At 52.1% G+C, this 268,103-nt stretch overlaps 10 protein-coding genes across 21 annotated transcripts; 6 read left to right on the top strand and 4 right to left on the bottom strand.

The window, feature by feature from the left end:
* Nucleotides 1-5,020: 5,020 nt before the first annotated feature.
* Nucleotides 5,021-18,169, bottom strand: KYAT1 (kynurenine aminotransferase 1). Of its 3 annotated transcripts, XM_070378876.1 has the most exons (13): nt 18,029-18,169; nt 15,589-15,647; nt 13,309-13,459; nt 9,631-9,780; nt 9,464-9,550; nt 9,096-9,224; nt 7,406-7,526; nt 6,989-7,065; nt 6,771-6,860; nt 6,449-6,635; nt 6,290-6,369; nt 5,673-5,759; nt 5,021-5,584 (listed from the first exon to the last, which is right to left on the bottom strand). In XM_070378876.1, exons 1-13 carry the CDS (start codon nt 18,122-18,124, stop codon nt 5,519-5,521), a joined length of 1,380 nt encoding a protein of 459 aa, XP_070234977.1. In that variant the 5' UTR covers nt 18,125-18,169; the 3' UTR covers nt 5,021-5,518. The 3 variants fall into 3 exon arrangements, with proteins under 3 accessions (XP_070234977.1, XP_070234976.1, XP_070234978.1); XM_070378877.1 differs by lacking the exons at nt 15,589-15,647; nt 18,029-18,169 and adding an exon at nt 15,040-15,168 and having other exon boundaries at nt 5,022-5,584; XM_070378875.1 differs by lacking the exons at nt 9,631-9,780; nt 18,029-18,169.
* A 25,080-nt stretch (nt 18,170-43,249) lies between these two features.
* LRRC8A (leucine rich repeat containing 8 VRAC subunit A) lies at nt 43,250-70,819 on the top strand. Of its 5 annotated transcripts, none has more exons than XM_070378873.1 (5): nt 43,250-43,506; nt 46,715-46,817; nt 61,295-61,459; nt 61,868-64,032; nt 68,928-70,819. In XM_070378873.1, the coding sequence occupies exons 4-5, from the start codon at nt 61,876-61,878 to the stop codon at nt 69,201-69,203; spliced, it is 2,433 nt and encodes an 810-aa protein (XP_070234974.1). In that variant the 5' UTR covers nt 43,250-43,506; nt 46,715-46,817; nt 61,295-61,459; nt 61,868-61,875; the 3' UTR covers nt 69,204-70,819. The 5 variants fall into 5 exon arrangements, with proteins under 5 accessions (XP_070234974.1, XP_070234973.1, XP_070234971.1 ...); XM_070378872.1 differs by having other exon boundaries at nt 46,711-46,817; XM_070378870.1 differs by lacking the exon at nt 61,295-61,459 and having other exon boundaries at nt 43,260-43,506.
* A 2,772-nt stretch (nt 70,820-73,591) lies between these two features.
* PHYHD1 (phytanoyl-CoA dioxygenase domain containing 1) lies at nt 73,592-90,557 on the top strand. Its single transcript, XM_005908776.3, has 11 exons — nt 73,592-73,720; nt 80,994-81,152; nt 85,675-85,750; nt 85,887-85,934; nt 86,207-86,262; nt 86,348-86,410; nt 87,289-87,310; nt 88,490-88,618; nt 88,948-89,064; nt 89,907-90,033; nt 90,142-90,557. The coding sequence occupies exons 1-11, from the start codon at nt 73,688-73,690 to the stop codon at nt 90,185-90,187; spliced, it is 876 nt and encodes a 291-aa protein (XP_005908838.1). The 5' UTR covers nt 73,592-73,687; the 3' UTR covers nt 90,188-90,557.
* Nucleotides 90,558-92,844: 2,287 nt separating this feature from the next.
* DOLK (dolichol kinase) lies at nt 92,845-94,907 on the bottom strand. Its single transcript, XM_005908778.2, has one exon. The coding sequence runs from the start codon at nt 94,610-94,612 to the stop codon at nt 92,996-92,998; it is 1,617 nt and encodes a 538-aa protein (XP_005908840.1). The 5' UTR covers nt 94,613-94,907; the 3' UTR covers nt 92,845-92,995.
* Nucleotides 94,882-138,329, top strand: NUP188 (nucleoporin 188). Its single transcript, XM_070378866.1, has 44 exons — nt 94,882-95,055; nt 101,035-101,089; nt 102,420-102,493; nt 105,252-105,336; nt 105,904-105,984; nt 106,469-106,513; nt 110,401-110,493; nt 110,633-110,752; nt 112,686-112,897; nt 113,934-114,048; nt 114,900-115,100; nt 115,955-116,044; nt 117,434-117,499; nt 118,414-118,533; nt 119,319-119,445; nt 121,485-121,637; nt 121,831-121,957; nt 122,167-122,254; nt 122,350-122,426; nt 123,147-123,261; nt 124,615-124,735; nt 124,847-124,913; nt 125,591-125,719; nt 126,021-126,160; nt 127,245-127,351; nt 128,352-128,558; nt 128,689-128,858; nt 129,365-129,434; nt 129,825-129,892; nt 130,323-130,518; nt 132,183-132,260; nt 132,530-132,615; nt 132,800-132,945; nt 133,173-133,354; nt 134,289-134,489; nt 134,638-134,730; nt 135,112-135,270; nt 135,544-135,681; nt 136,313-136,387; nt 136,482-136,715; nt 136,822-136,953; nt 137,271-137,344; nt 137,476-137,605; nt 137,721-138,329. The coding sequence occupies exons 1-44, from the start codon at nt 95,024-95,026 to the stop codon at nt 137,895-137,897; spliced, it is 5,256 nt and encodes a 1,751-aa protein (XP_070234967.1). The 5' UTR covers nt 94,882-95,023; the 3' UTR covers nt 137,898-138,329.
* A 1,294-nt stretch (nt 138,330-139,623) lies between these two features.
* On the bottom strand, nt 139,624-156,123 carry SH3GLB2 (SH3 domain containing GRB2 like, endophilin B2). 3 transcript variants are annotated; one of them, XM_070378867.1, is made up of 12 exons: nt 155,886-156,120; nt 151,514-151,655; nt 150,391-150,519; nt 146,139-146,272; nt 145,772-145,864; nt 143,571-143,633; nt 142,311-142,460; nt 141,846-141,869; nt 141,219-141,308; nt 140,830-140,930; nt 140,186-140,426; nt 139,624-139,887 (listed from the first exon to the last, which is right to left on the bottom strand). In XM_070378867.1, exons 1-12 carry the CDS (start codon nt 155,946-155,948, stop codon nt 139,780-139,782), a joined length of 1,338 nt encoding a protein of 445 aa, XP_070234968.1. In that variant the 5' UTR covers nt 155,949-156,120; the 3' UTR covers nt 139,624-139,779. The 3 variants fall into 3 exon arrangements, with proteins under 3 accessions (XP_070234968.1, XP_070234969.1, XP_070234970.1); XM_070378868.1 differs by lacking the exon at nt 142,311-142,460 and having other exon boundaries at nt 155,886-156,117; XM_070378869.1 differs by lacking the exons at nt 139,624-139,887; nt 140,186-140,426 and adding an exon at nt 140,541-140,574 and having other exon boundaries at nt 155,886-156,123.
* A 3,087-nt stretch (nt 156,124-159,210) lies between these two features.
* Nucleotides 159,211-184,862, top strand: MIGA2 (mitoguardin 2). 3 transcript variants are annotated; one of them, XM_070378865.1, is made up of 16 exons: nt 159,211-159,410; nt 164,415-164,651; nt 165,496-165,706; nt 166,896-167,008; nt 167,916-168,033; nt 168,412-168,548; nt 174,324-174,441; nt 175,464-175,564; nt 176,329-176,444; nt 177,609-177,681; nt 177,835-177,921; nt 180,430-180,528; nt 180,756-180,890; nt 181,654-181,707; nt 182,659-182,775; nt 183,045-184,862. In XM_070378865.1, exons 2-16 carry the CDS (start codon nt 164,556-164,558, stop codon nt 183,249-183,251), a joined length of 1,782 nt encoding a protein of 593 aa, XP_070234966.1. In that variant the 5' UTR covers nt 159,211-159,410; nt 164,415-164,555; the 3' UTR covers nt 183,252-184,862. The 3 variants fall into 3 exon arrangements, with proteins under 3 accessions (XP_070234966.1, XP_005908841.1, XP_070234965.1); XM_005908779.3 differs by lacking the exon at nt 159,211-159,410 and adding an exon at nt 159,824-159,965; XM_070378864.1 differs by lacking the exon at nt 159,211-159,410 and adding an exon at nt 159,990-160,256.
* An 11,066-nt stretch (nt 184,863-195,928) lies between these two features.
* Nucleotides 195,929-205,320, top strand: DOLPP1 (dolichyldiphosphatase 1). The gene is made up of 8 exons (XM_005908780.3): nt 195,929-196,060; nt 199,945-200,045; nt 200,254-200,338; nt 200,429-200,528; nt 200,756-200,854; nt 201,378-201,506; nt 202,005-202,094; nt 203,857-205,320. Exons 1-8 carry the CDS (start codon nt 195,985-195,987, stop codon nt 203,891-203,893), a joined length of 717 nt encoding a protein of 238 aa, XP_005908842.1. The 5' UTR covers nt 195,929-195,984; the 3' UTR covers nt 203,894-205,320.
* Nucleotides 205,321-207,149: 1,829 nt separating this feature from the next.
* Nucleotides 207,150-221,866, bottom strand: CRAT (carnitine O-acetyltransferase). 2 transcript variants are annotated; one of them, XM_070378863.1, is made up of 15 exons: nt 221,603-221,866; nt 219,774-219,914; nt 218,838-219,101; nt 216,298-216,416; nt 215,154-215,207; nt 214,433-214,598; nt 213,922-214,096; nt 213,328-213,506; nt 212,682-212,782; nt 212,223-212,342; nt 211,952-212,074; nt 211,728-211,863; nt 211,087-211,149; nt 210,205-210,342; nt 207,150-209,705 (listed from the first exon to the last, which is right to left on the bottom strand). In XM_070378863.1, the coding sequence occupies exons 2-15, from the start codon at nt 219,798-219,800 to the stop codon at nt 209,490-209,492; spliced, it is 1,881 nt and encodes a 626-aa protein (XP_070234964.1). In that variant the 5' UTR covers nt 219,801-219,914; nt 221,603-221,866; the 3' UTR covers nt 207,150-209,489. The 2 variants fall into 2 exon arrangements, with proteins under 2 accessions (XP_070234964.1, XP_070234963.1); XM_070378862.1 differs by lacking the exon at nt 219,774-219,914 and having other exon boundaries at nt 221,603-221,862.
* A 441-nt stretch (nt 221,867-222,307) lies between these two features.
* Nucleotides 222,308-253,960, top strand: PTPA (protein phosphatase 2 phosphatase activator). Its single transcript, XM_005908782.3, has 10 exons — nt 222,308-222,564; nt 230,085-230,182; nt 233,670-233,756; nt 238,794-238,919; nt 240,701-240,818; nt 242,088-242,187; nt 243,076-243,200; nt 244,156-244,256; nt 248,566-248,673; nt 252,604-253,960. Exons 1-10 carry the CDS (start codon nt 222,534-222,536, stop codon nt 252,682-252,684), a joined length of 975 nt encoding a protein of 324 aa, XP_005908844.1. The 5' UTR covers nt 222,308-222,533; the 3' UTR covers nt 252,685-253,960.
* Nucleotides 253,961-268,103: the final 14,143 nt, after the last annotated feature.

Below are 268,103 nucleotides of genomic sequence, written 5' to 3'. Positions count from 1 at the left end.
GAGAACAGTTCAGTTCAGTCCTCAGTCGTATCCGACTCTTTGCAACCCCATGGACTGCATGCAGCACGCCAGGCCTCCCTGTCCATCACCAACTCCCGGAGTTTACTCAAACTCAGGTCCATCGAGTCGGTGATGCCATCCAGCCATCTCATCCTCTGTCGTCGCTTTCTCCTCCCGCCTTCAATCTTTCCCAGCATCAGGGTCTTTTCAAATGACTCAGTTCTTTGCATCAGGTGGCCAAAGAGAAGACTTGGGTTTACCAAAAATTGAACAGATAGTTCCCACAGACTTTCCCCTCAGTTTTTGTAATTAACATGTTGCCTTAAGGTGTACATTTGTTACAGTCCATGAACCAATATTGATGCTTTGTTCATAGTATAGGATAGGGTTCTCTCTTTGTGTTGTACATACTGTGGGTTTTGGTAAAATACCTAATGGCATATATCTATCACTGCCATGGAATTCTCCAGGCAAGAATACTGGAGTGGGTTGCTGTTTCCTTCTCCAGGGCATCTTCTTGACCCAGGGATCAAACCTGGGTCTCCTGCATTGCAGGCAGATTCTTTAGTGTCTGAGCCACCAAGGAAGCCCCCGTCATTACAGTATCATACAAAATTGATTCACTGCCCTAAAAATCTGTGCTCCACCTATTTTCCCCACTCCTCAAGCCCCTGATAACCACTGATCTTTTTTTTCTAACTGTTCTTATAGTTTAGCCTTTTCCAGAATGTCATATAGTTGGAATCAAACAATATGCAGCCTTTTCAGACTCCCTTCTTTTATTAAGTAATACATATTTAAAGTTCCTCCCTAGCTTCTAGTGGCTCGATATCTCATTTCTTTTTACTGCTGGATACTATTCATTGGCCTGATATCTCATTTCTTTTTAGTGCTGGATACTAGTCATTGTATGGATATGCCAGCATGTCTATCCATTCACCTTTCAAAGGACATTTGGTTGTTTCCAGTATCTGGCAATTATAAATAAAACTGCTATAAATATTCATGTGCAGGTTTTTGTGTGGACCTGCCTTTTCAGCTCATTTGGATAAACAGCTGGACGTCTGATTGCTGAAATATTTCACTGGAGGCAAAAACTGTAAAAATGGGTACAAAGTTTATTATTAGAGACACAGCACAACAAGCGGGAGAACACACAGAGAAACCGTTTGCTTAGTTAAGAAAGAAGCAAGACAGGGGCACCTGGAGAGAAAGTGTGTGGGAATCTCCCCTAATGAGGAGGAACCAGAAAAAAGGTGGTTAAAAAACTTATATAGGACAGCTCTTCTGGGTCTTTGTTTACCTTTGGCCAGCAATCTGATTTATTTTTCCACACCTGACCTGCCCTAGGCAACATGTGTGCACGACTTTTTTCCAAGATGGATTTCAATGCAGAGGCTTTTGGGAGTAAAGAAGCATTACTTATTATGGCCTGGCATCCCCTGACTTTTGACCCCCTGGGAGCCTTTCTGCCCATGTGCAATGTCTCCCTTGCCCCAAGGATGGGAAATACCTGGCCTCTTGATTCGTTACTCAAACAAGGTTTAGTTGCTCTCTGTTCCTGCCATGACTGTTATCTTAAGGTGTCCTCAGGAGAGAAAGCCTGGCTATATATCCTGTTTCAGTTGTTACTCCCATTTTGGAGAGCAAGCAGGAGACTGGTTGTAAGCATCTAACCTGGAGCCCATCTGTCTCCTGTTTCTGAAAATGCAAACAAGGGGTATACGTGTATATGTCCAGCTTGAAGTCCACTTTTTTCCTGCCCCAAGAAATGTAAACAGGAGCCTTATTGCAAATACCTAGGCTGGGACCCATCTGCCTTCTGCCTCAGTTCCATCCAAGAAATCCTTTTTTTCTGTCTTTCTTTCTTCCTGCCTGTCTGGCTTCCTTTCTTTCTTTTAAATGGGCATCTTTATTCATCTATAATGATGATTAGCTGGATCATGACTAGAGAGAGAAGTTTATGAAAAAAAAAAAAAAACACCTTAGTACTGAAAACTATTAGCATAATTTCTCCTCTGGCTCTGGAGGACCTTCTTATCACCAGTCTATGTGTAGTACGGCAAAGGGGCTCCAAGCCTGCGCCTGTGAATTGTATTGTTTCACAGTCTTGACTTTGGAACAGTGATAGTAGTGCAAAATCATTGTTTGGAAAGGGACAGAGTGGAGTGTCCTATGTCACAACACCAATATGTTCCAAAGAGCAATTCTCTGACACCAAGTGGGTGTCCTAAGCTTCGATTCAATTCTGACAAGTTGGCACAGATCTCGTAAGTTAAGGGAGCCCATAAGATTGCCTCCCACTTCAGATGCCAGTGGCAAGTGGGGTGCCCACTCACCCACAACTTCTGCCTAGCTGACTGCAAATTCCAGCATTCCCATGACCACCTCATGGGAGTGGTGGTTTTGACCCCATCCAGATTCAATAATTTGCTGAAACGATTCACAGCCCTCAGGAAAGCGCTATACTTACAGTTTTATTTTAGAAGATACAACTCAGGAACAGCCCAATGTAAGAGGTACATAGACTAAGGTGGAAAAGTGGGCATGGAATTTCCATACCCTCTCTGGATGGGCTGCCCTACCAGCTCATTGAGGTTTTCACCAGCCCAGAAACTCCTTGAGCCTCATTGATTCAGGGTTTTTTTTCTTATCTTTAAAGAAATTTTTTATGTGTTTATTTTTGCTTGTGCTGGCTGTTTGTTGGTGCGCAGGCTTTCTCTGGCAGTGGCGAGTGGAGGCTACTCTGTAATTGTGGTACACGGGTTTCTCATTGTGGTGGCTTTTCTTTTTGCAGAGCATATGCTCTGGGGTGCAAGAGCTTCAGGAGTTGCAGCTCCCAGGCTCTAGAGCACAGGCTCAGTAGTTGTGGTATGGGAGCTTAGCTGCTCTGTGGTACGTGGTATATTCCCAGAGTAGGGATCAAAACTGGGTCTCCTGCACTGGCAGATGGATTCTTCACCACTGAGCCGCCAGGGAAGCCCTTTTCTTTAATTTTTACAAATTAAAAAAAAAAAATTATTTGGCTGTGCCGGGTCTTAGTTGCCGCATGCAGGGTCTTTAGTTGAGGCCTTCAGGCTCTTAGTTGCAGCATGTGGCGTCTAGTTCCTTGATGAGGGGCTGAACCTGAGCCCTCCACTGGGAGCATGGAGTCTTAGCCACTGGACCACCAGGGAAGTCCCACTTCAGGGTTTTTATGTGGGATTTTATTACATATGCACAACTGATTAAATCATCAGTCATGTAACTGAATTCAATGGCCAGTCCTTTACCCTCCCTGGGGTCTGGGGTTGGGGCTGAAAATTCTGACCTTTTGAATACATGGTTGAGGGCGTCCCTGGTGGCTCAGTGGTAAAGAATCCGTTGGCCGATGCAGGAGACACGGGTTGGATTCCTGATCTAGGAAGATCCCTCATGCCGAGGAACAACTAAGCCTGGGAGCCACACTACTGCAGCCTGCATCCCTAGAGCCTCTGCAGCAAGAGAAGTCACTGCGATGAGAAGTCCAAGCACCGAAACTGGAGTGTAGCCCTTGCTCCCCGCAACTACAGAAAAGCCTGGGCAGCAGGAAGAACCAGCACAGCCAAAAATAAAGAAATAAGTAAATAAAATTATATTAAAAAACACACGGTTGAAGGGGTTGATTTGGAATAACAAAAGACACTACTGTCACTCAGGAAATCGAAGGGTTTTAGGAGCTCTGTGCCAGGAAGCACAGACAAAGACCCGATACATTTTATTATGCTGAATGTTCCCATCACCTCCCCCAATTAAATCTATGATATGAGCAAAACCCATGAGCTTGTTACACAAATGCAACTTCAAGACAAGTCCCCAGCTGCTGCTAAGTCGCTTCAGTCGTGTCCGACTCTGTGCGTCCCCAGAGACGGCAGCCCACCAGGCTCCCCGTCCCTGGGATTCTCCAGGCAAGAACACTGGAGTGGGTTGCCATTTCCTTCTCCAATGCATGAAAGTGAAAAGTCAAAGCGAAGTCGCTCAGTCGTGTCTGACTCCTAGCCACCCTATGGACTGCAGCCTACCAGGCTCCTCCGTCCATGGGATTTTCCAGGCAAGAGTACTGGAGTGGGGTGCCACAGCACCACCTTCCAAAAAGGACTTCAGAAGTTGCCTTGCTTTCCAGTGGGAGGCGCACTCCGGGGATCAAATCCCTCCCTTTACCTTTTGCCCGCAGGAGGGCCTCACACAAGTCACCCGACCTCCCAGTTGGTTTCCTCACTTGTAACATGGGACGGTAACTCCTGTCTCAGAGGCTGTTTAATGAGATGATGGGCGTCCAGGTGTCCGGCAAGCAGAGGTGCACAGTAAGTGTTTGGGGAAACACTCCTTTGCCCTTCTATTCTTTCGTTTTGTAATGAATTACTTTTGGCTGCGCTAGGTCTTCACTGCTACCTTCGGGCTTTCTCTCGTTGCGGTGAGAGGGGGCTACTCTTCCCTGCGGCCTGCAGGCTTCTCTTTACGTGGTTTCTCTTGTTGCAGAGCACAGGCTAGAGAGCACGAGATCTTCAGTAGCTGCAGCATGTGGGCTCGTGGCACGCGGGCTTAGTTGCCCTGTGGCATGTGGGATCTTCCCAGACCAGGGAATTGAACCCATGTGCCCTGCACTGGCAGGCAGATTCTGAACCACTGGACCATCGGGGAAATCCCTCCCCTTTGTTCTAATTATGTAATCCCTGGCCCTCCTGGCCTGGACTCTGATCCTTGTGGGACTTGATTGTCTGTATCTTTCCTGTTAGACCCACAACTAAGGGCCCCAACACACACACACACACACACACACACACACACACACCAACAATAGTTACACACACCATCTGAGCCCCAAGGCCTGATTTTATCATTAACTAACTAGGTGACCTCAGACAAGTCCCAAGTCCCTGCCCTTCTTTGGGTTCCAAAACGTTTGTAGAAAGAGAGTCTGGGAGCTGAGGTTCAGGGAGGTGGAAGGTGCCTTCTGTTCTGACTGAGTCCCTGCCAGCAATCAGCACCAGGGTGTGAAGCAGAGAGAAGCAGCCAGTAAGGGTCTGAATAGCTTAAAACTTTATTGTGGGCAAAAAGTACTGGCTTGAGGACTCAAGCCTAAATACAACTTCCCAAGAACAAATGTAGATAAGGAAAGAAGGATGTCTGAAGCCTGGCTGGGGCCAGGACTGGGACCAAGGCCAGTACATTATTGAAGTCTGCCCTCGGAGTCCCAGCTGAGCCTGGGGAGGGGCGAGGGGACCTAAGACCATTTAGCCCACCACAGGGAGCACCAGGGAGAGGCCCCGGCCAGGCCTCCCTCACCTCTGCGACAGGAACAGAGCCATGCACCATGAAGAAGTGCTCCCGACTCCCCAAAGACCAAAAGCAGGACTCTTCCTGGGATCATTCTGTGTTACAGAGACGGGCTCCTCCAGTACCATCTACCTGCCACCTGGGGATGGCTGAGAGCTGGACAAAGACAGAGCCTCACAGAGTGTGCAGGCACCAGGCAGGGCCCAGCGCTGATGTCACGACCTCAGGGCGTGAGCTCAGCCTTCCACTTCTGCAGCTTCTGGTCCATGGCCCGGAGCGTGGATTCATCCTGCACCAACACAGATCAGTCCTACCCCTCTCCCCAGGAGGTCTGAGGAGGCTTGGGGAGTTCTGCCCTCCCCAGGGCTGTCCTTTACCTTCACAAAACAGAAGCGGATATAGTGGTCAAAGAACTTCTGGTGTGGCAGGCTGAAGAAGATGGACACTGGAATGGCCACCAAGCCCTGGGGAGGAGGAAGCCCATGTCTCAACCATCCCACAGCCTGGCAGGCCTCTGGGGGGCCTCAGGGGGTCAGAGGGGTTCCACGATAAGGAAGGAGAAAGAGAATAAGCTTCAATGCAGCACCTCCCAGTGCTGTGTCAAGGTCAGAGGTAAAACATCCCAAAGCACCATGCCAAGTCCCTCCTTATGTACAGAGGAGAGAGGGAGCTCAGAGCAAGGAAGATCACCTGGCAGGTCAGGGCAGAGCCATAGGAGAAATGTCTTAGAATCGTAGCACTGAGCTGGATGGACCTCAGAGTTAATGGGCCAACTCACTGTACAGATGGGAAGACTGAGGCCCTGAGAGGGCAGGAATTCCTGCCAGCCCACAAGGCCTATTGGAGCACATTAAAAACAGGCTCTCCTTTCCTTGAAATGAATACTGCCCTGAGAGGCCGGGCTGGATTTTGGCCCATCAGCTCGAGGGTCAGGCACCCTTAGCAGTGCACAGCCTGTCAAACACACACAGCGCCCGGCAGAGGCCCAGCCCACCTTATTCTTGATCATCCACTTGACGAAGCGTCTGTCGTACGGCTCATCTGCCGCTCCGGGCAAGTCAGGCATCTTGTTTTCTGGGGGACAGAAGACGTGCTGAGTCCTGGGCAGCCTCCAGGGCCCCAGCTTCAGCCCCGCGCGGCCGGGCCCACTTACTGAAGTCCGAGATGTCTGTGATGAGGAAGTAGCTGCCCTGGGGGGTCACAGGCCGGAAGCCCATGGACTGTAGGCTCTGTATCATGTGGTCGCGGCAGCGCTGGATGTACTGTGGGAGCTGCACAAAGTAGCTGCTGGGTCGGCCGAAGTGCAGCTGCTCCCGCTCGAAGCTCTGAGCCACTGCGGCCTGGGGAGGGCGTGGGGGCGGGTGGAGGGGGGGCGGCGAACGGGTCAGGTATGACCCGACCCTGGAGCTGACCCAAACCCCTCTCTTGCCCCGCCCCTATCCGGCCCCGCCCCTCACATGGCCACGCCCCCTCACCTGGCCCTGCGTGGCACAGTGATAGATGGAGTTCTGGTGCACAGTACGCAGGTGCTTCATGAGGCTGTCGGGGCCCAGGACCCAGCCCACCTGGACCAAGAACACAGGCAGAGGGTGAGGCCCTTGGGGGCCCAGCCAAACCCTTTCCGGATTCCCAGGCCAGCCTCTCCCACCAACGATTGTAGAGGGAGGGGCCCCCCATACTCTCGTTGCCTCACCTTCCAGCCTGTGACACTGAAGGTCTTGCCAGCGCTGCCGATAGTCAGGGTGCGTTCCCACATGCCAGGGAGGCTGGCTGCCCAAGATCAAAGAGAGCGGCTGCTGAGACGGGGGTGGGGGCACGGAGTGGGGGCTGGGTCCCAGCAGGCACCCAGGCTCTCAGCGCCACGGACTCCACTCCGTGTAAAGCTATTTCCAAGACATATTTGAGCCCCTCCTCATGACAACCTCGGGAGGTAGGTGCCACTATCTTCCCCTGTCCCGAGAGAAGTGAAGTCACAGCCCCAGGTCACCTGACCTGTGTGGGTCCAGACCCCTCGGTCCTAATCACCAGACCTGCGCTGCCACCGGACTGGGCTCAAGGCCCTGCCGCAAAGGTCCGGGGTTACGGGGGCGCCCTGGCCGGCTTGGCTCACCGATGCTGATGTGCTGGAACCCATCGAAGACCATCCACTGGTACACCTCGTCCGAGATGCACACCACGTCATGCTGCTGGCACAGGCTGGCCACCAGCTCCAGCTCTTCCTTGGAGAACACCTGCAGGGACCGTCCCCCACCAGAGAGGCCAGCTCAGAGCGATGTGAGCGCCCGGCCAGAGCCGGGGCCAAGGGCTTCTCTGCCCTCTCCTATCCCTGCAACAGTGACCCTGTGAGGTCAGTTCTGAGATAACAGAAAATATCTCTGTTGGTCTCTGCCCCGGTTTCTGGCACAGAACTCCTAAAACCCGTGTAACTACTAAGGGGTAAAAGCCCTGGAGGGTTTCCCCGGTGGTGCTAGTGGTAAAGAACCCGCCTGCCAATGCAGGAGACATAAGAGATGCGGGTTCGATCCCTGGGTCAGGAAGATCCCCTGGAGGAGGGCATGGCAACCCACTCCAGTATCCTTGTCTGGAGAATCCCATGGACAGAGGAGTTTGGTCGTCTACAGTCCATGGGGTCGCAAAGAGCTGGACACGACTGAAGCGACTGAGCACGCATGCACAAGAGTACTAGAAGCATCTTTTGCTCTAATGCTTAGTCTTTGATCCTGACCTTGACACAGGCAATGGTACCCCCTGTACACTCCTAAGAGATGAGAGCGCTAGGAGCATTTTTGTTCTAGTGAGGTGACTCTGAGTGGGCTCCTGGATGGAGGCTGGTCACCAGAAAGACCACGCAAGCCATGATTAGGAGCCTGAAATTTTCAGCCCCCTCCCACATCCCACTTCCTGCCACTTCCTCAGAGAAGGGAGAGGGGTTGCCTCCATCAAAATCCCGATAGGATGGGGTTTGGGGAGCTTGCAGAGGTGGGTGAGCTCATGCTGACGCACCCCCAACTCCACAGGGACAGAAGCAAGCACCTGTTCTCAGGCACCTCCCAGACCTTGCCATACTTGTCTCTTCATCGGGTTGTTTATCTGTATCCTTTATCATCACCTTTAATAAACTGATAACTGTTAGTAGGTGTGTCCCTGAGTCCTGTGAGCCACTCAGATGAATTGAACCTGAAGGGGGGGAGGTGGGCGTCTCAGATTTACAGCCACAGGTTGGAAGCACAAACTGACTTGTGATTGGCGTCTGAAGTGGGGTCGGGGGGCAGCCTTGTCAGACTGAGCCCTTCACCGGTGGGAGCTGACACCATCTCCAGGTAGACAGTGTCAGGACTGAATTAAATTGAATTGGATTTTGTGGGACACCCAGCTGGTCTCACAGAACTGCTTAGTGTGGGGAAAAAAAGAACCCCACATATCTGGTGTCAGAAGCTTTGTGAGTGTGATGATGGTGTGACAGTAAAGGAGAAACACAGGTGGAACACTGGGTCTTCCTTGACATCGGTTCTGTCGTGTTCCCATTTTACAGATGAGAAAAGTGGAGCGGTGAAGTCACGGGTCCAGGTCTGTGGGGAAGTAATAGAGGCTTCCAGCCCAGCCCCCTACTGCTGACACCTGCCCTGGGGATCCCTGCCCCAGGCCCTGGGACCCCAGGAGCCTCGATCCTCAGAGCTCTCCACAGTTAGCTCTCCCACTTGACGGATAAGAAAACTGAGGCCCCATGGCAGCACACGAGTAACAGAACAGGCACGCAAGCCAATCTGGAGGGGTGCCCGGGGAGGAGGTCTCTCAGGTACCTTTCCCAGGGGGTTGTTGGGTGTGTTGAGGATGAAGGCTTTAGTGCGAGATGTGAATTTGCTGGCCAGCTCCGTGGGATCCAGCTGCCAGTTGCTGCTGGAATCCGGTTCTCCCTTCTGGGTGGGGCTCTGCAAGAGGAGGGGGCGGGGGTGGCAATACTTACTCCCTGACTTTCATCTCTAGGAATTCGGCTCCTCCCCCCAGGCATCTGTCTCCACCGGCTCTCCTCTGGGGCTCTGGCCACCCCTCCCCCCACCCCGGAGAAACTGGCCTCCTCCGCTTCCTTCCTTCTTTCCACCTCCCCGGGTTCAACCCAGCACACTCCTTGGACCCCTCTGCCCACCCACACCCCAACCAGCATCCTCACCGGCTTCAGGGACACAAACACAGGGCGACCCCCTGCCATCAATGTCATGGGCTCATAACAGTCAAAAAAGGGCTCGATGATGATAACCTAGTACAAAAGTCAGATGAGCTGGGGCTGGCACCACCCGGACCCTTCACCCCGACCCAGCCCGGGCTTTGCCCCTTCACCTCATCTCCTTCATCCACCAGGGCCTGGAAGGCTGTGAACAGGGCCCCGTAGGCACCCACGGTTACCAGCACGTTCTTGAGTGGGTCTATCTCCTGTCCCAGCAACTTCCCAAAGAAACTGGCCAGAATCTTCGTCAGGGGTGGGTAACCCTGCCAGGACAGCACGGGTCAGGCGCCTGGCTCGGCCTGGGCCCACCCTCCTGTTCAGACACTCTCTGCAATTCTAGCATCTTTCAGCAGCAAACCTGGGGGTCAAGTCACCTTCTGTGGGGTGGGTCCTTTCATCTCTGCCACCACCCCTTGCCATGAAGCCTGCTCTGTGCCGGGCACACCACCCAGGGCTGGGATTCATGGGGAACCAGACAGAGTGTATGCCTTCACGAATGACAGTCCAATGGAACCCTCTAAATAGCAACAACTCCACGCTTTAAACACCTCTCTTTAAGTTTAAGAGAGTTTAAGGGACTTCCCTTGAGGCTCAGCTGGTAAAGAATCCGCCTGCAATGCGGGAGACCTGGCTTCCATTCCTGGGTTGGGAAGATCCCCTGGAGAAGGGAAAGGCTACCCACTCCAGTATTCTGGCCTGGAGAACCCCATCACTGTACAGTCTGTGGGGTCACAAAGAATCAGATACGACTGGGCCACTTTCACTTTCTTTAAGAAGGACTTTTGTGCCATCTGAGCCTCTTGGCAGCCTTACAAGAGAGACATTACTTGATTCCCATAATTTAACAGGTGGAAAAAGAGACCCGGGAAAGGAAATGACTTGCCCAAGGTCATGGCAGTTGAAGTGCAGGACTGGGAGTTTATGCTGCAGCTTTGGAAACCCCTCACTTTGAGAGGAATATTGGATCTATATGCTTGTTTGCGGAGGACACTTATAACACATTCCAGGGTAAGCCAAGGGACTGAAACCTAAGGTCTGGAACTTAATTAAATGATTTACCAAACCAGATTTGACCACATGAAAATGAAAAATTTCTATACATCAAAATATTCCATGAGCAAAGTTAGAAAACTAAGAGAGAAACATTGCAACAGAAAGAGCTCTTGTGAAGCAATAAAACAAATACACATAGCTCAATGAAATAATAAGGGCAGTCATGAAAGAAAAATTGCTGATGTTCAATATTGGTAGGAACAGAATGAACTTTCCTGCCAGCTCTGAGACCAGACTATTGATGGGAATGTAAGTCTTACTGGAGGGCAATTTGATGATGTCCATCGATGGCACCCCACTCCAGTACTCTTGCCTGGAAAATCCCATGGATGGAGGAACCTGGTAGGCTGCAGTCCATGGGGTCGCTACGAGTCGGACGAGACTGAGCGACTTCACTTTCACTTTTCACTTTCACACAACGGAGAAGGCAATGGCAACCCACTCCAGTGTTCTTGCCTGGAGAATCCCAGGGACGGCAGAGCCTGGTGGGCTGCCGTCTATGGGGTCGCACAGAGTCGGACACGACTGAAGTGACTTAGCAGCAGCATCATAGGCTAAAATGCTTACACCCTTTGATTATCTGGTTTTACTTCTTGTGATTTGAGATAAATGCTCACCTGTGTGTACACACAAAATATTCAATGTGGCATTGCTTGATAGTGAGATAGCCAAACCAGACCATCAGTGCAGGGCTGGGTAAATAAATTATGGCACCTGTAGTCAGTGGAATACTATGCAGTCATCAAAAAGAATGAGGCTATTTTGACATGGAAAGTTGCCCCTATCATGTATGTAGTGAAATAAACAAGTTCCATAACATTGTATATATAATGTTGAATTTGCTTATCAGTTCTAGTAGCTTTGTGTGGAGTCTTTAGGGTTTTCTATATATAGTATCATATCCTCTGCATAGAGAGACAGTTTTGTCTCTTTCCTTCCAATTTGGATACCTTGTGTTTCTTTTTCTTATCTGATTGTTGTGGCTAGGACTTCTAGTACTATCTTGAGTAGAAGAGGTGTGAGTAGGCATCCTTGTCTTGTTTCAGATTTTAGTGGGAAGGCTTTCAACTTTTCACCATTGAGTATTAAATTGGCTGTGGGTTTGTCGTAGATAGCTTTTGTTATGTTGGGATGTTTCCTCTATTACCACTTGGGTAAGCGTTTTTATCATGAATGGATGTTGAATTTCATCAAATGCTTTTTTACATCTATTGGGATAGCCATGTGGTTTTTGTTTTTTTCTTTTGTTTATGTGGTGAATCACACTGATTTGCCTATGCTGATCCTTGTGAACTTGGGATGTGGCGTATAATCTTTTTTACATGTTGTTGGATTTGGTATGCTAATATTTTGTTGAAAATTGTTGCATCTGTATTCATCAAAATATTTCCCTGTAATTTTCTGATTCGGTGCTGTCTAGTTTTGGTCATCCTGATGGATGATGATGGCTTCATAGAAAGTCTTTGGGAGTGTTTCCTCTTCAATTTTTTGGAAGAGTTTGGGAACGATCGATGTAAGTTCTTCTTTGTATATTTGGCAGAATCAGTCTGTGAAGCCATCTGGTCTCAGACTTTCGTTTGTAGGGAGTTTTAAAATTATAGACTCTATTTCACTTGTAGTGATAGATCTGTTCAAATTATCTGTTTGTTCTTGATTCAATTTTCGTGGGTTGTATGTTTCTAGAAAAAGATTTGTGATTTTTTAACACAAATGGATTCATACTAGAAACAACGTTGGCCTTCCCTTAAGACCCAGTGGTTAGGACACTGTGCTTTCACTGTAGGTGAACTAAGATCCCACCTACTGAGCAGCACAGCCAGAAAACCCAAAAAAACCCAAAACACAAGGTTCTACTGTATAGCACAGAGAACTATATTCAATATGCTATGATAAACCATAATGGAAAAGAAAATTTTAAAACGGGGATATATGTATATTATAACTGAATCACTTTGCTGAGCGCCAGAAATTAAGACAATGTTGTAAATCAAGCTGAAGCTCCAATACTTTGGCCACATGATGCAGAGTCAGCTTTATATTTCAATAAAAAAAAAAAACAGAAAGCCACACAAATCTCACATGTGGATGCATGTGTGTGTTTATATAAACATTTTTAAAGTTAAAAGTTCAAAAGTCTGAACACTCAGCAACACAGCACTCCGTTGGCAGTGCTAGACTCTGGGCGGTGGGATTGGAAGACACTCCCCCCAGGCTGTGAGATGCACACCAACGTTTAAGAACCTGCTCCAGGGCTGGCAAATATTTACTCTGTGGTCCTTCACAGACAAACTTTGGATTTAGAGTCAAAAAAAAAAATCAACTATCTTTCATCAGCTTTATGTGTCACCTCCTTCAGGAAGCCTTCCCTGATCTCTCAGGTTTCCTTGCCTTCTTCGTGTTCCCAAGGACCCTAAGCTCCTCCATCGCAGCATATCAACTACCTTTGATTTCTGCTTCTGTTGTTTGGACTGCTTTTCCCACTAGACCTTGATCTCCCAGCTCATGTTTTGTTTTTTTTTTAATCTGTCTTTCCCCCAGGCCATGAACTGTCCCAGGGCCTGTAACAAAGGAGACAGTCAGTGAACACTGAACCGTGGCCGGACTGAATTTCAAGGGCTCTGCCCCGTGAACCCTAACATCTAGATTGGCCTGCTCTCCAGAAAGAGCTGCCCCTTCCTCCCCTGGGACCTCTGCAGAGACCCATGTCTTGAGGCCCCCAGAGGGGCTGGGAGACTCACAAATGCTTTCGTGTACTGGTTAAGCATGAAGTCTCCGCTGACGGCGTGCTGAAAGGCTTCCACGGCGAACTCTGGGGGTGAGAAGTCTGGGAAGCCTTGGCCCAAATTTACAACATCAGCCTCCTCGCTGGCCAGTTGGACAAATTCCACCCTGGGCAACAAACAGAGAGTGGGTAGCAGAACCCTCCACCCCAACCTGGATTTCTGCTCCATTCCAGGGCAGGGTGAGCAAGGCAGTTGGGCTTGCTCTAGAAAAACTGGATAGTTAGCACCCATCCTGATCTGTTTACGGTCATAACTCGTCGTATCCTGGTCACATGTCTCAGCCCAGGGGCTCTGCAACTTTCCATCACGATCCACGGTAAGAAACCACTTTTACATCCCAGACTCTGGACAGACAAACAGGGACTCCACGTTCTCCTTCCAGTGGGATCCACGGCAGTCTTTCCCATTCTGTCCTACTCTGGTCTTTATAAATACTTGCTGAGCACCCCTAAATGGATTTCATGACCCATTCATGCATCTGTCAATGCCACACTTTGAAACATTTGCTCATATCGCCTCTGTTAGTCTATGAGGCAAGCTCTACTCCTCGGTCGCAATGGGGATGGAGAAGGTGGGATTCAGGGGACTTGCCCGATGGCTCCCAATTAGCTTTTCCCAGTTGGCTTTTGAGTCCACCTCTGTCTGGAGCAACAGTCAGGCCCTGGAGAGTTACTCTGAACAGACTGTAGTCCCACCAGCCCTGCCATCTGCCGCCTCTGGCCCCCTACCACCTTTCTTCTGGGCCTGCCTGCTGGCCACCTCTTTAGGGAAGCTGGCAGAGAGGCTGAGAAGCTGGATAAAAAGGCTGGCACCATGGCTCCAGGTTGGCAAGGGGCAGAAGAGTCAGGGGTGGTGGCAATGAATTTGCCTAACAATAAATATGTCTACAATCGGTCATTCTTCTCTCCAGAGCTTCACAAGGTCTCTGAAGACACGAAGTTGCTGAGGCTCAGAGAGGCCCATGACCTGCCCAGAGCCACACTGGTGGCTAAAGCAGAGCTGAGATGCAAAGTCAGACGGTGGGTGTTCCATGGTGGCTGGGACAACGGAGCCAGATCCTCAGGCCACCACCCGAGGGTCAGCAGGAACCGGGGGCCTCTCATGGCCCTCATCTCTCCTAGCACGCTTCCCTGCTCTGTGCAGTCCTCCCTGGCCAGCTCTGCCCTGACTCTGCCTGAGACTTGGCTTCTCCTGGCCTCAGTCCTCCCTTCTGTAGAATGGGTATGACAGGCTCAAGAGTCTGCTGGCTCTGTGAGTCAGGAAAGACTCTAGCTGCCTCTCCCAGCCAGTCATTTCCTCCCTCTGGGCTGGACTTTACCTTATCTGCAAAATGGGCCACAGGCCTGTCCACCTGCCTCACAGAGAGGACAGACGGGGCAGCCTGGGAAGCAGGACCCTGGGGGCTCAACCTGGAGGGCAGCCGGACACCACAGGGTCTTTGGGCCTGGCTTCCCTATCCCAAACACCAGGGAGCATCAGAGGAGAAGATGGAGGTGGAAGATGTTTGCAAAACACAAAATGCGGTACAGGAGGAGAGTGTGAAAGAAAAAGATGGTCCTCTTTTGGATAAAAACAACAGCCACCTGTACAGAGGTGGCTCTGTGCTCTTGGCCAAAGGGGGACTGGGCTGGGAGCAGGGGTTGGAGAAGGGGGAAGAAGGAAGGTCCTTCAGTCTTTCTTACACACCTTCAATTGCATCCGTCGCATCACTAGTGACAGCGGGCACGTACGTCTTTCACATGTAGAATGAGTCAATAAAGAAAAGATGCTGAGCTCTGCAAGTGTCGGTGAGAAGCCGCCCATGTCTTACCTTCTTATATTCTTTAGCTTATCTTGTTCTCTACTAAGTGTGAAATGAAAGACACCCCCCTGCCCCCGGAAAGCCCTCAGCCCGGTGCCTGGGTAGTAGCCGTGGCTCACACTGTATTTCATCTCATCCTCCCAAGGCCCTTCAGGGGAGACAGAAGCATCTCCATTTCCTAGCTGGACCTGGAGGCTCAGGGCAGGTGAGTCACCGCCCCAAATGCCACAGCCAAGCAGGGTGAGGCTGAGACCCAAACCCGAGCCAGTGGCTGGGGTCCTCACCTCTCAAGGGCTGAGGCTGCAAACCTCTCGGTCCGAGTATGCAGCCGTCTTAGGTACCACTGAGTCCCGGCCAACCCGGGGACCTCCAGCCCTGCTATCCTCCAGCCAGGGGACCCCCACCACCATCCTACCCAGTCCTGCCTGGCTCACCGTGGGCTGTGGTCGATCCCGTCCAGCCTTCGAGCCTGCAGCCGTTTAGCCATGGTGAGCTGGAGACAACAGAGCAAGCAGAGAGTCAGCTGGAGACAGAGCAAGTGGAGAGTCAGCCTGGGCTCGCTCTGGGAGGCAACTGCTCTGTGACCACAGCCTCCGTGTCCGCCCCTCTGGGAGGAGGCGAAGAGCAGGGCTCCTCCAGCCTCCCCGCGCCTGGCTCCTCCCCGCGCCACCAGCCTGGAGTTGCCCACCTGCCAGCCCGGACTCCGCACATCTTGGGACATAGACTGGATTCCATCAGGTTAAAATTTGACCCAGGTTAAAATTTGGAGGGGCTGGGGAGGAGGAGCAGCAGGAAGCAGGAGAGCGGAGTACGGTGACAGTGACGGCAGCGGCTTCTTGCTAAACGCTTCCATGAACTTCCCGGAACCCCCCGACTTGACCCATTTTACAGATGCGAAAATGCAGGGAGGAGGGGGAGACAGCTGCGTTCAAGGTCACACGACAGACAGACTCAGGCCTGTTTGAGATGAGGCCATGTTCGGACTCGGGCACAGGGGCCACTTGCTCAGTCTTTCAGGGGCTCAGGGGACCACCCCTCCCCTTCCCTGGGTTCTTTCCAGGCCAGCTTCCCCCTCACCCACAGGTGTGCAGAGCCTGGCCTGGCCTGGGGACCATCAGGCTCAGGCCCTCAGTCTGTCGTGGCTGGGTGATATTGCACAAGTGCGTTAGCTCCTCCTGGCCTCAGTCTCCCCATCAGTGTAATAGGGGCATGGGCTTCGTGGTCCCTCGGAGCCTCCTGGTCCCTGTGGGTTGGAGTCTCAGAGGGGCTGCAGGTGGTGAAGCCACCAGCTGTAGCTCACGGTCAACCCTCACGGTTCTTCATAGTCCGAGTCCTCACAGCATGCTTACCAGAGGGGTCAGGATAATCCTCATCTAAAGATGAGGACATTGAGGCTCAGAGAGATTTGGGGCCTTGCTCAAGGTCAGAAGAGGAGCTGCACAGGGCTCTGGGGGAGGACGACAGCAACAGCAGGGCTCCTAGCACCTGGCCCTGGGCCCGGAGAAGGGTGTGGGGACGGTCTGTACACCGGCCAGGTTTTTCCATCGCCTGGGGGTCCTGGTGATGTGAATGGTTCAGAGAGAGCCCAGCGTGGAGCCTGGCACCTAGTGGGTACTTTGCTAACATTGGCGGCCCTGTGCTTTCACCAGGCCCTAATACCTCTCGCCAGGCTTGGCACTCAGCATGTATGGAAATAGTAAAAACGATAGCATGATCTTTGCCAGGGAAATTGTGTGATCCCCAAAATGTTAGACGGCAGTGATTATCTTTGGTTAGTAAACAGATACTTTTCCTTCTCTTCCTTAATAATTTTCTTTTTTTCACATTTTCTAAAATAAATGTTTTATTTTTATGATTAAAAATATGGGAGAAAATTACATTTTAGCGGAATGTTTATAAATGTGCTGTACTGACATCAATAAAACAGGGGACAAAATAGCATGTATGATATGCTTATGTTTAAAAAAAATACCCTTGTGTATGCTTGTATGTATACATTGTTTATAGTCATATGTGAATGGAAAAAAAGTTTAGAAGGAAACGTAGTAACATGTTAACAAAGGTTCCCTCTGAGTGGTGGAATTGTAGGTGATTGAATCATGGGTGTGCTTTTCTATGTTTCCAAGTCTTTTTGTACGGAGATCATATCATATTTGATTCTGAAATGTGTATTTTTGCACACTGCATTTTCAGATGTATCTTAGAACCTATAGAATGAATTTAATAGGCAATTTCCTCCTCCCTTACTAGTCCATAAAATAACAATGTATCTTAATATTGATGTCATTATGGGTTCAATGATATAAGGACTTGCTTTTGAATTGGGTATGCATCACGTTAAGGAAATACAGTAAAGATGAGTTGGGGCAGTGGTGGAGAGGTGAGTAGAGGTTGGAGTGAGGGAGTTTGAGGAGGGTTGAGATGAGTGAAGGAGTACAGGGGTACAGGGGCACAGAGAGAGAACAAAAAGGCACCGAGCTGAATGAGTTCAGGGAGGAGATGAAAAAGGGGGGAAACTGAGGTGCTCAGTGGAGTGACCTTTGCGTACATCACACATTGCTTGGATAAGGGAGGAACCAGTGCCTGTTCTTGAGTTTATGCATAATGTATTTATTCAGCCAACATTTATGAAGCACCTACTGTGTACCAAACACTGGGCTGGGCTAGGGGCCGATGGGGAGGCTGCAGCACCAAGGATGCAGAGCTACAAGCTAGATCAGAAGCAGGGGCAAGGGAGGGGCCCACACCCAGGCTGCAGTCAGAGAAGGCTTCCTGAAAGAGGAGGCTCATGCACAGCTTTGAAGCCAGGGCCAAGCCAGATCCCAGGACCCCAGGTCATGCGAGCAGCAGGGCTCAACGGGCGAGAGCACTTACAGTCTGGTGCAAACACCGGGTGAGCGAAGCTCCAGACTTCTTTCCCCGGAGGGGCCCCACCAGGTGCAAACAGATGGCCGTCGTGTTCCTGAACATGCCTCCCAGAGCCGTGGGGTGAGGTCCCCTCCAAGGGCAGAGAAGGGAGAACACCCTGGCCAGAAAAATGGCTCTGGGCCCAGGACTTGGTGCCCGCCCCCCCCTGCCCATCAGCTCTAATAACAAGAACAATAAGCGCTGGTATTTATCAAGTGGTCCCTCTGTACCAGGCATGGAAACAAGTGTTTTGTCGTATGACTATCCTTCAGTCCTTGAAACCCTGGGACCACCCCCCGCCCCAGCAACCACAGTAACCCTTTCAAAATGTTAAGAAAAAGAAAGAAAAAGATAGTGCTAAGTTGTGTCCAACTCTTTCGATTCCACAAACTGCAGCCCACCAGGCTCCTCTGACCATGGGATTCTCCAGGCAAGAATACTGGATTGGGTTGCCATTTCCTTCTCCAGGGGATCTTCCCAGCCCAGGAATTGAACACAGGTCTCCCGCAATGCAGGAAGCCCTCAAAATGTAAATCACCTCTAATTAAAAATGATCTAATTAAAAATGAAGATTATGGATGGCTTCTAATATCACAGGCAGAGCCAAGCCTACATTACGTCCTGACTCTGGAAACACACATACCACCTGTAGATTATTTCTGTGCTAAAACCAAATCTAAAGCTGATCAGGCCTTAAAAGAGATTCCGAAATTCCCTGGCGATCCAGTGGTTAGGACTCAGTGCTTTCACTGCCAGGGCCCGGGTTCCATCCCTGGTCAGGGAACTAAGAACCCACAGCCTTGCAGTGCTGCTAAGAAAAAAAAAAAAGATTCAACAAACATAAATTAAAAAGTGAATGCTTAAAAAAGAAGAAAATCTTTGAAGGACACACTGCACAGTTTCAAAACTTACTAAAAAGCTAAGGGAACCAAAAAACAGTGTGGTAATGGCATAAGGATAGACATATAAATCAAGGGAGTAGAATTGAGAGCCCAAAAGTAAACTGCTATTTGATCCATTGCTGTTTGACAAGGGTGCCAAGAAAATTCAATGAGGGACAGGACTGGCACACTGATAGCTCTTTCTCGATTCTGTGGGTGGTGGTGCATGGCCGTTCTTAGTTGGTAAAGTGATTTGTCTGGTTAATTCTGATAATGAAGGAGACTCTGGCATGCTAACTAGTTATGTGACCCCCGAGCAAAAAAAGAAAAGAAAATTCAATGAAGACATAACAATCTTTTCAACAAATTGGTGCTGAAACATCTGGATATCCCCATGCAGAAGAATGAAACTGGACTCCTACTTTATAAAAAAAATTAACTCAATAAAAGGGTTAAAACTATAATACTCCTTGAAGAAAACAGGAGTAAAGTTTTTGACCTTGCATTGCTGCTGCTGCTGCTAAGTCGCTTCAGTCATGTCCGACTCTGTGCGACCCCATAGACGGCAGCCCACCAGGCTCCCCCATCCCTGGGATTCTCCAGGCAAGAATACTGGAGTGGGTTGCCATTTCCTTCTCCAGTGCATGAAAGTGAAAAGTCAAAGTGAAGTCGCTCAGTCGTGTCCGATTCTTAGCGACCTCATGGACTGCAGCCTACCAGGCTCCTCTGTCCATGGGATTTTCCAGGCAAGAGTACTGGAGTGGGGTGCCATTGCCTTCTCCGTTGACCTTGCATTAGAAGATTTTTTTTTTTTTATATAACACCATATATAGCAGCTTTTATATATAACAACACAAGCAATGAAAGAAAAAATGGATTTAGACTTCACTAAAATTAAAAACTTTTGTGTCTCAAAAGATACCATCAAGAAAATGAAAAACCCCACATAGGAGAAAGTATTTGCAAATTATAAATCTGAATCTCTCCAAAGAGGTATAAATTGTTAGCAAGCACATGAAAAGATCCTCACGATCATTAGCCATTAGGTAAATGGTGCACTAAGACACAACTTCCCACGCACTAGAATGGCTAGAACAAGACAGATAATTACAAGTGTTTCAAGGATGGTGGGAAATTGGAAGCCTTGTATATTGCTTCTGGGAATGTAAAACGCTGCAGCAGATGTGGAAAACAGCCTAGAAGTTTCTCAAAATGTTAAACATAGAGTTATCATATGACCTAGCAATTTCGCTCCTAGGTATATACCCAAGAGAAATGAAAACGAAAATATGTCCATACAGAAACTTGTACATTGGGATTTCGCTGGTGGTCCAGTGGCTAAGACGTCACACTCCCGATGCAGGGGACCAGGGTTCCATCCCTGGTCAGGGAACTAGACCCCTTAGACCTGGACTTCCCCGGTGGCTCAGACGGTAAAGCATTTGCCTACAATGTGGAAGACCCGGGTTCAACTTCCTGGGTCAGGAAGATCTTCTGGAGAAGGAAATGGCAACCCACTCCAGTATTATTGCCTGGAGAATCCCATGGATGGAGGAACCTTGTAGGCAACAGTCCATGGGGTCACAAAGAGTCAGACCTGACTGAGCGGCTTCACTTTCCTTTCTTTCTTTTAAAAATCCTCATAGTAAGAATAAAACCCAAAGTTTCTACCGTATCCTATGACCATATACTACGAGGCCATATTAGCTCAGAGATGAGGGCCCAGGTTGTTCCTACCACCGTTTCTCTTGCTTGCTCTCTCCCAGCCACACTCACCATTCCTGTCTGTTAACTCTCCTCATCTTTTATCAGCACCAGCAAACATTTTTCTGCCTTGGGTCAGAGCAAATATTTTAGGCTTTGCAGGGCAGACAGTCTTTGTCACAGCTTCTCAATCTGCTGCTGCTTTGGGAAAGCAGCCTTAGATGACACATACACGTACCCGAGGTGGCGATTTGCAATGCAGCCTCACTTCTTTGATGAATCTAAGAAAAGCTGTTAATTTTTTCCTTGGCTCAGCTTTTGATTCACAAGGACAGTGTGATAACTTCAAGCTCCTTGCACACAGGACTGGAAACTGTAAGTCCAATGTAATCTACCTGTTCACAACATTTCGTAACTATCAGTGCGACCCTCTAACTTTACTATAGAGGAGAAATAAAAGGAGAGTAGTTTATAACCCGGTCATGGATGCAAAGGCTCAGGCTTGCCCACACTAGGAGATTCTAGGAAGTGGATAGTTATTGGCCCTTGCTTATAAGAAATAAATCTGGCCTGTGGGACGTTCCTGGTGGTCCAGTGGCTAAGACTCCCCGCTCCCAATGCAGGGGGCCTGGGTTTGATCCCTGCTCAGGGACCTAGATCCCACAAGCCACACAGATCTTTTCCCGTGTGCCACAGCTATGATCCAGTGCAGCCGAAAAAGAGAAAGAGGGAAAGAAAGAAAGGCCGCTCCCTAGCCTAGTCCCCTTCTAAACTCCGCTCCCACCCAGCCTGTTCCTCCAAGGTCTTTCAAAGCATTTCAGAGCCCAGAAAACCAGTCATCTGTCCCAAGGCGGGGCACTTCCTCCTCTGGTCCTCACTCAGTCATCAGCTTCTCTGGAGCATGTTCTCTGACCAGGTCCTGGCAAAGCGCTGAGGCCACAGTGTGGACCGATGTTGGGATCCAGAGTGAGGTACTCCGCCCGTGGCAAAGGTCATGAGGAAGGAGGCTCGACATACGCAAAGGCGGGATCGAGCCTCAGGACTCCCCCTGGAACTCCTCGAGCATCTACCCCCATAACCAGAGCCTGCCTACTTTACTACTCTGTGCTCTCCCCTACACCTCTGACTTTACAGGGGGCTGTCCCCCACCACCTCTTTCGGAGAAGGAGTTAACTTAGAGCTCCAGTTAATAAAAACTCCTGGGTGTGACAAGAGTGTTTTAACCTACAAACTCCTCTGAAGGTTCTCTGGCCTGCCTGACAGGCTTGTCCGCCACATGTGATGGCTCACAGCCTCCCAACCGTGAGAGGCACGAGATGCTTTAAACCTTCTAAAAACAGGTTCCTTAGAAAAGTTAGAAAACTATTAGTATAAGTATAATGGGCTGATTAGAAATTGTATTGGTGAAGAGTTTTTCATTTGTTGAGCCAATGTTTGTTGCTAAGTCTCCACATCCCCTGCCCTTACACACGTTAATGAGTATATAGAAGAAATAAGTATTAACCTTTGATATTAATCACGTTAGACCTTAGGCTAAGTAAATTCTTTCCTTAACTAAAACCCACTATACCCTCACCCTATAGGAATGTAACTTTATTTGGGTGGTGTTTGTTTTAAGAATAATCACCCCTGGAGAAATAAGTGTCCTGGTTGACTGACCTCTGTCACAAGGAGAGGGTCATAAATTGTCAGCAGGCCCTCCCTGGCCAGAAGATGATGTAACACCCCTAAGACCTCTGTATACATTTGTATGAAGCACCTGACTTTGATAAAAGTCAGGACTGCTGACCCCGCGTGACTTTTGCATGACATCTCAGTGTATAAAAGTAGACCATGGAAAATAAAGAATTGGGATCAGTTTCTCGAAATACTGGTCTCCCCATGTCGCTCTCTCCCCCACTCTGGCTGAGTCTCCATCTGGAGCGCAGAACCCACCGTGCTTACTAATTATGCCTGGGCTTCTAAAATCCGACCGGGGAAGCCTCAGTGTCTCCTCTCCTTCCGGAGAACGGAAGGACGCCTGCGGCCTACGTAAGTGGTGCAAGCTTCTCGTCTTGAAGATTTATTGGTCTCCCGCGTAAACCAAGCTACTCAGCCTCTTTCCTCCACTGAATTTTCCTACTGAGCTATCCTCATCTTATTACTCTTTATATCTTTGATAAAATATTTAAATAAATAGGTCGCCGACGCCGTCCCCGCTTCGAATACCCTGGATCAGCCGGGGCTGGACCCCAGCAGACCAGACCTGTCAAGAGATGCCCACAAACACTGTCTCCATTACTATCCAGCACGTGTATTTCCTGACCAACGCGAAGGTGTGTGTTATGGCTCGAATCGTGTCCTCCAAAAGCATATGTCCAAGTCCTAACCTCTGATAACCTGTGAATATTTCCCCAGTGTCTCGGGGGTAAAGAACCTGCCTGCAATGCAAGAGACATGCTGGAGATGCAAGTTCAATCCCTGGGTCGGGAAGATCCGCTGGGGATCTTGGGGTTGGTCCATGGGGTCGCAGAGTTCGACGTGGCTGAGCGACTAAACAACAATCTGTGAATGTGGCCTTATTTGGAAACAGGATCTTCGAAGGTGTGACCCATTTAAGACGATGGACTTCCCCTGGTGGTCCAGTGGCTAAGATTCTGGGCTGCAGGCGGCCCAGGTTTGATCCCTGGTGAGGCAACTAGATCCCACATGCGGCAACTAAAGGTCCCGCGTGCTGCAACTAACACTGGCCCAGACAAAAATAGCAATGCATGCATGCTAAGTCACTTCAGTCATGTCTGACTCTTTGTGACCCCACGGACTGTAGCCCACCAGGCTCCTCTGTCCATGGGATTCTCCAGGCAAGAATACTGGAATGGGCTGCCATTCCTTTCTCCAAAAAATAGTAATAATAGTAAATAAGTAAATATTCGAAAAATTGAAGACGAGGTCTCACTGGATCAGCGTGGACCATTGCCAGTCCAGTTTGTTTCCTTGTAAGAAGAGAAAAGAACACAGACACACGGGAGAAAGTTCATGTGAAGACAGCTGCTGCTGCTGCTGCTAAGTCGCTTCAGTCGTGTGCGACTCCGTGTGACCCCACAGACGGCAGCCCACCGGGCTCCGCTGTCCCTGGGAGTCTCCAGGCAAGAACACTGGAGTGGCTGAGGCAGAGACTAATGTGTCTACGAGCCAAGGAACACCGAGGAGTCCTGACAGCACAGAAGCTAAGAGAAAAGCATGGACCAGATTCTCCTCCTCTAAGCTAAGAGAAAGCACGGCCCCAATAACACCTTGATTTTGGACTTTCAGCCTTCAGAACCACCGGCTGTGTGGTACTTCGGTACAGACGGCCAGGAGACTAACCCAACCGGACACTAGAGGGCGCTGGGGGCACGGCCCCTGAGGGCAGGAGTTCCGGCGGGCTCCTTGGAGGGCGCGGCCTTCAAGCCCAGTCCCAGAGGAAGGGAAAGGATGCCAGGCGGTGCAAAGGCCCGTGGGGGCGAGCTGGGAGAATCCAGGGGCTGGGCAGTCAGTCAGAGTTCACCCTCCGATTTACTCCCTGCGGCTAAGAACCGAAAAAGGGCAGTGCGATTATTATCTGAGGAGGGGCATTCCACCCTGTGTCTGGGGGAAAGTGCCCGACTGCTTCAAGTCCCCTCAGCAGAGGATGGGAGGCACAGGGCCTGGTGTGAGCCCAGTGCTGGCCTTGGAGGGCACAGCCGTGCCTGCTCTGGGGGGACCCACCATCCCGCTTGACAGGGATTGAGGGATTTCTCAGGACACCGGACTTCCAGAGCTAAAAGTAGCACCATCCTGAGAGAACAGGGATGGGTGGTCCCCTTAGACGGGCCGAGTGCAGGGGTGCCTGCTCCCGTCCTGTGCCTGAAACCCTGCTGACTCCCCAGATGGACTTAATCTCAGGGGAACCCCCCTCCTCGACCACCTCCTGACCACTCGGTTCAAAATCTGCGGGTGCCTGGTAGGCTGATCCTCTCTCTGACGTGGTAGCCCACAGCCCTTGATGTCTATCAATTCTGGCCTTTCTCCTAAGGTGGCTACGCCTCCTCTGCCCCACATCACACCTGCCACCATCTCACCGGATCACAGAGGTAGGAATAACACTAATGCGATCAGTTCTGATTTGCTCACTCAGCACCAGGCGCTGCAGTAAGGACTATACTGATGTCATCAGACCCTTTCAACAGCCCTGGGAAGCAGGCGCTACCCTCAAACTCCCCCCAACCTTAATAGGCAGGGAAGGAACTTCCCGGGTGGCCCAGCAGATAAGAATCTGGGTGCCAATACAGAGCACAGGGGTTCGATCCCTGATCTGGGAAGATTTCACATGCCTCGGGGTAAAACAACTCATGTACCACAACTACTGAAGCCTGTGCCTAAAGCCAGTGCTCCGCAATGAGACGCCACCACGGTGAGAAGCCCTCACACCACAGTGAGTAACCCCCAGTTGCTGCAGCTAGAGAAAGCCTGAGTACAGCAGCAAAGACCTGGTGCAGCCAAAAATAAATAAAATCTAAAAGCAAAACGAAAAAAGGCAAGGAAGTTTGCAACAACGATAACATAACAATAAAAACCAGTCCATCCTAAAGGAAATCAACCCTGAATATGCTCTGGAAGGACTGATGCTGAAGCTGAAGCTCCAATCCTTTGGCCACCTGATGCGAAGAACTGACTCGTTAGAAAAGACCCTGATGCTGGGAAAGACTGAAGGCAGGAGGAGAAGGGGGCAACAGAGGACAAGATGGTTGGATGGCATCACCGACTCGATGGACGTGAATTTGAGCAGACTCGGGAGATACTGAAGGACAGGGGATCCTGGTGTGCTGCAGTCCGTGGGGTTGCAAAGAGTGGGACACAACTGAGCGACTGAACAACAACAAACACTCAAATGGGGCTCCGGCAGGTCAGGGGAGGGTTCAAATCACGGGATGCCCACAGTTTAAGAGCCCAGCGTGTGGCCCTTTCCTCTCCTCTGCCAGTCTTGGCCCTTCACTCTCACTGCCAGCTCTCAGGAAAGGTGGTACCTTGGGGCTGGGGGTGGCCTGGGCCGTCTGGCTCCGTGGAGCAGGGGAGAGCCTGTGCAGGATGAGGACACGCTTAACCACTCATGCTACCTCAGGGCTGGGGCTGGAAACCAGGATCCGGCTTCCACTGCAGGGGACTGCCAGGGCAGCGACTGGTGTGTGTGTCCGGGTGAGTCTGTGGGCACAGGAGTGAGTATCATACTGCACCCTTTGTGGAGCAGGTCTGTCCTGCCAAACCTTTGATGCCCACCTGGGATTGGGCACCAAGCAGACACCAGCGGAGAAGGTTAGGACACAGGCTTTGGGGTCATGCACACCTTGGCTGTGTGACTCAGGGCAAGTCACTTTACCTCTCTCAATGTCAGTTTCCCTGTCTGTAAAATAAATAAAAATAAGGTACTTCATGGAAAGCCCTTCACTGAATGCCTGGCACATAAAAGGTGACTGTAAATGGCAAATGTTAATAATAGAGTGGGCACTTTATGAATACCCATGAAATTCGTACAATATGACCCATTTCAGCGGGACTGACTTCATGAGATCTCAGGAGGCTTAGTGCTGAGGGCCTGCGATAGTTTGAAGGGCCTATGAAAATGTTTTCATTTTAATTTATTTTAAAATAAGAACACAAGTGGGGCTAGTGTTAAAGAACCTGCCTGCCAATGCAGGAGACATGAGACATGCATTCAATCCCTGGGTCGGAAGATCCCCTGGAGGAGGGCATGGCAACCCACTCCAGTATTCTTGCCTGGAGAATCCCACAGACAGAGGAGCCCCGAGGGGCTACAGTCCATGGGGTCGAAAAGAGTCAGACACGACTGAGGCGACTTAGCACGCATGCACAAGGGAATGTAATATAATAATGAATCTAGCCTGGACGATATTTGTTCTTTATACCAACATAGTTATAAACTATATATATTTTTTTGGCCAAGCTGTGTGGCTTGCAGGATCTTAGTTCCCTGACCAGGGACTGAACCAGGGCTCTTGGCAGTGAGAGCATGAAGTCTGAACCACTGGACCACCAGGGACTTCTCCTTTGATATATATATTTTTTTAATGGAGAAAGGGGCCCATGAAGTAGAAGTGAATAGGGTCCTTGAAAGTTTTAATGTGACCTTGAACGTGGGTAAATCTGTGTGCGGTTGTGACTACTTGTGCAAATAAGAGTGTTTGCCCTTGAGTACTTGCACATGTCTCTTTCCTTTGAGCCCGTGGGTGTCATGGGGACAGTTTCCAGGAACTTGAAGGGGAGGGAAAGCCACTGGGGGTCTGAGCCGAGGGTGGGAAGGGCACAGGTGGCCACTTGGGCTGCCCTCACCAGCAACACTGCCAGGTGTCAAGGCGTTGCATGCTGCTTGCATGTTGCATGTCCAGCTCTTTGCAACCCCTGAACTGAAGCCTGCAAGGCTCCTCTGTCCATGGAATTTTCCCGGTGACAATATTGGAGTGGGTTGCCATTTCCTCCTGCAGGGATCTTCCCGACCCAGGGATGGAACCCAGGTCTCTTGCATCTCCTGCACTGGTAGGTGGATTCTTGACCACTGAGCCACCTGGGAATCCCTGCAAGCCACTGCCCTGTGGGGAAATGGGTGCTTGTTGTCCCTGAGGCCACCAAAAGGGGACACGCAGAGCCAGTCCTGTCTAGACTTCTGGCTAGCTGGCCCTAGACATTAAGCCATACGATACATTAGGACAGAGGACAACTTTGTGTCTCAGAGGGGAGTGTGGCCTCACTTCATAGAGGAGACCGTCGGTGGGGAGTGTGCTGGTCCAGGCCCACCCCATGGTGCGACTGCTGGCCTCCCAAGACCAGGGTTCTTGCACTGACTGGGCTGACCTAGGTATCTCTGCAGGGGCTCATTCACAGACACCTGGGAGCTCTCACCATTGCCTCATTCAGAGACACCAGGAAGGCTCTGGGGCAGCCTTTCCCAAGCCACACCCACCTCCAACTCCCCATGTGCCTCATCTCTCATCTTCCAGAAAGCAAGATAACTTCCCTGGATAACTCCTCTACAGCCCTGATGACGAGCTTAAGGGTAATGACCATAGCCTTTTATTTACTGCACACTTTCTCTGGGCCAGGCTGCCTGCCCAGCACTTTACACGGCCCATCACTTTGAATCCCATGAGAGAGGTGCCATCAAGAGGCCAAGTAACAGACCCAAGGCCACAGCTAGCAGGTAGCAGAGCTGGAATTTGAACTCAGGACACAGACTTCAAAGCCTGTACTCACTGCCACTGTGGAGCAAGGGAAGGCTGAGCAGTGACACCACGGCCCCTTGGGCTACTGACTCACTATTTCCAGAAAGAATCGATGAAGCACAGACTGAGAGATGCTCAATGGGAAAGGAGAGAATTTGATCTAGTTGCTTACATTTTATGGATGGGGATAGTGATGAGCAGGGAGGGGCACCGACCAGCCCAGATTCCAGGGGGACCAGATCACCTGGGGCATAATCCTGGCATTTTTCTCATCCTAGCAGCTGCCTGGGACATCACTATGCCTGTGTCTCAGAGGAAGATGCTCAATAAACTTTCACTGAGTGACAGAATGAATGTTATCTCTCCAACCAGACTGTGAGCTCCGTTAGAACTAGGACTCTTCTTTGTTCATCTTTTTACTATCAACAACTGGTGCAGGAACTTAGATACACACCTTTTATTACTTCAGATCAGATCAGATCAGTCGCTCAGTCGTGTCCGACTCTTTGCCACCCCATGAATCGCAGCACGCCAGGCCTCCCTGTCCGTCACCAACTCCCGGAGTTCACTCAGACTCATGTCCATCGAGTCAGTGATGCCATCCAGCCATCTCATCCTCTGTCGTCCCCTTCTCCTCTTGCCCCCAATCCCTCCCAGCATCGGAGTCTTTTCCAATGAGTCAACTCTTCGCATGAGGTGGCCAAAGTACTGGAGTTTCAGCTTTAGCATCATTCCCTCCAAAGAAATCCCAGGGCTGATCTCCTTCAGAATGGACTGGTTGGGTCTCCTTGCAGTCCAAGGGACTCTCAAGAGTCTTCTCCAACACCACAGTTCAAAAGCATCAATTCTTCGGCGCTCAGCCTTCTTCACAGTCCAACGCTCACATCCATACATGACCACAAGAAAAACCATAGCCTTGACTAGACGGACCTTTGTTAGCAAAGGAATGTCTCTGCTTTTGAATATGCTATCTAGGTTGGTCATAACTTTCCTTCCAAGGAGTAAGCGTGTTTTAATTTCATGGCTGCAGTCACCATCTGCAGTGATTTTGGAGCCTAGAAAAATAAAGTCTGACACTGTTTCCACTGTTTCCCCATCTATTTGCCATGAAGTGATGGGACCGGATGCCATGATCTTCATTTTCTGAATGCTGAGCTTTAAGCCAACTTTTTCACTCTCCACTTTCACCTTCATCAAGAGGCTTTTGAGTTCTTCTTCACTTTCTGCCATAAGGGTGGTGTCATCTGCATATCTGAGGTTATTGACATTTCTCCCGGCAATCTTGATTCCAGCTTGTGTTTCGTCCAGTCCAGCGTTTCTCATGATGTACTCTGCATATAAGTTAAATAAGCAGGGTGACAATATACAGCCTTGACGTACTCCTTTTCCTATTTGGAACCAGTCTGTTGTTTCATGTCCAGTTCTAACTGTTGCTTCCTGACCTGCATACAAATTTCTCAAGAGGCAGGTCAGGTGGTCTGGTATTCCCATCTCTTTCAGAATTTTCCACAGTTGATTGTGATCCACACAGTCAAAGGCTTTGGCATAGTCAATAAAGCAGAAATAGATGTTTTTCTGGAACTCTCTTGCTTTTGCGGTGATCCAGCGGATGTTGGCAATTTCATCTCTGGTTCCTCTGCCTTTTCTAAAACCAGCTTGCACATCAGGAAGTTCACGGTTCACATATTGCTGAAGCCTGGCTTGGAGAATTTTCAGCATTACTTTACTAGCGTGTGAGATGAGTGCAGTTGTGCGGTAGTTTGAGCATTCTTTGGCATTGCCTTTCTTTGGGATTGGAATGAAAACTGACCTTTTCCAGTCCTGTGGCCACTGCTGAGTTTTCCAAATTTGCTGGCATATTTATTACTTCAGCAAGTATTTATTGAACTCCCATTATGCGTTATGCCCTAGCCTAGCCACCAGGCACACAGAGAACAGGATACCTTCCTTTCCCTTAAGGTGTGCACACAGAATGAGGGGGACAAATGAGTAATCAGACCATTCTAATACAGCGTGAGCCTTAATATGCAAAGAATTCTTATCAATCAGTTACAAAAGACCAACATGTCAATAGAAAAAAAAGTGGGCAAAAGATATACATTCACACACAAAAAGAAAACAGCATGTAAACTGGAAGAGATGCTGAACCTTGTCATAACTGACAAAGTGCAAACTACAATGAAACAGGCGCATTTTCTGATGTGGTTTTAGAAAAAAGGCAGAGAACCAGAGATCAAATTGCCAACATCTGCTGGATCACCGAAAAGCAAGAGAGTTCCAGAAAAACATCTATTTCTGCTTTATTGACTATGCAAAGCCAACTGTGTGGATCACAATCAACTGTGAAAAATTCTGAAAGAGATGGGAATATCAGACCACCTGCGTGCCTTGAAAATTTGTCAGGTCACGTTGGAGAAGACTCTTGAGAGTCCGTTGGACTGCAAGGAGACCCAACCAGTCCATTCTGAAGGAGATCAGCCCTGGGATTTCTTTGGAGGGAATGATGCTAAAGCTGAAACTCCAGTACTTTGGCCACCTCATGCGAAGAGTTGACTCATTGGAAAAGACTCCGATGCTGGGAGGGATTGGGGGCAAGAGGAGAAGGGGACGACAGAGGATGAGATGGCTGGATGGCATCACTGACTCGATGGACATGAGTCTGAGTGAACTCCGGGAGTTGGTGACGGACAGGGAGGCCTGGCATGCTGCGATTCATGGGGTGGCAAAGAGTTGGACATGACTGAGCGACTGATCTGATCTGATATTATCTTTGACTTAAACACTCCATCTTCTGGATGTTTATCTTACAGGGATGTTCATACACATACATAAACCTTGATGATAATTGCAGTATTGTGTGTGAGAAAAAAACAAGACAATTCAGTGTCTTATCAGTTGGAGGCTGATTCAATTTGTTTTGATTTATCCAAACAGTGGAATGCTGTACAGTCACTAAAAGGAATGAGACCACTCCTTAGCATTCTGACATGAAAAGATATTCAGGTTACATGAAAAATGCATGTTGATTTCAAAACATACTACAAAGTTACAGTAATCAAAACAGTGTGGCACTGCCTTTGGACAGACATACAGACCAACGGACCAGAATTGAGAGCCCAGAAACAAACTCAAACGTCTATGCCCAGATGACTTTTGACAAAGTTTGAAGACCATTCAATGGGGGTAAAATAATTTCTTCCACAAATGGGGCTAGGACAACTGGATAGCCCCTTGCAAAAGAATGAAGTTGAACCTCTATCTCACTCCATCTACACAATTTAACTCAAAATGAATCGATGACTTTGATCACATTCTTGATAGTGTCCTTTGATGTACAAAAGTTTTACATTTTTATGAAGTCCAAACACAGAATTAGATCATGACCCAGCAACACCACTCCTAGTTTTATACTGGAAAAACAAAACAAATGTCCACACAGAAACTTGTACATGAATGTTAATGGCAGCATTATTCATAATAGCCAAAGGGTGGAAACAATTCAAATGTCCTTCAACAGATGAATGGTAAATTGGGGTATATTCACACAATGGAATACTGTTTAGCCATAAGAAGGAACAATGGACACACTGATACATGGTACAACTCAGATAAACCTCAAAAGCATCCTAAGAAGTCAAACACAAAGGGTCATCTATTGTGTGATTGCTTTCACAGAATATGTCCAGAATAGACAAATCCATGGTGTCAGAAAGCAAATTAGTAGTTACCAGGGTACAGAGAGGGGAATGTGATTATTCCATAGACACAGGGTGCGTTTCTGGGGTAATAGAAATATTTTGAAACTAGAGGGAGCTGGTGATCATGCAACATTGTGAATACACTAAATGCCACTGACTTGTACACTTTAAGTGGTTAACTATGTGTTCTGTGCATTTTACCTCAATTGTAAAAATGTATGGGGACTTCCCTGGTGGTTCAGTTGTTAAGACTGTGCCCTTCCATTGCTGGGAACGTAGGTTTGATTCCTGGTTGAGGAACTGACATCCCACATGCAACTAAGCCTGCGTGCTACTAGAGAATCCAGGCACCACAACAAAAGATCCCGCATGCCGCAACTTAAGACCCGATGCAAAATATATGGTAAGAAAAAAGAGGCATGTGGAAGACAACATACTCCACTTGCATTTTAAATTATACAGATAGATACAAATGTGGTGGTGCATACATACGCATACACACACATAGTTCTCACTTCCCACTATACTGTGAGACTGTAAAAATGACCATTCAAGCTGAAATGGTGCAGAGAAAACTGAACAATGGGAAAAATTATGATTGTTCAGTGACCTTTCAAAGGTGTTGTCAAAGCATTAAAACCTCTTGATGATGTAGGGGGCCACAGGAGACACAGGTTTAATCCCTGGGTTGGGAAGATCTCCTGGAGGAGGGCATGGCAACGCACTCCAGTATTCTTGTCTGGAGAATCCCATACAAAGGAGCCTGGCCGGCTGCAGTCCATGGGCTCGCAAAGAGTCAGACATGAATAAGGTGACTTAGTACTCAAACACGCATCATAGACATGAAATAAAGATTTCTTTTAAAAAAACCTCTTGATGGTCTGTTATAGATGTAGAGAGAAGTGAAAAAGTAGTGAAACTAATAATAATACATTTAATACTTATTAAATTGCTAGTGTAATTTAAATTTAAACATTGAGAATTCAAGTATTTTCTTTCATTGTAAAATGTATCAAGGATGACCCAGCAATCCCACGTCTGGGTATACATCCAAAGGAAGAAAGTCCTATCTCAAGAAGACATCTGCACTCCTGTGTTCATTGCCACATTCTTCATGAGTCGATATTGGGAGACAACCTGAGTGTCTGTTGATGGATGAATGGATAAAGAAAATATGGTATGGATGTATATACAATGGAGTATTATTCAGTCTTTAAAAAGAAGGAAATCCTGCTATTTTTGACAACATGGATGAAATTGAAATACGTTATGGTAAGCAAAATAAGCCAGAAAGAAAAGAGACAAATATTGCACAATATCACTTATATGTGGAATTTGAAAAAAAAAAAAAAAAGAAAGAAAAAAGTCGAACTCATGGAAGCAGAGTGTGCAGTGGTGGTTGCCAGGGGCTTGGGAACGGAGGAAACAGGGAGAGATTGATTAAAGAGTACAAACTTTCAGTTAGAAGATGAATGATTCTGAGGATCTAACGCATAGCCTAGTGGCTACAGCAGACAATACTTTATTGTTGTATAGCTGAAATCTGCTAAGAGAGTAGATCCTCTCCCAAAAAAAAGGGTAACTACATGAGGTAATGGATGCATCATTAACTTGTTTGTGGGAGTCATTTCACCAAGTACACATAGAGTAAATCATCACGTTGTATACTTTATATTACAATTTTATCTGTCAATTATACTTCAATAAATCTGGGGGAAATTATCAAGAGTTGTTTAAACAGTGCTTGCCTTCCAGTTGTGTAGCTTCAGATACAGAACCAGCATCTTCTCTATGCACTGGTGAATCATCACACTCCTTTCTAAGTTCAGATCAACTTAAAATACTTTATCCTTTGTACTTTCAATGCTATGAAATGTATCTGGCAGTTCCTTTAATGTGGTGCTTTTGCTGGCGTCATTTCCTTGGGACAACATCATCCTTTTTGTCAGAACCACTTTCATTCGCATGTCGCTACGATGAGCCTTCACTGTTTCCCTGGCTGCATACTTAGAGCTTCTGGAACAGCAAATAGCTGCAGGTTCAACATTCCCAGAGCCAGCTATTTTTTTTTTTTTTGGATGCGTCACACGATTTATGGGATCCTAGATCCTGGATGAGGGATTGAACTCATGCACCCTACATTGGAAGCTCTGAACCTTAACTGCTGGCAAGAGAAGTCCTTGCCAGCTATTTAAAAAATCATTCTACTTATCTTCAATTCAGATTGCACGTTCAGTCTTCAGATCAGATCAGTCGCTCAGTTGTGTCCGACTCTTTGCGACCCCATGAATCGCAGCACGCCAGGCCTCCCTGTCCGTCACCAACTCCCGCAGTTCACTCAGACTCATGTCCATCGAGTCAGTGATGCCATCCAGCCATCTCATCCTCTGTCGTCCCTTCTCCTCTTGCCCCCAATCCCTCCCAGCATCAGAGTGTTTTCCAATGAGTCAACTCTTCGCATGAGGTGGCCCAAGAACTGGAGTTTCAGCTTTCCTTCAGAATGGACTGGTTGGGTCTCCTTGCAGTCCAACGGACTCTCAAGAGTCTTCTCCAACACCATAGTTCAAAAGCATCAATTCTTCGGTGCTCAGCCTTCTTCACAGTCCAACTCTCACATCCATACATGACCACAAGAAAAACCATAGCCTTGACTAGATGGACCTTTGTTGGCAAAGGAATGTCTCTGCTTTTGAATATGCTATCTAGGTTGGTCATAACTTTCCTTCCAAGGAGTAAGCATCTTAATTTCATGGCTGCAGTCACCATCTGCAGTGATTTTGGAGCCCAGAAAAATAAAGTCTGACACTGTTTCCACTGTTTCCCCATCTATTTGCCATGAAGCGATGGGACCGGATGCCATGATCTTCGTTTTCTGAAGGTTGACCTTTAAGCCAACTTTTTCACTCTCCACTTTCACCTTCATCAAGAGGCTTTTGAGTTCTTCTTCACTTTCTGCCATAAGGGTGGTGTCATCTGCATATCTGAGGTTATTGACATTTCTCCCGGCAATCTTGATTCCAGCTTGTGTTTCTTCCAGTCCAGCGTTTCTCATGATGTACTCTGCATATAAGTTAAATAAGCAGGGTGACAATATACAGCCTTGACGTACTCCTTTTCCTATTTGGAACCAGTCTGTTGTTCCATGTCCAGTTCTAACTGTTGCTTCCTGACCTGCATACAGGTTTCTCAAGACACAGGTCAGGTGGTCTGATATTCCCATCTCTTTCAGAATTTTTCACAGTTGATTGTGATCCACACAGTCAAAGGCTTTGGCATAGTCAATAAAGCAGAAATAGATGTTTTTCTGGAACTCTCTTGCTTTTTCGGTGATCCAGCGGATGTTGGCGATTTGATCTCTGGTTCCTCTGCCTTTCCTAAAACCAGTTTGAACATCAGGAAGTTCACGGTTCACATATTGCTGAAGCCTGGCTTGGAGAATTTTGAGCATTACTTTACTAGCATGTGAGATGAATGAATGCAATTGTGCAGTAGTTTGAACATTCTTTGGCATTGCCTTTCTTTGGGATTGGAATGAAAACTGAACTTTCCAGTCCTGTGGTCACTGCTGAGTTTTCCAAATTTGCTGGCATATTGAGTGCAGCACTTTCACAGCATCATCTTTCAGGATTTGAAATAGCTCAACTGGAATTCTATCACCTCCACTAGCTTTGTTCGTAGTGATGCTTTCTAAGGCCCACCTGACTTCACATATATGTTCAGTCTTACCACTCCGCATTTCTGTGCTGCGCTTTCATGTGAGTTGCCAAAGTCCCTCTTTTGGGTAGCTACTTCCTATTCTTTTGCTCACACATTTTTGTAAAATGTCACACGGGTTTATCACTAGGAGACAGGAGGCAACACAAACCACATGCTTTGCTGTCTGTGTAGGAACTGAATAACACGCATGGTGACCAATCCTGAAGGAAATCACTCCTGAATATTCACTGCAAGGACTGATGCTGAAGCTGAAACTCCAGTACTTTGGCCACCTGATGCGAAGAACTGACTCATTGGAAAAGACCCTGAGGCTGGGAAAGATTGATGGCGGGAGGAGAAGGGGACGACAGAGGATGAGATGGTTGGATGGCATCAGCGACTCGATGGACATGAATTTGAGTACACTTTGGGAGCTGGTGATGGACAGGGAGGCCTGGCTGTGCTGCAGTCCATGGGGTCATAAAGAGTCGTACCCGACTGAAGGGCTGAACCGAACTGAACTGACCAATCAACAACAGGCTTTGAAAGAAGTGATGTGATTAGGTCACTCACCGTTGTGCATCTGTCATTTCCGCAGTGATTTGTGGATGGAAGAAGTAGTAGCAAAGTTCCTGTGTGGTGCAATTATTCATAGGTAACATAATATGGCACATGAAATTTGAACTGTGTTATTGAGGACTTCCCTGGTGGCTCAGACGGTAAACAGTCTGCCTGCAGTGCGGGAGACCTCGGTTTGATCCCTAGGTCCTGAAGATCCCCTGGAGAAGGAAATGGCAACCCACTCTAGTATTCTTGCCTGGAAAACCAAGAAGGCTACAGTCCATGGGGTCGCAAAGAGTTGGACACGACTGAGTGACTAATACTTTCATTGAGGGACTGGTGTTATTTAACTATACTGGAAAGCAAGGACTGCCGCATTATGTACTGTATTGGCTTGTGTGTAAATTATTAACAGTGATTATTTCCCTGAGATTGATTGGGGAGGGTCTTATAAACTTCCCTGTGTACACGTGTGTGTGCAGGCAGGCGTCCTCAGTCCAACTGTTTGTGACTCCATGGACTGTAGCCCGTCAGGATCCTTTGTCCATGGAATTTTCCAGGTAGAATACTGAAGTGGATAGCCATTTCCAACTGCATGGGATCTTCCTGACCCAGGGATTGAAGCTGTGTCTCCTGCATTGGCAGGCAGATTTCTTTACCATGGCAGTGCTAAGTCACCTCAGTCGTGTCGGACTCTGTGCAACCCCATAGACGGCAGCCCACCAGGCTCCCCCGTCCCTGGGATTCTCCAGGCAAGAACACTGGAGTGGGTTGCCATTTCCTTCTCCAATGCAGGAAAGTGAAAAGGGAAAGTGAACTCGCTCAGTCGTGTCCGACTCTTCGCAACCCCATGGACTGCAGCCTACCAGGCTCCTCCGTCCATGGGATTTTCCAGGCAAGAGTACTGGAGTGGGGTGCCATTGCCTTCTCCTTACCATGGCACTACCTGGGGAAAAAACTGGTTTTTTGTTGTTTTTTTTTTTTAGGCGGTGTTTTTAATTAATTAATTAATTTATTTTTGAGGCAATGAAATTCTGGAATCACACCTTGGACTGAAGCCATTTACTAGCTGTGTGACTTCTGGCAAATTACTAAACCTTTCTGAGTATCATTTCTGAAATGAAAATAATGATAGCTCCTGGTCCATGGGTGGTAGTGAGAAGTCAATGAGTTAACACATGAAAACCACATAAGTCTGGTGTCAGGCAAGGAGTCAGTGTTTCAAAAATGTATCATTGTTATTATTAAAATTTAGTCTGAGAAGTGCTGCAGTGCAGGCAGCTCTAGGGAGGCCAACCCTGCCTGGAGAAGGGAGCTTAAATGCGCCAGGTGACCTTCAGAGCACCTTTCTGGGCAGCTTCCAAGGCATCTAAGATCTCAGACTTCCTGGCTGCCAGGCAAGGGGCTGGTGCCCAGCAGTCAGTGCCTCCCCCAGTACATGCCTCCATCAGTCTAAGCAGCTATTGGCCACCTTCTCGGCCAGAAGTCACCAGGACTTGTGAACAGTGGGTGGATGACCCCTCGGGACAGGCCTCAGTGACCAATCCTCTGGCTGCTGATGTCAGCTACACCTCCTGCTGGATGCAGCCTGGAGGGAGACCGGATAAAGTCCAAAGCCTCCTAACTTGGCCTCTGGAGCAGGCCTAAGTCCAGACTCTGCAGCTTCTGTATTCTCTCCACTCCCAAATACATAAATCCTTTGCTTCGGAATAGATGTTGCCCACTTTTGCTCAAGCTATATCCTGTCTGACAGGCCTTTTAATCTGACCCCCTAGCAGGGCTGAACCCCAGCTCTGAAGTCTCCTGGGTCAGTCTGGGCCCTCCCCAGAACTCAGATCGCCTATGATGTGCCTGACTCCTGTGCTAAATGCTCATCCTCACAACAGCCTTCAGAAAGGCGTCATTGTCCCTGTTTTGCTGACGAGGAGAATGAACAAAGCTCAGTGAGCTGAGACAGCCTGAGCTGGGTGGGATTCAGCCCCTGGTTTACCTGTTTCCAAAGTCAAAACCTGTCCCCCCCCAAAATCCTTTTGGGAGGTAGGTGCTGCCGCCTCTATCAGCTCCCCTGCATCTAGGAGACCATCAGCCCCTGGGGACACGAGCCATGCCTTATCCAGCTTCCACCCTGCATGGCAGCTTGCAAGGACAGGCAAGGTGGCTTCGGCTTTACAGCCTGGCTGTACATCGCCTACGGCAATTGTGTGTAGTAAGGATGTCAGGTTTTAGTGTTTCTCAATAGTGGCACACTTGGTGTTTGGGCTGAGTCAGTTCTTTACCAGGAAGATCTACATCTTCCCACGGTGGCTAGAAGGATGTTTACCATCCTTGGCCTAAATATGTCAGAAGATCCCCCTCCTCCCCTCCCCTGTCCAGTTACTGAGAAAACACAAACCATGGCACCTCTGGAGGAGAGGCCTGGGTACCATGCCCAGGCAAGACCAGCCTGCTATACCAACTACCACAGAAGATGAAAGCTTGGATTTAGAACTTGAACTTGGATAAAATGGTCCCGGCTCCACTCTGAACAAGCTATAGGACCTTAGTCCTACCACAACCAGACTCAGCTTCCTCATCTGTGCAATGGGGACAATAATAAATATTAATGCAATCACCCTCAGAAAGCATTTAGCACAGGTTCCTGGTCCACTTAACCTGTCAATGACAATAAACTGTTAACATTTAAACCTCTAAGACTTTCCGTAAAAATTAGTTAACCAAGTAGGACAATAAAATCTCTTGCAGATACTAAATTATTTATCTTCTTGTTTGTCTTGGATGTACAGAGTCCCTCCAAGACAACTGTCTGATGAAAACTTGTTGAGTCACCGGTTCTGCCCCAAGGGAGGTTACATCTGTCTGGGGAGCTCTAAGTACACTGACTCAGACACAGTTCCCCCTTAGCTTTGGGTTTCCCAGGTGGCGCCAGTGGTAAATAATCTGCCCGCCAAAGTAGGAGACATAAGAGATGCAGGATTGATTCCTGGGTTGGGAAGATACCCTGGAGGAAGGCATAGCAACCCACTCTAGTATTTTTGCCTAGAGAATCCCATGGACAGAGGAGCCTGGTGGGCTACAGTCCATAGGGCTGCAAAGAGTTGGACATGACTGAAGCAACTTAGCACGCACGCTCGCCCCTTGGCTTTGGAATTGGCAAAAGAGACAGAAATGGTTTCGGAGACTGTAGGCTCCCAGGCCAGAGGGGCTGGTGGGTGGGGAGCCTGAGTGAGTTACACAGTAGGAAGGCCACTCCTTTTCCCTCCTGGCACAGGATCCAGATCCAAAAATTGAAATCTCACTCTTTGGGGCAGTTTTACACATGGAGGAGAAAACAATATATGTGTATATATTTAGTGCTGGCAGAAAGACTAAAGAGAGTCATATCAGTGGTACAGACGGAGAAACTGTCAGAGTGGGGAAATGACTTACCCAAAGTGAAAGTCCTGGGAAAGCACAGAAGGACCTCAGCTATGAATCCAAAGCTTGTATCTCTGTACAAGAATGAGGAAGTGAGATGAGTGTTCGGAAAATATTTCAGGGAGCGGGCAGAGCCATCTGAGAGTGGGAAGTGGCCCCACGTCTATTAGGGCAGGAGTAACGGTGATTCATCTCTTGCTGAAGCTGGAGTGACTTTGGCTTGCTGGCTACAGAAGGCTGGGAGCAAGGTGTGCCCAGCTAAATGTCCCAGCATGTGGGAGACCTGACAACCCAGGTGAGCACGAATGGCTAGGAAGACAGGAGGAACATTTCTGTGCTGACAGCTTTGTTCACATGGGCAGAGTTTCTACGTCAGCAAGTTGGCTGCCACCCCGGGGACCGAATGAATGGGGGGGATGGGCATCAGTATGAAGGACTTTCTGATTGCTGTGCTTAATTGCTCAGTCATGTCCGACTCTTTGCGATACCATGGACTGTAGCCCACCAGGCTCCTCTATCTATGGGGATTCTCCAGACAAGAATACTGGAGTGGGTTGCCATGCCCTCCTCCAGATCTCACTGCTAACCTTCCTGTATTCCTTTGTTGCCCCAGTCTGTATCATGACATTAGGGAGTCCTCCGCTTTAGAGATGTGGAAGGTCAAGTGCGGCGTGGAGAGCGGGATGCCATGTTGGAGGCCCTCACGCTGCCATGAGGAGGCACTATGTGGGAGGAAAAAGCCGATTCAGGCAGAAACCAGACAGATCATTTCTAACCTGCACTGTCTCTGATCATGTCAAGTATTTTCACGTATGAATGTGTCTCTGCTCCAGGCCCCAGCTTCATCATTTCTCCTCCTAGATACCTTATGCACCTTTCTCTCTCTTTTTTTGGCTATGCTGGGTCTGTGACGCAAGGCATGGGTTTTTTTTTTCTCTAGTTGCGGAGCATGGGCTTAGTTGCCGTTAGGTATATGGGATCTTAGTTCTCTGGCCAGGGATGCAACTCGTGTCCTCTGCATTAGAAAGTGGATTCCCAACCACTGTACCACCAGGGAAGTCGCTTATGCATCTTTCAGTCCCGTTAAATGTCACCTCCTTTGAGAAGCCTTCTGTGACTCCCCTGGGGCTGAACCAGATGCCACCTTCTCTGTGCTCCCAAGGCCTGAGCTTGCCCACCCACCACAGCAGTCATCATAGATGCCAACAGCTGGGTTGTCTGTTGCCCTCACCAGACTCTAAGGACAGGAACTGTGTCTGTCCTGTTCTCCATCAGCTCCTCAGCCTCTGGCAGCTCAACTAACTGACCTGAGGTGTCTCAAAGAATTAGTGCTGATGGTCCCAGGAGCCTGAGGAGAGACTGAGAAGCTCAACAACCTTTCTAGAAGTCGAGAAGTGAGGACCCTCTTTGGGCAACTTTTTTTTTTTTTTAAGTATACTTGATTTACAACGCTGCAATGGCAACTTTCTTAACTTCTCTGTATTTCACTTACTAATCTGTAAAATGTATTTCACTTACTGATCTGTGTGTAAGGCATAAAGTAGGAAATGAGGGAGCATTCAGTGTCAGCAATCATAGTTCTGCAGGAGTGGACATGGAAGCTCAGGGAGGTATGTGCCAGGTCCAGACTCTAGGCTAGAAAAGGCAAGCCTTGGACTCTGGTCTGGGTTCTGGCCTCCAATCTGTGCCTCTCTTCATTCTACACTGCTGGTTGTTGCCTGTCTGTTTCACTTCCTCAGTCAATAGACAGCCAATAAACAGCTACTGGATGCCTGCTGGGTGCCAGGTCCCAAGCTGAGAGCTGTAAGGCTGACAACAAAAGATGCTTTTCAGGAGGCAGTGGGATGAGCAAGAATGGTATTAGTGTAAAATGCTCCCGGGCTCAAATTCCAGCTTTTCCACATCCTGGCTATAAGATATTACGAAGGTCCCTGATCTCTGAGCCTGTTTTTTCCTTTAATAATGGGGAAATACAAGACTTCCCAGCAGGAGAGCTGCAACCTGGCACTGGGCAGCACTGGATATAAATGGAAGCCAGTTATTATTAATATCCTCATCATCCCATTTTATTTTTAACCAACCTGTGCGCGTCGTAGTTAATTCTTCCCCCTTGTCCGGGCACCCAGGACCTGGTTCTCTGTCCCAGGCCACCACAGTTAATTACTCGTGCATCTCACTAGCCGGCTGATTCACACACCAGAGGAACCAGAAATCAAATTGCCAACGTCCGTTGGATCATTGAAGATGCAAAAGAGTTTCAGAAAAGCATCTACTTCTGCTTTATTGACTATGCCAAAGCCTTTGACTGTGTGGATCACAACAAACTGTGGAAAATTCTTAAAGAGATGGGAATACCAGACCACCTGACCTGCATACAACTGGACGTGGAACAACAGACTGGTTCCAAATCAGGAAAGGAATATGTCAAGGTTGTGTATTGTCACCCTGCTTATTTAACTTATATGCAGAGTACATCATGAGAAACATTGGACTGGATGAAGCACAAGCTGGAATCAAGATGACGGGGGAAATGTCAATAACCTCAGATATGCCGATGACACCACCCTTATGGCAGAAAGCAAAGAACTAAAGAGCCTCTTGAAGAAAGGGAAAGAGGATAGTGAAAAAGTTGGCTTAAAACTCAACATTCAGAAAACAGATCATGGCATCTGATCCCATAACTTCATGGCAAATAGATGGGGAAACAGTAGAAACAGTGACAGACTTTATTTTTGGGGCTCCAAAATCACTGCAGATGGTGACTGCAGCCAATATTAAAAGACACTTGCTCCTTGGAAAAAAGTTATGACCAACCTAGACAGCATATGAAAAGCAAAGGTCCATCTAGTCAAAGCTATGGTTTTTCCAGTAGTCATGTATGGATGTGAGAGTTGGGCTATAAAGAAAACTGAGCACCGAAGAATTGATACTTTTGAACTGTGGTGTTGGAGAAGACTCTTGAGAGTCCCTTGGACAGCAAGGAGATCCAACCAGTCCATCCTAAAGGAAATCAGTCCTGAATATTCATTGGAAGGACTGATGCTGAAGCTGAAACTCCAATTCTTTGGCCACCTCATGCGAAGAGTTGACTCATTGGAAAAGACCCTGATGCTGGGAAAGATTGAAGGCGGGAGGAGTAGGGGACGGCAGAAGACGAGATGGTTGGACGGCATCACCGACTCAATGGACATGATTTGGAGTAAGCTCCGGGAGTTGGTGATGGACAGGGAAGCTTGGCGTGCTGCAGTCCATGGGGTCGCAAAGAGTCGGACACGACTGAGCGACTGAACTGAACTGAATGAACACACACCGGCAGACACCCACGCCCCCACTCACGTTCTTTCACACAAACGGTAGCAGCGATCAACGCTGTTCTTTTCGTCCCTTCAGTTTTCCATCTATGGTATCCTGGAAGCGGTCCCCTATTAGTGCATGGTGAACATTTTTCTTTTTTAGCGGTGGCACAGTATTCCATTGTACGGATTCTCTTTTAACGCGGTTGCCGTTACTATTATCAATCTGGGATCTCCGAGGACTTGGGATACTTAGAGCTGTCGAGTTGGAGTCCAGCACCCGGTTCCAGCCCCGGCTCCGCCCAGAATTCACCCAGTCTCCCTGGGCTCCCTCTTCCCCACCCGTACGGTACGATCGCGCGAGTCGGGGTGGGGCGGGGGATGGGGATGCAGAGAGGACCAGCCTGGAGGATCCCAGTGTCCGAGTGCGGATCAGCGAGAAGCGCGCGCAACAGCTAGGGACTGAAGTCAACCTTTCGAGCGTAGCCACTACGCTATACCAGCAGCACCAAAAGCAGCGAGTAGTCTGGCACAATCAAGCTCGGAACGGGCTGTCAGGCCCTCCCGCCTCGGCACCTGAGCTCGGGGCAACAACGCTCCGGCACCGGCTACTCACCCCCGCCTCCGCCGCTTCACCCTTCGTCCCCACGCCCGGAAGGTTACAGGTGTCCCTGTCCCTTTAAGGGGGCGGAGCCCGGGCTCCGCTACTTCCGCCCCAAAGCAACATGGCGCCAACCGGGAGCAGAGCGGGTGAAGGCGAGGAGAAGAGCGCCCCTCAAAAAGATGGCTACGCCCGGGGCGCCGCGTTCGCGCCCGACGGTGACGTCACTTCCGGGGCGGAGGAGGCTGAGTGGTGCAGTGAGGGACAAACAAAAGGAGGCGCCGGAGGGGCGCAGTGGCCGGCAGTGGGACAGAGCGGCAGGGGCTCGGGGCTGCCGGCTGGGCGGCCGGGTGCGGCGGGCCCAGGTGAGCGGGTGGGGAGGGGAAGGGGGCGCGAGCTGTCATCTCTTGAAATCAACTCCTGGACGTCCCCGGCCAGCTGCCCGGCCCCAGGCGCCTTGGGCAGATCGGGCTCTGCCCGCCGGGGCTGGCTCACAGGGGGCCTCCCGCGGCAGCTCGGTTCTGCCTGCCTCCGGGTTCCCCGCGCCCCGGGTCACAGAGGTCCCTCCCCTCCTCTCCCCGGCGCCGCGGCGCGCGAGCCCCCTCCCGGGCACCCTAGTGCCTCCCTGCGCTCTACATACCGGGAGTTTCCGCCTCGGCTCCCCCAGGTCCCCTTGTCATCCCCTGGGTTCCCCCAGATCCCCACCCCTCCACACACACACACACTCCCCCACTTACTGGAGGTTCCACCTCTGGGCCCTCTCCTTGGGACCTTTTTTCCCCCCCTTTTTCAAAGGTTCTCCTGGGCTCCTTGCCCGTTCCTCTTCCCTTGGAACCCTCCCTCCTTTGGATCGGGCGGGAACTGTGCCCTGACTTGGGTGGGGGGAGGGCAGATTCCCTGGCGAGGCTCTTGGGGGCCTGTCTGGGCTGGGGTTCCTGGGAAGCCCAGTCCAGGGGTCTGAGGTTCTGAACCCTGCCGGTGTCTTGTGCATCCAGATGGGCCTGAGAGCCAGGTCTGATGAGGTGCGGGCTGGAGACCTCGCAAAGTTGGCTGCCGAGCTGAAGCAGCATAGCCGTGGGTTCTTGAGGCTCCCTGATGATTCTGCTCCTTGCGTCGACCGCTTCTTTCCCCTGGTCTGGACTGGAGTGAAACCGGGATTGGGCTGGTTCTCTGCCGGTGCCAGTGCTGCCTTTTTTGGGAAGGAAGAGAGATGGTTGGGGGTGTTTCTGGCAGCAGTCTCCTCCTGATGGGGACTTGGCTGGAAGGGTGGGGCCGTCTCTTCCCCTAAGGGCTCTTTCTCTGCCTTACCCCGCTGAAGCCTTTCTGGGATGAGGTGTGAGGGAAAGGGAATTTGGGCCTAAATTGTAGAGGAAGGATTTGGTGGAGCCTAAAAGCTCCCAGGGGCCTCTCCTACCTTTTCCATTAGGAGTTACCTTATTCCCCTGACGAACCGTGTATCCTGCCGGCTGCATAGACAGACGGGCAGACAGACAGACTAGAGGCAGGAGGAGGAGGTCTGATGTTGGTTACTCTTCTGGTGGAGGGGATGGGGGAGTGAGAGTTTGTTCAGAGGGACTGGGCAGTGCCTTTGTGAAGGTCAAGTTTGGCTCTGGGGGGGAGGGGGAGGCAAGGACAGATGACTTGTGCTGGAGGACTGGGTTTTGGAGAGGTGCTGGGGTGTGAATGACTGGCCCCTGTTGCCCTGTCTTCCCAGTTTTAGAGATTTTTGGGGGTTACCTCCCATGCCCCCCGGGCCTTCCAGGGGCTGTGGGGCACACAGCAAGGGCCTGAGGAACGCTTGTGACTTCTCCCTGTAACTCACCCAGATCCTCCATCTCTTGGGCACACCCACTAGGAAGCTGTTTCCTCTGCAGACTTCAAGTGGTCCTTCTGGACAGTGGGCGCTCGTGAGGATTGTCCCAGTGGGTCAGAACTCAGGGAGCTGGCTTGGCCTGGACCTCACTTGTAGTATTGAAGGGAAGGGATCATCCTGTTTTCCTTACTCTCCTGAGAGTGGAGATGATTTTGGGTTTTCACACGATGATGGTATAAGACCTCATGGGGAGTCAGGTGGGTTAGATGTGGGGCTCTAGAGCCCAGCACACCTCCTCTCCCTGCCTTGACTCATTCATTCATTCAACCATCCTTTGGTAAGTGCCTGGCCTGGGCCAGGAATGGTGCTAGGAGAACACGGTCCCTGGCTAATAGTCTGGGAAGAGAGGCAGACAGGACAACGTTGACACAGAGGCCAGCATAATGCTAGAAATGTCTCAGAGGCAGCCCAGAGGAAAGAGGCATTAGCTGTGGCTGAGTGTGCAGGGGGTGGTCTGTGTGTGTTTCCTGGAAGAGGAAGGGTAAGGACAATCAGTGCCAGTGAGTCCTGTGGCCTGAGTTCTGGGCCGGCCTCTGCCACGGGCAAGTGACTGGCTTTCCCAGCCTCAGTAAATCCCTCTCCTTGCCAAGGAGGACAGGGGTGAGGGTAGAGCCTGGCTTCCGTGGCTTCCGTGCCTTCATGGACCCAGGTGCTTCTCTGCCCAGCCTCCATCACTCTGCGTGGGGTTCTCTGAGAGGCTGGAAACCATCTCTTGCTTCTTTCCTCTCAGCACAGCGCCTGGGCATTGAGCGGCTGTGAGAAATGTTCCATGGCATAAGCAGCTAAAAGGCGCCACGATCCCTTTGTCTGTGTAACCATCTCCCCCCCAACCCCCACCCCTTTCCCCTTCCTGCTGATTGCTTGTCGTTTCCCCCTTCACTAATGGCTGGGCCACACTCCCAGTGCCTGGCTGGTTTAAACACTCCCCCCTACCTGGCAGAGAATGAGATGGTTGGAGGGCATCACTGACTCAATGGACATGGATCTAAATGGACTCTGGGAGGTAGCCAAGGACAGGGAAGCCCTGCGTGCTGCAGTCCACGGGGGTCGCAAAGAGTCGGACACAACTGAGCGACTGAACAGCAACAACAACCCTATCGTGGTCTGATCACACTACTCTCCCCACCCTCCTGACCTGTGAACAGTTCTGAGCAGAGTGCCTGGCATGGAGTAGATGCTCACTAAACGCTCCTTGAAATTGTGTCTGGGCTGAGGGCGTGTCTCTGCCTGGATCCGGCTCACCCCGCTGCAGCTCACCTCTTGCCACTTTCCGCCTCCAGCCCTGGATCCAGCCAGGCTGAACCGCTCAGCGTGCTCTAGAAGTCATGTTGTCTTCCCTCCAGGCAAACATGTGCTGTCCCTTCTGCCTGGAATGCTCTTTCCAACTCCCACTCTTTCCCAGGAAGTCAGCTTAGGCAACACCCTCTTCAGGGAGCCTTCCCTGACCCAACTTCTCTGGGTCTAGTGCTTCTTCCCCCGTTCCCAGAGGGCCTGGGTTCCCCCAGCAGAGCCCCAGGCACTCAAGAGCCGGTGATAACTTTTGCCTTGGCATCTCCCCGGTAGACTGTCCGATTCTCTGGCGTCACCCTGGTCCAGGCCGGGCAGTGAGTAGGGGCTCCGAAACTGTCGGCAGCCCAGCAGGTAATGCTGATTCCCACACACCTCCCTGCTCATGGTAGCTCTTGCTTCCTCGTAGGCAGGCGGCTTCCATGGAGCGAAAGGAATGCCAAGACCCTGCCCAGACAGACGTGGGCCAGCCTCAGCACCATCAGCCAGCTCGCAGATAGCAGAGCCGTCCTCAGGGTAAGGACTGGGCCCCCTCCCTCCAGGCCACCCTCGGCCCCTAGACACGGGGCAGAGGGCAGTGTCCCTGTCCCCACAGCCCTTTGCTCTTCTTGCTGTAAGGCCAGGGCTTCTAGGACAAGGGTGCAGAAGACAAAACTCTTCTTCCTTCTCCCAACTCAGTGGTCATCTGAGTAGCACTGGGGCTTCCCAGGTGGCGCTAGTGGTAAAGAACCTGCCTGCCAGTGCAGGAGATGTGGGTTTGATCCCTGGGTTAGGAAGATTCCCTGGAGGAGGGCATATCAACCCACTCCAGTATTCTTGCCTGGAGAATCCCATGAACAGAGGCATCTGGCAGGCTACCGTCCACAGAGTCACAAAGAGTCAGACACAACTGAAACGACTTAGCACATAGATGCACGCCATACCCAGCAGGTGTGAACCTGCACGATGAACCCCTGGTTTTTGTCAGTCTTGGGAGGTGGTTCACGCTGTCTCATGACCATATTTCCCAAGGTGTGTTCGGTGGGACACCAGTTTCTCTGGGCACAGTGGTCAGGTGACTCCAGGAACAGTAACCTGTCATGGTCCGGGCTGCAGGACCTCTCGGAGCCTTGACGGGTGTCTCAGAGCTGACTGAGAACATGAGTCTCTGAGAAGGAGCCAGCGAGCTGTTTTTCCCCCACACTATCACATGGACATCTTTGAAGATGGGAGGTGTCTTGGCCTCTGCTTTGGAGAACAGTTCTCAAAGGCAGGAGCATGCACCGGTTAGAACCCAGACGTTGTGGTCAGACCTGGGTGTGAGTCCCAGCTGCCACATGCTCGATAAGTGACTGTGGGCCAGTCGCTGTGCCTCTCGGAGCCTCAGTTTCCTCATCTGTGAAAAGAGGGTAATATTAGCTCCTTGCCTCCCTTGAGAGTATCTTGAAGATTAAATATGTCGATACAGGGAAGGTGGCTCAGGGTGTCCTCAAACGTGTTCTCTAAGCATAGTGGGTGTGGGTATAAGCTGCTTAATAATTTGTAAAACAAACCTAATCAATGATTTCTTTGGTCATTTGTGGAAGCTCAGGCAGTGGCCTTGATCCACCCCCACCCACCTCCCCACCCTTGCTGTTTATAGACATGGAAACTGGGGCTCAGAGGAAGGAAGCAACTCATCGGGTCGGAAGGCAGGGGTGTGGGGCTGGAGCCAGGTCCTGGAATCCCAGGCTGGGGTCCTTTATTCTCCATGCCTTCACCTCCCGCCGTGGCTTTTGTTAAGGTAGGCCTTGCCTTTCCCAGCCTGGATTTTAGAAGAAATGGTATCTCCGATGTTTTTTGTTTGTTTGTTTTGCTTTGTTTTGTTTTTGTAATTACCAGCCAAGTTGCATGCCCGTTACGTGTTTTTTTGTTTGTTTTGTTTTGATTTTAATGCCTTGTGGAAGCTAGAGTCTCCTGTGATCCCCGTCTCCAGAGACGTGAGTGAGGAGGGCTGGATTTGCCCACATGCATTGTTAGCATTTGCCTTTTTTTCCTAAAATCAAGTCAGTCCTGATAGAGCCGCTGGTTTGCCGCTTGCTCTTGTCTCATTTCACAGTCCTCCCTGGACCTCTTTCTTGATGAGGTCGAGCTGTGGGTGAGTCCCGTCAGAAGGTCCCTACCCACTCCCGTTCCTCCCACCCGCAGTGCTCCCGCGCCTCCCCATCCAGGGTTTCTGAGCTGTTTGTCGGGACATTTACAGCAGCAGAGGGCGGTGGGAAATGCCTGGCGTGTGATTCTGTTGACCGTCCTGTTTATTGGGACAAGGTCAGCAAACCCCAGGCCTGCCCCGTAGGAGTTTCCTGTTGGTTTTGAGGAACTCTGCCAGCCCCCCTTCCCCAGTATCGGAGGCCTGAGCTGAGGTCTCTGGCCAGCGACGAGCAGGAAGCAGCACATCCTACTTATCTGAGATCAGAACTCCTCCTCCGTGCCAGCAAGGAATGGCCTGGGCCAGCCCGAGAGGTTTTGGCCTCCAGGTCTTGGCCCTCCTCTGTCTGCCTGAGGCAGGGCCACAGTGTGGCGTTGGCCTGAGCCTGGCCCTGACTCGGTTCGCCAGGCCGTTCTGGTGGATGGTTCGGTTTCGGTCCCCCGAGCACTCCTCTTAGGTTTTAGCCTTGAGAGTGGACAGGCTAAGCGAAGGTCGGGCACTGCCCTGGGGTCAGGATCTCAGGATGCCCTGCTGGGGCGTAGATACCTCTGGCTGGGTTTGTTTTTTTTTTCCCCGGCAGGAGGGACCCCTGCGTAGCCTGGTGGGCAGGACCACCCTGGGAGTCAGGTCTGTGCAGAGATGCGTCCCTCTGCTGGCGGAGCTCAGCTTTCCATCCAGACCATCTGCCTCTCCCGATTCTTCCTCCCAGTCTTTCCTGGAGTCTTTTTCCTTCTGGCACGGGCCTCTTTGGGCCACCTCTGGCGGGGGCCCCAGACCTGGCCTCTCGGTGGACAACGCTCTGCTCGCCTTCCTTCCAGCAGCAGAGCCTTCATGTCCACGATGGCTGTGGTCCGAGCCCAGGTGGTGGGCTGGTCACCATGAAGTTTACCATCTGATGTGCCACAGTCTCCAGGTGAGAAGACCAGGGCTGGAGGCGTGAAGGTTCTTGCTGGAAGTTGTACAGTTCCGGTGGTAGAGCCAGGATGTGGACCTGGGTCTGTGTGTCTGGGCAGCTGTGCTTTTTTTTTCTGATCGATACCTGTTTTTTTTCTTTTCCTTTCCATTATTTTTTATTTGGCTGCACCAGGTCTTAGTTGCAGTATGTGGGGTCTTTAATTGCAGCATGTAAGATCTAGTTCCCTGACCAGGGATCGAACCCGGGTCCCCTGCTCTGGGAGCACAGAGTCTCAGCTACTGAACCACCAGGGCGGTCCAGCCTGTGCTCTTTCTAGCCCACCTCTCATTTGTCTTTTTCTCTAGGTTCTCAGGCTTACGGGTACTTCAGAGTGGTTTGGGAGCTTGTTCAAAATGCTGATTCCTCTGGACCCATCACCACAGGCCTGCAGCGACTGAGTAGGGGGTGAGCCCAGGAATCTGCATTTTGAAGAAGCTCCCCAGGCCGTTGTGGGGCTGAGGACCTGCTGACCATGCTGGTGAACACTGACCAGGGCTTCTCCATCGGCCCTGGTCTCAACCTCTATCTGCCGCCAGGTGCCCTTGGCGTGGAATCAGGGCTGGGCTCCCTTGGGTCCCGGATCTTAGTGACTTCCTAGCGTGTGTAGGGTGGGAAGGCTGAGGTTTCTAGAATGACTTTTCCTCCCAGCCACAAACCTCTCCCTGCTCTCTTCCCCGATGCGTTTCTATTGCATTTCACATCTCGTAGGAAGTTCTATGTTTAACCGTCTCTTGAGGACTTAAAACATCCAAATTAAATGGACACTGAGATACAGCCTCAGGTCTGGAGCCATGTTCCACCAGAGAAGCAGCTGTAAAATTCCACGGCTCTCACATGCCACCTGGGCACCCCAGAGTCACCTCCGCTAACTTCATACCCCTGGCAGAGTTGGCCTGTGGACGGACGTGCCACCCGGGTAGGGCCACGCAGAAGTCCTGCTGTCATGTCTCCTGGCTGGATACCTGGGGGCAGACCTTTCCAGTCTGGAGAGCTGGGCAACAGGCGGCTTACCCTTGGCCAGGCCCCCCCTCATTCGCAGTCCCCTGGGACCTCGGCAGATGGGTCTGTGACCTCTCTTTGGGGCTCCTGCCCACTTTTCGTACCCCGTCTGGGAAGGCAGTGCTGGTGTTCAAAGCAGATCAAGACCTGTCTTCAAGGCCCTTCTGCCCCGCGTGGAGCCAGGCCCAGAGCTGGGCTCCCTCCCAGAGTTTCCTTAAAGCTGTACCTAAGAGACCAGAGATATCTGAGCCTTTTGGAGCCTTTTGGAGTTCCCTGCAGAGACCTTAATTCCAGGTACCCCTCTGGAAACAGGGATCTTGTCCCAGGAAGCATTTGCAGGGTTCTGGGTGCCCAGGTAGGTCCAGGAGACCTGCTGGCCTTCAAGACAGGCAGGCATGCAAGGGAAAGGCAGACCAGATGGGTGGCGGTCTTTCCGCCATCTTCTAGCTGTGTGGCCTTGGGCAGGTCAGTTAACCTTTCTGGGCCTGACTTCACACCCCTAAATGGACTGATGAAACCTCCCGTAAAAAAAAAACAGCAGCTAACATTACAGTCTTTCTATGAGGCAGGCTCTGAGCCAAAAGCTTTCTATGGACCGCCTCGTCAGTCCTCACCGCCGCCCTGACCAGGAATACCATTTCCTAGATGAGGAAACCAGGGACCCGGGAGGGAAGTGACTCCCAGGGTCACGCACTGGTGAGGCGGGGAGCTGTACCAGGTTCCTGGAGATTGGGAGCCGAGGCTCCGGACATGCCAGGCCTGGTGCTGACGTGCAGGCCGCATCAGTGACCCGGAGCCCGTGGCAGTAACACGCCCGCCTGATGGGGCGAGGGGGCCGTCCTGAGCCTCAGACCCGGCCTGTGGCCTCTGTGTGCTTGGCTCGGGGAACCAAGGTGGGTGTCCTTCACTGATCACCCTTCCCCCAGGAGGCCACCGCACCCTTGCAAGAGCGCTTGAGGACCAACCTGTTTGGGAGGCCCGGCCCACATGGAGAGCAGTTTGGAACTGAAACTTGTTCCCTCCCTGCTCCGGACTGCCTCCCCTCTTCTTTCCCCGAAAGTGAGGGTGTGCCCTTCAACGCAGGATGCATGGAGCCAGGCAGCACCCCCAGCCCACAGCTGCTGACTCACCCCGGCGGGTGTGGGGGCCTCAAGGGCAGTGCTGGCTCTGGGGTGGGTGGGGGCTGGGTGTCCCAGATGATGGGTTGGCCCTCTCCTCCCCCCGCCCCCCGCCATCCCCCCAACCTCCAGCCCCTGCTCTGGAGCAGAGGAGGCCCCAGGGTGCTGACCGAGGAGCAGATTCATAAGCCCAGAATGCTCCCAGGGCAGGGCCAGTGACCCAGTGTCTTCCTCGGAACTCTTGGGAAAGGCCCTTCCCCCTTCCCTGGGAGCACCTTGGAGGGTCAGCCTCCCCAAGCGTGGTACAAGAAGGGGCGAGGGGGGCCAGCCTCGGCCTCCCCTCCCTCCCGCCTGGGAAGTATTCCCAGCCTCTCAATTTGGGTTTTAACAAAGGGCTCTCTGTGCCCTGTTTACCCACAGCCTGGCCGGCCTGCCACGGCTCAGGTGTAAAAGCCAAGTGCTGCGGGCTAGCTTGGGGGTGGTTGGAGCCTGCCTGCTTGGCCACCCTCTGGACAGTGGGGCGGCATGTCATTTCTTCGACTTCCTTCCCCATCTGCGAGAGGCCCTGCAAGGACATCAACAACGTGGAGCGGGCTTGACCCCTCAGGGTGGTTTTGCGGGTGGCTCACCAGCTCTCTGTCCGGTCCTGGAGTTCTGAGCTGGGGCTGCGGGAGTACAAGGCCCTGGAGTGTGGCGTCTTGAGTCCTGGGAGGTCCTGGGGGCTCGGGAATGCCTGGTCTATGCTTGGAGGGGTTTGTGCTTGGGGCTCAGCCCTCTCTCGGGTGTCTGTCCCCCAGTAAATTCTGGGAGGGTCTCTGCAAAGGCAGGTGGATGAGATCAGCACAGTGCGCCTCCCTGTGTACCAGCCTTGGGTTGTCCCATAAGACGTGCATTGTGCTCTTTTTAATTCTCACACTAAGTCTCTGAGACTGGTACTATAACATTCCCATTTTATAGTTGAGGAAACTGAGGCTCAGAGAAGAGCACTCATTGGCCCCGGGCTCTGAGCCCACCCACGCTGAGGCCTGGCTTCCCTGCGCCCTACGTGCGCGTGTTAGGGCACACCTGGGTAGGGCAGGCAGGTAGGCGAACCTTTTTCATACTTGACGGATGGCCGGTACTATTTCTCCTAAACTCTTTTACACTCTTCAGAAACCACACAATGAGGAAGGTCTTTAGTTTCTTTTCCCAATTTTTTTTTTTCTACTCACAAAAATACCAGATTTGAGTACCAAACATGTAAATCATAAAGTATTTGTCCATTTTGTGACATTTTATATCACTTAATAATACATGATACATCATATATCTTAAAGACTGTTTCCCCGACCAGGGATTGAACCTGGGTCACCACAGTGAAAGCTTGGAATCCTAACCACTAGGCCACCAGGGAACACCTAGCATCTTTTATTTTACTTAATATCTCTTGGACATCTTTTGGGTCACTCTACACAGATATGAGGTAGGTAGCATTGTTTTTATTTTAAAGTTGCAAAAACCAAGCCTTGGGCTAAATAATTTGCCTGGTGTGTTGTCGTTTAGTTGCTGAGCTGTATCCAACTCTTGTGCAGCCCCATGGACTGGAGCCCCCAGGCTCCTCTGTCCGTGGGATTTCCCAGGCAAGAATGTTGGACTGCCATGTCCCTTCTCCAGGGGCTCTTCCCCACCTGGGGATGGAACCCACATCTTCTGTATTGGCAGCAGATTCTTTACCACTGACCCTCCAGAGATTCACTGATTCGCCTGGAGTCATGAATTGTTTCATGCTACAGCTGGATTTGAACCCGCGTCTCCCCAACTCCAGAGCTATTGCTCTTCACACTCCCTGGGATCTGTCTGCCGCCATGGGGAGGAGAGGGGCCCTCTGGGTTGCCTTTCTGAGTGCCTGGGGACAGGGGTGCTCCAGCCCTACCTCAGGAACCCGGTCTCACTTCTGTCCACCTGTGGGTGCTGCCCAGTGGAAAGGGTCTGGCTGCATCCTTCCCCGTCTCCCTGGGGCGGGGAGGACCAGGCGGGGGTGAGGCTGCGTTCTGCAGTATCTTCAGAGGCCACAGCTGCCGCTGCGCCAGCCAGGGGCAGGCCAGGTGGAAAGAGTGGAGTCTGCTGCCCTGGCGATGGCCTAGTAGCTGCTGCCTCCGGCTGAGCCCTGCAGGTGCAAAGACCAGAGAGCAGACCAGTCCGGAGTGGGAGAAACAGACGGTTATCGTGGTAAATTCTGTATGAGACAGTTTAAGCACCTGCAAAAGTTATGAAACTAGAACAGATATCTTTGTACCCAGGACTTAGCTTTGCCAGATCTTAATGTTTTGTAATTGCTTCAGATACACACACAGACACACAGATGCACACACATACACATAGAGATATAGATACACATACACACACATAAACACATAGAGATACACACACACACACACACACACGCTCTCTCTCTCAAATCATTTCAGGTGCAGTTGAAGCCTCTTCCCCAATCCCATTTTCTTCCCTCTTTAGATGAAATTATCAGCTTGATTTTGGGGCTCTCCTTGCACTTGGGAAAGAATCTGTCTGCAATGCAGGAGCTTCAGGTTTGATCCCTGGGTCAGGAAGATCCTCTGGAGGAGGAAATGGCAACTCACTCCAGGAGTCTTGCCTGGGAAATCCTACGGGCAGAGGAGCCTTAGAGGGCTACAGTCCATGGGGTTGCAAAGAATTGGGCATGACTTACTGACTAAACAACGACACGCGTGTTTCTAATACCTTTGCCACACCTGGGTATATACACTGCAGAAAACCTCAGATGATGTGTGTGTTCTATAGCTTGTTTTGGGGTTCAGCGTTATTTTGGGAAGGAAATGACAACCCACTCCAGTATTCTTGCCTGGAAAATCCCATGAACGGAGGAGACTTGTGAGCTACGCAGTCCATAGAGTCACAGAGAATTGGCCTCGACTAAGCACTTCACTTTAATTTTTTTTTCATGTTGATACAGGTTGGTACTTTCATTGCTTCAGCATTTCACTGTATTCTCAGAGTAATTCATCCTTTCTCCTGTTGTTGGATATCTAGGTTTTTGACCTTTTGCTATCAGGAACAACTCTGGAGTGATCATTTTTGTCTGTGGCTTCACACAGACGTGTGAAGCAACCCTCAGAGCCTTAGGAGCGAAATTGCTGGGTCGGAGGATGAATGCACTCTATCTTCTCATCTAAGAATTCAACATTTCTGGCCAATCGCAGGGGAGTGAAATGGCTGGTGATTGTCTTAATTTGCATTCCCTGGTTAACAATGAGATTAAGAATTATTTCATTCGTGAATTTCCATTTGTGTTTTTTTTCCCTGTGAATTGTCTATTCACGTTTTGCCGTTTTTCTTCCCTATTGGTTTGTCTTTTCTGTGTATCTGGAGGAGTTCTGTCTTTGTTCTGGGCATTAATCCTTTGGCAGGTAAACCCACTGCAAGTGTCTCTCCAGGCCTGTGGGTGCATTTCACTTACTAGGTCCTTTGATGTGGGTCCATTTTAACTGTAATGTGATCGGTAGATGCGCCTCTTCCTCTGAGGATTTGTGCTCATTTGGGATAAGAGATCTTTCCCTGTCTTAAAGACATTAAGGTGGTCAGTTAGATTTTTCTTTAAATATTTGCAAGTTTTGCCTTAGGTCTTGAATTCACTGGAATTTATTTCCCTGCAAGTCGATAGATGGGGCTGTGCTTTTCTTCTGTGGGTAACTAGGCCAGCTCCATTTGCGGACACCCATTCTTTCTCCCCAGCCTGCAGAGTCGACGCTGTCACGTCTACGTTTCCAGAAATTTCAGGGTCTCTTTTAGGCTTGCTCTTCTAGTTCCCTGGTCCAGCCATCCATCCCCACATCCCCGCCGAATTGGTCGAATTCCAAGACCTTTATACTGGGTCTCCTCCCACATTATTCTTCCCCAGTGTCGTAGCTATTCTTGGTCCTTGGGAATCTTGATTTTTAAAAATCTTTTTTTCTTAATTCCCTGAGTAACGTATTCTTATAACAGAAAACAGAGGGAAGTTTGGGGTTAAAAAAAGATTGTAAACATCAGCCTAATGTCACTGTCAGTATTTTTAAAACATACGTCTAAGTTATTGCAGAAGGCTTGCTTATTCCTCTGTCATAGTCTCGTTACCTCCTTTTTGCATTGAAGGTATTTTGTCATGTCATCAGGTCATCAAGTGCTTTGCTCTAACGTGTTTTCATTGTTTTATAGTATTCCATCATCAGGTCATTAAATAGGTATTTAATTGATCACCCAGTAACAGGCATCTGGATGGTTTCCAATTCTCCTGGGGTATAAAGACAACCACCATGAATGTTCCTGTAACTAAACCTTTGTCCTAGAATCTTGCCTGACGATTGCCCACCTCCTTCCTGTCGCTTCCCCCTCCCAGCTCAGCCCAGTTGAGCAAACCTTTACTCCGCTTTCTGTGTTCCGGACTCTGCATGGGGCCTGGGATGAATCTGGAGGGGTCCTTGTCCTGCGGGGCTCCCAACCTACCTTGCTGACCTCTCTATGGGCAATCTCTTGCCAATGAGCTTTACGTGGTGCAGCTGGGGTGAATCCCAGCTCGCTGACCTCCAGGAGGGCACGGTCAGTAGCTTTAAGAGATGCCTCTGTTCTGGAAGAAGGGTTAGAGCAGAGGACAGCAGGGCACACGGCCTTTTTGTCTTTCTCAGCTGCCTGGATTTCAGCCCTTTAATCTTTGTCTTCTATTCAGGATCCTCTCCAAATTCTCCATCTCTTGGGGCCGAGACCTGACCCAGCCAGACTCCCATCACCCTCCCGAGATTGCTCTCTGAGAGCCACAAAAGAACACCTGAACTCTCCACCTGAGGGCTCAGTTTTTATTTCTTTTCTTCTAGGCTCTATTTATTTTAAATTCTATGCTACTTTTCAGTCACAAAGGTAATGCCTGCTGGTAAAAACATTACAGTCTCCTTTCATCCTGCCTCCTGTTCCCACTCTTAACAGGGAGCCATTCCCCAGCTGGGTCAGGCTTTATCAACATGGCAATGTATTTATTTATTGTTCTGAATCTCACTTTATTTTCAAAATGGCATTACATACAGAGCTCCTTTATTCTGCTGAAAAGGCCCGGTTGCATTCTGGCGGCCTCTTGAAGGGACCAGGATCTGCTCACCGCCTGCCTCTTGTGTGCCCAGCCTCATCTAACTGTGTCCCCGTGCCAGGTGTCAGGGCCAGCGTCGGGGGCGCTTTTCCTTCTGTTTTCTTCCATCATGCTCCGGGTCTGTGCTCTTTTCATCCACCCATCAGCTGTCTGCTAAAGTCAGATTGCCGTCGGGGGCCAGGTCTGTGCCTGTCTCAGCCTCATTCCACAGATGGGGGGGACCAAGGCTCAGAGGGGTGAAGTCGCCTGCCCAGTGTCACTCCACTGCTGAGTGGCAGAGCCCACCTGCCCCTCCCTCTAAGCCCCCATCACTGTACTCCTTGCTCTCCACCTGCCTGAGGTCCCCGCACACAGGTTGTCTGGGAAACCTCACTCCTGTGACTCCCTGATAGTCCTGAGAGTTTGGCATAGCATCTGCTACCACGGGCATTTTATTACAGAGAGACCAAGTCCAGGCTGCTGGAGGCGCCTCCCCCTCCCTGCTGGCTTTAGGCAGGGGTGGCCAGGATAGTGAGTGAGTGTCTGGGTGATGCCAGTGGGCAGGGAGGTGTTGCAGTGAGCCAAAGCCTGGATCACACACCCCGTGATCCTTGACTGCCTTATGCAAAATGTGGGCACCTCCATGACAGATTCCGTATTCCTCTCCTGATGGGGAAACAGGCCCCAGAGAGAAGCTGTTGCACACCTCTGCTGGGGGCAGTCCTGGCTGCAGAGGCCTCAGTGCAGGAAGGGGATGAACGCACTGCCTGCAGGAAACTTCCTGAAAAGGACGTTTTCTGTAACTGGGAGAAAAGGTCCCCACTCCCTTGAATCTGCCCCCTTCACCTTTTAGTGCTTTCCTGACCATCCCCAGGTAGGCCCGGGGTAGCTGTTGGGTGGGAGCTGCTCCCTGGAAGTGCTGCTTGTCGGGGCTCCACCCCAGATCTGGGTTGAAGGTGACAGGCAGTGTGATGCTGGGCACATGACCTCTCTCCCCGAGTCTCAGTTTCCCTATCTGTAAAATGGGTGTGTGGAATATTAGTCAGCCTGGAAAAGGAAAAGGAAGGAAATTGCTTCCTTTTCCTGGCACCTGCTACTCAGATGGTAAAGAATCTGCCTATAATGCGAGAGACCCAGTTTCGATCCCTGGGTCAGGAAGATCCCCTAGAGGAGGGCATAGCAACCCACTCCATTATTCTTGCCTGGAGAAACCCCATAGACAGAGGAGCCTGGCAGGCTACAGTCCGTGGGGTCGCAAGGAGTCAGACAAGACAGTGATTTCCACTTTTACAACATGGATGCACCTGGAGGACATTATGTTAGGTGGATGAAACCAGTCCCAGAAGGACAAATAGCATACGATCTACTTATGTGAGGTCCCTGGAGTAGTCAGAGTCATACTGCCAGAAAGAATAGAGGTGCTCTGGCTGGGGTGGGGGGAGGGGGGAGTCAGTGCTTGGTGGAGACAGTTTCAGTTTTACAAGACGAGAAGAGTCCTGGAGATGGGTGGTCGGTGATGGCCACGCAGCAGAACGAATGTCCTTCATTCAAATATGTTACGTGTATTTTACAGCAATAAAACAATTTTGAGAAAATAAGGGAGGGCGCCAGCAGAGCGCACTCCTGGGCTCCGAGGGTTCTGGGCTGGGCCCTCATTCTCAGAACAGGGAGTGGCTCCAGCTGTGGGTGTCTCTTCACCTTGAGTCACCAGCTCCCGGGGCAGGTCCCTGCGCTGGCCCTCCCTGCCTGAGGGGTCTCCGCTCCTTCCCCTGGGGAGGGCTGGGCAGGAACCGGGAGGGAGGGGTGCCCATAGTCGCCTTAGCTTCCTCCCTGGCCCCCTCCCCCGCTCTGCCAGGCCAGCCCATCACCCCCAGGCTATGCCCTTCCCCACCCCACTTTTCCCCTTGCCTTCTCAGGCCCTCTCTTGATACCTTTATTGAGCGCCTGCTGTGTGCGGCAGACCCTTGCCCTCCAGCAGCATCTGGGCAGAGGTTGAGGATGGATGACACCAGCCCAGGCTGCCTGCTTCCCTCTCTGCACAAAGTGCTTTAGAAGCTTGGGATTCTCTGGGCCCTTCCCAAAGCCCTGCAAGCAACCTGCCCTGACCACCCGGCCGTCTCTTCTTGGGGACCCATGGGGGAAGGCGCCGCACCCCTGGCCCCCTGGGGACAAAAGCCTGGGCTTTGGCACCTGTGCCTTCTTTGCAGATTTCCCCCGAAACACCATCAGAGAGGGGCGGGGACTTGTCCAGAATCCCACAGTGAGTTGGCAGAGTCCGAAACGTGGTGCAGCTAAAGGGCAACCCCCCACCTCCCCAGGTCCCCCCACAATGAGGCCAGGCCTGCTTTTCTCAGCTGTGTGGCCTGGGCCCCTGGCCTGACCCCTCTCAACCCCTGTGTCTTCTCCCTGGGCTGAGGAGGTGCCAGGAGCCCCCCAGGACCATCACAGGACTGTCCCCTCCACGAAGCCCTTCTCAGCAGGGTGGTTTACAGAGAGTTCAGAACAGTGTTGGGGGGGCAGGAGGAGCCAGACACACTGGTGGACGGGACAGTCACCCCCTCCGAGCCTCCGGGTCCCTCACCTGTGATGGAGAGTGGACCTCCCACCTCAGACCCAAAACAACGTAAGCCAAGCCCCAGGACAGCAGGGCCCAGTCCTCCTGGTGCGAGAGGCAGGCTGTTCTCCGTTGCGTGACACACCCACTCCCCCGAAGCTGCGAGGCTGCAACCACATCCTGCCTGGTCACAGACTGCCCCCACCCCCAGCGCCTGGCATCCTGCCTCGGCGGTCCCAGCCCCGGACTTTCCAGGGGCAGGCTCTCGCACGCCCTCGGGCCCTCGGTCCTGTCCCCTCCTCCCTTCCGGTTCCCAGTCTTTGGGCGCCTGCCTGGACGTGGACTTGGCGAGCCAGGAAGGGAGGAAGGAGTTGTCAGGGTGTCGTTCAGCTGGGGTGGGGGGCCCGGCTGCGTGATTCAGCAGGCCCTTCCCTGGATGCCCACTCGCCCAGGAGTGTGGGTGGTGCGAGGAGCCAGCTGGTCATTAGAGGGCCTTCCTGTAGGGCGGGCACTTACCAGGAGGGCCGACCCCCTGGGCTGGAGCCGCCAGCCCAGGGCGGGTAGTGGTGTCTGCTGGCCCCACGGTGACCTGAGCTCTGGGAATCCTGGCAGGAGGGGGGCAGGAAGCTCGACTCCTGGGCTCCACCTCTTGGCACTGCCCTGTGTGGGGCCTTGAGCAGTGGCAGGACAGTGAGCCCGAGCCCTGGTGAAGACTTGAGTCGGGAGGCTTCAGTTTGGTCTCAGCTCTGCCCTGATTGTAGAGTGACATTGGGCAGGTGATGCCGCTGAGCCTCAGTTGTCCCCATCTGTGAAATAGGGCCAAAGATAGGGCCCTGCACCTGGGTGTCAACGCGACTCCACGAGGTGGACCCCACGGTAAGGGCTTAGCCTGGTGCCTGGCACATGTCCATCTGTTGAGCACCCCGATTCCCTCAAGGGGTCTAGGTTTGCTTCCTCCTGTCCTTACCCATCCTGGCATGCCCAAGATGATATGAGCATCTGGTGTTTGCAGGGAGGCCCTGTCCTATGAAGTGTTTGTCACTATTAATACTATCAGTAATCAAAATAAGGGCCCCAGTCCCATAACCTGGGACCTTTGTGCCTCTCCCCACAGACCCATTTGTCTAAACACGGGTATTTAAATCTTGGTTTAAAAATCTAGACTCTGGATTAGAAAACAGTAAAATGTAAAAATCACAATTTTTTTTTCAGGGAATGTTCTTTTTTAAAATTTTTATTTATTCATTTGGCTGCACCAGGTATTAGTTGTGGCCTGTGGGATCTATTTTCCCTGACCAGGGATTGAACCCGGGCCCCCTGTGTTGGGAGTACAGTCTTAGCCACTGGACCATCAGGGAAGTCCCTAAAATCATAATTTTATTTGCGAAAGGACTGGAAGGTTATCACTCAGTGAAAAGTTAACAGGGGTGGGTGACTCTGGGCGGTGTTCTTACAGGGTTTTTTTTTTTTCTGTCCATAATGCTTTATACATTTTCCTGACTGTTCTCCAGTGAACACCTAGTCCCTTTCTGGTCTGGTACAGCCTCATGGCCTGAGCAGCATTGTAAGAGTGACGTGTCCCGGCAGGGTGCTCCCTGCTGGCCCAGGCATTCAGGGTTTCTTCGCAGGTTCATTTGGTTGCACACCTTCCCCGCCCCCGGCTGCACTTCCTGAATGTGGCCTCGAAGTCAAGCGTTAAAAAAAACCAGACTCCCAGGCTCTACCCAGGACCTGCCAAGTGGGACTCTGCAGGGGGAGAATCTGCTGCTGTTCTAAATTTCTTTACAAACACACGTGGATGCACATAGCCGGAAACAATCTGATGTAAATGCCCTAAGCGTGTGACCCTGTCATCCTGCTTTCTAGTCCTCGCTGCCCAGCCCCTCCTCCCGGCACCCGTCATTACAACCTGCTGTCTGTTTGTCCTTCCTGCCAGTCTCCCCACACACCCAGAGTCCTGTGTGGCCATATATTTACACACACACACGTGGAATGTTTTAAGCTTCCTTATTTGTTCTATAGAAGCTAGTTCATAGTCCACTCCCTCTTCTACAGTTGGCTTTTCTCACACTTTGAATAAATCTCTTCAGGGACTTTGAATTAATCTCCTGGTGGTCCAGCAGTTAGGACGACTCTGACCTCTACTGCAGACGGCCTGGGTTCAATCCCTGGTGGGGGAATTAAGATCCCGCAAGCTGCATGACCACTCTTAAGATCACTGGCGTGGCTTCATGGCACATGGTTCTGAAGGAACTGTAAGTTTCCAGCTGGCCCCTCTGGTTGGTCTTACCATTAACAGGATGGGGTCTAGACAGGACTTCTGGACTGTTCCTGCTGGAAGGCGGGGGTCCCTGTGAGGCTCTTTAGTGATCTGTCAGCATGGCCCGGACTTCACGCCTCAGCCTTCCCTTCTGTGGAATGGGGAGGCTGCCACCTCCCCTGCGGTGGTTTCCCTCCAGCCACCCAGTGCCGTCTGGTTTCTGGACCAAGGCCACTCCGTGGGCTGCCCTGTGAGTGTTGCCCAGCTATTGTGACTCACAGCTAGCCTCGAGGTGGAATTTTGGACAATGGGTCCATAGTCTCCTGCCCCTGCCGCCCCCCCCCACCCCGGTCTCAGAAAGCCCGGCTACCCCTCAGTAACCCCTTCCCATGGTCCCTTTCAGATTGAACCATGATTCCGGTGACAGAGCTCCGCTACTTTGCGGACACGCAGCCAGCGTACCGGATCCTGAAGCCGTGGTGGGACGTGTTCACCGACTACATCTCCATCGTCATGCTGATGATCGCTGTCTTCGGGGGCACGCTGCAGGTTACCCAGGACAAGATGATCTGCCTGCCCTGTAAGTGGGTCACCAAGGACTCCTGCAACGACTCGTTCCGGGGCTGGGCGGCCCCTGGCCCAGAGCCCCCCTACCCCAACTCCACCATCGGGCCGACCCCCGACTCCGGCCCCACCGGCATCAAGTACGACCTGGACCGGCACCAGTACAACTATGTGGACGCCGTGTGCTATGAGAACCGCCTGCACTGGTTCGCCAAGTACTTCCCCTACCTGGTGCTTCTGCACACGCTCATCTTCCTGGCCTGCAGCAACTTCTGGTTCAAGTTCCCGCGCACCAGCTCCAAGCTGGAGCACTTCGTGTCCATCCTGCTCAAGTGCTTCGACTCGCCCTGGACCACGCGGGCCCTGTCGGAGACGGTGGTGGAGGAGAGCGACCCCAAGCCGGCCTTCAGCAAGATGAACGGCTCCATGGACAAGAAGTCATCGACGGTCAGCGAGGACGTGGAGGCCACCGTGCCCATGCTGCAGCGGACCAAGTCTCGGATCGAGCAGGGCATCGTGGACCGCTCGGAGACGGGCGTGCTGGACAAGAAGGAGGGCGAGCAGGCCAAGGCGCTGTTCGAGAAGGTGAAGAAGTTCCGGACCCACGTGGAGGAGGGGGACATCGTGTACCGGCTGTACATGCGGCAGACCATCATCAAGGTGATCAAGTTCATCCTCATCATCTGCTACACCGTCTACTACGTGCACAACATCAAGTTCGACGTGGACTGCACGGTGGACATCGAGAGCCTGACGGGCTACCGCACGTACCGGTGCGCCCACCCGCTGGCCACGCTCTTCAAGATCTTGGCATCCTTCTACATCAGCCTGGTCATCTTCTACGGCCTCATCTGCATGTACACGCTCTGGTGGATGCTGCGGCGCTCCCTGAAGAAGTACTCGTTCGAGTCCATCCGCGAGGAGAGCAGCTACAGCGACATCCCCGACGTCAAGAACGACTTCGCCTTCATGCTGCACCTCATCGACCAGTACGACCCGCTCTACTCAAAACGCTTCGCTGTCTTCCTGTCGGAAGTGAGTGAGAACAAGCTGCGGCAGCTAAACCTCAACAACGAGTGGACGTTGGACAAGCTGCGCCAGCGGCTCACCAAGAATGCGCAGGACAAGCTGGAGCTGCACCTGTTCATGCTGAGCGGCATCCCTGACACGGTGTTCGACCTGGTGGAGCTGGAGGTGCTGAAGCTGGAGCTGATCCCCGACGTGACCATCCCGCCCAGCATCGCACAGCTCACGGGCCTCAAGGAGCTGTGGCTGTACCACACGGCCGCCAAGATCGAGGCGCCCGCCCTGGCCTTCCTGCGCGAGAACCTGCGGGCGCTGCACATCAAGTTCACGGACATCAAGGAGATCCCGCTGTGGATCTACAGCCTGAAGACGCTGGAGGAGCTGCACCTGACAGGCAACCTGAGCGCCGAGAACAACCGCTTCATTGTCATCGACGGGCTCCGTGAGCTCAAGCGGCTCAAGGTGCTGAGGCTGAAGAGCAATCTGAGCAAGCTGCCGCAGGTGGTCACGGACGTGGGCGTACACCTGCAGAAGCTGTCCATCAACAATGAGGGCACGAAGCTCATTGTGCTCAACAGCCTCAAGAAGATGGCCAACCTGACGGAGCTGGAGCTCATCCGCTGCGACCTGGAGCGCATCCCCCACTCCATCTTCAGCCTCCACAACCTGCAGGAGATCGACCTCAAGGACAACAACCTCAAGACCATTGAGGAGATCATCAGCTTCCAGCACCTGCACCGCCTCACCTGCCTTAAGCTGTGGTACAACCATATCGCCTACATCCCCATCCAGATCGGCAACCTCACCAACCTCGAGCGCCTCTACCTGAACCGCAACAAGATCGAGAAGATCCCCACCCAGCTCTTCTACTGCCGCAAGCTGCGCTACCTGGACCTCAGCCACAACAACCTGACCTTCCTCCCCGCTGACATCGGCCTCCTGCAGAGCCTCCAGAACTTGGCCGTCACGGCCAACCGGGTGAGTGACCCGTGGCAGGGTGGGGGTGTCTCTCCGGACGTCTGGCACCCCTGGTCTGGGGTCTGCAGCTGTGGTTCCCAGAAGCACCTGGGGGAGGAGCTGGATGAAAATCCAGATTCCCAGGCGGCTTCCCCTGCACCCCCCCACAACTTAGCCCAGACCCGCCGAATCAGGATCTGTGGGCTGGGGAGCCTGTCTCGACTGCAGGACGCGGCCAAGTTCTGCTAGGAGGGATGGTGTGCTGGTCCCCAAGGTGGCTTTGGGCGGGTTCCTTGGAGATGGGGATGTCCACAGGCAGGAGTCTTCTCTGTCAGGGCTCGGTCATGGGAGGCGGGACTCGGCCTAGGACTTGTGGTGTCTTCCTCAGCTTGTCCTAGACCAGACTTGGAGCCCAGGATGGGCCCACCCAGGACGGAAACTGCGTGGGTGGCTGGTGCACCTCCCAGAGCCACTCACACCCTCTCCCCTCTCTGCCTGTCGAGGGTGGCGAAGGGCAGAGTTGGGCTCCGCTGGGGCTGGCTTGTCACCACCTGTCTTTCTGGAGAGGAAATTGTGCAAACTGTCGTGGGCCTGCAGAGCCGAAGGCCACACCCTGGTAGTGATCGAGACCTTTTTCGGTTCCTCTGCACCCACCCCTTGCCTGTCCGGGGAAACCCCCCCACCCAAGGGACCCTCTGTGGAAGCAGGCGGGTAGAGGTTGAGGGCAGGTGGTCCTGTGACTTTGTGGCCTGGCCTCTGCCGCAGCTGCTGGGGTGCCTGCCTTTTGCCCTGCCCTCTCCTGGTGGGGACCTGATGCTGGAAGGAAATCTTCCTAGTTCCTACTGTGGGTGGAAACCCTCTCGAAGGGAGGCGGATGGTTTCAGGAAGGACAGCAGGGGCTTGCTCCAGCAGTTGGGAGGCAGCAGCCCCTGAAATGCCCCCATTCCAGGGAAGGACACGCCCTGTCCAGCATCACTCACGTAGGAGGATCAGGCACCCCAGACCTCTGACCGCTAGAACCCCTCCGCTCTTCCCCAAGCCTCTCTCCCTGGAAACCAGAGATTGTGACAAATCCTTTCCCCCGCCATATGATACGCGTGTGCACATATGAGAGCCGTACAGGAGTGAAGGTCGGATCCCAGGCTGCTTCACTCTAGAGAATCCGCCCCCGGGGAACCAGGACAGGCCCACGGCCCACCAGTCAGGAAAATTGGACTCCTGGGAGCAGCCCCATTTGGGGAGGAGGGGACAACCACAACCCTTCCTTCAGCATGTGGAGGGGGACCAGGCAGCTCCGCCAGATACCCGGTGGAGGAGGGTGTGGCCAGCCCCCCGCTGGGCGCCCCGTCCTGCCCCCTCCAGCTCTTTGCTCCAGGCACAGCTGTCGGGTTCACGCGTTGACTGAGGTCACCCTTCAGGAAGCGCTGGCGGCAAGGCACGCAGTCCCTCAGGAAGGAGACCCTTTGGCCCCCAGTTCAGCACGGTGCTTCATCACGTCCTGTCCCCACCCCCTGGAATCCCAGAGGCCTTTGTAGGGAAAGAAAGTTCTTCCAGCCAGACTTGGTCCGGCTCCTCCTCCTTCCCGGCGGGAGCCCCCCCCCACCTTCCTGCCTCCCTCTGGGCTTGCGGTTCCTTGGTTCCTCGCGAGTCACCCCCACCCCCCACCCCTGGGCTACTACCTGTGAAGTGGACAGGGCAACTGAATGTGGGTCAACTCAGGCCCTCACCGCGGGTTTTCTCAGGTTTCAAGTCTTGCTGACCAATACCTTGTTAAGGGGACATATTCTTTGTATGGTTATTCAAATATTCATTCATGGATTTGGCAAATGTTCTCTGTGCACTCCTAGTGGGGAGCTAGGACCCCCCACCCCGACCCCGGTCCTTCCTGACCTCACTGCTTGCAGGGACAGATGGGTAACTCAAGTTAGCACCCTTGACTGTGCCGGGGGCTGGGCTTAGCCGTGGGCAGGCAGGTCTCCTGGAGGAGGGGATGTCTCACCTGGCCCTGAGGGATGAGGAGGAGTTAGCCAGGCAATGAAGGAACTTCTCAAAGGTTTTGTCCACAGGGAACTGAAAGCTAGGGGTGGAGCTGTGAACTGAGCCTCTGGAATTTGGACTACCCCGCCTCCCCCCGCCCGCCCCTCCCCGCCCCCCACCGCCCCTGCCCCTGTCGTCAAGGCCAGGGCTGAAGGCATCTTGTTTTTCCCACTTGGTTGCAGATTACCTGCCTTGCGTCCTTTCCTTCCCTCTTCGCTCTGACGACCTGGATCTTGGCTCTTCAGTCCAGTGCCTGACTTGGGGCAAACTGTCCACCAAATTCCCGCTGACTGATTGAGGGAGGAAGGTCTGCCTTGGAATGCAGAGAGCTGGCTCTCCCTGAAGCTCCAGGGAGGTGGGGGGCGGGGCAGGACAGAGGTCCAGAGCTATAGAAACCCGTGTGCAGGGCCTTCCCCGGCAGTCCAGTGCTAAGACTTCACCTTCCAGTGCAGAGGGTACAGGTTCCATCCCTGGTTGGAGAGCTAAGGTCCCGCATGCCCTAGAGCCAAAAGAACCCAAACTTAAAACAGAAACAATGTTCTAATGAACTCAGCAAAGACTTTACAAAGGGTCCAGATCCAAAAAATATCTTAAAAAAAACCCTGCATGCAGCTGTCAGGAGTGGGTGAGGCCTGTTCTCACGTGGCTGCCTGGGTGGCTGGAGGGTCCTTGAGGCAGGACGAGGCACAGGTTTTCAGAGAGGAGGGGGTAGGTCCCGTGTTGGGACGTCCAGGGGACCAGGTTAAGTCAGCCTGAACCTGAAGCTCAGGGAGTCATCCCCCAGGCTCCTGGGTGAAGATCTGTCCTTCCTGAGTCTGGGAGGGGTGGGGGGTGGGCTAGAGGGTAGGGGCCAGGGGAGTGTGGCTCGAGCCTTTGGGAGGGGCAGTGGAGAGCAGGGCCAGGCAGGTGGGTGCACAGCCCGTGCGGGAGTCGGGTGATGACAGGAGAACACGGGCAGGTCCAGTGGATGAGGAGTGGCCGCAGGTGGCTCAGGGCGGGCAGGGGTAGAAGCCGGCTCCTGCCAGGCCAAGAGAGACGGCATCTTCCCAGGCGGTTTGTTGGGAAGGTCGCAGAGGCCCCTGGGAGGGTTGTCTTGTTTTTTCCAAGGACCAGGTGGACTCGAGGGGTAGCCAGTGCTGATGGGGTGGCCTGAGGTCCCTGAGGAGGTGGGTGAGGGTGGGACTGGGGTGATGGGAGTCGACTTCACGCCTTCAGTGCGCCAGCACACCTCAGGATGAAGGATAGGGGCGGCCAGGCGGGGGACCGAGCCATCAGAGCCACCTTCCCCTCCTTCCGTGGGGCCTGCAGAGAGCTGGCCGCGGAGCCGGGGGTGCCCCGGGGAGGGGTGTGTCGGGGGAGAGCCCCGACGTGAACCCCAGTTCTGCCACCCACTGCCCCAGTCCTTCCCGCTCCCCGGCCACTGTCTGTGTCACCAGAGGAGGCCAGTTTGGGGCACAGTGGGGTCTCTGGGAGGCTCTGGTCCTGCAGGAACCCACTTCTCTGTCCTCTGGCCTTCCTGGAGTCCTTGCCCACCTGGAAGCCACGCCTGCCCGATTCCTGACCATTGGGCACAGCAGTGGCGGGTTTGCAGACCCAGGTCAGGAGTCCTTTTTAAAACATCTACAGTGCCCCTCTTGGCATGGCCTCTGCCTGGCCTCAGCATCCTCGGCAGAAACATGCGGATGGTGACAGAGCAAGCTGCCCATCACCCTTCTGTAGGCTCGGGGCCCATCCCCTGGCTCCTGCTCTGCTGGAGGGGTCCCTCCTGTCCGCCGTATCTGAAGGAGCTGGTTGTAGGAGAACAGGCTGAGGAAGTGCTCATGTCTGTAGCTGATTGCTCACAGGAGGGCAGGGAGGAAGCCAGCCTTTATGGGGCTCTTCCCGTGTGTCCCCACCCAACTGCACCGTTTGCTCCTTGCTCCACCAACAGAGTGGACAGTTAGAGCACGGACTCTTGAGCCAGATTCATGTCTTGGCTCCACCGCTTTCCAGCTGTGAACTTCTCAGGAGGCTGGATCCTTCAGGGCCTCAGTTTTTCCATCTGTAAAGTGGAACAAGTGTTTCCACAGTACTTAGAGGTAGTTGTGAGAGTTCAACTGTTAGTAGCATCAGTGCTCAGAGTGAACCTGTCCTGTAGTAAGCGGCAAGTGGGTGTTGCCTCTTATTCAAACTTTGCAGAATCAGGAGAGGGCCCCGAATGGCCAAGACTGGGCTCCCCACACCCACCCTCAGCCTGTGACTTGACAGATAAGGAAACTGAGGCCCAGGAAGGGGAAGTGACACAGCTGGGATTCTGACCGTGTTGGTGAGCTCTCCCTAGTTCTCAGCAACAGCTGAGGGTATAGAGTTTTCTCAGCAGGCTGCTGTGCTTTCATAAACTGTTCTTAAACCTGGCAGGCCCCCAGGCCTGGCTCCTGGTGAGCCCTGGGTGGTGGAGGAGGGGATGGAGCTGGTAGCAGCTGGCTCCTGTGATTTGCTTTGGCGGGGGGGGGGGGGGTGGGGGGGGGGGACAGCTGCTGGGAGACAGCAGGGAGCATGGCACACCCAGCCCTGCCCTCTCAGAGTCCCTGGTCTGCCAGTGACAGGAGATCAAGCAGTTTTACCACGCGGAGGGATCAGTGCTGTTGGGGGAACATGGGCACCTTAGGTTACCAGGAGGTCAAGGAAGGCTTCCTGGAGGAAGTGACGACAAAGCCAAGACCTGCAGAACACGGGGGAGTTAGCCAGACTCAGGCCCAGCTTGTGCTGGTCCCTGAGGTCTGGGGTAGCTGAAATGGGCATCAGAGAAGGTGCCAACGCCTGGGGCAGGGAAGCCGGGGCCCCGAGGCCGGGGTCCCGGCTGCGCCCGCCTCACTGTGCCCTCTTCTCCTTACCTCTAGATCGAGGCGCTGCCACCCGAGCTCTTCCAGTGCCGGAAGCTGCGGGCCCTGCACCTGGGCAACAACGTGCTGCAGTCGCTGCCCTCGCGGGTGGGCGAGCTGACCAGCCTGACCCAGATCGAGCTGCGTGGCAACCGACTGGAGTGCCTGCCTGTGGAGCTGGGCGAGTGCCCGCTGCTCAAGCGCAGTGGCCTGGTGGTGGAGGAGGACCTGTTCAACACCCTGCCCCCTGAGGTGAAGGAGCGGCTCTGGAGGGCTGACAAGGAGCAGGCCTGAGCTCCCATGGCATGGAGCACGGGTGGCCCTGAGTGGGCGGCCTGCAGCCGGACCTCCAGGCAGGCCTCGGGCCCAGGAACCCAGGAGCCCCGACGGACCACCAGCCCAGCCTGTCAGCAGGGGCGCTGGAGCTGGGCCGGGCGACAGGACCGCACCTGAGGGGCTGGCCCCTTTTCTCCTCGAGACTCATGCCCCCCAGGGCGGGCGCCTGAGGGGGAGATCAGAGACCTGCAGTCCGTCTCCCAGCGAGCGCAGTATTTGGACAATCAGGGCCTGCTCCCTGGAGGCCATCGCTGCCCCAGAGGCCAAGCTGACGCCAGAGGTCCAGGGACACCTTCTTAGTTCTTGGTATTTATTTTCTCCACCTCCCGCCCCCTCCCTCCAGATAACTTATACATTCCCAAGAAAGGTCAGCTCAGATGTGGGGGGGTGTTAGAGGAAGGGTAGCCATGTTTCCGTTTTCCTTTTCTTGGTGGTGCCGCCAGCATCTAGCGCCCACCCAGACGTGAGCAGAGCGGTCCAGGGTGAACCAGCTGTGGGACGGTCACCCCGGAGGTGCCAGGCTGGGCTCTGGGGGCATGGCCCATGGGAAAGCAGGCCGCCAGCAGAGAAGCCAGGCCTGGGGTTTGCTGCCACAGTTGAGATTTTTTTAAGGAGAAAGAAATTTTTTGAAATTGATGGTTTGGGTATCAAAAAGAAAAAAATAACTTAAAGAAAAAAAGGACACTAAAGGCCAGTGAGTCGGAGTCTTGGGGCAGGACAAGTGTCCTCCCTGAGCAGAGCAGCAGGACACTGAATTAGCTTCCTTCCCCTGGGGAGCAGGCTGCAGGATGCCTCCAGTCCGTGGTGACCTCGGTCCAGGAGTCTGTCTGTTCCTCTCCCCTCCTAGAGCGGGGACTATTTTGTTCTGTTTTTTTGGTGTCTTGTTTTCTTTCTCCTCCATATATCTTGGCAGGCTCTCGTTTCTGTGGCTGTTGGCCAAAGGGAATGTTCCGGAGCTGCCAAGAAGGGAGGGGACTCGGGTTGGCTCATCCCCAGATGAACGGTGCTCCGCCCCCACCCCCTCCCCGCTGCACCCTCCGTCCTCCCTGCCCCGACTTTGTGGCAGTGTTAGGAGCCCAGAGGAGCCGCCTCACCCGGACTCTGCTTTCGCACCTCGTGTGTCATGAGTTAGCCCAGTGCCACCACTAGCCTCAGCGGCTGACGTCAGCCCTGTCCCCACCTGGTGACGTGCCACCCCGTCCTTCAGCACGGGACACCTAGAGGCAGGGTCGCCACCAGGGTAGACAGGCCCTCCAGGTTCTGGATAGGTTTCTGTCCCAGGCGCCCAGCCCACGCAGCGCCTGGTGGCGGGAAAGCCAGCTCACTTCATTGAGATCAGTCTCCAGGGTCCCCGCCACCTTCGATCGATCACTTGGACACTAAGGCACGTTCTCGCGTCTCTCGTCTTCACGATTATGTCCATTTGTCCATTTGTGTTTTCCGCGCCGTGTCATCAGATGTAATCCTCAGAAATAATGCACACTAGCCTCTGACAACCATGAAGCAATCCGTTACACATGGGTCTGAACTTGTGGACTCGGTTCAAATAGCAAATAAACCTATAACAAAGTGGCCTTTGGAGGTCTCCATGTCTCTCGGGTCTCTGAGAAGATAAGGAACTCTGCTTCCCTACCTGCCCCATGAAGCCAGAAGCCCCTCAGAGGCAGCTACCAGCAGACACTCACTGACACAGTCCTGTTGCCTGTCAGGAGTGGATCCTGCAGCCAGGTGTCCTCTGCCGGCCAGAGCCTAGGGTTCCGGCCCTCGTGAGCTTTGGTGGGAGGGATAGGAGGACCAGAGCGGGAGCCAGGAGTCTCGGGTCCTTGTCCCAGCTCAGTCATTCCCCGCATGAAGCTGGGCAGGCCCTTCCCTCCCGAGCCCTCCACGTCCCCATCTGTGCATTGGGCACATGTATGCTGTTCTCTTTGGGTCCTTATAATAACAGCAGCCAGTCTCCAGGGCTCTGCAGAGGCAGTCCTGACCCAGCTCACAGCCCCCTTGGGCTGGATGTGCTGAAGGCACGCGCTGGGGTCAAGGGCAGAAGCTTGGGGGATGGGCAGAGTTGCTCTCAGATCCTAGCTCTGCCCTGTACTTGATGTGATCCTCGGTCCCCTCATTTATACAGTTTGGATGGGGTTGGAAACCTCACAGGATGGTTCTGGGGCTTCCTTAGCTTTTGCTGGTAGGCGCTCCGCTCCAGCAGTGGGCCTGCTTCCTGGTAATCAGTCAATCGTCTGCTTCCTCTTGGACCAGTGAGGCTCCTGCGGCCCAAAGTGGGCCCTGGGGCAGGGGTCTTTGGTGAAGAAAAAGAGCCATTGTGTCTGATCTTGGCCTTAACAATGAGGACTTAGCTGTTGCTTGGGCAACTCCTCAGGAATATGCCAGTCTTTCCTCCTTGCATGGACTTTGACCCCCGCCCAGGTGACCTCGGGAGTGAGTCAGGAGTTTTCCTTTCTGCCTCTGTCGTGGGATTTTTGGTGGGCTGTGCCCTCCCTGCCACACCCTCCTGTATTTCAGGAGTGGAGGTCTCCCTCGCCTGTCTGGTCTGGTACCTCTCCCACAGTGCCCCCACCTCAGCCCTGGGGTGGCCCAGCCCCCCATCTGGAGCTGGTTAGCTTTTGGAAAAAAACAGCCCTGTGGAAACACCACCCACCCACTTCCCAAAGCCTGAGCTGAATTGAATGGACAAATCATGGGGAGGCCCAGCCCCACCCCTTACCCCAACCCGGGCTCTTTGCTCCAACTTAAAACCACACTGGTGGCCTTTTCTCTGATTATAACAGCAATTTTGAAAACTTTTTTTTTTTTGAAAACTTGACATTCAAAAAATAAAAAATACCTTCACATTCCACCCAGAACAGCTCCTGCTAACGAACAGTTTGTGGCACTTGCCAAGTGTCCAGGAGGTACTCCTGCTGTCCCCAAAACTGCGGATGGGAAAGTAAGGCCAGGGGCATGAGTAGCAACCTGGTCAGGCTGCTGGTGTGTGGGGGGGGTTCCCCAAGAGTTGCTGGCCCAGCACTGCAGGAAGCCCTCGCTGTGTTCCTGGCACACAGCGGCGGGCCTCTCTCGGGATCTGTGGGGCAGCCAATTGGGAAGGGGCTGCAACAGCTGGGATCACGACCTGTGAGGGAGCTGAGTCTTGGCTATGTTTCCCCAAAGGGTTCTCTCACGTGTCTTCCTCACCAGCCTGTCCCCGGAGTCCCTCATACCCTCTAGCCTCAGATGCCTGCGGGAGTGGTGGGGGTGGGGGGCACCCCTCCTCCAGCTCTCTGCTCTGGGGAAGCAGGGCCCATGCAGCTAGTCCCAGTGTGGTGGCCCAGAAAGCAGTACTTGACTCAGGGCCAAGGCCCCCAGGGTCTGAGCTGTGTCCCCATGCTCACTCCTGAGACACTCTGTCCCTTGGCCATTCAGAAAGCGTCACTTTGGGGAAGGCCAGTGGCTGGTTTTCAGAAGCAGCAGCCAGTTTTCAGAATGGCCCTGTCAGCTGCTGAGCAGGGCTGGCTGGAAGGGTGGGTGTGCTGACCGCCAGCCTCAGACACCAACACCTCGGGCCTGGGGGTGGGGAACAGGGAGCCTGGCTTCCTTCGCCCTCGTTCTGAAGGCCCAGCCCCCACTCCATGCCCTTAGATCTCCCTTATCTTCTACTTCCCTCAGAGCTGCAGACAGATCTATAATCCTCGCAGGACCTAGAGAGTCTCAGGGGATCAAGGGCGGGGGTGGACACTCCCCCCAGGCCCTCTCCCACCTTTGGAATGCAGAGTCGCTCAGAGCCTGTCTGCTGGCCCACAGAGACCCACCCCACATTCCAGCTCCTCCAACTTGCCACTGGTGGCCTCAGTTCAGTTCAGTCGCTCAGTCATGTCCAACTCTTTGTGACCCCATGGACTGTTGCACCGTCTAAGCTGGTGGCCTGGGCACTGTCTGATCCTTGCCCAGGAGAGGGGCAGGCGTGGGTCGGACGGTCCAGTCAGTGGCGGCCCCTGGACTGGGACTCAGGTGTCCTCCTGCCTGCCGGGACCCTGCTGGGACACAACTTGTAGGCACCTTGTAAACAGCCAGCAGGAGTGGTTTCTGGAAAGAAATAGAAAGGGGACAGTTCTGGTAGAAGCCTTTAGAGATCAGGACTGGCTAATCCTGGATTAGCTGCAGGGTGGGGCGAGGGATGGCCCCAGGGTGTTCGGCAGAGACAAGGGTGGCCCCACCCAAGGACAGAAGTGAGACGGGGGTGGTGTGGAGAAGGGCTGGGGGTTGCGCTGGGTTTTCTCTGGGTGAGGCCAGGGAAGGATGGGAAGCCAGGATTCGGGTTTTCTCTGGGCAGGGAAGGGTTAAACGTTCTTGAGCTTCCCAGGCTCTCGCCCCTCCCCTCCTGAACTTCCTCTCCAGCCTTGGCCTTGGTACCCAGAGCTACCAGCCGCCCTTGTGCCCTGCCCCGGGTCATCATGGCCTGCCTGAGTCCCTCACAGCTCCAGAAGGTAGGGGCCTGCCGGTTGGGAGACCCCGAGGGTCAGATAAATATAAGGGGCCCCTCAAAACTTGAGCTAGTCCAGGAAACTCGACCCCGCCCCGTTGTATTTCTGAACAGGAAACTGAAGCCCAGAGTGGTCGGTTCACAGGCACGACCCCTAACTTCTGCACACACAGCCAGGGGCCGTCCAGGCCACCGCACCCGCGGTGGTGGGGGAACATGTAGGTGACAATACCAGACTAAAACACAGGGTCTTGAGAGCTGGGGGTGGGGGCGGGGGCGAAGGTCTGGGAAGGGGCGGGCCCAACGAGGGGGCGGGCCCGCTGATCCCACCCCTAACCCAAGGCGCTTGGCTGCGGAACCAGCCGCGGGCGTTCCAGCGTGCCTGTATGCTAAGTCACTTCAGTCTTGTCCCACTCTTTGCCACCCTACGGACTGTCTCCCGCCAGGTTCCTCTGTCCATGGGATTCTCCAGGCAAAACTACTGGAGTGGGTTGACATGCCCTCCTCCAGAGGAGGACCAGGGATCCGACCTGCGTTTCTTAAGTCTCCTGCATTGCCAGGCGGGTTCTTCACCGCTAGCGCCACCTGGAAAGAGCTAAGCCTTGGGAATTAGAGCGAGGGAGATCTTTGAAAAAACCTGACCCTTGTGGTTTGATCCTGGTGGCAAGAGGAAAATGCAAAAAAAAAAAAAAAATTACAGAAAATCTCAAAAAAGAAAATTAAAACATTCCATACATTTCCTTGAAGAAGGAAATGGCAACCCACTCCAGTATTCTTGCCTGAAGAATCCCATGGACAGAGGAGCCTGGTGAGCCGCACAGTCCACAGGGTCGCAAAGAGTCGGACACGACTGAAGCGACTGAGCACGCACGCACGGGCACGCACGCATACATTCCCTACGCTGAGACAATATTTTTGTATACAGCCCTTGAATCGCTGAAAGGTCCGGGGAATTCCCGGGTGGTCCCGCCCTTAAGACTTGGCCTTTCCACTGCGGAGGGCACAGGTTTGATGCCAGGACTTGGAATTAAGATCCCGGAAGCCGCACTGTGGGGCCGAATAAAATAAAAGGTCCATCACAGTTGTTGTGTCTGACTAGGTTGTGTCCGACTCTTTGTGATCCCATGGACTGCAGCACACCAGGCTTCCCTGTTCTTCACTATATCCTGGAGTTTGCTCAAACTTAGGTCCATTGAGTTGGTGATGCCATCCAACCATCTCATCCTCTGTCATTCCCTTCTCCTCCTGCCTTCGATCTTTCCCAGCATCAGGGTCTTTTCTAATGAGTCAGCTGTTTGTATTAGGTGGCCAAAGTATTGGAGCTTCAGCTTCAGCATCAGTCCTTCCGATGAACATTCAGGGTTGGCTTCCTTTAGGATTGTTTGATCTCCTTGCTGTCCAAGGGACTCTCAAGAGTCTTCTCCAGCACAATTCGAAACCATCAGTTCTTGGGTGTTCAGCCTTCTTTATGGTCCAACTCTTACATCCAAACGTGACTACTGGAAAAACCATAGATTTGACTAGATGGACCTTTGTCCACAAAGTGATGTCTCTGCTTTTTAACATACTGTCTAGGTTTGTCATTGCTTTTCTTCCAAGGAGCAATCATCTTTTAATTTCATGGTTGCAGTCACCATCCACAGTGATTTTGGAGCCCAAGAAAATAAAATATGTCATGGTTTCCACTTTTTCCCCTTCTATTTGCAAAGAAGTCATAGGACTGACTGGATGCCATTGATCTTAGTTTTTTGAATGTTGAGGGTTAAGGAGAAGGGGATGACAGAAGAGGAGACAGTTACATGGCATCACTGACTCAATGGACATGAATCTGAGCAAGCTCCAGGAGATGGTGAAGGACAGGGAAGCTTGGTGTGCTGCAGTCCATGGGATCACAGAGTCTGACACGACTGAGGAACTGAATAGCAAATCTTGATTCCAGCTTGTGATTCATCCAGCTTGGCATTTCACACGATGAAGCAACAGTTAGAACTGGACATGGAACAGCAGACTGGTTCCAAATAGGAAAAGGAGTACGTCAAGGCTGTATATTGTCACCTTGTTTATTTAACTTATATGCAGAGAACATCACGAGAAACGCCAGGCTGGACGAAGCACAAGCTGGAATCAAAATTGCTAGGAGAAATATCAATAACCTCAGATATGCAGATGACACCACCCTTATGGCAGAAAGTAAAGAAGAACTAAAGAGCCTCTTGATGAAAGTGAAAGAGGAGAGTGAAAAAGTTGGCTTAAAACTCAACATTCAGAAAACGAAGATCATGGCATCCGGTCCCATCACTTCATGGCAAATAGATGGGGAAACAGTGGAAACAGTGGCTGACTTTATTTTTCTAGGCTCCAAAATCACTGCAGATGGTGACTGCAGCCATGAAATTAAAAGATGTTTACTCCTTGGAAGGAAAGTTATGACCAACCTAGATAGCATATTCAAAAGCAGAGACATTACTTTGCCAACAAAGGTTCGTCTAGTCAAGGCTATGGTTTTTCCTGTGGTCATGTATGGATGTGAGAGTTGGACTGTGAACAAAGCTGAGCACCAAAGAATTGATGCTTTTGAACTGTGGTGTTGGAGAAGACTCTTGAGAGTCCCTTGGACTGTGAGGAGATCCAACCAGTCCATCCTAAAGGAGATCAGTCCTGGGTGTTCATTGGAAGAACTGATGTTGAAGCTGAAACTCCAATACTTTGGCCACCTGATGAGAAGAGCTGACTCATTGGAAAAGACCCTGATGCTGGGAAAGATTGAGGGCAGGAGGAGAAGGCGACGACAGAGGATGAGATGGCTGGATGGCATCACCGACTCAATGGACATGGGTTTGGGTGAACTCCGGGAGTTGGTGATGGACAGGGAGGCCTGGTGTGCTGCCGTTCATGGGGTTGCAAAGAGTTGGATACGACTGAGTGACTAACACCCCAAAAAGATGTCCTTTTCATTATAGGGGACTGGAATGCAAAAGTAGGAAGTCAAGAAACACCTGGAGTAACAGGCCAATTTGGCCTTGGAATACAGAATGAAACAGGGCAAAGACTAATAGAGTTTTGCCAAGAAAATGCACTGGTCATAACAAACACCCTCTTCCAACAACACAAGAGAGGACTCTATACATGGACATCACCAGATGGTCAACACCGAAATCAGATTGATTATATTCTTTGCAGCCAAAGACGGAGAAGCTCTATACAGTCAGCAAAAACAAGACTGGGAGCTGACTGTGGCTCAGACCATGAACTTCTTATTGCCAAATTCAGACTTAAATTGAAGAAAGTAGGGAAAACCACTAGACCATTCAGGTATGACCTAAATCAAATCCCTTATGATTATACAGTGGAAGTGAGAAATAGATTTAAGGGCCTAGATCTGATAGATAGAGTGCCTGATGAACTATGGACTGAGGTTCATGACATTGTACAGGAGACAGGGATCAAGACCATCCCCATGGAAAAGAAATGCAAAATGGCTGTCTGGGGAGGCCTTACAAATAGCTGTGAAAAGAAGAGAAGTGAAAAGCAAAGGAGAAAAGGAAAGATATAAACATCTGAATGCAGAGTTCCAAAGAATAGCAAGAAGAGATAAGAAAGCCTTCCTCAGCGATCAATGCAAAGAAATAGAGGAAAACAACAGAATGGGAAAGACTAGAGATCTCGTCAAGAAAATCAGAGATACCAAAGGAACATTTCATGCAAAGATGGGCTTGATAAAGGACAGAAATGGTATGGACCTAACAGAAGCAGAAGATATTAAGAAGAAATGGCAAGAATACACAGAAGAACTGTACAAAAAAGATCTTCACGACCCAGCTAATCACAATGGTGTGATCACTGACCTAGAGCCAGACATCCTGGAATGTGAAGTGAAGTGGGCCTTAGCAAGCATCACTACGAACAAAGCTAGTGGAGGTGATAGAATTCCAGTTGAGCTATTTCAAATCCTGAAAGATGATGCTGTGAAAGTGCTGCACTCAATATGCCAGCAAATTTGGAAAACTCAGCAGTGGCCACAGGACTGGAAAAGGTCAGTTTTCATTCCAATCCCAAAGAAAGGCAATGCCAAAGAATGCTTAAACTACCGCACAATTGCACTCATCTCACACGGTAGTAAAGTAATGCTCAAAATTCTCCAAGCCAGGCTTCAGCAATATGTGAACCATGAACCTCCTGATCTTTAAGCTGGTTTTAGAAAAGGCAGAGGAACCAGAGATCAAATTGCCAACATCCGCTGGATCATGGAAAAAGCAAGAGAGTTCCAGAAAACATCTATTTCTGCTTTATTGACTATGCCAAAGCCTTTGACTGTGTGGATCACAATAGACTGTGGAAAATTCTGAAAGAGATGGGAATACCAGACCACCTGACCTGCCTCTTGAGAAATCTGTATGCAGGTCAGGAAGCAACAGTTAGAACTGGACATGGAACAACAGACTGATTCCAAATAGGAAAAGGAGTACGTCAAGGCTGTATATTGTCACCCTGCTTATTTAACTTATATGCGGAGTACATCATGAGAAATGCTGGGCTGGAAGAAACACAAGCTGGAATCAAGATTGCCGGGAGAAATATCAATAACCTCAGATATGCAGATGACACCACCCTTATGGCAGAAAGTGAAGAAGAACTCAAAAGCCTCTTGATGAAGGTGAAAATGGAGAGTGAAAAAGTTGGCTTAAAGCTCAACCTTCAGAAAACGAAGATCATGGCATCCGGTCCCATCACTTCATGGCAAATAGATGGGGAAACAGTGGAAACAGTATCAGACTTTATTTTTCTGGGCTCCAAAATCACTGCAGATGGTGACTGCAGCCATGAAATTAAAAGACGCTTACTCCTTGGAAGGAAAGTTATGACCAACCTAGATAGCATATTCAAAAGCAGAGACATTACTTTGCCAACAAAGGTTCATCTAGTCAAGGCTATGGTTTTTCCTGTGGTCATGTATGGATGTGAGAGTTGGACTGTGAAGAAGGCTGAATGCCGAAGAATTGATGCTTTTGAACTGTGGTGTTGGATAAGACTTTGGAGAGTCCCTTGGACTGCAAGGAGATCCAACCAGTCCATTCTGAAGGAGATCAGCCCTGGGATTTCTTTGGAGGGAATGATGCTAAAGCTGAAACTCCAGTACTTTGGCCACCTCATGCAAAGAGTTGACTCATTGGAAAAGACTCTGATGCTGGGAGGGATTGGGGGCAAGAGGAGAAGGGGACGACAGAGGATGAGATGGCTGGATGGCATCACTGACTCGATGGATGTGAGTCTGAGTGAACTCTGGGAGTTGGTGATGGACAGGGAGGCCTGGCATGCTGCGATTCATGAGGTCGAGAAGAGTCGGACACGACTGAGCAACTGATCTGATCTGATCTGAGTGACTGAACTGAACTGAACTGATTCTTTATATAAGTTAAATAAGCAGGGTGACAATATACAGCCTTGACGTGCTCCTTTCCCAATTTGGAACCAGTCTGTTGTTCCATGTCCAGTTCTAACCGTTGCTTCTTGACCTGCATACAGATTTCTCAGGAGGCAGGTAAGGTGGTCTGGTATCCCCATCTCTTTAAGAGTTTTCCACAGTTTGTTGTGATCAGCACAGTCAAAAGGCTTTAGTGTGGTCGATAAAGCAGAAGTAGATGTTTTTCTGGAATTCCTTTGCTTTTTCTATGATCCAACAGATGTTGGCCATTTGATTTCTGGTTTCTCTGCCTTTTCTAAATCCAGTTTATACATCTGGAAGTTCTCGGTTCGCAGACTATTGAAGTCTAGCTTGAAGAATTCTGAGCATTACCTTTCTAGCATGTGAAATGAGCACAACTGTATGGTAGTTTGAATATTCCTAGGCATTGCCTTTCTTTGGGATTGGAATGAAAACTGACCTTTTCCAGTCCTGTGGCTATTGCTGAGTTTTCCAAATTTGCTGGCATTTTGAGTGCAGCACTTTCACAGCATCATCTTTTAGAATTTGAAGTAGCTCATCTGAAATTCTGTCACCTCCACTAGCTTTGTTCATGTAATGCTTGCTGAGGCCCACTCAACTTTGCATTCCAGAATGTCTGGCTCTAGGTACATGACCACAGCATCGTGATTATCTGGGCCATTAAGAACTTTTTTGTATAGTTCTTCCGTGTATTCTTACAGATGGTAGAAATGCCCATTCAACATGTTTCCCCAAGTTTCTCCTATGTGCCAGGCACAGTACTGGGACCTAGAACTCCTGCTGTCCCTTGGGCCTTCACGCAGCCCTCTGTGGAGGGACAGGTGTGACCCCACTGGACAGCATTTGCCCAAGTTCTCGCAAATTAGAATACTTATTTGTATTTGGCTTTTTTTGTTGTTCTTGTTCAGTCACTTAGTCATGTCCAACTCTTTGCAGCCTCATGGATCACAGCATACCATGCTGGCCTGTCCTTCACTCTCTCCCGGAGTTTGCTCAAACTCAAGTCTGTTGAGTCTGTGATGCCATCCAACCACCTCATCCTCTGTCACCCACTTCTCCTCCTGCCCTCAGTCTTTCCCAGCATCAAGGTCTTTTCCAATGAGCCGGCTCTTCAGTACATTTATTTATTTAGCTGGGCTGGGTTTTAGTCGAAGCACTTGGGATCTTTTATCTTCCTTTCGGCATGTGGGATGGTTAGTTGTAGCATGTGAACACTTAGTTCTGGCATGTGGGATCTAATTCCCCCAGCACTGGGAGCAGCGGGGAATCTTAGCTACTGAACCACCAGGGAACTCCCATGGCTTCTTTTTCTAATCTCACAATATATCTAGAACACATCCCCATGCCAGTAAATATTTTTCTATCACCTGTGTTACACTCCAGGGAGATAAAGCGTACTTCGTGTAATAGAATCCCGTGTATACTGGTCTGTTGGATGTCTGTCTCCTTTCTTAGACCAGGTCTGGGAGGCAGGCATCATGGATGGCTTGTTCACGACTGAATCTCTAGCTCCTAAAGCCACATCTGGTGCATGGTAGATGTACAGTCAATGTTGGCTGGATAAATGAATGAGGTTGTATCCCCATGTGACTCAAGCCCACTGGAGGGTTACAGTGGGGACATCTCTGCTTCTACTCCCCTTCATTCAAGCAGCCAGCACTCACTGCCCTTCACTGGACATAGGCGCCATGGCCAGGGAGGCGGGCGGAGCAACGAACAAGACGCTAGGTCCTGCCTTCAGACAGCTTCTGGTTTGGGGAGGGGTCAAATCAGTCCTCTCGAAGAGCGTTTGAGGCTGGGGGGAAGCCTGAGTCTCCTGCCTGTCTGCCTGCAGTTTCAGGAGGATGGATTCCTGGTGCTGGAAGGGTTCTTATCTGCAGACGAGTGTGAGGCCATGCAACGGAGGATTGATGAGATCGTGGCCAAGATGGATGTCCCTCTCCACTGTCGCACGGAATTTTCTACCCAGGAGGAGGAGCAGCTGCGAGCCCAGGTAGGTGCCTGGAGCAGGCAGAGATGGGACCTGGTCTCTGATGGGCGGTGAAGCCTGGAAACATCAGGTCCCAAGGCCCATGGGTTCATTTTTCTGACCTTGCAGCACTGTTCAGCTCTTAGTTCCCCAACCAGGGATAGAACCTGTACCCCCTGAAGTGGAAGCTCAGACTCTTAACCACAAGCCGCCAGGGGAGTCCCCCCATCAGCTCATTCTGACACTGAGTCAGGCCTTGAACTTTCTCAAGGCACCAGACTGTGTCTTATTTGCCGATTTCCTTCACTCCCTACTATGAATTTATAAAGTCAATGTTATTGCCCCCATTTGACAGATAAATTAAGGATAATTGAAGTTCAGTTCACATGCCCCAAACTACACAGTTAATCACTAATAGAGCCAGAACTTAAACCCAGATTTGCCGGATACCAAGTTCATGTTGTCACTGCTCTGCTGTACTTCCTTAGAAGTTTTCCTGCCACAAAGCACCATTTTGTGGCCACAATCCAAAACAAATGATTTTGATGGGCCTACCTGGGTAAGTCATCCCCCAGTGAGACTAGGAGCTCTGCTTATCCCGCCCCTCCACCTGACTCCACCCCGGTGACCTAATGGGACTCAGTACAGTTTGAGATGGATAAGTTGAGACCCAGGGGTTCTCCCACACAGTTCTTGTAACCTTTCATAGCCTGATTTTATGAGCCTGCCTGCTGCTGGGCCCTCAAGCCAAAGCTGCAGTCCAGGGACTTCCCTGGTGGGTCCAGTGGCTAAGACTTTACACTCTCAGTGCAGGGGGCCCAGGTTCCATCCCTGGTCAGGGATCTAGATCCCACATGCTGCAACTAAAGAATTGCATGCTGCAATAAACATGGAAGATCCTGCATGCCACAACTAAACACCCGGCACAGCCAAGTAAATACATTCAGTTCAGTGCAGTCGCTCAGTCGTGTCCGACTCTTTGCGACTCCATGAACCGCAGCATGCCAGCCCTCCCTGTCCATCACCAACTCCCAGAGTTCACCCAAACCCATGTCCATTGACTCGGTGATGCCATCCAACCATCTCATCCTCTGTTGTCCCCTTCTCCTGCACTCAATCTTTCCCAGCATCAAGGTCTTTTCAAGTGAGTCAGCTCTTTGCATCAGGTGGCCAAAGTATTGGAGTTTCAGCTTCAACATCAGTCCTTCCAATGAACACCCAGGACTGATCTCCTTAAGGATGGACTGGTTGGATCTCCTCGAAGTCCAAGGGACTCTCAAGAGTCTTCTCCAACCCCACAGTGCAAAAGCATCAATTCTTCAGCACTCAGCTTTCTTTATAGTCCAACTCTCACATCCATACATTACCACCGGAAAAAACATAGCCTTGACTAGACAGACCTTTGTCGGCAAAGTAATGTCTCTACTTTTTAATATGCTGTCCAGGTTGGTCATAACTTTCCTTCCAAGGAGTAAGCGTTTTTTAATTTCATGGCTGCAGTCACCATCTGCAGTGATTTTGGAGCCTAGAAAAATAAAGTCAGCCACTGTTTCCACTGTTTCCCCATCTATTTGCCATGAAGTGATGGGACCGGATGCCATGATCTTTGTTTTCTGAATGTTGAGCTTTAAGCCAACTTTTTCACTCTCCTCTTTCACTTTCATCAAGAGGCTCTTTAGTTCTTCACTTTCTGCCATAAGGGTGGTGTCATCTGCATATCTGAGGTTATTGATATTTCTCCTGGCAATCTTGATTCCAGTTTGTGTTTCGTCCAGCCCAGCGTTTCTCATGATGTACTCTGCATACGATAAATACACTAACAACCACAAAACAAACTGTGGTCCAGGCTCAGTAATGGGGGCTCATGCTTACTCATGGCAATGAGCTTCTGCCATCTGGTGGGCATAAAGGGAATTACAGTGACTGGAAGGCTTACTACGCAGAGAATGGGGAGTTGAGAAGGAAAGGGGGTTTATAGGATGACAGCTTTGCTCCCAACAGTAGGTTTCATTTGGCTGTACTGGTATCCAGTATATCCTCAATATTCACTACTGATACTGTGAAAGACTTTGAAATGGATGTTTAAAAAAGATCGGCAGGTGTCCTGTTCAGCTCTTCTTTCCAGCTTACCTGCACTTTTCATTGTTTTTTAAGTTGACAACCCTGCAAGTTTTGTAATAACTCAGTGATACTTGTCCATAGAAATGGGCATGAACTGGGTCTGGCAGGATGCAATTATTGATCGCCCCTGTGGCTATATCAGTTTTGCACTGATCTGTAAATTCATTTCAGCGTTTCTTGGTGCCTATATTTGTGTGGTTCTTAAAATTCTCCTTTGAACATGTTGCTGGTTCCTTTGTGAATTACTGAGTTTAGTAACATCTTTGACATGCATGTAGCATCATTGTCTTTAATATTATTATCCATTATAAGGTTGAGGGCAGGAGGAGAAGGGGACGACAGAGGATGAGATGGTTGGATGGCGTCACCAACTCAATGGACATGGGTTTGGGTGGACTCTGGGAGTTGGTGATGGACAGGGAGGCCTGGTGTGCTGCGGTTCATAAGGTCACAAAGAGTCGGACACGACTGAGAGACTGAACTGAACTAAACTGATGTTTCTGAGACTTGTTTCCCTCACCCTGATCCTAGTACAGAGGAACTGAGAATGTTGGAAAAAACCTTTCAGTTTTCAGTGGGAAGCTGAAAGTTTTCAAAGAACCACTATGAGTCACTGATTTGAGCCAGGCAGGCACCTGTGATAGCAGATGTGTTCAGGTGAGTAAGAGGTGAGGCTCTACCTCCTGGGAACCCAGGCAGGGGCATCACTCAACTGTCCTTAAGTCACCACGCTGGGAGGAAAATTATACATGTGTGTCGTGTATATACAATCTTCCTTCCATGGTGACATAGGCTCAGTTGAGTGACACCAATGCCCCTACTTGGAAGGAAGATGATGTGTATGTGTGCTTCGTGTATGGGCTTACCTGGTGGCTCAGACATCAAAGAATCTGCCCGCGATTCGGGAGACTGGGGTTCAATCCCTGGGTCAGGAAGATCCCCTGGAGAAGGGAATGGCAACCCACTCCAGTATTCTTGCTTGGGAAATCCCATGGACAGAGGAGCCTGGCGGGTTACAGTCCATGGGGTTGCAAGGAGTTGGACATGACTGAGCAACTTACACTTTCACTTTTACTTTTTATTGAGTCTGTTCATATATATTGGAGAAGGCAATGGCAACTCACTCCAGTACTCTCACCTGGAAAATCCCATGAACAGAGGAGCCTGGTAGGCTCCTCGGCATGGTGATCATGTGTGACCAAAGCCACAAGGAAAACAAGGGACATCTTCCTGGAGCATCATTTTCAGATGATGCTAAGAAATTTGAAATATGATATTAAAATTAACAAGGAGGAGTTATTAAGAAAAAGATTAGTAATAGCTTATATTTAGAGAGCATTTAGTCATGCCCTCACTGAGTGTTTTCTATAATAATAAACGCAGATATTCACATGACACCATATTCCAAGGACTGTTCTAGAGTCTTATGTGTGTGTGTGTGTACACGTGTGTGTGTGCATGTACGTGCTGTCATGTCCGACTCTTTGTGACCCCATGAACTGTAGCCCACCAGGCTTCTCTGTCCATGGGATTTCCCAGGCAAGAATACTGGAGTGGGTTGCCATTTCCTTCTCCAGGAGATATTTCCCCACTCAGGCATTGAACCCACATCTCCTGCATTGGCAGGTGAATTCCTTACCACTGAGCCCCTGGAAGCCCAAGAATAATAAGGGGCAGATATTCACATGACACCACATTCCCAGCAACTGTTCTTGTGCTTTATATATGTTGTTGTTCAGTCACCAAGTAAACAGCATAATCCCTACAACACCCTATGAGATAGGTGCCTTTAGTAGCCTGTGTATTTTATGAGGAAACCAAACCCGGAGAGGTTCAGTAATGTGATTGTGGTCACAGCCCATCAGTGGCAGAGCTGGGATTTGAACCCCAGTATTCTAGCTCCAGGGTTTCCCAAGTGGCCCAAAGCTCCCTGGGAACCAGGCCTCTTTGATCATGCCATTATCGGGTATGAGTCATGTGATTTATTAAGAGGTTTCCAGGGGGACTTCCTGACGGTCCAGTGGTAAGATTCCATGCTCCCAATGCAGGGGGCCCAGGTTCAATCCCTGGTCAAGGAACTAGGATCTCACATTCTGCAACTAAGAGCCCGCATACTGCGACTAGAAAAAAGATCCCGCGTGTCACAATTAAGACCTGGTGCAGACAAATAAATTAATTAATTAATTTTTAAAAAAAGAGGTTTCCAAAAACTTCCGTGCTTGTAGCTTCGGACTGTGCTGTCGGGCCCTTGGGTTTCCAGTTTACCATCTGTGTTGCATTGAACAAGTCTGAGAAGCATCAGTGGAGTCTGCAGCTCTGTGCTGGGTGCAGGGTGGGGGGCCCTCTGAATCCTCTTCCCTCTCTGTCAGGCCCAACTGTGACCCCGGGATGCTCTCTCAGTCCCTCTGATGTCCCCTCTCCACAGGGCAGCACAGACTATTTCTTAAGCAGCGGTGACAAGATTCGATTCTTCTTTGAGAAAGGCGTCTTTGACAAACAAGGTTTGGAACTGGGGTCCTAGACTGGCTGGACTTGGGTGTTTGCCCCCCGGGGCTGGGGGGTTGGTGCACTGAGACCAGCTGTCTGCGGGTAGCTGGACTCCAGTTCTTCTGCCTTGATCTATTCTTTGTGCCACAGGAAATTTCCTGGTCCCACCGGAGAAATCCATCAACAAAATTGGCCATGGTAAGCAGGGGCTTGGGGGAACCTAAAGTCTGAAGAGTTGGGGGGGCCTTCCTCCAAAGCACACAGTCAGTGAGTAGCCCAACAGATGGCATTTCTGGGTGCAGGCTCCCCCTTGGACCCTGCTCTCCACTCCTCAGTTATAAACAAGCGGAAAGCTCATGCACAGAAAATAGCAAACATCAAAGTGAAGCCTGATCCTGGGTGCGCAGGCCTAGGCCCAGGAGGGCACTGGGGACTGGGGACTGGCTCTTCATCTCGCCTTTGTCCTGCAGCCCTGCATGCCCTTGACCCCGTCTTCAGGTGTGTCACACACTCCCACAAGGTGCAGGTGAGCAGAGGTGTCGGCGAGGGCGGGCAGGTAGGCCAGATGTGAGTGTGGGCAGGCTGGCTGTGTGACCTCTGCCCCCTTCCAGGCTTTGGCCAGAAGTCTGGGCCTCCAGATGCCTGTGGTGGTGCAGAGCATGTATATCTTTAAGGTGAGTTCCCTGTCCTCCCCAGGCCTCAGTTTATCCTCTGTAAAATGGGCACAGTGCTTAAACCAGCCCCTCCATACTAGGGCCACAAGCTATCTCCCTGAAGAATTACTACTCAGTGGGCAAGAGAACATGAAAATTGGTCTCCCCTGGTTAGGATGCCTGGCATTCCCTTGGCTCTCAGTTACAATTTAGCAGCAGAAGGGAAGGGGTCCGAAGGGCTGCCTCCTCCTTTTGTTGGCTATTGAAATGCCTTGCTGTCAGCTTTCAAGGCCCAGCTCAGTGCCACCTCCTTCAAGAAGCCTTCAAACTCCCTTGGGAAGAGAGGACCCATCTCTGACCCTGAAGCCTAGAGGCTCAACTGCTGGTCTGGGCCCCAGTTCCTCCCACTGCCCCTCACTTCTGCCTTGTGTCTCTTTTTTTTAAACAAACTAATTTTATTTTGGTCGCGTCAAGTCTTTATTGTGGCACACGGGCTCAGTAGTTGCAGCACGTGGGCTTAGCTGCTCCGTGGCATGTGGAGTTTTAGTTCCCTGACCAGGGATCAAACCCACATCCTCTGCATTGAAAGGTGGATTCTTAACCACCTGACCACCGGGGAAGTGCCCTGCCTTGTGTTCTTGTTAGGCACGTGAGTCTTCTCTTCCCAGAGAAGTTTGAAGGTGTCTGAAGGCGTGTTCAGACTGGGAGCTCCCTGCTAGGCAGGGTCGTTTTTCTCTCTGTAGCCCTCCTGGGCTGGCACAGTAGGTGCTGGGTGCCAGTGGGGAAGCCTGGGAGATAAACACCTGTGGCAGGGGCAGGAGCATCCCACTGAGATGACTCAGAGCAGCACCCACCCCGCCCCCACCCTGGTCTCACCTGGCCCCTCCTCTCTCTTGCAGCAACCTCACTTCGGAGGTGAAGGTGAGCCGAGAGCAGGCTGGGGTCCCTGGCAAAGGTCCTGGCGGGAGATCTGGGACATCAATCATTGTCAGGGCCCCAGAGGGACCAGCCTCCTCTGCTGCTTCCAGAGTGAACTGGTGGGGCAGGAGGGGGCAGTGTCCAGGAGTCCTTGACACAGTGGTTCCCAAACCTGGTAGCAACCCCTTGCGGATTAGAAATACACATTCCTGGGCCCCATTCTCTGAGATCTTGAGGTAACCAAGGGCCTGGGAATCTGTATTTTATCAAGTTCCCTGGAGGGCTGATTCAGCCTAGAAATTGCTGATCTGATTACACACCTGCTGGAATCACAGTTACCCTTTCCTGCCTCCCTCATGGGCGATGATCCCCTTCTCTCACATACCTCCAGTGACAGAGGGCTCACTCTCCTGCAGGCAGCTCTTTCCTTCCTGCACAAGCCCGAGTCCTTCCTCTGTAAGGCCCCCTCCTCTCCACCAAGCCCAAGGACAGTCTCCCGAAGGGGGTGACCATCCTCTCTTTGAGCCATCTCTGCTTAACCTGGCACCCCCAGCTCCTTCAGCCTTTCCTCCTCCCAGTGTTTTGGGGCCCCAACCATTAGGACACCTTTGTTTGGACACTGGATTGTCAAAGTCCCTCTTAAAGTCTGGTGTTCAGAAAGCACACAGTTCCTCGGGAAAGGACTAGCACCCACTTTTGTTCTTATAGATTCAGTTCCTCTGTTGAGTGGTCCTCCCTGGTGGCCTGGGCCCCAGCATCATGCAGGGGGTGTTTACAAGGGGGATTCTGTGTCCGTCCCTTGCTTTGCACCCAATTTCTCGGTCTTCAGCCCCTGGGGGCTTACACTGGGCTATCTGGTGGCCAAGTGCCCTCCCTGCCTAAGGACAGTGGCTTGATTACCTGCTGCAATGAAACAATAGCCGCTGCTTTCTAGGCTGCAGTTACAACGTTGAGCACATATTGGCTCATGGGCTTCTTCAGCAACCTCGCAGTTAGCTTATTATAGGGACTGCTCTATGGTTTAGGAAATTGAAGTTTTGAGAGGTGATCTCTCTTGCCCAGAGTCTCCAGCCCAGGAAGTGGGGAGATTCTAACTGCTCCTGGGAGGACCAAGGACTGAGTTGAATTGGGGCCCAGGTGAGGCGGGGTGGGGCTTCTCACGCCCAGGTGGGCCTGCTGCAGTCGCCCCTCACCAGGACGCCTCCTTCCTGTACACGGAGCCCCTGGGCCGGGTGCTGGGCCTGTGGATTGCCCTGGAAGACGCCATGCTGGAGAACGGCTGCCTCTGGTTCATCCCTGGGTCCCACACAGGTGAGGCCACCTGCCTCTCCCTGGTCACTTGTCCTCACCCTCCACGAGTGTACACGTGCGTGCTCAATAGCGTTGGACTCTTTGCCACCCCATGGACTGTAGCCCACCAGGCTCCTCTGTCTATGGGATTTTTTAGGCAAGAATACTGGAGCAGGTTGCCACTTCCTACTCCAGGAGATCTTCCTAACCCAGGGATTGAACCCGTGTCTCCTGCATCTCCTGCATTAGCAGGCGGGTTCTTTACCACTGAGCCATCTGGGAAGCCCCCCACCCCCATGGAAGAAGGACCTGGAAAAAAGAGAGGCTGAAGGCCCCACTTTGGCCTGCAGGTGGAGTGTCAAGAAGGATGGTCCGGACCCCTGCTGGCTCAGTGCCTGGCACCAGCTTCCTCGGGTCGGAGCCAATCCGGGATAACAGCCTCTTTGTGCCCACACCAGTGCTGAGAGGTAGCGGGGTGCAGAGGGCAGGGAGCAGGGCCTGGAGGCCATGCCCAGGGGGTCTGTGCCTGCTCTGACCTGAGGGCCGGGGAGTCACAGCAGGAGGGAACGTCGGGCGGGCGCTTCGAGGACTGAAAGCTGCGTGACCGACACCAGGGTCCCCCAGGCTGGCCTGGAATCCAGATACTGCTCCTTCCAGACTGTCTCTAAGAGCAAATGACTGAAACCCTCTGAGCCTCAGTTTCCCCAAACATCAAGTGGGGAAGCCAGTGAGATGTCATGTGTGAGATGGTGCACAAGTGCTCAGAAACCCTGGCTGTCAGCACACCCTTCCTTTCGATTTTTGTATTAGTATTTATCTGGTTGCATTGGGTGTTAGTTGTGACGAGTGTGCTCAGGAGTTGAGCCATGCAGGCAGCTGCCTCATGGCACGTGGAAGTCTTAGTTCCCCAGCCAGGGATTGAACTTGCATCCCCTGCATGGGAAGGCGGTTTCTTAACCACGGGACCACCAGGGCAGTCCCACACCCTTTCTTTTAGAAAAGGGAAACTGAGTTCCAACGCTGTGTTCCTGGGTGAGGCCCCAGCTGGCTTCTGCCTGGTTCTGGAAATGCCGCAGAAGGCAATGCCACTGCCGAGGCTTGCGAGGGCATGGGCCACGGTGGAAGGACTTGATCCCGGGGCAACCCACGTCCAACCACACAGCCTCCAACCTGGGGCAGACTCCAGGCCCCTGAGGTTGCCAGGATGAGGGTGGGGACAAAGAGGCCATACCACCGCTTGAGGGAGGGGACTGCCCACCATGTCCCTTCCTGCCCCGAGTGCTCTCCTGACCTGCTGTGGCCCTGCCAGGGGCCCTCGTCCTGATCCACGGAGAAGTGGTTCACAAGAGTGAGCAGAACCTTTCTGACCGCTTGCGCCAGGCCTACACTTTCCACCTCATGGAGGCCGCTGGCACCATCTGGAGCCCAGATAACTGGTAGGTGGCAGGGCTGTTCTGTGCCCCAGACGGCTCCTGAACAGGCCTGCCCTGGAGGCCCTGGACAGTGCTTCTGGCCCAAGGTCTTCCCCCCTCCGTCCTCTGCAGGCTCCAGCCGACCCCTGAGCTGCCCTTTCCCCCACTGTACACCTAAAGGCCCTCTCAGGGCGGGGACACGTCCACTCTTGGGTGAAGCTGCGGGCCACCAACACCAGCGCCTTGCTCAACTGCCTGGCCTCAACAGGGAAGCCACGTCTCTCCTCCAGGGATTTTCTCATGCTGGTGTCTCTGCAGACAGGCGGGCACGAGGTGGTAGCCTGGTAGCAGGAGCCCGGGCTGGGTGCCCTTCCTGACATCTCTCTCTGCTTTTCCCTACCCTAACACAACCTGCCCCGAGACGCAGCCTCACAGCCATGAAAAGGGTTCTCGCTGCTTCTTTGCCGGCTTCTCAGTCTTCTCCCCTCTCGATGGAAGTCTTGGTCAGTATGGTGGGAGACACTGAATAAACATGACTTCCAAATGCAGCATCTTGATCCTCCTTTCCCAGGCCACCTTGCTGTCAAGATGAGAGCCCTGGTAAGAGGCATCCAATGTGGTCCAGCCCTGCCTGGTGAGGTACATGTGATGTCAGTAAGTGACATTCAGTGGGCATTCGTGGTGCCAGGAGCTTGCTGTGCTTACTGACTGGACCCTCACCCCCTTCAGGCAGGCGCTGTGTACAGGAGCTGACACGTGGGAAGGTTAAGTGATCTAAGTCTCACAGCTGTTCAGGTGTTTGGCGAGGTTAGCTGGATGCAGGGCCTGTGCTCTGACCTCTATGCTCCCAGTTCTCCTTCTGGGGGGAAAGAGGACTGGAGCCTGGAATCTAGTCTTAGATTCTGGTCACTTTCCAGCTCAGTCCAGGCCCTGCTCTCTGGGCCCACCAAGGGGCTGGACTAGGGCCTCCACAGGTCCCTCTTTTTGGGCATGCTTGACAGGCACCCACATCTGCAGGAACAATGACCAAATCCCAAACCTGCTTGGCTGGGGTCTGGTCCAGTGGTTGCAAACTGGGGACCATTAGCCGATTTCACAACGCAGGAGTGTTCTGTCTGGGCCTCAGCATTAAAGCAAACAAACCAACCCACAACTTTTTAAAGCTGAGAGATTTCACATAACGATCCATGTCTCTAAGCTGCCTTGAATGAGCAGGTCAATAGCCTGCGTCAAGAGTCTGGGCCTGTGGTCCAGCCTAGGTGACCGCTGGCTGGAGCTGGTCCTTACAGGCCCGTGTGCTCTTCCCTTCCCTTTCCCGCCCTCTCTCATTGTGTAACCTGTGTGGGTCTCTTCTCTGAGCGAGGAATTAGAGCCAAGGGGGATGGTGAAGCTTACTGAGTGCTCAGACTCGCTCTGCTGGGGAAGCCAGGGGTAGGCATGCTCCAGCCTCAAGAGGCCTTAAGATTCTATGACCTTGACTTCTGACCCCTGCTGTATATGTGGACAAACCAAGGCCACCTGGGGAGTCAGGGGGAAAGCCAGCACTCATATACTCTGCACCCTAACGTGGTGCTGCCTCCTTCAGCCAAGCAGTAGCGGCAGTCTGAGCAAAGGGAAGGGTTTGTTAACGTTTCTTTGAGGCCAGAAGGAATGTCTCAATACCCTCCTCTGAGAGAAAGGGCCTGCTGGTGAAGCCCAGGCAGAAGCACAAGCTCCCAGCGCTGGGCTGCTTGCTTCCAGCCTTGGTGGGGCAGAGTTCTCACCTCTTCCTGCTAGGTCTCTCCCTGTTAGGCTGGGGAGAAGTGGGCAGAACCTTTGAGAAACCTGCTGTGCTATCTTCTCACTGATGGGAAACGTTCATCCACTCAACGAAGGTCTGCTGAGTTCTGGCCACCTGCCAGGCTGTGTTGGCACTGGGGGATACAGTGGGGAACCACAGAGCTTGGACTCTGCCCTCAAGAGAGCGAGGCTGGAGCATGCCTATCCCTGGCTTCCCCAGCAGAGCGAGTCTGAGCACTCAGTAAGCTTCACCAGCCCCCTTGGCTCTAATTCCTCGCTCAGAGAAGAGACCCACACAGGTGTGGACATGACAGGAGGGCAAAGAGGTCTCAGGAGGAACTTGGACAAGGACCCTGTGCTGTCCAGCTTGTCCATCATCAGCACCGCTCGGCCGGGCAGCAGAGGCCTTGAGGCAGGGTGGGGTTGGCTGAAACAGGGAGTCAGTCCAGGACCCGATCCTCTTCCTCCAGCCCTTCCAGGGGTGCAAGGAACAGATGCCCTCTCTCCCCCTCAGCTCTTCCTCAGCCAAATGGGAGAAACCACATGCACTTGGCTGTTTTCCTCTTGGACTGTCCTCCGAATGAAGCCAGAGGAGTAGGGTCATTCTACTCTCCAAGTACAACCCATATAACCTTTGGTCTGCTTGGCTCTTTGCTGAGCTAATGACTCGTCTTGGGTAACAAAGACACTGTCCCTCACTGATGGGGCCCTTTGGCACCTATGTGCAGGCCCTGGGCTGGACACCTCATTCATGTCACTTCACCAGAGTGAAGGTGAATATGGGATCTTATTATTCCCATCTTGCAGACAAGAGAACTGAGACCCAGAGGGATTAAGCGACTCACACAGTTAAGAAGTGATTCAGCCAAGTATTCTGACCACGAGTTGACACCAGAACCTGAAATGTTAACCCCTCTGCCCTACTGCCTCCAGAGTCTACTCTGGCCCCTCAAGGATTGCAAGGCAGGGGCCCCGTAGCACACTCAAGCTCTATGAGCTGTTGCACTAGACTTTAAGCCTTTTTGCATTTTTAAATGTCAGCAAAACTAAAACCAGGAGTGCTTTGATTTTTATTTTAAATCTGAATCAGTTGAAAAATTAAATCTGCTTCTTCTCATCTTGGCTCTTCAAGCCCAGGTGGCTGGCTGCTCTGGGGACTGTTGGTCCTCCCCATGTCCCTGCTTCTTCCATCGCTAATGCACAGCAGCTAGGCCATCAGCAATATCAAGAGGTACAGAGGCAAAAGGAGATTGTCTATCTGCGTAGTGTAGGCTTCCAGGAGGGATACGGTGCTGATGGATCCCAAAATCCAAGCATAACTGTAGTTCAGGTCCACTCCACTGTCAAAAATTAAGATCAGAGCTACAGAAATGATCTGGGCAAATATAGATGTCATGGTTCCCTCAAAAGTCTTTTTGGTTCCAGGCCAGCGAATCTCCCCCATGGTGCTGCCGAATATGGAGGCCACAGTGTCACCCACACCGACGGCCAGGACGCCTGCATAGGGCACTAGGGCCCTGGCTCCTCCTAAGCTACCCTTCTGTGTGCAGGGCCTGGGGACTAACCAGATGGGAAGAGACATGCCTAGGAGCAGGTAGATGTGGGTCAGGATGAGCGGCCCACTGTCTCGTTCATCCAGGAAGAGGGACAGAAGGCTTCGCAGGGTATGGCCCAGGGGCTTGATGCGGAAGTAGCGCACATACTCCAGGAAGATGAAGACAGCCAGACATACGGTGGCGGCCACGTAGAGCAGGGGCCGGTCCAAAATGATACCTGGGATGTAGGTGGCTACCACAATGAAGTGGAAATACTTTCGAGTGATGGTGGGGGCCTGGTGCTTCTTGGACTCAGAAGATGACCGCTTGGCATTCTGGTACAGAACCACCAGGCAGGCCACGGTGGCCAGCAGACACCAATAAGCTAGGAGGTAGACTCGGGTCTCTGTCTGGAAGAGGAATTGAAAAAGCCACAGCAGGGGGTTCCTGCGGATGAGGCGGTGCAGCCAGGGCAGGACGACGCCAAGGCCCAGGACGCAGGTCATGAGGTGGAAGAAGATGGAAGAGGCCCAGGTGCCCGAGTCCATGAATACAAAGAGGGTGCTGAAGAAGATGCCCATGAGCACCATGCCTACCACCACCACGAGCAGGAAGAAGTCCAAGGGGTCCCCCTGGCTTTCCACCACAGTGAGAGAGCGCTTGATGAGCTGGTTGAGCATGAAGCTGATGCCACCCAGGACCAGCAGCGCCTCTCCGGGGGTGAAGCAGCGAGGCAGCAGGTACAGCAGGATCATGTTGAGGTACACGAAGATCAGCAGGGCCTCCAGGACCTCGATCACCTCGCCGACACTCAGCGAGTGCTTCATGATGTAAATGATGACGCCTCCAGCCAAGCCCGAGATGACACAGGTGTTGGTGGGCACCGGGCGAGTGATGCCCAGGGCCAATACTGAGGAGAAGAGGGCCACTGCCATGCCCGTGGCCGCCACCACAATTCCAAACCGCTCGAAATATGGGTTCCCCGCAGCCTGGCAGCGCTCCTTCATAACAAGTCCTAGCAAAGGCATGACCACCGAAGCGGGCAGTAGGCCGCTGTTCGCGGACATTCGGAACTGGAAGACCGCGCTTCCCTGCTGTAGGAGCCGGTCCCATTTGTACTGAACGTAGAAGGCCTGCACCGCGAGGGCCACGGCGCACCACGAGTATCGATCCCACACGGCTGCGTGGATGCTCAGCACCACTACGAACACCACCGCCGCCTCTGCCAGCACGGACCCACTCAGCGGAGCCCCGGACCCAGGGGTCGGGGGAGCGCACTCTCGGGTCATGTCTCTAGACTCCGGACCCACGGAAAACCGGGGTGACTAGGGATGCCTTGGACTCTGGCCCTTTAATCCCCGCCCGGCAGACAGCGGTAGCTTCGCCTTGCCAGCACCTTCTTTCTCCGTTCTCCAGCTCCCTCCGGAAGGGAAGCTCCCCTGTAGGCCACTCTATGCCGCCTGGGAGTTGGCGTCAGGCTATCCTCCACCACCTCCCACTCACGGCGTAGACGTCTCCCTTCCGCCACCTCCCTCACAGCCTCGGCCACGCTTGCCCGGGGTTCCTCACCTCTCCCGGCAACGCCATGTTGGCCCCGCCCCCACATCCACGTGACGAAAACCCGGTTCACGCCATGGAAGCGCGCGGTCACGTGGGCGTGGCGTCTGGGGGCGGGGCTGGGGGCGCGCGCGCGCGCGAAGATGGCGGCTGCCGCCGGCGGTCAGTGTGTGAGGTGCGGAGCGGGCCGAGTCGGCGGGGATGACTGAGGCGCGGGGTCCAAGCCAAGCGCAAGCCGGGGCGGGAGTTGAGGGCGAGATGTGGCGGCAGTGGCAGGGCGAAGGCCGGCTAGGTGTACGGGCGCCGGGACGGGAGGCGGTTACGGCCAAACGGTCCCCGCGCGCGGGGATATGAGGCGACTTCTGTAAAAGGGGGGCCGGTGCCTCCCCCTTCTCTAGGCTCCGGCCTCCCGTCTCCTCACCCGGCCCTTCTCCCCTTCCCTCTCCCGGCGGTGCGTCCCTCGGCGCCCCCTCCCCCTCTCCCCGCGCTTCCTGTCCGGTGTGACGCTCCCTCGAGGCGCGACGGGGCGCTTCGCGGTTGCCCGGGGGAGCCCCCACCCGGTCCCCGCCGCAGCCTCCTGTGCCCGGCGGGCTCTCCCCCGGTGCCCTCAAGTGCTCTCGCCGGGAGGTCTGTTTCGGGGAGTCGCGGAACCACCTCCTTGCGGTTTCCGTCCTCTTTTCGCCGCTCTTTCATTCATCCAGCTAGTCGTTTTCTCTTGCATTGATTCCTTCAGTCGGCATCCCGGGCGCTGTTACTGGGTTTTAAAAGGACAGGAAGAGAAAATATTAAAAAGACAGTTCTTACTAGAGTACTAGCGCCAAACCCTGGCGACGCGCTTTCTGGTTCTCCGCGTTATCTCCTTGAACTCCCACAACTCTTGGGGAGGCACCTTGTAATTTACAGATGACTCACAAACCGAACTCCCAACTGGAGTGTCCCACTCAAGCTTTAGCCGAATCGCCGCACTTCCATCTCTCACTTGCAGCTTCAAAGTGTTCTCCGTTCTCCTTTCCACCCGTCCCGCCCAACCGCCCCTGCCACTTTTTTTTTTCCTCTCGTTCCAGCAACGTTTCCCCACTTTTTTGTCCTCTTCACTTCACTGCTGTAGCCTCAACACCCAGAAGAGCAGTAATAGACTCTCAGTAAATGTTTATTCCACTTGTCACTTCTTTCACCTCTCTATTCGAGTGAGATTTTCATCTTTGGAATTTCCATTGAACTGCTTCTGAACTTTGTGAGAACCGGTTTGTTTCTTCCTCCTGCCGTTGTATCATGTCAGCTCTTACGTCGGGCAGCATTGTGGTCACCGTGCTCTCCTTTTCTCAGGCTTATCTTACAGTCCTTGTGGATCTTGGGTAAAATTTAGCTCCTGCAGGGCAAGGCGGCTTCTTTAATGAAAGGGATTTTTACTTCCGTGGTATTTCCAATCTCTTAGTTGCTTTCATCCAAAGGTTTCCAACCACGTGAATATCTCTACTGATTATTTCCTATTTCTACTAACTCCAGCTTTTGTAGAAGTGGAGTTCCATGTTGTCTGCTAGAACATTGGGCTGCAAGTCAGTAAATTTTTTGAATCTCACTTTTGAGGCAAATTATTTAATTTCTGTGCCTTAGTTTGTACTTACCTCAAATTTATTTACTTATTGTGCAAATAAATGACAGATACTGTAGCACTTATTTCATTTTTTGAAAGTATATGTAGAAGATGTTACCCTGAGGCTTGAATTGGACATCACAATTCCAGTCTTGTCTGTTGAGTCTTGAGAATCACCTGCTCAACCTCCAGGTCTGAGTTTGAGGTGAAGTCTTTCTTCAATCCCTGGATTAGTTCCTAGTGGTCACTGTCTTCTCTGACTCTTCTGTCCCATGTGGTTTTATTCCTTGTAGTGTCTAATTGTTAGGGTCCTGCCCTTTGGTACTTTCTACTTTTTTGCTGATTGTGTTATGTTTAACATCCTTTATCATACCCAACACTAAGTTTATGAGTGTCGTCAAGGTCTTATTTATTTGGCTTCCGTTATTCCTAGATCATAAATGTGTAGGAATTGAAGAGCCAGTAACACTCATTTCCAGGATGATTCCCTTCCTGATAAGCTACTGTGTTCTCTTTTGTTCTGCCATGTCTTGGCACTTCTGCATGTAATATTTTTTTCTAGTTTTTCTGTTCCAGTTAGTTTGCAGGTCTGAAAGGGACTCGGAGTTTTTTTTTTTTTTTTTTTTCTTTTTAATTGATTTGTTAGTTTTTGCTCTGCTGGTCTTCATTGCTTTTGTGTGGGTTTTTTTTTTTTAGTTGTGGTGAGCAGGGGCTACTCTTTGTTGTGGTGCTCAGGCTTCTCGTTGTGGTGACTTCTGCTGTGTGCCAGCCTCGATATTAGAGTATGATGTACCACCATAGGACAGAAAACTTCACCTCAGTCTTTACCTGCTTGCAGAGTGAATTCCTGGATGCAACTTGAGGCCCTGTCTTATAATGATTAAACTTTGGAGTCTTGAAGGCCTAGGTTCAAGCCCTGGTTCCATTAAATATTAGCTTTGTAGCCTTACAGAAGTTACTTAACCACTCTGAAACCTTAGTTTCCTGATGAGATGATACGGATAGTAATAGTATTTGCCTCATAGGTCAGTTGAAATATTCAGTAAGACAAAGCATTAAAGACTTAGCACAGTCCCCCACGTAACTGCTCAGTAAACGTTGGCTAATCTTGTTAGCCAACTTGTTTTCAATAAACATTATTTTTGACACCTTATAACAAAAGACTGGTTTTGCAAATGAGAATCTTTATTTCTAAAGAAATAGCTATTTTCTTCTTTTAATTAGTAAGTATAAAAGTTACTGCATTACTTCAGTCTTTTTTTGTAGCAGAATCTTTTTCTCCCCTCTCCACCCCCCAAAAAAGCCAATATGTCAGACATAAAAGGCAAAAAAATCTATACTGACCAGGTCTTTGACCTGGTCCTCTGAGACAAGCTGATGCCCTCCAGCAGTGGTAATTTAGGAATTGATTTTACTATGTAGATCTCCCAAGCCTAACCTCTGAGTAGGTGTGGTTCTGGGAATGACCAGGGTTCTGCAGTGTTACTGTATTGTTTTCAGCTGATTTGGCTGTTTGACCTGAGGACCAACTTCATTCTGAGAAACACTCTTTTGGGAAATTGTTTGTTTGAACTGTATGGATTTTAGTGTAACAAATAACCCACAGCTTGAATTTGAGTAAACAAAGAATTCTGGATCCTGGCAGGTGGTCCTTGAGTATAGGAAGTGGTATTCTGAGTCTCTTGGGAATCACTGCTACCTAGTTAGCTAGAGATCAAAGTTCTGAAAGCAAATGCTGATAAATTAGAGCTCACTGGTGCCCACGCTTCTGAAATTGGAAGATGTACGATCCAGAAAGAGTAATTTAGGTCAGGCATACCAGAGCCTTCAGTTAATAATAAATTTCTTTCCATTAATTGTGGGACACTGTTAGCCCCATTATTAGCTATTCTTATATAATAGATAGCTGATATTTTTGGTGCAAACCAGAAGCTGCCTTTGGTAAAGTGGAAGTAGTGCGCTGCTGCTGCTTAGTCACTTCAGGCGCGTCCACCAGGCTCCTCTGGGCACGGGGCTCTCCAGGCAGGAATACCGGTGTGGGTTCCCTTTCCTTTTCCAGTGATAAAGTAAGAAGTGAGTGGAGTGAAGTTGCTCAGTATATGACATTTTAAATAAAGCCCTCCCTTTATTTTTTGCTACGTCAAGTTTACCAAACAAATACGTTAGATACTTATCGTCTTTACAAATTTACTATACATTTCTTTAAACAGTGAGCTTGCTTCTGTCTTTAATTTCTTAGGGCTTGATTTAGTCATACCTTTTAATATAGTTTATCAGTACAAATGGATGGAGGAGCCTGGTAGGCTGCAGTCCATGGGGTCGCTAAGAGTCGGACACAACTGAGGGACTTCGCTTTCACTTTTCACTTTCATGCATTGGAAAAGGAAATGGCAACCCACTCCAGTGTTCTTGCCTGGAGAATCCCAGGGATGGGGGAGCCTGGTGGGCTGCCGTCTCTGGGACACGACTGAAGCGACTTAGCAGCAGCATCAGTGCAAAAGGACATACTTGTTTCATCAACTGGATCTAATCTCCTAATTTTAAAATAGTGAATGCTTGCTTGTTATCAGAAAAATGATTTATAGTGATTCCACAGTGCAACTGTGGGAGTTGGTGATTATTGATTCAGCAGAATCGAAGTTGTTTTCTTAGTAGCATTAACCCTTAGAAGAGAGATTTATGATTTTTAGATGTCTAATTTAATCCTCTTCTGATGGGAAAATCCTGAAAGACCATTTTTAAATAGATAGGGCTAGTGCTTTGTGTTTTGCTTTGATGAGGAAAAGATTTTTCAGTTTATCCTCATAGTTAATATAACTTGCATTCTTCTTGTTAACTGTCTGATATATTTTATTAGGACCTTTTCATCTTCTCTCTGAAGATAGGCTTTCCAAGCAGTGTTAATTGTTTCAGGTAGCTATTCTAGGGCTTATTTAGAATCTCCCCAAATATAATCCTTATGCTTTTTATAGTCCTTTCTTGAGATAATTTCTTAATGGCTGCATTTTGAAATTTAATTGTAGATTAAAAAAAAAAACAAAACACAAAGCAAGTTTTCCTGAAATTCCGAAGGCATGGCTGAGGGAAGGAAATGGGGTTAGCACATAGTTGGGAGTATATTTGAAGAGCTCACTGGATGGAAGCAGGGACTATATGTATGCTTTCTTTTCTGGTATCAGTTTGGGTTTTTTTCCCGTTTATTTATTTATTGGCTGCGCTGAGGCTTCTTTGGTGCACTTGGGCTTCCTCTGCTTGCGACAACTGGGGGCAGCTCATTGCGGTGTGTGGGCTTCGGTGGCTTCTCTTGTTGCAGAGTAGAGGCTCTAGGCATGCAGGCTTCAGTAGTTGTGGTATACAGTCTTAGCTGCTCCACAGCATGTGCAGTCTTCCTAGACCAGGGATTGAACCCGTGCCCCTTGCGTTGGCTGGGCTGTGCTGTGTTTTGTCGCTCGGTTGTGTCCGACTCTTTGCGACCCCATGGAATGTAGCTTGCCAAGCTCCTTCCTCTGTGGTAGGTGGACTCTTATCCACTATACTACCAGGAAAGTTCTAATTTCTTGGTTTTGATAGTTGTACTGTGTAAGATGTTGTCCTTGCTTTTAGGAAAAGCACACTGAAATGTTTACAGATATAGGAATATGTCTCTAATACAATTTTGTATAGTTTTGGGAAAATGTGTGCATGTGTACATATATACAAATGTATGCATGTTTGTATTATATATAATTATACAGACACAAAGAGGGAGAAAGAAAATAATAAATAATAGTTGGTGAATCTGTGCAAAGCATATATGAAAATATGATGTAGGAAGCAGAATTTGCTTCTCTGGCTCCATGCTAAAGAGAAGACAGAGGCTGCTCTGGGAGATACATGCACCGGGTCACTGTGTTCCTTCATTCTGTTTGTTTCCTCTTGCTGTGATGTACTTTTATTGAAGGACTCACTTTTTTTTTCATCTCAGTCTCCATATTCCCCAGAGATGACACATTTCTCCAGAAGTCTTCATATGCCTGTTGTTGAGTGATGAGCTGATGGTCTTGGAGGGTCTTTCTGGGGAGGCGGGCAGGGTGGGGGCAACTGTGACTCCCTCTGGGGTCAAGGACACTGGTGGCACAGGTACTGGGGAGCACTCATTGGGGTGAGCTGTGCTGGAGACCACCATTTGACACCAAGACCTGGCCCCACCTCTCCTGTGTTTTTATTTGACTTCTGTATTTAGCACTGCAGATACCACCTAGTGGGAATCCATTAAGGAGTGAGTGAAGGTAGTGCCATTTGTAATGACTGTTAGACTTTGCTTGATTGAGAAAGTACATTATGTCATGTATTTCTGGAGGTGATGGGAGTCCTGAAATAGATTAGTCATTTTCTAGATTCTTGTTCCTTATTAGTCACCACATTTTAATGAAAAGGGAGGAGACAGAAATACTAAATTGAAGCATCTTCTTGGCATAGAAGATGTACTGTATTTCATTAATTACTATGTTTCATTAATTCTAAAATATACTTTTTTTTCCCAAAAGAGAAAACTTACCTCTGCTTTCTATCATTTTTCAGGAGCAGTAGAGAACTGTGGACAATTCTGCTAGGAAGGTCAGCTCTGAGAGAACTGGTAAGTGGTATGTTCTTGGATGGATTCTGTGGTTCTTTGTGTAGCTTTTATTACCAAAAAATATTTTCCTCCTTCTCTTTGAAATAGGAAGTAAACACCTTTTTTTATTCCTAAAATTAATTCCCATTGTATTTCTAAAAGAAGCATTATGCATTCCCCAATTCTCTCTACTGAAATGCAGTGTTGTCTTACAGCCTAGCTGCTGAAGTTTTCCAAGTCTCTACTTTTCTTTGTATCTTAGTGATTCCTTTTCTAAAAAGATACCAGTGCTACTTGATTGGCTGCTGAGGGTAGGGTAAAAAAACCATTTTACCACTGCAGGCTAGGAAAGAATCTCAGATCTTTCCTTCATCTCATACTGACTTGCCTTTTTGTCCTTTTCCACTTAGCTAGCTGCTTAGGTCACAGAGGCTGAGGTTTTTAGGGCATTTTCAAGTGTATAATCAGTAAAGAACAATTCTTCATGTTCATCCCCCATTTCTGACTCTGTAAGGATAAAGTGTTAAAATGAAAGTGAAAGTTGCTCAGTCTGGTCCGACTCTTTGTGATCCCGTGGACTATAGATGTCCCTGGAATTCTCCAGGCCAGACTACTGGAATGGGTAGCCATTCCCTTCTCTAGGGGATCTTCCCAACCCAGGGATCAAACCCAGGTCTCCCATGTTGCAGGCAGATTGTTTACCAGCTGAGCCATCAGGGAAGCCCAAGAATACTGGAGTGGGTGGCCTATCCGTTCTCCAGCGGATTTTCCTACCGAGGAATTGAACTGATGTCTCCTGCATTGCAGGTGGATTCTTTACCAGCTGAGCTACATGGGAAGCCCTAAAGTATTAAGATAACATTCGAGTATTTCTAGTGTTGTGATTATAATTAACATAGTAAATGTTACATCTTTTTTAGAGTTTTAACATTTTTTTGTATGCCCTCTTCTGATAATTCCACTTCTGAGAATATATCTAAAAGAAAGAAGTACTGAAGAAACTTTGGGCACAAGCTCTTTACCATAGTAATATTCATATGAATAAAGAATTACAGCCAGCTTAAGTATATCTAATATTGGAAGAATGGTAAATGAATTATGATCTAATCACTTGGTAAAATATTATGCAACTACTAGAAAGGATGTTTATCAAGATTTTCATAATAAGGTTAAATCATTATGTTAGAATGTTAAGCAAAGAAAAGCAGGCTACAGAATTCTATATTCAAAATTATTTCAGCTGTGGGGAAAGATGCATGTTAAAAAGACTCAAAGGAATATGTTATCCTCAGTGTGACTGTAGAATCTGATTAAAATCGCATTGGTATAACTTCCTTCTTTTTTTTCCCAGAATCAGATTGAGGCAGAGCTGAATAAACATTGGCAGCGGCTGTTAGAAGGACTTTCTTACTATAAACCTCCCAGGTATGGCTATTCTGTGGGTCTCATTTGAGTAATTTCCCCGAGGAACCTGGGATAGATGAAACCATCCTCATGTAGGATTTTATTTTATTTTATTTTTTATTTTAACTGGAGGCTAATTACTTTACAGTATTGTAGTGGTTTTTGCCATGAATCAGCCACGGGTGTACATATGTTCCCCATTCTGAACCCCCCTCCCTCCCCATCCCATCCCTCAGGGTCATCCCAGTGCACCAGCCCTGAGCACCCTATCTCATGCATCGAACCTGGACTGGTGATCTGTTTCACATATGATAATATACCTCATGTAGGATTTTATGATATTACTGGGTTAGTTAGACCAGAGAGAACATAATTTGCTTAACCAGGGAAAAAGAGTATGGCACATTTTTTTCTGTCGAAGAAAAGGAAAATCCTTCTAGAAATACAGTATTGTCGAATCTGTTGTATAACCCTAGTATTGGGAATGAGGCTTTATTAAATACTCAATTAATACTCCTAGTATTTATTTCAGTCCATCTTGTTTGTGTGAGAAACTGTCAGCACCAAATGCTAGGATATAGCAGTGAGCAATGAGAATAGCAGGGGACACTTAGGTGGTGTTTATTGTGTACCAATTACTGCTCTAAGCCTAGACCTACGGTAAGTTATTTAATCCCTACAACAGCCCTTTGAGATACGTACTATTTTTATTCTTTGTTTGAATATATAGTTTTTTTTTTTTTTTTGCTGGGCAGTGGAAAAGAATAATAAAATATAAAGTAGTTAAAAAGAGAATAAACCTTATGGGACCATACTCTCTTAATTCCTAGTCCAGATCTCATTCTGTTATGCCTCATAGTTCCCAAGTTGCCCTCACTTCCCTCTATTTTTGAACACCTGTTGATTTTATTACATCTTCACCTTCCATCTTCATTCCCTTATGTTAGTGAAGAACTTTCTTTTTTCCCTTCCGCCATAGTTACATTAAGTAACTCCTAGATATCATGTTTTTTTATCTGTAAATACTTTACTGTGTATCTAGGATAGATGAACTTAAAGAAGATAAGCACTATATTATCATGTTTAGGTATTTTTATTATTATTGTTTCCATTTTACAGATGGGGCAACTGAGACACAAAGAGGTTAAGTAACTTGCCCAAGGTCACACAGCTAGTAAGTGGTAGAACCAGGATTCAAACCTGGCAGTCTCACTCCAGTGTCTGTGTTCTTAATCATCATTCTGTGTCGCCTCTTTCAGAACTTGTTGTTTAACTTTATAGTAGCCTTTGTGTTGTGGATTTTCTGTGAAATGTGAGAGTCTCTCTTAAAAAAAAAATCCAACAACAATATGCTTCAGTTCACAGAATGAGCATTTGTGGTATGAGTTTCTTTTTTTAAAGATAAAAGTTCCCTTTGTAATAACATGAAATTTAAAGTCTGACAGACTTTTTTTTTTCTTTTTTAACTGCAGGCTTAATTTGGATTTAACACATTATCAGCCATTAAAGACATTTTTTTTAATGTCCTCTTTCTATTCCAGGATTCAGACCAGGGAATCAGATTATATTTAGTTGTCATGTCCCCTTAGCTGTTAGCTGTGACAGTGTATCAATCTTGCCTTGATTTTCATGACTTCAAATAGTTTTGAGGAGGACTGGTCAAGTATTTTGTAGTATAATGCCTTCAATTTAGAACTGTATGATTTATTATTATTACTATTATTGAGGTGGTGGGTTTTCGGAAAGAATACACAGCAGTGAAGTCTCATTCTTATCATATCATGGCAGAGGATACATGTTACCCACATGAAGTCACTGGTGATGTTAACCTTGCTCACTTGGGTAAGGTAGCGTTTGCCAGATGTCTACTCTGTAAAGTCACTTTTCTGTTCCCCTCCTCTATTTATCAGAAATGAGTCACTTGGTGTAGTCTACGTTCAGAGTGGGGGGTGTAGTGGAATTAAACTACCTCCTAAAAGGGGTAGCATATATGTGTGTTACTGAACTTCTGTAAGGAAGATTGTTCCCTTTTTCCCCATTTGTTTTATGTATATATTTACTCACTCTTTCATTTATTTAGATCATGGACTCATTTATTTCATACTTTTTTTATACCTGTTCCAACTTTGGCCATGGGGCATCCTTTCAGATTTTTTATATGTCCCCATCCTTTTGTTTTCTGAGTGTTTTCTTACTCTTTGGCATTACAAGATGCTCCAGGCTCATCTAGTATTTTCCCCACCCCAGCTCTAGACTCAGTCATTTCTCCAAGGAGTCCTAATACCTTTCATTAGAGAATGATGTTAGAAATAAAGATCTGGATGTGTTCGCTGCTGCTGGGATGTTGTAGCATCTAGGCCTTCCCAGTGGACATAGCTAGGTAATATATGTACGTATGCTAACAGACCTGGTTGTAAATTTCACGTCGACTTTATTAGCTGTGAGATTTTTGGTAAGTTATTTAATCTTCCTAAGTGTTGGTAATTCCATTTGCAAAATGGGGATAGTAATGTTTGCCTTCCAGGATAGTTCTAAGGATCAAAATAATTAATGTCACTAAGTATGACTACAAATAATATAATTACAACTATAGTTTGTAACAGACATATGCTGTATTTATTACTTAGACATAGTTTTGTGTTATAAAGTCTGTAGAGATGAACTTGTGTGTGTGTGTGTTTTATAGGCACCTAAAGAGCAGAGAAAGGTTAGGTATTTTTATTTAAAACCCCTAGAGAGTCATTGAGAATGAAAAAATGATTCACTGTTCTTTTCATAGTCCAAGTTCAGCTGAAAAAGTGAAAGCTAGTAAAGATGTAGCTTCACCACTGAAGGAACTGGGTTTAAGAATCAGCAAGTTTTTGGTGAGTAAAAATTAGCACTGGCTTCAGTTTATTACCTGAAAGGTGGATATGCATGGTTTTACTGTTAGTGATTGTTGGTGAAAATTCAGTTTAATTCAGTTTTAGAGTTAACTAGAGCATATTATATTTCAAAAATGCTCAGGTAGCAACTCTTCTTGCTAAAAGCCACAAGTCAAGTTGCCTGACCCTGTTTACTGCACATCATAGAGTCGCCTTCAGCATGCTTGTGGTGTTCTTCAAGTTGACTAGATTGTATTTAAATACATAGCTGCTTCCTTTTAATTTTGGAAACCCAGATCATGCCTCCTGCTATGTTAATGTGCTTGGTGAATAAGCACGGTTGTTTCTGACATGTAAATTTAATTGGCATGTAAATTGCACATCAGTGGCTGCTCCTTTTTTCTCCTATTGAGTTAAAATCGTTACGTTTATGAAATCTTTTAAAAGAATTTTTGTTTATTCAAGTTCTGTGTTCATTCCAGAGGACAGAACTTTAGGTTGCTTTGCATACTCCTTGTGGTTTCTGACCCGAGGTGACTGTTCCTCCCTTATGGCTTCTGTTTGTAGGGTCTTGATGAAGAACAGAGTGTGCAGTTACTCCAGTGTTACCTTCAAGAGGATTACAGAGGTACTCGGGACTCACTAAAGGTTCGTAGTTATGTCCAGCTGCCTTCTCCTGCATTTATCCTCTTCCTTGTTGATTTTAGACACTTCATATAGTTTTGGTACCAGTTCTCTGCAGCAGAGATGGGTGATTAGATACAGCCATTCTCAGGAAAAACCTTGTAAACTTGAAAAGACATATGCTTAAGTTGGTGTCCGTCCTCAGATGTGGAGGGGTTGAAAGGCCAAAGATTAATGTGTTAAGCATAGAATCACAGGGTGTCTGAGCTGAAAAGGACCTGAGACAACGTCTAGCCTTTCCAACCCCTGATTTTTCATATGAGAAAACTGAGGCCAGAGGACAGCGGCAGGAATTTAAGCACAGACTTGGATATACTTCAGTAAAAAACATATCCAGACATGAATGAGCGGTTTTAGTCTTGAAGGATAAGGTGAAGATGCTTACCTTTTTCTTTGTTAATTGATTTTTCTTATAAGATAGCTCTTTGACTGCCCTTTCTTCCTTCAGACGGTGCTGCAAGATGAGAGGCAGAGCCAGGCCTTAATCCTGAAGGTCAGTGCTAGTCACCATTTCCATTCTTTGATGTAAACTTGGGCAACAGCTGCTTGACCGAGTTCTCCTGAGCACTTTGGCTTCTTGTTGAGTAAGCATTGATGTCGTAATGCAGAAGCTCATTAATTCATCTGTGAAACGAGGCTTTCCGCTGGACCCGACTGAAGCCTTTTTCCATAACAGATTCATCAGCCACTGGGAATGGGAACTGGTCCATGGATATTTTTACTCTAGGTCTAAATGCAGTAGGACTAATTTGAATATTTTAATTTATCTCCCCCAACCTCCAAAGTTGTCTTCATTTTGTTTATGATTTTCTTTGCTGTGCAAAAGCTTGTGACTTTGCTTACATCCTATTTGTTTATTTTTGCTTTGATTTATTTCTGTTGCCTTTGGAGACTGATCTAAGTGTTGAAAACATTGCTACAATTTACATCAGAGAATGTTTTGCCTTTGTTCTATTCTAGGAGTTGTTATGGTATCTTATTTTATATTTAAGTCTTTATGTCATTTTGAGTGTGGTATGAGGAAGTATTGTAACTTCTAACTTGATTTACGTGGCTGTTCAGCTTTCCCAACACCACTTGCTGAAGAGACTATCTTTTCATCATCGTATATTCTTGCCTCCTTTTTTGAAGATTGACTGTAGATGCGTGGGTTTATTTCTGGGCTCTAATCTGTTCCATTGATCATATGTCAGTGTTTGTCCTAATGCCATGCTGTTTGCTTACTGTAGCTTTGCAGTACTGTCTGAAACTTGGGAATGTTATGCCTCCAGTTTTGTTCTTTTTCCTCAGAATTGCTTTGGCAATTCTGGGTCTTTTATGGTTCCATATACATTTCAGTATTATTTGTTTTACTTCTTTGAGAAATGTCATGGGTAATTTCATAGGGATTTCATTAAATCTGTAGACTGTTTTGGGATAGTATTGCTATTTTAATGGGCTTCCTTGGTTGCTTAGACAGTAAAGAATCCATTGTAACAATATTAACTCTGTCAGTCCAAGAGCATGGAATATCTTTCTATTTCTTTGAATCATCTTCAATTTCCTTTATCAGTGTTTCATATTTTATAGTTCTCAGCTTATAAGTTTTTCACCTCTTTGGTAAGGTATGTTCCTGAGTATTTTATTTTTTTGGTGTGATTTTTTATTAATTTTTTAGAAAATTTTACATTAAAGATTAGTTGATTTACAATATTGTGTTAGTTTCAGGTGTACAGCACAGTGATTCAGTTATCAGTTCAGTTCGGTCACTCAGTCGTGTCCGACTCTTTGTGACCCCGTTGGACTGCAGCACGCCAGGCCTCCCTGTCCATCACCAACTCCCAAAGTTTACTCAAACTCATGTCCATCGAGTCGCTGATGCCATCCAACCATCTCATCCTCTGTTGTCCCCTTCTCCTCCTCCTGTCAATGTTTCCCAGCATCAGGGTCTTTTCCAATGAGTCAGTTCTTCTCATCAGGTGGTCAGAGTATTGAAGTTTCAGCTTTAGCATCAGTCCTTCCAATGAATATTCAGGACTGATTTCCTTTAGAATGGACTGGTTGTATCTCCTCGCAGTCCAAGGGACTCTCAAGAGGCTTCTCCAACACCACAGTTCAAAAGCATCAATTCTTCCGCGCTCAGCTTTCTTTATAGTCCAACTCTCACATCCATACACGACTACTGGAAAAACCATAGCCGTGACTAGACGGACCTTTGTTGGCAAAGTAATGTCTCTGCTTTTCAATATGCTATCTAGGTTGGTCATAACTTTTCTTCCAAGGAGTAAGCGTCTTTTAATTTCATGGCTGCAGTCACAATCTGCAGTGATTTTGGAGCCCAGAAAAATAAAGTCTGCCACTGTTTCCACTGTATCCCCATCTATTTGCCATAAAGTGATGGGACTGGATGCCATGATCTTAGTTTTCTGAATGTTGAGCTTTAAGCCAACTTTTTTACTCTCCTCTTTCACATTCATCAAGAGGCTCTTTAGTTGTTCTTCGCTTTCTGCCATAAGGGTGGTGTCATCTGCATATCTGAGGTTATTGATATTTTTCCTGGCGATCTTGATTCCAACTTGTGCTTCATCCAGCCTAACGTTTCTCATGATGTACTCTGCATATAAGTTAAATAAGCAGGGTAACAGTATACAGCCTTGATGTACTCCTTTTCCTATTTGGAACCAGTCTGTTGTTTCATGTCTAGTTCTAACTTGCTTCCTGACCTGTGTACAGATTTCTCAAGAGGCAGATCAAGTGGTCTGGTATTCCCATCTCTTTCAGAATTTTCCACAGTCTATTGTGATCCACACAGTCAAAGGCTTTGGCGTAGTCAATAAAGTAGAAATAGATGTTTTTCTGGAACTCTCTTGCTTTTTCGATGATCCAGCAGATGTTGGCAATTTGATCTCTGGTTCCTCTGCCTTTTCTAAAACCAGCTTGAACATCTGGAGGTTCATGTATTGTTAAAGCCTGACTTGGAGAATTTTGAGCATTACTTTACTAGTGTGTGAGATGAGTGCAATTGTGCAGTAGTTTGAGCATTCTTTGGCATTGCCTTTCTTTGGGATTGGAATGAGAACTGAGCTTTTCCAGTCCTGTGGCCACTGCTGAGTTTTCCAATTTGCTGACATATTGAGTACACCACTTTGACACAACATCTTTCAGGATTTGAAATAGCTCAACTGGAGTTCCATCATTCCACTAGCTTTGTTTGTAGAGATGCTTCCTAAGGCCCACTTGACTTCTCATTCCAGGATGTCTGGTTCTAGGTGAGTGATCACACCATCGTGATTATCTGGGTTGTGAAGATCTTTTTTGTATAGTTCTTCTGTGTATTCTTGCCACCTCTTCTTAATACCTTCTGCCTCTGTTAGGTCCATACACCATTTCTGTTCTTTATTGAGCCCATCTTTGCATGAAATGTTCCCTTGGTATCTCTAATTTTCTTGAAGAGATCTCTAGTCTTTCCCATTCTATTGTTTTCCTCTATTTCTTTGCACTAATCCCTGAGGAAGGCTTTCTTATCTCTTCTTGCTGTTATATGAATACATATATATCCATTCTTTTTCATGTTCTTTTCCCACATAGGTTATTATAGAATATTGAGTAGAGTTCCCTGTGCTATATAGTAGATCTTTGTTGATTATCTTGTTGTGGTTTTAAAAGGGTTTTTTCTTTTACTTTCCCTGCCTGATAATTTCATTGTTAGTGTAAAGAAACACAGTAGATTTCTTATGTTAATCTTGTATCTTGCTACCTTGCTGAATTTGTTTATCAGTTCCAGTAGTTTTTGTGTGGAATCCTTAGGGTTTTCTATATATAGGATCATGTCAGATGCATATAATGACAGTTTTACTTCTTTTCCAATTTGGATACCTTTTCTTTTTCTTTTCTGATGGCTGTGGCTAGGACTTTCAATCCTGTGTTGACTAGAAATGGTGAGAGTGGGCATAGAATCTCATTTTAACATGGAATTTGACCATGAATTCTGAAGTAGTTTCCTGTTAAATGAGAACTGAGTACATCAGTTGCAAGCAATTAGGACATACACTAGTGATATTTTTATGTATGCTTTCATGTATTTGGCCTGTCAGTTTATAGCATTATTTGTTACTTGAATGCTGAACTAAGAAATCATGCTAGACAACTTATTTTATTATTAAATAATTCCTTTTATCTTGTATGACTTGACTTGTATCCTAGTTCAAGAAGATCTTTTGCTTTTTTGGCTTAACACTGTTTGCATTTCTGTAATTTCTTATATAGTTCAAGGAATTATATATGCAGTTTTTTAGGAACTTCTTTCACATTTTTAAGTGATTTCTTTGTCAGTAAATTTAAAATTGAATATCTTCTATGCAGAGGTGAGTAACTGATTTTGAATCTTTGGGTTCTTCCCAGATTGCAGATTATTACTATGAAGAAAGAACCTGTATTCTTCGTTGTGTCTTACACCTTCTCACTTATTTCCAAGATGAAAGACACCCCTATAGGGTAAGCCCATTTAGTCCTCTTGGTTCTCTTGACCCTGTAAAATTTAGTCCTTTTTAAAATAATTTATTCATATTTCTGTTCATTTGAATATTTACCTTTTACAAAAGATGCAAGTTACCCTGTTTTGAATTTTTTTAAGGTTGAATATGCCGACTGTGTGGATAAATTGGAAAAGGAGCTAGTTACAAAATATAGACAGCAGTTTGAAGAGCTTTATAAAACTGAAGCACCAACGTGGGAGACACATGGAAACCTCATGGTATGTGGTTATTGGACCCTCCTGTAACTCTGGAGAATTGTGTATCTTTGCTTATACAGCTCTAGGTTATATTATTTATTTACTTACTAACTTAAAACATTTATAGATTATCACTCTTTAGAAAAGTTTGAAGATGTCATATGAATCACAACATTAACTATGATACTTAATTTGGACTTTTCTTTTGACTTTGTCAATCCAATTAATTTTTTTTTCTTACCTGAAATATTCTTTTAATGGTTAATGAAACTCTCAACCCAAGATTTCATCTTCATTATCCTCATCTATTAAGTGTATGACATTGAGTCTAATTGCTTTATCCTAAGTCTTAAACCAATCTGCATTTATAGATTTATAAATTAGAATATAATCTTTTATGTTTTGAAAACAGTACATGTTTGTTAAAACAATTCAGCCAAAATATAGACAGTAATTATTTAAAGTATTTAATTGAAGAAAAGGGCTCACTTACAGAACAAAAGCATAAATTTCTCAGGAATAAGCTTATGACAATCCAGAATTTAAGCGAATAGAACTTTAAAATGCTAAAAGGAATATCAACCAAATGGAAAGACATGGCACACTCTTGAAAATGAAAACTCAGCACTGAGTGTCAGGCCTTATTTTTACCTATAAATTTAGTGTGATTCTAGAAGAAATACTAACAAGTATTTGCTTTGCCTTTTATTTTGGAACTAGACATATGGTTCTAGAATTTATTTGAAAAATACAGTAAGTAACAGTAACCAGGAAATTTTTGAGAAAGGAAGATTAATTTTATTATAAATAAGATTAAAATAATTTAAAGATGGCATTGGTACATGAGTAAATAGACTGAAGACTAGCACATAGTAAGTAAAATGTCTAGTATGGACCAAATGCTGATAGGAAATTAGTGTATGGTAAAGGTGACATTTTGAATTAATTAATAAGTTATTCAGATCAATAGTGTTGGAACTACTGGGTAACCATCTGGAGAAAAATCTATTATTTCCCTTTCTCTCATTCCTTCTACCAGAGGAAAACCAGAGAGGGATCAATGATTTAAAATTTAAAAATTCAACCATAGAAGTACTAGAAGAAACATGGGAGGTGATTTTGTTTTTATGGGGAGTGGAGAAGACTTTTAAAAGTAAAACTCAAAAGCTGTTAAAAGATAAGCTCAGCAACATCAAATCAAAAACTTTTACAAGGCAAAACGCCAAAAATAGTGCTATAAGTAAAGTCAAAAGACAAACTCATAGCACAAAGGGTTCTTAAAATAGAAAGGATGCCTATAAATCAGTAAGCAAAACTGAAGAAAAAACAGGCAAATGATATGAACATATAAAACACTCACATCCAACAGTTGGGATAATGGGCACTTATATTTTACTGTTTGAATTTGTGTATTTTTCAGTGGAAAACACTATGATGATATCTAAAAATGGAAAAGCACGTATCGCTTGACCTAGTAGTTTCACTTGGAGTTTATTTCATAAATGCATCCACACTTACATTTTGAAGTGAGTAATCTGTAGCATCTCCCAGCTTTATTCAGGTATAATTCGCATCAGTAAAATTCACTCATTTTGAGTTTTGGCAGTTGTATATGGTTATATGCCCTAACCACCTTCGTGATCAATATACAGAACATTTCTGTCTACCTAGGAAGTTTGCTGTTAGTCTGTGACACCTGGCCCCCAGCAGCCACTAGTCTGAATGAATGAAAGTGTATGGCATATTGCCGGAAGGAAAGACAGATGCCTCCAACAGTGGTTGCCTCTGGGGATAGATTTGGATACCTGGGCAACAGACATTGTAGGGAGAAGACTTTTTTTTAATCTTATTTTTATACATGTATTACCTAATAAAAATAACTTTTAAGGATTCAAATGTGTTTAAAATCTGACTTCATCTCTCTCCCACTCACTTTTCTTCATTGGTTTTGCAGACTGAGCGCCAGGTGTCTCGCTGGTTTGTTCAGTGCCTTCGGGAGCAGTCCATGCTGCTAGAAATTATTTTCCTATATTATGCATACTTTGAGATGGCACCTAGTGACCTATTGGTGTTAACCAAGATGTTTAAAGAGCAAGGATTTGGTAGTAGGCAGACTAACAGGCACCTGGTAGATGAGACCATGGATCCTTTTGTGGATCGGATTGGGTAAGTGTGAATGAATTGAAGTCTTAGAACTTATTCAGTATTTAGAGCATTGACATTAGAGTGGTCTTGTGAGTGGGTGGGGGGGGGCTAGATACTTTTTCACTTAATGGCTGGGGAAATAGATGAGTATACTACCACTTTGCAGGTCATTCAGGGAACAAATACTTGGATTGAGAGGGATATCTTTTCTCAAAACAAGTATCGCTTTCTAGTCTATTACTTACTGTTTTTCATCTAGGGTTCATTGTTTCGTTCTGTGAAAAATCCATTGAGCAACTTATAGACCAAGCACTGTGCAAGTGCTAAGAAAACAGTGATAAATAGGACAGGTGTGTTCCTGCCCTCTTTGAGGTCATAGTGTATATAGAGTTTTAGATTTTATGGAAATGGATAAATCCACATTTTGAGCCTATTCCCTCTATGAACAAAGATACACATTTGACCAGTGAGTTGATCTGGGCTAGATACAATTGTTGGCTGTAGAAACATTTTGTACCGGATCTGTGCTTTGGTGGGCAGAAGCCACATGAGACTATCAAGCATTTAAAACATGGCTGGTAGACCTCCCTGGTGGAGCAGTGGTTAGGACTTTATGCTTCCACTGCAGGGGGGCACAGGTTTGATCCCTGGTCAGGGAACTAAGATCCTGCGTGCTGCACAATGTGGCCAAAAATAAATAAAATTTAAAGATAAAAGTTAAAACTAAAATAATATAAAATAAGGCTGGTCACAGAAATTCCCTGGTGGTCCAGAGGTTAGGATTCCGCACTCAAACTGCTGAGGACTCGGGTGCAATCCCTGGCTGGACAACTACAATTCTGCAAACCATGTGATATAGCCAAAAAGTAAAATATGTCTGGTCAAATTGAGATGTGCTGGAAGTGTAAAATACCTACTGAGTTTAGAAGTCTTGAATATGAAAAAAGAAGGTAAAATATCTCAGTGTTTTTGACGCTGAAGTGTCTTACATTTTACCTTATTCTCCGTTGAGGTTCAGAGTAGCATGTATGACACCATGACACTGTTTTTTTTCCAGCTACTTCAGTGCCCTTATTCTGGTGGAAGGCATGGACATTGAATCCTTGCATAAGTGTGCTTTGGATGACAGAAGAGAACTGCACCAGTTTGCCCAGGATGGACTTATTTGTCAGGTGAACTTGAAACAGCCTTATTTTTTCAGACTGTTTATGTAGTTAGTAGTAAGCTTTTAATCACTCAACTATATTGCCACATAAAATTTTCCTTATTGTGGAGTTTGTGGTTCTCCACTGTTAATTAAGGGACTTCCCTGGTGGTCCAGTGACTAAATCTCCCAGGCACCCAGGGCAAAGGGACCCGGCTTCACTCCCTGGTCAGGGAACTGCACCTGAGTCAACTAAAGGTCCCACATGCTGCAACTAAAGCTAGCACCTGCCACAGCGAAAAGTCAAGGTCCTGTGTGCGGCCGCTGAGTCCTGGCGTGGCCAGCTGTGTAATGAATACGTGGTTTTTAAAAAGCAGTTCATTGGATTTGGAAGAAATCTGAGATTTATTAATATTTGCACAGAGGTGATAGTTCAATCTGTGAGAATGAGTAGAGTCCCTCAGGGAGATGATAGAAGGACAAAAGGGGCCCAAGGACAGAACCTTGGGTGTATGCATTTATGCAGCATGTGAAAGAGGAATGGAAAGAACAGACAGGATGGACAGAAAGATAGAAAATGAGAGATCTGAGAAAGTTCTGGAAGGATCAGGAACATTTTCTAGGAGTTTCCATTTGAACATATATTTTATCATCTTAAATTGACACAACTTAAAATCTAGAGAGAATTGTGGGTAAAGGGAAGAGTAATTGAGGGCTCTTATTAATGAAGTGGCTGGGGGCTTGGGGAGAGTGAAATGTTAGAATGGGAGAGAGGGGCACCCTAGACAGATGGACGACTTACTAAGCATGGTGAAAGATCCTCTGTGAGAGTCTTGACCCTTTGTGTTAAGTGACATGGATGTATCCTCTTTTCATTAGGATATGGACCGTTTGATGTTGACCTTTGGGGACATTCCGCATCATGCCCCAGTGCTTTTGGCATGGGCCCTCCTCCGTCACACCCTGAATCCAGAAGAGACAAGCAGCGTGGTCCGGAAGATAGGGGGGACAGCCATCCAACTGAATGTCTTTCAGTACTTGACCCGACTGCTCCGCTCGCTGGCCAGTGGGGGAAATGACGTGAGCATGCGAGTGGGCAAAGAGCAGGGTGGATGCTCGTTGATGAATCATCATTGTAGTAATAATGACTGTCAGTGATGGGGATAACAATGATAATTTTGTAACCTTTATAGAGCCTTTATTGTGATAGACATTGTTCTCAGCATTTTCTGCGCAGTATCTTGTTTCATCCTCACAACACTTCTGTGTATTGGGAATTATTACCCTGTTTTACGGGTTAGGAAATTGAAACTGAGAAGGGATGGTGTTTGCCCACAGGAACAGTGAATTGGTGGGTCCTGCTTGAACCTTCTCTGACCCTTTGCCATCCTGTTATGCTGTGCCACTAAGTATCTCTTACAACTTTGGTCATAGTGACTGGATAAATCTTTGGAGAGGGCTTATTCATTCAACTGTAATGGGATGAATTAGAAATTCTTTTTGAGTCTTGTGTGGGGGCTTAGTTTGAGTGGCATGGTTTAATCAGCTTGTTTTGACATGCTGAATGAAACCTTAGCCAACTTGTTGGCGCTGGTTGATACATCTCAGTGACAGTCGAGGCAGCTGCTTCATTCCTACCAGCATAGAGGCTCTATCCTTTTTGTAGGCTGGAGGTGGTTTTCCTCCCTACGAAAACTTTGATCATTTTGAAAAGGGTTCCCTTATGATGTTCTTGTCTGTACTGTAATGTGTATAGCTTCTGCTTTCTCCTTTCTTCCTTTGTCTTCCTGATTTTGGGACCAAGTTAGGAAAATTGTGAAGCCTCAGGTTCTCTTCCCATTTGTTTAGAGAGACTGCATTAATGTGATGGGATCACGCCGAGCCTAGAGGAGAGTGCTGCTACTCAGAGCTCCCCCGACCCCTTGTCGTTACAGTGTACCACCAGCACTGCCTGCATGTGTGTCTACGGACTCCTTTCTTTTGTCCTGACCTCCCTGGAGCTGCACACCCTGGGCAATCAGCAGGTCAGTGTCTGGCTTTCATGAGACTGTCTACACTGCCCAGCTTGCAGTCTTCTTCCTAAAATACTCCTTTGGAGCTGATATAACACAGACCCATATACTTCAAGTACAATTTGCTGTTTATTGCTGTTTTTTCCACTTACTATATTATAAAAAGGTGCATATTAATGATTAAAAAGTCAGGAAGTGCTGATAAAAAGAAAAAACTGTAAGCCCACCACACAGAATAACCTGTGTTAACAGTTTGATATATTCCCTTCCAAATGTAAAAATATAGTAGTTCTTTAGAAATGGAATCACCATCTATATACTGTTCTACAACCTAATTTTTTACTCTGTAGTGCATTTGTCCCAAACATCCATGGATGCTAATAAATATTCTTGTGCAGTATTTTTAAAAAATGAAATATTTTAAAGATATACTGAAGGAGACAGATTTGTGTAATGAACCCTCATGCTCCATCACCAGCTTCCAAATGATCGATGGACAGCTGACTGTACTCATTTCTGCCCCTTCCCTCCTTGGTTACTTTTCTTTCGGAGGATAATTACTTTACACTACTGTGGGTTCTGCCACACAGCAAGATGAATCAGCTATAGGTATACATATATCGCTTCCCTCTTGAACCTCCCTCCCACCTCCTTGGTTATTTTGAAGCAAATCCTGGACAGTATTTGCTTTATACAAATATTTTAGTGAAGCTTCACAACCTTTATCATATCTAGGAAAACATATCTTCAAATAAGGTAGGACTCAAATTTCTCGTAAATGTCATAAGTTTATCATAAGTTTGTATTAGGATCTAAATAGATCTATATAGTATTGGCTGATAAGTATGTCAGATTTCGTGTAGTCTGTAGCTGTGCTGTTAATTATGGTATCCACAAACCACATCATTGTCTCCATCCACTAGTTCCCTAGAGCAGCATCCCAGACTTTTATGGCACCAGAGACCGCTTTTGTAGAAGATAATTTTTCCACGGACAGAGTGGGTGGGGGTGTGGTTCAGCTAAGCTGGGCCTAGTAATACCTCTCATTTACATGCATTGTAAGATTTGCAGTTTGTTTCCATGTACATGATCTTAACATTTAATCCTTAGGACAACATTGTGAGGCAGGTAATATTTTCACCCTGTTAGAGTTTGAAGTTCAGAAAGGTTAATTTGCTTACCATCTTACAATTCCTTACTTTTTAACCCCAGAATTCTTTCTGACATACTATATGAAGGTATTATTCATGTTTTTATTTTATTTTTTTATTTTTATTTTTTTACATGTGTTCCCCATCCTGAACCCTCCTCCCATGTTTTTATTTTAATAGAATGCAGCTAAAAAAAAAAAAAGACTGGTTCAACCAGGAAAAGTAAGCCATTTTCTTCCCTCCTCAACAGGATGTAATTGACACAGCATGTGAAGTCCTGGCAGACCCTTCTCTCCCAGAACTGTTCTGGGGAACAGTAAGTATGTCAGAGGGAGTCAGGCTGTGGTGTTCTCTGTAGCAGAATTTGTTTTAGTTCTTAGACTAAGCTTTTAGGTCTGTTTTCTCATGTAATCTATACAAAAGTTGATAAATTAGATAATATCATCCAATTTTGTGTGTGGGGAAATGTGATGCTCAGAGATGGAAAGTTACTTGCCTGAGCTAGTCACCACCGCTAGATAGGGTCAAGATGTAGTTCTATCTGACTTGAGTCCCTAGTCCACATTATTAGCCAGTGTGTCCTCTCTCCTACCCACCAAGTCTTTTTTTTACATCAAGAGTCTCAGACACCAGTAGTGCTCTAATTCCTGAACATACCATTGGGTGATTGTAACTGTCTTAGAAATTCTCAGAGTACTGTTATGTGTTAGGGTGAGGATTCGGCTTTGGAGAGAACAGTTTCTCACTGGTATTTAGTCTTAGCATTGACAGCAGCCTCAAGCCTCAAGGCCCAGGTGATGAATAAATGTTTCTCTTGGAACTATGGCCTGAATGCTTTGCCTGTGTATTGCACCCTCTTTCTCCTGAGGTGGTGGGAAACAAAATGCAGATTAGGATATGATGCTCACGTGTGGTGCTAACTGCTGACAGGCTGTGGGTGCTTTTCATATCAGTGGAAGCAGATCATGTACAGCTACATTGTGTTTTCCTGTGGCGAGGATTCCTAGCAGAGGTCACTGCAGGCAGCAGTAGTCTCCCTTCAGGGTCTCACTCAGTTGTTGAAGCCTCTTTCACTGGATGTTTAACATGGAAGTTTTAAATTATTAGAGAAATGCCGTCTACCTAAAGAAAAGGATTTATTTTATATTTTCTTATGGTTGCTGGGCAGTTCAGAGATGTGTTAATTTCTGGGTAACATGAAGGTCAGTGACTTCTCCCCTTCTGCCATAGGAACCAACCTCTGGTCTCGGGATCATTCTGGACAGTGTATGTGGAATGTTTCCCCATCTCCTGTCTCCACTCCTGCAGTTGCTTCGAGCCCTTGTATCAGGGAAGTCTACTGCTAAGAAGGTAGGTTATTCAGTTAGATGCCTAAATAGAATGGGAGATGTTTTTTAGAAATCCTTTTTGCTTTTCATGTTGCAGTTCCACTGCCATGGCAAGAATTAGTCTGCAGTTGAATGAAAAATGCTGATGATAGTTCCTCGGTTCTATAAAATTAAATTTTCTTGAGTACCTATTAAGTATCTACCTATAGATATTGTGGGAGTAAGACAAAATGTGAAGTTCCTTAATATCTAGTTAGAAGAGAATAATGGATATAAGAATTAAGTAGTAAAGCTAGGTGGGCTTCCCTGGTGGCTCAGCCGTAAAGAATCTGCCTGCCAATGCAGGGGATTGGGTTTGATCCCTGGGTCATGAAGATTCCCTGGAGAAGGAAATGGCAACCCTCTCTAATATTCTTGCCTGGGAAATCCCATGGACAGAGGAGCCTGGTGGACTATATAGTCCATGAGGTCACAAGAGCTGGACATAGCCTAGTGACTAAATAAGAACCATAAAGCCAAGTGGTATGTAATTTATGTCATCTGAGTGGTCAAGACCATACTGTTCAGGAGAGACAGCGGTCTGTGGAGTGAGAGGGTCCTTGAGTTGGGTGTTAAAGAATAAGAAGGGTTTGACTTCACAAGGAGTGCTGAGGCAAGTCTCAGAAGAGTCCTAGGGATGGCTTTGTAGGAATTTTGAGAGTCAGCACATACACAGTGGCTAAAAGAGCAGAAAAGCAGATGGGAGGCCCCTTAAATGTCCCTCAGTAAATGTATAGCTCTTTGTTTTTTGTTCCTGTGTGTTGGCAGGTGTATAGTTTCTTGGATAAGATGTCTTTCTACAATGAACTCTATAAGCACAAGCCCCATGATGTGATCTCCCACGAAGATGGAACCCTTTGGCGGAGGCAAACACCCAAACTCCTTTACCCTCTAGGTGAGAGAGACAGATGACCCTGACTCAGTAGCCTCTTCCACGGCGTCTGTGTTGACCTGACTGCTGTTTTAATGTTTCATGGCAGGTACCTTTAAAGTGGATCCTCTCCTCCACTGTGCTTGTTGATTTCCTGATAAATTATTGGTTTCTTACTGTTTTACATCATTTGATCGTGTTACTTCAGAAATAGTGCTTGTTCATTATAACAAAGGAGACAGCGCAGAGCTATGTTTTTAAATGTTCGAATCTTTTCAGGCCCATCCCCATCAGATGGTTACTGTTCCGTGTGGTGTATATCCTCTGACACATCTCTGTGTTCTCTCACAGGTTCTCTGCAAATCGATTTTATTACATGTAGATCTGACTCATTCTTTTTAGTAACTATATAATTATTCTTGAAGTTTCATATTTTTTTATCTTTCACCTTCTAGAGGACATTTAGGCTATGTCAGGTTTTTGCCACTACAAACAGTGCTTCTCTGGGGACATATACCTTTATGTCCTGGTGGTTTTACTTTTTAGTACATAGAATCCCTAAAGTGGGACTGCTGGGTAAAAGGGTGTATGCGATAAAATTTTTAAATACATGTCCACTGACAGATGAAATGGATTTTCTAAAATGCAGTATATATAGATAAGACACCAAGTTTTCTTAGGAGCCAAAATTTGGAGAGTATTATTCAGCCTTAAAGAGAAAAGGAATTCTGACACATGCTATGTATAACATGGGTGAACCTTGAAAACACGGTACTAAATGAAGTAGAACAGTCCGGAAAGGTTAAATACTGTAGGATTCCATGCATATGAGGTACTTAGAGTAGTTCAATTTATAGTGACAGAAAATAGAATGGTAGCTGACAGGGGCTGGGGGCTGGGATAATGGAGATTACAGGTTAATGGGTACAGAATTTCAGATTTGCATGATGAAAACAGATCTTTGGGTTGATGGTAGTGAGGGTTGCATAACCATGTGAATGTACGTAATGCCACTGGCCTGACAACTTAGAAATGGTTAAAATGGTAAATTTTATCTATTTTTTTTACCACAATTTGAGAAAAATGGTAGAAAAAAAATTTTTTTTTTAATATTCCTAAGTATTTTATTCTTTCCATTGCAATGGTGAATGGAATTGTTTCCTTAATTTCTCTTTCAGTTTTCTCATTATTAGTGTATAGGAATGCAAGGGATTTCTGTGTGTTGATTTTATATCCTGCAACTTTACTATAGTCATTAATTATTTCTAGTAACTTTCTGGTGGAATCTTTAGGGTTTTCTATGTAGAGGATCATGTCATCTGCAAATAGTGAGAGTTTCACGTCTTCTTTTCCAATTTGGATTCCTTTTATTTCTTTTTCTGCTCTGATTGCTGTGGCCAAAACTTCCAAAACTATGTTGAACAGTAATGGTGAAAGTGGGCACCCTTGTCTTGTTCCTGACTTTAGAGGAAATGCTTTCAATTTTTCACCATTGAGGATAATGTTTGCTGTGGGTTTGTCATATATAGCTTTTATTATGTTGAGGTATGTTCCTTCTATTCCTGCTTTCTGGAGAGTTTTTATCATAAATGGATGTTGAATTTTGTCAAAGGCTTTCGATTGTGTTGAATTAAGTTGTAGGAAAACAGCAATTTCCTTTCCTGCTGGCAGCATGTGAGAGTAACCTGTTAACAGTTGTAAGCACTTGTATATTCCATATGCTCAAGGAATAAAATGTGGGAGGCACAGCCTTACTCTTCTAATCTTTGCATCGCTAGTGACTTACCTGGTGACCTGGGCACCTGCTGTCCTGTAAGGTGGTCTTCCTATAGTCATCATGTGAGTGGAGAACCACTCTGCACTCGATTGTTTTTCAGACACGTGGAAAGACTCACTTCCCCTATGACAGTTGAGAGCTTTTGTTTTTGTCCCTTTTTAATGCAAAAAGCTGTAACAGTAGTGGGTACTAAGAAGAGAGTCTGTACATCTCTGTGGGATTAGATATTGCTGTCTGTCATAGGAATCTCCTCTTCCTAGTAGACTAATTTCTCTTTCTTCTTTAGGGGGTCAGACCAACCTTCGCATACCTCAAGGCACCGTGGGCCAAGTGATGCTGGACGATAGGGCCTACCTGGTGCGCTGGGAATACTCGTATAGCAGCTGGACCCTCTTCACCTGCGAGATTGAGATGCTGCTGCATGTCGTTTCCACTGCAGGTGAGCTCAGCTCAGAGAGCGATCTCTGTGAGAAGAAAAATGGTCATGGTTAGAGGATTTGGAAGGCAGAAACTTTCAAGATAAGATTCAGAACTTTCCAGGTTGTGATTAGCATCATTTATCTGGGTCTCAGAGACTATTCAGTGATCTTAAAGGAGTTGTTTTCATTGAGATCACAACTTTTCCCCCTCAGATGTGATTCAGCACTGCCAGCGGGTCAAACCCATCATCGACCTGGTCCATAAGGTCATCAGTACAGACCTGTCGATAGCAGACTGTCTCCTGCCCATCACGTCCCGCATCTACATGCTGCTGCAGCGGTCAGTATCTGGTCCCTCCCACTGGGTCAGAGGCTGCACGCAGCCCATGGTGGGAAACCCTGGTGTGATATCTGTCCACAGCAGAGGGATTTCCTATTTTCATTTCCTGCTGCCAGGAGGGACCTGGGGAGAGAGGACTGGAAAATACTTGTGATGGAACAAGTCACTTTATTCATTTTACTGAGTGCAGTGCACTGTTCTCCAACCAGGTTAACAACAGTGATCTCCCCGCCTGTGGATGTCATCGCTTCTTGCGTCAATTGCTTGACTGTTTTGGCTGCCCGGAACCCAGCAAAGGTGAGACACAGTCTTCCTAACAGCCCAAAAATGTCACGCATGGCATATACCTGAAGACACACCACAGACACTCGACTCTTCTTTTCCCTCTCCAGGTCTGGACTGATCTTCTTCACACAGGCTTCTTGCCTTTCGTGGCCCACCAGGTCTCCAGCATGAGTCAGATGATCAGGTGAGCCAGGTCTTGGGGGTAGAGTGTATTCCCGGGGAGTATCCCTTACATTTCAGATCTCAGCTAGCTTCATTAGTTTTAAAGGTGCTTCTCAGAGCCTTTGTATTCTGCTGCTTGCCTTTTCAGTCCTCTCACCAGAAATGAGTCAGGATGAGGCGAAGGTGGTGATGGGACTTGGGGCACAGAGGCTCTTTCCTTAGGCGAGCACTGATGTGGGTCAGTCTTTAAAGCTGAGGGAGAGGGGTAGTTCTCATCCAGCAGCAACCACCTTAGGTATGTGGAAGTTAACTTTCTAGTCTAGAGAATCCAGGGGTGTCTGGATCCAGAGGCTCAACTTCCCCTTTTTAAGCCGAGGTCACTCTGTACTTCTCTGTGTTTCATGGCCACGCAAGCTTGCTGATGCACCATTTATTAACACACAGGCTCCATCTCACTACCTGAGCGTTCTCTTCTTGCTCTCTCTTGCTAATGAGACAAACATGCTTGCTTCATGTTTATTTGATTTTTCACTTTTGAGGTTGTATATCAGTAAAGTCCTTAATGCTTCCCCTGGTTAATAAGTACCCTAGATTTGATTAATTCCTTTGCAGGGCTTTTTCATTTTATGCCCAAGTCATCGAGACAATAACAGGAATTACTACAGTTTATTGAAATTGAATTTACAGTTTATTGAAAGCATCCCATTGTTTTTTTCCCCTTTGTCCCTCTGTTTTTTCCCAGTGCTGAGGGGATGAATGCTGGTGGGTATGGAAACCTCTTGATGAATAGTGAACAGCCCCAGGGCGAGTATGGGGTCACTGTTGCCTTTCTGCGCTTGATCACCACTCTTGTGAAGGTAAAATCTCATCAGATAGAAGCATCTGAAATAATTTTCCTATATCCCGTTACTGTAGTCATTTGTTTGCAGGCTTAACAGTTGTCCTGAAGTTACAGTGATAGCAGTCTCTGTGTCCTGATTATTGTGTGCCTGACTTTATAGTAAATGCTTCATCTTTGTTAACTTATTTAATACTCAGAGTCCGTACAGCGTAATGCAGTGACTTCATAAAGTTATTTCTGACAAAGCCCAGGATAATATGTACACATTTCATCATGTCCCAGTATGTACATCATATGTTTACTTCTAAAATGGAGTTGGGGCTTCCCTCATAGCTCAGTCAGTAAAGAATCTGCGATGCAGAAGACCGAGCTTCGATTCCTGGGTTGGGAAGATCCCCAGGAGAAGTGAACGGCAACCCACTCTAGTATTCTTGCCTGGAGAATCCCTTGGACAGAGGAGCCTGGCAGGCTAGTCTATGGGGTCGCAAGAGTCGAAAACGACTGAGCGACTAAGCGCACACAAAGTGGAGTTGCAAAGTGTGACACAGCTTGTACTATGCAAGGTGCGTTCTGATGTTTTCTAACAAGCTGATCTCACAATCCGGTAATGAATCACAGCTCTGGTTGAAAAATACTTGTGTGGCATGGATTTGGGGGTCAAAATTAGGTTTACCTTTCAGGTTGACCACTTACTGGCTGTGTGACCTTGGACAGGTATTAAATTTCTTAGCACGTCTCTGAACTGGTATGATAAATGATCTCTACCTCTTGGAGTTGAGAGGGCTCCACATGAAGAACGCTAAGCACATGTGCTGCTTGCAAGAATCAGTCAATGAACGCTTAAATAGAAATGGTTCTGTGTAGAGATAGGGAAGTAGATATGTTTATATAAAGAAACCTTACTTTTACGATAAGGAAGCTGATGGTAACAAGTAATACTAGGACAAAGGATTTTGAGTATCAGATCTCCTTTCTGATACTTGAGTGATGGGATAGAATTTAGAGGGTGGTTGGTGATCATGACAGTGAACCTGGGTTTTTCCATTGTCAACAGTCTTGTATCCTTTGTGTTTCAGATGGACCTCTCTCCTGCTCAGGTTTAGCCTTCATCCTTCTCTTTCTTGTAGGTGCCTTTTGTGATATTGTCACATTGTCTTTTTAGTCCCTTTCTCTATTCTGGGGAAACCTATGACTTGGATTCAGTTGAACTAGAGTATTCTGATGTTTGTTGTTGTTGTTTTTTCCCCCCCCACTGATAGCCAAGGTTTGCCCAGGTTTCTTTTGGATATGTGGTCTTGGAGTCAAATCTCTAGTGATAAAGTGACTTATTCTTAAGTGGCATATGCCCTCACGGCAAGATTTCTTGTAGGGGCAGCTTGGTAGTACCCAGAGCCAAGGGCTGGTGCCTTGTGTCATGTTTGTGCTGAAGGAGATGCTGCCAAGTTACCACAAGTGGCGATACAACTCCCATGGTGTGAGAGAACAGATTGGTAAGGAGAACATGGGCAGCGAAGATGGGCGGCTCCCTGGCCACCTTTCTTTCTTGGGATAAGGGTCATCACCCGAGGTTACATCACTCCTATGTCTTTTCTGGAGTCCAGGTTGCCTGATCCTGGAGCTGATTCATTCAATACTGAACCTGTGCCATGAGACAGACCTGCACAGCAGGTAGGAGGGGGGAGATTGCTAGCGCTTGGTACTTTGAGATGCTGCCACTCTGCAAGGGAAGACACGGGCTTCTGCTCTGCACAGCTGGCTCGTTCTTCCAGAGAACTCAGCTTGGTTGGGCCCAGAGCTCAGTGCTATTGGGGTTCAGATTTGCCTTCCACCAGCCTGTTTCTCCTTTATCCCTCTGAAGAGAGAAGAGCAAATGAAGTGGTAACAAGGTTGTCCCCAGTGAAATTATACACACACGTATTATGATCTTTACAAAAGGTGTATATGTCATAGAGAAATAGGGCAAGATGCCCTTCATAACCCTATTTCCCAGAGATGGCTGTTAACAAGTTAACATGTGTCTTCTAGGTTTTTTTCCCTCTGCCTGTACTTAATCTTCTGTAACTTTATTTCCATGCCACTACATGCAGATCTGTTTTGTTTTAATGGTTCCATGCATTCCACTCTATGGATTAATTGTGATTTGTTTCAGTAAGCATTTTCATTAATCGACGGATATTTAGATGGTTTCTCAGGGTCTGTTTAAGGAAAGAAATCAGAGTGGCTTCCTCTGGCAAAGAGCTGATTTGTATCACTGATGTCCAGTTGGTTAGATTAGGACAATACCCTTTACTTCCAGTAATAAATTTGGTGGCTCCCTGGTAACTCAGAACGTGTCTGTCTTCCAGTCACACCCCCAGCCTGCAGTCTCTCTGCATCTGCAGCCTGGCCTACACGGAAGCAGGACAGACAGTGATCAATATCATGGGCATCGGTGTGGACACCATCGACATGGTCATGGCTGCTCAGCCCCGCAGGTAGGCCTTCCTCTCCACCTTCCCCATGTGTCTTTATCGTGCCCACATGTTGTAAGAACTGGAGCGTAAGAAAGACAACCTGTTCTTCCTAGGATGTAGCCTCTGTATAACCTACTGGCTGCTGTATAGAGTGGCACACAGCAAAGGGAGCTGAGTGCGCCTCCTCTCTCCTAGTTTGGACTGGGGCCTCTAGAGCTGTTGAACTCTGGGACTGTTGTTGGAATCTCATTCATGAGAGCACATGTGTTGCGAATGAAGTCATGTTGTCTGAATCAACTTTGGTTTCCATTTGGCACCCTAGCGATGGGGCAGAGGGCCAGGGCCAGGGCCAGCTGCTGATCAAGACAGTGAAGTTGGCGTTCTCTGTCACCAACAATGTCATTCGGCTGAAACCGCCTTCTAACGTGGTGTCCCCTCTGGAACAGGCTCTCACACAGCATGGTATGTATTTTTCTTCTAATTAGCAGCATTTCTGCCCGTAAGTACATACTGCAGGCTGTGTTTTAGAGGTCAACAGTATTTTTGAAATTCGGTAATGATCACCAGTTGGACTTAGAAATAAGACTGTGTCATACTTTACGTCTGCTTCCCAGTGGTGATAGAATAATAGTAAAGAATACACGTTCAGAGTATCTCGGTTAAAATTCTGGCTCCAGCCAGCTTTGACCTTGGGCACCTTATTTTAACAACTATGCCTCAGATTTCTCGTCTATAAAATGGGGATAGTCACAGTATCTACCTTGTAAGATCATAATGAACATTCAGTTGCTGCCTGTAAAACCTGGTACCTAGTTAGTGTTGACTGTTATTACTCTTTGGCTTTAAACTACTCATTTAATCTCTTTGGGACCCAGTTTCCTTATTTTCAAGTAGGCATTTGGACGTCATCTACGACCTTTTTCTAGCTATATCATTTTGGGATTTTAATGATTTTTTGCATTTAGTGCCATGTTGTATATAATGTGATGTCTTTTTTCCTACCCTGTTTGTTAAAAGACTATTTTCTAAAAAGTGTATCTAATTCTGCTCTTAATGTATTGGACTGAGCTGCTGCTGCTAACTCACTTCAGTCGTGTCCAACTCTGTGCGACCCCATATCGGGCAGCCCACCAGGCTCCCCCTTCCCTGGGATTCTCCAGGCAAGAACACTGGAGTGGGTTGCCATTTCCTTCTGCAGTGCATGAAAGTGAAAAGTGAAAGTGAAGTCGCTCAGTCGTGTCCGACTCTCAGCGACCCCATGGACTGCAGCCTACCAGGCTCCTCTGTCCATGGGATTTTCCAGGCAAGAGTACTGGAGTGGGGTGCCATTGCCTTCTCCAATTGGACTGAGCTATTTACCCCCAATCCTGCCTGTCCCCTTGGCTACTGAAGAAAGAGAATGACAGGGCCACCTGCATCCGCTTGGGCCCTCCAAGTACTCGAGAGTAAATTCCTTCATGTATGTGAGCTTTCTGAACAGAAACCTCTCCTAAGAGCTTGAACTAGGCATACTTTGCTGTCTGAACTGTTTCCTGTACTTCTTCAGGTGCCCATGGGAACAACCTTATTGCTGTTCTTGCCAAATACATCTACCACAAACACGACCCAGCTCTGCCTCGTCTTGCTATCCAGCTGCTGAAACGTCTGGCCACGGTAGGATCCCACCTAACAAGTCCAAGCCCCAGAAAACTGACTTTGTGCTTGAGAATAGTGTTTCTTCTAAGAGATGTAACTGACTTGGACTTTTAAAGTGATGTACCTATAGACACATACTCACTCACACACACTTTTTTTTCCTGATTATGAAAGACATACATACTCATTTTAAAATATTTGTTTAAATGTTACAGATAAACTTTTACAGAAAATTAAGGTCTCCTCTAATATCTCCTCATTCTAAGAATTCCTGTGAGCAGATTGGTACACATTGCTCCAGGTTTCTTTTTATCCATGCTTATGTATTAAAGAATGTTTAGTGTGAGCTTTTGTTCTTTTCCAAAGCAGAATTCCACGATACATACAGTTTTGTGACTAGCTTTCTTCACTTAACACCACATCCTGCAGCCTTGCTGTATGGGCACACTGGGATCTACCTCATTCTCTAATTCTTGTGTGACGTGCCATAGCATGGATGGGTCCTAACTTATTTATGCTATTTTCTGTCTTACTGTTAAATAGTGCTCTAGTGAACATTCCTATCCACAGAACCCTGTAAACTTTTGTTTACAATTCCTAAAAATTAGTTAGATATAAATGAACATTTAAATTTCTATTAGATATTTTGAAATTAGCCTCCAGAAAGGATGTAACAGTTTATACTACCTAAGTCTCATATCCTTGCCACAGTGACTTCACCAGTTTTTTAATCCTTGCTAATCTAATAGGCAAATCAATGTTATCTTTTTTAAAAAGCTTTACATTTATTTAACCGTAAGAGAGGTTATGCATCTTTTTATGTTGATTACTGTTTTCTCTGGGAATCATGGGGCATCTTTTGCTGTCGTTTGGTGTGATGTCCCTTTTGGCCCAGACCTGTCCATCTGGATATTTCCCTCTCTGGCATTTTCCAAGAGTTCCTCAGCACCTTTCTGCAGATGCCTGTTGCGGTTTTTCTGGAGGTGGAGCTCTACCTGTGTGTCCCGGTCTCCGCCAGGTGGCGCCCATGTCAGTGTACGCCTGCCTGGGCAGTGATGCGGCTGCCATCCGAGACGCCTTCCTGACCCGCCTGCAGAGCAAGATTGAGGATATGCGCATCAAAGTCATGATTCTGGAATTCCTCACGGTTGCTGTAGAGACGCAGCCAGGCCTCATTGAACTGTTTCTGAATCTGGAGGTGAAGGATGGCAGCGATGGCTCCAAGGTGAGCCTGCACCTGGGATGAAGCTGGGACATGGCCCTCTGGGAGGTGGGTGCTGGACTCTCCAGGTCCGGCTGTGGGCCGAAGCTGTGGGCCAAAGCTGTGGGCCTGAGCTCTCACTGTCCCTCTGCAGGAATTCAGCCTCGGGGTGTGGAGCTGTCTCCACGCGGTGCTGGAGCTGATCGGTTCCCAGCAGCAGGACCGCTACTGGTGCCCCCCACTGCTGCACCGGGCAGCCATCGCCTTTTTGCACGCCCTGTGGCAGGACCGGCGGGACAGTGCCATGCTGGTCCTCAGAACCAAGTGAGTCTGACTCCAGAAATTCCTCAGTCTCTGGAGTGTGTGTCCTTGTCTATAAGATAAGGGGGCAGTCATTCTGGGAGGTTTGTTGTGAGAGGTCATGCTTAAAAGTGCTTCGTGCTTGGGTTATTGTGTGGGAGTTATTCTCTTTTTAAAGCTGCCCCAGCAGGTATAATCTTTACTCTGATATGTTTACCTTAGAGTTCTACCTTTCAAATTCCCACCTTCTGCCAACCCCCAAAGCCATTGCTCATAAGAAACAGTAGTCAGATGAGGGTGACTTGCTCGAGCCATTGAACTGAATGGAACACGCTTTACTCTGGGTCCCTGTTTTGTCCATGGAACCGCTTTCTGTTTATGTATTATAGTCTGAACAGGTGACCTATGCAGCAGATGTTAGGGTTGGAACTGAGAAAATGTGGAGAGGTGACCACCAAGGGGAGGTGGAAAGAGGAGAAAAAGGACTGTATGAGAGAAAGTGTGATTTCTGCCATGTATTTTCTTTTCAGACCCAAGTTTTGGGAGAATCTAACGAGTCCGCTATTTGGTACGCTTTCTCCTCCCTCGGAAACATCTGAGGTGAGTGCTGAAGGGAGGGACAGTGGTGGAGAGGCCCTGGGAGTGAAGGCTGGGCTGAGACTGGGCTGTGGAAAATGTCTACCCCCACCTGACTAAATGACCAGCACGTTTTCTTCACCTGGAACTTCTTTCTCAGAGAAGCACTTGTCTCCTCTCCTTTGAAGTCTTGCTTTGGGAAGGAGGGTAGCATGCCCTGCTCTGTTGCTGGCTCTGTGGTCCCCACTCACTTCGAGACACTGGACCTGACGCTTCTGCTCTTGCAAGTTAGATGCCCACTCGCTAGGGAACGTGCTTTCTTGTTTGCTAGTGCCGGTCCCTGTTCTGGCCCACGTGGGAGGGAGGGGCCCCAGGGGAGAGGTTCTCACGACTCTCTGCTCTCCCCCTCCACAGCCCAGCATCCTGGAAACCTGTGCCCTAATCATGAAGATAATTTGCTTGGAGATATACTATGTAGTTAAGTGAGTCCTTTCCCCTTTTGAGACTTTAATCAGAGGTTTGTGGCGGGGGGACCCATGAAGTCTACTGCTGAGGGCGTGGCCAAATGAGCCCAGACAGAGGAGAGAGCTGGTTTGGAGCCATTTCTGGAGGGCCACGGATCCGTGTCCTTGGTCAGTCCATCGATGGCATTTGTGATTGTCAGAAAGAGTGATTGTGAAGCAAACTCCTTGTGCTCGGGATTTTATGGAGAAGGAACCCTGGAAAAGGCCTCAGCCTAACCCATTATGTTGAGCAAGAAGTGTGAGCCCCACACAATGGAGCTGATCTGGAGCCGTCTGCCTTTAAGCCCATGTGAGGTTGCTTTCTCTGCCTCAGCAAGGGTCAGTGCCCGTCACACTCCCGTCGGCATTTCTGCTAACCGTAGGTTTTATTTTTCTCCTGACACCCTAGGGGCTCATTAGACCAATCATTAAAAGATACACTCAAGAAATTTTCCAGCGAGAAGCGCTTTGCCTACTGGTCGGGGTATGTCAAGTCCTTGGCAGTTCACATGGCCGACACAGAGGGCAGCAGCTGCACCTCCCTGGTAGAGTATCAAATGCTGGTCTCTGCCTGGAGGATGTTTCTCATCATTGCCACCAGTCACGTAAGAACCTCCTGGGGCGAGTTTTGGTTTTGGTATCCTAGCAACAATATGCTGGGATGCTTAGCAGATACAGCCCCTTGGGCTAAAGAATGGTCAGGGTTTTTCTCTGAGAGCTAAAATGTAACAGGTTCTGTGCCAAATGTGGGGTGCTTGGATGCTTTTTGGCCAGCAAGGGGCCCTTAAGGAAAGTGCAGAGAAGGCATTATTTAAATCCCTTCAGATGTTCATAAAACTTTCCCTTAGCTACCTTTGTGGATCTAGCTAGGTCTTGGAGACCCCTTCTGTCATCCACTTCTTGTGCACATGGATGATTGCCTCTCAACTGTGTGCCCTGGGGACGCTGGGTATATACTGGGTATATATATTTGTTGACTGGTCAGCAGGTAGCTATAATGGCTGCAGCAGTACCCTCTAGAGAACAGTGGTTTTCGTTGGCTCTAGAAACTGCATTCCCTGGTGTTCTTACAAAAAGATCAGAGGCCATTGTCTCTGCAGTGTGTCTACAGAGCATTGGTTTTTAGCGAGTTGATGTTTGAGAAGAATTTGCATTTTTCCTTGGCTTTTCTTTTGTGTGTGCTTTGACAACATCTTGCTGTATAGTAAGGACTTGATATTGACGTGTTTTGCTCTAGGGAATCCAAATTAGTATCTTGACTTTATAACTTCAGCTAAACAGTACCTTTTGTTCCAGGCACACTCTTACATCTTCCATGACTTGTTCCCTAGTGCCTGACTGGCCACAGCCTTGGAGGTGGGCTGTGGCACGGTGGTTTGGGACCCCTGATACTATAGACACACCAAAAGGGTCAGTTGTCTCTGGGGAACTTTATGTGTCACCTTTCAGGTCCGAATGGGGCAGCAGTTCTTGAATTGCAGTTCTGAAAATCCCACCAACATCTTTTCCCCCAGGAAACCTATTTTGGTTTTGTCTAGGATATTGATCATCTTTTCATCCATTTAATAGATATTAGTGGAATGCTTACTGTATGCTAGGCACTGGGATACAGCAGTGAATAAGGTAGATACAGTCTTTGATCTCACATGGGGCCCATGAGAAGGTACATTGTAAACAAATTTACAAAGGAATATAGTTCGGGATTGTGATATTTCACAGTGAAGGAAATAACTTAGATGCTATGGTAGGGAATGCTGAAGGAGGGTAGAAGTAGTCAGGAGGCCCTCTAAGGAAGTACTGTTCACACTGAGGCCCGAGTGTGCGAGGAGACTTCTAGATGATGCTCTGGGCAGGCAGAGTCAACAGGTGCAGAGGCCCAGAAATGGGAAGAGCTCAGCCTTTTCACAGAGGAGGAAGGGGGCCAATAGGGTTGGAGTCAAATGAGCGCAGTGGGGATGATACCAAAATCAGGTGGACCAGATCCTCGGGGGTGCCCAGGCCTCGTGGAGCATTTGGTGTTTCCAGAAGGGTTGCCCTGGGAAGCCTCTAAAGGTCTGAGCAGAGGAAGGACGTTGTTGGGGAGGATGTGAATGAACCTAGCCCTCTGATTCTGACCATGGCTAAAGAGGACCCGGAAATATCAGGGTCCTTGAGTCTCATTTTAACCAAGGAAGCAGTGACCAGTTGCCTGACAGAGGACCCCATCTTTCTTGGCTTCTGAAGTCTGGGAAATTTTTCTAACTGACCTTTCCTTCCTGTCCCTTTGCAGGCGGAGATAACGCACCTGACAGACTCTGCAGTGCGTCGCCAGCTCTTTCTTGACGTGCTCGAGGGGACCAAGGCGTTGGTAAGTGTGTCTGGGAGAGTTCCTGTTCCTCCCGGGGAGATGGCTTCTGCAGTCAAATAGCAGCTCCTAAGCCTGTAGCTGTGCGAGTGGTCAGATCACTCAGGCGGCCTGAGGCTGTGGTGCCAGGCGGAGGTCCGCTACAGCCCCTGGCCTCTTCCCCATGCTCACTCTCGTGAGTGCACTGCTGGGAGAGAGAGGGTCGGGGCCGCAGGGGCCTGTGTGCGGTGCTCCCAGTCTCTCGGGGCGCTGACTGTGCCATCTCCCCTCAGCTCCTCGTCCCTACCTCCGTGAACTGCCTCCGCCTGGGCTCCATGACGTGCACCCTGCTGCTTATTCTCCTCCGGCAGTGGAAGAGGTAAGTCAGGCCAGGAGAGGCAGCCTCTCCCACCGTCCTCACTGGCTCCACCTCGGGTTTCGGGACAGGAGCAGACCTCTTATGAGAGGCGTGCTGCCCCACGGGCATCCTGAGGGGAGCGGGCCGTGTGTGGCCTTTCTGTGAGGTGTGTTCCACCCCCCTCTCCACTCTGCGCTGTGTCTAGAGAGTTAGGGTCTGTGGATGAAATCCTTGGGCCCCTGACGGAGATCCTGGAGGGAGTGCTGCAGGCAGACCAGCAGCTTATGGAGAAGACCAAGGCCAAGGTGTTCTCGGCGTTCATCACGGTGCTGCAGATGAAGGAGATGAGCGGTAAGGGGCGGGGAAGGGTGAGGGGCAAGCCTTCCTCCACATCAGAGCTGGGATTGTTCTCTGAAGCTCGAGTTTTCAGTCCTGGGCTCTTGTCTTCAGGAAAGCTCTTTGTCTCCTCCCCTCCCACTGGCTGACGCACTTCCTCTTAGCACCCTGCGCTCGCAGCCACCTGCCTGGAACAGACGTGCTGGGTAGCCTGACAGAGTCCCCTCCTGTGTCCTTTGCAGTGAATGACATCCCCCAGTACTCCCAGCTGGTGCTGAACGTCTGTGAGACTCTTCAGGAAGAGGTGATCGCACTTTTCGACCACACCCGCCACAGCCTGGCGGCGGGCAGTGCCACCGAGGACAAGGACAGCATGGAGACCGACGACTGCTCCCGGCTCCGGCACAGGGACCAGCGGGATGGGGTGAGGGGGCGCCTGGGAATCAGTGTGTACTCCACTCGCATCCCCGGTTGTGAACTGCTGCCTCCTCTGGGCCAGGCCCAGGGGTGGTGAGTGAACAAGACAGTCACAGCCTGACAGGGAAAGTTAAGAAACCAGATCGCGCAACATGTGTCAAATTCCGTTGTGGCAAGTGTCGCAGGGGTGGAACACAGGGAGAGGGTGCCCCATGGGGTTCTCACCTCATCCAGGGATTCGGAGAGAAAGCACCCTTTCAGCAGTGCCTGGGCGTTGGTAGAGCCGGCAGGCCACGGGGGCAGGGGGATTTGGGCAGCAAGAACCGCGTGTGCTGAGCTGTGGGTGAGAATCATGTGGTGTGAGCCAGGGTCAAGTGAGGCCTGGAGAGCCGGAGGCTGGATGACCGGCAGCCTTGCCAGGGTCTTTATTCTGGGTGCTAAGTGAAACAGAAAACCACGGAAGGATTTTAAGTAAGGGAGAAAAACGATGAGATTTGTATGTTAGAAAGCCTGTTGGATGTATTAATTGTACAGAAGAGTGTTTATCAAGCTGTGGATCAGGACCTATTCATGAATCTTGGCACATTTGGTTATAACCAGCATTTTCTAAATGAAGTAGAATAAAATATAGAAGAAAATAGCTTACTTTGCAGGGGATAAAGGTAGGTACTCTTTAAATTAAACATGTAAGTATGCATATACTGCAGCGCAGTATGGATTACTCTGGGGGGCTCATGACCATTAAGTGTGAAAAGCCACTGGGCTGAAGAACAGAGTAGAGAGGATCTGGAGAGAAGGAGGGACCATTTGGGAGGTGAGAGCGATTGTGCAGTTAGAGGGGAGCTCGCTTTGGCCCCACATGGCGTGGGCGACCTGTTCCTCTCCGCCTCCCCCGGCACCACCTCCTTCCCTCTCACCATCTCTGCCCCTGGGCCCAGCAGGTCTGTGTCCTGGGCCTGCACCTGGCCAAGGAGCTGTGTGAGGTGGATGAGGACGGGGACTCGTGGCTACAGGTGACCCGCCGGCTCCCCATCCTGCCGACCCTCTTCACCACCTTGGAGGTGAGCCTTCGCATGAAGCAGAACCTGCACTTCACCGAGGCGGCGCTGCACCTGCTCCTCACGCTGGCCCGCACCCAGCAGGTAGGCGCAGGCAGAGGAGTGGCTGGGCTTGTGCCAGTGGGTGCTGACGCGGCCCAGGGTTCTCCCAGCCCGAGAGCCCCCACCCCGCCCCGGGGCGGGCGGCTGCAGTGACAGCATCCATCTCATCCTGCATCTCTCTCCCTTGCAGGGGGCCACGGCTGTGGCCGGAGCTGGCATCACCCAGAGCATTTGTTTGCCTCTCCTGAGTGTGTACCAGCTCAGCACCAACGGGACAGTGCAGGTGAGTTCCAGGGGCTTGCCCTGCCTCCCCAGGCCCCTTGGTGCTGTCACTGGGCCTGGAAGTTGCTTTCTTGAGGGGCCTGGTTAAGGCACCAAGAATACAGAAGCTTCCCCACCCTTGCACTGACCGCTAGCAAGAGAAGCTCACGCAGTTAGTTAGTGCCCAGCCTGAACCTGGAGCCTTGGCTTCTTGTATCTCTGGTGCTCTTTCCGCGTAACGCCTGACCTCGGACCCTCTCTGACCTTGCTGGCGCCCCTTCCAGGAGCTTTTCTCCTCAAAAGAGCCAGGCTTCCTAGCTGCTGGGTTGCAGGGAGGCCCCAAGGTCCCTGTCAGCTGGTTCCTGGGCCCTTGTCGTGATCCTGTCTGCTGTTTGTGTCTTAGACACCCGGCACCTCTCGGAAGTCCCTGGACGCCCCTTCTTGGCCTGGCGTCTACCGTCTCTCCATGTCCTTGATGGAGCGGCTCCTCAAAACCCTGCGCTACAACTTCCTGACCGAGGCCCTGGACTTCGTGGGGGTTCACCAGGAGCGGACCTTACAGGTGAGGGGCTGCCAGCATTTTTGGGGTCAGGACTTGGGGTTCAAGGGCGTCTGGGCTCCTCAGAACTGAGTGTGGGTGCTCCCACTTCTGAGGTGCCATGAGGACTGCTGGCTGACAGGCCCCGCAGAGGAAGGGGAATGGTCTGGGATCAGCTCAGACAGGAGCCTCTTCACCTAGCCACCTGTCATGCCGTCGCCTCAGCGTTTGAGGGCCCAGGACTCCCCTTCCTGCAGCAGGGCTGAGTCACCCCACCCTTTCCTGTGTCCCTCCCAGTGCCTCAACGCCGTGAGGACGGTGCAGAGTCTGGCGTGCCTGGAGGAGGCCGACCATACCGTGGGCTTCCTCCTACAGCTCTCCAGCTTCAGGAAGGAGTGGCACTTCCACCTGCCTCAGCTCATGCGGGATGTCCAGGTGCGGCCTGAGACCAGCTTTTTGGAGGGTCTGGGGAAAGGTTCAGGGAGAACGGGGCAGGGCGTGAAGGGCAGGCCTGTTCCTGGAACGTGGCCGTTTCTTTGGTAGCACAGGTTTGGGTTCACCTTGCTTCCTCCACAGCGAAGTGTTGCTTCCATAGCATAGGGCAGCCTTACAGGGTGAGAACCTGGGCTCTGGCGTAGACCCTGGCTCACATCCCTTAGTGCAGGACAGTTATGAAATGGGGCCAGCTGGAGGAGCAGGCGGGGAGGAGCACAGGCTCCAGAGTCAGGCTGTGCTTGTGTGACCTTGGCCAGGTCACTTCCCTTCTCTCCTTCATCTCACCGTTTTCTTTTTCTATAAGACGGGAAAACTGTCCCCTTCTAACCTATTTACTTAGGACTTTATACCGTGCCTGGTTTCTAGCTGGGTCTCGGAAACCATCCAGGCATCTGTTGACCCAAGAGTCTGGTTGAGCATGCTTGGTGGCTGTGAGGTTTGGGGCTGGAGGTCACAGGGAGTTGTGGGGGACACGGGAGAAGTGCGTGGTTTCCGGTAGCACCCCGCTGGGTGCGTCTGGTCAGCTGCCTGGGGCCGCCCTGTGGATCCCTCACCCTCTCCTGTGCCACAGGTGAACCTCGGCTACCTGTGCCAGGCCTGCACCTCCCTCCTGCACAGCCGCAAGATGCTGCAGCACTACTTGCAGGTAAGCCGGCCTCCGCGCGGCCCGCCCAGGGCGGCCTCGCCCCAGCTCCTCCGCGCTCCAGCGCTCTGTTGTCTCTCCCCCCTCCCCCCGCCAGAACAAAAATGGGGAGGGCATCCCCTCAGCTGTCGCCCCCCGAGCTCAGCGGCCATCCGCAGCTGCCCTGGCTGCCCCCTCCTGCTCCTCCTCCAAGCAGCCCGCTCCTGACACGGAGGCCTCAGAGCAGCGGGCCTTGCGCACCGTCCAGTATGGCCTCTTGAGGATCCTCAGCAGGACCCTGGCCGCCCTGCGCCGCTTCACCCCCGATGTCTGCCAGGTCTTGCTGGATCAGGTACCCCACCCCACGCCCCCAGCCTCCACCGAGCCACCGGCGCTCCTCTCTGCGCCCAGAGGTGCCTGGGGGTCTTGCCCTCCGTCAGTCTCATCTTGCTTTGCAGTCCCTGGACCTTGCTGAGTACAGCTTCCTGTTTGCCCTGAGCTTCACCACTCCCACTTTTGACTCCGAAGGGGCCCCCTCCTTCGGGACCCTTCTGGCCACTGTGAATGTGGCCCTGAACATGCTTGGAGAGGTAAGTTGGGTATTGTCTGACCCCTCACCCCAGGCCTTCCTCCCAGCTTTCCACCGTCTAACCACCACCTTGGGCCTGTGTACCACCTGAGCTGACCTGTAAGAACTAGTGAGTTACCGCGTAGCTGATAAAATCACCTAGCGTAGGTCCTGTGAAATGGGGAGGTCTCAGTGGGTTGGAGTTATTACTACTACCTCATTTTTTTTTTTTTTTCTCTAATTTTATTTTTAAACTTTACATAATTGTATTAGTTTTGCCAAATATCAAAATGAATCCGCCTACCTCATTTTTTTTAACCCCCATTTCTCTTTCTCCAGCTGGACAAGAAAAAGGAGCCTCTCACCCAGGCTGTGGGGCTCAGCACACAAGCAGAAGGGACCAGAACTCTGAAGTGAGAAAGCCCTCCTTCTGGACCTTGGTTGGGGGCTGGGGTGGTCTTGGGCCGGCTCTCCTGGATCCGCCGCTTCATGCATACAGCCCACATGGCCTCTGCAGCAGTGCCCACATCCGCCTCCCCTCCAGGTCGCTCCTGATGTTCACCATGGAGAACTGCTTCTACCTGCTCATCTCCCAGGCGATGCGTTATCTTCGGGACCCGGCTGTGCACCCCCGGGACAAGCAGCGGATGAAGCAGGAGCTCAGCTCAGAGTTGGTAGGAGGGGTGGAGGGCCCTGCCTGCTGGGGCGACCCAGGGGTCCCAGCCCCCAAGGGCCTGGGGCCGCCCTGAGAGGGCGGCCACAGGGCCTCATCAGGTGCTTCTCTTGCAGAGCACTCTCCTCTCCAGCCTCTCCCGCTACTTCCGCCGGGGAGCCCCCAGCTCCCCTGCTGCTGGCATCCTTCCCTCGCCTCAGGGCAAGTCCACCTCTCTCTCCAAGGTCAGCCCCGAGAGTCAGGAGCCTCTGATCCAGCTGGTGCAGGCCTTTGTCCGACACGTGCAAAGATAGGGCACCTGCCTGCTGCCGCCTACACTCTGCACCAGCCTGCACGGCAGGCCTGGGGAGTGAGGGGTACTGCTGGCAGACAGCCTGTCTGGGCCCGAGAGCAGCTCGTCACCCTCCCCAGAGTCGCCGTGACTCCAGCCACTGCCCCAGTGTTATTTTTGTAACAGATCAAGAGGTCAACAGCAGGGGTGGGGAGCCGTAGTCTGCTGCACTCGGGCTCACGTTCAAAATGCCCCTAAAGAGGTGTATTCCTTTCCTCAAGCATTCCCCACAGCACTTGACCCTGTCCGGGGGAGAGGCGGGGAGCCAGTGTCACGTGCAGCCAGGAGGCTGTGTGCACGGGTTTGAGAATCTGTTTTTCCACACTCTGTTCTTGCAGTTTTTGGTAATACTGTGGTCTATTTATACAAATATTAAAATACTGTTTATACACAACTGTGTGGGTATACCTTCCGAGCCCAGGGACTAACCAGCTCTCAGAGCATTGCTCTGCCCTGCTTGTCCAGGGGCCCAGAGTGGACTGGGGGGTACTGGGTGGACACTCAGGTCTTCCTTCTACCCAGGTCTTGGCCCCCATCCCCCACCTCCATTTACCAGCTGGCTGAGTTGATCACTGGGTGAGAGCCTTTCCTGAAGCCCTGCTCCTTCTGTCTGTAGCTCTGTGCCTCCCCTCCCTTCAGAGGGCCCTGGGTAGGGTGGCCTCTGGCCTCCTTGGGACCTAATCACAGAGTTCTGGGCCCAGCTGCAAGCCTCAATCTATAACCTGGCTTGTGGACCGAAGCTATCACTTGGGAAGTTTTGCAACTAAAGTGGGCTACAGTCCCTGCATGGCCAATTGCCAGTTACGGAACCTTGAGGAGGTGACTGATTTCTTCCTCCCTTGTCTGGGAGGACACGAGAATACGTGTGAACATGCTGCTCTCAATGTCGGGTCTCTGGGAAGCACTGTCAGCTGTCAGTTACCCAAGTGTAAACCGTCATGCATATTTTACAGTCCACTCTGCCCCAGTTCAGGCAGGTTTTTCTCAGGAAAAAAACGTCGGTGACGCAGCTGCAGCAGACCAGCATCCCCTTCCTCAGGAGCAGCACGCGTGCCCTGGGAGGGAGGAGGGGCCCATCACTTCCTCCCCCAGAAGGAGGGCACGGTGCGGCAGCGTGCCGCCGCCTCTTCCCCTTCCCACCTGTGAGGCCTGCGACGCGACCGGAGCCCAGGCAACATGCACACGGAGGATGGTTTATTATCGGTCACTGGCTAGAGAGCAAGCAGACAGGCAGAATAAAAAGATCCGTTAAAAAGTGAGTTGAGAGTGCAGGCAGGCAGCCACCAGACTTGGCTCTAGCGATAGGGCTGGGAGGGGAGGGCTAGCACCGGGGAGCTGCCGCTCCGGCTAGGCTCCCCTCCGCTGCAGTGCATCCCAGGGGGACGGCACCCCTGTCCCTGGCCCACCACAGACCTGCCTGCCTGCCTGCCTCGTCTCCTTTGCTGCTTTTGGCAACTAAAAGGCAGGTACTCTCTCTTGCCAAGGGTACGCCCCAGGGCATCCTCAGCCCATCTTGCACTGACGCCCTTCACAGGCCGGGGCGCTGAGCGCAGCTACTGCAGCCAGGCCCGCCCTCCTGAGCAGGAGCCGGGAGGGCTGGGGGGAGGCTCAGGGATGCAGGCAGGGGTTGGGGGGCTCCAGAAACAGGTCAGAAGCAGGCCGGGGGAGGAGCCGGGATCATTCAGCCTCTCAGGCCCCTGGCGGCTGGACAGCCAAGGGGCAGGACGGGGCTGGGGTGAGCCTCCCCACGCTGAGCAGCTGGATCACCAACAGACACGTGGCGGGGCTGCACCCATTCCCCTTGCCCAGGCCAGAGTGGGCAGGGCCTGGGGGAGGAGGCCTGCTCAACTGAGCAGTTCCAAGTAGGTGACGGGGACTTTGCCCTTCTTGTTGCCTCTCTCGCCAATGAGCCAGTCGGGGTCCATGCCAGGCAAGCTGTAGACAGTGATGAGCTGAAAGGCATCACAGAAGAGGATCACGCCCTGGCTACGCAGGGGCCCTGTGCCTCCAGGGACGGGCGCCCTCTCAGCTGCTCTATGGAGAAGGATCAGAGAGCCTGCCTCCTCAGAGCTGGAGCTGCCTGTTTCCTGTGGCTGGTCCTGGCTCTCCCCCCTATCCCCAGACCCTCAGAGGTGGGGAGCCCGCGATGCATGGTCCACAGACCCCATGCCCCCAGCTCTGGTCTCCTGGCCCCCTAAGCCGGCCTGTGCTCCCCGACCGCCAACCCATCCCTGTGGCTTCCAGGCCCACCTCATCGGCCAGCAGGGCCAGCTCGCTGCTGTCGGCCGCCTCGTAGTCATAGAGAACGCGGGCTTTCCGGGTTCCGCTGGCAGGTGGGGCCACCTCCTCCAGGCGGAGAGCAGCCTCCCCCGGAGGGGCCAGGTCGGCCACGGAGGGCCCCATGGGCATCGTGGCCGCGGTGGTGGTGGGCGAGGTACTGCTGAGGGGTGGGGAGGCGGGCTCGGCGGTGCCCACAAAGGTGCCTGGGAATCTGAAGAGGAGAGCGGTAGAGGGGCCCATCTCAGCAGCCGGGAGCCACCCTCTTGTTGGGGGGAGGTCCCACATGCCCCACAAAACACCAGTCAGGCCCACGGCCATGGAGGCAAGACCACCTCGCTACTTACATGGCTCCCTGGGAGCTGGCAGCGTGAAGAGGGAAACAAGTGGAAGTGAGATGCCCCTGCCGCCCCCACCCTGCCCCCAACCCACCCCAGAACCTGCACCCAAGGTCCCTGAGGCCAGCTATCCCCCTCACTGTCCTCTTCATGGGGTGCCCAGGCCCAGAGGTGGGGGTGACGCCCCACCACGGTCAGCAGCCCTCCACCCCACCCTGGGTGTCAACAGGGGCTTGCTGAGTTCGGGGGAGCTGGGAGCCAGGGTCCCTCGTTTGGCACCTGCCCAGCTGCTTCTGGAGGTCCAGCATGTGGCGGTAGCACTGGGCATAGTACGTGGTCTGAGACTCGATGAACTCGTGCAGGCAGCGAAGGTGGTTCACCTGCCCGGAAGAGGCGGTGGCTGACCCGGCGCCCGCGGGTGGACGAAGCAGCCCACTCCCCACCCCACGCTCTACAGACCCCGGCTCGGCGTCCAGCGTTTTCTGCCCAGGCCTCTTGCTCTCTGGGGTGGGAGGGGGCCGTACCCCCCGCTTTGGGACCTTTAGGACCATGGGCTCTGCCCCACCCAGGTTCACTAGCTGCCTCAACGTGAACTTAAGAGTTGTGGTGTCTGACACATGGGTGGCAAAGACGACGTGGGATGACAGAGGAAACAGGACAGGACTCACGTGGGTGCTGCTGATCCCCTCCAGCAGGAGCCGGGTCACTTCTGCCTGCCGGTCAAACTCCGTCTGGGCCACTCGGAGCTCCTGCTCAGCCTAGGAAGGGCCAGGGATGAGCACGAGGGCAAGAATGGCCCTAGTCGCCCTCCTACCAGACTCCTCCCGCCCCTGGAGCCGCCCGGGAGCGGTCTCCTCTTCCTTTCTGTGGCAGATGGACTTCCCCACACCCCACCCCAGGATGCAGACATCGGCGAAGGGGTTCACCTCTCACCCCTGACTTCAGGCCTGGGGCCCTGACCCTCTGGACAAGTCTTAGCCCAGCTTGGGAACCCCCCAGAGGAGGCCAGTTGCTGGGTGGGCACACAGAGCCTCAGGCGCCTTCCTTGGCCTTTCACGCTCATGCATTTGTCCATCTGAGGCCACCACCCAGCAGGGACAAATTCAACCAACAGTTGCTTTGGCCTCCGGAGGGCCCACGGTGTGCTGCGGGGGAGAGGGAGGTGACTGCCCCTTATCATGGCCCCAGAGGCTGCAGGGCAGAGCTCAGAACTAGACGCACACCTGCCCCCTATGACAGCAGGCGAGCCTGGACTCCCGTTCCCCACCCCGTTTCTTCCCTGAGCCCCAACTCACCTTGTCCACCTCATCATTCCAGAGCTGCAGAGACCACAACAGGACCGGTCAGCAGGGGAGGGAGGGGGCAGCGGTCAGCAGGGGAGGGGAAGGGAGGTGGGGGACAGCTGTACTCCAGAGCCCGGGCCCCTGCCCCAGCTCCCGAGATCCCCGCAACCTCTTCCTCCTACCCCTCACGCTTCCCAATGTCCTCCCCACAATCCCACCAGGAGCTGAGGCTGGGGGGAGGCCTGGTGTGAGAGGGAGGGGGGCTCTGACGTCACAGTCCATCCAGTCCCACATGCCACATGCGGGGAGGGGGGACAGCCAGCTGGGAAGTCCTGCTTGGGTTTCTCCTACAGGCAAGCCCCCAGGCTCGGACTGGGGTCTCCAGGGAGACCGAGCGTCCCCCACCCCACCCTGACGCTCTGCTGAGGCTGCTGGGCTGGGAGGCAGGACCGTGTGACCCTAGACCAGTCACTGAACCTTTCTGTCCTTCGGCAGAGAAAGGCAGCCTCGTGCCAGAGTCAGACTGGGGTTCAAAGGCACAAGAAAAAAACAGGGCCGTCTCCACCCTCCTGGATAGTCCTCCTTCCACTCGGCCCAGGAAGGGGGGCGGCAAGTGTCCTCCAGAGTCTAAAGAAGAAAGACCCCCCTCCCCCGACCATGGCTTAGAAGGCCCGTTCCTCCTGCCCGCTGCTACCCTAACACGGGGCCTGGGGGGGCGCAGAGAGCAAAACCCAGGCCAGCCTGGCTGGGACGGAGGCGTCCCCACCCCAGCACCGTTCGGCAGACGGGAAGCGACCTCCATGTGAACACACGTGGGCAAGCCAGCCACAGGGGCCGGGGCACTACAGGGCGGTTAACGCCCCCAAGGGAGAAGGGACCGCGCCTGCACGCGCGCGCACGCACACACACACACACACACACAGCAACATGCTTATGACAGATGGAGAAGAGCCCGCGGGGAGGTGGGTGGTGCAGGAGGATGTCACCCACGGGGAAAGGAACAGAGAGGCAGAGAAAGGCCCAGGACTGGTTTCGACAGGCATGACGGGACAGGTGTCATCTGCCTATTTCCCCAACTAAACAGTAAACACCAAGATCTCAACAAGCTGTAGGAAAAAAAGATACCAGACGTTCAAAGTCCTCCTGACCCCGCCCCGCCCAGCCCACCCTCTTAAATTCCAGTCCCGCCTGCCCACCCACCCACCCACCACTGCCTTCATGCTCTGCTTTGGAGGGGCCAGCTCAGGACATGCCCGTTTCCCCACCTCGGGGGCCTCGGCCCTGGGCTGCTCTTCCCCTCCCCACCGGGTCTACCTTCCCACGGGGCCCTGCTACGTCTCAAGGCCTCTGGGCGCCTCCCCGACACCTAGCCGATGTGCTCTGGGGGCCGCTGGACAGACAGCACCGTCCCCGAGTCCTGTCCAGGGGTCTGTGACCTCCCGGCAGGCCAGGCCGGGACCTCCTCCCTCTCCTCCAGGCGCAGGGCGGGCCTGGCTCTCAGGGGTGGGTGCTGAGTAGGGGTGGATGGACTCTCGGGCCCCCCGGAGTTTATCAGGCTGCCCAGGGCAGCGGGCCAGGCTCACCTTCAGCGTTGGGCAGAGAGGGGCGAGGGCACAGGGCCCAGGTGGCCCCTGCCTGACCCTCTGCCTCCTGTTCTCCTGACTGGCATCAGGCGCCAGGTGTTGGGGCTGGGGGCAGGGAGGGGGGAGCCGGGGCGGGGTGGGCGGGGGCGCTTACCGCGGAGGCGCTGGCCGAGAGAATGTAATTACGAGGTCTAGTCTCCTGAAAGTCAGGCACCGTCTGGCGGGGAACAGAGTTCACGGGGGAGGGGGGAGTCACGTGGCGCAGGGGCCAGGCCAGGAGGCCGCCCTAGAGTCTCCCCCAGGGAGATGCCAGGAGCAACCCCCACCCCAACCCCATGGACAGGAGGGTACGGACAGATAACAACACAGACCCCCTTCTCCCCACGCCAACCACCTGCACAGGAGGCAGGATGAGTGAGGGTCTCCGAGGGTTGGGACAAAGACCAGGAGGGTGGACACGCTGGGGAGCCCAGGAGAGCAGATGCCGACGAGGGGACAGCCCGGAACCTCGGGCAGGACGCAGACCCGCCTGGCCCCGGCGGTCCTCAGGTCTCTCTTCCCCAGGCCAGCCTCGTCTCACTCAGAGGCCCATTAGACCCACCGTTCTCCAAGCAGAGCCCACCCCCACCCTACCCGGCTCACTCCATCCACACCTCTGCACACACCCAATCATCTCTCCTTCCTGCAGCAAGAACTGGGCCCCTCCCCCGCCACGAGATGGACAGATGGATGCATGGATGGACAGAGTGACAGGCGGTTGACATTTGCAAAAAGCTGACTCAACAGGCTCCAACGCCTGGCGTCCCCCCAGACCAGAGGCTACACGTGGTGGAGGCCCCGGTGGGAGACCAGCTGCTTTGCAAAAGGCCCGGAGGACGGCCCTCCCCGGCCCGGCTGGCCCAGCCCGGCCCGGCCCCGCAGGGCCCAAGGCCGAGGTGGGCAAACCAGAAGCGGCACAGCACGTGGGACAGGTATACTCACATCTCCCTCACACTGAGCCAAGTTACCCAAAGCAGAACGGCAAGGAACAAAAACAAAGAGTTAGTGAGTCCACAGCGCAGGCGGGAGCAGGCCCCCCGGGGACGCACAAGCCCGCCCTCCGGAAGGAGTCCTGACCAGTGTGGCTGCTGAGGGGTGGCGGGTGGGCTGGGGGTGCCCTGCTGGGCTGGAGCCCGCTGGGATGCTGTACCAGGGCCCCGCTTGGGAGGGGATATCCTGCTAAAAGCCACACACTCGGGGCTGGTCTGGGCCAACCAGCCGGATGGGAGGTTGTGCCGCCCTGGTGACGAAGGAAGCGCTCCCCGGCCTGGCGGACAGAGAAAGGCCTGTCCTGGCCAAGGGACTCCAGAGAGCTGCCCGGCCCTGAGGGCGGGGAGCCTGTCCAGTCCAGCGGGGCTCAGGCAGCCTACCCAAGCCCAACCCGACGCCGGTGGCTGAGGACCTGCCTCTGGTCTGGACTCCACACACCTGGACGAGGCGCCACGGCTCTTGCCAGGGGCAGCGCCCAGACTCCGTGGCCCCCAGGGGCCACACAAAGGGAGGGGAATGCGAGGAGGGTTGGGGGCTGTAACTAACTCTCGGGCAGCGGGGGCACCTGGCCTTCCCTGGCCGAGGGCCCTGCCGGGCGCAGGTGCCAGTGTCCCTGGTGTGTCCCGGACCTGACTGGGGGGGTTCCCACCCCGGGGTGTGAGGCGGCCTTGCAGCCCCCGCACCCCAAGCAGCCCAGGCCCCTGGGGCCCAGCTCTCCCAAACCCTGGCCTCGCCCTGGTCACCATGTGCCACGCTGCATCCCATCGGCCTGGCTGAGCAGAAGGGGAGCCAAGATAGCCCTGGCTCCATTCAGCGACGTGGGGCTCCCTGAAGGGCCCCGAGACCTGCCCCTGGGCAGGTGAGCAGCCCAGCTCTGGGACCTCCACACCAGCGCAATGGAGCCTGAGGACAGGACGGGGCGCCCGGGGAACAGCACTGGAGCGGCGGGGAAGGGGGGCGCGGTTAGTAGCGGAGCCATGCCCGGGCAGAGCCGGGAACAGAGCTGAGCATCCAGGGAGGGCAGCACGGGGGGCATGCGAGAAGCCAACCGGCTGTCTATCTGGGGAGGCTGCAGGCTGCCCTGAGCTCAGGTGAGGGCGCTGTGGGTCTACCCACCACCCGCCCCCAGACCCAGTGTCTGCCCTGGGAACCCAGAGCTCTGGGTCAGCAGGGTTCCATTGGGGGTGGGAGCAGACGGGCGTGACCTGACGTGGTCTGCCCCGAGCAGTGCCCCCCAGCCAGGCTTTGACGGGGAGGGAGGTCATGCGAAACATCATGAGCCTCCACCCCGAGCCTCCACCCGCTCTGGTCCAGCAGGACACCTACCGTGGCTTTGGCTTCGGCAGCCTTGGCCTTCTTGAGCCGCGCTTTGGAGGCATCCAGGTCTAGACGCCGGTTCTGCAGGAGCCGCCTCTCCTTCTGTTGTGGGGCGGGGTTGGGGGGAATTAGGGACATGAGCCCCACAGCTGCCATGGGAGACCCCCGGCCCCAGCGAGACCAGCCCATAGGACCATCTGGCCAAGACAGGGAAACTGAGGCCCGGACGGGCAAGGTCAAACACTTCAGGCCACTCGGTCCACAAGAGCCACGTGTGGGGAGGCCCTGAGGGCTGCGGGGTCCTGAGCTGGGTTCCGCGGCTCTGAGGAGAGGGCAGCCAGGGTTACCAGGAGGCACGCAGCTCCAGGCTCCTCACCGAAATCGTCTTCCAGTCCCCTTCCAGGAAGTTGCGCAGGGGCGTGAGGAAGTTGATGGAGGCCGTGTGGATGAAATCTCTCTCGGCCGCTCCCAGGTGCTTTTCTGCTTCCGCCACCTTGATCAGCGTCTTCCCTGAGAAGCAGAGTCGGGGGTGAGGAGGCAGGCTGAACTCTGCTCTGGCTCCCAGGAGGGAGGAGAGAGCGCTGAGAGAGATGTTCTGAGAGGCAAGAGCAGAAATGACTGGCCTGGGAAAATGGGAGAAAATCTGTATATCCACATATCCATTGGCCAATAAATACTGGGACACCCCAAAACCAGAACACGTCACAGCCATTAGAAAGAAGGAGGGTGGGACTTTTAGAATAACAGAGGGAGGAACTCAGCAAATCCTCCTCCCAGAAAGGACACAGGGACTTCCCTGGGGGTCCAATGGCTAAGACTCCACTTCCACTGCAGGGGGCATAGGTTCGATCCCTGGTTGGGGAACTAAGATCTGGTATGCTATGCAGTATGGCAAAAAACAAAAACTTACCTATTTATCTATCTCCTTCAAAAACAAAACAAAACTGGACACAGTTGTCAAAAACAATCATTTCTGGACTCTGGAAATTGACCAAAGGCAAGTAACAAATTGAGAAGCATTTACTCCAGAACTACAGGACCTTGGTAAGAACCATGGAGATGGTGGCTTTTTAGCCTGGACGTGCTCCCCTCTCTCCAAGCTCTGTGGTGTGCCCCTCTATCAGGGTGGGGTAAGCCTTGAAGCCGCTGGAGGGGGAGGACTTGATTTTGGCTGGAACACAGAAAAACCCACAAGACATGCTCACAAGCAGTAATGATCTCAATGGCAAATAATCAGGAAAGGCCAACATCACAGCTAACATGAAGCTGGAAGACTGGCTGGAATAAGCAGCAGACCTGCCAGAAATTTAATAGGAGATCTGGGAAATGAGACAGTCACAGTGAGCCTTGATAAACTCCAGACAGCTCTGGTGGTCTAGAAGGCTGCGCCTGTGTGTAGCATGCATGGGAGGCACAGGAGAGAGCCCCAGCTACCAAATCATTCTTGGCTAGTGGGAGGCTCTGCACATTCATGACGTAAAAGCTAGGCACACATATAAACTGCATGAGCTTGAGCGTGTTCCCCAGCCCACTCATAAATTCATCAGCAAACCCTTAATGGTGCAAGGTGTCTACACACAATTTCTGATTAATCATTAGCTGACCGCCAACATATGCTGACCTGGAAGCAACCCTTAGGAAGCTAGGCTTAAAAGTAAAAAGAATAAGTAGAAAAATAAGCAGAGACATCAGCAGCTGCATACAGCAAAGAACACAAACTCTAAACAATTAGCTCAGGTAAGTCTCTAAAGAAACAAACAGCACTAATAACCCAAGAAGAATTATAAGACACGCAAAGAAATAGGAAAGTACAGTCAATACACAGGGAGAGAAAAGCAATCAACAGACACCATCTCCGAGGAGGCCCAGATATTAGATTTAGCAGACAAAGGCTTCTAAGCAGCTATTACCAAGAAGTGGAAAAGGAAAAACAAAAACAACCAAAACCATAATGGTAGGGAGGGACAAATTCTGGTAGAGGATAAAACTGCTATCAATGAAACAGATAAGCAACAGCATATACCATATAGCACAGGGAATCATAGCCCTTACTTTGTAATAACCTATAATGGAATATAATCTGCAGAAATACTGAATCACTATGGCATATACCAGAAACAAACACATATTAAAACCAACTACACTTCAATTAAAAAATAAAAAAACAGAACCATGTTTAAGGATTTAAGATTAATACAACATTGTAAAGCAATTATCCTCCAATTAAAATTTTTTTAAAAAGATTTAAGGAAAGTATGATGACAATGACTTCTCAAATAAGAAATGTCAATAAAGAGATTAAAATTTAAAAAAAAAGAAGTGAAAATTCTAGAGTTGAAAAGTTTAACAACTGATGTGAAAAAAAACTCACTAGAAGGGCTCAATGGCAGATTTGAACTGACTTCTTATCAGACACCAGGGAGGTCAGACGGTGAGAGAATATACTCAAAGTGAGGAAAGGAAACAACTCTCATCCAAGGATTCATACACCGCCAAGCTGCCCTCCAAAAGTGAGCATAAACACTCCCAGTGAGACACAGGCGACAAGGATTCACTGCTGGCAGACCTGCCACAGAAGAGACACTTCACGTGCGAGTGACACGACACTAGGGGGTAACGCGAGTCCACGTAAGGAAGCAGAGCAGCAGTAAAGGTGACTCTACAGACGCGCGGAAAAGACGGTACGTTTCTTTTCTCTTTTCTTAACTGACTTAAAAGACAATTGCATAACACAATAATTATAAAACTGTATTGTTGAGAAATAGTATGTATGACAATGTGAGCACCAAGGAAGAGGGAGGGAAGGGAGTTATCCTGGAGCCAAGTTTCTATATTTTACTGGAATTCCGTTAGCATTACTCTGAAGTGGACTGTGTCAAGTTAAAGTGCGTGTTGTGATTCACATTTTAAAACCACTAAGAAAAACACTTTAAGTTAAAGAAAAAAAGGAGCAAAGAAATTACAATGTTACACTAGAAAATATCTTTTTAACTCAAAATAAGTCAGTAAAAGAGGATCAAACAAAAAAGACCTGAGATACAGGGAGAACAGTAACAAAACAGCAATCCAAATGTACAAACAGCTCATGAGGCTTAACATCATCAAAACAAACAACCCAGAGAAAAATGGGCAGATCTACACAGACATATCGATTAAGACATACAGATGGCCAAAAGGCACATGAAAAGATGCTCAACATTGCTAACTATTAGAGAAATGCAAATCAAAACTACAGTGAGGTATGACCTCACAGCAGCCAGAATGGCCATCATCAAAAATCTACAAATAATAAATGCTGGAGAGGGTGTGGAGAAAAAGGGACCCTCCTACACTGCCACTGGGAATGTAAACTGGTACAGCCACTCTGGAGGACAGTATGGAGGCGCCCTCAGAAAGTAAAAACAGAGCTACCACACGACCCTGCAATCCCATTCCTGGGCATGTATATACTTGGAGGAAATAGTAATTGGAAAAGCTACATGCACCCCAATGTTCATTGTGGCACTATTTACAATAGCCAAGACATGGAAGCAACCTAAATGTCTGTCAACAGATGAATGGATAAAAAAGATGTGAAAAACATATACAATAGAACATTACTCAGCCATAAAAAAAAAAGAATGAAATAATGCCATTTGTTGCAACATGGATGGATCCAGAGACTGTCATACTGGGCAGAGAAAGACAAGTATCATGATTCCACACATATGTGGAATCTTAAAAAATGATACACATGAACTTCTAAAACGGAAACAGACTTCGCAGACATAGAAAACAGACTTATGGTGACCAAAGGGGAGGCTGGGAAGCGGGGGTGGCGGGAATGAGGGATAAATCGGGTTGGGATTAACATATACACACTACCATTTATAAAACGGGTAACCAACAAGGCCTACTGTAGAGCACAGGGAACTATACTCAATATTTTGGAATAACCCAAAGTGAAAAGAATTTGAAAAGGAGCATATATACATGTATATAACAGAATCACTGCGCTGTATACCTGAAACTAACACAATATTGTAAATCAACCACATTCTAATTCAGAATTAACTAAAAACTTAAAAATAAACTGGATTGAGGGATGTTTGTACAATTACTAAAAATCACCAAATTACACACTTAAAACAAGTACACTTTACAGTACATAAATTGTACCTCAATAAAACTTAAATAAAAAGCAAAGACTGAAGTGGCTCTTTAAGTGCTACTGTGAACAGATAATCTGTAGAGCAACACCAAGTTTAAAAATCAGGTTGTGGAATCGCACACATAAGATAATGTGATCCCATTAAAAAATGCACACAAACCAAAAGTGGGTAAAGGAGGCTCTTTTTCTCTTTTTGGGGCCCTGCCATGGGGTATGCGGGACCTTAGTTCCCTGACCAGGGATGGAGCCCAGGCCCATTGCACTGGACATGTGGAGTCTTAGCCACTGGCCCACCAGGGAGGTCCCAGGAGGCTTCTATTTTTCACTGTTTTCACCTCTGTTGGTTGAGGTATTTGCAAGGAGAATGAATCCAGGCATCACATGTGTAAATACAAGACCAGAGAAAGGAAGGAAAGAAGGGAGGGAGGGAGGTCAGGGCCAGAGACCGGGCCCCACCCGGCCGTGGGGACCGGCTCACCGTAGGGGGTGGTGGGCCCCAGCTCACTGGCTGCCTCGGCCATGTACTGCGCCAGCAGCTCCCCGTTGGTGACCCGTGAGGGCACCTTCCTGTCCAGCTTCTCGTACAGGAACTCCTCCACTCGGGCGCCTGTGGGAGACAGCAGCCAAAGCCACGTGGCCTTTCCAGAGGAGCCCAAGGCCAGTCCAGGACCGGCCCACAGGGGCGCCCAGCCTGGTGACTTCCAGGACATTCTCGTGCTGATTCTCCACCTTGTGAGATGGGCTCTTGACCCTGTGAAACCCCTCACAGGGAGGGAGAAGCCACGGCCCAGAGACGTCAAGTACTTGCCTGAGGTCACCCAGCTACGGAGACGGGCCTTCCGCTTCCCCCTCCTTAGAATATGGACTCAGAGCATGACACACAGGGGGCGCTAGGGATGAAGAACCTGCCTGCCAATACAGGAGACCTAAGAACCATGGGTTCGATCCCTGGGTGGGGAAGATCCTCTGGAGGAGGGCATGGCAATCCACTCCAGGATTCTTGCCTGGAGAATTCGCCTGGACAGAGGAGCCTGGTGGGCTACAGTCCACGGGGTTGCAAAGAGTCAGACATGACTGAGCAACTTAGCATGCGTGCACACACCACACGTGTGAACAGCACTCTGGCCGGACCCAGAAAGCTCTGAGCACACCGCCTTAGCTAAGAGCAGATATACAGGCAGACACGTCTCCGGACCCCAGGGCAGGTTCCCCTGCAGCTGTGGGGGCCTGCCCTGTGCTCTCGTGCGACCCTGGACGGGCCTTCTTTGTCCCTGACCCTCGCTGCCTGCTCCCCAGTGATTGGTCTCCCATTTCTCCCGCCTCTTCTCCCAGTGATGTTTTAGTTTCCAGGCTTCAACTCCTCTATGCAAAACTTGCATTTCCATGTCCCAGAGACTGAGTGCCCTGTGGAGCCCGACACCCAGACTACTGTTTTTAATAGGGACCACCCCCCCCCTTCCCGTGCCACCGACAGCAGCCTGAAGCCTCAAGAGTCTAACTCAAGTCCCGCCTGCCGCCCAGGCCACCTGCACGGCCTCTGCAGCTGGGCCCGTGCCCGCGGTGCCCCGCCCCTTGCCCAGGGCCGGCCCGTGTCTACTCACTGGGGTTGGGCTGCAGCAGCACCTCTGTCTGCCTCAAGATCTTCTCGGTCCAGTTCTTGGTGCTGTCCGCCCGCGCCAGGAGGCTCTCAAAGTGGGCGTCGAGCTCGGTCTTCTCGGCCTGGCCGAATTTCTCCTCTGTGAACTGTGGGAGGAGGGTTGGGGGGAGCACCCAGGGGTGGAAGACTCAGCAGGGGGGAGGGGAGGATCAGCCCTGCCCCACCCATCTACCCCTCCCGCCTGGCTGGAACTCAGGCCCTAAGGTCCAGGAACCCGTCTACCCCATCCGCTCTGGGACCCCGATCAAACTGCAACCCTGCCCTGGGGCTCAGCTTGCTCCTCTGTGACATGGGATGGGTGGGCCAGAGCCGGCGGATCCCAGTTTGTTTCGGAAATCCAACGAAAGATACAGACACCCCCTGCCCCGCAAATGCACATCTGTACAAAATCAGACACAACTTAAGGAGCTGCTGGTAGGCCATCACTGAGGGTCCTCCCAGCCTGACTCTGGAGGAAAGAGCTTGGTAACGAGCGCTCAGGGACACAAGGGGCACAGAGCAAGGTCTGGAGTGATCAGCAGGTGCCAGGGCAGCTGGGAGCCCCAAGGAAGGGGTCCCGGGGGAGGAAGTGGGAAGAACCCAGGTTCCAGAACCAGAGGAACATGATTCAAGTCTCAGTTCTGATGAGCAGTGTGACCTGGGGCAAGTGGCTTTGCCTCTCTGAGCATCAGTTTCTGAAGCTGAAAATGGGAATAATAAGGAATAGCATCTCCCTTGTAGGTTGTGAGAAGGAAATAAAAAAGATGTGGGTAAGATATGAAGGCCAGGATCCGGCGGGGAGTTCGGTGCCCAGTGTAAGGGCTGATGCTGTAAAGATCTGATGGGAATGGAGAGGGGTGGGGTGGGAGGATGGCCTCTGCTGCCTGGTATGGTACATGGGGAGCAGTGCCAACTCATCCGAGCCAACTGCTGGGCACACCCAGGCGCAGGAAGCTCCACAGCCCTGCCCCGAGGCCAGGGAGGGACCAGGATGTCACAGGGTCCTCCTTCCGAGCTGGCCAAAGCCATGGGAGCCACGTAGGAACAGCCAGAAACCTGCCCAGGTCCTGGCCCTTCTGATCTCAAAGGCCCTGTTCAGCCGTGGTGGGTGGTGGTCAGAGACAAACCACACGGGAGCAAGATCAGCTCTGACAACAACAGACAGTGCCGACCCGGCGCTCAGCATGGGCAAGTTTCCCATTTCACAGAAGGTGCCACTGAGACCAGGCAAGAGGCAGGCTGCACCGGAGTCAGGGTCTCATGGGCTGCGGGTCTGGAGGCCCTTCTCAGATGACCTGGCAGCCCTGAGTCATCCAGAGGCAAAGGACAGCTCCAGAGGCAAAGGACAGCTCCAGCTGCAAGGAGCAGGAGGCCCCACCGGCTTCAGGCCGCTCCGGCTCAGCAGCCATCAATTATGCATGGGGGCTTGGGTTTCTCTCTGCAGGGCCAGGTGGGCAGGGGTCAGAGCCTGCGGCTCCCCGCCTGGGAGCCAGCTACTCTTGCTCTCCTGACTCTTCTTCCTCACTTTCCACAAACTGGGGCCTCCCAGAGCCGGGCCCTGAACAGGCCTGCCCTCACCCAGCCTCTTTGAGGGTGGGGGTGGCGCTAGCCCCATTTTCCAGATGAGAAAACTGAGGCTCAGAGGCAACGTCACCTCTCTGGCCCTCAGTTTCCACCAGGGGGATGGGGACACCAGGAACCATCTCATAGAATATTCGGGAGGTGCTTAGTTCTCTGGTCAGCACACAGCACAGGCCTGATAAATGTCAACTGGCGTCGTCGTTATCATCAGCAATAAAAGACCTCCTGCAGGTCCCTCCTCGGTTCCCAGGAGCCACCTAGGGACGTCCTTACCCCGATGGGACCAGCCGCTCTGACTCCAGTGATGGTGTCACGCTCAGTATCTCCTCCCCTTCTTGCCACGGTTATGGGCAGCACTTCCCGCCTGGCCACCTGTCCCTCACACTACACATCCACCCACGTTCAAAGTCCAACCAGGTTTTTCCAACGTCCTGGGCATCCCTCCCACGTCCACTGTTGCCTGCCCGGCTTGGATGAAAACAATGCCACAGCCTCCTGGCTTTTATCATCACCACTCCTACCTCCGCTCCTAGTAATACAGTCAGTACTACTGACAGCATTGGTACTAGCACTTCCACTGCCCACTCCACCACCACTGGCATCTTACCCAAATATGCTTTAGCTTTTCCTGCCTGGGTGCCCTCCGCTGAACTGTTCCCACCACCGGGATCAACTCTGCAAACCCCTCCTGGCGTTCAAGGCACAGTTCGGGGACTGAGAGGCCACCCTAGGATCACACGTGCAAAAGGGATCCGGCCTCCAGCTTCTTCTCCCAGGTTCTGTTCCTTACGGGGTGGGGATAAGGTGAAGCTCTTTCAAAGTGTCCCCGGTACCTGGAGGGGCTGAGCGCTTGCCCAGCATGTCCTTCTACCTGGCCAGGTGGCACCCACGCAGAGGAGCTGCCCACACATTGATAACAAACCACCCTTCGTCCCTCCTGGCTGACTCCTATCCCAGGGCCGAATGGCCTCAGAGGGGTGGTCCCCCAAGTGGGCTCTCCTGCCCAGATCACATTTCAAGCCCCTCTCTCTTCGGGCTGCCACCTGACCCCATTCCTGCCAAGAGAAAGGGCCCAGGCTTCAGAGGCTCATGACTGCAGAGTCCGAGGCTGCTCCCTGCAAGATGGCAGCAGCAGGGGGTGGGCGGCTGGAGCCAGAGAAAGCCTCTATTTATAAAGCTCCCAGCTCCCTCCTCCACCCTGGAGGCGGGGGACCTGGGCGCTGGCTCCCACGCCAGTATGGGCGACCCAGTGGGCCTGCCCTCACCAGGCCACGGGGCCCAAGCCTCTCCATGCCCCAGGCTCTGCAGACCTGGCAGGATCGGGTGCTAGGGCCCCACAGTAGCCGGAAACTGGCAGATCAGGTTCTTCCCAGATGTTGGAGATAAAGTGGTTGCCATACCAACACGGGGGGCGAACTCCCCACCTTCTGGATGGATTGGGGCTGGCCAATGAGCTCCAGGCTGCAGGCATCCCCACTAAGGCTGGGGTCACTGGCAGGGCTGGGAACCCAGGGCAGCAAACCCTTCTGGGGTACCCATCCTCAGCGGGATGCTGTGCTTTCTAGTAAACATGGGCACGTGGGCTTCCAAGAGACGGTCTGGGGCTGGGCTCCTCCAGAGAACCAACTGCCACAGCAAGGACAAACGACAGGATCCGTTCCCAGGGCCCTGTGACTGGGCCAAGCCCGAAGCCTGCGGCCACCCTTGGAGGCAGACTTGGTGCCACTCATGATGGACAGAAGGGCACATGGAGGCTTCCAGAGAAGTGACTGGGCCAAGGTCACAGGCTGCACGCATGCCATACTAAGCAAGAGTGACTTGCCTTTAGTGAGAGCGTGCACGCGGAGTGCCGGGGACACTCACATCCATGCTGGGAGGGAGGGGTTGCTAAGGCCATTTTCAAAAGACTGAAAAACTGAGGCCCAGAGAAGTGAAGCCCCCGCCCTTCTCAAAGTCGCAAGAGAGGGCATCCACGCCCACAGCTGACTCCCCGTCTTCACCGATAAGCTGCTTCAGTTTCTCTCCTTGCCCCCAAATGGATAGGACTTGTTCTAATCCTAGCGTCACCCAGCGTACAGCTCCCCAAGGAGGGCACGCAGCCAGACCCCAGCCCTCCTCATTCCCCTAGGGCTGGGGAAATAAGAGGAAACAGGCCTGCCATGGAGCAGAAAGGAAATAATAACCCCAGCCCTCCTGGCTTCCGGACTGACTATCCAAGCGTGTAAAAGGGACCCGAGGGAATCAGTTCCGACAGCCCACTGCACAGGTGTGGAGACTGAGGCTCAGAGAAGGGCTCAGGGGCCCGGGGGCACGAGTCCTTGGGCCTGGAACTCAGGCCTCCAAACGCCGGGCAGGAGTCAGGGTTACTGCTGGCCAACGGCAGGGTGGCCGCCTGATGCCATTTGCTCTCCCCATCAGAGCCCCCACCGGGGCGGGGCGGGCGCCAGGGCAGTGGGATAACTCGGCCCCGGCAGGTCGCAAAGGGGGAGGCTGACACCTCCCGCCCAGGCAGCGGGGCCGAGGCAGGCCCAGCTCACTCCCCGGCCCCCGGGCCACGCAGAGGGTAGTACAGGGCAGTGCAGCCGGCCGCCCCGGAGCTCCTTCTCTCGACTGGGCAGCGCAAAAGAGAAGGCTGGTGGGGGGCTAGGGCGACCCGGAAAAGAGCGGCGGCCGCGAGGGCCTTGTCCCGCGGCCCCAGGCTCTGTTGCAGGGGTGCCCGCCGGCCGCGCGGGGCCCAGGGCGCACGGCCTCCTCACCTGCACGGCCCGGGTGAAGAAGATGCCGGCGTCCGACGCCAGTTTCTTCATGTTGAAGTCCATGGCGCTCCTCACGGCCGGCGCGTCCGGCCCGAGCGCCGCCCGGCAGCCCCCGGCCCGCCGCCGCCGGCCCTCACCGCGCCCACCTGCTGCCGGGGCTCCGGCCCTTAGCGCGCCAGCCGGTCCCTGCCGCCGCCGCAGCCGCTGCCTCCGCCCGTGCCTGCCCGAGCGCGCAGGGCGGGGCGCCGGCCGCGGGGGCGGAGCCTCAGGATGGGTGGGGCGGGGCGGGCCGGGGCGGCAGGGCTGGAGGGTGCTCGCGGCTGCCCCGCTGCGGCCGCCGGCCGGCCAGCCTCTCTGGTTTACCTGTCCTGTGGCTCCCGGCCCATCGGTGCCTCTTACTCTCCTTTTTTTCTTTTTTCTTTTTTTAAAGACCCTGCTGCTGGGAAAAGTTGAAGGGGGGAGGAGACGGGGACGACAGAGGATGAGATGGTTGGATGGCATCACCGAGTCGATGGACATGAGTTTGAGTAAACTCCGGGAGTTGGTGATGGACAGGGAAGCCTGGTATGCTGCAGTCCATGGGGTCGCAAAGAGTCAGACGCTACTTGAGCGACTGAACTGAACTGACTCTCCTGTTGTTCATTCGCACCCTCCTCGCCGGCTGGCCCCTCTGGCTCCCTATTTCTCGGCCTCTTTAGGCCTGGATCTTTCTGTGCCACCACCACCACCACCATCAGCTTGACCTCTCTAGCGCCCCTCCTCTTCTGCTCCAACTTTAGTGACACTGAGGACCACCTCTGGGTAATGGCTGTTTGGCCTCAGGAAACCCTCTGGTTCCTCAAAGTGTGTACAAGGAGTTAACGGGGAAGAAGGTGGAGAGAAAGGGAGGCTTCTGTTCAGCCTGGATGGAGGAGCCCTCCAGCCATGGACAGGGTGCTGACCTTGAACCAGTTTCTCACAGACCAAGACAGGCAGAAGGATGGCCTGCACATATATTCCCTGCTCCCAAGGGGCTTGGAACGGGTTTATTACCTGTTTCCACTGCTTGCCTCTATCTCTAGACTTCATTTTCTTACACAGTGGAGAGCTCTGTTCCTGAGCCTGTACCCTTTCCTCTCTGGCTCTGTCTCCTGGATTCCTAGCTTTGTTTACATCCCTGCACTCACACCAGTTCTCCATCCTCTACCCCAGCCTGTCTGTCCAGAGTGAGCTTCAAGTCACCTCGGGGATTATTTAAAAATCCTTGGCCCCACTCCCAGTCCTGGTTCTCTCCATACAGGTGTAGCCTGGCAGGTAGAGTCTAGAAAAGCTTCCAGGTGATTTAAATGTGCACCCCAGGTTCAGAACCACTGATCTTTATTATTATCTGCATGAAGTCATCATCAGTGTTCATGTCACTCACACACCTGTAGTTCATCTCTGTTTCTTTGTGTGTGTCTATGTGTTCACTACGTATTTCTACTTGTACTGATCATTGACTTATTTACCAGTATCTGTAGCTGACTGTATCATTCATTTAGCCAGCATCCAGCCATTTCGCCTTTCAACAGATATAAATCAATATAGTAACATGTTCATTCATTTGGTAACTACACTGAGCGTGGTTAAAGAAAAAAAAAAATCAGGATACTTGTTAAGGACAGCAAGGAAGACTACTCAAGAGAGACCAGTGCAGTGGGAGTTTTGCAGTAGGGGAGACAGATTAGGCTCAACTCCAAATACAATAATGTCGAGTGGAGATTTATAGCCCATGAACAGACTAGGGGTCAGTGGATGGAAAATGACTAAGCAGGAACATTGAGGCTAGTGAGAGCCTTGCTGAAGGCAGGCCCAGGTGATAAGATATTCAGGATGGAGGATGAAGAATTTGATCAGATGCGGAGGGTGATCAGAAATCCAGGGTTGGAGATTTTGCTAAATTGGCCCCGCAGAATTCTTGCTAAAACTGCACTCTACAAGACGGAAGCTTCAGGTTGAACCTAGTTGAATAGAGGGCTTGGAGGAACCGGACTTAGGTCAGGTCAAGGAGAAAGACCTTATCAGCACTAATTCTGTGCCAGGCAGTGTTCTAGGTGCCAGGGACACAGCAGTGAAGAAAACAAGGCCCCTCCCTTCTTGGACAAACAGATATATAACCACGTCAGATTCTGGGAAGGAAAACAACAGGGTAAAGGAGAACGAGAGAGACAGTAAGTGTTAGTTATTCCTGCTCTTGTTTCTGCCCAGTCTGTATGTTTCATCTGTTTATCTAGCTTTCCACTCAGCTATTGCAGTTTGTCTAATAGCAATGGCCGAAATTTCCTAAGCCCTTGCCAGGCTGAACACTGAGCACTTTAAAGTGAATAATCACCTGAGATCCTCATAACAACTCAGAAAGTATCCTCTTCCTTATTAAAGGGAACTAAGGTTTAGAGAAGTTATGATTTGCCCGAGGACACGGGGGAGTAAGCAGTGGATTTGGCCCCAGATGCAGGCAGTCCAGTGGTGGAGCCTGCTCTCCTTTGCTCTGGCTACCACTTCCTTGGCTCATCAGCTGCCACTCTGCCCTCTCTCTGCCACCCTTAGTCAGAGATGCCAGGTTTGCTCTTGCCTCTGGATCACAGTCCAAGCTGTTCCTGAATATTCCTCCCTCTTCTCTCTGCCCAGCTAATTCCTAGTCATCCTTAGGTTTCTGTTTGGATGTCACTTTCTTCCTGGAGTCTTTCACCTGGATTCCTGCGTTTCCACCATTGGAACAAAACCACAAAAGATTGTAATTATCTTAACTATATGTATCTTGTCTACAACTATCAAGGCCAGCCAAAGGGCTGTCACACAGAAGTATTCATTGTTGAGTGAAGGCAAGAATGTAACCTTACTGATAATTACATTTTAAAAACTTAGACCTGTCCGGTTCTCTGGTTATGAAAGGACTGCCAGTTTCCTTACTATCGGCACCAAAGCCCTGTTACTCAGGCAAAGCAGGAGTTCCACTCCCATTTTAGAGAGGAGTAAACGGAGTAAACCAAAGCTGAAGCTCCAGTACTTTGGCCACCTCATGCGAAGAGCTGACTCACTGGAAAAGACCCTGATGCTGGGAGGGATTGGGGGCGGGAGGAGAAGGGGACGACAGAGGATGAGATGGCTGGATGGCATCACCAACTCGACGGATGGACGTGAGTTTGAGTAAACTCCAGGGGTTGGTGATAGACAGGGAGGCCTGGCGAGCTGCGATTCATGGGGTCGCAAAGAGTCGGACACGACTGAGCGACTGAAATGAACTGAACTGAAACTGAGTCATTCTTATATTGTTGCCTGGAAAATTCCATAGATGGAGGAGGCTGGCGGGCTACAGTCCATGCATGGGGTCGCAAAGAACCGGACACGACTGAGCGACTAACGCCCTGAAACTGAATAAATCCAGAGAGCTGATGTGACAGAACTTGATTCCAACTCAGATCGGCATGATACCAAACCAGTGCTCAGCACAAAGCACAGCTGGGAGCTCAGAACCGAACCAACTCTCAGGGAAACGACTTCTGTCTGGTAAGGGAGGCGTGGCACTTTTGCAAACAGCTCCCAAAAAAGGAGAATGGCAAGTGCTCAGAAGGATGCTGTAGGAAGTTTCAGAGGCAGTTGCATTGGAAAGAGGGCGCTCGAAGAGCGGGAAGGACTTGTCTGGGTAGGGACCGAGGCGGCAGAGGAACTAAATATAAAGGGCTCAGACCGCCGCCGGTTCTTTCTTTAAAACCCTTTCGAAACTTGATTGTTCCCCCTTATCCCTTTAAGGGTGGCCCCGCCCGCACTTAGCCAACCGGGTCAATCTAATTCCGATGGCCAATCACAGGATAGAAAAAAAAATTACTTCCGCGCCTCAACCACACTTAGGGGGCGGAACAGAGGGAGAGGAGAGGTGGAGGTAATGTTGTCACGTGACCCGCCCAATTGCCCAGAGGCCGGGGCGGTGCAGAGGAGATCGGCGACGCTCATTGGCCAAAAGAAGGTTTGCCCAGCGTGAGACCACGCCCCCGGCGGCCCCGAGGTTGGTTGCGCGGGCACCGGGGAAGGAGACGCTGCCCTTCCGCAGCTATGGGATCTTGGGTGAGTGGCGGCGGTCCGGGCTGAATCCGCGGGGTTGGCGGGCGGCGCGGCAGGGTTCGGGACTGAGGCTTGCAGCGGGCGGGAGCCGTGCCTACGTGGGGAACTGAGTAGGGGTCGCAGGTGTCCCGGCTCAGCCAGACTAGAAGGGCCCAGGTTGGGAAAGAGCAGGTGCTCGGGCCGTGAGCGGCGCAAGAGGTGGAACAGAAGAAGGTACTCGGTCCGTGGAAAGATGCCCGGGCCTGGAACACTGCAGAGATTGGAGCAGGGGCGCAGGTCCTGGACCCGAACAAGGCAAGTACTGGGATAGAAGGAGCCGGTGCGCGGACCGGGGGCGGCGGCAATGGGGCACCTGGACAACCCTAGAGGATATTCCGGGGGTCGGGGCAAGAGAGGAGGGGCCTTGACCAGGGGATGCGGAAGGAATTGTCCGGGATGGACGGATTCTAAGGAAGGGGATATTGTAAGGAGTGCTCAGTGCTGGTCGGATCCTGCCAGGGTGGAATGAGCGAAGACTGGGCAGGGGGGTCGCTCAGAGGAGCACTTGGGCCGGGAACATTGCTGGGGTCAAGGCGGAATAAAGGGTGCTCAGGCTAGAGTCAGTTACGGGGTGGTTCAGGGCAGGGAAGGAGGTGCCTGAGATTGAAAGCCTGGGCATCCACGCTGAGAGGTTGTAAGTGCCGGCATGGGGGTGGAATGGGAATGAGGAGACTCCAGCCCAAGGTTACAAGGAAGGAGAGGTGACTTGCCCAGGTGGGGAAGGCATTAGGAGTATCCACGTGGTGGAGACATTGCTGTGGTCTTGTCATCACAGAGACGAGGTGGAGGCTTCTCTCCTTCGGCCCTGGGTTATGCCAGGGGAATGGATAGATGGAGTATGGTTGGGCTGGATCTGAATCCATCCCTGAAAGAGAAGCTGTCTTGGGACCGGTGTCCTTACCTGACACTCTTCCTCAGACGGGGCAGCAGAGGCTGTTCTTGACTTTCCTGCAGGTAAATGCTAGGCCTTGGGATCCCCCAAAGCTGTGGTCATATCCCAGCTTCGCCATTTTACTCAGTGACCTCGGTCGGGTTGATTATTTTCTGGGGCCACAGTTTCACCATCACTGAGATAAACAGCACAGCTTTGAGGGTTCTGAGTGACTAGACTCAAAACCGCATATGGAGAGACTGTTCCAAGCCTAACCTGTTAAAGTAAGTGCCTGGGAAATAGTAGCTGCTGATCCTCTGATGTTCTTATCTCCCCTCGTTCTGAGGCTTGGGGCAAGTTTGAGGGGTGAGAGAGGTGGCTTGTGATATTAACCTGGGCCCTGACCACTGGAGGTCATGTAGCTCAGTTTGTAGCCTCCTGGCAGGATGTCCCCTACCCTTGACGATGTCAGTTTCCTCAGGCCTGCCTGCCCCCCTTACACACACACACACACACACACACCCCCGGAGCTGCCCCCCTTACACACACACACACACACACACCCGGAGCTAACTGATAGGATCATTCATCCTTCCCACTCACTGGGGATAAACTGTTTCTTGTGCTAGTCCAGTGACTTTGGCAGCCATCCCAAGTAGACAGGGTCTGTCTGGCTGTTGTATTCCTTCTGTTTGAAGTCCCAGGAGACCTTGAAGGCACACTTGGCCTTGGTGGTGCTGGGTTGGGGAGTTCTCTGCAGGATCTTGGGGACTGGCTTATATGTGTTCAAGCCACTTATTTGCTGGCCTTGGAATGGGGCCGTGAGTTATCTCAGAAGGCCCCAGGGGAAAGTTGCCTTTCTGGTCTGTGGTTCTTCCAGGACTTCCACTTCCTGCTCCATGTCAGATTTGGCAAAAGGGTTGTGTTGAGCGTGGGGTCTAAAGTCCAAGAGATCTTGACCCACGTCCCGACTCCGTCTGGTACCAGCCATCTGGTACCAGTGACTTTGGACTCCTGACTTGGCCTGTCTGAGCCTCAGTTTCCTTGTTGGAAATTGGCAGAGGGTATGGGAAATAGTTGGATGGCATCACCAACTCAATGGACATGAGTTTGAGTAAACTCCAGGAGTTGGTGATGGACAGGGAGGCCTGGTGTGCTGCAGTCCATGTGGTCACAAAGAGTCGAACACGACTGAGTGACTGAACTGAACTGAACTGATGGGAAAAAGAGCCCGTCTACTTCGCAGATTTATAATGATTCAGTGAAATGATTGATGTATGTAAGGAATGCAACAGAATGGGAAAGACTAGAGATCTCTTCAAGCAAATTAGAGATACCAAGGGGACATTTCATGCAAAGATGGGCTCGATAAAGGACAGAAATGGTATGGACCCAACAGAAGCAGAAGATATTAAGAAGAGGTGGCAAGAATACACAGAAGAATTGTACAAAAAAGATCTTCACGACCAATATAATCATGATGGTATGATCACTTACCTAGAGCCAGACATCCTGGAATGTGAAGTCAAGTGGGCCTTAGAAAGCATCACTACAAACAAAGCTAGTGGAGGTGATGGAATTCCAGTTGAGCTATTTCAAATTCTGAAAGATGATGCTGTGAAAGTGCTGCACTCAATATGCAAGCAAATTTGGAAAACTCAGCAGTGGCCACAGGACTGGAAAAGGTCAGTTTTCATTCCAATCCCAAAGAAAGGCAATGCCAAAGAATGCTCAAACTACCACACAATTGCACTCATCTCACACGGTAGTAAAGTAATGCTCAAAATTCTCCAAGCCAGGCTTCAGCAATACATGAACTGTGAACTTCCTGATGTTCAAGCTGGTTTTAGAAAAGGCAGAGGAACCAGAGATCAAATTGCCAACATCCGCTGGATCATGGAAAAAGCAAGAGAGTTCCAGAAAAACATCTATTTGTGCTTTATTGATTATGCCAAAGCCTTTGACTGTGTGGATCACAATAGACTGTGGAAAATTCTGAAAGAGTTGGGAATACCAGACCACCTGACCTGCCTCTTGAGAAATCTGTATGCAGGTCAGGAAGCAACAGTTAGAACTGGACATGGAACAACAGACTGGTTCCAAATAGGAAAAGGAGTACATCAAGGCTGTATATTATCACCCTGCTTATTTAACTTATATGCAGAGTACATCATGAGAAACGCTGGACTGGAAGAAACACAAGCTGGAATCAAGATTGCCGGGAGAAATATCAATAACCTCAGATATGCAGATGACACCACCCTTATGGCAGAAAGTGAAGAGGAACTAAAAAGCCTCTTGATGAAAATGAAAGTGGAGAGTGAAAAAGTTGGCTTAAAGCTCAACATTCAGAAAACAAAGATCACGGCCTCTGGTCCCATCACTTCATGGGAAATAGATGGGGAAACGTGGAAACGGTGTCAGACTTTATTTTTTTGGGCTCCAAAATCACTGCAGATGGTGACTGCAGCCATGAAATTAAAAGACGCTTACTCCTTGGAAGGAAAGTTATGACCAACCTAGATAGCATATTCAAAAGCAGAGACATTCCTTTGCCAACAAAGGTCCGTCTAGTCAAGGCTATGGTTTTTCCTGTGGTCATGTATGGATGTGAGCGTTGGACTGTGAAGAAGGCTGAGTGGCGAAGAATTGATGCTTTTGAAGTGTGGTGTTGGAGAAGACTCTTGAGAGTCCCTTGGACTGCAAGGAGATCCAACCAGTCCTTTCTGAAGGAGATCAGCCCTGGGATTTCTTTGCAGAGAATGATGCTGAAGCTGAAACTCCAGTACTTTGGCCACCTCATGCAAAGAGTTGACTCACTGGAAAAGACTCTGATGCTGGGAGGGATTGGGGGCAGGAGGAGAAGGGGACGACAGAGTATGAGATGGCTGGATGGCATCACTGACTCGATGGACGTGAATCTGAGTGAACTCCGGGAGTTGGTGATGGACAGGGAGGCCTGGCGTGCTGCGATTCATGAGGTCGCGAAGAGTCGGACACGACTGAGCGACTGAACTGAACTGAACTGATGTAAGGAATGCAGCACAAAATACCCACATAATGCATAGTAGCTATTATTATTTGAGGAAAAACCCTACTGTTTTCATAATACAGTCCATAGGAAGTTCAACATTCTTGGTTTTGTGGGAGGTAGAAAAGATGTAATGATTCTCAGTCAGGGACTTGACCCTTGGAGGCCTAAGATTTCTGTTTAGCCCACTGGCCATGGGTTTAAAAAGTTTGAGTCAGTGTGATTTAAAGCCTCAGGTTTGAGAGCGACCTCTCAATCCTCCAAGCTCTGGGTCCGCACTGGGGCCAGGGTGCCAGACACTGCCTCCTGGTCCCAGGGCTCAAGGTGGGCAGAGGGTCTGTGGGGCGCTTGGGTGTCTTCCTGCTAGCCAATGCAAAAGGCTGGGGCCTGGTTCCAGCCTCACATTCCACATGTGGGCTTTGCTGCCACCTCGTCCCCCAGAGCACTCTTGTGTGCATTTCTCTTTCTCACATGGCACGCCCTGTGGCTGACTTGGTCATCTGTCTCTCAGCTCTGTGCAGGGACCTTCTGGTCTGTGCGTCCCTGTTCTTTTGGGGCGTGGATGGTACCCGGGACCCAGCCAGCAACCCGTTGAAGACGTTCTTGGAAGCTTTCACCCCCGAGGGCTCTCACCCGGGCCGCTGATCCTGCCATGGCGTTCCGGCGGACCGAGGGCATGTCCATGATACAGGCCCTGGCCATGACAGTGGCTGAGATCCCTGTGTTCCTTTACACGACGTTCGGGCAGGTAAAGATCGGGGCAGTTGTGGTCCCGCCCTTTACCCCACTGGTCCCTGAAACACTGAGCCACTCATCCCAGGGTCCTTCAGCATCCAGAAAGACTGGGCCCTCGTAATTGTTGTCCCAGGCCATCCTCTTTGAGCAGAGTAAGAAGGACTGAGTTAGGAGTCTGGAGTCCCAAGCCCAGTCTCCACCCCGGGTCTCTGTGGACTTTTAATCTCAGTTTCTCTGTCTATACCAGGGGTCGATCAGGCCCTCCCTGCCAGCTTTAAAAGTCTGTGGCTAACCAGGCCTCCTGACCCTCCCTAAAGCTCTGCCCTGTGGGGTGCAGCCTCATGAGGGGCTCCCTGTCCAGCAGGCAGAGTGAGGGGTGGGGCAGGGGAGCGTACTGATGGACCACTGACTGAATTGAATATCATTGTCCTTGAGGAGTTGAGAAGTAGGGTCGGCAGACCTGGGTTCGGTTTCTGCCTCTCTGTCACCTTAAGCCCGTGTCCTAAGGTGTGTGAGCCTCGGATACCTCACCTGGAAAATGACGGGCATTCGGACAGGTAACACAGGTGCAGTCCTGACGTGGCACCTGCAGAGGTGCTGTCACCGCAGCTGGTAGAATCCTGACCGATGGTGTTGGGGACACCATCTCCTTGGCCTTGTATTTTGCCCTCCCCAACCCCCCTCATTTACATCTCTGTGATCTGGGTTTCAGAGGCCAGGTCCCCCCCGCAGGGGGTGGCTGCCTCTCCAACATGCCTGGTCAAGAAATATCCCCCGGGGGCCTGAAGTCTTCGCTGGGCTCCCCAGGGCAGCTCTCCCAGGGAGATGTAACCGGCAGCCCCCCTCTTCTCCCACAGTCTGCCTTCTCCCAGCTGCGGTTGACACCAGGCCTGCGGAAGGTCCTCTTTGCCACGGCCCTGGGGACTGTGGCCTTGGCCCTGGCCGCCCACCAGCTGAAGAGGCGACGGCGGAAGAAGAAGCAGGTCGGGCCCGAGATGGGAGGCGAGCATCTGGGCACAGTGCCCCTCCCCATCCTCATGGCCAGGAAGGTCCCGTCGGTGAAGAAAGGTAGGTGTGAGGTGATGAGGAAGGGTGAACCTGAAGTCGAGTCTCAGCCGGGCTCCTGTTAGCTGAGATCTTGGGCCAGTGACATGCTGTCTCCAAGCCGAGTCCCCTCATCTGTGAAGCAGGTCATTCTGAGGATTTGCTGGGTCATGTGGCCGGATGCACGTGTCATTGGAAGCGATGGTTCTCCTTATCTGAGGACCCTCTGGGAGTGTCGGTCCAGAGTGGGCTGGTGGGGCGCATCTCTTCCGTCCAGCGAGGGAAGTCCCCTGCCTCAGAAACAGGAACGGCCCTGTGGTCCCTGAGCCATATGGTCATCTCACCATCTCCCGCTTTTTTACTTGGCATGTAGTAAGATTCGCCTTTTTTAGCAAACAGTTCTATGAGTTTTGACAAACGCTTATAGTCATACAGTCCAGCCACAGTCAAGAGCTGCTGCTCTACAAACCCCCAGGGCCCTCGGTAGGTAGCCTGTCTCCCCTTCCCCCAGCTCCTGGCAGCCACTGGTCTGTTCTGCGTTTGCTGGTGTGGCTCTAAAAGCCTCTTATGGTCCGGTTAATCTTGTAACCCAGCAACCCAGCGTTTGCCACATACAGGTTGCTTTCCAAGGCAAGGAGGCCTCACAGGCTCTCTTGTCTTGGGAGAAACCTGTTTTCAGAAGCAAAACCTCCTTGCAAGACAAAGACTTTTCATCGTGAATTATCTTGGCAAAAGGAAAGTTTCATCTTTTCATCTCGTTTGCCTACCATCTCTGGTTCCACCTTAGTTTGCTTTCCCTGTTTTTCTCACCTAAAAATAAAACAAAAACCCTGTGTATTTTAAAAAGCTGGTGCCTCAAATCTTTTTGGAAGGAGAATTCCAGATGAGTCAATCAACAATACGGGGAAAACTGAGTCAGGAGGGGGGCGGTGGCTGAGCCTCTTTCTCAAGCTTAACCCAGCAAATCCAGGCCCCACTCTGGGCCAGGTCCCATGCCCAGTTCCCAGGATACGGATGTGAGCAGGAGAGTGGGCCAGGGCCCGGCCCTCTGCTGCTAGGGGCATGCCCTGGGGGTGCTCTGCTGTCTGACACAGAAGGTCAGGACAGACTCCCAGATGACAAGGAAGGGAAGAGGGGTGCAGAGCCGTGAGTGGCCCATGCAAAGAGGCTGGGTGGGAAGCCAGCGTGACCTCTGCCCTCCTGTTCCTCACAGGCTACTCCAACCGGAGGGTCCAGAGCCCCAGTAGCAAGAGCAACGACACCCTGAGCGGCATCTCCTCCATTGAGCCCAGCAAGCACTCAGGCTCCTCCCACAGCCTGGCCTCGGTAAGGGTACCAGGGTGCCTGTCAACAGCCCTGGAGCTCCTGTCTCTGCCCTCAGGGGGCTTATGGGCTGGTAGGAAGATGGGAGAAGAGGTTCCATCCATTTATTCATTTGTTCACTCACTCATCCATCCGTGAAGGCTTTCTGAGATCGTTAGTGACCAGTGTGTGCCGGGCATTGGTGAGGGACAGGTGGACAAGTGTGGAAGAAAGGCGGTGTGATACTTCCCCACGAAAGTTCACTCATTCATTCATCAGACATTGAGCAACACTGGTTTTTTTGCCAGGGACTACCAGGCACTGAGGATATAGAGATAAATAAGACAAAGAGGAGTTTATTTTCTCTTGGGGAACAGCTTTTGGCTCATTCACTCATCTAGTTATTAATATCATCCAGCGAGTACTGAGCCCCACCTCTGAGCAGGCCACGACCCTGGGGACCCAGGTGCCAACAAGAGCTGGCTCTCGTCACAGCCTGGCAGGCAGATGGCTGCTCGTGAGGGACAGAGGCGTGGGTGAGAGCCCGGTCCTGCTGGCCCATGGGTAACAGGTGCTCCTTGAGTCCTCCCGGTCCCCTTTATGGTGGAGCCCTGGAACGGGGAGTGGTCCTGCTGCTCGGGAGCAGGGCTCGGGGCGGCTTTCGGAGGAGGCGGCAGGTTCCTGGGCTGGGTGTTGGCCTCTGTATTTTTCCTGCTTTGGCCATATCTATGACCTGTCCTCAGGCTCTTGAAGTTGGTGGAAGTGCTGTGCTGCGCGCTCGGCCTCTGTGGTGGGGGGCTGGTTTCAGGGATGGTATGGGAGAGGGTGTGTGGTCAGGCAAGGGGGTTGGTGGGGAGGCTCAGGGGTCCTGCTTGGGGTCTGGGAAGGCCTCACTCTTTATTCTGGAGTTTTTGCCTTGCTTGGCTCCCAGATGGTGGTGGTGAACTCATCCAGCCCCACGGCTGCGTGCTCGGGACCGTGGGAGACCAGAGGGATAGAGGAGTCTGTGACCACCGCCGACGGCAACGCTGAGAGCCTCTACATGCAAGGTGCGGGCCGGGGGGCCAGCCTCGGCTCCCCTCGGCTGCCAGGGTAGGGTAGTGGGGGAGCGGCTCCCTCCCAGGAGTCTGGGTTCTCCAGGTGCTAACTGCAACCCTCACCCCATCCCAGACCTCCCACTTCTATGGTTTCTGGACCAAAGAGCATCTCCAGGAACAAGTCTGGTCTGCATGAAGCCCCACAAGCGGGACAGCCTAAAAAAAAGGGATCAGGACCAGTCTACGTGGTCCTGCCCTTTCCCGTCCTTCAGGGCCCTCCTGCCGCCTGGCTCTTCTGACCCCTGCTCTGGAACGACATGATGAGGGGCCTGGCCGCTCTCCCCACTGGGGACCTGACTCCTTTTCCCCATCTCCCCGACCCACGCTCAGGCATGGAGCTGTTCGAGGAGGCCCTGCAGAAATGGGAGCAGGCGCTGAGTGTGGGGCAGAGGGGGGACAGCGGTAGCACCCCCACCCCAGGGGACGGCCTCCGGAACCCTGAGACAGCTTCAGAGGCGCTGTCCGAGGTAGGTGGTCCTTCCCTGGGTCTTTTCCACCCCCCAACCTCAGAGACGGCTGGTAGCGTAGCTGGCGGGGCGGCTGCACTCGGGAGGCGTCTAGCAGCCCCGCCTTCTGCCAGCCTGTCACGTCCTCCTGGATGGGAGTGCTCCCCTTGACCAGAGTGTTGATGAGCCAAGTAAGAACACTCAGGTCATGTGCATTAGCGCACCCTGCCACTTGATAGTCAGTAAACCACACTGTGATTACAACTTGATCCTGACCATATAGGAAACATACGTGCTCTTGACGGGCCGGAAGGAACTAGCCGTGTTCATAGGTGAGTGGGTCACACAGCTTTGTCTTATCTTTTCTTCATACATTTTTTTATCACAGTTTGATCAAATTTTCTGTCGGGCTTCCCTGGTAGCTCAGTGGTGAAGAACCCGCCTGCCAATACAGGAGACGCAGGTTTGATCCCTGGGTCGGACAGATCCCCTGCAGAAGGAAATGGCAACCCACTCCACTATTCTTGCCTGGAGAATCCCATGGACAGAGGAGCCTGGTGGGCTACAGTCCAGGGGGTCCTAAAAGGGTCAGACATGACTTAGCGACTAAGCAATAACAACAACAGGTGTTCTCTAAGTGACTATCTCAATATCAGAAAAGAGAAATAAAGTTAAAAAACCTAAAATAAAAAAAGTTTGTGAGGGACTTCCCTGGTGGTCCAGTGGTTAAGCCTCTGCCCTTCATTGCAGGGGGTGCGGGTTTGATCCCTGATCAGGGAACTGTGATCCCATAAGCCCACGCAGTGTGGCCGAAACAAATTTTTGTGTGTGAAAAGCACGACAAATACATGTCTTCAGATGAATGTTCACTGAAGAGGCATTGTTTTGTAATAGTTAAAACACATGAAAAAGTGGAAACTAAATGCCCACCAGGAGGAATCTGAAATACTAGCCAGCCTTTATTAAAGGGTAGAAAAAAAGCTCTGTGGGCTGATAGGTTGCTCTGTCCACTGTATTTTATTAAGTGGAAAAAAAAAACCCAAGATACAGAATGTGCATAGTGACCCGTGCACACATTTTTTTCTACTGAGATGTAGTTGCTGTGCAATATCACGTAAGTTACAGGTGTGTAAGAGTGATTCATGACCCGTGTGTACATTTATTTCTTTTTAATATTCTGTGTTTTTTAAATTGATGTATAGTTGACTTAAAACATCGTGCTAATTTCTGCTTGTGTGTATATTTTAGATAAAGGCGTACATCCATGCCTGTGTATGCCTGTTGGTAGCTACTGCTGTATCTGTGCACTTTTATTACCTTTTGAACAGATGCACAGGAAGCCTGTTCACAGAGATCTTTCATGAGGGTCTGCAGGGAAAGGAGGAAAAGACTTTCCTTGGACTTTTCTGTACCTTTCTCTACTATTTTGATTTTCCTTATTTCAAGCACAAGCCTAAGGGCGGGTTTGTACAGGTGTTAGCATGCTGGGTTGTTGCTGTTTTAGTCTTGATACTTTTCCTGTATTTAATTTTTTAATTTATTTATGGCATGTGGGATCCTAGTTCCTGGACCAGGGATTGAACCTGCGGCTCCCGCAGGGGAAGCTTGGAGTCCTAACCACCTACCTGACCGCCAGGGAAGTCCCTGTACTTTTCTGTATTAAAGAACAAAACAAAACATCAGTGTTCGCCCCTACTGGAGTGAGGTCAAAGTGGAGGCCTCCCCTTTGGGGAGGGATCCAGCCAGGATGTGGGAACAACTTCACGTGTTGAAGAAGAAGGGGGCTTAACCCAGGGAATTGCTTGCATGACTGAGGGACCCTGGGACTCGAGGGGGCTCACACCACAGAGAGGGCTGGCTAGCAGGGAGTGGGGTGCAGGGATGTGATGTGAGGCATGAAGAGGAGGAGAGAGCTTCTCACCCACCCCCATTCCGCCCCCCGGTTTCTCCTCGCTTCCTCCACCTGTGCCTTCGTGGGATGACAGGCAGTTGGCAGGCGAGCCTGGGGAACAGAGTTTGCAGTACAGGGTGAGAACCTTCTTGGACAGAGGGTACCAAGTTGGAGGTGTGCGTGCCCTCCACCCCAGCTGGGACTTTCACTCTCCGAGGCCTGTCACACAGACCTGATGGCTGTAGTTGTGGGCTCTGGATGCCTGGGTCATAGGTGACAAGGCTTCAGAGCCCGTGGCACGACTGCACCAGGTCCCCTCTGCTTGTGGGAGGACAGTGGTGCCTGCCGGTGAGTGAGGGCAGGAGAAGGGAGGCAGCTTTGTTTCCAAAATTGTCCTTGTTGCTAATAACTGCTGCTGCTGCTAAGTTGCTTCAGTCGTGTCCGACTCTGTGTGACCCCAGAGACGGCAGCCCACCAGGCTCCCCCATCCCTGGGATTCTCCAGGCAAGAATACTGGAGTGGGTTGCCATTTCCTTCTCCAATGCTTGAAAGTGAAAAGTGAGAGTGAAGTCGCTCAGCCGTGTCCGACTCTTAGCGACCCCATGGACTGCAGCCTACCAGGCTCCTCCATCCATGGGATTTTCCAGGCAAGAGTACTGGAGTGGGCTGCTATTACCTTCTCCTTGCTAATACTACATCTGAAATTTATAGACCTTTTCTTATTTTTCTCACTGTGAAAGCAATGAAATGTTCTCTAATAGAGTAGTAAAAAAACTACAGAAAGAGAAAAAAGAGGATAAAAAGGAGCCCAGTCTCTGACCAGACAGCTCCCAGCTGTGTGCCACGGGCAGAGGCCCTCAGTGTACCAGCCCCAGGATCCTGGCCCGTAGCCGGTGCCCAACAAATCACCTCTGTCATCAGTGTCATTGACGCCTGTTATCTTTCATCCAGACATAACTACTTGGTATCCTTCTAAGCATTTCACTAGGCTACGATGTTTTTTAAATAACTATTGAAATAGAGTTCACATACCATACCGTTCACTGAATTCGACCGTACAGTGGCTTTCATGTATGTTTCCCCCATTATCTGAAAATAGAGCCTTCCTAGGAAACCTTTGTTAAGCTAAAATGATGTCAAGCAAAGAAGTGATGAGTCCCCTTTAGACACATCTTCCTAAGAGATGTACAGAATTGATTGAGATAAAGCCCAGGTGCTTACAGGAACTTCCCTGGTGGGCCAGTGGCTAAGACTCTGCACTCCCAGTGCAGGGGGCCTGGGTTCTATCCCTGGTCAGGGAACTAGATCCCATATGCCGCCACTGAGAGTTAACATGCTGCGACTGAAAGATCCCGTGTGCCACAGCTAAGACCCAGTGTAGCCCAATATTTATATGTATCGGGCTTCCCTGGTAGCTCAGCTGGTAAAGACTCCGCCTGCATTGTGCGAGACCTGGGTTCGATCCCTGGGTTGGGAAGATCCCCCGGAGAAGGGAAAGGCTACCCACTCTAGTATTCTGGCCTGGAGAATTCTATGGACTGTGTAATCCATGTGGTCGCAAAGAGTTGGACACGACCGAGTGACTTTTACTTTCACTTCATATACATATATATATATATGTTATTAAAAAGCGTCTTTACAGACACAGTTCAAAGTTACAGTGACTCGATGCTGAGATGCTGTGTGTAGTTCTGAGGGAAGGAGCCTGGCGGCACGTGCTAAGTAAATGCTTGGGTATATACTTCAGACTGGAATTGCTGGGTCACAATATAACTCTGTGTTTAACATCTTGAGGAACTGCCAAGCAGTTTTCCAAAGCAGCTGTGTGTGACTGCGCTCAGTCATGTCCAGCTCTTTTCAACCCCATGGATTATAACCCGCCAGGCTCCTGTGTCCTTAGGATTTCCCAGGCCAGAAAGCTGGAGTGGGTTGCCATTTCCTTCTCCAGGGGATCTTCCCGACCCTGGGATGGAACCTGCATCTTTTGCGTCTCCTGCCTTGGCAGGCGGCCTCCTCACCGCCGTGCCACCTCGGATTCCCAATGCAGCTGTATTGTGTTACATGCCCAGCGGCAGTGCCTGAGAGTTCCCGCGCCTCCACGCCCTCACCAGCACTTGTTATCTGACTCTGACCCGGTTTTGATTTGTTTCCCTGATGCTAACGATGTTGAGCTGCTTTTCACGTGCTTATCGGCCTTATGTATACCTTATTTGAAGCGATGTCTGCTCAGATCCTGCGCCTTATTTTGACTTCGGTTGCTCGTCCTTTTATTATTGCATTCTAAGTGTTCTTTTACACTTTCTGGATGCAGATCCCTTGTCAGATGTGTGATTTGTCGATATTTTCTCTCGTTCTTTGGGTTGTTGTTTTTCACCCTCTTTTCTTTTTCTAAACCTGGCGGCGCCTCGTTGTTCGCAGGATCTTCGTTCCCTCACGGGTTGGGGGTTGAACCCCCGGCCTGGCAGTGGGAAGCACCAACTCCTGACCACCGGACCCCCAGGAAACCTCCTGTGTTTTCACTTTCTTGATGGTGTCCTCAAGCACAGAGGTTTTGAATCTGGATGTAGTCCAGTGTATCTGTTGTGTTCTTTGGTCGTCTGTGTCATATGTGAGACACCATTCTCTAAGCCACTGCGACTTCCCAAAGAGAGATCTATGCCGAAGCTACGAGGCCCTGCTTGCCACGCTGAGTGGAGTTACTGAGCAAGACGGCCAGAGGGTCTGGGGCCCCACGGGCTCTGCCAGGTTCCAGCTGGGTGAGCCTGCCCCGGAACCTCCTTGAGTTTTCCTGGTGAAATGGGGTCATGGTAACCCCTGCCTGAAGGAGGCCCTGAGGCTGACCAGCGGGGTGCCGGTCCACCCTAGCGCTCAGGGAAAGGCAGTGGTTTCCATGTTACTGCCCCCCCTCTGAGTACTTCCGGCTCTTTGTCCCCAGTGGCCTGAGGCCCTAGTTGGCCCCGTCCCCTCCCCAGGGTCTGGTTACATGCACTTGCAGATATGGCAGCCTCTGTGGAAAACAGACTCAGGCCTGCCTGTGTCTGGCCCCTCAGCCCAGAAGCTCCAGGGGTCAAGCAAGCACTTCCTCCCACAACCCGGCCTGGAGGCCAGGGGCAGCGAGGAGGCATAGGCTGTGGTGCCACAGGTGCGAAGCCCCCAGGTACACGCAGGTCACAGCAGCAGTGGGGTGGAAGCCAGCTTTTTCTGGGCTCCTAGCTGCTCTCTGGTTATAATGGCCAACACTGACTGGCCTTCGCCATGGGCCCATCTTTCGGGGAATACTTATATGCCTTATGCATGTTTTCCCTGACATCCAAAGAAGTAGGTTCTCTTACCTCAGTTGACAGATACGGAAACCGAGGCTCAAGAGGGGGAATTATTTACTCAAGGTCACACAGCTCAGAACTGATGGTGTTGGGGTCTGGACCAGGTCTGATCGGGTCTAGAGCGGTGCTGTTCAATCGGAAGCCACGTATCTCATTTAAAACTTCCCAGAGACCACGTTAAAAAGCAAAAGGAAATGAATCAAATGACTTTTAATAATACATTTTCTATAATCTAGTACACCCCAAATATTATCATCTCAACCCATGATCAAGATGAAAAATCACAGAGGTATTTAACATTCTTGTATTCTTGGGGGATTTTTTGGGGGCGGATGCGAAGTGTGTGAAATCGGTGTGCATTTACCTTATCACCCGTGTCAGTGGACTGGCCATGTTTGGCCAGTGGCTCCTGCATAGGGCTGTTCAGTCCAGACCTGCACTCACTGCTGGGCCTCAGAAATGCCCCCCTCCCCACCTCCACTGCTTTCCCTAGGGGCTGGGGCCCCATCATGGTGAAAGAAGGGGCCGTTGGTGTGGGGGAGCTTCGAGGGCCCGGGTTGACCTTTCTTGCTTTACCTGCAGCCGGAGTCCCAGCGGAAGGAGTTTGCGGAGAAGCTGGAGTCGCTGCTGCACCGGGCCTACCACCTGCAGGAGGAGTTCGGGTCCACCTTCCCGGCCGACAGCATGCTGCTGGACTTGGGTGAGCAGGGGTTGGGTGCAGGGTCCCTGGGGCCCAGGACCTCATCCCATCAGGGGCCCACTGCAGGGATGGGGAGACCGAGGCCACACAGGTGGGAACAGAGCTGGGACGAGGCCTTGGGAGTCTCTGGCCGGTGTGCTTTGCCCCCATCCCCTTGGGAACAGGCTTTGGCACTGCTGTGTCCACATCTCCCCCCGCCCACCCCAGCGGCTGTTCCGGGCCTTGGTTCAAGCCCTCTCCTGGGCTGTTGGGTGGGTGGAGGGGTGGCTCCCGTGAGATAAGCCCATAGCAGGCCACATGGCGGAGAGCACACGTGCCCGCACCATTGAGGTCAGGAGGTGTGACATCGCCGAGAGGGAGTGAAGTTACTCAGCGGGGCAGCCATAGCATTCTAGTGCCTGCTGCGTGCCAGAGCCTGTACGGTGACTGTGCCCCACCGTGGCCCTGCCTTGGGTGCCATCAGCCTGCAGGGGGCTTACAGGACTCCTGAGTGTCGGGGTATCCAGCTCTACCAGGGGCGACACGGGCCCAGCAAGGGCAGGCTAGGGTGACACGTTCGCCATTGCCCGTCCCCGTCAGAGCAGCAGTCTTGCTTCCCCTGGCCTCCTCTCATGGCAGAAAAGGCTGGTGGGGCCTCAAGGCTGAAGCCTCTGCTTATTTGTTCAACAGATCGTTCATAAGCCCCCTTGAGGGTCCAGACCCCCTTGCCCTCGAGCAGGTGGGAACGGCAGTGCAGAATGAGTGGCCCTTTGGTATCGGAGGCTAAGTGTCAGCTTGGCAGGGGGAGGTTACTTGTTCGGGGCCATGTAGCACAGCCTGCACTCAGAGCTCAGGACCCACAGGCCTCAGGGTCCGGCAGTGCGGCTGCGGCAGGGCCCCTGGCATACTGAGAAAACCGGAAGCTTGGCGACCAGCAACATCGTCTTCCTGGGATCGGGTGTTGGGAGGCTTGGTGTCCGTGTACATCCCGGCCCGGGGAGCTCAGGATCTCAGCTCAGTCCCCCTCTTCCTGCCCTGCCCAGAGCGGACCCTCATGCTGCCCCTGACGGAGGGATCACTGCGTCTGCGGGCGGACGATGGGGACAGCCTGACCTCGGAAGATTCCTTCTTCTCCGCCACCGAGGTGATGCAGGCGGGGGGATGGCTTCGGGGAGGGGGTGAAGGCCAGGGGGCCCCTGTCGGCTCTGCTGGGGGCCAGCGATGGGTCGTGGGAAAGTGAAGGCATTTCCTCTGGTGGGAACAGAATCTGGCAGTCGCCAAGTGTTCCTCCCCGGGGACTCTTCAGCTGGGACAGGGAAGCCTGGGAAAGCAGGAGCTGTAGGTCCCGTGAGTGAGGGCAGGGGTCCCTGACCCCAGCGGCTGCAGCCATGCCGGCCTCTCCCTTCTCCAGGCCTCGTGCTCGTGGCTTGGCGTTAGTTTCCTGCCATGGCCACGTGTACCAGGTGGCTGTCCTCCCCTGGGATGGGAGGACATGGGCCTGTGTCCAAGAGATGGTCCCTATGGGAAAGGTCCCCATGGGAAAGGAGGAGAAGGGGATGACAGAGGATGAAATGGGTGGATGGCATCACTGACTTGATGGACATGAGTCTCAGTAAACTCCGGGAGTTGGTGATGGACAGGGAGGCCTGGTGTGCTGCAGTCCATGGGGTTGCAGAAAGCTGGACACAACTGCGCGGCTGCACTGAGCTGGTGGGAAAGGCACCTGGTGGTGGGGACGCTGAGCAGGAGGGGACTGCGATCCGGCCTCTGCCCTTGGCCAGGGTTCCTGCTGACATCCCCTCAGAGAGCTTGGACCCTAGGGCGTCCCCTGCCGGAAGTTCCCCAGGCAGGCACCCTCCCCTACACTCATGCGGCTGACACAGGCTTCCACGTGCCCCGCCCCCCCAGCTCTTTGAGTCCCTGCAGGTCGGAGATTACCCAATCCCACTCTCCAGGCCCGCTGCCGCCTACGAGGAGGCCCTGCAACTGGTAAAGGAGGGCAAAGTCCCCTGCCGGACCCTCAGGTGAGCACAGGAGGAAGGAGGCAGGTGGGGGGTGGGCGGGGGACACTGTTCTCCTAGAGGAGGCTGGGGAATCCAGCAGTGAGTGCTTGGTGAGGGCCCAGCTGAGCCAGGCTAAGGGCTTGCCAGGGCTCCTGCCCAGTCTTGGAAGGCCCTTGGAAGGCCCTTGGATGGCCCTGGTACAAGACAGGCGGGTGTGGAGTTAGTGATCACAATAACTAATTAATACAAGTAATTAAAATAACAGTCATTCATACTAGTTCCAAGTTCTCAGATGTGTCCAGTCACAGAAGCACGGTGGGCACTGCCCCGTGTGTCTCACACGGAAGCCCTATGTTCTCTGTGGCTCAGGAGCTTTTGTTGTGAAGCACGGGCTTCAGTAGTTGTGGCACGCAGGCTTCGTTGTCCTGCAGCACGTGGGATCTTAGTTCCCTGACCAGGGATCGAACCTGCATCTCCTGCACTAGAAGGTGGATTCTTAACCCCTGGACCACCAGGGAAGTGCCCTCTAAGCCCTGCGTTCTGATAGACTCCCTTAAGGAGCGGTCCAGAAGCCAGGCTTGGAGGACAGACAGATCTGGGCTCTCTCCAGCCTTGCCACTTCGTAGCATGTGGCCCTGGACAAGTCTCCTGACCCTCTTAGCCTCAGTCTCCTCTGTGGTTTATCTGAAGGCTCTTATCCGTCTTAAGCTCATTATTCTGTATGATGGTCATGACTCCTAGATTTACATGTCTGTGTTTAAAGTTCCCTGAAAATGGCCAGAAGACCCGAGTTGAAGGCCTGAGGATTCGGATAAAGGGCTCAGACCAGGATGCCTCTGGCTGCCCCAGAAAGCCCTGCCCTGGCCTTGGGGGAGATTGGGCCATTTTGGTCCTTTGCTCGAGAGGGTCCTTTGCTGGTTGGAGCCTAAAGAAGGCCAAGGTCAGCCTGACCCCCAGTGACCACACTGTCCAGTGGCGCCGAGTGCCGTTGAGGAAGCCCATCCTCAGAGAGCATCCTACCAGCCTCTTCCTCTGGTTCTGGGGAAGCTGAGGCCCAGAGGGGACCTGCCCCCTGCCCGAGGTCACACTGCCAGGCCCAGGCAAGGCCACCCGGGGCTCCACCCTGACCCCACGAGGGTGTCGCTGGCGGGGTCCCAGGTGGTGCAACTTTGTGCTTCCCCTTAGGACAGAGCTGCTGGGCTGCTACAGCGACCAGGACTTTCTAGCCAAGCTGCATTGTGTGCGGCAGGCTTTCGAGGTGGGTGTGGTCCACGGGAGCCTGGGGAGGCTGGGGCTGGGGTCAGGCTCCTCTGAGCAGGTGGACCATCTGCCCAGCCCATGGTACTGCTCTGTCTGTGGCTCTGGGGGACCGCCAGCCGGGTAGCTCACCCCCTTCCTCCTCACTCCTTAGGGCCTCCTGGAAGACAAGAGTCACCAGCTTTTCTTCGGGGAGGTCGGCCGGCAGATGGTGACCGGCCTGATGACCAAGGCTGAGAAGGTAGTGGGGGGGACAGGGCTCTCTTTTCAGCTTTTATTCCCCCGTCCCTTATTTTATCTTTCTAAGTTTTATTTGCTGCTGCTGCTGCTAAGTCGCTTAAGTCGTGTCCAGCTCTGTGCGACCCCATAGATGGCAGCATGCCAGGCTCCCCCGTCCCTGGGATTCTCCAGGCAAGAACACTGGAGTGGGTTGCCATTTCCTTCTCCAGTGCATGAAAGTGAAAAGTGAAAGGAAGTCGCTCAGTCGTGTCCGACTCTTAGCGACCCCATGGACTGCAGCCCACCAGGCTCCTCCGTCCATGGGATTTTCCAGGCAAGAGTACTGGAGTGGGGTGCCATTGCCTTCTTCTTCTAAACTTTTATTTAGTCCTGTTCAAAAAAAAAAAAAGAACTCAATCTAAAATCAAGCTGATAAGCTCTGACTTCATCCTGCAAGCCATGGGAGAGCAGGGAAAGTTTTTTTTTTCCCCATTCTAATTTTGAAAAATACGGGTATTGCTTTTTTTTTTTCAAATGTATTTATTTGACGGCACTGAGTCTTAGTAGTGGCATGTGGGATCCTCAGTTCCCTGACCAGGAATCGAACCTGCACCTCCTGCATTGGAAGCGCAGAGTCTTAGCCACAGGACCACCAGGGAAGTCCCACTTGGCTTAATTTTGATTAAGAAATCTTGCCGAGCTCCTGAGCGCCAGGGCCTGTGCCCAGCTCTGAACTGAGAGGTAACTGACAGCCCTGCCACGTTTTTCCAGGCAGCAGAGATGGGCTGGCCTCCATTTGGGAAGACACTGGCCCTGTGCACACCCAGGCTCTGAAGTTGTGGAATCAGCCTGCCTCCTTACTGTGCCTGTGGCCACACATGAAGCCTCTCCAAGCCTGAGTCCCCTTGTGTCTAAATGGGCGTGTCTTGGGGATGTCACTGGCTGAGGTCAGTGACCATAGAAAGTGTCAGCGAGGGCCAGCCCTCATCTTCATCTTCGTGGTTAACTTTTACATGCAAGGAAACTGAGGATTGGGAAAGTGAAGCCATAGCCTGTATACTTTCTAGCAGATCTTCTTTAAAACGTAATGGAAATTGGGCTTCACTGGTGGTCTAGTGGTTAAGAATCTGCCTGCCAGTGCTGGGGACACAGGTTGGATACCTGGTCTGGGAAGATCCCCCCATGCTGTGGAGCAGCTAGGCCTATGAGCCATATACGTACTGAGCCAGCACTCTAGAACTTGCGAGCCACAACTCCTGAAGCCCACGTGCCTGGAGCCTGCCACTTGCTACAACTAGAGAAAGCCCGTGTGCAGCAACAAGGCCCAGCACAGCCAAAAATAAATACATCTTAAAAAATAAAAACAGCTTCACCAAAGTAGTTTAAAAAAAGATGATAAAAATGGGAGTTCCCTGGTTGCCTATGCTATGCTACGTCACTTCAGTCGTGTCTGACTCTGTGTGACCCCATAGATGGCGGCCCACCAGGCTCCCCCGTCCCTGGGATTCTCCAGGCAAGAACACGAGTGGGCTGCCATTTCCTTCTGTGGTTAGAATTCCAGCCTTTCTTTCACTGATGTGGCCTGGGTTCAGTCCCCGGTCAGGGAATTAAGATCCCACAAGTCTTGAGGCATGGCAAAAAAAAAAAGTGTAAAAACGATTCACACACTCATTGAAGACAAAACTAAGACGATGCAAAAAGAAGGGAAAAAATTGTCTCCAGCCCCACTCTGTTCACATTTTGGTGAACATCCCTCCAATGACCCCTCTGCCTGCGGTTCTTATAAGTGCCGTCACCCTGCTTGTGCTGGCATGTGTCAGCTTGTCCTGCCTAGCTCTTGGGCACATCCCTGATCTGAAGCCTCAGGATTCATATCTGTAAAGTGGACACAATGTTGGCCAGTCTCTTACAGGGCTGTGTGAATTAAATTAGTTGATCCGTATTAGGTCAGCCCTGGCACATGCTCACTTTCTAAGTCCGTAAATGACATCCGTGTCCACAAACTGCATCGTCAGCCCCCGCTAGGCCTCTCAGTCCCAGAGAGTGAAGACTTCCTCCTGGGTGCTGACCGTCTGTGCGCCTGGCAGCAGCCGGAGTCCTATACACTATTTACTGCCTGGTGGCATCACATGAACCAGCTCACCGACTCCCCGAGAAAAGCTGCAGCTTCTCCGTTTCACAGGGAGGCCGATGGTCATGGAGATTGGCCCCTTTGGCGGCGGGCCCGACCTCACACCCTCACGCATCCTCTCTAAAGTGAGTTCCTTCCGTAGCCGGTGCGCACCTTCTGAAAGGTGGTCGGTTCCTGGTAACAAGCTGGTGTGAGATGCTGCTGGGCAGCCTGGCGTTGCCTCTCTCCCGGACACACCCTGGGCCCTGCAGAGCCTCACTCTCTCTGTGACGGCTGCTCAGGCATTGGCCTTGGTCTGGCCTTGGAGTGTCCCCCATCCACAGGCCAACCCGCCCCTGTGGATCAAGTCCAACAGGGTCTTGGGGCCACGGCCAAAACAGGCTCTGCTTCTCCCCGTAGAGCCCCAAAGGCTTCCTGGAGAGCTACGAGGAGATGCTGAGCTATGCCCTGCGGCCGGAGACCTGGGCCACCACGCGGCTGGAGCTGGAGGGCCGAGGGGTGAGTCGCTGTTGTGCTGAGCCTTGGTGTCCTGGGGTCTCCCCACCTGAGCTCCTTGAGCGGGGTGGAGGTGCCCCCTGGAGCTCAGCCTTGATTCCGAGGCTCTGAGATGGCTCTACTGCTGCTGGAAGCCCCCGTTCCCGCCCTGCCCCAGGCCTGGGCTGCCAGGAGGGTGGCCTCTGCACACCGCACCCACTCCAGCCTCAGAGCACCGCCTGGCCCTGTAGGTGGTGTGCATGAGCTTCTTTGACATCGTGCTGGATTTTATCCTCATGGACGCCTTCGAGGACCTGGAGAACCCCCCGTCCTCGGTGCTCGCCGTCCTGAGGAACCGCTGGCTGTCAGACAGCTTCAAGGAGACGGTGGGTGGCCGCCCCCCACCCCCAGGCACGCGCACACATGACCCCACATGTGTTGCCTGGACCCCACGTCCCTCCATCCCTGGCGTTGGGCCCCTGGGCTGGCTCCCTACTCATCACGGAGCAGCCCGCCCTGGGGCAGGCTGCTAGCCGCTGGGCACCCCAGAGCCCGCCCTGGAGAACTTTCCAGGGGAGCCCCCCTTGCTCTCGTTTCACCCTCGTAGAGCGGCTGGGCCTGCGTTTTCCTCCTGCCTTGTAGTTTCGCTCCAACAATTCTACTCATTCTCGGCTGCCATTAATTCTATTCCATTCGAATGCGTTCAGTCAAGTTAAAATATCCAAAAAATAAAGGAGGAACAGCAAGAAAGCCTTGAGCACAGGGCCCCTGGCGGGCAAGATGTGCTGGTGGCATGGGGTGATCTGGAGAGGGGTGGGGCTGGGCATTGATAGGCAGTAACCGTGGATCGCCACAATGACTGAGCGAGGCAGGGATACTTGGTTAGGGCCATCTTACAGAGGAATCTGAGGCCCAGAAGATTGCTGGCTTCTCACCCTGTAAGGGTTGGAGTCAAGATTCAGCTTTAGGTGTGCCTGACTCCTAATTGAGGGCAGGGAAAAGGCAGACCTCAGACAGCTGTCCCCATCTCCCTGCTTAGGGTGGGTGAGCTAGGGCAAAGGCTTGGTCCCAGCTGGGGGTGAGTAGCAGCTGCAGGCCTGGCCTGTTGGTCTGACCCCACCCCCCGGGGGGGTGCCCTCTTTAATTTAGGCCCTGGCCACTGCCTGCTGGTCGGTCCTGAAAGCCAAGAGGAGGCTGCTGATGGTGAGTGAGCTGATGGTGAGGGGCCTCTTGAGAGCAGCTACGCAGGGGCTGGTGGGCCTTGGGTGTGGAGCATGGCTCAGGTGACCCTCCCTTTGGTGTGTGATAGACCCGGGTCTGGGGGTGGGACAGGGTAGGGTGGGCTGCAGCTTTTGGCCTTTGTCACAGCACGGGTCACCCATCCTGCCGTGACCTCCCCCTTGACCGGAAGGGCCTCAAAGGCCCACAGAGATCTGCTTTGTCTTCCCACCCAGGGCCCAGCACAGAGCAGGCGGTCGGGAGGTGATGAGGGGGAATCAGAAGCGAGGAGAGGGCCTCTTTGGAGGGAGGCAGGGCCCGCGAGGTGCTGCTGGCGTCAGGGTCGGGGCAGGGCACCCTGGAGCAGGCTGAGCCCCCCTCCCACCCCAAGGGCCGCGTTATCTGCGCTCCCAGGTGGCGACCAGCCGCCTATCTGGGCTGCCACCCACTGTTCCCCCCCTGCCAGCCCAGCTCTGCCGCCCAGCTGATACCAGCTGCCACCGCCACGTGCCCTGGGCACTTCCTGCACTGAGCCTACCCCGGGCCCCTCCTCCGGCAGCCCTCCCCACCACCCTGAGGTGGCCCCTATGCTGCGGAGGCAAAAACCAGGGCTCTGAAAGCCCCGGTTTTGGGGGCACTTCCCTGGCAGTCCAGTGATTAGGACTTGATGCTTTCACTGCTGGGTCTGGGTTCCATCCTTGGTCAGGGAACTAAGATCCTGCAAGCTGTGTAGTGCTGCTAAATTTAAAATAAAAAATTTTTTTTAATTACAAAAGAAAGCCCCAGTCACTCACCCAACATCACCCAGCAAGGACATGAATGAGCCGGACATGCCTCTGAAGCCCCAGCTCTTAATATGACCCCAGGGCCTGGCTGCCTCTCCCTGCCCGGGTCCCAGCCCTTAGCCTTGCTGCCCCACGCCCGCCCCCCCAACAGGTGCCTGATGGCTTCATCTCCCATTTCTACTCCGTATCGGAGCACGTTAGCCCTGTCCTAGCCTTTGGCTTCCTTGGACCCAAGCCTCAGCTCTCTGAAGTCTGTGCTTTCTTTAAGGTAAACAGGGAACTTGGCGTCTGCAGCTGCCTGCCTGGCTCTGTGTCTGGAGAAGGGTCTGGGCAGGGTGCCTGCCCCTTCCACTGGGGACCTGGCCCCGGGTGGGTCCACAGGAAGCCCCAGGAGGGCAGGAACGGGGGACAGAAGGGGCTGAGTTGGGGTCCCCCTGGGGCGGGGGGTCAGGGGAGCGGCTTTGGGTGGTCTGGAGAACCCCAGCTTGGTGGGGGGCAGGGGCCCTGGCCCAGCCTGATGCCAGCCATGTCCCCCAGCACCAGATTGTGCAGTACCTGACCGACATGTTCGACCTGGACAACGTGCGCTACACATCCGTGCCGGCGCTGGCTGAGGACATCCTCCAGCTGTCCCGGCGCCGCAGCGAGATCCTGCTCGGCTACCTGGGGGTGCCAGCGGCCAGCAGCATTGGCCTCAACGGCGTGCTGCCCCGGGAGAACGGGCCCCTGGAGGCACTGCAGTAGTGGCTGCTATGGGCCCAGGATGGTGGCTGCCTGGGCTGCCTTCACGTGGGGGACGCCAGAGAGAGGCCTTTGGGTTGGCGTGGGAGGCCCGGGTGTCTGGCCATCAGCAGTGGCATAGCCCAGGCCGTGGTGGCCAAGGGCACTTACTTGCCCCTGACCTTGCCTCCATCATCTGGGAATCCCCAGGGCCCGGAGGTGGAGGGCAGACTTCCTTGGAGATGGAGGGAGCCCCGAGGGGTCCACCTGACCCGCCCTCAGTTGGGCCTGGGGAAGCAGAGGCTGGACTGGTGGCCAGGGGGCCAGAGAGGAAGAATCAGGCGGACATGGGATGCCCAGGGTGTGGGTCCCCAACACCTCCCGCCTCCCAGGGGGGCTCGGAGGGTGGAGATGAAAGAGAGGGTGGCAGGGCTCTGTGGTGAAGGAGCCCGGGCCGGCCAGTGTCAGGTCCAGGCATGGACCTGGCCAGTGCTCACGGCCTGCCGCCACCCGAAAGAACAGCTCCAGGGGTGAAGGCTGCGGCTGGGGGCACCTTGGTGGGCATCAGGCCTGGGCCATCCCGAGGTGGGCCCGCTTGGGCTCACGTCTGGACGGGGATCAGGCCCTTGAGAAACCCAAGCACTGGAGCAGGACGCTGTCCTCTGCCCTTCCCTGGCCCTCCCGAAGACTGTTGTTTCTCCTCCCACCTCTGCCACCACCAAAGATGGAGGAGGTGGGGCTGGTCACCCTCCGCCCTGCCCTCTGTGAGCCCGGGACTCTCTGGCTGGTGCTAGGCGCTGGGCTGGAGGCTCTGACTGGGGTTATTTCGGTCCCTGAGAGTGAGGGGCTGAGGAGCCGTGGGGCAGGGGATGGTCAGAGGATGCAGGCGGCTGGACCGGCATCAGGACAGGAAACTCACCGGGCCCTCAGCCTTCAACTTGACGCACAAACCGAGGAGCAGTGCAAAGCCCGCTGCCAAAGGCTGCGGGCATCAGTCCCCACGTCGCCGGGTTTCTGTCTGCCCGCAGACTCGTTCCCCTTGTGCTGTTTGCACCTGAGGAAACAGGTGTTTCATTTATTGCCTTAACACTTTATTTTGAGGTCCGCCCCTTTCCAGGCAGGGTTGGAGGGCAGGGGGATGCCTCCAAGAGACACAGACTCCTGTTTTTCCACACTCTGGAGTTGGGACTGGCTCCTTAGTCCCGGGGGCGCCCTCCTTTGAATGGCAAAGGGGTACCCGGGGTGGGATGGGAGGCAGGGCAGGAGAGGACCCATCTTCTGTGAGCCTACTCCCGCCCCCCAGACTGCAGGGACCACTGTGCACTAACTATGCTTCTGGCTCCAAACCCACGTGTCTGAGGTCTTAGCTGCCTCCCTCTGGGTGGGAAGGACGGGGAGGCCCCTCCATGCTAACATTCCGCTCATTTGCACTCCCCCCGCCCGCGCTGTGAATGTGTTGGGCCTAGGCCCTGGCTGCTCTGATTTGCTCCCCGGTCACCCAGAAGTGGCATTTTCACCTTGTCTGTGTTTACATGTCCATGCACTGCGTCTGGCACTTGATTTGTTGCAGCTTCCCACTTTTGTACGGTAGGGCCTGTGCACATCGACTCGAGTCAAATAAATGATTTAAATGATTTCCTTCCAGCGTCGCCGTGCATGTGTGGCCATTGCTTCCTGGGGGGCCTGCTCTTTGGGATGCGGGTCCGGGGAGGCTCCAGGAGGGCAGAGGAGGCCTGGCAAGGCCATTTGGCCCTTGGCAGGGAGGGGCCAGTGCAATGCCACAGATGTGGCTGGGCAGCCTGGGTGTGAGTCCCGCTCTGGCAGCATCTAGGTAAGACCGCTGGTCTCAGCCTCGGAGGCCCTGTCTCTAAGTTACGGCCGTTGGACCTGGCAGGGACTGCAGACCCAGCCCCTCGGTCACTGTAAATCTGAAGTTCTCGGGTAGCCGGACATTCGCATTGATTATTTCAAAAGTACAGTAGTCCCCTCTTTTGGGCAGGGGACACATTCTAAGACCGCGGTGGATGTCTGAAACCATGGATAATACTGAATCCCATATATACTGTTTCTTCCTATGTACGTACCTATATTATATGTTATGTCATTAACTCAGTCGTGTCCAACCCTTTGCGACCCATAGACTGTAGCCTGGGAGGCTCCTCTGTCCATGGGCTTTTCCAGGCAAGAATACTAGAGTGGGTGGCCATTTCCCCCTCCAACTTTTGTGCTTGGGGACCACTATTTAGTAAAACAGAGTGGCTCAAACACAAGCACTGTGATGCTGTGACAGTCATTCTGATAATGCAGAGGGCTGTTAAGTGACTAAAAGGCAGGTAGGGTAGACAGCATGGGTGCGCCAGACAGAAGGATGATTCGCATCCAGATGGCAACGGAGCAGGATGGCTCGAGATAGCACGAGATTTTATCACACTGCACGGAACGGTGTGCATTTTAAAACTTATGAATTATTTATTTCTGGAATTTTCCATGTAATATTTTCAGACTGTGGTTGACTGAGGGTAAGTGCAGTCTTGGAAAGCAAAACTGGATAAGCTGGGACCACTGTACTTGAAAGCTTTTCTGTATTTTTTGAAAATTTTAAGTGTACAGAAATTAAAAAACATATAAAGCACACCCATAAATCCACACTTCGAGTCAGTAATTAACATCTTTCCAGAGTTGTTTCGTGCATATAGTCCTTTTAGAAAATATTTTGGAGTAAGTTTTAGGCTTGTGCTTCCTCCCTAAACTACTTGAAAAGATTTATCTTAAAATAAGGTAGTTCTCTGGCATAATCACAATACAAACATCACACCTTAAAAATGAGCACTAGCTCTCTAATACCTGTTAGGATTCTGAAAAGCTTTTCCTGATTAACTGGAGACAGACCCCAGTTCAACCTAAAAAGAGGGTAAGTGTTTGATTGTTCCCCTCTACTGATTCCATACTCAAGCAGATGTAATTATTAATACCCTCAATGCTGGCAAATAAGTGTTTAAACAGCTTTATTAAGGTATGATTTGTATACCATAGAATGCACTGGCTTTAAATGGTTGTTTTTAGTAACTTTAGTAACTTTACAGACGTGTCAAACTATTACCAAAATGCTGCTGGTCCTAAGGCACTGGGTTTGAGGCTGGCTTGTTACACAACAGTAGGTAACAGATTCCAGGCCCTCTGTTTGTCTCCCTGTTTGTTTGTTTGTTTAATATTTATTTGGCTGCACCGGGTCTTAGTTGTGGCAGGCGAGATCTTTAGTTGCGGCATGTGAACTCTTAGTTGCGGCATGTGGGATCCAGTTCCCTGACCAGGGATGGAATCTGGGCCACCTGCATTGGGAGCACAGTCTTAGCTGCTGGACCAGCAGGGAAGTCCCCATCCCCCGACTGATGAAAGGGGAAATTGAGAGGGGAGGACGACTGCCCCCCGGCATACAGGCAAGATGGCAGCAGCCCAGGACGGACACCCATGTCTCCTGAATCCGTTAGGCTTCTGCTGCATCACCCATGAGATTGATTCCCGTGCAGTGTGAGCGGGGTGTGGAAGATAAAATCTTGTAGCATTGTCTGGGCCCAACTTATGGTTCACATCGACTGCTCGGTAAAAGCGGGTTCAATTACAATATAAATGGCTCTCAGGGCAGGCACACAAATGGGACAGGACAGTTGAAGAAGGCTCACTTGTTCGCCGGAGAAGGCAGTGGCACCCCACTCCAGTACTCTTGCCTGGAAAATCCCACGGACGGAGGAGCCCGGTAGGGTACAGTCCATGGGGTCACTAAGAGTCGGACACGACTGAGCGACTTCACTTTCACTTTTCACTTTCATTCATTGGAGAAGGAAATGGCAACCCTGTTCTTGACTGGAGAATCCCAGGGACGGGGGAGCCTGGTGGGCTCCCATCATGGGGTTGCACAGAGTTGGATATGACTGACGCGACTTAGCAGCAGCAGCAGCAGTATTTGTTCGCAAAGTATTCACTGGGTGCCTACTGTGTGCCAAGCACAGCTCTAGGTGTCACCTGGGCAGCGGTGGAGGCACTGGAGCCGGCTTGCACCCCATCTGCTAGTGAGAGCTGACTGCTCATCTTGTCCCAACTCCTGGTCTGGTGCCATCACAGCAGTGGCCACAGGAGAGAGTGTTTACATGGAAATCAGCACATGCTGCAAACCAGGGGAGCTTGTGGGTTTCCTTGGTGGCTCAGTAGTAAAGAATCTGCCTGCAATACAGGAGACCCAAGTTCAATCCCTGAGTTGGGAAGATCCCCTGGAGAAGGGAATGGCTGCCCCCTCCAGTATTCTGGCCTGGAGAATCCCTGGACTGTATAGTCCATGGGGTCACAGAGACTCAGACACAACTGAGCGACTTTAACTTTTTTGAAAAACATTTTTGAATTGACAGTTTTACTTATTTTTTTTAATATTTATTTATTTATACAGCTGTGCCAGGTCTTAGTTGCAGCATGCAGGATCTTTAGTTGTGGCATGAGTGACTCTTGGTTGCTGCATGTGCGATCTAGTTCCCTAACCAGGGATCCTTGCATTGGGAGTGCACCGTCTTAGCCACTGGACCATCAGGGGAAGTCCCAGACAATGTGTCTTGAGGACTTGCCTCCATGGTGTCTGGAATGCCAGGCTCTGACTTGTAGAAGCCTCTAATGCACAATGAGTGGCTCCTCTCAGAGGTTTTGAAGCCAAAACTGTCACTTCTACTTTGAGTCCATTTGTCTTTCTTCTTTGCATCTTAAGGATTGAGGAGTCTCACAGCCTCCACAGGAATAACAGTTTCTCCAAGGCATCGCCATTCTTATGCTTTATCCTTCTCTCTTCACCCCTGATGCTGAGACATGGTCTGGCAACCACCTAGGAGCTCAAACAGTCCTTTAAATGCATGAATGAACTTCTAATCTAGAGGATGGCAGCTGACGCATTTCAGAGAAACAGGCCTGGAGAGGGTAAGAGTTTTTTCTTAGGGACTTTGAGCGCATGCCAGGGTGGCTAGGGTGTGGTGCACAGGGTTAGACTTTGCGCCTCTAATCCGGGGGCTGTCCTGTCGGTAAACTCCCTTCTAGAGGAGAGGCCAAAGTGAAAGCCCAGCTCTGCTCGGGATTGCTGGGGCTGGTCTGAGGATTCCTGTGGGCCGTGGGAGGAGGCAGTCTGCAGTTCGGTTGACAGGATGCAAGGTGGTTCAAAACCTGGGCCTGCCCATCCATCGGAACAGGATTGAAATCCTGGCTCTGTGACACATTAGCCAAGTGACCTGGCAAGTGGTGGGACACTCAGAGCCTTACTGTCCTCAGCTATAAACTGAGCATAATGAAGAGTTGCCTCGCAGGCTGCAGTGGAGGTAACACCAGTGACTAAGGACGGAGAACCTCCCAGGATTCTCAGAGATACCAGGGGCATCAGTGGTCCACCTCTCAGCTCAGGGAGGAGGCGGGTGGCTCCTGCAGCCTCCCAGGGCTCCCCTCACAGCATTCATGCCTGTACCATCCAGCTCCTCGTCCACACAGCGGGTCTGACCTGTCATCTCTGCCATCTCATGGGACCCTGCCCTGGCTCCTAGGCACATCTCCATTGGAAAAGCATCCCTTGGTACACCAAAGATCTGCAGGAAGCTGTTCCTAGAAACACCGTTCCTAACCTCCTAGATCTGGAAACACCCCAAAGTCCAGCAAGACTCGAATGGAAAGTCAACCATGGTGCATTCACAACGTGGAGCTCTACACAGCGAGTGTGAGTGAACTACAGCCAGAGGTTTCATCACGGATCTCATAAACAATGCTGGTGAAAGGAGCCACGCCCCCAAAACACACACTGTAGGAGTCAGCTTACAGAAAGTACCCAAAGCAGACCGACCTAATGTATGGGGCTGGCAGTGGGGTTGGTGGTCACCCTGGGGTGACTGGATGGAGTGTCAGGAGCTCCTGGAGCTCTGGTAACACAGGTGTACATAGTTTGTGAAACGTCATCAAGCTACACACATTCAATTTCTGGGTTTTCCTGTATGAAAGGTATGCTTTTTGCTTTTTTTTCTCCTAAGGCAAAACCAAACCAAACAACAGTCATCTTTCAAGGACCCCTCTGTGGTCACCAAGAGTGGTCCTCAACATTTTGGGAGGCCAGGCCCCTGCCAGGTCCCTCTCTGCCTGCCCCTCACCTCTCCCTTGCCCATTTCATTGTGCTGTTCCCTCCACCAGGAAAGCCTCACCCCAGCTAACTGCCTCTCATTATATAGTTCCTCACCCTGGCCACTTCCTCCTCAACACTCTCTCTGAGGTGAGAAGATCCTGGCTTTAAGGGACTTGGCTTCTCCCCACTGAAATGCCTTCTAACCAGGGAGGGGCAAAGCAGCCAGACGGGGCAGCCCAGTCCCAGGGAACTGTTCTGGGAAACTCACAGCTCACACCTCCTGCCTCTCAGAAGCTAACAGAGGCAGTGCCTGAGGCAGCTGAGGGCAGGTGGCAGGGAAGTGGGGCCCGCTGACCCAGACAAGCCCAGGCTGGGCCGGATGGGGCGCTGAGTCCAGCTGAGGAGTCCCGGGGGACCTCCTGGCTCGCTGGTGGGTTCCGGAGTCACCATCATCCCCCTAGTCTTTCCAGCCCCATCCATGGTGTGGACTCGAGCTGTCTGGCTGGTTCTCAGAGCAAGCCACTCTGGTCAGGGAGCCACTCTGCTGTATTCTCACCTCTCCTGACAAGCAATAAGGCTGTCTATCAGGCACGTCTTCTAGCATCGGCCTGGGCCAGGCTCCAATACATAACAAGCCCTGATTTCACGTTGCCCAGGTCTTTGCCAACTACGGGCGCAACCAGTTACATCAGAATCCCGGGGAACAAGAATGTAGACTCCAAGGTTGTAACCCAGATCTAGTGGATCAATCCAGGCGCCATTTTCTTTTTTTTCCCCCCAGATCAGTTTTATTGGTCAGTTTTTCTTTAAGTTATGTAGTCACAGTTTCCTGCTTCATATATCTTATATATATTTTTTTTTCTTTCTTGTTTTTAAATTATCAAAGTATGATAACAAATTTACAGGAGACTTGGGAAATACACAACAAAGTTACATATAGTTCCACTATATATTACAATTATTTTTAAGTAGATTAAGATTTTTAGTTGGAGTTTCAGTATCACACTGTCAAAAAATAATAGAATGAATAGACAAAAAAGTAGAAGGCTACAGTAAGCCTGAAAAGCACTATCAACCAAATCAACATAATTAAGAGTTATACTATTTTCACACACCAGCAGGATACAAGTTCTATTCAAGTTCCCATGACTATACATCAGGAGACACAGGGACATAAAACAAGGTGCAAAAATTTCATGGTGTAAAGGTATTGAAATCATACAGAGTCTAACATTACTGTGGAATTATGTTAGAAATCAATATCAAAAGATATTTGAAAATAACTCATATTTTCAAGTGCAATGGGACATTTACCGAGATCTTTGACTTACCCACTTAAAGCCTCAATAAAGTTAAAGGACTGAAAAAACATAGAGGGTGACTGCAGAGAAGAAAGCATTTAAATGAGAAATTAATACCAAAATGATGGGCTTCCCAGGTGGCTCAGTGGGTAAAGAATCTGTCTTTAATACAGGAGACACAGGAGACATGGGTTTGATCCCTGGGTGGGAAAGATCCCCTAGAGGAGGGCATGACCACCCATTCCAGTATTCCTGGCTTGAGGAGCCCATAGTGCAGGCGGCTGCGATGGCGCACAAGCGTGGCCGAGAGGAGCTACCCCACGTCCGAGGTCAGGGGGTGTCGGCCAGGAGGAGCTACCCCACGTCCGAGGTCAGGGGCGGCAGCTGGGAGGAGCTACCCCGTGTCTGAGGTCAGGGGCGGCGGCCAGGAGGAGCTACCCCATGTCCAAGAAGCGGTGGCTGCGCGGGCGCAGGAGGGCCTAGAGTAGCTACTCTACGTTCAAGGTCAGGAGGGGTGGCCGTGAGGAGATACCCCTTGTCCAAGGTAAGGAGCAGCAGCTGCGCTTTGCTGGAGCAGCCGTGAAGAGATACCCCACGTCCAAGGTAAGAGAAACCCAAGTAAGATGGTAGGTGTTGCAAGAGGGCATCAGAGGGCAGACACACTGAAACCATAATCACAGAAAACTAGTCAATCTGATCACAAGGACCACAGCCTTGTCTAATTCAATGAAACTAAGCCATGCCCTGTGGGGCCACCCAAGATGGGTGGGTCATGGTGGAGAGGTCTGACAGAATGTGGTCCACTGGAGAAGGGAATGGCAAACCACTTCAGTATCCTTGTCTTGAGAACCCCATGAACAGTATGAAAAGGCAAAATGATAGGATACTGAAAGAGGAACTCCCCAGGTCAGTAGGGGCCCAATATGCTACTGGAGATCAGTGGAGAAATAACTCCAGAAAGAAGGAAGGGATGGAGCCAAAGCAAAAACAATACCCAGTTGTGGATGTGACTGGTGATAGAAGCAAGGTCTGATGCTCTAAAGAGCAATATTGCATAGGAACCTGGAATGTTAGGTCCATGAATCAAGGCAAATTGGAAGTGGTCAAACAGGAGATGGCAAGAGTGAATGTTGACATTCCAGGAATCAGCGAACTAAAATGGACTGGAATGGGTGAATTTAACTCTGATGACCATTATATCTACTACTGTGGGCAGGAATCCCTCAGAAGAAATGGAGTAGCCATCATGGTCAACAAGAGTCCGAAATGCAGTACTTGGATGCAATCTCAAAAACGACAGAATGATCTCTGTTCATTTCCAAGGCAAACCATTCAATATCACAGTAATCCAAACCTCTGCCCCAACCAGTAATGCTGAAGAAGCTGAAGTTGAACGATTCTATGAAGACCTACAAGACCTTTTAGAACTAACACCCCAAAAAGATGTCCTTTTCATTACAGGGGACTGGAATGCAAAAGTAGGAAGACAAGAAACACCTGGAATAACAGGCAAATTTGGCCTTGGAATACGGAATGAAACAGGGCAAAGACTGATAGAGTTTTTGCCAAGAGAACACACTGGTCATAGCAAACACCCTCTTCCAACAACACAAGAGAAGACTCTACACATGGACATCACCAGATGGTCAACACTGAAATCAGATTGATTATATTCTTTTCAGCCAAAGATGGAGAAGCTCTATACAGGCAGCAAAAATAAGACTGGGAGCTGACTGTGGCTCAGATCTTGAGCTTCTTATTGCCAAATTCAGACTTAAATTGAAGAAAGTAGGGAAAACCACTAGACCATTCAGGTATGACCTGAATCAAATCCCTTATTATACAGTGGAAGTGAGAATTATATTTAAGTGACTAGATCTGATAGATAGAGTGCCTGATGAACTATGGACTGAGGTTCATGACATTGTATAGGAGACAGGGATCAAGACCATCCCCATGGAAAAGAAATGCAAAACAGTAAAATGGCTGTCTGGGGAGGCCTTACAAATAGCTGTGAAAAGAAGAGAAGCGAAAAGCAAAGGAGAAAAGGAAAGATACAAGCATCTGAATGCAGAGTTCCAAGAATAGCAAAAAGAGATAAGAAAGCCTTCCTCAGCGATCAATGCAAAGAAATAGAGGAAAACAACAGAATGGGAAAGACCAGAGATCTCTTCAAGAAAATTAGAGATACCAAGGGAATATTTCATGCAAAGATGGGCTCGATAAAGGACAGAAATGGTATGGACCCAACAGAAGCAGAAGATATTAAGAAGAGGTGGCAGGAATACACAGAAGAATTGTACAAAAAAGATCTTCACGACCAATATAATCATGATGGTATGATCACTTACCTAGAGCCAGACATCCTGGAATGTGAAGTCAAGTGGGCCTTAGAAAGCATCACTATGAACAAAGCCAGTGGAGGTGATGGAATTCCAGTTGAGCTATTTCAAATCCTGGAAGATGATGCTGTGAAAGTGCTGCACTCAATATGCCAGCACATTTGGAAAACTCAGCAGTGGCCACAGGACTGGAAAAGGTCAGTTTTCATTCCAATCCCAAAGAAAGGTAATGCCAAAGAATGCTCAAACTACTGCACAATTGCACTCATCTCACACGCTAGTAAAGTAATGCTCAAAATTCTCCAAGCCAGGCTTCAGCAATACGTGAACCATGAACTAACAGATGTTCAAGCTGGTTTTAGAAAAGGCAGAGGAACCAGAGATCAAATTGCCAACATCCGCTGGATCATGGAAAAAGCAAGAAAGTTCCAGAAAAATATATATTTCTGCTTTATTGATTATGCCAAAGCCTTTGACTGTGTGGATCACAATCAACTGTGGAAAATTCTGAAAGAGATGGGAATACCAGACCACCTGACCTGCCTCTTGAAAAACCTATATGCAGGTCAGGAAGCAACAGTTAGAACTGGACATGGAACAACAGACTGGTTCCAAATAGGAAAAGGAGTACGTCAAGGCTGTATATTGTCACCCTGCTTATTTAACTTATATGCAGAGTACATCATGAGAAATGTTGGGCTAGAAGAAACACAAGCTGGAATCAAGATTGCTGGGAGAAATATCAATAACCTCAGATATGCAGATGACACCACCCTTATGGCAGAAAGTGAAGAGGAACTCAAAAGCCTCTTGATGAAAGTGAAAGAGGAGAGTGAAAAAGTTGGCTTAAAGCTCAACATTCAGAAAATGAAGATCATGGCATCTGGTCCCATCACTTCATGGGAAATAGATGGGGAAACAGTGTCAGACTTTATTTTTTTGGGCTCCAAAATCACTGCAGATGGTGACTGCAGCCATGAAATTAAAAGACGCTTACTCCTTGGAAGAAAAGTTACGTCCAACCTAGATAGCATATTGAAAAGCAGAGACATTCCTTTGCCAACAAAGGTCCGTCTAGTCAAGGCTATGGTTTTTCCTGTGGTCATGTATGCATGTGAGAGTTGGACTGTGAAGAAAGCTGAGTGCCGAAGAATTGATGGTTTTGAACTGTGGTGTTGGAGAAGACTCTTGAGAGTCCCTTGGACTGCAAGGAGATCCAACCAGTCCATTCTAAAGGAGATCAGTCCTTGGTGTTCTTTGGAAGGAGTGATACTAAAGCTGAAACTCCAGTACTTTGGCCAGCTCATGGGAAGAGCTGACTCATTGGAAAAGACTCTGATGCTGGGAGGGATTAGGGGCAGGAGGAAGAGAGGACGACAGAGGATGAGATGGCTGGATGGCATCACTGACTCGATGGACGTGAGTCTGAGTGAACTCTGGGAGATGGTGATGGAAGGGAGGCCTGGCGTGCTGCGATTCATGGGGTCGCAGAGTCGGACACGACTGAGCGACTGATCTGAATACCAAAATGAGAAATTAATACCAAAGATACCTTAAACCCCGTGTATCTGGAAATTAAATGTCCACTTTTAAATGATGGGTGTATCTAAGAAGCCATAACAAGGAACATTAGAAAATATTTGTAGCAGAATAAAAGTTTTGAAAAGAAAATTGATCAGAATCTGTTGCATGCAGCTGAAGTTGCTCAAGCAGGCCCTATTTTCTACAAGCTGATCTTGGCAGCTGCATGAATTCAGAGAACCATTGTTTACTGGGAAAGACAGACAAGGAGTCAGTTACAGTCCAGTGGTGGTCAGTGCTGGGGTAGGAGAGGAGATGCAGCGGTGGGAGCCCAGTGAAAGCCCCTTTCCTGGCCATGGAAACCTCTAAGTGAGATTAGACACTTGAGCCAGACTTGGCCAGGCAGAGGAGGGCAGAAGTGATGCATTCCAGGCAGACAGAACAGCATGTTCAAAGGATAGTAGACAAGAGGAGCCGGGCACCTTACCTGGACTGTAAGCACTGCAATCTAGTCGGAGAGATAGTGAGGGTAGGAGAGGGAGAGGTGGGCGGTAAGCCCTGGTTAATTCACGCAACGCCATGTTGGACGCTGAGAGGAATATTTTGGGAAAACTGAGGTATAGGTGTTTGCTTCCAAGATGCCTCATTAAGCAGCATAAATGTGACTGAATCAGTGTTAACCGAATGCAATGAGGAACGGAGTCTCTTAATTTCAATTACGCATCGATTCAGCATTAGTTAAGCTTCTGTCCCAAAAAGCACCTTGGGGAGCTGATTTGTGCATCCCGCCCAGGGATTTCCCTCCCCCACCCTGCCTCCCACCTTTAATAGAAAGGTCGTCCGTCTTTTGTGATCTGTCCTGTTGCCGGTCATTAAAAAGGGCAAAGGAAAATAAATTTCCCTTGAGTCTCTGGCCTCAGTTTACTCTTATAACTAAGAGTAGATGAATTCAGACCCCAACGTGACGAGGTTGCCTCCCCTTTTCGAGCACGCGCTCTGACGGGAGCCCAGGCACATGCAGACCCCGGGCGGGATCAGAGTACTGAGGCAAACTTCACTCCGCGAAGGTCCCCCAAAACCAAAGCTCCCACCAAAAATTCAACACGCCCCCCAAGCTAGAGGCTGATTGGCCCGCCCTGCCTACACGGCGAGCCGGTCTCACCTTCTGATTGGCTGTTCTGCCCCCTGTTGTTCGTCGAAACCCTCCTCTTCTCTGATTGGTCAGGCACTTACCTGCGCTCGCCCCGGATTGGGCGCTGGCTGGGACGGCTAAAAGGCTCCTAGGGGCCCTGCCTTCTGATTCGCCGTACGGACCAGCCCCACGGCCTGCACTCTGAATGGCTGCGCCGCTACCTGTATCGGTCTCCGATTGGGTGAGCGGAGCCTCTCCGGCGTGATAGGTCAGGACCACCGCCCCCCTGGCTCCCCATTGGCTACTGGGCGAAGCCCGGTCTCCGGGTAAGATGGCAGCGGACGGACAGTGCTCGCTCCCCGCTTCATGGCGGCCGGTGACCCTCACCCACGTCGAATATCCTGCAGGTAAAAGGCAACCCCGGCTCCGAGGACGACTTCCCGAGGCCGGCCTGTCAGTGCCTGGTGCTCTGTCAGGCGCAAGCCCGCGGAGGGGGCGCCGGGGCACCCGGGTGGGAACTGTCAAATAGTGAGCCTTGGAGGGGTTCGGCCGGCGCGCGCGCCGCGCAGGCGCAGTGGTGTGGCGATGAGCTGGGCAAAATTGTGAGCGTCTCTCGGCGCACTCTACGGCTGCGCGTCCGGGGAGCTCCCCTGGGTCCTGGGGCGCCGGTGGGCTGTCATGGGGCGGTGGTCTGGGTGAGGTAGGAAAGGATAACTGGCCTGGACCAGGGCCTTTCTTCTCTGCCCTTCTCGGAGCCGGAGAGACTGGACTTTCTCCCCGGCGCGTAGGGAGTGCCTGCTTTCTGCAAACAGTGCTATTGGGCAGCCGTAAGAAAGAGCTCTCCATTGCTGGGAGCGTGCAAATCGAGGCCAGGCAGCTCTTCGTTGTTGGAGTACTTCTGATGCCACGCCCTGGGCAGGGCACTGCTCCACAACTCAGGGGACCTGGTGGGGGTGGGGGCAGACAACCTCTGGAGCTTCCCATTGGACCCAGCTGTAGAAGCTCAGGGCTTTCTACCTGGCAGGTCTTGGAGTGACCTGTTCCGGAGGCGGTTTAGAGCTTGGGCCTTGGGGTCAGAGTTCAAGCCGTGGTCTCTTGCAAGTGACTTCACCTCTCTGTGCCTTTTCAAAGTGGAACTGATCACAGTGCCTCCCTTCTAGTGGTGGTGCGAGAATCAGAAACAGGAGGTATGAGAAATGCTGAGTGCAGTGCCTGGCATAGAGTAAACATTCAAGAAATAACTGCAATGAACGTGATCCCGCCTTCCCAGGACCCTCTCAAGCCCACGCCTCCATCTCTGTGTAGGATGGTTGGGTGTAGGGTGAGGCTGGCGGGGGGAGGGGGGGCGTCCTCTCAGTGAGCCCTGGTGGCCCCAGGAAGGGCCTGCTCGTGCAGAGACGTGAGAACCTAGCCCTGCTGAGGGCTCCAGGGCTGGATGCCAGGGAACTTTGACCCTAGGTGTTCTGGGTTCTAGTGGGGTGTGGGGCGGCCCTACTATTGCTCTAGCTTGCCATCTGCCTGCCTGCCCACCGTTCACCCGTCATTCATTCAGCTGGTGTCCACTGAGCACCTCCTGAATGTCAGGCACTGGGCTTGCTCTGTGTTTTGGATGGTGAACAGATGGATATGTACCTGAACTCCTGGACTGGTGGTGGGGGAGGCGACAATAAAACCCACTATACAGGAGGGAAACTGTGGCCTGGAAAAGGGAAGAGTCTTACCTTAAGGTCTCAGCATCTTCATGATTTCCTCTCCCTGGGCAGGGAGTAGCTTTTCTGGGTGCTCACAGTGAAAGGAAGGAACCTGGCAGATGTGAGCAGCATGACTCAGGCTGTGATGAAGGACCCTTTTCAGGGACCAGAGGAGGGACCTGGCTGAGCCTGAGGGCCTCTTCTCTGGGGGTCTTCCAGTCCCCTGCTAATTCTTTTGTGACCCCCCTGAACTTCTCCTTCACAGCCCTCATTACACTGACGCTTGTTTCCTTCCTCCCTTCATTTAAGATGATTTTGTTTTTGTTTAGTCGCTAAGTCGTGTCTGACTCTTGGCCACCCCATGGACTGTAGCCCGCCAGGCTCCTCTGTCCTTGGAATTCTCCAGACAAGAATACTGGAGTGGGTTGTCATTTCCTCCTCCAGGGGATCTTCCAACCCAGAGATTGAACCCATGTCTCCTGCATTGGCAGGCAGAATCTTTACTGTTGAACCACCACAGAAGCCCTAACATCATTTTAGAGCCTGGTTAAGTGTCGAGTGCTGTGCTGGGTTTGGGGGTCGAGTGGGGTGTAGGGATCCCACTCCTGCACTCATGGTGCCTGCTCTCTAGAGAGAGAGACAGGTACTGGACAGATGTCTCCACTAATGAGTGGTGTCATAAATGACGCCCTGGTTACAGATTCTGAGAGCTCTGCAATGGCAGGAAAGTGTCTTTTTTTTTTTTTTTGCCACTGTGGTGGGTGCTTAATTTATGTTGTGTTAACTCAGACAGCCTCCCAGGCGTGGGAAACTGTGTGCCAGAGTCCGGAAGTAGGGCAGAGCCCGGTGTATTTGGGGAACTAGAATGTAGTCCCTGGAAGTGGAGCAGAGGGTGGGAGGCAAGCAGGGCCAGGATTGCAGGGCATGATGAGCTCGGCTGAGGTGGGACTTATCCCAAGGGCAGAGAGAGCCACTGGGGGCTTCCATCGGAGAATGGTGAGGCCAGAGTCACTGAGAGCATCTGCAGCAGGTTCCAAAGGTAGTGCTTGCTGTGGGACAGGCCATGGAGGTGGCCAAAGGTTTGGGGGTGCCACCCACTTCCTGTCTGCACGACCCAGGGTTCCTGGGCACCAGGGGGATAGCTGAGAGACCCAGAGTCTCAGGGCTGGGCCACTGTGTGGATGAGGGGACAGAGCCCCGGAAGAGGGAAGAGCCTCACCTCGGTGTCACTCAGCGGGCCTGGGGCAGCACTATCTGACCAGTTCTCCAAGGCCAGTTCCAAGCCTGCCCTACCCTGGGTAAGTGTGGGCAAGGCCAGGTGTGTGCCCACCTCTTCAGCCTGGAAGTGGGGCTCGGCCCTGTGTGGGTACCTCCCAGCTGCCTGTGCGAGGCCAGGCTGGTGGTGGGGCCATTTCTCGATGCTGTGTTCTCCAAACCTACAAGTGCCCTGGGTGCCAGCGACCAAGCCGGGTATCACACAGGCCTGGTCACATGAAAGCTCCCATGGGTGGGGGAGGTGGGTACTGATATCCCTGGTTCACAGGTGAAAGAGCTGCGGGTCAGGGAGGTACAGTCCTTGCCAGAGTCCGTGTAGCCACCAGTGCTGGCATGGGCACTGAGCCACACACTCTGACCCCAGAGTGGCCACGTAGCCACCCTGCCTCCAGGGGCGAGGGCAGCCTTTGGACTTGGTGTCAGCCCTGCCCTCGAGCAAGGGGGCACTGGCTCTTGTTGGCTGGCTTCAGGATCCTCACATTGCCTCCTCTCCCAGGCCTTTCTGAGGGTAGAAGGCAGCAGCCAATAGGCGGCCATTTTTTTTGCCAGTAGAGAGGCAGTGGGTAGCCGTTACTGCAACAGGCGGCCGTAGTGGGCAAAGCAGACCGGCCTTGCTCCCTGTCCGAGTCTGCAGTGTAGACCCAAGTCTATGTGCTGTCCAGAGAGTGCCAGGTTCCCCTGGAGGCCCAGGGCTTGGCTGGGGCCATCTCAGCACAGTGCTGTGTTCCAGAGGCATCCATGTGCCTGCTGGGCTGTCTCCTGGTCCAGAGTCCAGCCTCTGGGGCCTGACAAAGCCAGGTTCACATTCCTGCTTTGGCGAGATAATGGGTAAGTTTAGTTCAGTTCAGTCGCTCAGTCGTCTCCGACTCTTTGCAACCCCATGGACTGCAGCTCGCCAGGCCTCCCTGTCCAACTCCAACTCCTGGAGTTTACTCAAGCTCATATGTCCACTGAGTCGGTGATGCTATCCAACCATCTCCTCCTCTGGGTTTTAGTCAGATCCCGCCTCCTTCCTGCATGTGTGACTTTGGACCAGTCATGTGACTCCTTTGGGACTCAGTGGCTTCATCTGTGGAATGGGCCCAGTGACGTACCTGCTTCATACTCACAATCTGTGAATTTGAGGGCTCAGTAAACACCCTGGCACACTGTCTGTGCCCGAGGTGGTGTGGTCAGCCAGTACCCAGAGGCGCCCCCAGTCAGGCACCTGGCCCTGCCCTCTGGGGCCCTGCTGGGACCGCCTCTCTGCCCCAGGCCCGACTTGACTTGCTTGGGGCCAGGCCGCCTTCGATCCTGTCCTCACCTTGTCCTCCCTGTCTTCCCAGGTGACCTCTCTGGCCACGTCCTCGCCTACCTGAGCCTCAGCCCCGTATTTGTCATTGTTGGTTTCGTGACCCTCATTATATTCAAGCGGGAGCTGCACACGGTGAGTCCCGCTGCGCCACGGCCCCACCACGGGGAGGAGGGGCCTCCCCATCCCATCCCAGGTGCTTAGCTTTCCCTTCCGCGCCGCCACCTCTCTTGAAGTGTGTGGAGCCTCCTGGCTGGTTCCAGGTTGTCCCCGGGGCTGGGAGGCTCAGTCAGAAGCCGGCAGGTTACCCAGAGGCCCCACTGACTACACGTCTTCCCGGCAGATCTCGTTCCTGGGGGGCCTGGCGCTCAACGAGGGGGTCAACTGGCTGATCAAACACGTCATCCAGGAGCCACGGCCCTGTGGAGGTAGGGCCCGGGCCTCGGGAGTCCCCCAGGTGAGGGTGTCCCGGGGAGGCCTGCGTCCCCTCACCACGCCCTGTTCTCTCTCCTCCCCAGGTCCCCACACGGCAGTGGGCACCAAGTACGGGATGCCCTCCAGTCACTCCCAGTTTATGTGGTTCTTCTCCATCTATTCCTTCCTTTTTCTGTATTTAAGGTGAGCTTCTTTCCCGCCCGGGCTCTGCCGGGGACCCAAAGTGCTGCGAGCACTTGGGATGCCCGCTGGCTGGGGCTTGGCCTCTCCTGGGGGTGGGAGGAGCTCCAGCGAAGGCAGGAGGCGCCCAGGGAGCCTGCAGATGTGGGGCCAGGGGCTGTGTGTGCAGGGGCCAGGGGCCAGGGCCCCAGGCTGTGGGCTGAGGCCGCCTGACAGGGTTGTTTTCCCAGAATGCACCAAACGAACAACGCCAGGTTCCTGGACTTGCTGTGGAGGCACGTGCTCTCGCTGGGTCTCCTCACCGTGGCCTTTCTAGTCTCCTACAGCAGGTACAGCGGGAGGTAGAGGCCCCCCATCCCCGCCCTGACTCTGCCCACTGAGGTCTGGCTGGATTCTGGGACCTCACGGTGGACCCGAGCCCTGGAGCCTATGGGCAGGACCAGGAAGGGGGCCCCCAGCCTCTAGTTTAAAAGGCCAGGGCTCCAGCTGTCCCTTGCCTCCCAATCCTTGCTCTCTGCTGTTGGTGGGACCCGTGGTCCCAGCGTCAGCCATCTGTTCCCATGTCCTGAAGCAGTCCCTCACAGACAAACTCCCAAGTTCGAGGGCTGGACGTGTCCCCGCCACGCTGTCCCTTCACCTCTATAGCATCGGGAGCCCCTGTTGGGGTGTGGCCCCTTGCCTAATTCTGGAAGCAGCTCTGAGTCCGTGTGGCCCCAGGACTCTGTCCTCTCTGGGGGTGTCTCCCGTGTGCGTGCAGGGGTCCCCAGGGGAGCTGGCACTCGGGCGTGGGGCGCAGGCCGTGCAGGCTTGTGTGCGGCCAGCTCTGTGAACTTGCCTCTGCCCTTGGCCCAGGGTCTACCTGCTGTACCATACCTGGGGGCAAGTACTCTACGGGGCCGTCGCTGGGGGCCTGATGGCCGTCGCCTGGTTCGTCTTCACCCAGGAGGTCCTCACCCCGCTGTTCCCTAGGATAGCAGCCTGGTAACTGCCTCCCGCCTGTGTTGCTGTCCCCTGTCCCACCACCGTCCCAGACACTATGTCCTGGGCCCCCTCCTCCCAAGGGGCCGTCAGTGGGGGGACCCAGACGTGCTGACCCCAGCCTCAGTCTCCCGGGGAGGGCCCCAGTGCCCAGGCCTCTGGTGGGCGTAGGGAGCAGGGCCCGTTCACCTGGCTTCTATCTCCCCCAGGGGTTTTCTCAGTCCAGAAGCCGAGGTGCCAGCCTCTGTCCTTGCCTGGCCTCTCGGGGACTTGGAAAGCAGCGTGTGTCCTTCTGGGCTGTATGTACCTTGGGGCCATGTCCCTGCCCGAGTGTCACAGCTGTGGCCCATCTGAGTCTCTCAGTGGCCCTGGGAGCACGGGCCAGGCAAAGATTCTGATCAGCAGGGGGAGGGTGTGTTGCTGGCCCAGTGGTGGGGGGGACGTCCAGCTCAGTGACAGACCTTGATGTGGTCCTGGCTTTCTGGGTGTCTGTCTCTCCAGGCCTATCTCTGAGTTCTTCCTAATCCGAGACACGAGCCTTATTCCCAATGTCCTCTGGTTTGAATACACAGTAACCCGAGCAGAAGCCAGGTAAGTCAAGGGGACTGCAGTCACCAGGTCCTGGCTCAGTGGGGCACAGCCCTCAGGCAGCACTGGTCCTGTTTCTGGAAGGCACCCCAAGAAGCAGACCTTTGTCTAAGCACTTTTCTTATACTGCCTCACTGAGTCCTCCCCTGGACCCCATTTTACAGATGAGAAAACTGAGGCTCAGAGAGGAGTCACTTGACTGAGGATATGTAGGCTGCAGGTGTGGGAGCCAGACTGGGAACCCAGGCTGTTGAGCCCAGAGCCATGCTTTTAACCTCTGTGGCCCAGAACCAGAGAGCTGGGCGGCCAAGACTCTCAGGGGGTCCTTCGGGGCTGTTCTGTCCAGACCCTTTCCTGTGGAAGGGTAAACTGAGGCACAGCGAGTTAGGGGCACCAGAGGTTGCACAGCGAGTCAGGATGGAGCTGACTTTGCTACTTTCTGACTCAGCTCTCCTTTCCAAGCACTTGAAATCCTGGGTGGGGTGCCAGCTGGGGTGGGGAAGGCTTGGCTCCTTCCCAGGTTCAGAGGGGAGCTGAGGCAAGGTTGGGCTCCCATGCAAGCCTGGGAGGTTTCCTGAGGAGCCCTGGGTTCCTGGTGAGAGGAGCTATAGGGTGGGGCCCCCCAGTCGGGACCTGTGTTCAGGACATCATGGTCCATATTATCCTAATGAACTTAGAGGTAAAGCGCCGTCTCCGCGAGGAAAGGGGATTTGAGGGGGTTAGAACAGGCAATCCCATTACTGGTGGGAGGCTGCAGCTGGCCCAGGCTCTCCACCTGGCTCCTGGAGCCACCCCGCCCCTCCCTGCGTTCACCGAAACTTCCACGTGCCCCTGCTCTGTGCCAGGCTGTGTGCTGGGGGCAGGCAGGGGGTGGTCACAAGGAATCAGGCGCCTACCTGTGTGACCAGTGCCTTGGTCCTGAGAGCCCACGGCAGGAACGTGATTTGGGGGTGGGGTGGTTGGCCATGTTGGCTGGGCGTGGTGGGAGAAAGCGGGACCATTGGAGTTGGGGTTTGGCAGGGAGAATGCTGTCAGCATAGGAAACAGCTTGTGTAAAGCTTCTGAGTCAGCAGATAGAGGCAGATATGGCCAGAGCCCAGGGGAAGAAGGAGGCTGGCCAGAGGGTGAGGCTGGGACTGCATCATCCAGGACCCATGGGTGCAGTTGGGTTTCTGCATTTCAGGTGGGACTCTTGACGAGCCCCATCCTCCTATCTGAACCTCAGCCAGGCCCTCCCAGGAACAGGACTATCCCTGCTTCCCTCAGGTTCCTGAGCCCATTGTAGGCACAGCCAAACCCCCAAATCAGGTACTGAGATCTACTGGGTCAGCAGTTCCCCTCTCTGTGCTTCTATACATCCCAGAAGGAGAACTCAACTATCTTCTTGTCTGTTTCGGTTGATAATAACAGAATCCCACTTGTAAGTGGGAGCTCCCCAGACTTTGTGGAATCCAGCCAGGTCCCTCATGCCTCTGTTCTCTCATCCTGGCCTCAGCCCTGCCCCTGGCTCCTGGCTCTGCATTTGGACTCCAGAGCTGAGTACCTGGGGTGCAGGCCCAGCAGAGACACTGACCCTCCCTTTGCCCCAAGTCCCAGGTCCCTGAGCACGAGCTCCTATTGGCCCGGCTCATGCTGACCCTGGGGGCCCCTGGGAGCGGGCATTCACTCATTTTGATGGGATTGGGGGTACGAAGGGGACAGCTGAGGGGGCGGCTCACTGAACGCCAGGAGCCACCTCATTTGAGCCCCCACCCCCATTTTGTAGGAACAGACAGCGCAAGCTGGGGACGAAGCTGCAGTGACGGGTGAGCGTGGCTGGCTCCAGCCTCCAGATCTGGCCTGCATGATGCCTTGCAGGAAGGATGGAATGACAGGCAGGGACGAAGCAGAGACCTCTACAGATCCAAGTCACCGAGTGGAGCCTTTTTTTTGCTTATTTTAGTTTTGATGAACACAGTGGACCAAAGGGCTGAGCCAGCCCCTCAGCCAGGACCTTGGAGGGCCTGCTGCTGGCAGGGGAGGGGGCTCATGGCCAGAGACCCTCGCAGTGCTGCTGCCAGTCCCCGGTCGGGCAGAGAGTGCCCTTGGCATGGGCACCGGGGTGTGGGGTAGAGAAGGAGGGCTCGCACCTCTGGTCACAGGGCCAGGAAATCCAGGTGGCGTGAAAAATGCACACTATTTATTTTTGGGTTTTGTCAAAGGCAGATGGGATTTTGGAGAGGAGGCTAGCAGAGCCTGCTCTGCGGGGGCCTCCTTGCGTACTGAGGGGCCCAGGTCAGCTCCCCAGGCCCTTTTTCCTGGGCCTGAGAGGTGGCCTGCCTGGGGGCCCTGGAGGGAGCATCCCCACGCCCTTCCTGCCGCCAATGCCATTCCAGAACCTCGGTCAGTGTTTCCTGCGTGGGGCCGGGCCCAGAGAGAGCGCGCGTCTGGCGCTGCTGTCCTTGTGTCCTGCCCGCATCGACCCTGCATCACAAGGGCTTTCTCTGGTCCCCTGTCCCCAAGACAGTGGTCCCTCTCTGACAAAAAGAGCCTGCACATGTGGGTGAGCAAACCCAAGCTGTTTACAGCTCTTTCCTGTCCCGCTGTCCGGAAGCGGTTCATTTTCATCTCCAACAAACTGCAGAGGGAGTGGGAACTGGCGAGGGGAGTGAGGCGGTGGCCTGCTGTCTTGTCCCCCCACCATCCCCCCAGCCTGCCCTCTGTGTGCTCTGAGCATTCCTTGTCCTTCCCACCCTCTCGGAGAGGCTTGGAACCTGCTTGGGTCGCCCTGGCCTGTGTCAGGGGTGTGATTCGCAGATCCCCAGGGCCCAGCTCAGAGGCCAGCTCCTCCCAATCTTGATGTCTCTTTGAAATGGAGTTGTGGAGAGGAGATGCTTCCAAACTCGGAAGCTTCTAGAGCTGAACCAGGCTGCTCAGGATCTGCGTTCCGATCCCCCTCCTCCCCCCCATCCCCGCCACCTTTTCTTTATGGAGGTTATTAACCTGCTGCTGAAGCACAATATTTTGGTGCTTTCTTTTCTCATTTGTTCAAGACAGTGTCCAAAGCCATTCCAGACACCAGGACCAGGGGCCTAATTTTGGAGAAGGTTGATCGGTCCCCACATTTTCCTTTCTTTCCCTTATTTTTTTTACTTTTTTTGCCTGAGACAAGCCAAGTGTGAGGTGGTTTGACTTAAGAAAAATCAATGAAATTGTTTACTATTGTTTTAAAATAAAATCTTGAACTCTGGCAGCTTGAGCACGTTTACTGAGCTGATGGGAGGGGGCTGGGACACAGCTGTGGGGACATGACCCTGAAGGGCAAAGGTGTGTGGCGAAGACCAAAAAATCCTAGGGATCTCCAAGACATCTAATCCCCTCCAGCCCCCAAAGCCAGGATTGCAATGGCCTCTGCGACACTTCACACCAGGATCTGAGGTCAGCTCCCTGCCGTCGCGAATTTTTCAGCACCCCTGTCTACCTCCCTGTGTCGTCCTGGCTGGCTCTGCTCTCACTAAGCCTGGCTTTTCCTCTGTGTGACTGACAGCCCTTGAGGACGGAGGACAACCAGCATATCTGTCCTTTCTCAGCTTCTACCAGGATAAACAGCTCCACTCCTTGTTGAATTCACTACTTCTTGAGTGTGCAGACAGGTATTGGGCTTTAAAGAAATAACTGCAAACTGACCTGGGTTTTGCAGGCCTTGTAGGAGTGAAATGAACACAAGTCATTTCAAGGGTCCAGAGTGGGGGTTCTAACTCTTAATTCATTAAAGCTGATTCAGAAGAGCTTTACCCTTAGGGTGAAGGTGAGTCAGAAGTAATCCCATCCTCCCATGAGCTCGAAGGCTGGGTTTGGGTGCCCCACCATGGTCCACAGAACCTTGACATTTAGTTCAGGTGACCTCACTGCATGTGGGTGGCAGAAGCAAACAGATCCCTGGAGGAAGGAGCCTTCACGCTAGACTTCAGTTACAGTTTTAAGGAATTACCACGAACCAAATACAAAGATGACCAGGTGGAAAAGGAATCAGCACTGTCCTTGAGAACCAGCCGGAAACAAGTATTAGGAAGAAACCTGCACATCCGTCAGGCGCCAGAGTGATCAGATGCAGGTTGTAAGTTGTTTCACTTTTTTAAAGAAAGACAAACTTGAAAATACCTGCAGAGAATAGGAAACTACAAATGTGAACCCTGGCAGATTTTTAAATGAATACTGAAAAATACAATAAACACCAACTCCATAGGTAGGTCAATAACAGCCTACTAGACACAGTTGAAGGGAAAAACTGGAGAAGTCAGAGGAAATCCAGAATGCAGCAAGAGAAACAGCAGCAGGGCTGTCTGATGAGCCCTGGGTTCCCCCCAAGTCCCAGGTAAACATTGCTTTCACCCCAGCTGGCACTTGTCCGCACACTGTACTGCTTGGGCTCTCAGAACTGCCCAGCACCCCACTGCATACTTCACCTAACTCCACATTTTCCCATTCAGCTGGTCACCGGACCTCGCTCACTCCACTTCATAAGCATTTAAAGAAAAAATTTGGATTCTTTTTATTAAGTCTGTTTATTTTTTGTTTCTTTTTAAATATTTCGCTGCATTGGGTATTAGCTGACACACTGGGGATCTTCGCTGTGGCATGTGGAATCTTGGTTGTTAACATGTGGGATCCAGTTCCTCAACCAGGTATTAAACCTGGGCCCCCTGCACTGGGAGCAGGGAGGCCTAGCCACTGGACCACCTGGGAAGTCCTTGTGAGCATCTTTGAAATAGCCATTTTCTCCACCTCCCAGGCCAGTGTGGGTCCTGGCCCATGAGCCCCTGCTGCTGCTGCTAAATTGCTTCAGTTGTGTCCAACTCTGTTCGACCCCACAGAGAGCAGCCCACCAGGCTCCCCCGTCCCTGGGATTCTCCAGGCAAGAGCACTGGAGACAGCAAAAACCTCCTGGCAGGCTCCCTCATCCCCACTCCAGGGCTGTCCTTGATTCCAGCCACTGCACTTCCCCAATGGAGAGAGCCCAAATCAAGTTCATGCCAACCCAGAGAGACAAACTTCCAGAAGATCTAGGCAAAAGCCAAGTATTCTTTATGATTTTATTAATTATATATATATTACATTCTCAAATTTCAAATGATGTATTACACAAAATATATAAACTTATGACAGTTCTTTTTCATTCATTTTGGAAAAAAAAAAAAGTTCATCATCTGCATCAGTGGCATCAGGGCAGGGTCTGGCTGTTTCTGGGCAGCCTCAGTCTGCTGACCTAATTCTCCTGGGTCCACTAGACAAGCGATTTGGGATACGGCAGGACTTTCTGTATTTCATGCATGGTGCTGTACTTGGAAATTTTACTCCAAACACTGGCACAGCATTCAGCTGGCTGGATTTCAAAAGTTGATTCTGTAGGAGTATGTGATCTCCCCAACACTTAGCTCTCCTCGTGTGTCCAGAGACCTGTGTCATAGGTCACACCCCCAGGGATAATGACTACATCTTCATGGTTCTTTGACTCCCCCCTCCCCTGGAAGTTCCACCAGAGTACTGATTAGGGCTGTTTAGGTAAATGTGTCTTCCTCAAGCAGTACTTTGCTGCTCTACAGAACTGAGTGAGGCTCCACGTTATGAAACCTGTAACAACCCAAATGCAAAGGGATGACCTCACTTCTGAAGGACAACATTTTGGGGGAAAATCCTGCCTTGTAGTCAGCCCCAAGCAGTTCTTAAAACCTGAGTTTCTGGAGTCGTGGACGTGTGTCCCTGCCGTGTCCTTGGCCTGCATCACTACCTCCCCTCCCTGACTGCCCCCAGCTGGGTTGGGGCAGCTACCCCCTAGTGAGGCTCACACAGCAAGCACTCAGCTCCTGCTGTGGGCCCTGCTTCCTGAGATCCAGCCTGGGGACACCGGGGGCCAGCCGCTCCCCAGCTGCAGAGCAAGGCCTCTGTGCTGTCATGATGGGATTCTCTTCAGGTCCTGCTCAAGGTCCCTGAAGGGGACCCACAAATCCCTTCCCCACTGAGATCCCACCCTGCTGGCCAGGCTGGGAGTGGCCAGGCCCAGCGACACCCACTCCCCATGGGGTCGGGGCTCCACTCCTTGCTCTCTGGGGCTTTGGGCATGTGGCATGTGCTCCCTGAGTCTGCTCCATCCTCTGAAACACGGAGACAACCTCCCTCAGTGAACGTCGCAGGTTAGCCAAGCCATGAAGCACCTCACCCCCGGGCTGCGTAGTCCCCTCCCACCCTTAGCATCTTCCTTTGGGCCAGGGTCTTCCCTAGGGCCAGAGTCCCTCCACTCTCCATAAGCTGCCCAACTGACTGTGGCAGGACACGGGGACTGTGCCGGGTGACTGGGGTTGGGGACACATACAAGGCTCTGACTGGGTGGCCCCAGGCAGTGGCAAGGGCTGGGATCAGACAGCCGCTCAGCCACCACTCCTGATGGGCTTGGTGCTGGGCAGCAGATGAAGCCTTGGGCCCAGACCACAGACCCCAAGCCCCGGCCCACAGGCCCCTGCAGAGCTGTCCCTACCTGAAGCCCAAGTCACAGATAGGAGGGCTGTATCTGAAGCATGCAGGCCTGGGTCTGCTGCTGTGCTGGCCCAGAGCCCTGAGGTCTGAGCCAGCCCTGGGCTTCCTGACCCACACCTGAGAGCTCGGTTCCTCTGGGGGCATGCCCCTGGGCCCACTGGCTGCCTGGACACCAGCTTCCAGAGGCAGGGAAAGCCAGGGGAGGGCAGGGCCAGGCACCTGCCCTGCCCTGCCTGCCTCCTCAGCTGAAACAACTCTTTACCAACACATTTCCCCTTTATTAACTGTCTCATAAGTTGCTATACAACCAGGACATGGTTCAGGAATCAAGCTGTGTGAAAGCAAGCGAGCTGAGGCCCACTGAGCCACATCCTCAGAAGAGCAGGCAGATGGCGCCACGATGCAGAATGGGCTTCCCCGCCACCAGCTCACCTCGCCCCCTGACCCCTCAGCTGTGGGGAGGCCTGGAGACCGCAGCTCCAGGTAATTCCATCTCTAGGTCCTTGGGAGTCAAGGGATCGGGCTACAGACCTCAGCCTGGCCATGCAGGCAACAGAAACTGGGCAGAGCTGAGCTAGTGAGGACGGGCCTCTCCAGTCCCCACCCTTATGGGGGCTGAGCTCAGCTAGTTCCTTTCCCAGGAGGAGGCCACTGTGAGTGAGACACTGGATGCCTGGGCCAACCTCCTGTTCAGTTTCTGGACTCAGCCTGGGTGCTGGAGAAGACCCACGAAAGGCACTTGGCTTGGGTCTGCAGACCCTGCTGAGGGTGGCCGTCCCTGACTGAGATCTGTGGGGCCCAGGGGAAGAGGGAGCAAAGGAGTGGAGCCCAGTGGGTGGCGCAGCCCAAGGTGGTGTGGCTGTGGCACCAGCAGGCCAAGCAGCGGGCTCAGAGCTTGGCCCGGGGGTGGCTCTGGAGCAGAGCCCGCATGTCCAGGAGTGCCTTCTCCAGATAGTGCGCCAGGTGGACCGCGTTGGTCTCGGCACAGCTGTTGTAGGCTGACACGGAGAAGTTGATGTGTGTCTCCATGGGGTTATAGCAGACGCCATAGCCGTCTGGCACCACGGGCCCAAAGAACATGACACAGTCTGTCTTGGCGGGGACCTGAGGATGGCACAGGACCAAGGCTCTCATCCCAGCCCCATGGTGGCACCAGCCTGCCTTCCACGTGGGCTCCCACCGTGCTCTGCCTGAGATGCCCTCTCCTTGTCTTCAGCGGATAGCTGACTCCCCTCGAGTCCTTGGGGGTGCAGTTCTGGTATCACCTCTCTACAGATTTCCCTGACATTCCTGTGGGGCTGTCACTGTCCTGCCTAGACTGTGAGTCCCTGGGGGCAGTATCCCAGTGCCCAGCACAGGCTGGCCTGGATCAGATGTTCTTTAGCATCTGATCAGTGAGTGAATGAAGCCAAGGAAGAGGAGGGGTCTCGACTCATTTTCAGCCTGCCAGAGGTGAAGCCAAGACCCCGATCCCAGAATTCAGCTACTTCAAGAATGGCCCATGTGAGTTACATCACCTCCAAGAGACTGTGTTTCGGACCTCAGTGCAGCCTCTCTGGCTTCTGTTTTATCCCACCCCAGGGCAGTTAAGGCAGCGGCTCACCTGGCTGGTGGAGAGGTTGAAGTGCATGGCAATGGCGTAGGAGGTGTCCATGAAGATGTCGGGCATACTCACTAGGTCTTCGATGGCCTGCAGCTTCAGGCCCAGCAGGTGCCGGTCAAAGGCCTCCCCACGGATGGCCTGAGGGAGGGGAGCTGTCAGGAGCAGGGTCTGTAGGCCCACAAGTTGCCACCCTCCCTAGGAGCCTCTGGTGGCAATGGCTCTTCCACTCACTGGCCCTCAGACCTGCGAGAGCAGAGCAGCCGGGCAGGAAAGCCCTCACTTCACAGATGGGGAAACTGAGGCCTAGGGACTCCCCTGCCTCCAGGGAGGCTGGACTAAGAGCACAGGCCTCCAGCTGGGTGGCCCGGCCCCATCCTGGCTATGGGACCTCGGCAGGTCACTGACATCTTGGAGCCTCAGTGTCTTCATCTGTGAGATAGGGACAATCACTGAACTCCCTCTGTGGGGTGGCACTGATCGAAGTAGCTGCCTGAGCATAACATGGGCAAAACCTGGTGTGTGCAGGCACTCAGGGTCAGGCTGGGAACTGGACTTCCACCCCTGGACTGCAGCCGCAGCTGTCAGCAGGCAGGCACCCTGCAGTCTGTTAGACTGTGCACACCCTCAGCATCCCAGGCTCCGGCGCAGCAGGGAGAGCGCCTGACACAACATCCAGAGGCCAACCTGGGCCCAGGGCAGTTGCTGGGCCTCGCCTTGGTTTCTCCCACCGTAGAATGGGGATGTTCAGCTTTGCTCCAAGTGCCCCAGTGCTTTGGGCAGGGGTGCCTGACGCTAAGGGGAGCAGTTATTTGTTGCAGGGATGGACAGGCCGGGGGGTCACGCCCAGGGCCAAGGGAGCAGGGATGGGGGATGCTGGCTCACCCGGTCGGTGTAGGCTCGGTGGGCCTGCACGGCCTTCCGCAGCAGCTCCACCTTCTCATGTTCCTAGGTGAGGGGGAGAGGGCGCTGACGCTTCCTGTCCCTGTTCCCCCCTCAGGGGCCCACTGCCCACTCCAGGTTCTGTTCTCCCTGAGAGCACAGACTGGCCAGTCCCCAGCCAAGGCCTGACACAGGGCAAGTGCTCACTGCTGGTGGCTGACCCTTGAACAACTCGGTTTAAACTCGGTGCTGCTGCTGCTAAGTCGCTTCAGTCGAGTCCGACTCTGTGCGACCCCATATGTGGACTTTTGTCAAAAAACACAACAGTATAACACAGCCCATGGAGGGCTGGACCTGCAGACGCACAACCACAGACACGGAGAGCGACTATAAAGGGACACGGGGAGTTTCAACTGTGTGGTGCTCCGAACCCCCAAGTTGCTCAAGGATCCACTGGAGTTTCCTTTTCTCTTTGGCAGCCAGAAAGCTCCGCACCAATAAATTTATAGCTCCATCTTCCATGAGATGCCCAGTGTCCACCACAGGACTGGAACATAGTAGGTGCTCAACGTACATTGACAGAAGGAGAAGGAACAGAGAAAGGCTCGAACCCAGCTCTCCCACCCTTGCCCCCGACCTCTCACCGTCACATTGGGATCATCCATGGCCTTGACGAAGGTCAGTGAGTCCATGGAGGCTGAGCGGATGGTGTCAGTCCGGCCCAGGTGGAACATGCGCAGAGAGGCGCTTTCGTAGGTGGCACAAGCCTGCCCGTAGATCCTGGGTGGGAAAGGCGCTGAGCTCACCCCTGGCAGGTCCCTCCACTTGCCCCCAGGCTTCCTCCTCCTTCCCGGGGGGAGGGGTGTACCTGTAGTAGGCCAGCTGCAGTGCCATCTGGATGAAGGCATCTGGGCTCAGCTTCTCCGATTTGGGGAAGTCCTTTCCAAAGTGGTGGAACACCATTACCGTGATGTCCAGGTCCTGGATCATGCTGGGGGTGGGGTGGAGGTGGGAGGTGAGGAACAGTACCCAGCAGCCTCTGCCAACCCCACAGAGGGGCCGAGGGCAGTCTCCGAACCAGCGGGCATCAGACGGAGCTGGCTCTTGTTCCGGCTGGAGAAGCCTCTCCCAGCACTCACATGCTGAGGTTCTGCTTGGCCTTCTCAATGTCACTCTTGATCTCAGGCGTGATGTTGAACCGCAGCTTCTTGGGCATGGGCAGGGGAACCATGGGAGACCGCACGAGTTCTGGCCTCTTCCTGCACAGGATGTGAGGGTCTCAGGCTCCTATCAGGAGCCTCCAGAGCCTGGGTCTATCCCCGGGATTACAATGGGGAGGAGGGGGCCAGTCCAGGGAGACTCTTGGAGGAGAAAGGACTTGTCCACGGTCATCGAGCTGAGAAGTGGCAGAGCCAGAATGCAAACCCAGCTCTGATGGACTCTGAAACCCACGCCCCCTTCTGGCTTCCTCTGAAGTAGCACAGATTCCCAGCACAAGGGAGAAGGCCATTCCTCCTCTGAGAGCTCGTCTGTCACCTCTGTGTCACCTGTCATCAGGAGTTGGAGAACTGGCTGGAGAGTGGGAGACCCACACTCACGTGAACTCGATGACGTGGTCCAAGAGGGAGACGATGGGGGGTCCCTCGGCTGCCGCATGCTCGTAGATGAGCCCACAGGCGCCATCTTCGGCCACGATGAACTGCAGGGAAGATGGGGTCCTTGACAGCTCCAGGCCCCGGCAGTCATTCTCCTGCAGGATTCCCTCGGGTGGGGGGTGCTCTGAACCATCTCAAGCACTCTGGCTGATTTATTACTCTTATTCATATCAGCTAACACTCACCGGGGACTTCGGGACACCTGTCCCAGGTCACGCTAAGCACATCCTGTGCTCAGAGACCTTTCTGGGTCCTTGCACCTGCCGTTTCCAGGAGTCCTACCACTACCCCATTTCACAACAGGGAAAGTCATGACCAAGACTGTGCCGCTCAGCCTGGCCCCACATTCCAGGCTCTCCCTGATCACGGATGGATGTGTTGCAGGTGACAGGGGTTACCGGGCCAGGCTTGGGAAAGACAGGTTGACTGCTGCTAATTACAGCCGCGTCCACCTGCTGGTTTCCCCTGGCTTTACAAGCTGGGAAGCCAGGGACGCCGGAGTCCAGGGGAGGGACAGGAAGTCCTGAGGTGGCAGTGGGCTGAGCCTGGGTATGGGTTGGTGGGAGTTCTGGTCCTGCCAGTTCCTCACCTGCAGTGTCTTGTCGAACCAGCGGTTGCCGCTGTTGAGCTTGCTGCCGCCCCCGTGCAGCATCTGGCCCGCCACTTGGCTGCGGTACGTGTCTTCTGAGACCCGAGGCATGGGTGCGTCCAGGCACACAGTGAAAATGCTCCTCTGGATGGAGTGCACTGACTCCCGGTTCACCTTGTCTGTGGGGATGTGTGTGTGTGGGGTGGAGGGGGTGAGGGTTAGGCCTGGGGAGGTCTCCAGAGTTTCCTTTAACAGGGCCCTGTAGCCCCGGATCACCCCATGAGGAACTGCTGACCCCCTTCAGAAAACAGGAAACAGAAGCCCAGGTCACAGAGAGAGCCGTTAAGACAGCTGGGGATCCAACATGGGACTGGATTCTGGGGACGATGCCCTTGCCCAACATGGGATTCGGAGGGGATGTGAAGGTGGGCTCCTCAGTCAGAGAACACATTCTCACTGCAACTTGCTACTGAACAGAAAGAAGAAACTAACTGAACCCATGAGGTTTCCCCTTATGTGCAATGGGGCCAAGAACACCCGCTCTTAGTCGAGGGGATTCAGTGTGACGGGGCTGCTGGGGCCTGGTGTGGGTACCTTTGATGAGGGTGCTGTAGGCCTTGGCCCAGGAGTTACGGTGGTTGGAGGTGAGGATGCCCACGGGCTCCTTGTTGGTTTGCAGTGACGAGTTCCAGACCTTCTCCAGCTGCATGAAGATCTGATCTGAGGTCAGGGGTGTCCCATCGCTGTGGTACACATCCAACTCAAAAAACTGTCCGGGCACAGGCAGGTGGAGAGAAGGGGTTTTGTGGGGGCCTCAGACAGGCAGCGGTCACCTCCCAGCCCAGCTGGGAGGGGACGGTGTCAGGCCGAGGGCAAGGAAGGGGAGGAGATCCCTGCGCTGCTCTCCCTGGGCTGACCAGGCCCTAGCTCTTCCGGGCCTCCCCCGGGTCGGGGCCTCTCTGGATACCCAGTGGAGAGAAGAGGCCCAGGGCCTGCCTGTTCCAAGGACATGTGGGCAAGTGTGTTGGGGAAGCTGACTCTGAGCCCTGCCCCTCTCCTTTCTGCAACCGTGTCGGGGCTGAACAGCTGCAGGGGGATCACCCACTTGGTAGTTGTGCACCACGGTGATGTGCATAGGCGGCTTCTTGGTCCTGCTGAACTTGGTGACCAAATCCTGCTTGGGGCCTGGCACACGGCAGGACGACAGGATCTGATAGTACTGGTTCATGCACAGTGGCTTGCCCCCCAGGTACTCCACGGGCAGGGTCTCGCTGCAGGGGCAGAGGGACAGGAAGGTAGGTGGGATCCATAGGGAGCTGCTGGGTCTGGCTGCAGGCTGGGTTGGGCAGTGGGGCTCAGACAAGCAGTGCTGGGCCCCTTGGTGCCCACCCCCCACTTAGCGTGGGAAGAGGGGAAAGGGGGGTGGTTGTTGGAGGACGACTGGATCAGGAGGCCTGTGGGCCACCCTGCTTGTGAGTCACCCTGGAAATTCCCTTCTCTTTCTGGGCTTCACTTTGCCACAAGGAAGATGAAGCAGTGAGTCATCCCCTGGGGTCCCCTCTTCAGCTGGGATGTCAATTCCAGGGATCTCTTGGGAGAAGGCCCCCTGGAGGAGGTCACGGCAGCTGGAGCTGAGGACCCAGGTGTCCCGATCACCATGCTCTGCCTCCCCAATCAGCAAAGAGGCTAGGTCAGCAGGAAGTGAAAGCCACTGAGCTCTGGGCCTGCTCAGAAGTCAGGCAGGAGGTGGGGCTGGGCTGCTGGAGTGGCTGCAGTAATTAGGCAGTTCAGGTGGGAGGTGACAGGGTGGGGATAGGGCCACTCACTTGTCAATCATGGCCTTGAAATCCAACACGCCCTCGATTAATTTGGCAGCGAACCTGGAGGGACAAAGTAAAGATCCAAAGGCTGTGTGGACAGCCAGAAGGAGGGTGCTTCATTCCTCTCACTGCCTAGAGAGCCTGAAGGAGTTCAAGTGTAGAACCTGTACTTCTGTCTCACTCTGCATAATCTCTGGGGAAAGGGATTAGGGTGATGTGTTGGCCGAGCAACTGGCAGGACTTTGGTGCTACTGAGTAGCATGACTATGGCTCGATTACGAGTCTTGTCCTCTGACTCCATCCTCAGAGGGTCAGAGGACCTGATTCGCAGCCTGGAGCCTGGAAGGCCTTCACCTTGTTCTGAAGCATCATTTAGGGAGGGACCTAGGACTGTGGGGGAAGGCGAAGGGTGATTGGGGGGACAGTGGCTTGAGGTGTCCCCTCTCTTAGATCTCTTCCTGTTTCTGGGTCTGTGTGTCCCCCAGGCCATCTCAGTCAACCTGCTCCTTCAAACCGTCTGGGCCACATCAACCATGTCTGACGCATGGGGGTGCTCCTGGCCCCCAACATGGGGACCGCTGGCTAGAGTTTCTGGGCTTGAACCCCTGGTCCTTCCTGGGGTGCCCTGGTCCCTTTAAGAGAAGCAGGTATGGCCCTGAGAGACTGACTAGTCCTTGGGCAGGAGATCTTGTCACTGGTATTTTTATCCCTGGTAGAACCGGAATAGAGCCCAAGGCAAAGTGACAAGGCCGAATGTGGAAAACGGGACTGTGTACAAAGGTCACCCTTGTGGCCAGCTGAGGAAAGTAGGAAGGAGGGGGTGAAGTGCCAGAACTGGGGTGAGTGGTAGCCTCAGGTTTAGGGGAAGGGAGGAGTCCTAGTCTGCAGTTTGGTGATTAACAAGAGTCAGGAAGATTCTGCTTCATGTCCAGGTCAGTCAATCCTGAAAGGTGATCTTGGGCAGGTCCCTTCACTGCTCCCAGCCTCAGTTTCCCTACCTATAAAACAGGGATGCTGCTGCCTACTTCCTAAAACTATTTGTGGGGATGAAAGATAATGAACAGGGCTGGGGCCCCTCTGTTCTCCTGGGGGAAGTGGACATCAGGGCCCTGGGAAGGTCCAGAGCTCCGCCCCCACCTTGGCGACTCACCGGAGCTGGCCCTGCCGATCCACAAAGTCCTGCTTTGGCAGCATCACACCAGGGCTGGAGTAGATGACCAGGGGCTGGCGGTACTGGAGGTAGGCTGTTTTGAGCCACCAGTCGGACAGCTGGGGAAGGACCAGAGCCCGTGAGGAGGGATGGATGGAGACCTGGCTGCCCCTTCGCTGCCAAGGCCAACAGAGCTGGCTGGGTGCCCTCTGCCCTCTCTGGTGAGCACAGATTCTCAAACTGAATGCTCAGATCCAGAACCCCCCAGTCCTGTAAACCCAGCAGCAATCCATCCTCGTCCCTCTAATGGAGCCAGTCAGCATTAGCAAGGGGAATCGGGCAACACTGACAAGGAAAAAAAAGACTGGCAGGAGACCTGGGGTTGGGGGAAGAACAGAGGGAGAAATAGCAGTCATTTTTCCCTTCTCTCACATATTTCAGGTCAATGATTTTCATACTTTTAGAAAATAAAGATGTACGTCTGATAGAAAGGAAACAAGAGAGAAAGTTATATGAAAACAAAGTCTGATGAGTAAGTTTCTGCCCGTCTCAGGTGGGCACACTCTAGGGAAGCAGGAGCCCTCGGAAACCCTGACCCTCTGTGCCCTCAGCTTTGCTGCTGTCAGGCTAGGGAATGGACAGCCACCTGGATCTCAAGGTCAGGGCAATCTGGGACACAGCCCCGGACATCTCAGAGCCTCTGTAAAGACTGATCGCTACAAGATGTAGGTGACTCTCTACTAGGCTGGCCACTCTCTGCCCAGGGTGGAGTATTTCCATGGATATGCAGCTAAAGGCTCCTGTCTTGGGACCTGCAGGTGACCATCACCCTTGAACCTTATGTGTTGGCAGCAATACTGCCCCCACTACACATTCCCCCCAGGACAAGCCTCTGGGGCAGGTCTCTCAATCCCTGGAGACTCAGCCCCCACTGTGCTTCCTCATCCATCTTAAATGCAGTAGGACGTGCCTCTTACCACATGGACTCCCCTTGGGAAACTGTTGGCCATGGGCCCCTGGCAAGGGGTGAACAAGGGCAATGTGCCCGGGTCACACAGCAGGCCCATAAGCAACTGCTGTCTGCTGATCTGTGACCTGGAGACATGGTCCCCGATCAGCCAGGCTCTCCTGTCTAGCTTGGAGCCTCCTTGAGCGCTGATGTGTGGTTCTTTGATTCATCTCCCTGGGCCTCAGTTTCCTCATCCGTAGATGGGAAGGGGCAGACAGGATCTCCCTCCCCTTGGGGACAGCCAGGTTGGGCTGCCCTTCAGCCAGGTGCCCCCACAGCCCTGGAGATCTCAGAGCCTCTGACCAGAGCTCTGGAATCCAGGGGAGCCCCTGCAGATGGGGGCATTCCCTCAGTGAAAATCTGCTGAGCAGGGGTAGAACCCTCAAGGACCCATGAGTGGAGGTGGGGGGTGCTCCCACTCTTTTAGCCAGAACATGAAGTCTGAAGTAACAGTTCTGGATAAACAAAGTTGGAAAACTGCCAGATCCCAGATGCAGTAAGATCCTGACCTGGTAAGGTTCGTCTGTGCTGGTGGCTGGCTGACATCTCCCACCTCCTCTCTGTGCAGCCCCTGCCCTTCCACCTGCTCCCTCACAGCGCCTGTCATTTACAGGGCCACATCCATCTCTGGTTCTCCATTCATCCCTCTCTCAACGACCCTCCTTCCCTCCCCACATACAGTTGCTTTAGGCCTGGACTGTCCATCCCCCGGCCTCATCAGCAAGTGCCACTGACGCCAAAACATATCCTGGACTGAATGACTTCCTGTCCTCTCCCTGCCAGCCTGCCCACAGGCTCCTATTTCCACCAGCGCTTCCCTCCCACCAGCACATTAGTTCTAAGTTCATGCTGGGTACAAAATGAACACAGAAAAGTGCCCGGGGCACCAGCGCAGACACATCCGGACACAATGAACACATCTTTGTGAAAGACTGAGACACAAAACCAGGACAGACAGTCACTGTCAATACGATCACCCCGTAGCCCCTCCCACTGAGCCCCAGTCCACGGGCTTCCTGGACCCCCCCTGCCCCTGCACCCCACTCCAGCCTCTGTCCCTGAGCCCGCCAGCTGTCTCCACCTGTGCCTGTGCTGCCCGCTCTGTCTGACTCAAACCCAGCACCGCCTCTGCCCTGTCCTCCCTGCCCCTCTGGAGCGGAGAAGCTATTCTCCACCCTCACACCTGCTTTTTCCTTTCCACTTGAGAGAACTGTATTGCCTGATATGACCTGGTCCCCTCATGTGTGTCCTCTCCCTGCTCTACTTGAATGTTAATTCCACCAGGCTGTTGACAATGTCCTTCTTGCTCACCCAGCACCCTGCTTGGTGCTGGGCACAGAGTAAGTGCTCAGGAAACTCCGTGGTGCAAATGGATGCACCAGCACAGCCTGTGTTGGAAAATTGGGGGTATGCAGCCAACAGGCCACAGGAGGGGCGCTCTCAACAACCCAGGCCTCCCGGGAGTGGCCCTGTTCCCCTCACCCTCTACATGAGCCAGAGAGACTGGTGTGCCCCCTGCCTCCTCACTCACCCAGTTCTCCATCTTCCTGGCCCTGCGCTCCAGCCCCTTCTGCAGGCGCTCCCCAACGCCGCCTGCTGTCTGGAACTCTTCCACCAGCTGCTTGGTTTGGGCCCATTCCTCCTCGCTCACGATGGGCTGCAGTGCCTTGAGATAATGGTCCAGGGTCTGCTGGAGCGGGGGCACGGGCAGCCGGGGGAGCGAGTCCTGGTGTGCCTTAAAGCGACTAGAAACCTTCTTCAAAGAGGAGGGCTTGAGGAGGCCCAGGGGCTTCACCTGCAGGCAGCAGAACATCCTGCTCATTCTCTCACCAGCTCTGGGAGACCCTGGCACTCCTAAAGCTGAAGTCCTGGGCACTTATGTGCCCATTCCTGGTGTCAGAGACAGCCTCTTGGGTGGGGCCTGCCCTGGTTTCCCAGCCCTCAGCTGTAGGTGTCTCCACCTCTTAGGGGCCTGGAGATGCAGGTAGGGATGGGGAGGGGCCACTGATCTTGGCAGGGCTCACAGGAACCAAGCCAGGATGGATGGCACCTGCCAGGGGCGGCAGAGATCAGAGGGGCCTCTCACCTGCTGGATGCATAGGGCCCCGCCTTTCTCACCCTGGGACGATGAGCTAGCCAGCTGGTGAGGTGATGGCTCCCTCCCGGAGGTTCCCACCTCCTTTTCTCCCACCCGTACCAGGTTGAGAAATAGGAGGGAAGAAGAGAAAATCAGATAGAGCTAGACGATGACAGTACCTTTGGGCTTTTTCCTGTCTATGGGTTGGGGAGAGGGGTGGCATGGGGACAGTACTGTGCCAAGAGAGAGCTGAGTAGCCTGGCAGGAAGGTGACAGTTGGCAGAGAGGGAGAGTCTAGAGGCTCTGGTGGCAGAGAGAGAGAGAGAGACAAGAAGGTCCAAGGCTGCTGGCAGCAGTGGGCAGGCAAGCGGCAGAGGCTCCATTTCATACCTTCTCTTTCTGCTGCCCGTTCTCCATGGCAGGACTGAGGTTCTGAGCCCTGTCTGTCTGCCTCTTGGGCTGGATCTCTAAGCCTAACTGTGCTACCAAGTGAGTGAGCAGAACCTAGCAAGAGGCAGCCAGTTGCCCGGGCTGGAAAGAGAAGACAAAAGCCAAGATTCAGGGGGAGGCAGACGAGGTAGTGGCTGCAGTGGCTGTGGTGGCATCTGGGCTTGTGGTTGCTGCGGGAGCAGCTGCTCCATCCTCCCCAGGTTCCAGAAGTGGAGGAATGGGGAGCAGATGAGAGGGATAACGCTGTGCACTGGAGGAGAAGGAAACCTGGAAAACTTTTCCCTTTCTTCCCTGGATGGGTCCAGTGCCAGGGAGTCAGGCCAAGAGGTATTAAAACTCCACCTGCTGGAATGTGCATCGGTCTGTGTGATGAGGGAATACTTGGCTGAAGGACAGAAACTGCTTGACCACCAAGGTTATACCGTAACCTTGAATATGGTCCTGAAAACTGGGGATGGAGCCACTGAGGAGCAGACCCCCGAAAGGGGCAGCCAGTGGGCATTTCTCTCCAGGACATCTGATCCCTTCTGGGCCACCCTTCCCCTAAAGTCTAGTTCTCTTGAGTCTAGTTCATTTAGCTGGGGGTTACCAGTAGAGACCTTTGGGCATTAAAAATAAACCAAAGAATGCTGGCTTGGGGATTGGGCTAGATTTGAGTCACCTGACCAGGGAAGGTGGGCCAAGTCTCTCTTTGCCTCAGTTTTCCTGGCAGTGATCGCATGGGGTCGCTAAGAGTAGGGCACGACTGAGCGACTTCACTTTCACTTTTCACTTTCATGCATTGGAGAAGGAAATGGCAACCCACTCCAGTGTTCTTGCCTGGAGAATCCCAGGGACAGAGAAGCCTGACGGGCTGCCGTCTATGGGGTCGCACAGACTGAAGCGACTTAGCAGCAGCAGAGGCCATCTGTGGGATAGGAACACCTTGCTGGTTCAAGCCAGCAAGGAGGAGGTGGAACTCTGGGGCCCTGGAATATCTGGAAAAACCTCTGCGACAGTAGATTGGTACCTCAGCCCTCGCAGTGTCTAAATATCCTTGGCATAAACACAGGGAGATACAGAGGTACGCTAGGAGTAGAGAGGAGAGGGATCTAGAGTAGAGAGCAGTGCCCCCTGCTCCAAGCTGCCCTGGGGAAGACTGGGGGTGGTGGGGGTTTGTAGATGCTAATCAAGTTGCGGGGAGGGGCTAGTAGAAGTGGGTGGCGTGGGGCTTCCGCCTGCTGTCTTCCGCAATTCGGAGGACTTTCTGAGCAGCCCAGCTTGATGCCTTCACTGGAGTGGCTCTGGCCACACACAGTTCCCCAGGGACCATTTGATCAACCCAGGGAGGGTGACCAACTGGATGGGGTTGGAGAAGTGGCCGGGGAAGAAATGGCTCAGGCTGAGCCGTGGCCAGGTGTGTGAGTCAGAGAATAACCATGGGGAGACATTCTTGGTCTCTCCGCTCCTTGGCTCTGGGTCTAAGGGTGGAGGTGCTGCCCGAAGCCAGGGTCCTCACTGTCTTTTCCGGGTCGCTGGAATTTAGTGCCACAAAAAGCCTCTTGACCTTGAGCCTCAGTCTCCCCCTCTGCCAAACGGGGTTAGTCCATCTGCTGACCCCACCCCAGCAGCTCCTAGCTGGGTTGGACAGCGGCCGCCGGGCCCCAGCGCCTCGACGGCCGGTTTTCCCACTCGGGCGTAGCTACGCTGCTGGCCCCGTCCGCCGCCCGCCTGCCCGTCCGCCCTCCCCACTACAGGGCCCGCTAGGCCGGCTACCCGGCCACACTCACCACGGTCCTGGCAGCGAATGCCAACATCTCTGTGGCCCGCCCGCGGACTCAGTCCGCTCCGTCCCACGCGCTGGGCAAAGTCCGCGCCGCCGCCGACGCCGCCGGTGGGTCCCTGCTAGAGCCTCCGGGCCAAGGTCGCCGAGTCACGGCCGGTAGCCGGTAGAGGCGGCCCCGCGCCCACCCACCGGGCCGGGCGGGCGGGCGGCCCGGGAGAGGCGGACTCGTGGGGCGGGGCCTCGGGCCGGCTGCTGCCCCGGAGGCTAAACCGCGAGCGCGGGGCGGGGCCGGGGCGGGACCGGGGCGTAATGAGCAGTTGGGGAACCCTACGAGGCGGTGGAACCCGGGAAGAGGAGCAAGGCGGAGACCGTCGGCCGGTTCGCCCTCTCCCACCTCCATTAAGGCGTCCACAAACTGTAGGAGGCAGTGGTGTGCACCCCCTCAGTCCTTTTGGTGAGGCTGCCCTCAGAGTGGTAGGAAAACACAACCATGTTGACAGAGGCAGGTCGTCTAATAGTTCTCGGGGTCGGGTCAGAGCCCGATTCGAAGATGACAGGTGGGGACCGCCCCGCAAAAGCATGGCTGCCGCGCTCCCAGCGCCCTCCTGGCAGGCGGTTGGCCGGTCGGGCGGCGAGCCGTCCGTTGGTGCGCATGCTCGCCGGCGCCCCGCACCAACATGGCTGCCGCCCCCCGCTGGTTGCGGCCGCCCCGCGCCGGCCGTTGCTGGGCATGCTCCCAGAGTGCCCCGCACCAACATGGCGGACGTCTTCACTGGGGTGACTTTAATTCTCGGTTTTCGGTTATAGCCTGCCGGGGCTCGTTTCTCTTCAGCCATCCCTGAGCGCGTGGTGAGGCCGGGGCAAGGCGGGGTGGTGCAGGGGTGAAAAGGGAGAGGGTACGGCAGGCATCCCGGCCGGCTCCCGGCGAGAGGAAGATGGCTGAGGGCGAGCGGCAGACGCCGTCAGGTAGGGCGGTGGGGCCGGTGTGGAGTCGGGGCTCGGGGGCGGTGCTAGGCGTGGGGGCGGGGAAGGGGTGTGGTGTGTGGGGGGCGCCTCAGCGGGGGGAAGCGGGGTTAGGGAGCTGGAGGACCTCGAGGGGCAAACGCTCTTGGGCCCCCGAGAAGGAGCAACAGTTGAGCGGGCCCCCGAGTGAGAAGCTGGGGGGTCGGGAGGGAGGGCAGGATCCCGGGGCTGAAAAAGGGGTGAGTGGGGCGTGACACCGGGACTCGGGGCGCCTGAGCGGTCCTAGGGTTCGGATGGGCAGAGCTCCGCGGCCAGAAGGGGAGGCCTTTTCCACATCTGGGCTGTTCGGGCTCAAGTCAGCTCTTGAGCTAGTGGGGAAGCACCCCCACCCCCACCCCACGGATGACCCTACCTTGGGGGTGGGGGCTCGTGCTCCGTGGGGCTTGCCTCGACCCCCTTTGCCAGCCTCCCTCCGCTCCCTGACCTCCCGTTATCACCTCCCTTTTCTTCCCCTCGGAAAAAGGGACTCGAGTTTCAGTGGCTGAGAAGTTACCGAGACAAACTGCCCCTCGGTCGTCTAAACCACTAATTTAAAAAGGCTGATTGTGCAAGGAGACGAGTCACTTTTCTGGCATCATCTTCTATAACTTTTAATTACAGGCTGTGGTTTCTTTTTAGTTAATCTCGAATAACTGGCATGGAGGTGATTGGGCAAGGATCCTCTTAAGAGAGACCGGTTACCTAGGGGAATAGAGGGTGTTTGCTGACCACTCCCCCTGCCCCTCCCTTGAGCTAAGGAGATCTGAAGATAGATGACTTTTACAATTCTGTCAGAGGTGTAAATAGGTTGACCAAACAGCTATTTCAAAACAGCTAGTGTTTTGAAACCATTCTGTATTCCTTCTGCCCTGGCTTGCCTTTTATAATCTCTGGGAAGGTTTCAGGAGGGAGAAATTTTGAAGATCAAAGAGGTATACCCTCGCACTCCCCACCCCTCACCCTCCACACACACACACACACACAAATTAAAGAACATTGCCAGGGCTTCCCTGGTGGCTCAGATGGTAAAAGAGTCTGCCTGCAGTGCGGGAGACTTGGGTTTGATCCCTGGGTCAGGAAGTTCCCCTGGAGAAGGAAGTGGCAGCCCACTCCAGTACTCTTGCCTGGAAAATCCCATGGACAGAGGAGCCTGGCAGGCTACAGTCCATGGGGTTGCAAAAGAGTTGGACAAAGAGTTGGGTATGGTCTGTCAAGGCAACTGAAACCAGACATTTATTTTACTTGGTACAGAACTTCTGTGCATATGCCCTTAGGAGTTCTGATAATGACATCAAAGTATATAAGGCAATCAGAATTATCAGTGAGATAATTATTACTGAAATAATAGTGTGTCCCTGAAGATGGGTGGGGTGAGAACCTAGGCACTGAGACAGAGGTGGCCTCAGGGAATTCTCTATGTCTGAGAAGATTCAGGTTCCCAGGAGGTGGTCCTTCTTTGAAGTTTGAAACTCAGGATGTTTAGGAACAAGTAGTAGAAGAACTACTTAACTCAGTGTAGTGATAAAAACCTTGGATTTTGGAGTTACATAGACTTGGCTCTACCTGGCAAGCTTCGGCCTCTGTGAGCCTGTTTCCTTGTCTGTTCTTGGCAGGGTTGGTAGTATGTGTTCCCTAGATGATGCAGGCAAATCGTGGGACGTGGTGGCAGTCAGTAAAGGTGGTTTGAGTTGAACATATAGACAGGTTCCCAAATGGTAATATACTCTTTAGGGTTTTTAGGAACATCTCTAAAACCCTGGATATTTCTATCTTATACTGAGATAAGTTGGGGATCCAGCTTCTGCTATGTCACCTTTGTCAGAGAAGGAATAATCTGAGGCTAGAGAAATTGGATCTGACCTCATTGATCATAGTTTCAAGTCTGAAGGCTTGTTTTGTTTTGTTTTGTTTTTTAAATTTGGAATTACACGTTCTGGTGATTGTGTATATATGTTTCATCAGTGATTTGATGCAAGGCTTCCAAGTAGCTTTTCCTCTGAGAACAGGACCCTGTGAAATAATGTCAGGAGGGTTCTTCCCTTGCAGAGAGGAACAGTTCTCTCAAATTTAGAAAAGGGCTCTGTTCCCAAGGATCATTTGCAAATAGATAATTTGAAATGTGGAATACATTTTCCCATAAAAACAATGTGGTTAGGTCACTGGCCTGACCTAAAAAGCTTTTAATTTAGTATCTTACTTGAAGTAGCAATTTGCTAATAGTAGGGTCACCAATTTGAGGTTCTGGGAACAGGACTTGCAAAACAGGTGGGCTGAAGAAAAGTTTCTGGTCTCTTTTTTTTGGCCCTGAGTTGAATTTGAATTAGGCAGAGCTTTGCCTTGCTCTCATCCCCCATTCTCGTTAGGTCTCCAGGCCTCCTGGGACATTTCCTTTCCTCAAGGCCACTCCAGGAAGGCTCTAGTCCCCCAGATGTCACATGTTCAAGAACCTACTTAGATCTTTGTTCCCTTTGTTCATGTAACTGGTGTAAGCTAGGTTTTAGGAGGATGGCATTGGGACAGATTGACATTACATTGTGAGTGACTGATAGTCTACTACTCTTCTTGGAAAGTTTTCATTTTCATTTGTTTATTAAAACTTTAATTTTTGAGAGTTTTCATTTTTATTTATTTACATTTTTATTTGGCTGCGTTGGGTCTTAGCTGTGCATGCAGGCTTAGAAGTTGTGGCTTACGGGCTTAATAGCCCTGGGATGTGAGATCTTAGTTCCTCACCAGGGATCAAACCTGCATCACCTGGGTTGGAAGGCAGATTCTTAACCACTGGATCACCAGGGAAGTTTTGAGAGTTTTCATTTTTAAAGGAAGGGTCTTACTAATCTGACACACCACCAATAGTAGATTCAGGCCCACAGCTCCCAACCTACAAAATAGGTGTATTTAAAATTCACAGGTTTTCAGATTTCAGAAGGCAGTGTTCCATAATCAAACAGAAAGATTCATGCAGCAAAACATAAATTCCAGCTAAATGGGATACGCACATTACTCTGTTTTTCTTTCCCTAGCTTCTGAAAATATAGAAAATCCATTTAAAATAGTTTATCATTACAAAAGTATTATAATGCTAGTTTTTAATAGTAATATATAGCTTAGAAAGTGGAAGTCCTTTATAAATCTTATCTCCTAGAGATGACAATTATTAACTTACATGTTTAACTCTTCAGATTTTTCTAAGGAATGAGCTAATAGGTATATGTACTGTTAATGTTAGTATGTAAATAGTTTTTTAACAACAGTAAGATTATATCGTATATAGTATGTTGGTGAAGTACAGTTGCTAAGTCCTGTCTGCCTCTTTGTGTCACCATGGACTGTAGCACACCAGGCTTCCCTGTCCTTCACTGTCTCCTGGAGTTTGCTCAGATTCGTGTCCGTTGAATTGGTGATACCACCCAGCCATCTCATCCTCTGTCACCCCCTTCTCCTGTCCTCAATCTTTTCCAGCATCAGGGTCTTTTCCAGTGAATCAGCTCTTCCCATTAGGTGACCAAAGTATTGGAGCTTCAGTTTCAGCATCAGTCCTTCCAATGAATATTCAGGATTGATTTCCTTTAGGATTGATGGTTTGATTTCCTTGTAGTCCAGGGGACTCTGAAGAGTCTTCGCTAGCAACAATTCGAAAGCATCAGTTCTTTGGTGCTCAGCCTTCTTTGTGGTCCAGTGCTCACATGTGTAAGTGACTACTGGAAAAACCATAGCTTTGACTGTACAGACCCTTTGTCAGCAAAGTGATGTCTCTGCTTTTTAATATGCTGTCTAGGTTTGTCATAGCTTTGCTTCCAAGGAGCAAGTGTCTTAATTTCATGGCTGCAGTCACTATCTACAGTGATTTTGGAACCCAGGAAAATAAAATCTGTCACTATTTCCACTTTTTCTCCATCTATTTGCTATGAGATAATGAGACTGGATGCCATGATCTTAGTTTTTTGAATGTTGAGTTTTAAGCCAAGTTTTTCACTCCCCTCTTTCTTTATGCAGATGACACCACTCTAATAGCAGAAAGCGAAGAACTAAAGAGCTTCTTGATGAGGGTAAAAGAGGATTGATTTCAGGATTGATTTCCTTTAGGATTGATGGTTTGATTTTCACTCCCCTCTTTTTTGATTTCCCCCCTTTTTTGATTAAACCTGCATCACCTGGGTTGAAGCTCTTTAGTTCTTCACTTTCTGCCATTAGAGTGGTGTCATCTGTATATCTGAGGTTGTTGATATTTCTCCCAGCAATCTTGATTCCAGCTTGTGATTCTTCCAGCCCAGAATTTCTTTTTATGTACTCCTTTCCCAGTTTTGAACCAGTCTGTTGTTCCATGTTTGATTTTAACTGTTGCTTCTTGACCTGCATACAGGTTTCTCAAGAGACAGGTAAGGTGGTCTGGTATTCCCATCTCCTTAAGAATTTTCCACAGTTTGTTGTGATCCACTCAAAGGCTTTAGTGTAGTCAATGAAGTAGAAGTAGATGTTTTTCTGGAATTCCTTTGCTTTTTCTGTGATCCAGTGGATATTGGCAATTTGGTTTCTGGTTCCTCTGCCTTTTCTAAATCCAGCTTGTACGTCTGGAAGTTCTTGTTTTACGTACTGTTGAAACTTAGCTTGAAAGATTTTAAGCATTACCTTGCTAGCATGTGAAATGAGCGCAGTTGTATAGTAGTTTGAACTTTCTTTTGCATTCCCTTTCTTTGGGGTTGGAGTGAAAACTGACCTTTTCCAGTCCTGTGGCCACTGCTGAGTTTTCCAATTTTTCTGGCATACTGAGTGCAGTACTTTCACAGCATTATCTTTTAGGATTTGAAATAGCTCAGCTGGAATTTTGTCACCTCCACTAGCTTTGTTTGTAGTAATGCTTCCTAAGGCCAACTTAACTTCACACTCCGAATGTCTGGCTCTAGGTGAGTGACCACACCATCATGATTATCTGGGTCATGAAGATCTTTTTTGTACAGTTCTTCTGTGTATTCTTGCCACTTCTTAATCTCTTCTGCTTCTGTTAGGTCCTTACTGTTTCTGTCCTTTATTGTGCCCATCTTTGCATGAGATGCTTCCTTGGTACCCAGTTTTTTTTTTTGAAGAGATATCTAGTCTTTTCCATTCTATTGTTTTTCTCTATTTCTTTGCATTGTTACTTAAGGCTTTCTAATCTCTTCTTTCTATTCGCTTCCCTGGTGGCTCAGAGGTTAAAGCATCTGCCTCTAATGCGGGAGACCTGGGTTCGATCCCTGGGTCAGGAAGATCCCCTGGAGAAGGAAATGGCAACTCACTCCAGTTCTTGCCTGGAGAATCCCATGGACGGAGGAGCCTGGTGGGCTACAGGCCATGGGGTCACAAAGAGTCGGACACGACTGAGCGACTTAACTTTCAACTTCAACTTTCTATTCTCTGAAACTCTGCATGCAGTTGAGTATATCTTTCCCTTTCTCCTTTGCCTTTTGTTTCTCTTCTCAGCTATTTGTAAGGAGCAGAACTCTCCATGGCTATCTTCACCCTGGCTCCCAGAGACCTTCCCACTAAAGTACCCTGTGTACTGCCCCTGAGCAGGGAGAGACAGCCAGCTCCCCTGTCACTTCTTTCCCTAGCTTCTAGACAGTTCTGGCTCCAAAAGCAAGAAGGGGCAAGAGCTCACAGCCCCACCCCAACCTATAAATCAGCATATCACATGGAGAGGAGGTTACCACATGGAAACCTAGGCCAAGGAGGTTGTTGTTTAGTTGCTAAGTCATGTCCGACTCTTTTGCAGCCCTGTAGACTGTAGTGTGCTAGGCTCCTCTGTCCATGGGATTTCCCAGGCAAGAATACTGGAGTGGGTTGCCATTTCCTACTCCAGGGGAATCTTCCTGACCCAGGGGTTGAACTTGTATCCTGTTTTGGCAGGCGGATTCTTTACCATCTGAGTCTGCAGGGAAGCCCCAGGCCAGAGAGGTGGCTGAGCCTAAAACACCAGGGAACTGGGGTCCCAGCCAGCTTTCTGCACTAAAATTTCTCTCCTCATTCAACCACTTTGCCTTCTTGCATTTCTTTTTCTTTGGGATGCATTTGGTCACCACCTCCTGTACAGTGTTACCAACCTTTGTCCATAGTTCTTCAGGCACTCTGTCTTCCAGATTAATCTGTTGAATCTATCCACTATCTCCACTGTGTAATCATAAGGGATTTGATTTAGGTCATACTTAAATGGTCTAGTGGTGTTCCCTGCTTTCTTCAATTTAAGTCTGAATTTTGCAATAAGAAGTTCATGATCTGAGTCACATTCAGCTCCAGGTCTTCTTTTTGCTGACTGTTTAGAGCTTCTCCATCTTTGGCTGCAAAGAATATAATCAGTCTGATTTCGGTGTTGACCATCTGGTGATGTCCATGTGTACAGTCATCTCTAGTGTTGTTGGAAGAGAGTTTGCTATGACTAGTGTGTTCTCTTGGCAAAACTCTGTTAGGCTTTGCTCTGCTTCCTTTTGCATTCCTAGGCCAAACTTGCCTATTACTCCAATTATCTCTTGACTTCCTGCTTTTGCATTCTAGTCCCCTGTGATGAAAAGGACATCTTTTTTTGGTGTTAGTTCTAGAAGGTTTTGTAGGTCTTCATAGAACTGTTCATCTTCTTTGGCATTTGGGGTTAGGGCATAGACTTGGATTACTGTGATGTTGAATGGTACAGTTTTATTTCTTCACATTAATATTTAGGCTGTTTTTCTCATGTCAGTAATTTAGATTTTATTCTTTTCAAAAAGCCAGGAAGATTTCCATCATGTGGGCATATCATTATTAACCTATCACCTTATTGATTGATAGTTGGGTTGTTTCTGGTTTTTTCGATGTAGTAAGCACTTTTATATATGTCTTTGTCTATTTCTTTGGGCACATCTGTAGAGTTGATTCCTACTGTTGGCTTAGTGGGTATAGTTTTACTTCAAGAGATAGCGCTGAGTTGCCCCCTCAGCAGAATCTACCATCTAAGGCTCTACCAGCAGTGCAGGAGCATTCCTCTCTCCCCATCCCCAGTCAGTGCCAGATGTTTTTAATCTGCTGACCTGATTTACAACAGCAGTCTCATCTGATTTCCATTTCATTGATTATTCGGGATGTTGGTAACTTTAACATTTTGTTTATTGGCCATTTTTCTTCTTCTTCTTTGAGTTTCCTGTTTATGTCTAAAAGGTCAACTTGGCTTTACTTTTCTAACCTTTCTGCCTGGCTGGAGAGCAGGAGGAGAGAGCATGGTAGAGCCACTGGACATATCAGTTGTTGAGGGCACTGCCAGCACTGCCCAGCTTCTTGCAGACAGAGTAAGGAGAGACAGGAAGCCAGTGAGTTTGGCTTAACAAGCCAATACTTAATCCTGGGAGTACATGTCTGTTTATGCAAGGGCTTGGGTGTTGGTTTAAAAGTGTGTGCGTGCGTGTGCGTGTGTGTGTGTGTGTGTGTGTGTGTGTTGGGAGGGGAGGATTTTATCTGATTGCTTTCTCATTTTCTTTGTCAAGATTCTTCAGAGGATGCCCCTCCCACCACTCAGAACTTCATCATTCCAAAGAAAGAGATCCACACTGTTCCAGATATGGGCAAATGGAAGCGTTCTCAGGTACCAGTGGTGTCTGCACTGTGGATTCAGGCCTGGCATGAGAGACTTGGGCTTTTTCAAAGTGGTTTTCTAGGCTGGGGTGGGGCTGTGAGCTATTGCCCCTTCTCGCTTTTGGAGCCAGAACTGTCTAGAAGCTAGGGAAAGAAGTGACAGGGGAGCTGGCTGTCTCTCCCTGCTCAGGGGCAGTACACAGGGTACTTTAGTGGGAAGGTCTCTGGGAGCCAGGGTGAAGATAGCCATCAGAGTTCTGCTCCTGGCTCTTGTAAGCCCTTGCCCCTTGGATGTTACTGTACTGACTGCACATCTGAAATGGTAGAGTGGATCCCTTTGATGCTTGGTTGCAAGTAATAGCAGGTCTGGGAATCAGCATATCACATGGAGAGGAGGTTACCACATGGAAACCTAGGCCAAGGAGGTTGTTGTTGTTTAGTTGCTAAGTCATGTCTGACTCTCTTGCAGCCCTGTAGGTTCCTCTGTCCATGGGATTTCCCAGGCAAGAATACTGGAGTGGGTTGCCATTTCCTACTCCAGAGGAATCTTCCTGACCCAGGGGTTGAACTTGTATCCTGCTTTGGCAGACGGATTCTTTACCATCTGAGTCTGCAGGGAAGCCCCAGGCCAGAGAGGTGGCTGAGCCTAAAACACCAGGGAACTGGGATCCCAGCCAGCTTTCTGCACTTCATCCCCAGGGTAGGCAGAAGATAACAGCTTGTACCTGCCAGGCTTCTGGTACAGGCTGTGGAGAAGACTGGGACTATGAAAAAGAAAGCCAATTTCAAGTTCTCAGGAATGGCCTTGGGTCCAGCTGCTTTCAGTTGCCTGTACTTGGTCTGGGCAGGTGGGGCGGGGAGTGTTGCTTGTGCAGAAGGGTGGCCGGGGGTCCTGGCGAGCTTGGCAGGTTCTCTGTGAGGAGTCTGCTGTGTTGACCTTGAGCCCAAGCCCTACTGCTGCCGTGTCCTGGCCTCTCTGGGGCTGTGGCCACATAAGCCTGCCTGGCTCCTCTTTCACAAGCCTGCCCTTTGAATATCAGGGGATGGTTGTCATGTCTTTTCTGAGTTGTCTGCTCCCCCAAGTCTTCACCAGGATAAACACCTTAGTCCCTTAGCTTTTCAAAGATGTGGCTCTAGGCCTTTCATCATCTTGTTTGCTGTCCCTCGGAGTTTACCAACCTCAGCACTGTTGACCATGATAGATAATCCTTTGTCACAGGGGCTGTCCTGTGCACTGTAGGGTGCTTCGTAACACCCCAGCCTCTCTCTGCTCCATGCCGGTAGCAGCCCTCCTGCTTACCACAGCCAAGAGCGTCTCCAAGCACGTGGGAAGTGTCCTGGGAGCCATCGTGTCCAGGTTGAGGCCCACCATTCTTCTCTTCCTGAACCTGCAGGGTTGTCTGAATCCAAACGTGGCTGTAGTTTCTTGCTTTCCCCTAGATGTTTTCCAAAAAAGACGGGGTATTTATAATGTGCCAGGTACTTTAGCTCATTTAATTGTGACAGAAAACCTGGGAGGTGGACTCTGAGGTCATCTCCATTTTGAAAGTGAGAAAACTGAGGCCAGGAGGTGAAGACGTTTAGCCTGGTGGCACAGTCACTGGTTGAGGTGAGATTCCAGAGAGTCACCCCCATGACTTGGGGCCCCGTGGGCTGAGCTGCTGGGCTCCAGGCCACAGGTTGGCAGCCTAACCTGACCCTTCTGTTTTTGTAAGTAAAGTTTTATTGGAAAACAGCTCTGCTCATTTAATTTACATGTAGTTTGTGATTACTTTCATTCTGTAAGAGCAGAGTTGAGAATTTGTGAACTGGAACATGTGGCCCTTGGAGCCTAAAATATTGACTCTCTGGTGCTTTGCGAGTGGTTTGCCAGCCCTGCTCTAGGCACCCACACTTTTTGGGAAGTGTGTTTTGATTGATACCTGATGGAAGTCTTTTACTTGCTCTGAAGCTCATCGATCGAATGTGTGAAACTGCTGCGTCCAGACAAGGGGCTGTGTGTTGACCATAGCGCTTCACCTGGTGGCAGGCAGGGTGCAGTGGCCAGGAGCTTGGGTTTGGGGCCAAAGCTGGGGCTGGAACCTCAGGGCTGCCTTGTTCTCTTCTTGTGACTTAGGCACAGTGCCTAACCGGGCCAAGCCTCCGTTTCCTCTACTATAAAATGGGGTTCGTTGGGGGCTCAAATGATGGAAAGCCAGAAAAGCGTGTGGCCCAGTGCTCACGGGTGTGCAGTGAGCTTTACAGAGCCGTAGGCATGACAGTTACTGCTGATGGTTGGGAAGAGACTTCACACAGTCATGTTCACAAGTCTTAGTCTCCAAGAGTCCCGGAGCCATGTGGGAACAGTGACCGTGGCAGCGACATGCCCTCGTGCGGCTGCTTCTCCTTGCATCCTGGTGTGCTTCGCAGGAACGGTTGTGAGCACTGGCGCAGTCAGGACAAGGACTCAGGCTTTCCCTGGGCTGGGGGTGTTGCTGTGGCTGATGTAGTGGGCCCGCCCTGTGACCTGCACTTCGACCTGCAGCCATTCCACAGGCCGCTGTAGGAATGTTCCCTTCCAGACCCTGAGCAGTCACCTCTCAGGGCTTACCTTGGCTTGCTGTGGCCACCCAAACATCGGGGTTTTTTTTGGGGCAGGGGGGGCATGCCATGTGAGATCTTAGTTCCCTGACCAGGGATCAAACCCATGCCCCCTGCAGGCATTGGGAGCATAGAGTCTAAACCACTAGGCTGCCAAGGAAGACCCCCCACTGGCATCTTTAAGGCTTGGATAAAGAAGAAGAAAGGAAGGGAGAGGCGAGAGGGATGAAGAAGAAATAAGACCACGTGGAAGTTGCTAGCGCCCAAGAACTGCCTCTCCAGAGGCCTGTGCCTCAGCGGTTTCTTAACCGTGTGCCGGCTGTAACCTACAGCCCAAGGGAAGAGGGTGCCCCACTGGAAGCTGGGGATGGGGGTGCTGGGAGACCTGGCCATGGCTGGAAAACAGTTTCATCTCCTGCGGGCAGGGCGTCTGCACACAGGCACATAGCTGGTCTGCCTGTTGGGGGAAACATCTGGAGAGTTCCCAGGGGACGGACCCCTGGTATAGTATAATGATGGAGCACTCCCCACTCTGCTCTGGAGTTTGGCTAGCTGGGTCCTAGCTCCGTGTCCAGTGAGATCTTGGTCTTGGGAGTCACTTCCCCTGAAGCCGTGGTGTCCTTGCGTGTAAAATGAGGACAGTGGTGGGGTTGTTGTGCAGAGAAGCAACCAGCAGTAGCGCGTGCACAGTAGACTGGCTAGAGGCCTAGGTGTCACTGTGGCCTTGGCCAGCCCACGGTTTTGGGTGAAGGTCAGGGCGGGGTATTCGGCATTGTCTTTGCACTCTCCTGCTATCAGGTGGGGAGCCGGGGGCAGCCTGGAGCTCTCTGGTAGCTGGGCAGAGCTGGGGGCTGGCTGGGTGTAGACGGTGGAGGTCTGACACCTCCACGTCCCTCATTCCCCTCTCTGTTTGGCAGGCGTACGCTGACTACATCGGATTCATCCTCACCCTCAACGAAGGTGTGAAGGGGAAGAAGCTGAGCTTTGAGTACAAGGTCTCCGAGGTAGGCCTGGTCGGGTTGGGCCCTTTCCCAAAACAGCTCCCAGAGCCTGCAGTGGGACCAGTGGGCCAGGTGCAGACAATACCATCACCCAGACACGTGTGCAGTTCACACTGTTGACACTGAACTATTTCTAATTTTTTAAAAAGTCTGTATAGATGTGTATCTATAGAATTGGGACCAAGGTATACAAGGTATACAAGGTATATATAGCCTGCTTTTTTGGAGTGGGGGCAAGCCTTGTAGCTTGTGGGATCTTAGTTCCCTGATGAGGGATTGAACCCCAGGTGCTGGCATTGGAAGCTTGGAGTTCTAACCACTGGACTGCCAGGGAGTTCCCCAGCCTGCACTTTTGTTAACTGGTGTTTCATGTAATTTTTAAATTACAAATGATCACGAAAGAAGTAAACATGCCAACTGAAGAGATTACTGTTAGAAACACGTGTAGCACTAACAAAAAAGCTTGCCCTCACCCTGTATTCCATGGAAAGGCAATGGCACCCCACTCCAGTACTCTTGTCTGGAAAATCCCATGGACGGAGGAGCCTGGTAGGCTCCAGTCCGTGGGGTTGCTAAGAGTCGGACACGACTGAGCAACTTCACTTTGACTTTTCACTTTCGTGCATTGGAGAAGTAATTGGCAACCCACTCCAGTGTTCTTGCCTGGAGAATCCCAGGGGCAGGGGAGCCTGGTGGGCTGCCATCTGTGGGGTCGCAGAATCGGACATGACTGAAGTGACACAGCAGCAGCAGCACCCTATATTCCTCCCCATAACTGATTCCTGGGGACAGCCCCCTATTAACAGTGTGGGGGCTGTCACCCAGACCTGCCCCGGGAGCTCCTCTGCCCTTGAGCTGTGCCCTCACTGGTTTAAACAGCCCCCAACTTAGACTTTGAGGTCATTTCCCCAAACACTGCTGCTCTGAATGCCCTTGCACATAGGTCTGTGTGGGCATTCTTTCCTAAAGTTTCATTCCTAGAGATGGCGATGCTGAGTTGAAGGGTGCACACTGCTTGGTGGGGGCTCTTTGGCTGTGTTTCAAACACAGGCTTATTTATGGAGGGAGGGCAGGAGTTGTGGGGAAGCTCCTACCCGTAGAAGGTGTGGTCTCTCCAGTTGCTGGCTCTTGCTGTACTCCCACCTCCCAGCTCTGGGTCCCGGGCCTCCAGGGGCCTCCGGAGGTCTTGTTCCAGGCAGCCTAGCACTCCCTTGATCTTTCTCTTATCTCAGACCTCAGGTCCGAGCAGCCTCTCAATGGCTTGGCCACCCAGCTCTCTAGCCTTAGCTTTGGCCTGTTGGGGACGGCCTGGCCCTGGCTTGGCTGTCTGTCCACCTGCCGTAAGGCTGGCATAAGCCTCATGCTCCTGGCCGCTGACTGGCCGCTGGGTGGCCAAGGTCCTGTGGGACGCCAGACCTGTGTTGGGGATTGACAGCCTTCAAGAGAAGGGAGCTGATCCACCAATGACTTGTTGGTTCCTCTTGGGCCTGGTCACTGCTCTGGAGCTTTGACTGTGGGGAGAGAGGGCGCCTCCTTGAGCCTGTGGTAAGGAACGCTGAGCTGTGCTCAGTGGGCTGGGGAATGTGGCGGGGGGAGGCTAATTAAAGGAGAGAATTGTAATTACCCCAGCAGATCCTGAGCTGCCAAGTCTCTCTCAGGTCCCTTAATTAGCCCTGAGACTTTGATGGTAGCTGTCTATACCAGCCAGGCGTTGTCTTAGTGCAGAGGCTGTTCTTTAGGCAGGATTGCAGCCTGCTTGAGTGCTGGGGTTCTAGAGTCAAGCTGACCAGGTTTTGATAACCTCTCACTTCTGAGCTGGATGGCCTTGTCCCCTCTGACACGCCATCCCCTCCTCTGTCTAGTGGGAAGATCCGCAGGCCTACTTGTGGCCCCTGGGGAGCATTCACTGTGATCCTGCGTGTAGGTGTATTTTTTTGGCACCGTGCCTGGCATGTACTAGATGGCATTATCATTTATTAGCCATTGTTATCATTAGCTGTTTTTCAGTTTCCAGTAACATTGTTGTTGCTTCACTTGGGGCTCTTCCTGAGCTGGGTTCATCCTCACAGCCTCATCTTGCGAGATGGCTAGCGTGGTCTCCAGGGGTCTCCCAGCTGCTGCCCACAGCTGACGGGCGGCTAAAGGCACCACACCCAGCATGCGGCCTCCTGTGCCGCCCAGGGCAGCTGCCTGCCTCCGCTGCTGCTGCTTGCTCCTGGCTCTTGGTGCAGGGGATGCAGCTGCTGCTGGGGAAAGGGCCGAGGGGCCTGGGATCGGCGTCCAGACCACCTGCAGCAAAGGGAGCAGGCAAGGGCCATGGGGTGGGATTGTCTAGACCCGTGTTTAGAAGGCTCTCCTTCCTTTTGGAATTGTCCAATTTTGGGGGGGGGTTAAAATTTTTTAAAAACATTTTTTTCTTTTTTTGTAAAATAAAGCTGACAGTAGATAGGAGGCTTACGTTTTGCTGTAGTTCTGTGTGATTTTTAAAATGAAGGCAGAATTTTAAATCGACAAGTAAAATTGTACTGGTCCATGAAATCCAAAAAGGACTCTTTGGTCCAAGGAGAAAGAAGGTGGCTCCAATGATTCTCCATGCTTCCTAGGGGTCTCAGCCCACAACTCCTTCCCCTCCAGCCCCTCTCCCCTAGCCAGTCGAACAGTAGAGGCAGCCCCTAAACTCAGAAAGCCCTCTCCAGGAGGACCTGGGAGCCTCTAATTATTCATTGGCCCAGCTGAGCTGGCAGCTGGGGCCTGGCTCCTGCCTGCCTCTGAGCACCTTCTTTGTCCCATTCGGTGGGTGACCGGTAGTCTGGTGTCTTGTGGGGCCACCCGTCCTCAGAAATCTCAGTGGCTTTGTGGGGCCAGGTTTTCTGGGAGCCTGTCAACTCTTCCTGGTGACCTAGTTCTTCACAGCGCCAGACAGTGGCAGTGCTTTGGGTCATGTTTCAGCAGTGCAGCTTTGTGTTATCCTGGCCCTGTGTGAGGGAACTTACTCCTCTTACAGGTAACTTTCCTCTCCTCCCAGGCCCCAAGCGTGGGTAAGGGAGGGCAGCACCGGGGCCACCGTCATGTTTTCGTGTGGACTGCCGTGTGGTCCATGCCTCCTGGAGCTGCAGTGCGGTGGGGAGGGGGTGCCTTTACTCCCACATACTCCATTAGCTCAAGCCTGCCGTTTCCCTCCGTACAAATACATGCTCAGCTCCTGGGGCTGTTTCTCTCTGTGGGCTCAGCAATGTCATACCTGACTGTGCCTTACCCTCTGGGTCACAACTGTTCCATGGGTGGCCCCTTGCGAATTCCTACCAGCGTGGAACTCCCAGAGACGTCTCCTCAGCCCATTTGTGCTCGGCGGACTCAGGCAGGGTCTGCTTCTGGGCAGGACCCCCCTCCAAGGCCACCTGCCTCCACGTGTCCCTGTGTCGTGCTCCCTGAGCCTCCCGTACCTTTGTCCTGGCTCATTTCACATGCTGAATCTGGAACAGGCACCTTCGGAGCCACCCTCACAGACTTGTGCTGGAGAGAGACAGCCTCACCTGATTGCTTTGTTGAGTTACTCAGTGTTCAGTGTGCTAACACGGCCTGGCCTGGCACACTGATCCCACTGCTTAAAGCCTGCTCCGTGGGAGAGATAGAGCTGAGAGATAAGAGCTGGGTCTTAGCCACCACTGCCCACACGCGGACCTGTGGCCCCAGCTTTCCACAAAGGGAACAAGTGGAATAGCCCAAACGTTTAGCGGTGAGGGAGTGGGTAAATAATCACAGTGCATTGGCACAGTGCAATGTCAGTTGCTCGTAAGAGACTTGCACAAAGGTCACGTTTCTGTGCTGCTTGGAATGAGGGTTGTGAGGGAGCTGATCAGACTACAAAGTAACGTGTGCCCCGAGACCCCGTTTGAGGGTCTGTGTGTGTGTGTAGATGTTGTACCCCATCACCCTGTGCCAGACACCGCGCTGGTGTGCTTCATGGGTTGTCATTTAGGCCTCCAGGCGGCCCTCAGAGTTATTTACCCATTTTTATGCCCATCTTTGAGACGAGCAAACAGGCTCAGAGAGTTGAAGTTACTTGATCAAGGTTTTGCAGCAAATGATGTTTAACTGGGATTTGTTTATAAAACATTCGTTTTATTTTTGTGGTTCTGGGTCTCGGTTGCAGCCCAGGACTCTTCCTGGTTGTGGCGTGTGCGCTTAGCTGCACCACAGCTTGTGGGCGCTTAGTCCCCAGATCAGGAATTGAGCCCACATCCCCTAAATCTGAAGACAGATTCTTAACCACTGGGCCACCAGGGAGGTCCCTTAGCTGGGATATAAATCCAGGTCCAGCTGCCTTCAAAATTCTAACCGTGATAAGCAGTGAAAAACACTGTAAAATGATGATATGGAAGAGTATGTTAAAATGTTAAGACAGACTCCCCTGCTATCTGAAAGTAAGAGTGTTTCTGTGAAACATTTTGTGAGCAGAAGTGGTGCAAAGAGAAAATCCTTTGCACTGAAAATCCTCTTCAGGTTTCTTTTGGTTAGCAAGAACCATTGCTACTGTAGGACTTCAGTCAGAGTGAAGTGGTGGAAAGTGAGCTTACAACAAGCAGGGGATACCTTGTGGTATTGATTTCTGGGTGGCAGGATTACCCGTCACCTTTGTTTCTTTCCTTTTTACGTTTCTCTTTTCAGTGATGAGCAGATATTGTGCTCTAAACAGAAGACCTCGATAAATGCAGTAAGGAAAGTCAGGGCTGCTGCTCACACTTGTCCAGCAGCTGCCCCCACCCCTGGCCCCCGCCCCCGGGCAGGCTAGCTGGAGAAGCTGGGTGTGGGAGCCGTGCCTGTCCCTCAGCCTTGTGCCGGGCCCTTTCTGGAAGGCTCACTGTTCCCTTGGCCCCTCCTTCACACTCAGGAGGGTTGGGAAGAAAGGGGGACAGCAGGGAGGTGCCAGTGGTGTGAGGCCTGGTGGTCACTGTCCAGCAGCCATTGGGGCTTCCCTCTGTGGCTCTAGCATGGGGCCACTAGTCATGGTGTCTGGGCCCCCTCTATTTGCCTCCACAGGCCATTGAGAAACTGGTCGCTCTTCTCAACACGCTGGACAGGTGGATCGATGAGACCCCTCCAGTGGACCAGCCCTCTCGATTTGGGAACAAGGCCTACAGGACCTGGTATGCCAAACTTGACCAGGTGAGGCTGCCGCAGGATGGGCTTGGGGGCCGGGGGGGATTGGGGGGAAGCGTTCAGATATCAGCACTGGGGAGTTTGTTGAAACGGCAGTTCTGTTCCCTGAAAGTACAAATGCGTTTACCCTCTGCCCCAGCTGTCCTCTGGGAATCACCACGTGGCTGCGCAGCCCTCTGCACAGGGTTGTTCGTAGGTGATTGTGTGTAGCAGCAGACTGAGACGGCCCACGTGTCCATCTGCAGTTTATTATCAGTTGAATAAGCTAATAAGGCCTCCCCGGGAGTACCATGCAGCTCTAACAAAGAACAGGGAGGCGACTCAGGAACTCGGGGGAAGGGACTGCGACTTCCAGTGGTCCCTCCCTCAGAATCTGTGGGGGATTGCGTCCAGGGTCCCCCATAGATACTCCCTTGTATGAGATGATGAGGGTCCGTTGGTCCTCTGTGTCCATGGGTTCTCCATCAGTGGGTCCAAAGGGCTGACTACCCTGTTAGAGGGGAGGCAAGGTGTGATGCGCATGGCAAGCTGCCTTTTGTTAAGAAAGAGGAGACACGAGAAAGGTCTGTTTGTATTTCTCGGTGTGTACTGGAAGGATGAGAAAGGTCTGTTTGTATTTCTTGGTGTGTACTGGAAGGATACAGAGGAGGCAGATAAAGTGGTGGTTGCCTTTGGGGCATTGGAGAGGGGTGGATGGAGAGGAGAGAAGGGTGGAGTAAGATTTCTGAGTACATCCCTCCTTCAGTGTATTCATTTTTGAGTCAAGCAAAGGTAATATTTGTTCAAAGCAAACAAAAAAATGCAGAGTAGCCACCCTATCCCATAGGTCTGTAGGTCTGGGGTGGGGCCTGGGGATCCAGATTTTCACCAGGTCTCCAGGAGATTCTCATGCCGGGTATTTACAGACTGAAGCTAAAGAAACTTGGGTGCTAATGTCTTGTCCCGGTGTTTTCACATGATGGAACAGGGGGAAGTACCAAGGACCCAGCAAAATGCTGTCCTTGTGTAAGAGTGACCTGGGGCTGCCTCTGGGTGCTAAGGTAGCACATGGCTTATTTTTTTAGTTGAGTTGTAACGTAAAGAAAGCTGACAAGTCATGGTTATACAGCTTGATAGATCTTAACCTGTTTTTAACCTTGCATCCACCACCCGTATCAAGCCGTGGAACATTTCAGCACTTCCCCAGTGCCCTTGTGCCCCTTTCTAGTTGATATCCCCCAGATTTTTCTCACTGCTCCCCTATAGATTGATTTTGCCTGCTTTTGAACTTCGTGTGTTTGGCTTCTTTTGCTCAACTTTGTGATTCACCTGTGGTGTGTGGAACAGTGCACCTTCTTCCTTGCTGCGTAGTATTCCAGTGTATGACCATAGCATAGGTTATCTGTTGTGCTGCTGATGGACAGTTTAGTTGTGGGATGTTTCCACGTTTTGGCTGTTATAAATGATACTGCCGTGAACATCCTTGCATATGTCTTTGGTGAACATCGGGCACAAACTCCCTTGCTGGGAGTATGAAGAGGGAGGACATCTCTGGGGATGTCAGTGCGTTACTCGATGGGAAAGTCAAATAGCTTCTTTTCAGGTCCCTCTCCTCTTGTCCCCAGAGCTGTGTCCTCTGGAGGGAGGGTCAGCAGATGAAAAGCCCCACCCCAGGGTGGTCTTTGTTGTGTAGAAATAAACGCTCTCCCATCTCTTCCTTCTGCGGGAGTTGGGATATCATGCCGAGATGCTGCCTCTGGGCACCTGCCCAATCTGCTGCTGCCACTGTGTGTCTCTTGTGTTACCAGGAAGCAGAAAACTTGGTGGCCACGGTGGTCCCCACCAACCTGGCAGCTGCTGTGCCCGAGGTGGCTGTTTACCTAAAGGAATCCGTGGGGAACTCCACACGCATCGACTATGGCACAGGTACCTGTGACCCCTGGCGGCGCCTCTTGGCTTCACTGCGGTTCTTTCTTGGACTGCCTCCTCTTTGCTCTGGGTTGTGTGGGATGAGGGAGCCCTGAGCAGGCAGCCCTGAGCAGTCATCCCTGTGGTGCAGTCGGTGTAGGGAAGCCGGCTGCTCCGACTTGGTCCACCAGGGGGAGCCGGTGCCACACATGTGGTGGCCTCAAGCACAGAGCTGATTTCTGTTCCTTGTAAAATGGCCTGACTGTGAGCTTATCACCATCCCCAAACTGACAGCTTACTGAGCACTTACTATATCCCAAAACAGCACTTACAGAAACCCTGAGAACTGAAAGAGCCTAGCAGTCTCTGGCAGTGCTGTGGGGCATTACTCTCAGCCACAGTGGCCATTAGAGGGAGCGCTGTGGCACCTTAAAAAAAAAGAGGGTTTCTCTATTATGTAGGTCGGGGTGGCTGGGGAGGGCCCCTGCTTTGATAGGCCTGTCTTGCCTTGCCTTGCCTTTCCTCACTGAAGCAGGCAAATGCAGGAGCTGCTGCTCTCTTGGGCCCTTCCCTTGCCTCTAGAGGAGCCCAGGCCAGAGGGGCAGGCCTGGAGAAGGGCCCCCTTGGACCTGGGTCCTGGGAAAGTTTTGTCATCTACTCCCCTGATGCTGAGGAACAGGCTTATTATCAAGTGAGACTTTCAGGGGCGGAGCTTTGACTGTGACCAAGCAACCTGTAGGGGAGAGGGACCAGGTCAGCAGGGACTGGGTCTTTCTTCCACTCTCAGACGCTCCTTGTTGTCCAGGGGTGATGACTGCCCCTGTGTGGTGGTGGCTTGAACTCTAGCTGGTCATGATCCCAAACTGTGCAGCTGAAAGTAGCAGCTCATAAGCATTCCAGGCCCTGGGAGGGGCCCACGGAATCATAAACTATCAAATAAGGGCAGAGATTTTTGACTCTGTCCCGTTAGTGCCTGACCTGGACCGTGACTGCTCCTATAGTAAGTGCTCAATAAACAGGGTCGAATTGATGAGTGAGTTAAGCCTCCCAAGTGAAATGTGAATGCCTATGTAAGAATCGCCAGCCTAGGCCTTGAGGAGTAGAATTATAGTACTGGTGGTTCTTAAAGGGACCCTGGTCTTTCTGGATGGGGAAGAGGCCCCTTTACCTCCATGTTGACCTCCTGCCTTAGATGGGAAGTTATTGGTGATTTGGACTCTGGTGAGGCTGAGAACAGTCCTACTCCTTCTGGAAGATTGTCAACCTCGGCTGTTTTTTCTCTCCCAGGACATGAAGCAGCCTTTGCTGCTTTCCTCTGCTGTCTCTGCAAGATCGGGGTGCTGCGGGTAGATGACCAAATAGCCATTGTCTTCAAGGTGTTCAATCGGTGAGTGAGCCAGGCGGGAAGGATGGCTGCCGGTGGTAGGAGAGGTGGGGGTGGGGCGGGGGGGGTGGGTCTCTTTCCTCCTTGTTGCTGTCAGACTGGGGACAGGGGCCTGGCAGGAGCTCCTGAGTGGCTGTGGGTTCTCTTGTTCTGTCCTAATCAAGCCATGACTGTGAACAGGGTGTCCAAGACTCCTCCTTCTGAGAGCTTCAGATTCAAGTAAAACTCAGTGAAGGGAAAGTTACCTAACGGCTGCTGACGCGTCTGTGGCGTTTATCACGTAGAGGTTCTTTGTAAGCACCTTACATGCAAGTCTTTTAATTCTCATGACCACCCGAGGAAGTAGCAACTGTCATTTTCATTTTACAGATGAGGAAACTGAGGCATAGAGAAATCAGGTGTCTTCACTGAGGTCACGGCCAGCTGAACCCAGGCAGGCAGGCAGGCTCTGACCGGTTCCTCTCGCCACCCAGGCCACCTCCCTGCGCATAGGCGTGTCTCAGTCACCCGAGGGCGTTGACACGTCCCCGCTGGGCCCCACTCAGGTGCTGCAGAAGCTGCAGCTCTAGGGCAGTTCCTGAAGGAGTCTAATGGGTGAGAAGCTGCAGCTCCTGCCCGGGCTCTCACATTGTCAGGAGGTGATGGCACTAACCTTCCCCAGTTGGTGTGTTGCCTGTTTCCTGGGCCAGAGGAGGCTGAATGTGAGAGAGAAAAATGAAGCTACGTTATTTTGAGTGTATCGGCTGATGTGTAACTTGGCGCGTAGGCTTTAATTGACCTGTTGCCCTCCTCGGTGGTTCTTTCTAGCCTCCTCTGCTCCACTAGCTGAAGGGCTGAGACTGTCTTTCTGCTTTTTGCCACCCGCCTGCCCTTCCCCCCCCTCCGGTGCAGGTACCTTGAGGTTATGAGGAAGCTCCAAAAGACGTACCGAATGGAGCCGGCCGGCAGCCAGGGCGTGTGGGGCCTGGATGACTTCCAGTTTCTGCCCTTCATCTGGGGCAGTTCACAGCTGATAGGTACTGAAGTGGGGCGTGGACCCCCCACCCCCAGCCCCCCTTCCTCCCTTCCTTCCTTCCCCTCCCTCCCAGGGCACACGCTGACAGCTTGTAAAGCAGGCATCAGAGCAGCTATTGATGGAGCCGGCTTGCTGCTGACCTGCTGCTGCAGCCGGCGGCGTGGCAGGCCAGGGAGGCGGAGGCCACGCACCACCGAGATAATGGGAGTGACACGGGCTGGGCTGAGGGCACGTGCTGGGCGCACAATCGACTGGTGTGAGACACACCCCCAGTCCTGGCCACGGCTGTAGGGTTTTATGTTGAAGATGAGGGGTTCTTTTGACTCAGTGACCAGCATCATCCACTGTTATTATCAAGCTGTGCACAGGGGGCCGTTGGGAGCTGCTCCCGGATGCTGGTCCAAGGCCCACCCACTACGAGCCTGCTCTGGTGGTGGTTCCCCTCAACTTTCCCACGGGCAAGCCAGAGTGGGTTAGGGTTCCATGTCTACTTGCATATAGAATTAACTGCCTTAAAAATAACATTAGTAAAGGATGCTTTGTTGAGTCCTTGCCCTGTGTCAGGCCCGCTCTCGGTGCTTCAGGGAGATCATCTCGAGGACCCTGGGCAGGGTCTTTGCCAGCAGACCGTCAACACTGACCTGGGCAGGTGCCATGCTGAGGGCTTTAGGCCGGTGCTGATGGCTAGGTACCCTCCCCACCCCCAGCCCTTATAGGGTGATCTTATCCCCACTGCATGGATGAGGAAACTGAGCCGCATGGCTGGAAAGAAGCAAGGCTGGTACTCATTACACTAGAGTACACACACAGGGCCGTTTACTGCTTCTGCGAGATCAAGTGTTGAGGGCGCAGGGGCAGATCTTGGGCCCTCAGGCGGGTGTTAACGGGGCTGGTTTGCTGTGGCCCGGTGGTGCCAGTGCCTGGTTCTGAACCTCGGGGCTCTTTGCTGCTTCCAGACCACCCATATCTGGAGCCCAGGCACTTTGTGGATGAGAAGGCCGTGAACGAGAACCACAAGGACTACATGTTCCTGGAGTGCATCCTGTTTATCACCGAGGTGAGAGAAAAGGAGTAAGGAAGGGGCCCCTGGCAGCCTCCGGGCCAAAAGGGCCTGAGGAGCCAGAGCTGCTCTCTGAAGGGGGCGGGGCCACCCCTAAAGCAGGTTATTGAAGAGGAGGCCCAGCTAGGCCTCTCTGAAAGGCAAAGCCACCTTCTGGCTGTCCAGGATCTCCTCCCCTAGATCAGTTTCTACTGGAGCTGACGGACTAAGACCTGGTCATTAGGTGGACTTGGTGACTGATGAGGCAGGTCTGAAGGGTGGGTGGGTGTCAGCATCTCTTGAGTGGGCCCTCCAGCGTCTGTAGAGCTACGTGTGTGTGGATGTGTGTGATGGAGCCTTTGTAGGAGTTGGAGAGACTAGAGTGGACAGCCAGACAGATTTCTGTTGAAGGTTCACACCTCTGTTGGTGTCTGAGGACAGAGGCCTCATGAAGTGCTGGAAGTGAAAGTTAGTAGGCCTGGACCCTCAGGCCACCCAGCAGGGATCATTTAGGTGCGTGTTGTTATCCCGCTAAAGTAGGATCTCCCACAGTATGGCCTTGGACCACTTCCTCAGAGTCGCCTGGGGAGCTTGTTGAAATGCACGGTCTTGGGCCCCACCACAGCTTTCTGAATCAGAATCTTGGGGGACATGCGCTAGGACCCTGAATTTAAGCACAGGACATGAGCCAGGTGACTATGCATCAAAGGTGGGGGCCCACTGCTTTGGGGGCCTGTCAAGAAGCCTTTTCAGCTTCCCTGCCTAGTGCCTGACCCCCACAGACTTCCAAGGGGTGCCCTGGCTCTGCCTCCTGCAGAGGTCCTGCCCACATTCTCTTTCCTGATGCCTACAAGCATTCCCCTGGCCCCAGCGACCTCCCTGGCACTCTCGTGGATCCCCCCTCCCTGTGGGGGCTGCTCTCTCTGCTGCCCATTCTGTCCCCTGAAGAGAGGGCCGCCTGGTTAAACAGCCGTAGCTGCAGGCTCTCCTGGTCAGCATTCGGCTCAGGCCTCTGCCAAACTCCAGAGGCCAGAGGGGAATGACACGTTTTTCCAAGTCAGCAAATGAAGCCTGTTCTGACGGCTGAGTGGCCGCCGCTTCATTCCCTGAGATCTGCTGCCTTCAGCACTGTAGGCACCCCAAGGTCGGAAGGACTCCAGGGCAGCCTGGCTGGCTGCCTTGAGAGCCAGTCACATGCTGCTGACTCCAGACTAGGTCGGGAGGGTCTGAAGAGCCCGGAGACACCTGGGGCTGGGCGGGGAGAAGGGGTGGCTTCGCTGGCCCCTCTAAGAGGCTAAGCTGGTTAGGCTCCCCCAGGTGGCTGGCCAAGCCCCAGGGCCCCTATTAGTAACTAATGAGGTAGAAAACCAGGCTGGGCCTCAGGGAATATGGGAATTGACTCCACGTTAAAATTTTGTATTTTTGTTTATTTGTTTGATTATGCTCGGTATGTATAAAAACCCAAAAGCCTTCCCAAAATTTGGGACGCAGGTCTTCTGCTAGAGGAAATCCTACAGTGGCCGCTAGGTGGTGCTAAAGACACACTGAACTTAGCGGAGGTTTTGATAATAGACGAGGTAGAGGCGTGAACTGGGAGGAGGCCGGCAGGCCCTCGAGTTCTAGGTTGTTCTGCACCCTCTGTTCAAGGCCTGGTTCTCACCCTGGGTCTGGTGCTTGGGCGTGGTGGGAGGTGCTGGATGCTAGCAGGGGCATGCCACAGAGCTCAGAGTGCTGGCAGGGGCCCCTCTCACCCATTTGGCCCGCCCTGAGCCGGCTGGCGCGGTTCCTGTTGAGGGCACACATTGTGCTAGTTCTCCAGAGTCTGGGCTCAGCACCCAGACAGGGCTTTCGCAGCCCCTCGGTGGTGGTGAGGGAGGCCCTGACTGACGGCTGCAAGGAGCTCTGTGTGCCATGGCCTGTGTGCTGTGGCTGGGACGAGGGCAGTGTTGCCTCTGCAAAACCAGGGATTCGCTAGGGCTGGCGCAACTGGGAGACTGAACAGACAAGAGTTGGAAAGGAGACCGGGCCAGCCTGGGACCTGCCCTGGTGGCCCTGGGCCTCCCACACAAGGCCCTCACGGGGCAGGCTTCTCCACCTCAGGAAATGCAGCTCTGGCGCCTTTAAGAGCCCAGGGCAGGCAGGAAAAGAATTTCAGTTTCAATCTGGCTTCTAAATTTGGAGTTTTGGGAAGGGAGGGATCAGATTTCAGCTGGAAGGGAAGGAGCTGACAGGAAGGCGCTGTGCAGAGCCTCCCCCCCCCCCATCCCCCCTCAGTTACTGACAGAGGAACCATTTACAAAAGGCCGATTCTCTTGGGAGTGGAGAGGCAGGAACGCAGCGTCTGTGAGTAATTTCCTGCTCAATATGGCTGCTCTGACTCACACAATTCCCCTGGGGTCACTGCGGGACTGCAGCTTGCTTGCTCGTTCTAGCTTTCTCTTCTCCCTTTGTGGCTAGAATGAGCTAATTTTTTTCTGTCTTCTCGACCCCATTCCTTTTTCCCCTCATCTGTCTTCCTTTCCAGAGTTACAGAGACTCCTTCCAAAGGGCTGAAGGGTGGAGTGGGGGTGGGGCAGAGAAAGCATCTTTGGCCTTTCCAGGGAGGGGGCTAGGACCTCTGGGGCCTCAGGGCTCAGGCCTCCCCCTGGCTATGAAAGGGTGCCAGAGAGGCCTTTTGGCTCACCATCCCATGCCCCTAGTAGGGAAGGCTGGCCCAGCAAGCAGAACCTCTGGTTTCCCCACACCCCTTTGCTAGCCTTGGCCGAAGAGCCCTTGCTGAGCAGACTCGTGGAGCTGCAGCTGTGACAGAGGCCAGCAGGGTGCCTCCTGGGTGGTTTCTCACAGGGCTCAGTCCAGAGTGAGACTGGTTCTATAGCTCCAGTGATCCCTGAGCTTCTCAGGGCCTGGAAGTATGCAAGAGAGGGCTGGAGCCTGGCACTACTCCCGTGGGGCAGGGTGCCTGGGGAAGGGGCGGGGCGAGGGGAGGATGGGGTGGAGTCTGATGGAGTGGGGCTCCAGAACAAAGCTCTGAGGGTGAGGACCAGCGCCTGCAGGCTGGGGGCTCCTGGCTGCCTTCCTGGAGGAAGGAGTCTTAGAGAGAGGAGGGGGAAGTCTGGGTGAAGGGACCGGCCCAGGAGAAGCCCAGTGGGGACCTTGGGCCGTGGCCTCACTGCTCAGGGAAGGAGCCTATTGTCCATGCTCCTGAACCTGGGGGTTGAGACAGGTTTTTGCAGGGGGACTTGGGCCAGGGAAGGGAGATGACAGGGTTAAGTAAAATGGCAGCTTTTTCAGCTTTGATCTTGCAGTTTTGTAAGTGTTGCCCGCACTGGGGGAGTGAGAGAGTGGGTCCCCAGGCGAGTCCACAGCCATGGGTGAGGGCTTTGTGCTCTTGGGACCCGCACTCATGCCCAATACAGAGAGAGGGCTGAGGGACCCCCATCCCTTCTCCCTGGAACAGCTTTCCACCAGCCCCGCCTCCACACATAGCCTCTTCTGGAACCTTCCACCTACTCGAGGTCCAAGTCAGCTTTCTCACCAGCTCAGCCTCTGCTTTTCAGACTTTTTCTTTTGATGCCTGTGCTCAGGGTCCCTTCCCCCAGCATCAGCCGGGGAGGGGGCAGTGTGGAGGGGATTGTGAACTGCCTGTTAATAAATACAGATGTGCTGGCCTTGTGCTGTCTGAGGGGTGCACTCAGGCGCACACGCTTCCTCGTCTCAGTGCTGGTTTCTGAGATCATGGAGGCTCCACTGGGCCTGCTGCAGGATTTCTTCCAAGAGGAGGGACTGGGACCGTACGGTCCTTGCTCCTGCCTGTCTCTCGCTGCTGGGGTTGCCATCCCTTCTCCACTCGGCTGCCAGGTCAGGCTGGCTTTCTAAAGACGTTCCTCCCGCATCTGCTGCAGGTGACCCGTGTTTTTCCCCTCTTTTCCTTCTTCCCTCCGCCTCCCATGAAGAAGGCAGTCAGGTGCTTGGGCTTGGTCCAGGCCCTCTCCCAAACCGACCCTTCCCTAGGCTCTTCCAGCTCTCCCTGTGGCAGGCCAAGAGAGACCCTGTCTCTGGCACATGTGTGTATGCGTGCACGTGGGCATATGCACACATGCGCCTGCCTGCACGACTGCCACCCCATAGGTGCCTGCTGCCACCTGGTCTTCGTGAGAGTGTGTGTGCGTGTGTCTGTATGTACGTCTGTGTGTTTACATGTGTGTGTATGTATGTGCTTACATGTTGTGTGTGTGTACACATGTGTGTGCTGGAGCAGCCTTGCTGCAGGGAGCAGGTGGTAGGCTCCAGGGCCCACATCTCCAGCTTGTGAACTCTTCTTTTCCAGATGAAGACAGGCCCCTTTGCAGAACACTCCAACCAGCTGTGGAACATCAGCGCTGTCCCCTCCTGGTCCAAAGTGAACCAGGGTCTCATCCGCATGTATAAGGCCGAGGTGAGTGGGGACTGGCTGGCACTCTCGGTTCTGGGCGCCCTCACCCCCACCCCACTGTTCTGCTCTCTGTCCAGCTCTGAGTTGTGGGCCAGCCCCTTCTGACACCTGAGGCCTGTGAATCTCTGTCTTTGGGATGGGCAGCCAGAAAAGCCCTGTGACTGAGGCCAGACCCTGCTGCTCCTGGGTCTCTGTTCCCACTTGTCAAATGGCTGGAGGCACTTCTCAGCTCTGTCCTGTGGGGACGCGATAAAGGAAACAGGCTTGGGAAAAGGCTCTATCCTTTGGAGACGTCATCCAAAATGATGTTTCTCCCACCTTGGTGTGTCTGATAGCTGGGCAGGTGGGAGGTCTTGTGGGGAGGCCCAGGGCTACATTTTTAATAACCGCTTCTGGGGTCCTCCCTGCTCTCCAGTCAGAGCAGCAGGGAGAGGTGTGGGCCTCCGGAGCTCCCCCTGCTGGGGGGCGGCCACCCCCTTTCCTGCCCCCTCTGCTCGTCCTCCTTGGCAACCTTCTCCCCTCCAAGGACGTGACTTTTTCTCTGGCAAGTAGGGAGGAGACATTTTTTCCCACCCTGTTCTTTACTCTAGCTCTTCCACATCTTAGGCAGACCAGTCCTAGAACTGCTTGACCTTGACCCGGGAGGGCCTGGCGTGAAGTCCCTCACCCGCAGCAGTGGGTCCCAAACTCCCCTCTTTTCACCCTTCGGCTGGTGGTCTCAGGTGTTGTTCTGGAGGTGCTTCTCTCTCGACCCTTGGTCATCCCTCTCCAGGGAAGGGGAAGGTTGTCTAGGTGGCCTCCTTACAGCCAGAGCTCACTCAGGGCCGTCAGCAGAGGCAGAGGAGCAGGAAGGGTAGGGTACAGGGCGCTGGGTGTGGCTGGGAGTACCAGCGCTTCCAGTGGCCTGGATCCCTCTGTGCCGCCCTGAAGGGGTTAAAGGTGCTGGGACTGACCAGGCCTGGCCCTCTCCCTCCCTTCCGCCTCCTCCCCCTCCGGTCCTCTTCCTCTGGACTTCACATCCTGTGTTTAGGTTCCAGCCCACATACCTCTCTAATCTGAGAGGAGCCTTTGCTGGGGCTGGGCAGGCTCCATCCGGCCCTCAGCCCTCCACACTGGCCCTCCTGCTGGAGAGTCCCCAGGGCACTGCCCTCTGTGTGTCCTGTTGTTCTCGACCCCTCCCCACCCCAGTCCCACAGTGGGTGCTGAAGGGGTCTCCCCGCTGCCGCCCCCTCCAGGCCCTCCCACCCCCCACCTCCCCATAGGCTGGACTCTGGTGCCTTCCCTGCCTAGGATCTTAGATGCTGTCCTTCCTGCAGGCTCTTACTTGAGTGACTAAACTTATCTTGACCTGGGCCCCTAAGGGCGGAACAGGAGGCCCTGCCTCCGGTCCCTACCTTTGTCCAGAGGCAAAAGAACCTGGCTGGAGGAGCAGGGTAAGACTGCAGCCCTGATGGTGCCGCACAAACAAAGCGGTCGAAGGTGGAACAATTGTCCGTGTGTCTCTGGCTGTTGAACACAGGAGGTCAGCGACTGCAAACTGCCCGCAGCTCAGGACCAGACAGAGGGAGCGCTGAGCAGATAACCCAGCGCCCTTCCCGAAACCCAGAAATTGCGGCTCTGGCTGCACGCAGCCTGCCAGCCGCTGTGTGGTGGCCACGCCTTGGTAGGACAACCCTGGGACTCGCTGACTCTTAAGTCTAGGGCCACCGAGTCCCTGTAACCTGCAGCAGCCATTTATAAGTTGCCAGCAGGTCACCCTTAGTCTGTGATCCCTGGGGTTGTGGAGTCGCACGCTCTCTGAGCAGAGGAAAGCTAGGAGTGGACTCGTTCTTCCAGATGGGTTCCGGTCCTTAGGGACCTTGGGTCCTTGGGGACCTCCAAGGCCTGCCAGTTCTGAAGTACAGAGGGAGTTTAGCAGAGGCCAGAGCCCGAGACAGAGTTGGCTGCGGGAGGGGAGCTGCCCTGAGTTGCCACGAAGGCCTGTCTGGGCCTGGCGCTTGGGCCCAACTGTCTGCATCTTCAAGCTGCCTGTCTCGGCCTTTCTGAGTGGAAGAACCAGATGCTTCTGGGGCCCTTGTTGGGGTGGGCCTGTCTTTCCTGAGGGCTGGCCCCATGCAGGTGTTCCCTTCAGAAGGGTCTGTCAGGACCGAGGAGCTCCTTCTCTCCCTGACTCACTGGGAGCTGGGAGGGCCGCCCGCTGGAAGGTCTGGACTCAGCTTGGCTGAAGCAGTTGCTCTGTCCAGAGCACAGGTATTGCTGGCACAGGTCACTGCTCTGGAGAAGAGGCGTGGCCTGAGGCGCCTCTGCTGTGACCCTGGCGCTCCACTTCTTTTGCCCCAAGCAGCCCTTTGCCTTTAGCCCAGTTCCTCACCTCCCCCTGGCCCTGGGGAAGCTTGTTTGGGGGATCCCTGAGGGCAGAGTGAACAGAACCCCTGCTCCAGCCCCCTAAGCCTCTTGCCTTTATAACTTCTCAGGCCTGAAAGCTAGAAGCAGGTTGACCTTTGACTCTTTCTGGAATTCCAGGGCCCTAGGGGGCCCCCCTTTGACAAACTCCTACCACTTCCTCCATGATCTAAGCACAATGGCAGCTGCCTTTGCCTCTGGCCTGGATTTGCTGCTCCTCCCCGCCAGGGGCCACCCCCAGCTGCCTGCCCCCCACTTTGTCTGCCCCAGGCCCAGGGTCTGACTGTGGCCTGGAGCTCTGCTCCCTCACACAGCTTAGCTCCCCATCCTTCCATCATCAGAGATTTCCCTTCCTGCTCACCTCCAGGCCCTCTTCAGGCTTTGTGGACCATCCCTGACTCTGAGAGACAGACACACGCACGCGCACGCGCACACACACACACACACACACACACACACACCCACCCCCACCCCCACCCCCATGGCAAAGGCCCCTTCATCTTTGCTGCTGGCTCTTGAGGTCATGGACCCCAGGCCAGCGCTGGCCTTTGTTCCTCTGAGGTAGCAGGAGAAGGGGACAGTAACAGGATGGGACCCTTGCCCTCTCTGAGGCCAAAACCCTGTTCCAGCCCAGCCAGGAGGTGCACATCCTGCCTGCCTGTGCAGCCAGAGGTCTGAGAGGAAGCCCCCTTCCCTTGCATGCACGGGGCTGCTGCCTGTGTGGTGGGCTGACGCGGGGGGTGGGGGTGGCCCCCCTCCTTTCCGGGCCCCTCGTGATGCGGACACGGTGCCTGGGCCAGACGGCAGGCTCTGCTTCTCCCGTCTCCCCTCCTCTGCCGCAGCCCTGGGCCGAGGCCCTGGCCCGACTGGCTTCAGGCAGCCATCCCCCTGCCCATTGCGCTTGTCCTCTGCCCGAGCACTGGGCTGCTGGGAATTGCCCTGTGGTAGGGGGAGTTGAGGGGCTGTCAGCCGGTTCTTTCTGTCTCACTCTGAAGTGCCAGGATGGCTTTTTCAGTCTGGAGAACTGAAAAGTGGGAAAACGGGCCTTGGGCCCATCTTAGCTGGCATCCCGGTGTATCCCCATGCCTCTTCAGGGCAGGCCCTGGGCAAGGGGTCCCCGTGGTCTGGAGGGTTCTTTTCCCCTCTGGGCCCCAGCTCATCCCTCTGGGCCTAGTGGTGTCACTTGGCTGCCCCTCTTCTTTGCTGCTGCCTTATGGGGTTGAGCTGCCTTCTCCCCCATCTCCTCCCTGTCTCTTACTCTCCTGTCCTTACTAGGGCCTGGCCTGATTGTTGTGGAGTGGGTGGCTTTGGGTGGGAACGGCTGGTCAGGAACGGGTGGGAAGCTCTGTTCTTCCCCAGAGGCTTGGGGGCTGCTCTGGGACTGGGCCACTTCCTTGGCCCTGGACGGACACCTGCTGCAGCCGCACATGGGAGTCGTCCGGGGGTCTGTCCGAGGCCTGAGCGGCCAGGCGGGGCTTGGCAGGGCACCACGCAGCTCTCACCTGTCCTCTCCGCCCTTTCTCGTCGCAGTGCCTGGAGAAGTTCCCTGTGATCCAGCACTTCAAGTTCGGGAGCCTCCTGCCCATCCATCCCGTCATGTCGTCATGCTGAGAGCAGCCTGTCCTGGCTGCCGTTCCCGTGCCTGCCCTCCCCAACTCCAGCTGCTGCCCCCTCCCCACCCCCTCCCCTTGTTCTTTCTGTTTGATGAGAGGCTGTTTACTGGGGTGGGTGCTGAGTACGGGGCTGATAGAGGCTCAGGGCATAGGGCTGAAGGACCCAGGTCAGGAGAAGTGACCAAAGTGTGGCCAGTTTCCCGCCTTGCCCTGCGTGGACGGGCAAGGTGAGGGGGCCGGCGCAGGGTCCCGGGGCCCTGCTCCTGCCCTGGCCTCCCTCTCCTTCCATTCAGTCCCATCTGAGCCCAGGCTGACCCGGCCACTGTGGGTGGGGGTAGGTACTCTGCTGTGGCCATTGCTTTCCCTCGCAGGTTGCCTTTCCAGGGGTTGGAGCAGCTGCTTCCCCCGCGGGGTGGGGCAGTTTCCTAAGCCATGTTTGGGTGGGTGTCTGGGGGTCCTGAGGGCTGGAGGCTGAGGCTGGCAGCCAGCCTGGGATGGGGTTGGGAAGGGAGAAGCGTGGACTCTTCTGGCCGGTGACCCTCCCAGCTCTTCCTCATGCTGACCCCCAGCCTGTGGGGGCCCCTGTGTCCAGTGCCTCATCCTTGCTTTTCTGCTCTCTGGCTCCAGGGAACCCTCTGGAGGGCCCGACAGGGCTTGCTCCCCAGGCTCTCCCTGGCTGGGAGCGGGTGGCAGAAACTCTGGAGGAAAGAGGGTGGGCTGGGGCCGGTTGCCGCCGTGTAGCACCTGGGCTGCTCCCTGCATTCTCCGGCTGCTCCTGCTCCCTCATTGCTGCTGCTTCTGCAAGCCCTTGGCGCTGCTTCCCAGCCCCTCGTCCTGCTGCCTCCCCGGACTTGCCCGGTGGGGCTCCAGGAGGAGCTGTGAGGATGGGCAGGGGCAGGGCTGGTCCGGACTGGGGGCTGCTAGCAACAGCCGGCCACCTCCAGAGTTTTCTTCTGGGGGAGGGCTGCTTCCAGTCCTGACTCTCCGCTGCCCCTCCCCGTATCTGGGCCCACCCACCCTTCTGGGAAGGGGGAGCACCTGAGAAGCACAATCGAGGGGCTTGGCCTTCGCGTCTGGGCCGATGGCCTGGGCAGAGGCTGGGACAGGGGCCGCCAGAGTCACAGAAATAGTTTCCTAGGAGAGGCTCAGCGCCTGCCTCCCCCCAGGGCCCCCACACCACCGCCTTCCTGGCTCCTCCTCCCCTGCGCCCCCAGGGCCTCCCTGGCCTGGCGCCTTCATTGCTGTTCAGATTAAAGCCTCTGTCTTGCACCTGCCGCCTGTGTGAGGCGTGTCTTTATGCCATGCGCTTGTTCCCTCCACACGGCAGTCTGTCCCCTATCAAGTCCCCTTCCCTTGGGCCAAGGAGTCTAGGGCTTGAGCTGTTTCAGCTGAGGCCTGGGGGCCCTGAGTTCAAATCCTGGTTGTCACCACGCCCAGCTGCAAGGTCTTAGGTAAATTACTGATTCTCTCTGATCCTCAGCTTCCTCATCTATAAAATGGGGATACACATAGGGTGATTGTGAGGAGCCATTGTGGGGTGTGAAGTCCTCAGCACAGGGCCTGGCACACAGCAAACGCTCTGCGGTCACTGTGGCTATTCTGAGCCCCTGGGTCAGCCCTGAACTGGCCTGAGCAGTCATTGGATTGGGCCTGACTGACTGTGAACTGGGCCCCTGAAGTTTTTAAGGGGGTACCCTCTACACACTCTCCACTCCTCATGTCCATGTCTTGCTGGAGTTGGAAGTCTGGGTTGGGCTGCTGTGCCCTAGACTTGGCTTCTGTCTTCAGACGAGCCTCCTCCAAAAACAAGATCCCTTGGCCTTTGGCCCAGCCTCGGAGGGGAGGCCTCGCACAGAGTAAGGAGAGCCTGGTGGCCAAGAGCCCTGCCTTTGGAGTCAGACGGATTGAGTTCAACCCAAAGCCCGCGCAGCTTGGTGGCTTGGAGACCCTGATAGTTGACTTCATGTCTGAGCCTCTTCTCAGAAAAATGAGCAAAGTAATAACTTAGGTCATGGATTCTGGGATTCATTCATTTTTCAAGTAGTGGCTATACTTTCCGCATTCTAATGTTGATGACAGTAACTCTAAACATACCAAGATTGTTAGGTGGTGGTGCATTACTATAAAGAAGAAAAGGAGAGCAATTGAGAGGGTCAGCAAGGTACTTGAGTTACAAGGGTCAGGAATGACCCGAGCTGAGACCCCAAAGAGGAGAAGGATCTGCTGGCAAAGGCGGGGGAGCAGCAGCAGTGGCGGAGCCCCTCTGGGGAGGGGAGGGGGAGGAAGCCAGGCTTGGGGGCGGTGGGGGTTGGGGGGTGGAGGGGCCCTTGTGAGCTCTGTGTTGGTGTTTGGAGTCCAGCTCCGCTGGAGTAGTCTTTGGGAAGCTGCGGAGGGTTTTGCACCTGAAAAGGGCCTGGAGTGTGGGCAGAGGTGGCCCTGGTCTGCGCCTGCGAGACTGGTGGCCTTGATTAGGGTTCAGGGTAGAGGTGGTAAGTGGTCTGGTTTAGGCTGTGTTTGTTCAGAGTATCGCCAACAGAAAGAAAGTGCTAGAAGGAAAAGAGGAGCCAAGAAGACCCCCACTTCTTGGGACGTGCAGCTTGATGCCACTTCCTCTGGTCGGGGCAGAGCAGAGTGAGGATGTGGTGTTGGGGGTGGCAGAGGTTGTCAGCTGCCAACAGGAGGTGTGGGCAGGCTGCTGGAGCTGATCAGGGACAGGTCAGCGAGTGATGGGTCCCAGGCTCCCTGCTCGCCGGGAGCTGGGGGTGAAGGAGAGAAGGGGCTGACTCTGGGTAGACCTGCAGGGGAGCTGTGGGGGACCTCAAGGTCAAGGCCCTGGAGGTGGCGGTGACCTGCCGGACATGTGACTAAGGTCAGAGAAGGGGCCATCCTTCGCAAGGGCTGCTCCAGCTGAGGGGGTGGGGAGTGCGGGCTGGGGGCAGTGATGGGGAACAGAACACACAGGTGCAGGTGAGCCAGATGCTCACAATGAGGCTTGATGGGCTCGTGGAAGCCCAGAGTGCCCCCTCCCCCGCAAGACCCCAGTCCAGAAGGAGGAGTGTGCAGCAGGGCCTTGCTCTTGAGAGTTCACCTCCCCTTTTTTGTTGAGAAGTGAGCAGAGATGGGGGGTGCGTGGGTGGGTGGGGGCCTGAGATGAGGGAAGGCTTTGGGGCAGGAGACGTTCAGGCCGGTTGCAGGCTGCTGTGTCCACTGTAGGCTGGGAAAGACCCAGGAGAGGCGGGAAGGTGGTGATGCTGGCGGGAGAGGCCAAGTGATGGAGCGGGCCTTGGAGAAGGCGCCAGGAGGTGCTTGTCCTTTCTGACAGAGGAGCATCCATTAGACGAATCCTACGGAGACGTGAGACAAGGCCATCAACTGCCCCTGGGGTGGGAAAAGGCGGGGTGTGAGCCAGGACTTGGGGCTGGGTGGGAAGCCCAGCAGGACCGGGAAGGTGGAACCTGGCGAGGGTCTGTGCCTCCCACCCACCGGGTGCTCAGTGAAGGATGGCTGCACGCTGTCACTGGGTCCCGGGGAATCTGAGAGCGGGGCTGGCCACCAAGCTGGAGGGGCGGGGGTGTCGGCTTCCCACCTCCCTCTGCCAGAGGGGCCCCAGAGCACAAGGTGAACCCCAGCTCTGCTCCTTTCTGGCTCAAAGGGGCCAAGGCTGGAGCCACGCTCAGGGGACATGAGAGTGAAGAGGTTTTTTTCTAGGAGGAAAAGCCCAGGCAAGAGTTGGATAGGAGAACAAAGGTGAGGGCTTCTTGTGCCTAAGACTTGTATCAAAGTCAGGCGATATATTTTTCCTGATTCCAAAAATTATTAAGTTTATGTATGCTTCATCCAAGGTATTTGGGGGAATGCAGAGATGAAAAGGTGTGTCTAGCTTTCAAGAAACTTCTGAGTGGGAGGAATAAGAGCTAGTGGAGGGACTTCCCTGGTGGTCCAGAAGTTAAGAATCTGCCTTCCAGTGTGGGGGACTTGGATTTGATTCCTGGTCAGGAACTAAGATCTCACATTCCTGGGGCAACTAAACCCGCATGTGCAGGCACCGGCAGCAACAGAAGACCAAATACCGCAGCAAAAGATCCCACAAGCCGTGACTAAGAAGCCATACAGCCGTGCGTGTATATATATATATATATATATTTTTTTTTTTTTTAAATAGCTAGTGGACCAACTGTGGAGGAAGGGGGATAAGGGACTCTGGGGGAGCTCAGGGATGGCTCTGGGGAGGTGGTGATGTTTCAGCCAGGCCTTGAATGTGGGCACAGATGGAGGGCGTTCTGGTGGGGCCCTGCTGTGCACTGAGGTGTGGCAGTTGGGCAGCGCTGGAAGGGCAGGTGGGGGAGGCCCCTGGGGGCTCCAAGTCACCTTTGCGAGGCTCCCAAAGCCCTGTATACATCCTCAAGACGTGCAGCACCGCTGTGTTTAATTTTTTGCAGGGTGTACGGTTACCGTCTGTTTTCTCCACTAGATGACAAGCCGCAGGATGACAGGGACCAGCTCGGGCTGGACCCTAGTGCCGTCGAAGACTGGCGCACACAGCAGGTAGTGGCAAACCCAGAGCAGCGATCATGGAGGGTGTGTGCAGTTCAGTCCAGTCGCTCAGTCGTGTCTGACTCTTTGCGACCCCATGAATTGCAGCACGCCAGGCCTCCCTGTCCATCACCAACTCCCAGAGTGCACTCAAACTCACGTCCTTCGAGTCGGTCATGCCATCCAGCCATCTCATCCTCTGTCCCCTTCTCCTCCTGCCCCCAATCCCTCCCAGCATCAGAGTCTTTTCCAATGAGTCAACTCTTCGCATGAGGTGGACAAAGTACTAGAGTTTCAGCTTTAGCATCATTCCTTCCAAAGAAATCCCAGGGCTGATCTCCTTCAGAATGGACTGCTTGGATCTCCTTGCAGTCCAAGGGACTCTCAAGAGTCTTCTCCAACACCACAGTTCAAAAGCATCAATTCTTCAGCGCTCAGCTTTCTTCACAGTCCAACTCTCACATCACGGGCACACGTGTGTGTGTGTGTGTGTGTGTGGAGATGGAGAGAAAGAAACCTGTGAATCACATTGTCCACCTGGGATTTGGGAAATGGGGGGCAGCCGGGATTTGGGAAATGGGGGGCAGCCGTCCGAGTACAGGGTTGGAAGCTGGCTCTGGTGCCAGGGCTGGTGGGTGGTGAAGGAGACGTGCAAGGCCCTGTGAAGGGTGGAGAGAGGCCCTGGGCTGCGAAGGGAAGGTTGGGGTGGGATTTGGTGCCAAGGGAGAAGGTGGGGTTCTTGAGGACCCTGGGCACACCCAGGGCTTGCAGGAGTGGGTCAGGGCTGCAGAGTTTGAGGAGCTCTCTGGGGTAGACCTGTTGGACCTGGCTGAGGGGGAGGCTGGCGGGGCTGCTGAGACCCTGTCCCCACTGGGGAGAGGGGTCAGGCTGCAGGGTCTTCCAGGTTCTGGCCCCCTGCCCTGCCGGTGCTCCAGCCTCAGGCTCCCTTCCCACCCTGTCTCTCGGTACCAGTGACCCTGGCCTCCTCTCTTCTTCTCAGACCCCCGGGGCCACTGAATAATTAGGGTTCGGCCGCTTCCCCAGAACTCCTTCCCCCTCTGGGAGCCCCTGGTCCTTTTTCAGGGCTCAGCTGAGGCCTTACTTCTTCTGAGATCCTCACCTCGCCCCCCTAGACCAGGCAGATGTCCTGGGTGTTCTTGTGTGACCACCCACCTGTCCCTGCTCTGAGCACTCGGCACACCTGGCTGCCGTGTGCCTGTGCAGCTGCTCCAGGATCTTCAAGGGGACTCGGGGGGCGGGGGGCAGCCATCTAGTTGGAACTTGGGCTGCTAGGGGGCCGTTTGCTTTGCAGAAACAGCTTCTCTGCTTGGTGTTCCTGGGGGTTCCTGAGGCCCACCCCCTAAGCTCAGGGCTCATCATCCCTGCTCCCTGCCATGAGTCTAGGAGGGTGCTGGACACCGCAGGCACCATAGAAGTATCTGTGGATGGCTGTGACAGAGTAAGGGGCCCTTCTAGGATGCTGGAGGCACAGAAGTGGGCCAGATCTCCCAGGAGAATTGGGAGGGAGGAGGGGAGGCTGGGCACCCAGCCTGGAGGCAGGGAGACACTGCTGAGGCAGAGGGGGTCCTGAAGCCAGCCTACCAGCGCTGGAGCTGGGGTGTGCGAGGGACTTCAGAAAGCAGTTCCAAGGCACAAAAACCGAGGCGGAAATGCAGTGGGCGACCCTGGGGAACCTGAGTGCCCCCGCAGGCCGAGTACCAGAGTCACAGGTAGAGGGGAGCTGGAGAGGCTGGCTTCTGTTGGTTCATTCATCCAGCAAACATCGCCAGAGCCCGCTCGGCTCCAAGACCTGTGCCGAGTGCTGGGGTGCTACAGTGAACAAGACAGACAGCTCCCCTCACCTTCCACCACTCTTCTGAGAGCCTGTTCCAGCACGACTTCCCCTAATGGAACACTGGACATACCCTGGTGTCCAGCAGTGGGGGATTGTTAGAGGCCGGATGAGCAGCCATACAATGGGCCATCGGATGATGCCTTTTCATGTATTCTTCTAGAAAGATGCTTCCGACCTATTGTGAAGCAGGGAAGGTAGCTAAAACAACTGCTTGTTTGCTGTTTAGCTGCTAACTCATGTCCAATTCTTTCTGACCCCATGGACAGTAGCCGCCCCCGCCCAGGTCCATGGAATTTCCCAGGCAAGAATACTGGAGTGGGTTGCTATTTCCATCTCCAGGGGATCTTCCCAACCCAGGGATTGAACCTGCATCTCCTGCATTGGCAGGCGGATTCTTTACCGCTTAGGAAAGTACAACCTCTTTTTGTAAAAAAGTGAAAAATCTATATTTTTGTTCAGTCTGTCTCTCTGTTTGTCCATGTATGTGGACAAAAGACCAGAAGGCTGTTTCTCTGGATAGTAATGTGCTTATTGCTGAGTGGTGGGGTGTGAGGATTTAGGGAAGCTCTGCATCACTGTTTCTGCCTCCAAAAGATGGTTATGAAGGTATTAAACATCATTACTGACTTCACAAAAAGAAAAATGATTATGGGGAACTTTTAACTTTGCTTTTTGTTGTTCCTATTTGATTTTTTAAATCTTTCTATAGTGTCCGCAGGCATTTTTATAATATCCAAAGGCATGGGCTTCCCACATGGTATAAAGAGTGTCTGCGAATGCAGGAGATGCAAGAGACATGGGTTCAACCCCTGGGTCGAGAAGATCCCCCCTGGGGTAGGAAATGGCAACCCACTCCAGTATTCTTGCCTGGAAAATCTCATGTACAGACTACAGTCCATGGGGTCACAAAGAGTTGGACATGACTGAGCAACTGAGCACACACACCCACACCCACACAGGCATAATATCCACATGTCATTTTTAGAATTAAAAAAACCTTCCCCCTAAAGAGCACTGGAGTCTGGTGTACCTCTGACAGTGAGGTAGGTGGGAGAGAGGGGGGAGGGAAGACTTGCTCAGATTTGTCAGGAGAAAAGAGGCGTGTTCTAGCAGAGTCTCTCTGAGAGGGAGGCGGGCAGGTGGGCTGGAGGCTTCCAGGAGTAGTCTGTTGGGGGACTCTCTTCAGTCTTGTCTGACTCTGCGACCCCTCAGGGGCCAGTGGCAAGAGCTCCTGCAGGCTGGACCAGCAGGGGAGGCAGCTGCGATTCCTCCCAGAGCCTTTGGGTGGGCAGGAGTGGATGGGAGCCTCCGGCCCCCTGGTTGGCACCTGCAGGATGCCAGCAAACCCAGGTTGGGTACAGAAACTAATGCTAGAGTGGAGTGCGCTCCCCCGCCTGCGACCTGCATTAGGGGTGCCGGTGCTCTCGGTTACACACGCCAAGGGGCCAATGGGGTGAACGGCTCCATTCTTCCCGGAGCTTTTCATACTGTGAAGGCTGGTTTCCCAAGTCCCAGCAAAGGGGCAGAGCCTCAAGGCAGCACCCTCCACTGAGCAGGGGACGTTGAGGGCCCCGTGCCCAACACCAGGTATGCTGGGGACAGCACCAGGGCTCTAGGGCGTGTGATGGTGGGAAGGACCTGGGGACCAGGGTTGCCTGTGTGACCCTGAATAAGGGTCTGCACCCCTCCGAACCTCTCAGTTCTACGTGTGCATGTGGATGGCAGTCCAGAGCCTGAGGCTGGGGTGGCGTCCACAGCGCCCGGCACATGGTCGACTTCCCACGAATAGAAAGAAGCAGGGGATGCATCGCCTCCCGCCAGGCAGTGGGCTATGTTCCGGGCTGGTCTCCATCCGCTGCTCCTGGGCCTCTGCAGCTGGATTTTCGCTAACCTGTACATAGACTTCCTGGCCTGCTGGCCCCTTTCCCCTCCTTATTTGCTTGGGCGACTTAGCAGCAGCAGCAGAATACTGGGGCTTCCCTGGTGGCTCAGTCGGTAAAGAATCCACCTGCAATGCAGGAGACCCGGGTTCAATCCCTGGGTAGGAAAGATCCTCCGGAGAAGGGAATGGCAACCCACTCCAGTGTTCTTTCCTGGAGAATCCCATGGACAGAGGAGCCTGGCAGGCTTTGGTCCATGGAGTTGCAAAGAGTGCCATGACTGAGTGTACACGCACAGCATGTGGACATTCTAACCCTTGAGCTCCATCATGACCTTTAGTTTCTCACAGATGTTTCAGGACAATACACCACATACAAGGTGGGTGATGGGAACGTAGAGGATGGGAGGGGGCAGGGAGGCTTCCTGCAGGTGGGTCGAGGGCCCATGGCAGCGGGAACCCCCAGGGAGGCTCTGAAGTGTAGCTCGGGCTTGGTGGTCCCACTGCTGACCTAACCCCGGGCCTGACCTCCAGCCTGGATCACACTGGCCTGGTGAGTCCTCCTGGCTGAACAGTCTCCTGCAGGGGCTGTTCCCGCCCCACTCCATACACATTCCTGCACCGCCCCCCCCCCAACCGTGTTCTCATTTGCCACTGCTGCTCCGGGCCCCAGAAGCCACGTGCGCACTAACCCCTGCCAGTGTCCTCTGAGGGACCTCGGAGCTGGCAGCTCCTGAGCCCAGCCTGTGTGTCTGACTCTGGGTGAAGTGCCTGAAAGCACGTCTCACCTCATCCTCACTATGGGCCAACTATGTACCCATTTCTCAGAGGAGTAAATCAAGGCCCAAGCGGGTCAAGGTACTGGCTGGATGGGGGTGGTGCTGAGTCTCTCTTTCCCGTCAAAGCTCACGCCCCAGTAGCCTCTCCTGGACTGAGGCCTCAGGATGGCCCTAACTGCCTTGTGCTATGCTCACTCAGTTGGCCTAAGAACCCCCGTCCTCTTCCTGCTTTAGAGCTCGTCTCTCCAGGGTCAGCCCTGCCTGAGAGGCATCTTCTCCCAGAACCCGGCTTCCTTCTGGGAGGCAGGGCTGGTCCACACAAAGACAGCAAAGAGGCGGATAGCAAGGCCGGTAATGACAGTGCTGGCGGGCAGCCACGTGTCAGCTCGCAAGATGTGCTTACATGTGCCCTTGCGGCACCCCCTCAGCGAGCCCGGAAACTGGCATCACTTTCACATTTTAGGGATGATGAAATGGGCTTGGAGGATTTCAGTGGCGGCCCAAGGTCTCTGGCTCCTCCTGCGGAATCAGAGGGGACGTGGGCTTGTTCGGCGTGGGTGCTGTGTTTGGTGAGCAGGACGAGGCACTTCCAGCTGGGCAAGAGGAGGAATTTCTACAGCCCTGGAAACTGCTGGTGACTGCTGGCTCCTGCTTCTCCCCCAGGCCCACGGAGCCTGTCTCTGTGGACAGCACCATCCATCTGACCCCCAGTCCAGACTTTAGCCTGTCTTTCTTCCCCCAAATCCAACCCATGAGCAGGTCCAACTGGATCCATCCAAGTGAAAGTGAAAGTGTTATTTGCTCAGTTGTGTCCAGTTCTTTGTGACCCCATGGACTATATAGCCCACCAGGCTCCTCTGTCCATGGGATTCTCCAGGTAAGAATACTGGAGTGGGTAGCCATTCCCTTCTCCAGGGGATCTTCCCAACCCAGGGATCGAACCTGGGTCTCCCGTGTTGCAGGCAGTTTCTTTACCATTGGAGCCACCAGGGAAGCCTGGGTCCATCCAAATTATAATCCAACTCTGCCCACTTCTCTCTGACCTGAGCTGTGGCCACCTTGGTGTCAGTGGCTGTCACCTCTCGGCAGGCCCCTATGGTATCCCCCTCTCTGGTTCCACTCTGCCCTCTGAGCCTGGCTTCCACACTGATCGCAGGTGAGTCCCATCGTATTCCACCAGTGGCTTCTCACTCCCAACAGAAAACTCACACTATGATCTGATCCCTCTGACCCTTTCTATTTTCCTACCACTCCCTGTGCTTTCTCCCTGGCCCTCTAAGATGCCAAGCTCACTCCTCCCCCAGGGTCTTTGCACCTGCTGTTCTCTCTGCTTGGCCTGCCTGGGCACCAGGTTGAACAGTGGCTCTGTCCGGTTGTTCAGGGTTCAGCTCAGATGCCACCAACTCCCAGGGGCCCTCCCTTTCTCTAGGTTGCAGAAGGAGCCCTGACCACATCAGCTGTTCTCTGTCCTGACATAGGCCCTCTGTTCTATGGATTGGAAGCTTGATGAGGGCAAGAACCAGGTCGATTGTGTTCACCACTGAATCTCCAATGCCCGGAATAGTGACTGCCCCAGAGTAGGTTGTTGTTCAGTCACTAAGTCATATCTGATTCTTTGCCACTCCACAGACTGCAGCACGCCAGGCTTCCCTGTCCTTTCTTATCTCCCGAAGTTTGCTCAACCTCATGTCCATTGAGTTGGTGATGCTATCCCATCATCTCATCCTCTGTTACCCCCTTCTCCTCCAGTCCTCAATCCTTCCCAGAATCAGGGTTCTACCAGAGTAGGTAGGTGCCCAGTAATTCTTTGTTGAGTGAAAAGTGTGAAAGTGTTAGTCATTCAGTCGTGTCTGACTCTTTGTGACCCCATGGACTGTAGCCCGCCAGATTCCTCTGTCCATGGACTTCTCCAGGAATAAATACTGGACTGGATTGCCATTCCTTTCTCCAGGGCATCTTCCCAACCTGTGGATCCACGTCGGTCTCCTGCTGCTTCTGCATTGCAGGCAGATTCTTTACTGCCTGAGCCACCAGAGTGAAAGAAGGAATAAAACTTCCTGAAGTTGTTCTAGGAAAAGCTGGACAGCATGGGCTGGACAGGGTCCCAGGTGCCAAGTTGACCCTCTCCAGGGCCCAATGCAGGAGCTCTGGGGCCCCATGGAGGGTCAAGCTGGCAGGACAACTTTCCAGGGTCTCTAGCTCTGAAGTTGGATGGTTCTGTGGTTCATTCAGAGAATCACAAGGCAGCCTCCTGGGTGAAGGCAGGGCAGACCATGTGAACTTGGCTTTGAGTAGGCTGTTTGTGGGAGGTCCCCAGGGCTGGAGAGGCAGAGCAGCAAGGAAGGAGATGGAACAGGAGAAGCTCTGCTTTGGATAACAGACAGATGCCACCTGACATACGAGGGAAAGGTCAAAGTGTCCATCCCGGCAGTCAGGGCTCTGCTGGAAACAGGCCTCCTAGCTGGCCTCCTCTTTGCATCTGAGGCCTCCCCCGTGGGTCTCCTTGCTTCACTGACAGGAGCCAGCACTTATTCATACCATCTCCCCAGTGCCTGGCTGACCCAGAGAAGTGGATCCATTCAGCCAATGGAAGTTTACTGAGCACCTACTATGTGTGGTACACTGTTCTCTCCAGGAGCTGGGGACAGAGAAGGGGTGGATGACTTCCTGCCCTAGTGAGGAAGAGGGATGAATGAACACATAAATCTACTGTAAAACACCAGGCAGTGGGACTTCCCTGGTGGTCCAGTGCCTACAACTCTGCGTTCCCAGTGCAGGGGGCCTGGGTTCGATCCCTGGTCAGGGAACTAGATCCCACGTGCCACAACCAAGACCCGGTGCAACCAAATTAAAAAAGAAAAAATGAAAAACAAAACAAAACATCAGGCAGTGATACAGGTTACGGAAAAATCAGGGAGAATGCAACAGTGGGGTGTTACCTTAGAGAGGTAGTCAGGGTGACATGGGAGCGAGAGTCGGCCATGGAGAGAGCCGCGAGAACACGCTCACAGAGCACCTGCTAAGCCCCTGAAGTGGGAACAGCCTTGGCAGTTCGGAGGGCAAGGTAGAGGCAGGAGGGCAGTGAGTGACGGGAAGCAAGGGCATGAGTGGAAAGGCAGCCAGGCTGGGCAGCACGGAGCCAGCTGGGCCATAGAAGGACTCTGTGCTTTGATCTGAGTTGGCCAGCAAGAGAATGTGCTGGAGTCCCACCTGCTGGCTTTTGCAAGCTGGTCATGTACATCTCTTTCCCACTCTGTGACGTTCAGTGATGTCACATTGGCAGCTTGGAATCGCCTAGGTGGGGGTATTTACACCACCAAGATGGGCAGTTTCTACAGATGAACCCTGCCCTCCACCTTCCAACTGGTTTTAAACATTTACACTACTGGGAAGTTTTGAGTTGGGGAGGGATATGGTCTGTTTTAAATATCTTCAAATATCAGAGAATAAGGAAAGTGGACAATAGGAGGCTGAGAACAAAATAGGAAGTCTAGGACTTCCCTGGTGGGCCAGAGGCTAAGACTCTGTGCTCCCAATGCAGGGGGCTCAGGGTTGACCCCTCGTCAGGGAACTAACTACCTCATGACATAACTAAAGATCCTGCAGGCTGCGACTAGGACCCACTGCAACCAAATGAATAGTTAACAAACAACACCACCAGCAACCACAAAACTAGGAAGTCTAGTTAGCAGGTTAGTGCAGTGATCCAGGGGAGCGATGCTGTGGTTGGACTAGGAGAGCAAAATCGATGGTGGTGAAGAGGGTGGGCTATGACTCTCCTATGAAGGGGAGCTGCCAGAATTTGCTGATGGACTGGATTTGGGTTTCTGAGAAAAGAAGGAGTTCAGATATTCTGATGTAACTTACTGGATGATGGTGCCATTGATGGAATGGGAAAGACCCAGGGAGTAGGTGTTGGGGGTGGTTCTCAGGGGTTTGGGTTCTGAGATGCCCAGTGCCCCAAGAGGAGAAGTCACACAGGGCTGGGACCTCTGGGTTGCATTCGGCATAGAGATCCCAGCTGGAGATGGAGTTGTCAGCTGGTTGATGGGACTGCATGAGTTTTGCTGGGAGAACGTGACAGGAAGGAGAAGGGGGCCAAGGTCTGAGCCCAGAGCCTCCCCTCATTTTGAGGAAGGGGAGAAAGCGAAAGCGTTAGTCGCTCAGTCGTGTCCGACTCTTTGCTACCCCATGGACTGTAGCCCGCCAGGCTCCTCTGTCCATGGGGATTCTCCAGGCAAGAATACTGGAGTGGGTTGTCATTTAGGATCCACAAAGGAAACTGGGGAATTACGAGCCAGGAGAATAGAACTAAATTGCTCTCTGCCCAGCTGATATTTGGGGGGTTTTGTTTTTCACGCTAAGCAAGAGGGGTGAAAGGACAGATATCAGGGATTGGTGGCTGTGCAGCCCTCATTTCTCTGGGAATAGAATCCTTCTTCCCTATGGAGTACCTATGGAAAGGGGCTGAAGTGGGCTGACCAATCCCCTTAATCTTAGGGATGGACACATGCCCAGACCTGGCCAGTCAGAGGGCTCCTGGCTCCCCATCAGCTGTGATTGGTTCGGGGATGAGCACGTGACCCAGACTGTGCCAATGAGTGGCATCCCTGGTACTTCCTGTTGGAACCATGGGAAGATGCTCCTTCTGCCAAGGTTGCTAAGCTGGGGAAAAGTTATCCTGGGGATGCTAGCGAAAGGGCCAGCGGTGTAATTGTGGGCCCAGTGCAAAATACAAATGCAGGATCCCCTGCTCAAAAAGCAAGAAAAAGTCCCACTAGCAGTAGCTAGAACACTTTTCCTTCCTTCCACAGACTCTCAACTTGTCATGGTGGGTTTTTATTTTTTTTATTTTTCTATCTGCTATGTCATTCTAAGTAAGGAAAAAATAAAAATGTTAAGTGATTAGCATGAATTTTTACCATTCATCTTCATATTGTGCAATACCAGTTTAAAATGCAAATATTCGAGCATTTAATTCGTGTAACACAAGTTACACAATTCGTATTTTGTGGCTAGTCCTTGATGGTACCTTGACATGGCCAGAAAAGACAGATACAAACCAGATTCAAGAAGGTTATAGGAGGAGAGAGAGCTTGCCTGGTGGCTCAGATGGTAAAGAATCCGCCTGCAATGCAGGAGACCCAAGTTTAATCCCTGGGTTGGGAAGATCCCCTGGAGAAGGGAATGGCTACCCATTCCAGTATTCTTGCCTGGAGAATCCCATGGACAGAGGAGCCTGATGGGCTACAGTCCACGGGGTTGCAAAGAGTTGGACATGACTGAGCAACTAACACACACACACACACACACACACACATAGGAGGAGAGGATCCCCCAGACCAGTGGAGTGGCTGAGGGGATATCACAGAACCTCGCAGACATCCCTCCACCAGGCCATGCGTGACCACGTGCATGTTTCCTCTCTCTCTTGGGCCTGACAGTTACTGAATTACTCCTTCCACCAACCACCAGGCTGATGTGCTGAGTTCTGATCAGAGCTTGGATCTAGGCACCTCCCCTCCAACAGGACTCATCTCAACCTCCAGCAGAGAGGTGACCCCCCCCCCGCACCCCCCCCAAACACCTTAGTCCCTGGATAGAGGGTAGGTAAGAGGCTCGCCTCCTCCTAGTCACAGTCTCTGGTTGGTTTCTAGATGGGTCGTGGTGCTTCCAACCCAGGGTAACAAGGGCTGTCGCCATGCCCTGTGGCGCTGCTGGGCATGTAGCCTGACCCCAACCTCCCTGTCTGTTCCCAGGGTGAAGGGAAGCAGTGGTCACATGAGAGGGGATGCCAGGCAGAGCCGGGGGCCAGAGATAGGGAGTCAGGGGCAGAGAACCTCTTCCAGGGAGGCAAGGAGGTACCAGGAGGCAGGATGGCAAGGGAGTTGAAATTTCAAGCCCTCAGCGCATGCTTCATTGTCTCATCCATTTCACTTACAAAACGCAGATTCAAAGTCAAAATGATTATGGATTTCAGGACGGCATAAATGTTAAGCCCCATCAAGACAGCAGGGTGTGAAACCCCAGGCCTGGAGTCTTTTGAACGTGGGGCCCTGGTGGTGACTGTACTAGTCATGTGCTGGTGGAGCTGGCCCTGGCTGGTGGCCCTCTTGCTCACGCCCCAGAGAAAACCCAAGAAAAGGCCAAGAAGAGACAGGAAATGCCAAGAGACTGTGAGTGAGCCCTGGTGACATCATGTGAGCCTCTGGGTCCAGCTGTGCCTGGAGCTGAAACACCATGGACTTTCCAGTTCCTGAGCCAATGAAGTTCTTTTTTGCTTCAGTCAGCTTCGATTGAGTTTCTGAGGCCTGAATAAGGGGGGACCTGCAGAAGAGAGGATCCAGGCCTGGGAATCTGGATACCTGGAC

Source organism: Bos mutus, chromosome 11, assembly GCF_027580195.1.
Source record: "Bos mutus isolate GX-2022 chromosome 11, NWIPB_WYAK_1.1, whole genome shotgun sequence".
Taxonomy (NCBI): Eukaryota; Metazoa; Chordata; class Mammalia; order Artiodactyla; family Bovidae; genus Bos; species Bos mutus.
Note: the sequence above shows the minus strand (reverse complement) of the source record. Positions and strands in the feature narration are given on the sequence as shown.

Coding starts and splice junctions, on each gene's coding strand:
- NUP188 (XM_070378866.1), top strand. CDS start 95,024: ATGGCGGCTGCCGCCGGCGGTCAGTGTGTGAG. Junction 121,958..122,166: donor ATCTACATGCTGCTGCAGCG/GTCAGTATCTGG, acceptor TTCTCCAACCAG/GTTAACAACAGTGATCTCCC. Junction 136,388..136,481: donor TGCTGCAGCACTACTTGCAG/GTAAGCCGGCCT, acceptor TCCCCCCGCCAG/AACAAAAATGGGGAGGGCAT.
- CRAT (XM_070378863.1), bottom strand. CDS start 219,800: ATGGAGAACGGGCAGCAGAAAGAGAAG. Junction 216,417..218,837: donor CCAGGAAGATGGAGAACTGG/GTGAGTGAGGAG, acceptor GTCCTTCCCCAG/CTGTCCGACTGGTGGCTCAA. Junction 214,599..215,153: donor TTCAAGGCCATGATTGACAA/GTGAGTGGCCCT, acceptor CTGCCCCTGCAG/CGAGACCCTGCCCGTGGAGT.
- SH3GLB2 (XM_070378867.1), bottom strand. CDS start 155,948: ATGGACTTCAACATGAAGAAACTGGCGTCGGACGCCGGCATCTTCTTC. Junction 145,865..146,138: donor GGGACTGGAAGACGATTTCG/GTGAGGAGCCTG, acceptor GCCCCACAACAG/AAGGAGAGGCGGCTCCTGCA. Junction 140,427..140,829: donor CTCCAGAAGCAGCTGGGCAG/GTGCCAAACGAG, acceptor TCTCCTCTTCAG/ATTCCCAGGCACCTTTGTGG.
- DOLPP1 (XM_005908780.3), top strand. CDS start 195,985: ATGGCAGCGGACGGACAGTGCTCGCTCCCCGCTTCATGGCGGCCGGTG. Junction 200,046..200,253: donor TCAAGCGGGAGCTGCACACG/GTGAGTCCCGCT, acceptor TCTTCCCGGCAG/ATCTCGTTCCTGGGGGGCCT. Junction 200,529..200,755: donor TTCCTTTTTCTGTATTTAAG/GTGAGCTTCTTT, acceptor TTGTTTTCCCAG/AATGCACCAAACGAACAACG.
- MIGA2 (XM_070378865.1), top strand. CDS start 164,556: ATGGCGTTCCGGCGGACCGAGGGCATGTCCATGATACAGGCCCTGGCC. Junction 165,707..166,895: donor GGTCCCGTCGGTGAAGAAAG/GTAGGTGTGAGG, acceptor TGTTCCTCACAG/GCTACTCCAACCGGAGGGTC. Junction 180,529..180,755: donor TGGAGCTGGAGGGCCGAGGG/GTGAGTCGCTGT, acceptor CTGGCCCTGTAG/GTGGTGTGCATGAGCTTCTT.
- KYAT1 (XM_070378876.1), bottom strand. CDS start 18,124: ATGTTCAGGAACACGACGGCCATCTGTTTGCACCTGGTGGGGCCCCTC. Junction 9,225..9,463: donor TGTTTGTGTCCCTGAAGCCG/GTGAGGATGCTG, acceptor CTCCTCTTGCAG/AGCCCCACCCAGAAGGGAGA. Junction 5,585..5,672: donor TCCGCTTCTGTTTTGTGAAG/GTAAAGGACAGC, acceptor GTGTTGGTGCAG/GATGAATCCACGCTCCGGGC.
- DOLK (XM_005908778.2), bottom strand. CDS start 94,612: ATGACCCGAGAGTGCGCTCCCCCGACCCCTGGGTCCGGGGCTCCGCTG.
- LRRC8A (XM_070378873.1), top strand. CDS start 61,876: ATGATTCCGGTGACAGAGCTCCGCTACTTTGCGGACACGCAGCCAGCG. Junction 64,033..68,927: donor TGGCCGTCACGGCCAACCGG/GTGAGTGACCCG, acceptor CCTTACCTCTAG/ATCGAGGCGCTGCCACCCGA.
- PHYHD1 (XM_005908776.3), top strand. CDS start 73,688: ATGGCCTGCCTGAGTCCCTCACAGCTCCAGAAG. Junction 85,935..86,206: donor CATCAACAAAATTGGCCATG/GTAAGCAGGGGC, acceptor TTTGTCCTGCAG/CCCTGCATGCCCTTGACCCC. Junction 86,263..86,347: donor CACACTCCCACAAGGTGCAG/GTGAGCAGAGGT, acceptor GCCCCCTTCCAG/GCTTTGGCCAGAAGTCTGGG.
- PTPA (XM_005908782.3), top strand. CDS start 222,534: ATGGCTGAGGGCGAGCGGCAGACGCCGTCAG. Junction 233,757..238,793: donor TTGAGTACAAGGTCTCCGAG/GTAGGCCTGGTC, acceptor TTGCCTCCACAG/GCCATTGAGAAACTGGTCGC. Junction 244,257..248,565: donor GCATCCTGTTTATCACCGAG/GTGAGAGAAAAG, acceptor CTTCTTTTCCAG/ATGAAGACAGGCCCCTTTGC.